At 49.1% G+C, this 261,563-nt stretch overlaps 2 protein-coding genes across 2 annotated transcripts; both read right to left on the bottom strand.

Annotated features, from left to right (window-relative positions):
• Positions 1-46,116: 46,116 nt before the first annotated feature.
• Positions 46,117-186,495, bottom strand: Kcnn3 (potassium calcium-activated channel subfamily N member 3). Its single transcript, XM_036189931.1, has 8 exons — positions 185,239-186,495; positions 145,745-145,840; positions 98,818-99,236; positions 68,169-68,310; positions 61,548-61,658; positions 52,374-52,501; positions 51,379-51,448; positions 46,117-46,995 (listed from the first exon to the last, which is right to left on the bottom strand). The coding sequence occupies exons 1-8, from the start codon at positions 186,175-186,177 to the stop codon at positions 46,699-46,701; spliced, it is 2,202 nt and encodes a 733-aa protein (XP_036045824.1). The 5' UTR covers positions 186,178-186,495; the 3' UTR covers positions 46,117-46,698.
• Positions 186,496-239,705: 53,210 nt separating this feature from the next.
• Positions 239,706-250,693, bottom strand: Pmvk (phosphomevalonate kinase). The gene is made up of 5 exons (XM_036191521.1): positions 250,379-250,693; positions 247,837-247,900; positions 244,053-244,205; positions 241,249-241,378; positions 239,706-240,209 (listed from the first exon to the last, which is right to left on the bottom strand). The coding sequence occupies exons 1-5, from the start codon at positions 250,471-250,473 to the stop codon at positions 240,073-240,075; spliced, it is 579 nt and encodes a 192-aa protein (XP_036047414.1). The 5' UTR covers positions 250,474-250,693; the 3' UTR covers positions 239,706-240,072.
• Between the last annotated feature and the right edge of the window lie 10,870 nt (positions 250,694-261,563).

Raw genomic sequence — 261,563 nt, 5'->3', positions numbered from 1 at the left:
GAGATGGCTCAGGGGCTAAGAGCACCAGCAGCTCTTCCAGGGGACTGCCAGTTAGATTCCCAGCACCTACATGGGGGCTCACAACCATCTGTTACTCCAGTTCCAGGGAAATCTTATGCGCCCTCTCCTGGCCTCCACTGGCACTGCACACGTGTGGTACACAGACATACTACAGGCAAAAACACCCACGCTCATCAAATAAACCAATATAATGGACACATCTTCAGGTTGACACCCACCAGAAAAACAAACACTTCCAGTGAACCTTTCATCACTTTGTAAGTGGCCCCAATCTTCTACTGTCGCCTTCCCCTCAGCAATAACTCCCGTCTTGAATTTGCATTTACACAGCTAAAACAATTTATTTTCACATGTTATTACTAAGCAACACATTTTTATTAGTTGTGTGTCTGTTTCCTGGGGCTTTTGTTTTCACAAACCTGTGAAGTGTCACCTCTCATAAGTTGCATATTGCACATTTTCACTGCTAGAGGAAAATGTATTATGTATTTATCTATGTATACCTTCTCTAACCATTTACACACACTTTTCAGTCTTTTTCCAAATGTGACTATGATCACTGTCTTCTGGTGCCATTGTATAAAAATTTCTTGGGTGTTTTCATCTAGATGCAAGGCTGATGGGTCTTAGGTATGTTAATGGTCCATTTTGTAGCTTAAGTATCTAATTTTTGTAGAAAGTATTTATACTATGTTGTGTAGTGATTTCTTCCTCTTGTTAAGATTCAGGGACTAAGCCTGGTATGGTGAAGTGCACCTTTAACCCCAGTACTTCAGGCAGAAGCAGGCAGATCTCTGAACTCAAGTCCAACCTGGTTTACAAAGTGAGTTCCGGGATGGCCAGGGCTACACAGAGAAATACTGTATCCAGAAGAAAGAAAGAAAAAAGAGAAAGAAAGGAAAGGAAAGACTCTGGGAATTAACAAAACTTGTAAAGCTCAGAAGGCTCCTGAAACTTACAAGATTTACAACACCCACCCCCAATACCACCCTCCCCACCCCCGTTACATAACCAGTAACATTGCTGGGAGAGGAGACACAACTGGCTGCTCTGCCTTCCTTATGTGCAGAACTCCAGGGATGCAGCTTTTGTGACTTGTCACCTATGCTGGGTGAGCTTTTGAGTGATTTGTACTCCTGTAAGTAACCCCAGGAAACTCATAGGTTTATCCAGTTGGACTTTGGTTGAGTCATGCCTTTGGCCTGTCATTCATTCCCTATCTCAAGTGAGCAGATTTTTGAGTCTCCACAGGAAAAGTCACAGAACCGTTACAGCTAGTATTTATGCTTTCTCTAATACCTCATATCTTAACTTTTGTTAGTGAAATAGTAAGGAGGTTGGCAAAGAACATTTCCTGTCTCCAAGCGGGTTCTTGTCACACCCTCCTCCAAGAATGGAGTAGGCAGATAATGGGGAATGTACAGATAGGAGGTACCTTACTGTTGATTCAGAATCAACAACCTTAAGTGGAATAAAACAACTTTAAAGAAATTGCCACATGGAACTTAACAAGTCAAATGGAACAGTTTGGACTCTGGGACCAGCAGGGTGCCTGCAGAGAAGCATTATAGCCCTGAGAAAGCTTTCAGCGAGCTTTGGGGTCCCAACCAACAGCAGTGCCTTGCAGAACAAGGCTTCAGGTCATCAACAGGAGTAACTGTTAACAGCAGGTGCGTCTCCTGCGGGGCTTAGGGGCTAAGGGTATCGGCAGCAGCAGAGGCAAACTCCCTTTTACAGCTAAATGTGGTGTCTTAGAGTCTGAGGCAGGAATGGGTGAGGCTGGCTTGAGCAAACACCCTACTCAGAGCAGAAGCCCCAGGTGGCAGAAGCCATAGGCACACGGAGCCCCTGGCAAGTCCATCCCGGTGAGTCTTGAAGACAGTCTTGCTTCTCTGAAGAGTGAGCCAGCTGAGAGCCAGACCCTGAAGTCTTTAGGCTTCCTCTGAAAATGGCAGGGGTGCCTGGAGATCAGTGCACCCCTCCCCACCCTCCACCCGAGACCCCAGCCTGAGCCAGAAGCTGGACCCTAAGCCCTTCCTTGCCTTCTTCCTCCAACAATTCTGTGATTCTGTCTGTGTGTATGAATTTATAGGGTGCCAGCTGGGCCCTGATTGACAGATTGTGGGTATGCAAATAAGATGGGGGAGGAAAAAAAAAGACCAATCAGGAAAGAACTGTCAACCAGGGAAGAATCCTAAGCCTGCTGAAAGTTGCCAAAAGTTAACAGGAAGGTAGGCAGGGTCCTGCCTCTCTCTACAGCTGTGTGAAAACAGACTCTTGTAAGAAAGTTGTCCTTTTCCTGGTTGCTATGGTGATCTTGCAGGCCATTACCTGTTTCCCTTTAGCAGCCGCTGGGGTTGCATCAACAGCTCTCAGCATCTGGAGCCCACTGGCAGCCAGGAATTCCCTTGGGGTCAAGGAGAGCACCTACTAACAATAGGTGTTAGATGGAATCCTGTGCTGGCCTTATTGTCTACCCTTAAACATCTCTTCTACTTAGGATAGGTCGTCTTCAGTTCTCTGCTGCGAAATGGATTTCAGGGCTGAGCAAGGAAAAAAGATATGACCTGGAGATGGCTGTAGCAATGACAAGATGGTACGTTTTACTTGGGCCAGTTTTACACTATAAGGGAGAACCCTTCCTCTCAACATAAGATCCAGAGATTCTGGGAGTGAGGAGAGCCATCCCAACGTTAAGGAAAATGTGGAAACTTCAGGGGAAAGAGTTTACCATCATAGTATTCAGCAGTCTAAGGGTGAACGTTCTGGAGTATAAGTGGGGTACCAAGTCCAATTGCTCTTTTGGGTAAGAGATTTATTAGAAGAGTTATTAATGTTGTGGGCAGACAGACAGCGACATGGGCGGGGCTCTGATGAGAGCTCAGGATCCCATAGCAGAGTGGGGAATGGCTTCTTATAGGAAGGCAGAAGTATGTGTCATATAGTCAAACTGTTTTTGACTCCTGGGCATCAGGGGGAAGGTAGGAACTTCCTGGGTGATGACCACTCTGGGTCTGCGCAGGAGGGGCATGTTTAGTAAAGACATACCCATTATACAGGTGGAAGATGTCCCAGAAGTCTGAAGGAAAAAGGCATCTGTCAGTCTCCTGGAATCCAGACATCTGGAGAGACTATTTCTAGACTCAGATGGGTTCTCTGTAGAGTGTCTGTCTCTCCCTGTAGTGGAAGGGATCCTGGAATCAAGTATGAGGATGGAGAGTGCGATGGCCGGGGAGCCAGACCAGAGCCATGACAGGTTTCTAATAGTCCTGTCAGGGACCAGGCCTTAGTTTCGGTTTACTGGAGCTGGCTGGAGCTGAGCAAGCAGTTCTGGGGAAGACCACAACTCAGGGGCAGCCAATCAGCAGGTGCCCCACAGCCTTCTGCTGGCTCAGCAGGCACCCTCCAGCCTCCTGCTAGCTAAAGATAGCTTTCCCTACCCTGCAGCCAGAAGGCCCCTAACCAGTAGATTCCCCCACCAATCAGCCCACAGACTAATCTTTCCTCCACCAATCAGCACCAGATTAATCCCTCCTCCCTGGAATTTCCCTAACTCTGCTTAAAAGGAGCTTGCAACCTCCCTTTGGGGTCACTATTTGCCACTCCAACGTGTTGGAAATAATAAATGCTCTCGCTGATTGCATACATGACTGATGGGCTTTCTTGGGGACTTCTCTCAGACCCTAACAGAGAGGGCTACAGATGAGCACGTCAACAGTGTCTGTTTGGTCTGGGATTTAGCATTTCTTCCCTTTCATCCTGGTGTTAGACATGAGGAAAAAAAACCAGTTAGGCAACTGATTAAGCAAGCTTTGTTTAGACTGGCCAGCCGGCTGCCTCGTCCTAAGTCTGGGATTTCAGAGAGCAGCCTCTCCCTGGTTTTTGAGGTCCCTTTTATGGGGAAGAGTTAGGGTTGATCGAAAACAACTGCAATAATTGGCTGTTAGCATCTCAAGGTTGCTGGGTTTGCAGGGTCAGGGTGGGGGGAATGGTGGGATGGGGTGGTTGGGAGGGGGTAGGGTGTAGAAAAGTACAAGAATACATCCTGTGGAAGGGGAATCATCACATGTGTTCAGGAGTTTATGAAGGCAAAGAGGTGGGTATACATTATGGGGTTACAAGTTCAGCATAGGTTGAAAACTTGGTTTGCAGAATACATTTGGCTTGGGAAATAGAAAGTTATTCTTGTAAGGTATGGAGACTTAATAACAATGTATAACCATGTGGCTCTTGTTTGGGTTTCACACTTACCAGGGAGCAGGTTACAGATTCACAGAGGGGTGGGGGACTTGCCAGTAGCTGAGAAGCTTAGGAGAGAGGTAAAGACTACTGTAGTGAGTGTGGCTTGATTAGCCTGCAGCCCAGAATCTAACAGAGGCTAAAGATCTGCCTACTTGGGCAAAGTTTAAAACACTTAGGTGGGGGTTAGGGGTGGGGCCCGATGTTTCTGAAGCAAGGAGCGCCCTTGAACCTAGGAACTCAAAACCAGCCTAGGAAGCATAGCAAGAGCTCATCTATGGCAAAACAAAACCCTTCTTGAATATGCAAATGTTTGGGCTTAGTGCTGTTGACACTTTTGAACTGATACATTCCAGTCTGTTGTGAAGAAATAAGCAAGCAAGGGGCCAGCACATCGGCCCATCCTTGTTCCGTTTATTCAGAGGTGGTTCCTGGTGTTTCCTCCATTGTTTTAGCAGAGTGTTGGTCTGTTTTCCTGTGTAATAAGACATGTCCTTTGTCAATTTTATTGCAATTCTCCTCCATTTGTGTCTTTTCACTTTCTACTTTAAAAATAGATATTCTTAACTTTGAATTCTTTGTCTTTTATTTTTATTTATTTATTTATTTTGTTTTTTCAAGACAGGGTTTCCCTGTGTAGCTTTGTGCATTTCCTGGAACTCACTTGGTAGCCCAGGCTGGCCTCGAACTCACAGAGATCCGCCTGGCTCTGCCTCTCGAGTGCTGGGATTAAAGGTGTGCGCCACCACCGCCTGGCCCTTTGTCTTTTTTTTTTTTTTTTTTTTAAATGGTTCTTTTTGGCCTCACAGGTTATTTAAACAGATGCTCAGGGATAGAGGTGTCTTTCAGTGGTAGGGTGCATCCCAGGTATACATACATAGGGCTTTTAGTTTAGTTTCCAACACCAGCCATTAAAATTAAAATTGAAAGAAAATTTATTTGTATAACCATAGAGATTTAAAATTAGCCGCTACTATAATTGCCTTATCATCATGGCATACTTTTAATAATACTTTTCAAAGTCCTTTTTGCTTGGTAGCCCAGCCTCAGTTTCAGGCAAGACAGAGCTACAGAGCAAACACCTTTGGTCCCAACACTAGGGAAAGAGAAGCACTCTGATCTCTGATCTAGCCCACCAGGTCTACATCGTGAGCCCCCAGCCACCAGAACTACATAGGGAGACCCCACCTCAAAAACAACAAACAGATAACAAAGAGCAAAATAGTCTGGGAGTGGTGCACGCCTTTAATCCCAGCACTCAGGAGGCAGAGGCAGGCAGATCTCTGTGAATTCGAAGCCAGCCAGAGCCACACATTGAGACCCTGGCTATAAATAAATAAATAAATAAATAAATAAATAAATAAATGGAAGAATGATCAAGAAAGATTCCTGTTGTCACTTTTAGGTCTCCACATATTCTCACACACACTGGTCCATATTCACATATGAGCATGTACACACTCACACCCACTGCACAAACCTGTAAGCAGACATTTTTCTCCCACCCACTAGTTCCCAAATAACCACTCCGAGGCTTAATATTACTTAAAAATGCTCAGTCAATAGCTCAGGCTTCTTACTAGCTAACTTATACACTTAAATTAACCCATATTTCTATTTATACTTTGCCCCATGGCTCATGGCTGGTTACCTCATTTTTTACATATCCTTCTTACTTGGTGGCTGGCATCTCTCCCGACACTGCCCTCCTTCCCATCATTCTGAGTTTGGCTTTCCTGCTTAACTTCCCGCCCAGCTTTTTATTAACCAGTGAGAGCAATACATATTCATAGTGTAGAAAAGGATTGTTTCACAGCAAAAACCCAAAAGTAAAAGATAAAACCAAACATGGTGCAGTGGTTCATGTCTGTAATCCCAGCACCTGGGAGGGGAAAGGAAGAGGATCAGGAGTTAAAGGTCATCCTGGGCTACAGAGTACGTTTTGTTCTACTCTGGAACACATGACACCTTGTCTTTAAACAAACAGATAAGGGTGCTGGAGTGATTACTTAGCAGTTAGAACAAAGGCTGCTCTTCCAGAGGACCAGGGTTAGAATCCCAGCATCCACATGGTGGCTCACAACCATCTGTAACTCCAGTTCCAGGGGATCCAGCTTCCTCTTCTGGCTCCTGTAATGTGTACATGTGGTACACAGACATACATGTAGGCAAACCACTCAAACACATAAAGTAAAAAAGAGATAAATAGATCACTGGACAAACATGTAAGCAGACAGACAGCTCAATTTGCTCCCCACCCCTCCTCACCCCCTTACAATAGACCTGAGGAATTCTCTGCAATGGGAGAGACAGGCATAAGGGAGTGCGGTGTAGTGAACGGCCCAGGCCCTCACTACTTCAAATCAACTTTTAATCAATCTTCCCATTTCTAACTCTGACTTTATCTTCACTCTAGAGTCACTAGGTGTCAGAGCCATTGAACTTGGAACTTCTTCAGTGGGTATTAATTTGCTTCTCCTGTGGGAATGCCCTCACTTCTCTGCGATATCATCCATTGTTCAGTTTCTAATTATTATTATTTTGTGTGTGTGTGTGTGTGTGTGTGTGTGTGTGTGTGTGTGTGTGTTCGAGACAGGGTTTCTCTGTGTAGTTTTGGAGCCTTTCCTGGATCTCTCTCTGTAGACCAGGCTGGCCTCAAACTCACAGAGATCCACCTGCCTCTGCCTCCCAAGTGCTGGGATTAAAGCCTTCGCCACCGCCGCCCGGCTCAGTTTCTAATTACAATGTCTTTACTTTCCTGTTGGGGTATCCCAGTCGCGGCTTATGCAATAGGTTTTCTTTTTCTCACTTATTAGGATTGTCACATTTAACTGCTATAAACTAAACTAAATGGCCATTTATATGTGGCTCTCTTCCTGGATTTCATTAGGTGTTATTGTTCACTTACTTAGGGCTGAGCATTCAAGCATTCAACAGTCGATTCTTCTCAGAATCTGTATACCTTCTTTGGTGACATAAATACAGACAAAACACTCATATAAACAACGATGACTTTTTAAAAGACAGCAACAGTTGACTCTCTAAAAAGACTGAGAAAGGTGGTTCTGGTGGGACGGTGAGTGTGGAGTTTATTTTGATTACAATAAAATTGATCTAAAGGCATGCAACACCACTGCCAGGCTGGATTTTTTTTTTTTTTAAAGTGAAATCTTATGTAGCCTAAGCTGTCCTCAGATTCGCTAAGTATGGGTAGATGACCTTGAACTCCAGCTCCCAGGTGCTGGGATGACAGGTATGTGCTGCCATGCCCTAGAAAGCTGATGCACCAACTTTCCTCTCTTTATTTTCCTTTGTGATACTGTGTCAGTTGCTTTTAATCCCAGCAGGCAGATCGAGACCAGCCTGGTCTACAGATTGAGGTCTAGGACAGCCAAGGCTACACAGTGAGACCCTGTCTTGAAAAACAAAACAAAACAAAAATCCAACCCAAATAACAAAATAAAACAAATAACTTAAAACGAAACACCCAGCTTTGTGGAAGTATGATAAAATCCAAGGCTGGTTTCAGGCTAGCCTTGGCAGTTTAGCAAGACGGATTCAAAACCTATGAGTGAAAGTCACAGATTTACCCGTTCTAGATCTTTCAGCTTAGTGGAATCATATGAACTCAATCCTCCTGCCTCAGCCTCCTCAGTGTCGGGGTTGTAGTTATGGACTACCACACCTAGTGTCAAGACAAGATCTTTCATAATGGTTTCTTTGCTATCCCAGGACATCTTTGAGGGTCAGCCACGTTGTAGTGTATACACCAGTAGATGAAAGTATCCTGGAGATTTCCACAACAGTGTTCCATGTGCTGATGCAACACATTTGTTTATCTGTTTCTGAAATGTTTCACCATATCTAGTCTTTGGAATTCTGGATAACACCACTATGAATGTTTGTGTGTTTTTGAATGAAAATGTTTTCATATCTTTGTGTAGATATTTTTTTTCTTGTGAGAGGGAACTAGAGGGAGAATTTCTGAGTTAGATGATAATCCTATGTTTAACATTTTGAGGGACTGCCAAAGTGCTTCCCGAGTGTTGGGAACACTTTACATCCCCATCTGCACTGTGCACGGGTACTGGTTCTCCACATCTCTTCCAACATTTGCTAATGTCTTTTTGAAGATCACCACCTGGTCTAGGCAAAGCCACTGCAGATGGGTGATGGTCCTAAGGTACTGTGACACCAGAGGCAGACTGCTCCAGGACTATGCTAAGTATGATTGGGTAGAGACTTGGTCACAAGACCCAGAGAGGCTGGACTAATACAGTGACCAGGACAAAAGCAGTTGTCATTCACACCAGAATGTGTCTGGTTTATCTTCATCTCATATGTAAGGCATCGAGCAGATTCCTGACCGTCACAGTACTAGGCTCTGGTCTGAAAACTTTGACCTGCCATTCTATGGTTTTGGTTTAGCACTGTGGGTGTGACGTGTGATTTCAACCTACCATTTCCCTAAGGAGTGGTGTGTGTAGCCACTTACTATGAATTGATGTGTTCTCTTCCAGAGGGAGGAAAGAGGTTTCTAAGAATAAGGAAGCTAATGCATTTCATAGGACTACTTAGAACGTTACATGACTCACACCCCCCACCCCCCACCCCAGGGCTATGGAAGCAGGCTGGAGGAGACTCTGGTGGATCTGCCTGTAAGTTGCTCAGAGTTTGGGGATACAGATTTTGTAAATCACCGTGGCTGATGTGGGCTTCTAGTCTCCCATGAGTTCATCGAGTCGAGTTTGGGTGAGATTGCTGTTTTAGTCTACCGTTGGTGCTGTGTGGGGTGAACAGAAGTTTGTTCATAATTCCCCAGGAAAGTCACACAACTATTGATGGGGGTCTGTATGTCTCCTGGAAGGGTTTGTCTTCAAACCCTTTGTCTATAGTGTTAATGGATGGCTGTCTCCTTGTTAGCATATGAGTTATTCAATATTACATGGATACTTCTCAGATAGGGGCTTTGCAAATATTTTCCTCCAGGTTAAGGTCCACCCCCACTCTCCTACTTCTTTTTCAGATGGGATCTTACTCTGTAGCACAGGCTAGCCTCAGACACATGGGAATCCTCCTGCCTCAGCCCATAAGGATGAATCAGCATGGACTCTCCACTTCCTTGAAGCTTAAGGTTCACTAGAGTACCGTGCATGCTGAGAAAGCACTCTACCACTAAGCTGGTCCTCCCAGCCTCCAAATTTATTCTTACTGCCCTTTTATTTTTGGTGTGGGTGTGCTGGTATGCACACATGCAGAGGCCAGAGCAAGACATTTCGTGTCTTCCTCTGTTGCTGTCTGCCTTATTGACTTGAGACAGGGTCTCTAAGCAGACCAGGAGCTTGTCTTCATGTCTGGGTCAGCTCATCAGCAAGCTCTTGTCTCTCTCTCCTTTGGTGCTGGGCTTGCAGGTATGTGAAACCATGGGAATCTTTATGTAGGTGCTGGATCTTCATGCTTACAGAGTAGGGGAACTAATTCAGTGAGCCATTGCCCAGCTCTGTGTTTCTGTTTTTTGAGACAAAGTCCAGACTAAATAGGAAGTCACTTGATGAAATCTTCCTGCCTCATCCAGAATGCTGGGATCATACCATCTACACTACCACACATAGCTAGCCAAAGACTTTTGGGTTCTATAATTTATTCTAAGTTTTTTTTTAATAGAGCTAACTTTTACATTAGGTCTGTTATAGTTTCTGCATTGGGGTGATATGGCGGCCCACAGAGACTCCCTAGTAAGGCCTTACTCAAAGTCAGAATGTCTGACCTTGCTTTACCCAGCAAGGCTGCATAACAGGATGATTTGGCCAAGGGCATGGTTACCAGGTATTTTGAAGGGTCTACACTTGTTGGTACTTTATACCTCAACCTTGAGAGGGGGATGTCTTTTGCTCCTCCCCTTGCTGATGTATAAAAAGCCCATCATGATTAAAGTTGAGGCGAGTGGGTATTGACCCAGGGCCCTCCCGAAGCTATCCTATGTCTCTGTCTTTTTCTACACCTATATTTCTATCTTATACTTCATTCCTCTCTCCTCTCCTGAAGAACCCTTCAATAGATTGGAGCTGACAGGGTGAGAAAACAGATCCAGATTAATTATTTTGAATGTTACTGTCCAGTTGGTTCAGCACTGTTGGTTAAAATGTTCCTTCTCTAGTAATTTATCTCGATACCTTGTCAAAAGTCAACTATCAGCGTAAAGGGTTGTTAGTAGACTCTCAGTTTGTTCTATTGACCATCCTTATGTCAATACCACACTTATTATTATTATATTTCCATCGAGAAATTAGATGTAGGAAGTAGAGTCTTCCAACTTTGTTACTTTCTAATATCAAGGTAATTTTTGTAGATTTCCCTTCTCATGTTTGTCTTTCAGAAATACATATCTACCATACACATGCATATATATTTTTTAAGACAGAGTTTGACGAATCCCAGGTGAGACAGGGAATTCTAAGGCCAGGTTAGTGACGTGGAACTCTACTTGGTTTGGCCTGTGTACACACTGCTCTCCTAACAGGGACCCTTACCTGAATCTAACTGCACATACACCCAACTTCAAACAATGGGCAGAACTTGGGGTTCCATGCATGCTAAGCAAGCACTCCACACACAGTCCCTACAGGGTCAGTTCAGTGCAGAAATCTTTGTGAATCTAATTTTGCTTCTTTCTTTCTCTCTCTCTCTCTCTCTCTCTCTCTCTCTCTCTCTCTCTCTGCCTCTGTTTCCCCCACTTTCCTGACAGTCTAGATGAATCTTGAACTCCACATCTTCCTTCCTCCATCCCCACGTGCTGGGATTGGAAGTGTAACACCACATCTGGCTTCTTTTTTACATTCTGTCTTCTTTATTGTGGTAGTGTGTTTGTCGAGGCTGTCCTTATAAGTTTTGAAGCTATATTAGGGGTCTGATCCTTTAGAAAAATGGATACTCACCTGAAGAAATGGAACGAGATCCACTTCTCTTACTCTGCACAAAAGTCAACTCAAAGTCTATCTTAATTTAAAACCTGAAACACCTAACAGCAAACACTTCAGAATTGTAGGCCGTCCTTCCAGCTGCTCCCCAAATAACCACACAGAGACTTAATATTAATTATAAAAGCTTGGCTGAGAGCTTAATCTTGTTTTTAGCTGGCTCTTGTAACTTATGTTAACCCATTTCTATTAACCCATGTGAGGCTCACTTACCTCATGTACAGACTTCCCATCCTGCTTGCTCTTGCTCTGCCTCTCATGGCGGCTCCTCCGACTCCGCCCTTCTTCTCCCCAGTCTCCGCCCTTCTTCTCCCCAGTCTCCGCCCTTCTTCTCCCCAGTCTCCGCCCTTCTTCTCCCCAGTCTCCGCCCTTCTTCTCCCCAGTCTCTGCCCAGAAATCTTGCCTAGCCACCAGCCAATCAGCTTTTTATGAACAATGAGAACAACACATCTTCACAGTGTACAGAAGGATTATTCCACAGCACAGAATAAATGAGTGGGCAAGAACTTCCTGAATAGAACCACAGTAGCACAGGAGATAGCCCCACGAGTTAGCAAAAACAATTACAGGAAATTGAAGAGGTGCACAGCAAAGAAACTCTCAGCAGAGCGGACGACCACAGAATGGCAAGGAACCTTTGCCTGCTATACTTTAGACAAGGGTTGATACACAGAATATATAAAGAGCTGCAAAAGTCGGACACCAAAACCAAGATTGGCAACTGACAAATGGGTCCATGAACTGAACAGACAGTCCTTAAGAGAAGAAACACAAACAGCATTTTTTTTTTTTTTAATTTTTCGAGACAGTAGCTTTGGAGCCTGTCCTGGATCTCTCTCTGTAGACCAGGCTGGCCTCAAACTCACAGAGATCCACCTGCCTCTGTCTCCCGAGTGCTGGGATTAAAGGCGTGCGCTGCCGCCGCCACCACCACCCAGTGCGCCAATAAATATTTTTAAAGCATTCAATGTCCTTTAGCCATCAGGGAAATACAAATTGAAACTACTCTGAGCTTCTGTGTCACCCCAGCCAGAACAGTTATCATCAAGAAACAAATGGCACCACATCCTGTGGATGTGGGGAAAGGGGAAGAGGGGTTGCCTGTTGGTGCCAATGCAGACTGATACAGCAGCTATGGACGCCAGCATGGAGGTTTCTCAGACAGCTACAAGTGTATCTACCAGATGATTCAGCTAAACTTCTCACTGGACATGTACCCACAAGACTCTAAGTCGTATGTCACAGAGATGCCTGCTGATCTATTCAAAATTGCCAGAGAAGCGAGCCAGCCCAGAGGGATGGATGGGTCGTGAAAGTGTGGCACATACGCTCGGCAGATTTAGACATAAAGAAATAATTCCTTTTTAATGCATCAGGATTCTCCAAACTCACAATCATTTTGTCAGGTGTGGTGGTACATGCCTGTGGTCTCAGCACCTGAGAGGCTGAGTCGGGTGATATTTTGTTGTACTCTAATAAAGCTTGCCTGAGGATCAGAGGACAGAGCCAGCCACTAGATTAGACATAGAGGTCAGGCAGTGGTGGCATACACCTTTAATCCTAGCACTCAGGAGGCAGAGATCTGTCTGGATATCTGTGAGTTCAAGACCACACAGCTGTATGAGATTGATCAGTCTAGGAGAGAAACAGAGCCAGGCAGTGGTGGCACACACCTTTAACCTAGGTATTTGGAAAGCACATGTGCCATTAATCCCAGCACTAGGCAGGCTGAGATAGGAAGTGAAATGCTGGGTGGAGAAAGGCATAGAAGGTGTGAGGAGACAGGACCTAGAGCCACTTCATCTGAGGACTCAGAGGCATTCAGTCTGAGGGTTCCTGGAGTTGGTGAGGTGAGACATGGCTGTGGCTTGTTTCCACTGATCTTTCAGCATTTACCCCAAAATCTGGCTCCGGGTTTTTATTAGGACATTTAGGATGTGTGCAACAGCATAGGCAGGAGGAAAATGAGTCTGAGACTATCTTGGATGACATAGCAAGTTCTAGACTAGTTTGGGCTACAGAGGGAGGCCTTGTTTCAAAATGCTAAAGCGAAAACAAAAATTAGGGGCTGGAGAGATGGCTCAGTGGTTAAGAACACCAACTGCTCTTCCAGAGGACCCGGGTTCAGTTCTCAGCACCCACATGGCAGCTCACATCTGTCTAAAGTTCCAAGGCTTCTGACACCCGCACACAGACATACATGCAGACAAACTCCAATGCACATAAACTAAAAATAAATTACATATGAGGAAAACAAAATTAAACCAATAAACATGAAGCTCAAGGTTGCTTCATGCTCCTGAGTTTTTAAGTTCTGGACTATGCAGCAGGTGGGAATCTTCGATGCAATGATGCTTTGAGGGGCCAGCTCGACACCTAAGGGTCATTTCAAGAGCTTTTATCTCTTTCTTCAAAGCTAAGTTCTTTTATGAGACAGGTTTTTCTTTCTAGTTCATTCTTTCACCAGCCTGTGGGCAGATGTCAATCTAAATGGAAGGCTTAACGGCCCCTTCTACAGCTGCTAAGGGCACTAAGCCTGGCTGGAGTTTCAGCCTGGCAGTGAAACCCAGAAAGCCGATGGGTTCAGCCTCTAAGTCTTTACTTTTCCCCTTTTGTTTTTAATTTTTATTTTTTTGGTTTTCGAGACAGGGTTTCTCTGTGCAGCTTTGCACCTTTCCTGGATCTTGCTCTGTATAGACCAGGCTGGTTCTGAACTCACAGAGATCCGCCTGCTTCTGCCTCCCAAGTGCTGGGATTAAAGGCGTGCACCACTACCTGTCCAAAAAAAAAAAAAAAAAAAAAAAAGAGTCGCTTTTTCCCTTTTATAATGTGTGTGTGTGTGTGTGCTTGTGTGCCACTTTGTGTGGAGGTTCAAGGACAGCCTCTAGTGTGGGTCCTCACTGTTACCTTGTTTGAGTCAGGCCTCTGTCGTTAAGCGCTGTGCACACCAGGCTAGCTGAGCTGACAACTTGCTAGGATCTCCTGTCTGCACCTCCCATCTCCCCAAAGGGGCACTGGAATTACAGACACAGTGTCTTCAGCACCCAACTTGTACTTGGACTCTGGGGATTTGAACTCAGATCCTCACACTTGCACAGCAAGTGCTTGACCCACTGAGCCATCTCCACACTCTGAATTTGTGGTTTTGATTTTGTCTTAGGTAGGGTTTCTATTGCTGCGAAGAGATACTATGATCATGGCAACTCTTATGAAGGGAAACATTGAATTGGGGCTGGTTTACAGTTCAGAGGTTTAGTCCGTTATTATCATGGTGCAACATGGTGGCGTGCAGGCAGATATGGTGCCGGAGAAGGAGCTGAGAGTCTACATTTTGATCCACAGTGACACACTTGTTCCAATAAGGCCACATCTCCTAACAGTGCCACTACCTGTGAGCTTATGGGGGCCAATTACATACCAACTACCACAAATTTAGTTTGGCCTTGGAGAGATATTCTTTCTTTCTTAGCAGATCTGCTATTCATATCTAGGTATTTAAAACTAATTTGTTTTTGTTTTTTCAGGATAGAGTCTCTGGCTATCCTGGAACTCACTTTGTAGACCAGGCCAGTTCTGAACTCACAGAGATTGCCTGCTTCTGCCTCCTGAGTGCTGGGATTAAAGGCATGCACCTCCACTGCCCATCAGTACTTTAAAATTTTTATTTGGTATTTAAAGAAATTTCTTAGTGTGTTTTTATTTTTGCTTTGTTGTTTTTATTGATAGCTTATGTGGCATGTTGCCAGAACAAAGCCCCATTCATTCTTCAATCCAGGCTGGTTACAATCCTCTCCTGACCCCTAAACTTATTGCTTGTTTCACTACAAGAAAGAGGACCCTATCTTCTATAAAAAGAGGCCTGAGGGCTTGAGACCAAAACTTGTTTGATTTTTGTGCTTCTAAAATTTCTTCCTAGATGTTAAAAGAAGCAACATTTTTAAAATGATCTGTGCATATGTGGAATTTTCAACTAAGACAGGTATTGTTTTTATGCAGAAGAAATGACCATCAATGTAAATTATCTTTCAAAAAGCTCTTTGTAGTGGATATTTAAAATATTCAGTCCTGTGAACTTAGAAAAGGTCAGTCCCAACCTGAGTGGCTGTTCCTGACTTGGGAAGGCAAGCTGAGTCCTTGCTCAGTGAATACTCTGGAGGCAGAGATGCTGGGTGAAGAAACCTTCTCTTGGGCTCACATAGCTGGGGAGATCAGCTATTCTGAGACACTCTTTCATTGTGTGTCCCAAGGCTTTGTAATAAATGGGTAAAACACTTGATTGTGTTAACATAAATGTGACCGCTGTATCATGGTCTGTCTTTTGGCTTATTTCCTGTCCTACCCTGCCAAATCCATTCACTTTTTTTTCTGATACTGGATCTCATGTAGAGCAGGCTGGCCTTGAACTTGATACCTATCAGCAGTTGGCCTTGAGCTCCAGATGCACTTCCAGGTCCTCAGTGCTGGGGTGACAGGAGACCTTGAAGAATGGAGAACAGAGATATAAAATGATAAGCAAACCAAGGGGAGCAGCATGGCACTGCCAACGTCCTGGTGGCTGCACGATCCTCCTTTGCCAAGTCCCTAAACCACTCAAGCACCAGCTTCCACCTTTAAAACTGGGCCAGTAGTATTCTTCTTGCTTACTTCATATGACTGTGAAGACTGAATGAAACCGAGGCAGGATAGAAAGACAGGAAAAGTATGGGGCATGGCGTCATCACCGGTCGGTGTCTGGACTGAATGTTTCCTGATCTTGGCATCTTGTTCAAGAATGAAATAAAGGCCCACACAGATGCAAAGTAGCAAGGCGACTTCATTCAAAGCAAAGTGATGGCGCTGATCAGAAAGAAATGTGTTGTCGAGAGGGACAGTGGGCAGTGTGGGTGGGAGCTAAGTGGTCTAAAGGATGGAGGGGCTGGTTACTGAGGGACATACTGTGGGCAGTTCTCTATTTTGATTGACAGGTGTAAGTTATATAGCCTTTTCTCTACTTATTGCACATGTTCCTTCCCATAATGCACCTGACTGAAATCATGTGCACTCCCAAATTACATAGTTACAAGATGACAAATGAGGGTTTCTTCCTGAAACTTCACACAGAAGGCACTACCTTGCTGTGCAAGCACCCTAAACTATCTGAGGCTTGATCAACTCCCTTACCCTTGTACTTGACTATAACGAGTGTGGCTGAGTAAAAACTGTGTGAGCTAATAGCTGTTAGGAGGAGAGAAAATTGCTCGTGTTTGCAGTATGGGAGGGGGTGCAGCTCAATGCAGGTGGAGTCCTCCTTTACTCACAGGTTGCTAGGTGTATTATTTGGAGAGGAATGTGTGCTCATAGGATGTGTGGGTAAGGCTCTCAGGCTGCCCGGTGCCCAGACTAAGTAGAGTCTCAGATTGCTAAACTATTTCCTACGCTTGCCTGCTTCAGGACAACGGATAGAAGGCTAATCTGCCTGGGAGTCAGATGTTTCTCATCCCTGGATCTAAACAGTGCACTAGCTGGCTTTACCTGAGTGGTGGCCACTAGTGGGGACTCTTTGGGATACTAGTGGCAGGGCTGGGCTGTATTGCCCTTCTACCACTGACAAAATGGATAGAAAAGGCTGTTGGTGGAAATTTTAGGGTGAAAGCCTGGGTCCTGGCAGCCCTAACATGTGAGGCTCAGTTACCTATCTCCAACATACTAATTAAAGACAGTTAGGAAAGAGTGATCGGTGGAGAAAGACTTCTTCGGTGTAGCCATACTGGGAAGGTCCCTGTGACCCCCAAGTCCATCACTGGGGCACAGAAACGAGGCTAAGTTTAAACAGAGGGTCACTAATATGTGAAGTCAAGTAGTCCTGGGCGGAGTGTGGTCTCGGCCATCATCTTCTGTTACTATTTGCACTCAGGGCTGTACAGTAAGGTGGTTTTCTAAGCTATTGTCCTTCCCACATCTGAAGAATGCAAACACAAAGCCTTCCTGAAGGTTGCAGCTGAGGCGAAGCTACATTATAACAGAGCTGAGCAACCTACAGAGACCCTCCTAGGCGGCTTGTTTTCCTCAGTCAGCCATGGAAGGTGTGACTAAGGCGCCCCCTGCATTCAGTCACAGCTTCCACAACTGCTGCTCTGGATGGTAAGCTTAAAAAAAAAATCTGGAGCATTTGGCTCAACGATAAAATGGCATTCTACTGATAGCTGTATTTCAGGCCCTCAGCTCTGGGAGGAAAACCAGTCTTAAGATACCAATGCCTTAAGATGATGGTAAGTCATTATTAACTCTATATAGGAATAAATAAGCCTCAGCCCTCTGTAAAGAACATTAGAAATCTTTATTGAGTGACAAAAATTAGCACAAAAAAGAACAAAGGAAAGATGATGTGTTCGGACATGTGACACTCATTCCTAGGTCAGTACCACACCAGTAAATGTTCCACCTCCATCTCTGTGGTGACTGTCAACTTGACAGGATCTGGAATCAATCACATGGCATGCCTCGGTGGGCAGTGTCTGCAAGGTCATTTCCAGTAAGAATGAATCCAGGAGACCTTTGCCCAGAGTGGGCAGCACTGTTCAATGGTTGTCTCGGATATAAAGAGAAAGGCGTGCCGCTTGCCACTTCTTGTGGGGAAGTGTATCTGTCACTGCTGCTGTGGTGGTAGCTGCCACTGTCATTCAGTGACAAGCTTCAGCTTCTTCAACCTGAATGAACAGCCAGAGACTTTCCAAGAATCTTCCAGGGCTTCAGCGCAAGCCTGGGATTGCTGAGGCATCTGGCTTTGTGGACTGAGCAGTCACCAGGTTCATGGTCTCCTTAGAGGAGATGGCCATTGTTGGAGTACACAGATCCTACTGTGTAAGCCTATCTAGTAAGCCCCCTTACATGCATGTGCACACACACACACACACACACACACACACACTTATCACATGCATGTCCATCAATTCTGTTCATCTAGACAATCCTGCTTAACACACTTTCTTTGGCCCCTGTGGTGGTCTGAGTGAGAACGGCCCCCATAGGCTCATATGTTTAAATGCTTGGTCTCTGGTTAGTGGAACTGTTTAGGAAGGATCAGGAGGTGTGGCTTTGTTGGAGGAGATGTGTTGCTGGGGGTGGGCTTTGAAGTTTCAAAAGCTTGTGCCATTCCCAGTTAGCTCTTTCTCCTTCTGCCTGGTTGTTGTGTCTCAAGATGTAAGCTCTGGGCTACTGCCCCTGCACTTACCTACCTACCTGCTGCCATGCTCCTCACCATTATGGTCATGGACTCATCCTCTGGAACCATAAGCACCAATGAACTCTTTCTTCTGTAAGTTTCCTTGGTCATGGTGTGTTACAGAATGTTTGTTTAATTATGTAAAGACGTTGTTGTTTTACCTTGCCTGCCTAAAGTACCCAATTGGTCTAATAAAAAGCTGAGTGGCTAATAGCGAGGGAGGAGGTATAGGTGGGACTTCCAGGCAGGGAGAATAAGTCGTAGTAGGAGTTTAGACTCAGGGAAGAAGAAAAGGAGACAACAGAGAGATGGCAGGAGCCAGCCAGACATGGAGGAAGCAGGAAAGCAGGACTTACAGAATGAAAGACAGAAGATGAGTAGAAGCAGGTTAGATTAAGTTATAGGAGCTAGTGGGACAAGTCTAAGCTAAGGCTGAGCATTCATAATTTAAAAAAATTAAAGTAAGTCTCCATGTCTTTATTTGGGAGCTGGTTGGCAGCCCCAAGACAATCCCAGCCACTGTGGTGCCTTGTCACAGCAATAGAGAATAAGTGAGCTGGCCCTAGACTTCTTATCTGAGCCCCTGTCCTTCTCATTCTGCTTTGTCTCTCCCCACTTCACAGATGGCCATTCAACACCTCCCTAGGGCAGGCTTTAAACCCCCCACTTCCCCGTATCTACAATCCCGAACTACATACTCCGACACGATTTGTTTTTTGAGACAGGGGTTGCTTATGTTAGTCCTGGCTAGCCTCAAATTCATGGCATTCCCCTGTTGGCCTCCCAAGTGCTAGAATTATAAGCATGTTTGGTCTATAGCAGATATTTTTCACAATCCTAACTCCCTGGCACTGAAAACCCAACCTAAGCCAGACTCCCAAGACCTCACTCGTATCCCATCTGGAGACAGGACTACAATGGCAAAACTAAGTCTCTCAAAATGGCGACCTTCCTATCTGTCCCCTTGTCTGACCCAAATCCCAAAGAGAACCTTGGAATTGATGTCTCTCTGATATTCCATTTATAATAGTCTTTGATCCATTAGAGCTGTTGATATTCTCCACCTGCCTTCTGCATAGACAAGGAAGCCCTGGGGCTAGAGAGATGGCCTAATGGTTACCAGCACTAGCTCCTCTTGCAGAGGACCCAGGTTCGGTTCCCAGCACCCACATGGCAGCTCACAACCACTTGTAATTCCAGTTCCAGAAGATCTGATAACCTCTTCTGGCCTCTGTGGTTCATACATACACATGGTGCACAGAAACTCTTGCAGATTCACACATACATACACAAAAATAAAAAATATTTAAAAAACCAAAATGAATAAATACAATCTTTTTTGGGGGGGTACCATTCTGGATGATATTGGACTAGTGGGTGATCACACTCCTGTGATTTTTCTCTCCTTTGAATATTTTAAGATGGTGTACACCTCTCTTATTTAATCTGTTGGTGGTGAGTTGATTTCAGCAAACCTTCAGTGGATGGATGGGAGATTCACTTTGCCCCTATGCTACCATTGTGCAGATATGAACCTTAAGGCACAGAGCCCAAGACTATACACCTTCTCTTAGAGTGTTCCTTAAGGGAAGAAACTGGATTCTAATCCAAAGATTATACTCTTTAAAAAATATTTTATTGTTGTTGTGTATGTTCTCTCTGTCTCTCTGTCTCTGTCTCTGTCTCTCTGTTTCTCTCTCTCTCTCTCTCTCTCTCTCTGTGTGTGTGTGTGTGTGTGTGTGTGGTGCTGGGGAGCGGGTCTAGGACTTTTCACATCTGAGTGCTCTGTCCTTCAGCCTTCCTGAGTCCGAGGATGCAGGCGTAAGAGCAAAGAGAAAATATGGGTTTGGATAGCATGCTCTGAGGTGCCTGGACTCACAGGTCATCCTAGCTCCACCAAGGCTCCGGCTGGTACCCCAGACATCTTATCACTGGGATGTGGCCCCGGAGGAGGGTGCTACAGACAGGTCCTTGCAATTCACCTGCTCACTTCCATGCTGTGTTGGATCTTCCTTGGGAAGCCGCCCACCCCTAGGTGCCTTTGCCTGCGTTGGGAACTGAGGGGTCTGTGAGATGTGTGCTGTGTGCCAGACAAGAGCATTTTGCACACAGCATCTTGTGTAAGCCTCTGTGAAACCTTGTGAGTGAGTGTTGTTCGACCACTCCATGGGTTGGACATCACGCCCAGCTAGGGAGTGTCTGGGCATCTCACTGGAGCTAGCTGCCCTGCACATTCACACCATGCTAGAAAACACACATGTCCAACAATATTCTGGAAGGTAACTTGCCGGGTTAGGGTGCAATGGCCTAAACATCACGACCTGGTCCTCTTGCATGAGACACCTGGGATAAGAACCAGCTTTCCTTGGCTCACACAGGAACGAGAGCCTAAAGTGATAGTGACTTAATATACTGGGGTGGCAAAAGGTTCTATGGAAACGTGATGCTCTGGATGCAGGCAGGACAGAGTTTTGTCAGCCTCTCACCTGCTGCTTGCTGCCTGTGTTCCTCTGTGATACCCACCTCTTACCTGGCCCAGAGCCTCTCCAACAGGCCCCGCTCAAAGCCTTGAACTGGGAATGAACCATGAGCCCTCATCGCCTTCTGGAACTTCCTTTTGGATTTCACTGGGATTGGAGACTCCTGCCACACAGTGTCTGAAGTCAAGAGTGGGAAATGCCAACCAGTTCCTCCTTCCCATCTGCAGCTTGAGTTTGTCTCTGTCACAGTAAAGGTCCATACAGGGGCCAGAAGAGAACATCGGCTCTCCTGCAGCTGGTTGTAAGCTGCCTCGTGTGGGTCTGAGGTCTGATTCCGGGTCCTCTGCAAGAGGAGTAAGCACTTCCAGGAATGAAAGCTCTCAGGGCCATTGCTCCAACCCATGCTGCAAGTGGGTCCCAGGGATTGAACTCAGGTCATCAGCCTTGGCAGCAAGCCCCTTTATCCACTGAGCCATCTTTTGTGCCTGTCCCTGAACCTTGATCTTCCTACTTTGATTTTCAGAGTGGTAGATGCAAGTGAGTGCCACCACCTCCAGATTACGCAGTGCTGGAGACAAACCTGTGACTTCATGTATGAGAGGCAAGCACTCTGCCAGTTGAGAATGGCCCCCATAAGCTCATATATTTGAATATTTAGTTCCTAGCTGTTGGAACTGTTTGGGAAGGATTAGGAGGTGTGGCCTTGTTAGAGGAGGTGTGTCACTGAGAGCTAGCTTTAAGGCTCCCAGTGCTCTTGTGGATCAAGATGTGAGCTCCCAGTGGCTCCTTGTTCTGCCATCACTGGCTTTAACCTTCTGACACTGCAAGCCATATTAAATGCTTTCTTCAGTAATTTGACTTGGTCATGGTGTTTTATCACAGCGATAGAAAAGTAACTAAGATGCACACATGCAAAATAAATAAATAAATTGAAAACAGCAACAGGCATATACCACCACGCCTAGCTACATTTATTTATTTATTTATTTATTTATTTATTTATTTATTTAGTGTGTGTGTGTGTGTGTGTGTGTGTGTGTGTGTGTGTGTAGTATATGTTGTACCGATAAATGTCACATGTGTGGGTCAGTGTGCTCACATACAATGGCCAGAGGTTAACATCTGGATATTTTCTTCAACCACTTCTCTGTCTTCATTTATTTATTTTGAGACAGTCTCTCACTGAGTTTTGCCTTCTTGGATAGACTGGGTGGCCATCACCCCCTCTCCAGGATCTGCCTGTCTCCAACCGGCAGCTCTAGATTACAGGCAGCATGAGAATACCTGGTTTTTAGCTGGATGCTGGGGATTTGAACTTAAGTTTGTGCAATAAGCACTCTACCCACTGAACCATCTCCCCAGCCCCTGGCTTAAAAGTAGCCTGGTCTTCATCAAGAGTTCTATTTGGCTGGGTGGTGGTGGCACATGCCTTTAATCCCAGCACTCGGGATGCGGAGACAGGTGGATCTCTGTGAGTTCAAGGCCAGCCTGGTCTACAGAATGAGATCCAGGTCAGGCACCAAAACCACCCAGAGAAACCCTGTCTCAAAAAAAACAAAAACAAAACAAAACAAACAAAAGATTTCTATTTGATCTGTATCTATTTAGGTTCACATCACCTATTGTATTCAGTGACCTTTATATTACTGTATTATTTATTTATTTGGTGTTTTAATTGAAGATTTGGCCTTGAGAAAGCCTCCACCTCCCTCCCTCCCCCCCCCACATATACACCCCTGCAGTTCTACAAAGGGACATTTTCTTCTATAAGTTAGAAGTACTCCCGATATCTTTCTGACATGCTCCATTATTAACCAACTTCTCTGTAGACGGGCACTTATAAAGAAAGAAGCAGCCCTTTTCTGAAAGGCTGAATTAGCGGCATATAGAATTTGGCTAATTGCAATTGCTCACAAATGGTATTTTCTGTTAAAGCAAAGTATCCTGCTAGAACGTTAAATCACATGGCAGGAGCAGATACAAATGAGGACACTGATTTATCAATGGGAGCTCTCTCAGTGTGTCTGGTCTATCGGGAGAAATGAAGCCATCCCATGTTTTCTCCTCTAGATTATAATTAGAAGCCGAGTCTTTGCACAGCATTTTTAAGTTACTCTTAATTTTCAGCTTCTCATTAAAAATGTATGTTTGTTGTCTGGGAAGATTTATTAATAGTTCTGCAAATTCTCTGCAGCTCGTTGGCAACAGATTGTATATTTAAATCGGCTTTTCAGGCACTTGAGAGCAAGCGCTATCCTCCTAGGTGCTATGCACTTGGAGAATACTAACCAGGTGGCTGCGTGCAGCACTGGTTCCTCCCGTTCTTTGCCAGCACCTTACCGTGTGCCTGACCGCACCAGGGGCTAAGGCTTCTAGAAGTCCAGAAGTGCTGGCTTGGGTGGAGCCGGTGGTCATGCGCGCTTCTCCCTTCTGTCCACAGGATGGCAGCATCGAGTTGAGGCTCCAGCCTGATGGGGTTGGCTCTGGAAACTGGAAAGACGAGGTTTCTTCCTGAGAAAGAATGGTTTTGGTCTTCTCCTCCAAGGCAACCCTCCTAAAGCCATGCAGAGTGCGGTCTGCCCACCCCACCTTCGCTGCACCTGGTGGACAATGACAACAGTGTGGTGTATTAGATGATGTTTTGTTTTGAGACTATGAACATGCATCTTGGGTCGGCTTTCAAGGTGCTGACTTGGTAGGTGCAACTGAGCCAGCCGGCTGAATAACCTAGTTCATTGCATGTCCAAGGCATTCAATGGAAAGGATTATTGGTGTTATTTAAAGAGGGACTGGGGGTACTTCTCGGTGACAGAGTGCTTGCCCAGCATTACAAAAACAAGGCATATCTTTTTTTTTTTTTTTATTTTTTTTATGTGGAGCTGAGGATCAAACCCAGGGCCTTATGCTTGCTAGGCAAGCGCTCTACCACTGAGCTAAGTCCCCAACCCCACAAGACATATCTTACAAACATTTAAAGAGAATAGAAAAAACTGTTGAGTGTCTGATTTGCTTATACCCTACGCTCCAAATGAGAGCCAGCATCAGAATCTCATGGAAAGACTTGCTTAAAGCACAGATTGCTGGATCCTTCCCCCCAAAGCTCTTGACTCATAGACTCAGGCTAGGGTTGGCTTATTTGCATTTTAACAAGTTTTCCAGTGATGTGGAAGCAGCTGGAGCGGGGAATTGGTGCTTTAAACACTCACATTTAATCCTTAGCAGCCCTTTGATATAAGTATTGTCCTCACTTTGCAGATAAGAAAACCTCGGTTCAGAAGCATAAATACTTGAGGCTGGGGATGTAGTCTGATGGAAGAGCACTCACTTAGACAAACTGCCTACCATACCCTAGGAGGTGGTAGGCTATAATGCATGCCTCGTCATCTGGCTCCCAAGTCCTTCTGCCATCTACTGCACCTGTACTTTGGGGGTTCCTCTGAGTGTCATGGCTTCCAAACACAGGAAACTGGGACCGATACCAATGTAACAGTTTGAGACGTTAAGAGTTTATAAGAAGTTGCTGAGCTGGCATGTGCAGACGTGCTCCTGTGTGCAGGAAGTGGCTATTTGTACCATTTATTGACACGTCTGTCTTTGGGAATGAAATATTGGTGCTATTAGGTATTTCAACCCCAGACTCCAACCTTGAATCTGGAAGATGGCGTGAAAATGAGGCCGAAGTAATAAGTAATTACAGAACCTGGGAGCTTGCCCCCGGAGAAGACACAGATTGTCTATGGAAATAAGCAAATCAAAATTGGGTGCCCTTTCCCTAGAGGTGAATTGACATAATGATTCATCTGTGGAGCCCTGTGTGTCACCTGGGCTGGACTGAGCAGAGACTCTGCTCTGTGTTTACTATCCAGGTAATGCTTTCTTCTTCCCCCAGCCCCCCAACTCTAGATCAAGATTTAAACCTGAGCTCTCCGAGGCAATATTTGGAATAAATATCTGTAAAGAAGGGGAGAAGACATGGAAGAAAGAGCAGAGGAAGACTTAGAAAGAGGGAGAGAGGGAGAAAGAGAGGGAGGGAGGGAGGGAGAGAGAGAGGGAGGGAGGGAGGGAGGGAGAGAGAGAGGGGATGCCCCTCCCTCCATTTAGTAGGCTTTGCCTTGCTCTGGTTCCTTCTTTGCAATCATCCCATTGACTGGTGCCAATTGGTTATTTTAAGCTGTGTGTCCCGACCTTCCAGAGCCATGACCTAGACCCGAGTGTTCCAGAATGCTTCTGGAATCTTCCTCCTTGAAAGCTATCATAACTAGACTAGGTGCTTGTCTCATGGCAAAGGGTTTATTCTGGCTCATGGTTCCCGGAGATATAGTCCATCATGATGAGGACTATGGTAAAAGGAGCATGAGGTGGCTGGTCACCTTCATAGCCTGGGAGTATGAGCCAGGAAGAGCTAGGGATCCTTGTTTGAGCAGGTAACAGCACAGTGCATCATGGGGAGGGGGAAGGCAGGGAGACCTTTTCACCTCAGGGTGAGCATGCTCAACTCGCCTTCTCCTTATTTGGGAGACTTTTGCACCCCCTTCCACCCCCCCCAGAATATGTCCCCTTCTTTAATTCTGTTCTGCTGATGTTGGTGCTCAGACTCACTATTCACCCACAGGCTTCCTCCAGTGACGTGAGCATCCAAACACCCCTCACATGTAGACACCATGGTGCACAGAGTATGGCCCTTGATTAAGTGGGAAGCAGCATCAGACAGGAGTTCCGGTGTTCAGTCGAGAGGGAACCCGAAATAAAGACGCCAATAATGAAACTTTCTCGACTGGCCTATGCGCTTACCGTCTGCTCTGGGATGAATGCTTGTCTCCTGAACTCACGTGTTGAGGCTCTAACCCGGCCTGTTTGATGGAGACAGGCCTTGGGCAGAGAGTTAGGTCATGAGGACGAAGCGCTGTGAATAGATTAGTGACCTTATAAAAAGAAACAGCACCTCTCCGTCTGTCCCTCTTGAAAAATTATTTCTATTCTTTTAATGTGTATGGATGTTTGGCCTGTACACCTGTGAACTGCTTGCATGTCTGGAACACACAGAGGACAGAGAGGGCATCGGATCCCCTTTGAACTAGAGTTCTAGATGACTGTGAACTGACGTGTGAGTGTGGGAATCAAACCTAGGTCCGCTGGAAGGCAGTCATCTCTAAGTCCCTCTGACCCTCTCTTTACCGTGTTAGCAGAAAGCAAGATGGCGGCTACTGCAACCCGGAAGAGGGCCTCACCAGGGACCACCTCCTGGACCTCCCAGACTCCAGAGCTCTGAGATGAAAATTTCTGTTAAGTCACCAGTCTACAATATTTTAGTTTGGGTGACGTTTTCTTAGCTACTTGAGAGTGAAAACTATCTTAAAAGAGACATATGTGATATAAAATATTTATATACATAAATATGTGAATTTATAAAATGAGCCCTGACCATTTTCTTATTTTAAAAATAAGGATAATAAGGGGCTGGAGAGATGGCTCAGTGGCTAAGAGTGCATACTGCTCTTGCAGAGGATCCAAGTTCAGTTCCCAGCACCCACAGGATGGCTCACCACCAACTGTGACTCCAGCTTCAGGGGATCAGACACCTCTGGCCTCTGAGGGCATCTGCCACATGAGCACACACCCTTACACAGACACATCATCACAAATAATAAAAATAAAATTTTAAGGTGTAAAAAATAAAGTAAGTTTACTAATAGCCCCTCACAGGACTCTCTGGTTGCAGAGGCGTTAGTGCAGTTCATGGGACAGGTGCAGGCTTCAGGAATAATGAACAGAAGAAAGGCAGGGGAACCGTCAGATAACAGGGCTCCAAGGTTTCTAGGAGCTGCTCCTAGATCAGACAATGTTTACTGAGGGTCTACTAAACGATGCTTATTGGAATTTAGGGCACGAAGATGGCCAAGACATCCTACCTTTCCTGGAGTATTAACTGGATAACCCAGAAGGTAAGGCTACTTCAGTGTGATTCAACACAAGTACAGACCCAGCATGGTTTATGAGAACCAACATAGGCTGTCTCCCATCTCCACTTTCCCAGTGCTGGGGTTAAGACGAGCCTCACCATAGCCAGCTTTATGTGACTTCTGAGGCTTGCATGGCAGGTGCTTTACCAACTGAGCCATCTCCCCAACCCTGTTCTGCAACTTTTGAACCTCCTGCCTCAGTCTCCCAAACTGCTGGGATTACAGGCCTGCACCACCGGGCCCAATTTGAAAAGAATGACACTGACCCACAGTAACAGTGCTTATTGGCCACTAGCTCTGTGCCACGCGTTTCCCTGGCTTTATAGGCTCAGTGCCAAGGTCAGACTAGTGGACTGTGTGGGCAGCAAAGCTAGGCTTCAGACCCAGGGTGTCTCAGTGGCCATGCCCAGCACAGCTCCTCCGCTGCCGCCATGTCAAAGATTACCTATGAGTCTTCGGAATTAGTTTATGGCTCTGGCTTATCCTGGGAGGTTCCAAAAAGTTGGGGAGGACTTTCTAGAAGTGGGTCTTGAAGGATAAGGTAGGACTTTTTAGTCAAATGTAGACAAAAGTGACCCAGGTGGAGAGGCAATACACGTATTCCTGGTAGCTTCAGAGCACAGGAAGCAGCTTTAGAAGTTGATTGTGCACCGGTGACTCGGGGGGGGGGGGGGGGGGGAGGGCAGGGAAATAGGAAGAAGGAAAAAAGGAGGCCCCTCAGTTCCTGTGTCAAGCTTAGACCTCTGACAGCTGAGCTGCTAAAGAATGAAATAGCAGAGGCTCTGGACGGTCGTCTTCTTTATTCCAGGAATGTAGACATATTGATGGGAAATTAGCATAAGCAGGAAAACAGGAAGATGGCAATTTTTAATTAATCTAGCCAGAAGCATTGTAGAGCTTCTGGAAAGAGTCAAGGGTTGGCGGCTGAAAATTGGATGCACTGAGAAGTGGTTCTTGTTCCTCCTACTTACCTCACGTGGGGCTGAGAAGAAAGGCACAGTCCCAGCTCTGGATGGAGAGATCCACTGGGAGGCTAAGTCTCGTGCTGCCAGGTAGCCTGGTCACCTAGGTGACCGGTGGGCCCGAGGACTCCCCCTGCAGGAGCTGAGTGAGGATGCCTAGGGTGAGGATGGCAGGCAGTTCTCAGGGATGCCTCTCCTTAGGCCGCCTTCTCTGCTGGTGGCAGGGGCCCTTCTCGCCAAGGTTTCCCCAGTGCCCCGCCTTCCCTTTGAAAGGTTCTTTGAGAAATGCAGATCTCTGTGAAATTCGATGGGGAGCAAACATTTGTCAGTCCTGAAGACTTTTTGATTCCTGGGAGGATTGTCAGGCAGAGCTCTGGAGGCAGAGAAGCCTCCTTTAATGGCTGATGTGCTAGACTCCAAGGGGCCAGCTTGCTGCTGTGCAGCTCTTGGGATGCTGTGGGGGACTTCCTGCTTTCCTTGTCCATGCTGATAATCAGTAGCAGCAGGTGTGGCAAGTACTAGTCAGTAAAAGCAGAGGCAGGGGTGGAGGAAGCAAGCTCAATTTGGGTACCAGGAACACCAACAGGCACAAGCCAGGGGACCCTGGGGACGTGACCTCAGCTGCTGCATTTAATCTTCATGGCCACCCCTCTGGCAAAGAGCTAAGATTATTTTTGTTTTGCAGGTGAGGAGACTGAGTTCGGAGATGATGCCAGCCATTGCCTACCCATGTCGGATCCCGCAGACGCCCACTGTCCTTGATTCAGTACACTCTCAGCAGTATGTCCGTCCTCTAGGGCACCTTCTCCTGAGTTCCTTGTTCACAGCTTCCAGGACCTTGACAAATGCTCAAGGTCAAAGTTCTCAGGGATAAATGCCAGTGTTTACCTCAAGATGTGTGGCTGTCGTTTTTTTTTTTTGGGGGGGGTGGCTTTTGTTTCTAGGGTGCAATGGGCATCAGAGGCCTCCAGGAGTGATCTTTGGACTTCACCCTGCTTCCCTGTTTGTCCAGACCACCTTTCCTACGCCCCCTCGGATGTCCTTGTGTCCTCTGGCGTCCTGCTGCACTGCACCAAAGGTCGTTTAAACACTAAATATAGCAGACGTAGAAGCAAGTGCCAAAGAACCGCCTATGGTTTGATGTGAAGTGCTCCCTGGAGACAACTGTGTTGAAGGCTTCATTTCCAGGCTGCAGCATCAGAGGCCAGTGGGTTATGGGAGGCCTGAACTGGTCAAAGAATTCACCCATTGACTTAGGGGATGGACTGGGAGGCACAGCAGATTGCCAGAATCAGCAGGAAGCAAGAAGCAGGCAGGCGTACTTGCAGTCTAGTTTTGTGTTGGTTTTCGTTTGCTTTGGTTTTGTTTTTGTTTTAGTTCCTCCAGACAGAAGGTTTCTCTGTGTAACCCCCTTGGCTGTCCCGGAACTCGCTCATGTAGCCCAGGCCTGCCTCTGCCTCCCAAGAGCTGGGATTAAAGGCGCGCGCCACGGCCGCCGCCACCACCAGATTTGTTTTAGTTTTTTTTTTTTTCCCCGTGATAGGGTTTCTCTGTGTAGCTTTGCACCTTTCCTGGAACTCACTTTGTAGACCAGGCTGGCCTCGAACTCACAGAGATCTCCCTGCCTCTGCCTCCCGAGTGCTGGGATTAAAGGTGTGCATCACCACCGCCTGGCTTTGTTTTAGTTTTTTAAAGCCAGGATTTCATCTAGGTCAGGCTGGTCTCAACTTTGCTGTGTAGGTGAGGCTGACCTAGAACTCCTGATCCTCCTGCCTCAGCCTCCCAAGTGCTGAAATTATAGGCCTGAGCCAACATACCCAGAACCCTGCCCCCATTCTATTTCTTACTTTTTTTTTTTTTTTTCTGTCTTCAATTCAGCTAGAGGTTTATCATTTTTATTAGTCTTTCCAAAGGATCGACATCTGGCTTTTTAAGATATTATATAATAGTTTAAAAAACTTTGATCCTGTCTCTATTAGTTCATATTACCTTTTTCCCAGGTTGGCCTTGAACCTGCCTTGAAACCCAGGTTGTTTTCAAATCACTATAATCCTCCTGCCTCATCTACTGAGTGCTGGGATACAGGTATGAGCCATATGCTTAGCTCCCTTCTATTTTATGTGGAATTATGATGTTATTTTTTAATTCCTTAAGTTGTACAAAACTCACTTGGAAATGTAGTGCCTCATTAGTATTTTTCATACTTAAAATGTCCATTGTGATTTATTCTTTGACTTGGCAATCATTTATATTTCTTAATTCCTGAGGGAATTCTCCCAGTTATAATTTTTGTTTTGCTCGGATGGAGTGTGTAGCACATTGTGGTCAGAAAACTTTGTTCACATGTTCCCGTTCCTTTCAAATGGTCTGAACTGGATCCACCCATTAGTCTCCACCACTAGGCTGGGTACTGCAAGTGTGTGGACTCCGGATTTCAGGATTATTGAGCCGTCTGTACGTTGTGGCCTTTCCCAGTTTACTGTGCTCGATCTGCTATGTACTTAGGGATGTCACCATGTCATGCTGCAATTGTGGGTTGTTTATGCTCTGTAATAGTTCTACACCTTTCTTCTGCACGCTTTGTATTTGTTATTCGACGCTTTACACTTAGTGGCTGGGAATTTGTTTATTTGTTTAGTGGCTTGCCTTTCAGGCACCCAGACCTGAGTTTGAGACCCTAGAGTCCATGGAAACAGGGGTTGTGGTAATATCGGCACTGGGATGGGGGAGATAAGTGACCTCTGGAGCCTGCTGGCTGGCCAGCCGAGCCTATTAGATGAGGACCGGGCTGTGAGAGACCCTGTCTCAAAACCAAGTGGGACAGCATGTGAGGAATGACAGCCAAGTTTGTCCTTTGGCCTCCACCAAATGGCAGTGCTGCTGACAATGTCCCAAATGACAGCCCGGCCCGAGCTAGGCCAGATTCTGATTGGGAGAAGGAACACGAGTAGTGGATTTCCTCACAGAAACCCACATCATGGGGGTTTAACTTATGTTGGGCAAAGCACATCTAGCTCCTGATTAACCCCAACAGCCGGTGTTATGTCAAAAACCCCATCCTGCTGACTGTCATAAAACCCATTTGATTTCCCTCAGGGCTGCTGCTCTCTCTACTCTTTGAGACAGCCGGGCAGTGTGTTTCCCAATAAACTGTTTTTCTATCCAAGGGGTGGTCTGGTTGGTTTTGCTGTGCTTGCTTACAGTGTGTAAATGTAACACACACACACACACACACACACACACACACACACACACACACACATACACAGAGGCTCTCACAAAACTGCTCAAACACAAACTGGTAAGTTTTAAATCCCCACTTGCTGGGTATCCACTGCTGCTGATGTAGTAAGCCAAATGGAACTGAATTAATAAATCCAGGCTTAATGAACAGAGCAAAGCAATCCTTGATGACCCTTGGGGAAGGGTCACGGGGGAAGGGTCACATGGCAAATATGGCGTGGTCTTGAGCAGCCCCAGAGAGGGACTGGCTTTAGTCCGGCTTCCTCAGGGACAGGGGTCTGGTCTGGGAGGACAGCTCTAGGGGAGGAGCTGCTGTTTGGTGGGCTTTGAGGGGGTGGGTTTGGGGAGAAAGAGATGGGGGAGGGGAGTTGAGATGATGCTTCCACCAGAACATTCCAGACACTTTGGGTATATGGGTGCCAGGGGCTGAAGGGGGACCTTCTACCAGACTCCTTGGGTATAGGGGCACTGGTTCAAGTCTGGCTATTTCCTACAGGCATGGGATAATGATAATATTATATCCTTCTGGGGTCTTCGATGGAGCTGAAGACTAGATAGTTATAATTATAGTTTTCCTTAGCTATGAAGATAAATTAGATATGAAACTTGAGACTCACAAAAATAGGATAGATCATAGAATATTTTCTTTAATTTTGCCAAATACAAATAGACTATACATTGCAACTGTAATTCTTGCTTGATAATTGTTTTGTAACATATAATTTTACTATGTTAAACTTAACTTAAAACCTTCCTTTTTTTTTTTTTTTTTGTGGTTTCTCGAGACAGGATTTTTCTGTGTAGTTTTAGTGCCTGTCCTGGATCTCAATCTATAGAACAAGCTGGCCTCAAACTCATAGAGATCTGCCTGACTCTGCCTCCTGAGTGCTGGGATTAAAGGCGTACGTCACCACAGAGCAGCTAAAAACCTCCTTTTTGATTAGACAGAAAAGGGGAAGTTCTGTGGGATGTCTTTCTGAATGCTGTGAATTGTGTTGCTACCATTGGTTAATAAAGAAGCTGCTCTGGCCTATGGTTATAGCCAGGTGGGAAATCCAAGGAAAGATACAGAGAGAAGAAAGGCGGAGTCAGAGAGACACCATCCAGCCGCCCAAGGAGCAAGATGCCAGCAGACTGGTAACACCGGGGCCACATGCCACATGGTGATACATAGATTAGTAGAAATGGGTTAATTTAAGATAAAAGAGCTAGTTAGAAATAAGCCTAAGTCATAGACTAAACAGCATGTAATTAATATTAAGCCTCTGAGTGATTATTTTATGAAAACAGTTGCTGCCCGGGTGGGATCAGGTGGGAATGAGAAACTTCAGGCTTCCCTAGAATGTGAGGAGTTCCTAACCCCGTCTCTCCAGCTTCTATAATTTTGTAATTATAGGCATGTGCCACCACCTTTTCCTTTCTTTTCCTTCCCTCCTCCTCGATCCCTCTCTCTTCCCTCCCTCCCTAATTTCTCATCTCATTTTGTAGTACAGGCTGGCTTACAGTCACTCTGTGGCTCAGGCTGACCCCAGTCTCATGGTGATCTTCCTGCTCAGCCTCCCGGGGCCAGGCAAGCTGTGCACGGTGCAGCTGTGTTGCCCAGGCTCTGCCTGAACGTCTGTGCTCAGGCGAGCCTCTGCCTGTTGAATAGCCTGGACTGCAAGCTTACAGCACTGTTCTGGCTTTTCAGTGCTCTTCCAGAACAGCTCACAGAATTCGGGACCACATGAGCTTAAGTTCATTGCGAGGGATGTTATAGAGGATGCAGGTGAACATACAGGTGCACGCAGTTAAGTCCCAGGGCGTGCTGAGGGAGGGAGTTTCTATGCGGCTGGAGTACAGCACCCTCCCAGCATGTGGAGGTGTTCACCAGCTAGGAAGCTTGTCAAGGCCCTTCCCATAGAAGCCTCCACAGATGTTTTGTCATATAGAAATGGTGAATCACTAATGCAGTCTCCAGCCCCCCTCATTTTCTCCAAGGGGGAGTAGGCTGCTAATTAAGGCCCGGCCTTTCTAGTTAGCAGCCCCCATCCTGAAGCTATCCAGGCGCTCAGCATGATACACCTCATTAGAGTGAAAGAAACTCTTATTGCCCAGGAATTCTCCGGAATTTAGGGGCCTTGAGTCAGGAAGCAGGGTCAAAGGCAAGATAGCAGAAAAGAAGGTTACTATAGGGAAGTACAGCAGTTAGGATCTCTGCCAGGAGAGGACAAAGACCCAATAGGTATTTCTTGTTATGCTGTGTAGGCTCCCTACGTCTCTCCTGTACTCCTTTGGTCTTTGATGATTTTGGCTTCATCCTCATGTTCCAGACAGCAGTGCTTCTTTATGCCAGGTCTTCATAAGCCAAAGGGACTTTCTGGGAGCTCCAGCTTAAGCTTTGGGTCTAGGACCAGTTCGCTTGGCTAGGTGATGAAGCACCCTGATGGTCTTCAGTTGGCCATGGCCACCACAGATCAGAGAGCACTCACTGTTCAGTGGTGGGTGGAGACAGTGAATTCACCAAAGAAAACTGTGTATTGCCCAGAGGGTTGGGGGTAGGTGCCGTGGGCCAATGAGTAAGTGTCCTTTAACTTTCTCAGCTGTGTGCTTGAAAACAGAACTGGAGATGTCAATCCCTCTTGTCTATGTTTTGATCAGAGGTGGTGATCTGAAATCAGACAGGGTCCTCTGATGTCAAATTTGTGAGCCAAGTAAACTTTTGCATTGTTATTCTTAGGGGGAAAATCAATAAGAAATCAATTAAGAGTCAATTTGCTGGGACTTCTAAATGCCAGAGTTCAGACTAAGCTGTGTAACTACCTTCTCATTCCAAAAAGTGGGAAGTGAGGAGGGCATTTCTGGAAAGGCCATTAGAATCACAGCCTGCAGACTCCTACTTCCCCAGATGGGTGACTTGGATGTGAGCGCTCCGGTGTTCTCTTATATATAGCTGCTTTTAAGTGATACCCAGGGTCTGGAAGTCAGAGGCAGGACAGATTTGGAAGGCAGCTTTACCTCAGTAAAGAGGAAATCACCTATAGGCAACTGCAACATAGTGTGTGCATCACCCTCCTCTCTCCCTCCCACACTTGGGCTCCAGGAGACAGAACTATACTTCAGAAGATGCGATTAAGCATAACTTGTTTCTAGAAAGAAAAAAAAAAGGTGTAAATTTCAAATTCAAGCTGCAAAGAGATGAAGTTAATTTGGGCTAATCTTTTCATGCCATTTGCAGTGGTGGGTGACTATCACAGAGGCTAATAACCCTGACCACCATTAGCCTAATCCACTGTGATGCTGGATATAAATCTGCATCATTTTAATAATCTAATCTGGTGTCTCCTAACCAGTAGGGGTCCTTGTAGCTTTATGAGTATTATCTCTAAACTCCTTTAACTCACGGCCCCAGATGATCAGCACCTCTGGACATAAAATACATGGGAGTAGCTGCTATAGGCACACCCTAGTTCTCCAAGAGAGATGAGTGCTCGAGCTTGGATGTGTGTGTTGGAAAGCAGGGCCTCTTCTTTTTAATAAACCCGTAGCCAACTACTGAATGAGGATGGCGCTGAGGAAAATGTGGTGCGGCTCTAGGTGGGTCCTGGTTACTGTACCAGCACAGAAGGCATCCTCATAGTCACATGTGCTAGCACACAGCCCTGTAATCCAGGACTTGCAAGACAGAGGCAGGTGGATGATGAACTAAGGCCAATCAATGTGTGCTCCATGGTCAAACCCCCGCCCCCCCCAGTCTTGAGATGACATTGTAACATGGCTTTGGTCTTGTTTCTTTTATTTCCCAATGATTTTAGGAAAGTTCTTCCTCTTGAACTTTCACTTCCTATGTGAGAGGTGATGTGATGGTGAGTTTTTATTGTCAACTTGATGGAATTTAGGATTATCTCGGTCACAAACTTATGGGACGTCTGTTGAGGGGGTTTCTAAAGAGGTTTTACTGAGGGGCGGAGAGGGCCACGGTGAACATCCATCATTCTGTGGGCTGGCCTCCTGGGCTAAATAGAAGGGGAAAGTGACCTGAGCACCAGCACACATCACTCTCTGCTTCCTGACTGGGGGCAAAGGTGACCAGTCACCTTTAGGTCCTGCCTTTCCCATCTTGATGGGCAGCGTTCTCAAACCATGAGCTAAAGCAAACCCTTCTTTCCCCAAGTTTGCTAAGTGTGTTGTCATAGCAACGAGACAAGCAAGCAATACGTGCAATGTAGTGAGGGCTGTGAGCTAGATGGATGGACTGCTTGTTCTCATTAGCACCTGGATTTCAGGACCAGTGCCTTGCTACTTTTTTTATTTATGGGTATGAATGTTTTGCCTGTGGCTATGCATGTGTACCATGTGTGTGCCTGGGGCCCATAGACCAGAGGAGGGTGTCAGATCCCCTGGGCCTGGAGGTACAGATGGTTGGTTGTGAGCCATCATGTGGGCGCTGGGAACTGAAGTGGGGTCCTTGGCAAGAGCAGCCAGTGCTCTTCCCCTGCTGAGCCACCTCTCTGGCCTTCTCTCTCTCCCCCTGTTGCTTTTCACAGACATATAAATGGGCCCTTTCCTGGATGCTGGGACCATGTTTCTCCTCTCTGGAACTATTCCTATTGAGCTGCGGGAGTCACTCTTACCCACAAAGCCCTGGATCCTGCTGCTCATGGACTTGTTCACTTTGAAGAACTGGGACCACCTTTGCATTCTAATGCTGTTTTTCTAGCACTCAGTTATACGTAATGTAATAATGGCTTGCGTGTTTTTAAGGTAAGAGACTGACTTTTACTTATGGTTGGATGTAGTTTAGAAAAGATAAATGAATGGGTTTAGCAGCAGCTACACTTTTTTTTTTTTCTGTTAAGTTCATTGACATACCTGCTAGCAAGGACAATGTGTTATTTTTAACTGTTTTCCCCCAATGAAAGATGCCAGTATGGTCCTTCCCGTATCCTCACCCAGAAGTAAGGCCAAAGAAAGACAGGATGTTCAGACTGGCTGTGCCGACAGAAGCCTAGCAGCTAGACAGAGAGCCACTGAGCTGGAATAACCTGAGGGCATTGTTTGCCTATGCAAACGGCCCTTGAATGCAAATTAGTGCAGGTTTACAGGCTCAGGATTGAAAAGAAAGGGATTAAGCTGTGATCACCCCACCATCTTTAGAGCAATCTTGGTCCCCTCCAAAGTCCTGTCCTCCCAGCCTCTCAACTGGATGAAAGAAAAGTTGGGGAGCTTGGGGCCAGGCTGGACACGAGCAGGTCCCTTCACCAGCACTGTTCCCACACCACCAGTCCCAAGCCAGCTGACCCCTAGAAGCATCCACAGGACTCAAGAGCCACCCTAGACTATGTTCTGTTGAATCTACAGGATTGAGGGGGCCGGTGTGTTTTCTAAAGCGGCAGAGGGGTTGTCCCATGCAGCAAAACCACTTATCTATGCTCAGACTGTTGGAGTCACTGCCTAGGACTTCATTTGTACACAGATATGGGTTCCCCTCTGGCGAGCAGCTGGCCGAGACTGAAGCCCTTTCCGGTGTCGTGTTGGAGGGGGTGATCGGGTCAACACTGCCTTTAGTCAGGACAGCCTTAGTCTTGCTGTAAAAAGTGACTGTTCCCAGGGGTATCTCTTCTTTCTTCCTTCCTTCCTTCCTTCCTTCCTTCCTTCCTTCCTTCCTTCCTTCCTTCCTTCCTTTCTTTCTTTCTTTCTTTCTTTCTTTCTTTCTTTCTTTCTTTCATCCCTTCCTCCCTCCCTCCCTCCCTCCCTTCCTTCCTTCCTCTCAACTAAATTAAAACTTCTTCCTTGGAAAATTCTCGTTTAAGAGGCTGGGGAGATGCCTCAGTGGTTCGAGTACTTGCCAGATGAGCTGACTACCAGAGTTCAGATTCCCAGAACACACACAAATGCTGGGTGGGCTTGGCACCCACTTATAAACCCAGGGCTCTTGGAAGATGCAGAGAGGGACCCTTTGCAAAAGCCAGCTAGCCAGACTAACTGAAATGTGTTGTTCTGGGTTCATTTGAGAGATCCTCTGACTCAGTGAATAGACAGTGTGGAGAGAGACCAAGAAGTCTGTAGACATCAGCCTCAAACCTCTGTGTTAACATGCATACATGTACACATGGATCATCCACACATGTGTGCCTACACACTTATGAACATGCTTGTATATATGCACATACATCACACCCACATGCAAATGATTTTAAAATACCCTGTTCAATGCTGAACAGGGTGGTTTGCATCTGTAATTCTAGCGCTCTGGAGGCTGAGGATTGTTAAGTTTGAATGATCTATCTTAAAGAAGGAGGAAAAAATGTAGGGAAGGAAATAGAAGAAAGGAAAACAGCTGCTCATCTTTTAGGGGTTTGCGTGTGTTACGTGTGTTGTTTCCCTCTTGTTTACTTAATGCTGACGTGTCATACAGGTGCGTGCCATAGCACGTGTACACGCACGTTCTTTAGTTTCCATCCAGAAGTGAGGAAGGCCACAGACTGAGCCCCTTCGATGTCACACTCCCATCCCCTTTGCACAGAGAAGAAAATGGAGTCTCTCCTAGATCCTCCAACCAGCCTTTGCTCACAGTCTGATGCCCTAGGTTGGGTAACACAGGGCTCACCCATTACTAACCCGCAGAACCAGCTTCTCATTCCATGCACCTTGCGGTGCCAAGGGTACCCAGTCCATTTAATGCCTCAGCTCGGTGAGTCACTTGCTGCCCCATTTTCTGTGGCCTCGTTTTCCTACCAGGATAATGGGTGTACTATTTGACACCCTCTCTCCCGGGTGATAGCTTCCTGACGTTTGAGGTCCTTAGATGGAAGTGCTGTTGACTGTGAGCATAAGTGATGACCTCTGAGTCATCACAGAAAATACATTTGTTCATATGGAGTTTTTAGAAGAGACCTCTTGGGAATGAGCAGCCATAGAAATAGAGCTAGATGAGTTTTTGAAAAACTTTTTGGTCTAAACACCTAGAAAAATCCCAAATATTAAGTTCTCTTTGAGAAAGTCACATGACGACTCTAAGTTTCTGCCTAGAGCTCTGAAAAATTCCTAGGAAGGAAAGGGAGAATTGAGGGTATCTGCTCAGGGACTCAGTTTCCTGTGCATCTCCGGCTCTGGGACCCATCTAGTGTGTGCCTGCAGCCTGGAGCTGCTGGAGATGGTTCTCTTTCTGGTTCCCAGACACACAGCAGGGTCTTCCAATTAGCACCATGTGCATATGGCTGCCTATGACCACAGATGGAATTTTAAAGAGGCACTTTACTCTTGTGACTGCAGGACCTGGACTCTGACATAGTCCTGGCTGTTGCCAGGGTGTCGCCACAGGCTGCGAGACTGGTTTAATTGGTTTGAAGAAGTGCATAATGCATCCTTCAGCCTGTGAGCAGGGCCCTGGGAACCAGAAAATCCCTCTGGAGCTTTTGATCCTATCATTCCAAGAGGGGCCTGCAGCTCAGGCAGGGAGGCTGGGTGCATCTCTGTAGAAAGGAGGGCCCAGGGAGCTCCTGAGGGCTTGTTAGGACCCTTCTGCCAGCTACTCAAGACAGAGGTGTCCACCTGGGCTAGGAAGAGGGGCTCCCCACTAACCTCACCTATGGTATTGCTGCATCTGCCGTGGAGCTGAGCCCCACCCCCTCTAAGAGAGTCTGTCCTTCTCAGAAGGGACACAAAGGACACCATCTCCTGCCACATGAGGAGGAGGTCCTTCTGACTCAGATGTGTGAAAAGGTAGGTCCCCAACTGAACAGAAACCTCAGCTTGCCTTGTGGAGACCGCAGACATTGACTCTAATGGGTATTATACAGTCACTCCACTCTTTCTTATTTGTGCATTTCCCTCAAGGAAAACGTCACTGAAACAAAAATGTTTCTCAAATAGAAATTTGTTTCTTCTTTGGTGACCTGTGAAAGTTTACCACAACTCCATTCAAAACTTTCAGGCACTTTGCTTTTTTTGTCTTTTAATATCCTTTACCTTTTTAATAAAAAGTAAAAAACAAACAAAAAATACATCCATGTCCTGAATAGAACCTTTCTATGTAAAGATCTCACTAAACAAATAAACATAGGACCAAACAAATATGAAGCTGTGAATAGCAATATGATATATTATGAAGCATTTATATATGTATGTATATATTATATATGAATGTGCAGGTATATGTGTGTGCACCTATGTATGTATAAATATGTAAATATTTGCCTACATACACATCACACACACATACATATTTATACTGACCTCTTTTAGATTGAAGTCCAAGGCACTTTTTACAATGAACAGGTTAAAGCCATTAATTTAGAACATAACTGTTTCTGGGTACATATCAATTTAGGGTGCCAATCTCAGAACTCACATCTTTCCTTGCCCACCTTGCTTGATGTGATGAGCAGGAGAATAGCCTCAGGAGATTGGGAATGTGTCTGAATGACTGAACTGAGTTCTCTTTCTAGTCCCCAAGAGGCGAGTACTGGCTTCTATCCAGGGACTTGCCAGACCTTACACTCTGATGGGCCACTACCATAGGGGCTTTGGGCTGGCTCAAAGCTGTGACTTGAGTGTGTTTCACATCAGACTAGAGAAAGGCCACCTCCTGCTGACATTACAGTTCTTGTATATCATTTATACTGTGCAATATCAAATGCACACATCTTCATCCTTACAATCGTATAAGACCTGTCCATCATTAAACAATTCGGTAACTGAGGCCTGAGAAAGAAAGAGCTGGATTTTTGAATTATTGGTCACCATCGCAGTGTGGTGAGGTCAGTACTTCTCAGTGTGGATTGCATACGGATCACCAGGAGCTCTGGTTAAAATGCCAATCGTGATTGAGTGGGCTTGGCGTGGGGCCTGGAGAATCTGTTTCTAACAGGCTTAAGGGGATGTGAACGCTACAGGTCTGTGGCTCTCACCTGGGGTAGCAAGGATTAGCATATGGCTACACACATGAATTGTTGCCCAGAGCCTAACTCTAACTCTGGAATTTGCGTCTCTTTCCTCGATTGTGGGTGAGTTCCAGCTTTGATGGGAGAGGTCAGAAGAATATATGTGTTCTCTGTACATGTAAACATCATAGCCGCTCTACAACGTGCTAGACAGAAAAGTCGAAATAGACAGCTCCATTTTTGAGCAGATGTATAAAGAAATAAATCAATGTCTCTCGGTCAATTACCAAATTGGGAGTTAGCTCATTCCCTTTACCCAGTGAGTAAGTAATGAGCTAAAACCAGGTGCCCTGGAGTTCTGATGGCTCTAATGGACTCAGCCTAGCATATAACTGAGCAGTAATGCAGATGCTGAGATAAACAAACATGACTTGCGCACACAGACAGCCCTGGCTACTCCAGCTACTCCAGCTTCTTGTCATCGGGCATGACTAGCAGGTGCCACAGAGGCCCAAGCCTTACCGAGGCTGAAGAGACTTCTGGCCTCTTGTTCAGGACAGCACCTGTGGTTTTGCATAATCTGTGGATCTGTGTGCATTTCTGGAGTTTGTAAAGGGAAGAGGCAGGCAGGTAACTCTCCCCTGATGCTACTGGTTTGCACCTGTCCAGTGTCATATGGAAGTGATGCCAGGAAGCAAGGTCCTCACAGGGAGCTGTGTGGACTTACAGAAGACTTCCTTTATCCACTTGGATACAGAATAGGACCCTGGCAATTGGAAGGAAGGAAGTCTGAAACTCTACAGGTGTCTCAGGTGCTGGAACGAGAAGGAGGGAATGGGTTTCCTGAGCCGCTTAATTCTTCCATAAGGGGAAATGTGGCCAGAACCACCTCCTCCCAGCAAGAGTAAACAGCAGATGAGGAAGCTAGCTCTCTGTTGGGTCATCTGCTGGGTCTCACTGTGCACATCTTGTCTCCTTCTCGGGCACCAATAACAAACTGCAAAACCCTTCATCCTCCAGAAACTGCCAACTCAGAGAGGTACATCTCCAGTTCTCACTGGGCCCTGCCTGCAGAGAATTCTAATCTTGGTTGTCCTCTTATAGAGAGAAACCCAATGCTTAGAATTTTGAGTATTTTTGAGGCAAAGTAAACAAGATCTTTTTTAATGCCCAATTGATATTGCCAGAGGAAAGCTGGTTGGCTGTGCCTGAGGCAATCATTTCCAGAATGGGCCCTTTGCATTTAGATTGAAAGAGTCTCGCTTTCGCTAAACTGGCTGACATCTGCTGAAGGAGCAATGGCTTTAAAAATCACTTCTGAAATGGCTTGATAGAATTTAGGGTAGAATTATTCTTCTAAGCTCACATCAGGGCTATTTTTGTCTCTACTACTCACTCAGTCTTGGAGAATGAGAATATGGCCGTCCAGCATGCTGTGGAACCAGGACCCTGGGCCTGGGAGTCAGGCAACCACTAACAGCGATGTGTACTCAGAAACAGTCGTTAGGAAAGCAGGCCGTCACTCAACCTGCTAAAGACTAGCTTGATACAAAATGTTAATCGAAAGTTACAATATATTTTATAATATAGCAATATATTTCATATTTAAAATAAACTGTTATGCTTTCTTCTATCATTAAAAAATAGCAAGCAGTACAGAGGCAAGATGCAAATTCATACTGAAGCCCGTCTGGTTTGGAATATAAACACTTCCATTTCTGAGTTGGCTATGAAAATGGTTCCTCTACCAACATCCTGTTCCTCACATCTGTTGCTCTCATGTGGCCAGCACAGAACAGAGAGTCTGGGACTAAATCCATCAAATGGTTGTGCCGTTTAACACCATGTATGATGAAGGTGGATCAGCTCTGGTGGGGATCCGAAAACTGACACAGCTCGGGAATGTCATTTAGCCCCGTCCTCCCTCTGGGAAGCTGGATGTCGGCTGTTCCATCAGATTCCTTTTTTTGTTTTGTTTTTTATTTGCCACTGTTCTTATTTCTTTTTTAATCTTATTATTAATTATTATTATTATTATTATTATTTTTTGCCAGAAACGTCAGCATCTCTTTGGGATCTTAACTCGGAGGTTGGTATTGAACTTTGTGCTTTTCCTCCACCAGCTGGATTGGTCACCATGTCCCTTGTCGGCCGAGGTTACAGCTTCCAGAATACGCTTCTCGGTGTGTAAACAACTTTTGCAGGGCACGTGGCACCTGGTTTGGAGGTGGTCTGTTGAGGATTTGACAATGTTGTTCAGAGGGAACTCCAGTTCACGTTTGAGCATTTCCAGTAATGGCGTAAGACAGAAAGATCGCAGTTACCTCCCCCCTGTGTTGTCCATTGACTGCCGCTGCACAGGGCACTTGTCTGTAAGCTATGGCCCTTTTCAACGAAAATCTACCTATTCCTCGCCTGGCCGGAGTTAGCTGTCAGTGACTATTCATACCACAGGCAGACACCATTGCTGCCCCTCCACGTTCCCCATCTTAGGGTTAGCTGTAATCCCGTCCCCCTAATGTTTGCTTTGGCAGTAGTGCGGAGGGAAGGGATACTGTCCAACATGCACGATCAAGCCAACTGACTACAGGGTGCAGAGGGGACTCTTCACGCCTGCCATGCAGCCTCCAGGTAGCTGTCGAAGGGGCAGAAAGAATCCAAAGACCACGAAGTCAACGGGGACAGCAACATGACCACTAGTGGATCTGCATCTAGAGGCTTTGGGGGAAGCAGAGTGTCTGTATGAAGTGGGGACCTATCTGAGCACTTAAAAGCAGTAGCTTAGGAAGCAGTGACGTGCTGGTTACGGTAGCACAGTGGCGTCACTGTGACTCAGCTGGGTTTCTCTAGCGGTAGCCGTGCTGTCTGTTTTTGAGATGAAACACTGACTTTTAGTTTGTGAACACTGTTTGTCACACTGGAGAAGGGGGGCTTCCAGAATGACACACACACCCCATATTTCTCCTTGTTGGTTTTACTCTCTGTCAGTTGGGCTTACAATCTAAACCCACTGATTATTTTTTGGTAACTATCACTACATTCAAATGGAACATCTACCTAAGTGTGGGTTAGCTGGTCGAGGCTGCCGTGCTGACAATGATGGTTTCATTTTGTCCTCTACTGAATACCTTGAACTTAATATTAGCTCATCGTCACCTTTAAATACACACAAACACTGGCCAGATATGCGACTCCGGTCTCAGATTTTTATCTACCCTAACTTTGTAACACTGGCTTTCTTCTTTCCATGACTTCTTTGCAAGGAAATTCCTGCAAAGTGAAGAGGGAACTCTCTAAATATGTTAAAATCATGACTTTTCAATGCCTTTTCTTGGCTTTTAGTAACTTGCTCAGCACTTGAGAACTAAGTTTCATGTACAATTTCTACATCTTCTACTTTACAAGGTTGTTTGTTGTTCAGACAGCACTGGACCCTGCTGGGGTCACAGTCACTGGTGACTCATGGCTATCCCCTCTCATTCTTTTGGATCATATCTAGAGCCATGATGTTGTGGAGTTATACATTATGAAGGTGGTAAGAATGGCTCACAGATACTTTGTGACAATTTATTGATGATGACCACATATGTGGCCTTTGAGCCAAAGGTGCAGATTTTTATTTGGACTTCAATCTGAGGAGGAATCGGCTTCTAGTTGGGTGTAAATTACCCACTGATGCAATGTCCTGAAATCCCACTGAGCTCAGTGGTTTTGGAGTATCACAGTACATCCCTGACTTCACAGTACATGAAGCTATAATATGGCTTAAGCAATGAGAGGGCGGCTCTAGTTTTTAATTCAAGTGTCCAGATATTTGGGGAAATATTGGAGTGCTTCTGTCTGCTACTGCATTTCTGGAAAGATGGTAGGAGGGTCTCTGCCATTGGTCAGCCTTCCAGGAGTGAGTGGAGTTTGACCAGTTCAAGGCTAGAGTGACATCACAATAACTCATGGTTTTAATACACAGCCCACTCTTGAGAATCAAACCTGTCCCACTACCACAACCACACAGCCATAGGGTTCGTTAGCCTCCTTCCCCACCGTCTGAGATGCTCAGGTGACGTGGGATCAGCCAAAAGATGCAGGAATACATCAGTGTGAGCTATAACCAGGATCCCCAATACCTAGGTCACCAAGGATTGATTGTATTAGCAAGAGAAGTATTACTTCCCACATCAAGCTGAAATACTAGGACAGAGAAGCAGCAGTTTATTCGCCATCGCAGAACCAACCTTCAGATCCTGTCCCTTTTTACGAGGTATATTCTTTTGCTAGAGAAAAAACCACACACAGTTATTGCACTACCAATGGCCCAGGCTACCCTACAAATGTCCACACATCTCTCCAATGCTAGTGGTACCCTCCTGGGAACAACCCTAGCCATTCATTCTCTGGACTAGCATTGCTAGCTTAGTCTCCAGGGTTTACTTAGCAGAACCATCAACAAAAAGACAGATTTTCAGACTGCATCCAGACCAGGACGGAGACGAGGCAAGAGAGGCAGTGGGATCTTGCAGGACATTTGTGTGAAATGGAGGCTAAATCCCAAGCTGTGCCATGCTTACCACCACACAGCACAGGATCACAGCAGGAAGAAACCGTTGAGGTCTATAGGCCAAAGGACCAGGAAGTGGGCCCATCAGGAGCCTTCATTTTGTGAAATGCAACCAATGCTACAAAGAAGCCACATGGCTAGTTCATCTGTTTGTATACGTTCCTGTAGGTTTGGTTAAGCTGAAAACAGGAATACCATTCTTGGGATAAAAATAATCTTTCAGATAATTAATAATTAAAAGAACAAGTAAAAAGAATTAAATGCTAACAACAAGTGTGGCCTCTCTGGTGTGCAAAACAGCTAATGAAAATGCTCAAGGGAGTGCCCCAGACAGACCATTAAGAAGACAGGCCATTAAGACAACAGCATGTCTCGCATGCAAGAGGCCGCAGGTCTGGTCTCCAGCACTGCAGAATAAAACACAAGACAGCAGCAGCAAGACTGAAGGACAAAGAAGAAACACAGACAAAGACCGAAGAGTGGCTTCCACGCCACGGTTGTCTGCCTCACCATCCAGCAATCCCCTGTCCTGGGAGGATCGGGTCCAGCATTGCACAAGAAAAATCTGTCCGTCCAGTAAGGCAGTGCCTCTGGGGTGGCTGTGAGAGGCGGTCACGGGGCTACTCTCAAGATGGCAACCAAACACAGATAACACCCATTCGTTCTACCAAAGACAGATAAAGTATTCCATGTAGAATTTCTTACAAGCAGAAATCAAAGAACCTCTGAGACAGGAAACGTGATGAATGACATGACAGTTTTCACATCACAGCTGCTGTGTGTGGTCAGATCATGGAGCAATGGAAAAAGAAAATCAAGTGCCTGTCCCTATCCTGGACCTAGATGTTTCTGGAGTCTCTTGGACTTTGAGATTCAGTGGAGTAGTTTTTGCCCCAAGATTTACATGGTACAACAGGAACAGGCTTCTAACAAATGTACCCTCTTATTTTACACCCGTTTCCTGGGGCTCCCTGTATTCTCACAGTGTTTCATTTTGAGGTGACTTCAGGTAAGGTAGAGGGACCACAGGAACCGTCCTTCTCCCAACTCAGAAGGGAGGCACTGACCCTTTCACACTCCTACATCTCCGGTGGAACCTGCTGCTAGGTGAAGGTGCCTCAATGAAGCCCAGACAATAGTTCTTTTCACGACGGTGGCCTCGGGCACACTTGCCCCCTCACCTCTCACACACAGACACCTGAGAACGCAGGGTCCATCAGCACACAGCTTACTTGGCTGGAAGAAGACTCTTCAAAAGCTGTGATTTTTAGATGGCTGCTTATCCCTCCCGAATGCCGACAATTGGGGGTTGGCATATGCTTGGATTGGGCAGGGTGTGTGCCCAGGACATTGTGAAGGAGGGACCTGCATCTTCAGTGATGCAGAATGTGGCCAGTACCTGCTAACATTCTCAGGTAAACACACCTCACACTTTGTCTCAATACAGATTTGGAGCTTACTCACTGTGTGCACAGCAAGGTACCAGGTCCCTTTCATTTAGGCTCGACTCAAACAAAAAAGGACCTGGCTAGAACAGCTGTATTTGTGTGTGTGTGTGTGTGTGTGTGTGTGTGTGTGTGTGTGTGTGTGTGTGTTTTCGATATTATCATTGGATGGAAAAATCTGGCTTTTTATTTGTCTATGTCACACACACAGACACCCCCAGTCTAATTTGAGTATGTCCATTTTGGGAGGTTCTGGGCAGCTCTTTTTACTTTTACCACCCAGGGTCTCCCCCGGACCAAAGGATGGGAGAGGGGTGTGCTGAGGTCCCGAGGCAGCCAGGAGTCCACTTCCCAGACCTGCTACCACCCTTGGCCAGTGCATCCCGCTTTGGCTGGCTTCACTCTCAGCTGCTTCAGAGTGGCTGCCCCTCCCCACCTCCCTGTGAAAACCTGAGATTGAACAAGGACTTCTGTTCTCCGCCAGCTCTGCTGCAGGGGCCCCCCCGACAGAGGCACCGCTTCCTGTCACCTCCTCTTCCAACTGCCAAGCAGAGGCACCTAGACAGATTAGATTTCTGGTTTCAAGGCATATCAAACGAAGCACGCCGAAAGAACATGAGTTAGCTCATCAGCTCCAGGTCTCTTCTTTCCAGTCCCTGGTCTGAGACTTCCTTGATAGCAAAGCGACCAGGAGAGAGTTGATTTGCATCTTAAGACCTATGGGTAATGCTTCTGGAGTGGGGAGTTTTATTTAGCAACTGCTTGAACTTGTGTATGGGGTTGGGAAGGAGGTGGAGCTGATCCCGATCGGGCTGTCAGAGGGAGGTGCGTGGCTAGTTCCCACTGCCACACTGATGCCACGGGCCTCCACGAAGGCAGTGAGCAGCTGCTGCTGCTGCTGGCGTAGGGTGTCTGCGATGAGCAGGGGCAGGGAATTGAAGCTGGCTGTGAGGTGCTCTAGCTTGGATTCCAGGCTGCCAATCTGCTTCTCTAGATCTTCACTCCGGTCATTGAGCTCTGTGATTAAGTCATACATGACATTCTGCATCTGGGGGTGACAGAGTGGAAGACAGGAAGGAGACCATCACCACAGGGGATCTGCCATGAGGAGACAAAATGCCCTCCACCTTGCAGCAGGAGCCACCTCCGCCCAGCTGTACCCAATGCCACCAAAAGAGAACTCTAGGCCCTTCCAGGTGATAGAAAAACCAAGGGGAGCACTCTATTTGTCTTATTGTGAAAAAAGTGGGTATCAATGATCAATTTTATAATTTGTTTTGTTTTGCTCTTTTGATGTAGGACCTCACTATGTAACCCTGGATGGACTGGAACTCAGTATGTGGACCTGGCTGGCCTTGAACTCACAGAGATCTGCCTTTTTCAGCTTCCTGCGTGCTGGGGATAAAGGCGGGGGCCATCATGCCCAACTCAATTATCAGTTTGAAATAGTAAATATGCGCAGAAGAAAAGAAACATTTTTTTCTTTTTCTTAAATGGAATTAAGCTGTAAATGGCTCTCAGGTTCATCCAGAGGACTGGCATCTCATCTACTGATTCAAGAGAAGGCACTAAGGTGGGGATGGTCAATGCCACAGACTCACAATTAACAAGTCAAGGTTGAAGCTAAAAGTCCCTTAGCCTCTCTTAGCCCGGCCTCCTTACAAAATTGAAGTTAATAACTACACAGTTACAAGACTGTATCCCCCTCCACCCCCTTTTCTATTCAGCGGCCAGAATATAAAATGTGATTAAAGCATCAGGCATGATCCTGGACCAGCAGGGGCTGCCCTGCTGAGGAGACACCCTTCTGATCCTTGGCCTAAGAGGAGGTACAAAGACCTGGAACAGGATGCTTCTTTTAAGGGGTGTCCCACCTGGCTGAGGTCTTGGTTGATTAGATTACACTTGATTCCTTTTGTACGGTCATGCCTCCCATACTTCCTGGCAAATGCTGCCTTGAGGGCACTCCTGATGGTGTCCCGTCCCCAACACTGTCACGCAGGGTTCTTGGGTCCCACTTGTTACCAGAATTCCCTGCACAGACACCCTGTGGTCCCTGTGCCATTTGCAGAATCCTAGACTCACTTGGGAGTAAGATTAAGGAGTCTCTCATTCCCAGAGCCGAGCGAGAAAAGGGGGTTCTGTTGGCAGTGGGGGAGGGGAGGGGCAGGGCTGCTGAACTGTGTCTCTGTGGGATCTGCCAGTGACACCCTAATCTCATTTCACCTGTCATTACTCTAGGACAGCGTTTCTCAACCTGTGGGTTGTGATCCCGGATATTTACATTATGATTCATAACAGCAGTAAGATTACAGTTATGAAGTAGGAATGAAATAATTTTATAGTTGGGGGTCACCACAAGACGAAGAACTGAATTAAGGGGTTACAACATTAGGAAGGGTGAGAAACCACTGCTTTAGGAGGATGTGGAAGCCATAGTGACCCCAGAGGCCAGAGGAGCAGGAAGCAGGAAGCAGGAAGCAGGAAGCAGGGTGAGAGAGAAACGGGACAAAGGTGGAGCACACAGGCGGCAGCAGAGCGGAAGAGAGAACGGAGAGCTGCAGGGGAGCCCCCACCTCTTGAGCAGGAATATTGGAGCGGGTGATAGGAAGACAGCTCCTCTCTCGTCAGCTCTGCCCTTCCAGGAAAAGGGTGACATCCTCAGGGGAAGGGTGACCTGAGTAGTCAAGTGCCTCCTCACCGGCCATTCTCCCCCCAGAATGGATGGGCCACAGGGGCACCCTGATGGCCTGCAGTGTGTGCCTGGCTGATGGTCATCTTGCTCCGGGGTCTCCTCATCTGTGTTCATAACCAGCACTGTCACTTTTGAGACCTCCACAGCTCACAAAGCGGCAGTGCCTATCTCATCTGTTCACCCGAGTCTTAGATGGTGGGAGTCCTTTTTACATCTCCGTTGAAGAAACTGAAGGGATCTGGCAAGGGGTCCAAGCCCTCCCAGCTCTGACACCATACGTGGGGCCTGTTTGATACAGAAAATGCCATTGGGAGGCCACATTCTTCATCTAGGGAGGAGCAAAGCGCAGAGGTGGGGAGGTAGGGAGGTGGGAGGTGAGGCCTGAGGGGAAAAGGAGCGAGCAGGGCATCAAGATGCTTTCCTTCCCTTGCTGGTGCTTGATGACAGGGAGCTGAGTGAACGGAGACCATCATAAAACACACACAGTTGCTGCTAGAGTCTAGGCTGGTCCCGTGGGAGGAAAAGACAAAGACTAGATGGATGAGTATCAGAGTCCACCTCCTCCTCGGGTCTTACGCGTGGCCCTTACAATGGCTGTGCATCATGTCCCCATGTACTCCACTCCCCAGTGATATATGACTTAATTTCCCAATGCAATGCAAGAGAATGGCTTTCTAACATGTGTGTGTGTGTGTGCGTGTGTGCGTGTGTGTGCGTGTGTGCGTGTGTGCGTGTGCGTGTGCGCGTGTGCGTGTGTGCGTGTGCGTGTGTGCGTGTGCGTGTGCGCGTGTGCGTGTGTGCGTGTGTGCGTGTGTGCGTGTGTGCGTGTGTGCGTGTGTGTGTGTGTGTGTGTGTGCTGCATGCATGTGACTCTGTGGGTGCCAGTACATGGGTTCGAGCATGCAGAAGTCAGAGGAGGATGTAGAGTATCTCTCTCTATTGTTCTCTGCCTTATTCCCTGGAAACCGGGCCTCTCACTGAACCAGAAACTGCTGTCTTGGCTAAGCGAGGGCTGGCCATCAAAACTTCACTTTCTCTGCCCACCAATGCTGAAGTTACAGGCACACGCAGCTCTGCCTGGCTCTCAGTGTGGGTGTTGGGCATTCGAACCCAGATCCTCACGTTTGCACACAAGTGCTCTCATCTCCAAGCCATGCCTCACCCCATCCCTGAGATAGTCTCCCCATCCCTGAGAGACTTGGGCAGCAGTGCAGAAGATGAGCTTAAAGCTCGGGTTTACCTGATATTCCCGAGAGCTTTATCGGCCACAGTGTCCTGTTGCTGAGAGGAGAGATGTCAAACATTGCTAGCACTCGAAGAAACTTCTTGGGGAACCTCACTGAGCTACACCCCAAGGCTCACAGAATGGGTCCTAACTGTTTTCTTCTTCCCAGACTCAGCTGATTTGTCTAAACACAGACATGTGACTCAAACTGGCCAATCAAATCACCTCTCTGGAGAATTTAGACTTAAGAACAAAAGAAAGTCATTAAAGCCCAAGGTGAGGGGGGTTGTGGGGAGGGGAGGAAGAGGTGGCTCTTTGAACAAGCCCCTGAGCAGGAGAGAGGAGGTGCTGTGACATCATCTCCTGAGAAGCCCTTATCTCCTTGGAATAAATGGCTCCATTTACAACATACTTCTAGTGGGTTTTGGTAAGTGGAACTCTACAGTATTAACCAACATGCCTGAGAATATGGGGGTCCATTCACCTCCTCCTACACTGGGCTCTGGGAAACCCCACACTCCACCTGAGTACCCCTTCTACTGGCATCTGGGTCTGTGGGCGTCTCCTGGCTATGATTGAAGTCCTCACAAGCATAGGAGGTCCTTTCTTTGCCTTGGTCCCTCTATTGAATGGGGCGCCTGCACATGGCCCAGCAACCAGTAATTTCTGCTTGCAGGCTCTTTTCAAAGGGTGCCTAATTGGCCTGAGGGAGTTTCCTTTGCTTTCCCAGGGAATGAGCTTCCATTACAATGGACATCTGCTGGAATGTTCTGACAGCCTGGCCTTGGGCTATGCACTTGCTATATAATTTCTATCAGAAGGCAGTGGGGGGTGAGGGGTAGCGGGAGTCCTCCTGGTCAGATTGCCCACACTCAGCTCTGCCTACAGTGTTGATTTTCAAGAAGAGAGTCTCGTTAGGGTGTTTATGGCAGAAAAGGTAAGAAACACTGCCTGACAATGTCATGTTGGACTTAAGACCTTAGGCTCTCAGGACCTCCATGTCCACTGTCAGCTAGCTGTCTGCCTGTTGTCACACACACACACACACACACACACACACACAACCACTGCCACCATCAATTTGAGGTCAGGAAAATCTGAGCTGTAAGGATCAGAAGACCCAGGAAAATGAATTCCTATTATAACAACAAATTGAAAAGAATCATCTGAAGTACACATAGCCAGGCCATCTGCAGAACCCTTGTCCCATTTGGGCCTCACTAAGATGCTTCCTGTGTGACCTCAGTCATCTTTAGAAGCCCCTTGATGCACAGCTAATCAACAACACACCAGTAAGAACTGGGATAGCGAATTAGTTATGAGCAAAGACAAATCTGAGCTACTTAACTTAAGAAACCAACACCAACTATGAGAAGACAGGGCACACCGGTAGATCACACATATAAAAAACATGAACCTAGACGCCTGTCAATCAGAGAGAGCTGTCTTTGTCTTCCCCGGTCCTGCACTGTGCTGTGGGTGCGGCCAGGGCTGTCCTGGATGCCACTCACCTTGGAAAGGTCCACCAGGGTGTTGGCCTGGTCACTCAGCTTCCTTTGCTCCATCTTGACGCCCCTCAGTCTGTGGGGAAGAGTTGGAACAGGCAGTTCAAATCCACACTCAGCCATTAGCCCTTTGCTGCACCTGAGCTTGGAACTTCGCATTGGGACCTTGAACACCGGCAGGAGTTGACGCAATTAGACCTGTCAGGGCCCCAAGCAAGCACACTCCTGCCTCGAATGCCCGGTTGCTTTCACTGCTTTGCTGCTCCCTGCATTCGGCTGGGTCTACCACCTCCAATGTCTGCTTCCCGACTGTCCGGCTTTCCTTTTCTGCCCTGCTCACTTATTTACTTATAAATTTATTTGGGGTTGGGGAGAGGCAGGGTCTCAATTGGTAGCCCAGACTGGTCTCAAACTGAATTTGTAGCCCAGGGTATAGTCATGGTGATCCTCCTGCCTCAGCCTCTTGAGTCTTGGGATTACAATCATGAACCACCATACCCACCTCTCTATATTTTACAAAACTTATTCCTCTATTACAAAAGGAACCAGTGAGTTGCAGCGTTTGTGTGTCTGAACATGCACATATGTGAAGGCATGCGGGTCTGTATGTATGTGTTTTCCTGTGCATATGTGTATATGTCTATGTGTATATGTGTCTATAATGTGTCTCTGTGTCTGTGCATGTGTGTGTGTCCATGTGTTACTGTGCATATGTGTGTCTGTGAATACGCGTGTGTGTGTCCATGTGTGTGTCTATGCATATGTGTATCTGTATGTCTGGGTAGCATGAGAGCCTTTAGGTTCTTGCTCTGAGCTTTACCTTCCACAGTAGCCTGACTACTGTCTCACAGGAGCAGTGAGTGAAAGGAGAGCCTGGACTGGGTGTTTTTGAGCAGAACAGAGTGGATTTCTTGCATGCCTCCCTGGTTTGAGAAGTTGCAGCCGAGCTGGGGGTATCCTGAATTCAGTTTGGCTACACCGCACACTGCTCTGGTACTCACTGGTGGATAGCTTGGAGGAACTTCCTCTGGTGTTTCCTGACTTTGGCGTGGTCAATCTTCTTTAGCAGCTTTGTGTGTTTATAGATTAACCACGTTTCCCGGAGGACATTGGCGGCGGCATTCTTGATCTAAGGGAAAAGAAAGAAGCGCGGTCAGGTGGAGTCCTAGTTCACAGTGTTTTCCTTGCTCCCATTACCTCCTGAGAAGATGCTTCCTCAAAGATCTATTTTCTTTAGCAAGAGAATGAAACTGAGAAGAGAGGATTAAAACACGTATCTTATTAATCTTGGATCGGACGCAGTAGACTGGAGCTTGGAGGTGAGAGGCATTTCTTCCCCTTCTTAATGGCTTCATCGCCGCCTCTCGGCCGCCGTTGCTGAGGCTATATTTAGACAGGCTTCTTAGCAAGGCCTTGAAGTCTGGGGTACAGTTTGGATCAGTAAATACATGCCATGGATGCCCTCACATTCAGGTTGCCACACTTCACTTGAGAGTCACAGGCTCCCAACCAAGCAGAGATTTTAAAAGGTGTCTTTGAGGAAATGTCTTTCCTACAAACTGCAACACTAGGTACCAACAAGGCCATTGTTCCTTTCCTAAATGGCCAAATTTTATGTGCTGCAATTACCCATGTAAATGTAATTGGCACAAAACTGAAATCATCCCAGGGATGTCAGAGAATCAGGGAAGATACTTAGGTGTGGGAGTACAGCCGTTTCCCTGAGACTGGCTTCCCAGGGCACCACAGTCACACAGTTCCACATACAACTCTGTCATCTGTTGACATGGAAACCGCTGATATCATCCAGCTCACGACTGAGCTGAGACATATCAATGGCATCCAGATGGCAGGGGACAAGGTTTCAATCCAAACACAGACATCTTCAGCACTTAGTGGTAAGAACAAGAGAAGATTCTCCTATTAAGTGCAAGCTGAACCTAGTTTTTATTAACCTTCTCCGTTTCTGCCAGCCATGCACACTGGCACAGGACCACAGGCCCAGGGCCCGGAAGTGAGGAGACCAGTGTAGAAAAGATCAGATGACTCGCCAGATAGGATTTTAATAAAATCAGAGAGTATAGACCAGCTTCTTCAGACCGACACGCCAACAGATGGGGCATAGCTAACATGCTGAGACGTGTGGGAAGGCCTAGGAAACATTGCTTAGCAGGCTGATAATGTGTGTGTGTTTCAAAAATCTATTACTAAGGATGGGTTATATTCTTCATTGGCGCTGACATGATGTTTTTAAAAGAACATCTAAGTCTTCTCAGGAATGTCTAAGTGACATAAATATTGCTTTTTTGGTTGTTGTTCAGTTAAAAAAAAAATCTACTGTGAAAATGGTTTTAAATGCTTCCTTGGCCACCTCTGGCACTGTCTTGTTTGACAGTGAGCAGGTGGTGAGTTGAGGCTGGAGATGGCCAGTGTCTGGCTAGCAAGGAGGGCAAGCAGATGATGGGCTATGGCCTTGGCTCTGGTTGGCTCAGGAGGTGGTGGGAAGGGAGGGCTTTCTCCTGGCAGAGAAGATGCTGCCGCTGTCCTTTAAAGGGATGGGCAATTTGCTGTGGGATCTTTCCAGTTTCCATGGGTGCGCAGCCTCCAAGAAAAGCCTTAAAGGTAAGTAGGGGGTGAAAAGCCTGCCCAAGCCTTTACAAGGATGGGCCGGGCCCTAGTTCTCAGTCCCTTCTTAGGAATGCTCATAGAGTCACAGAATAACAAAATGGACAAGCCTTTGCCAACAGCCTCTGTGTCCTGCCAACAAACATTTGCGATGGGAAAGCCTGTAGGCCCTGTACAGTTTAGGAACAAATGCTTTTTATTATCTATAATTATAAGGTGAGGGGAAGACATCTTGGCCTAACACACACACACACACACACACACACACACACACACGCCTCAGCCCATCAGCTTACCAATGGCAAACAGTCAATGTGGATTTGAGCACTATGCAAATCTTGAAGTGTCAGACAGATATTAGTTATTATTACACAACTCAAGCTCCCCACTTAAAATAGAAGGCAAGAGCTTCAGAGCTGGAGTAAAAGACCAGACTCACACAGAGAGCTAACGGCCGAGATTAATCAAGAGTCAGGTCCAAGAGGTGCATATGATTCTTGTAGGGTCTGAAGGGAGGCAGGTCTGGACTTCATCTGAATTCAAACAGAACCATTTCCTCTTTCCCAGGATCAAGGAATCGGGAAGGATGTTAGTTTGGTTTTTGTCTTGCTTTTTAAAGTCATTCTGGCCCCAGTTCAGCAACATGACAGAACACAGACTTCAACTCTTGCCTTAAACTCTAGCCTAAATGAAAGATCCTGAAGTCACAGTTTGGCCAAATGGCAGAAAAGCATCACATCATCTTTATGGGTTTGAGAGGGAGGCCCCTGAGCATTCGGGAAAGTAACGTTAAACGCAAGCCCTTGCTCTGACTGAAATTAATTGCTAGCAAACAGCCTGGCACAAAGCTAAGTAGATCAATATCTGCAAGAGAAAAGGCAATAGGCTTTAACCGCACTTGGCTCTCCTGCATCAGCCTCCCTCCATTTCACCTGGCCCCCGGCTCTGAGCATGGTTGAGAAGACACTTGCTCTTTCAGCCTCCAGAGTGGAGACACCTTTCCCTGATGAAGACTTAGGTACCCTCTGAGCTCTCCTGATGAACAAGGGTACCAAACCTAAAAGATGTTCCCAGGATGCAGGGTTGGGAGGGTCAGGGCTTGAGAGGGAAGCAGTGAACTGGCGAGGACGGTTCAAGGTTAGCTCTGATAGGTGGAGTCGATGTCGTTGAAGAGGGCTAGGTAAGGATCTTTTGTGCGAGAACGGCCAGCTCTCCAGCTCCCAGACCCATAAGCATGCAGGCTGACTGTGCTCACTGAGTCTCTATCTAAGATAAGCTCTCTGTCTCCCACATTACTGTCTCCACTCTGATTAGGGTCTATATACTACAGGAAGAACTTGTTTTGTTTTGAGACAGGGTCTCACTAAACAGCTCCGGAAAGCTTGGAACTTGCTATGTAGACCAAGCTGGCCTACAGAGATCCACCCGATTCTGCTTTCCGAGTGCTGGGATTAAAGGAATATACCACAATACCTGGCTAGGAAGGACTCTTCACCTTAGTGGGCCTGGGGAAGGAACAGGTCCTACAAAGATCTCCCAGATAACTGAGTTAACTCTTACCGAGCATTGTGCCAGCCTTTGAGAACACTAACATCTACATTATTTCACATATTAACCTCCATAAATGCGGTAAGTGGGTGGGTTGTTAGCTTCACCTTAAATCTATTGCTGAACTCTCTGAGATTTATTTTCTCCACCCATTTAAAGGACAATTAATGAATATTAATGTGTACCTATGATAAGCCAGACACTGTTCTAGAAAGTGAGAGCATAAAGATCAACAAATCAATACCATTCTCTTATAAACAAATGGCTGGGTCTGATGATGTAGCTTAGACCAACCTTGAACTCACTGTTATCCCCAGACTGACTTCTGACTTAAAATCCTTCTGCCACACACAGCTTCTTGGGATTACAGACACGCACTACCACTCCCGGCAAGCCAATAGTATTCTTGCTGTCATGGAATTTATAATCTTTGGGTGAGGAAGTATGCAGGTAGAAATACAGTATTAGATACTATGTGCTTTAAAGAAAACTAAAGCGTGACTCAGAGCTGGAGTCTTGTAAGCGGTACTCATCTGCAAGATGGACTCCCGTGTTGATTAAAGGAGAACACACATAGAACATTCAGCATAAAGCCTGGCCATGGTGGGTTCTGATGCACAGTCCCTTAGTTTTCTTGTATCTTCCACTACATTTATCTGTTTATTTTGGGGGTGGTGTAGGCACCTTCTCTACACTTTGTGAATCACTGTGTGATTGGTTTAATAAAGAATAGCTGAACAGGATAGGCAGGAAAAGTTAGGTGGGAAAGCCAAATTGAAAATGCTGGGAGGAAGAAGGGTAGAGTCTGGAGTGCCAGCCAGATGCCGAGGGAGTAGAAGATGAACATGCCATGCTAATAAAGGTGTAAATAAGGAATATGGGTTAACTTAAAATGTAAGAACTAGTTAGCAATAAGCCTGAGCTATTGACCGAACATTTGTAATTAATATACACCTCAATGTGTTTATTTGAGAGTGGTTGAAGAACAGGAAAACTCCACCTACACACCACTGTGTACATGTAGAGAGGTCAGAGGATAACTTTTGGGAGTCAGCTCTTTCCTTCTACCATGGGGTTCCAGGGATCAAACTTAGGTCAACGGGCTTGGCGGCAAGTGCCTTTTTCCACTGAGCCATCCCATAGGCCTATTGATATTACTTTTCCAATATGTGTCAGCTTCTTCTCATGGCCCCAGCCCCCAAGAAAAGAAAACATACAAGAGGATACATGTCTTTGCACTCTGGGCCACAGCATCCCAGTTACTGGCTGCTCTGGCCACCTCTCTGCCGGTGTAACTGCTACAAGGTATCACAGAAGGGCTGTGGGTAGCAGGGAGAGTGGCCAGGGATACAAGGGGGATGAAAAGAGCTCCTTCCTTGGGTACTCACGCCCTCAGTGGCCACAGGAAGCCAACCGAGTAATTCACCCTAGCTAGGTGAATCACCACCATAGCTAGGTGGGTCCCTAGCTATGCTACCAGGAGCCTTACCCAGGGAGCAGTGTTCCTCTTGGTTAGAGAGGGCAAAGGGGGACTCCAGGTCAGCCCGGCAGCTGTGGCTTCACTATCTCAATGAGTCCATGGGTGGACCCAGACTAACAGAGATGAGAGACATCATGTTGAGAGACTGCAAGCCAGCCTGTCTCCAGAGCTTGATTGGAGGTGTCCATTAGAACCAGAACTGGAGCGGGAGGCTGCCCCCTTCAACCTGCCAGCCCCCTCTCTCCTCATCTTCCTCCACTGACTTCTTGCTGACTTCCTGAGACTACCCTCTCTCACCACTCTGCTTATGCCTCCTGTCTTTTCCTCCATCATGTTCCATACTCCCTGCCTCACCTGGAAAGGACTCCGCCCCTACTTTTGGTAGGAATTTGGAATGGGGAGAGAAGATGTATTCTGTGGTTCGGTGCTGGAGTTTGAGTTCTACCTGAAGCGACTCATGATAAATGGCAGATCATTCACGGTGATATTATATGACACTCAGCTAATGTGGAGTTAAACTGGTTCTTCTCCCTAGGAGGTCTGGCTGGGACCCTAGCCACCATGCAAAGCTCAAGGAACTGACCACGTTGGGTGGTGAGTGGAGGGCTGCTGATTCCAGCAGACTAACTAGATCCTAGACAGGCGTGACTAGCTGCGCATGCTGGGCATCACCCCCTTGTCCCTCTCTGGACCTGAGTGTTCACATCTGGTTTGGACCAGCTCATCCCCGGAGTCTCTCCTGTTCCAGTACACTGCTTCTCTACTATTGTCCATAGGAAACACCATGCCTAGTCTCTCTGGGTCGCAGCCTTTGTGGGAATACCATTTGCAATCCTCACCTGGGAGAATTAGCATTCCTGGTAATGGCATGATTGATTACCTAATGAACTCTATAGAGAAAGGCTTGTTCTGGGGACCTACTCATGAGCCAGAGCAGCTGTGGGCCATCCATCTAGAGTTCCTTAGCCAGTCTTCCATGTCTGCAGAACAGCAACTGCCATTATGTTTCCCTATAAAACACCCCTGCTAAGAGCAAGTCTTTAAATAAGCCTGCTGGAAACATTTTTCTCCCTGCCTTTGACATTTTCTCAGAGTTCAAGTTTTATTTAGGACTGTTCAGCAGGTTCCAGGTCTGCCCAAGGTTTTTGAGAGTGGTCGTGATACGTTCAGGGTGAAGTTAGGTCTAAAGGGATCCAAGGGGAAGCCAAGTGCAGGACGACTGTACTTTGGGGGAGACTGGCGAGTGAACGCAGGATAATCAGAACTAGGAAGAGTGTGCTTTACGGATGGGCAAGAGGAGCGTTGGAGGGATCATCATGTGTGAACAGCCAAGGCACATGGGTGGGGCCCTGTGGGCCGCAAGCAGACCAGTCAGAACTTGCACTGTCTTTGGGCCTGGACACTGGAGGGACAGCAATGTTTGTTAGCAGCCCTGAAGAGTCAGGAGCCGGAAGTAGATCACGGTTGCTGGTTTTTGCTTTACTCACTGATTTCATGGGAAATATAGTTTGATGAGACTATGGGGTGAGGGGGGGTAACCCTCTGCAAGGAGAAGGAGGTCACCCCAAGCCAGAGTCACACACTTGTCAAATTGACTAGAGAACCTACCACAGGTCTGAGTGGGGAGTCAGTGGGGCACTTGGCCATCTCCCATCCATGCACGGTGTTACTGTGCGTCACTTCCTTAGATGTTATTGAGTAAACCCAGGGGTTGGCAATATGTTATAATTATAGATTAACAGCAGCAGTGACTGAAAAGTCAGTGTGGGAAGATCCAATCCCACTAAATACAGAAGTGACGCTGCCACCAAGGTTGACAACTAATTCAGGTGGAAGGAGACATGTTTGGGAAGGAGACATGTCTGGGTTTGGGAAAGCCAGAAGTGAGTCCATCCTTCATGCTACCAGAACCAGATCTGGTTCTAATGGACACCTCCAATCAAGCTCTGGAGCCAGGCTGGCTGGCTGTCTCTCAACATGATGTTTCTCATCTCTGTTAGTCTACCCATTGACTTGTAACCAAATACCAACAGCCTGGTGCTACCCGGAGAGGCTGGGCTGAAGTTAGACAGGCTAGATAAATTAACAGCAGAATGACTCGCATTTTCTGATTCACAGGCTTTGATTCATGTTTTCTTTCTGCTTTGATGTTTGAGGGATTAATATTGCATACTCTTGCAAGGGGTTGCTTTTATCAGGTAAGCCTACCAATTGTCCACTACTGAATGGCCACAGGCCCCGGTGGCTCCTGCACTGGGTCTTTCTCTGTGAATTCACTGGAGTCTTGGGATCAGTCTTTGCATCTCATTGGCCCCATGAGTCACTGAAAGGGCAAAGGACAGGGCAGGACCCTCTAGGGCTTCCCTAATGGTCAGAGGTCAGGGGCAGCTTTGGTTCAGTCAAGGTCATGCAGAAGGACCTCTATAAAGTCTCAGGACTGCCAGCTTCGAAAGTCTCCCTCTGTAAGAATCATCCATTTTGTGTTTATTTCTCTGGGAGAAGATATAAGATATTAAAGGGACATTTCAGCGGATTTAAGTGTTCTGAGAAAAGAGAGATGTTATTCAATTAAGAAGGCACCTTGCACTCACAGATGAACAATAAATATCCTTGGATTTGATTTTCAGCCCTATTCCTTCAAAAGTAAGTGGACTTGAAGAGGATTTTAGTGAATTATTTTTGAAAGATTGAAATTAGCAACCACAACCTCGTCTCCTTCTACAATTAGAGTGCAGGGAATGTGCTTATTTTCCTGGCCCATGAGAGAGCTGACTTCCCTTCTCTTTATCCCCAGTGTCTGATTTACCGGGTGAAAAACGGCAAGGACAAAGGAATAGCATGAAAACACTAAGTACAGTCTCCGCTTTAAAAAGCCGCCAGAGTGAACCAGAGAATGTTAATATTTCTGTTCTTGGCAAACAACCTCTGGGAAGAGCCGGGAGGCAAAAGCCCTCTCCTCTCGCTTGTGGGGCTTCAAAGCAGAAAACTGAGTTGACTCGGGGTGACATTTGCATGTGGGCAGTTCATACCCCTAGCTTCCCCTGGGTGCTGAGCATGTCTGTGGCACACTTGAAAAGGGGGCTCAAGACGAGGGTCCTCACAGCATTTGATGTGAGCGCTGCAGGGTGACAGTGCCACATACTGTCACGTTGCAGCTCCATGTTTTCCTTTGTCTGGCTGGTGGCTCGGGGCCATGATGCTACTTGTGGTCTGTATGCTCATGATATGGGAAGATTTGCTGGTATAGGTTCATATCTGCTGCAGCTCTTGAAAGAACCCCTGCCCCCCATCAAAGACCCAACAATCAAACGCTGTAAATAATTCTGCTGAGAAGCTGAGAGACCTTGGCAACCACACACTCTGCACTGGTTTCCCCGAGGGCCCACCCGCTCCTTCTCGGGTCTCCTTTTGTTCTGTCTTCCTGCTTGTCTTTATTTCTAACACATTTTTTACGCCTTTGAAAGTTAATCACAGAAGAATTTCTCTAGCATTCAAATCCTCAACTAAGACTGTGGGGTTGCTGGTGGATTCATACCCCCTTGAAGTGCTTCCCTGGGGCCTAAGGCCTGTGTAGGGCATGGGGTCCTGGTTATTCATCTTGAGAAGAAAAGTCTTTCACGAGGTCACATACCTGGCTATCCTTCAGGCTACCATTTGCTTCAAGGTTGCAAGAAAGCTGTTGTTAAAGAAACAGCTCCTGTCTAGTTTCTTGGGTCTGTTGTTGTCCTGGAAGCCTTATTCTTTTTCTGTCCCAGAGGAGCCTTATTAATTCTTGCTTGTTTTTTATTTTGTTTTAAAGCAGGGTTTGCCAGGTGGCCCAGGCTGGCTTCAAACTTGCAACAGCCCTCCTGCCTCAGCCTCGTGTGTTCTGGGATCACTGCGCCTGGCTTAAATGGGCTTCCTTTTCTCTGGCAGCCCAGTGGGGGGTCTGAACAGCAGGTAATCACCCGCTTCCTGCATTTTCAGCTTTTCTCCTTCCTAAGCCATGGTCATAAGGGTGCAAGTGAGAGCCATTATCCCAAAGCCCCAAAGCCCAGCTGGATGATGCCATTTTGATGAGCAACAATATTTGGGAACGTGGGCTCAACTGAACAATCTCTTTAAATGGCTTTTTAAAAGGGATTGGATTTAGATACTTCTCCAGCATAATTTTAAGACTTTCTACTGCCCTTCTTAATGAGAATCATGAACATATTTGAGCAGAGACAAAAACATCACATCACACTGGGCAATGGATTTGACCCCATCAGGCAGGGAGGGCACTGCTGTCACTCTGTGCTATTGATCTAATTATCAGGAAAATTATTTGGTTGCTTGAAGCATGTGGTGACTTAATGGTGAGCTCACCTGGTTTGATGGGATTCCCTCGTCGAGTAGGAGCCGAATGCCTGAGCTGAGGCTCCCCTAACTGCACTTAGAGGAACACTGTTAATCTCTTTCGCTCAGGAACACTGATCTCTTTCTGACCAGCTCCCACTTCAGCTGTGAACCCACATGAAGGTATGGGCACAAGGCATCTTACCCGCTTGGTGAGCTGCGTGTCCATCATGAAGTTGTGTACATGTTTCTCAGCCTTGGTGAGTTCGAGCTTTCTGGCAACCACAGCTACGACAAGAGCAGTGCAGCCTGCGCCCTGCCGGAGAATATCGGAGGGCCCCAGGAGAGAAAACACACAGTTAGGAGGCAAAACACGAGACTCAGGGTGCCCATGCTCAGTGTGGGCATTTTGGGGGAATGGTATAAGACTCCAGGTCTCTCACTGGTCAAGACATGCCAAAAAGCCTGTCCAAAGCTGCTTGTGCCCTGATATCCCCACCCAAGAAGGGGTCCGCAAAGCTTCTTGTCTTGGGACCCTGACATGTGGGGATGATTCTTCACAGAGCTGGCCGATGCTCAGCACTGTATGGCTAGGATGAGTCTTTAGGGAATTAAACCCATGGGCAGTCAGGCTCCTGTGCGGTGCAGCAGGTGACAGAGGGTCCAGCACATAGAAGCCTGTCTGTCTGTCTGATGCTGTCCTGAGCTCACACCAGCTCCAGCCCAGCAGGGAGAAAGAAACCCCGTGTGGACTGCAGTGTGCCGGCCACACCGGGCAGATGAGGAAGTCCTGAGACTAGCCGGATGGAGAGGCAATGCATCCTCCCCAAGGATGCACACGGCCTCCCAAAGGGGACACTTGGATGGGCACTGACTGTAGTGCCTGCCGCATGTGTGGGTCTTTCTCCTTGAGGCTCGAGGCTGTGACTCAGCACCAGGAACCGGCTTTCAGGAGGAGCCTCACGCATTCACCAACATGCAGGGACTTTAAAGGTGCTGACTATGCCACCGCCTGCAGCCAGGATTTAAATGATCCAGAAGAGCACCCTCAGCCTCTGCAGAATAAAGTTCCTAGTCTGCTCAGGGAGCTCCCACCTACCCCTACCTCCACCTCCCGACACCCACAGGAGAGCACAGCAGAGGAGGAGCCAAGGGGCAGGCCTGAGCTGAGCCACAGAAGAGCAGGACAACTTTTCCTGCCTTGTCCTTTAGCACTTGACTGTCTCTGTCAAAAACACTTTTCTCTGTGTGGCCTGGTGGCCTGTGAATCCTGAGGGAGGGAGACAGAATCCCTTTGCCTGGTTCTCTGTTGGCCAGTGGAAACCATCCCTGGATTCTCCTCACGGACCACTGCCCTCTCCTGAACATGGATACCTGACCATCACCTATGGAAAGAGGTGTCAGGCTTACAAATGCTACCAGTGAGTCTCCCCTGCCACAAAGTAAAGCAGAGAGCCAAGGCTAGCAGTCTGAGGTGTTGGGGATGAAGGAATCCACTAGCAATGCTTTGGGCTTAATAGGTTTTATAATATGTGTCAGAAATGAGAACATTTCTCAGAGACACTACAATCAACAGCAGAGTTGGGACAAACACATTTCCTACAACACTTGCCCTTCTCCCCCTCACTGATGAAGACCAGCTGTCCTATGTGAGATGCTGCTGTGGACAGTGACAGTGTTTTCTCCTAGCTCTCCACAAGGGTCCCATTACCACAGCTGAGTGATACTGTCCATTCGGCCACCCAGTCCTAGCACAGCGCCCAGTCTGTGAACTTTTCTTTCTGACTCATTTTCCCAATTTGTTTGGGGATAGCTGTGTTTTCTTGGCATCTGTGACCGGCTGGAGACTCTGTGCCCAATTTTCAGAGGATACAGGCAATTGGACAGCCTGGTCTATAGCTGTAATCAATTTAGCCAGGCTGCCAAAAGCAAAAATAGCTTAAAAGACACTGTCCTGGAGGGAGATGCATGCTCCTTCTCCTCTCAAGCAAAGCCAACATCAACCCTCTCCTTTGTATGGAACATTCAAAAAGAAGAATGTGTCCTAGCATTAAAAATGGAACATCAGAGGGAGAGGGTTCTTCCCAGGTTCCCCTGGGCTCAGAAATAATTCCACTTAAATCACCCAGGGAAAGCTGGGGTGTGACATCTGAAGAGCGAGTTCCCCTTTTGCTACATGGATCTTGGAAACATCATCAAAACAATTGGTCATGGCCCAATTGCTGGGGTCTAGACAGGAGTCCTGTAGCTCCCGCCCTGGCCCACAGCCTAGCTGGTTGACTCCAGAGGACTGTTAACAGGAAGCGCCATGCTTAAACTAAGGAACTACTCATCTTACATGAGAAAGACACATTTTATTTTTGGTATGGACACAGCAAAGTGGACTAAATCCCAGTGCTCAATTTCTTTCAGCTTATAGCTGCTTCTCCAGAGGGTGCTGCCTTCTTAACAGCACTCCAACTTCAGTGCAAACGCACCATTTTAATAAAAAAATTATCAAATGTAATTCTTTGTGTGCATACGTGTATATATATGTGTGTGTGTGTGTGTGTGCCATAGTGCACATGTGGAGGCCAGAGAACAAGCCGAGAAAGCCAGTTCTTTCCTTCTAGCTGTGGGTCCTGGGGTTTGAACTCAGGTTATCAGGCTTGGAAGTATGCTCTGGCCGATGTGCCATCTTGCTGGCCTGCATGCTCTGATTTCTTTTAGATAATTCATTGTGTGGATATGACTAGGGAGATCATGAGTGATAATGCTGGAGCTATTCATGTCTATTAGAGGCAATGTTGTGAACGTGGGATCAATATCAACAACCCTCAGAAAATGGTGTGCGGAGTGCTAAGCCCCAGGCTGCTAGTCCTTTCCAGGATGTGAGTGAGGAGGAGAGAACGGGAGAGGGGAGAGAGAGCAGGAATGAGATGGGGGAGAAAGTTTGGCCACATTCTAGTCAGCACTAATCAGAAAACAGAAAAGGAGAAAGAGAAAGAAAGAAAGAAAGAAAGAAAGAAAGAAAGAAAGAAAGGAAGGAAGGAAGGAAGGAAGGAAGGAAGAAAGAAAGAAAGAAAGAAAGAAAGAAAGAGTTGACGAGGGTGAGAAAAAAGAGAACAAAAAGCCTGCCAGAGGGCCCAGTCTGAATTCTTTAGAGGCCACCAAAGAAGTGCCACGAGCCCCCGCTTTCCCCAGTGCCCAGCCCTGTTTGTCCCTATGGGTTTGAGCTTCACTACTTTGTGTTCCCGTGGAAACTTCTTGCTTCCGAGAGTTATCCCAGGCTTGCTTTCATCACCTGGGAGTGTTAGCGAGATTTGGCCATGGTGCAGCTTGGTGTAACAGGTGAACCACCAAGAACCTGGTTAACTCTAGTGTGAGAGTTCATGCCGTCCTGGTGCAGAATCTCAGGGATGCTGGTGGACAGAGCAGGGCAGAGGGGCGTGTGAGGAAAGGGTGGGATGGAATGAGAAAGCTGTCAGCTGCTGTAGTGACTTCCGTGGGATCAGAATGAGGAGCAAGTCTGTGACTCAGCCTCTCGCCTGCAGATGCCAAGACCCGAATCTGCTGCCATCAACCGGAATCCTCGGTTCGTTCTATCCAAGTCCTGTTCCCACGGAGGGGGAGAGGACCCACCTTCAACAAGGCCAGACTTCCCCAAGGTACCCAGGTAAGCAAAAGACTCAGACTGATCAGAGAAAGGGTAGCTTGAGGGATAAACATGTCTAAGCCATTGGCAGATTTGGACCCAAATCTGGACCCCAACTGCTCTGCACCAGGCCTCCCCAGCTGGAAAATCTTAGACGTTGGAAAAACAAGTATCCCAAGGGGGAAAGTATGAGGTGTTCTTAACTGAAGAGGCATAAAAGGAAATAAGACATAAATGAAAATGACAAATGGAAGCGGGCAGCCTGGAGCGTTTACGGTCGGCTTGGTTGCTGCAACGGATCCCACAGAAGAGCCAAACTACCATTAACAGCTTTGACACCAAGGTGTTTGAGGAGAGCCACACGGCAATGGGACACTAAGCAGACATCGTGCTGACCCCTCCCTGCGCTGCTCCCAAAGTCATCAGCTCAAGAGGCATCTCGCAGGACACTGCTGGGGAAAGCTCACTGTCCCGCTGGACAGCTGCAAGGCCCACTGGTCCACAACCCACATCAGGGTGGCAGAGTGCATGCAGGACTGAGGAGCCGAGTCACGGACACGAAGTTACAACTGCAGAGTCTCTGGGGGTCCCAAGGTTCTCCCAGATACCCGCAGAAGCAGAGCCCAGAGCTTCCTGTCCCTTCTGGGTGCTGAATATTAACAGCACTGTAAAGTATCCTGAAAAATTCCTCATGGGAAGATGCTGCAGCTCAAGGTAGATTTGTGTTAATGCGTGAACTCTCAAGTGCTCCGGGCCTATGCCAACAGTGTCAAGTTGTCCAGACAGTTATATGCCCTGCCTAATGGTAGATAATTATGCAGTTGCTGGATTGCCAAAGGAAAACAATGATTAAGGCCATTTGCAGCAGGCACACGAAATCCTTCCCTTCTCTTCCTGTGCAGCCCTTGCCTTGGCCTTGGTGGTGTCCATGGTAACCAAACAGGAAGCCCTACCTTTAGTCAAGGCCCTTGGAATAATAATCAGGAGATATACATCATTGGGGAGGGGGGGTAGCCTTAGCAATGTGAGCCCCAAGAAAGGAATGACTCAGCTGGAGAGTCACGTTGAATAGAAAAAAAGGCACCAGGCTCCAGAGTGAGGAGCATTTAATGCGAGTGAAGACACAAAGAACAGAGGACGGTCTCATGCTGGAGCCTTTGTGAAGAAAGGGCTCATATTCCTGGAGCCCGGCTTTATGCAACGCACTCCCAGGGAAGGCTGTGCTGGGACTGTAATATAGGAAGCAATGTGGGGGCCCTCACCTGCTGGCCCTTCCCAGCCGGATCCCACTGCAATCCACGAGGAACACTGTGGGCCCACGCAGCCACCAATGGTGCTGGAAGGTGGGGAGGCCGAGGAAGACCCACTGTCTAGGCTAGAGAAGCCGTGTCTTGGGCTAGGGCTTTCTGTGCTTTTACCACGCTTTAGAGCAGAAGCCAGGAGATGTGAAGCCAGGGAGCCAGGGAAACAGTGGGCCTGGGCAGCTTCTTGGATGGGGCACAGCTCCATGCTGAGAGGGAGAATGGCTAGTATTTAAAAATAACAGAGGCCTGTCCACCTCTTGGCAGCGAGGCTCTGAGCACCCTGCCTGCCGAGCGCTGGGGTGGGGCCGAAGCCCACTCTGGGAGTCTCAGAAGGCAAGCTGCAGCCTTCAGGTGGCGTTTGGCTCCTCTCTGGTAGGAAGACTCTGCCTGGTTTCCTGGTGACAGCTGGAGCTCTGCCAGGCAGACTCCTACTGAACAATGGGAGGTGTTTGTTCTAAAGCCTCACACTTACCACGATTTATCCCAGCCTGGCGCTGTGCCTCTCTCACTACCGACTGCCTGCTCACACGAGCCTGCCCTGCACACGAATTGGAAAGGACAGGAGGCTGTGGCCAGCCGTCCACTGCCCTGAGCTCTTCTAGTGGCCAGCTGGCTCCTGCCCACCAACATCAGCTCTGATGGCCACCATGCTGAGCAAAGAGGGACAATCTCCCCTCCCTTGATGGGGTTAGCTGGAACCTTCTCTTCTGCAGACACAGGCCACTGCCCCACAGGAAGAGTTGCCCTGCTTCCTGGGAGCAGCAAGAAAGGGACTGAGGCGAATGAGCCCTGAAAGGAGGGTGTCATGGCAACAGCGTAGGCTGCAGAGCAGGACAGTGAGGGGAAAGCTGAGGGCCAGTCCACAGGGACCTAGCAGCAGGCCTCAAGCATCCTATCAGCTCCATCCCTCCAGCGCCAGCCTCAATGTCCCCAGGCCTAGCTGTGTGCTCTCTCTTTGGGGTCACTCCTCTTCTGAGAAGAGGACCTCACCTGGGCTGAGAGAAGGAAGTCTGGCATTGGTTCTAAGACTCAGTGCAGGGCATCAAAGGGGGACACTGCCTGTCCCACCCCCATAGGATCCCCCAACCCCAGCTGCTTCAAAAGTGGGGGTAGCCTGGGTACAGCTCTCATTGTTTACCCCAGTGGTCCACGAGCCAGTGAGGAGGGCAGTCTGGTGTCCAGCTTCACTTTACCCAGGCAAGTGCAAGCTTCACAGATGACAGCTGGCCCAGAGGCCACCGTGAGGGGAGAGTGGAAACTCAGATCCTGCATCTGACTTGCACACCACATCCCTCCTATGTGCACACAACCTCAGTAAAACGACAGGGACACGTGTGTCCCAGAGCTCCTTGGATCCTAAGACATTTGGCCGAGGGTGGGAAGATATGGACCTCGGTGCTGGCCTTATCAGACCCCATACTGGAAAGCATTTGGCTCTCAGAGCACGCTCCAACGTGCAAGTGTGGAAGACAAAGCCTGGGGAAGTAGGAGTTGGCCCAGAGCTGTGGGGGCAAACCCAGGACTCAAACCAGCACCAAACCCATCCAGGACACAGGTCCCCTCAGACTGGCTCAATGTTCTATTTCTGAGCTCCAGCTAAACTTGATCAAACCTAGTACCGAGGTCTCCGGAACCTGGGACACAGGAAGGAGCATGGTAAATTACAAGCCCAGTGTTCCCTGGTAGTGAGCAGAGGGTCAGAGCAGCAACCAATCCCAGCGCAATTGGGGGTGGGCTCTGAACACTGGGTTTGCACAGTCCACACTGGCCTTTTGATGTGCAGGGGACAGACATCCAGTCCTAGTGACTAGCACCCCTCCTCTCCCCAGATGGGCCCTTCTGCGCTCCTGCAACACCTGGAGGGCGGGGCCACGGGCAGCGTACTCACCATGATGCCAGTGAGAAGACAGACACCTTTCCCACAGTATGTGTGGGGCACCATGTCCCCATAACCAATGGAAAGGAACGTGATGGAGATGAGCCACATGGCACCCAGAAAGTTACTAGTTACATCCTGCTGGTCGTGGTACCTGCCAAGGGAAGACAGGAGTTAGTCTGTGAAACCACTACTGGGAGCAGAGGCTGTGGGAGACGACAAAGAGGCGGAGGAGATGAGGTATCTGCTGAGGAAGGTGCATTAGTGACAGTGTGGCATTGCCCTTTAGGCTCCTGAAGGTCCTGCGTCTGGGCCCAGCCAGGGCCTGCCTGCAGCAGCTGAGTCCCAAAGGCACTATGTTGTCATGATTTGCAATGCTCTGTAGACTTCCTTTCACTGTTGGTAGGAAAACTTAGGATGAAATCACATGGGAATAAAATTTAAATTTTCCTTCTAAATCGACCTTCTAAATGCATGTGGATATGATGAATCCGAGACCACAGGCTCTTGGTCAGAATAGATTACAAACACACACACACACACACACACACACACACACACACACACACACACACACTTTCTCTAAGACAGTTGATGAGTACCAAGACTGGCATCTCCTGTGTGTCTAGAGGGAGGCCATTGTGGTCTGGGCCTGTCTTGAAGCTGACTCCATGGGCAGGGGCTCTGGCAGGTTCACAGAAGCACAGCCTCCTTTCTGACCTGGATAAATATTTGTGGCAGGACACAGCTGGAAATATCATAATATGTTCTCTGCTTGGAGACCATTCCACCCATATTGCCTTGCTTTTCTCCAGGGAACTCAGCCCAGGAGTTCTGCTTTGGGGAAGATACAGACATTTGCAGGGAGCTCTGTAAGTGAGTGGGTAAGACCCCTCCACCTCCAGATGCCTTTTTTCTTTCTTTTTTTGGTCAGGGTCTCACTATGTTGCCCTGGCTCTCCTAGAGCTTGCTGTGTAGATCAGACTGACCTTGAACTCAGATCCACCTGCCTCTGCCTATGGAGTACTGGGATTAAAGGCACGAACCACCACACCTAGCTTGAAGGTGTGTGCTATTGTTCAAATTTGTTCCCTCCTAAAATGCAAATATTTCTGGGAAGACTCCTTCCTCATGAATGGATGGAGATATTCATTCATTCATTCATTTGACAGTCTCATGAGCTACATAGTACATAGTTCAGGCTAGCCTTGAACTCCTGATCTTCCTCCTCCATCTCCCAAGTGATAGGGTTACAGGTCCGTGACACTTCACCTGGCTTAAAAAAAGGTTTTAGACATCTGTCTTCTTGGTTTGGTCCTGTGCCTTCTGCTGTGAGGACTCATCCTCCTTCCCTCTGGAGGACAACGTGGCACCAGGGTGCATCCCCAGACACTAGATCTGTTGTCACCTTGACAGTGGACTTCCCAGCTTCCCAAAGCATTGCAGCTAGCCTTCTCTTCTTCCTAAATGACCCAGCCCGTGGTGCTCTGTGACAGTAACATGGCAGAGTGAGACACAGCAGGGCAGAGCTGCAGTTCTCCTGACAGGCCTGGGAAAAGAGCCTCAAACTTAGCAAGCAGGGGACAGGGGAGATGGTGAGGAGGAACAGCCTTTCTCCAAGGGTCATTCACAGGACCAGCTGCACTGTGCAGCTCCATGGCTGTGGACAAGTAACTTAAAACCCTCTGTGACTCAGTTTCCTTATCTGCTAGTGGGAAGACTTAAATAACCCACAGGCAGCAGCAACACAGTGCAAGTACATAGCCCAGAGTAAGTGCTCACCACATATTAGCAGTAACTGGGTGTACAGGCAAAGGCAGGAACAGAGAGAGCAGGAGTTATGACATCAGAGGAAAGAGCCCCAATGGATGTATCAAGACAGTCACGGGACTGTCTTGAAGTCTAGGCTGACACTGGAACAGAAGCATCAGAGACACAAGACCCTTGCCATCTGAACATCAAGTGGGAGGCCCAAAAGCCTACAGAGGTCAGGGCCCAGGCAGGGAAGTGTGTTTGCAGGTGTACCCCGAGAGGCAATGGGGAGCCTTGGATGCCAACCAGGTGACCAAGAGTAGTGTGTGGCATGCACAGTAACGTGTACAGTATTGCTTCACGATGCCTGCGGCGCTCCTCAGTCCTTTTCTGGGAAATCTGCAGCTGACACTAGTGTCCTTGAGCTGTTAGCCGCCCTCAGCATCGAATCATCTAATTTATACATGCATGAATTCTGGGGTACAGAGGTTAGACATTAAAAGGGAATTGCATACCAGACAAGCCAAGGGACACACCTTTAATCTCAGCACTTGGAATGCAGAGGCAGGAGCATCTCTGTGAGTTGGAGGCCAGCCTGGTCTACATAGTGATGCGCAGGATAGCCAGGGCTAGATACAGAGACTTTTTCTCAAAAACCCAAAACATTTAAAAGGATGTAACTGCTTTTTTTTTTTCTCTATGGTTTCTAAAAATACTCTTGTAGGTTTCTTTTTCATTCAGTATATATATATATATATATATATATATATATATATATATATATATATATATATATATATATATATATATATATATATATATATACCTTTGCTGTGTGCTGAGGAAAAGAGAAACAGATCCTGGGAAAACCACTCATTCACTAGTTGCCCAATGGCTGCCCCTCCTCTTTCAGGGGTGAGGAGGGCTATGGGAGGAGCCAACATCTATTGGGCCCTGCTGCTGGCCCCGTCTGCTCTGCTGTGGGGCGTAAGCACTGTGATGGAGATAAGACCCACGTGCAATTCACCAAGCAGGAAGTGATGCTCCAGCAATCAGCTGGTGATTCAGGACTGTGGGAGGGAAGAGCCGCTCCAAGCCTATTCACAGTTTTATGGTTTACACATGCCACACATCCACGTACTAATCTCATGCTATTTTTTGCAATAGAGCATTTTGGGGAGGAAGTAGTTTTATGTTTTTCTTTAAGGGCTGAGGATGAAATTTTTCTTTGAACTCAACAGTAATTATTATAATTGATAATTTTTTCCCATCAGGGTGAACCATGGTTTTCTTTCTTTTTTTTTCTATTTAATATTACAAAATAAGTAAGAGATAGGAAAAATATGGCTGGAGAGATGTCTCATTAAACATACATGCCTACCTTTGCTCCAAAAATCTCTTACACCTAAGTTTGTAGTTCCTTACTTTTAAAAATAAGCAAGCAAGCAGGAACCTCCATGTACCTGAAGGAAGAAGGCCTCTAACACACAGAGACAGATGAAATTAGCCACTTAAATAAAAAGAAAAGGAGTCAGGATCAACAGATCATTCACAGAGGAGAACTCTTGGGCAGGGCTGGTGAGGGGTGGGGTGGGGAGGGAACATTGCCAGGGAGATAAAGTAAGACCTTGTACCTATGAGGCAAGAAAACTGGTCAGGATGTATTATATGAGAGAAGAATCTATTTTCAATTAAAAAGGGGGGGGGTTGCTCTTCCAGGAAAAGCCAATTGAATAGAGCAGGAAGAGAAACTGAGCAGGTCTCCCAAATGACAGAAAACTCCAAGAATGAAATGAGGATAAAGTATGAGGAAATTGGTGAATCTGTCTACTGATCCAGAGAATAGTTTCAGAAACAAAGCACTGGTGAGGAAAGGAGGTAATCACTGAAGAAATCATCCAAAAAATTCCCCAGCACAGAGAGCTGAGCTTCACCAAGGCCCCAGTACAACGATCGGCCACAGCAAGGCACATTGCTGTGCAAGTTCCCAATGCCGTGAAGAAGGAAGGATCCTGCAGGGTTCTGTGACCGGAGGGAGGAGAAGAAAGACAAACACAAACACAAATTGTAACGACTTTTGACTTTTCCCCAGAAACACTGGAAGTTAGAAGGCCAGATAAATCTGTCAAAATTCTCAAGGAAAATGGGGCTGGAGAGGTGGTTCAGTGGTTAGGAGCATTTGTTGCTCTTGCAGAGGACCCAGGTTCAGTTCCCAGCACCCATATGGTGGCTTACAGTCATCTGTAACCCCAGTTCCAGGGGATCCAATGCCCTCTTCTGGCTTCCACAGGTATCCCATGGTGCATAGACGTACATGCAGCCAAAACATTTGTACACATAAAGTTAAAAAAAAAAATCCAAAAGCCAATTGAAAGGAAAATAATTTCCAAACCAGAATCTTGGTCAAGAGATACCAGAATTCCAAAACCACCTGTGATGCTCAGAACGAGAATGACCCCACTTAAATGCATGGTCCCCAGTTGGTGGAACTGTTTGGGAAGGATTAAGAGGTGTCCTGGATGGTTTTATGTCAACATGACACAAGCTGGAGTCCTTAGAGAGGAGAGAGACTCAAAAGGGATCCCTACCATGGGATCAGGCTATAGGCAAGCCTATGGGGCATTTTCTTAATTAATGATCAATGGGGGAAGACCCAGCCCATGATGGGTGGTGCCGTCCCTAAACTGGTAGTCCTGTGTTCTATAAGAAAGCAGACTGAGCAAGCCATGGGAAGCAAGCCAGTAAGCAGCACCCTTCCATGGCCTAGGCATCAGCTCTGCCTCCAGGTTCCTGCCCTGTTTGAGTTCCTGTCCTGACGTCCTTGGATGATGAACTGTGATATGGAAGTGTGAGCCAGATAAACCCTTTCTCTACCCAGTTGCTTTGGTCATGGTGCTTCATCACAGCAATAGTGACCCTAACTAAGACAGGAGGTGTGGCCTTGTTGAAGGTGTGTCACTGGAGTTGGGGTTTAAGGTTTCAAAAGGCTCATTTCCAGTTAGCTCTCTCTGCCCTGAGATTGTGTCTCAAGATGTGAGCTCTCAGCTACTGCTCTAGTGCCAGGTCTGCCTGCCTGCCATGCTCTCCACTCTGATGGTCGTGGATCCACTGAAACTGTAAGCCCCAATAAACTCTTTCTTCTATAGGTTGCCTGGTTCATGGTGCCTTATCACTGCAGGAGAAAAGTATCAAAGACATCACCAAAGCATTAGTTGAGTCTGAAAGAGAGAGTGGAGGGCATCTTCCCATTCACAAGGCTCTAGAATGTTTGTTTTCCCCAGGAGGCCATAGTGGGTGTCTTAGGTAGGGTTGCTATTGCTGTGATGAAACACTATGACCAAAAGCAACTTGGGGAGGAAAGGGTTAATTTCACTCACAGATCCACATCTCTATTCATTATCAAGAGCAGGAACTCAAGCAGAGCAGGAACCTGGAGGCAGGGGCTGATGCAGACACCATGGAGGGGTGCTGCTAACTAGCTTGCTCCTCATGGCTTGCTCAGCTTGATTTCTTATTGAACCCAGGACCACCAGCCCAGGGATGGTGGGCTGAGCCCTCCCCCATTGATCACTAAGAAAATGCCCTACAGCCAGATCTTATGGAGGTATTTTTTAAATTAAGGCTCCCTCCTCTCGGATGGCTTTAGCTTGTGTCAAGCTGACATAAAATTAATTAGCACAGTGGGGTTGGGTTCTCCAAGGCAAGGAGAAAGAAGAGCAGGGCTAGAGAAGGCTGACTCACAGAAGACGAAAGCCCAGGACACCATGATGCAACTGGGGAGACGGGTCCAAAGGTGGGAGGCTCTGGGGCCAGTCTCAGGAAGATAACTTTTAAAGGCTGAGAAACCTGAACTTCCCAAAAAGAGGTTCAAACAAATGGCAAGGTTTGCAATTTAGCTAGTGATGAGTACACAGAACCGTAAGCAAATGAAGAAAAATGATAATTAGCAATTAGAGAAAATGAAAACTTCCACAGAAAAAGGAAAATGATAAAATTTTACTATAGGATCCAATTATGAATAGAGTCAATTTAGTCTTAACTAAGTGATATAAACAATGATTTCCGGTTTAACGAAAATAAGAGAGTTATTGTAAAAGGACCAGGGACAGGAAGAGCTGAGGGGAATGTAAGGAGCTAGATGTTCACCTTCTATTTTGGAAGTGAACAGACAAAGCTTAAAACCAAAAGTGCACAGTCCAAGCATGGCTTTAGGGACCTGGAGGAAAACGCTAAGTCCATCAGCAGAGCCATGGAGGTCAGATGCCTCCAGAAATGGCTAAGTGGGGAGAGCTAGGAATACACAGCAAACACTGCAGGACCACAGACTGTAGAGGTTCTGCGGAAAGCCAGGTCTGAGGTACATGCCTGCAACCAGGACCCAAGATCTGAGGCAGAAGGATTGTAGTGAGTTCAGAAATCAGCCTGTTATCTCAAACAAATCAAAACAAAACAAACCAAAAGAACTAAAATAAGTAAGCAAGCAGATAAATAAGTAAATGATACAAGGTTTTGCAGACATACATATCAAATATAAAAGCAATGCAAAGATCTGGGGCTGTAGCTCAGTGATAGAGCTTGCCTATTACGGTGGTTTCGGTGAGAGTGGACCCCATTTGAAAGCTTGGTTCTCAGTTGGTGGAACTGTTTTGGGAAGGATTAGAAGGTGTGGCCTCATTGGAGGAGGTGTACTCCTGGAGGTGGACTTTGAGGTTTCAAAAGCCCACTGCAGGTCCAGTCATTCTCTCTGTCCCCAGTTTCCAGTTAAGATATCAGCTCTCTGCTAGTGTACAGTGCCATGCTACCTACCTGCTGCTACCCTCCCTGCCTTGATGGGCATAGACTAGCCTTCTGAAACTGTAAGCAAGCCATCGATTCAATGGTTTCTTTTATAAGTTTCCTTAGTCATGGTGTCTCTCTGTATTGATAGAACAGTAACTAAGACACCTAGCACACATAAAGCCCTGGCCTTGATACCCAGCACTGACATACCTGGATTGTGGTACACATCTGCAGATGCCAGCCCTTGGAGTTGGAGCAGGAGGATCAAGAGGGCAGCTTCTTAACTTAGCAAGTTCAAGGTCAGTCTGGGATAGAGCTCTGGTCTCAAAAGCAAGTAAACAACAACAAAAACCTCAAGGTGAAGAAAACCACATGTAACAATTGTTATGAAGTAAGATGCTTACTGTCCACATCAACTTAACAGGGTTTAGAATCAGCCAGGAACCACCTCAGCGTGGGTCTGCCAGTATGTGTTTCCAGAGGTTTAATTTATAAGACCATCCTGAACAGGAGAGCACTACCTCATGGGCTGGGGTCCTAGATGGGAAATGGGAGGAGGTGAACTGAACGCCAGCAGTTCACGTCTCTGCATCCTGCCTGTGGACACAATGTGGCCGGCAGTCTCATGACCTTATTGCTATGCTTTCTTGGCCATAGTGGACTACATTCCCAAGGGGTGAGCCAGAATAAAGCTTCCTTAAGCTGCCTTTAGCTGGGCATTTTTGATGCAGGGATAAGAAAAGCAACCCATACACAATACACAAATATGTGTACAAAACACACAGAAAGTACCAAGAAAATAAACGCCCAGGAAGGGCCATCCAACCCCAACCACCACACCCACCGGTGTGTTCCCACAACCCGGTCACCACTTCCCACTAGTGATCATTATCCTGGACTCTGTGTTTCTCCCTGGCTCCTTTTCCTCACAGTGGACTTCGTCTCAGTGTGCTCTGTAGCTTCTGAAATGGCTGCTAGTCATCCATTCCCACCCCGAGGTAGTCACATAGCTTTGCAATACTGTCTTTTGAGTGTGGGTTCATCTAGTAATTCACTTCTAATGCATACAGCATAGCGGAAGCCATGGTAGTTCTCGTCAGAAGTTAGACTGTCGGGGGCTGTGGTTTCTGTCTTGGTGATCTCCCACCTAGTCCCTCTGGCTTGCTCTTCCTGAGAGAAGTCACTGCCTGTGTCTTGAAGCAAGCCAATGGAAAGTCCCCCATCTCCCCCTTCCCGCGGTGAGGGTTCACTCTGTGCCACCAAGCACAGGAATGACCTTGGAGGCCTAGACACTGGAAGAGAGAAAGGTCCTAACTTCATGAGACATCTTGAGCGAAAGGTACCCACTGAAGATGCCTTGGAATTCCTGACCCATGCAGATCACAATCATATGTTTATTTGTCTTATTAGGGGGCTCATGTCACGGCCTGCATCTAGAGGTCAGAGGAAAACCTGTGGGAAAAGATTCTCTCCTTTTAGCACACGGGTCACAGAGAGGGAACTCAGATCATCAGGCTTGGTGACAAGCACATGGACCTGCAGAGCCACCTTGCTGGCCCTCGCTGGCACTCGGGTATCTTGAATGGAGGTTTGGGGCATCACTGAAGTTGCATTTTTCCATTTTCATTACCCTTGGTGTTTTGTGTGATGTTTAGGAAACCCCTCCCTCCCTCCCTGAGATTATGAGACTCTGCAGTTCATCTGAAACTGGTTTTCCTCCCCCCTGACTTTCAGTACTTCCCCCACGCGGAAGTAATTCTATTTCTGAGTTCCTCATACTATTCCATTGGCCTATTAACCCTACAGTTACATAACAGTTCTCTTTGTAGCCCTTTCTGGGTACCACCTCCAGACCTATCAGGTAGTAGGTGCTCACTAAACGTCTGTGGCTTGAATATGGCTGCTCCTGTGTCATCCCAAATGCAATGTAAGCTCCAGTCACCCAGTGGAGCACGCTAGAGTGACTCCAGCCGCTGTCTTCGGCAGATTGGCTTTTGTCAAAGTGTCTGCCAAATTCCTCGAGCTTGGGCTTGTCTTTCACAATTCATAAGAACACGGCTTCTTGACACTGGCTGTGACCTGTTCCAGAACAGGGTGATGGGAACGACGCCCAAGTGAAGAGAATACAGATTTGTCCTTTGTCTCCAAAGGAGCGTGGACACTTGTGGAAAGCAGACTCTCCCCAGGAGAGTCTTTCCATATGGATCTGAGGGATGTGGTGGCTCCAGCCATTTGTCTGGGGTTGGTTTGTTTCCTGGAATGTTGCAAGAATCAAGCCAGGCCTTGTGCGGAACTCTCTCCAGAAGGATGACTGCCCTCAACTTGTACTCCACGCTCAGATTCTCCATCAGACACTGCACAGAGCTGGGTGGGGTCTTCCTGCTCAGATCTCCAGTGAAGAACTCAACAGCGTGCATCTGGATCAGTGGTGGCCTTGGACCCCACCGCATGCTCTCCTCAGATGGTTCTCCTTGGCATCTTCAGCAGCTCGCTCTCCTCCTTTCCCTCTTCCAGCACACTTTCTAGGCCTTTTCCTCTGGCTTCCTCGGTGTCCTAAGCTTGCCTTGTGCACACACCTCTCAATCCCGCCATGTCTGCCCTTGTCTCCATTGGTCCCTCTAACTGACCCTAGGAGACCCAGCTCCAACTCTCCTGGTGGCTGGAGCTCTTCCCCTGACTCCCACACCAGATAGCATCCTCACTATCCAGCTGTTGCTCTGGCCCACACCACCCAGAACCCTCACTATCCAGCTGTTGCTCTGGCTCTGCTGCTGGGAGGCCCCAGCCTGTTCCGCGTCAATGTGAAACACAGGCTCTGGGACCAGGCCACAAATTCTTGGTCCTTCCCCATGGTCCATGCAGTACACTGTCCCCAGTTTCCTGGTAAAAGGGGACAGCAGCTCCCAGAGTTCCTTTTCCATGAATGAGAACAGTGTTTGACACAGAGCTAACTATCCACTGTCAGCTGTTCCGTCATGACAGTCTTTTGGGCAGGATTTGCTTTGGCAGAACTGGAGGAAAACCCCAAGACTGTCCTTCATCCCCTAATGGCTTGGTGACCTTGAAAAGAACCCTGTCCCTGTCCTGTCTTGAGGGAATCAGGTCTAATCCAGCCCTGCCTCTCTCACCAGAATGTGCAAGAGCTATCAGCCTCTGTGCATGTCACAGAGAGAGGCATGTGACTACCTCTGGAAGAGAGCCTCCCACCTGGGGCTCTGTCCTCCTGGCAAGGACAGCAGCCCAGGGCACGGAGGGAGAGTAGGCACGAGGCACTGCTGTTTGGGAAAGCCTGGCTTCTCAGAGCTTTGTCATCTGCCAGGTCTCTCGGACTTCTGGGTGGTGGCTGCTTCTCCACCTCCCCTGCTCCATCAGGTCCTGTCAGCGTCGCCTCAGAGAGCCATCAGTGTGTGAACACTCGTCTTCCCGTTTGGGGACAGCCTTGTCCTCTCATGTGGAGCATGAGGTGCTGGCTACAGGCCTCTGCTTCTGCTGGCACAGCCACAGCCACAGCGTGGACTGTGGTTTCCATGCAGCAGGGAATGGCCTATCCAAGGCATCCATGGCAGACATTCCTGGGCCCTTCAGAGCGAAAGCCAGTCCTTCCAAGTGCCTAAGGACTCCCCTCCACACCCACGGGACCTCTTTGAGGCCCTTTGCCATGAGCCTCCTGTTCCCCCCTGACATCTGCTCAGCAACTCAGCAGCCTAACTTTATTGCCCGCTCCTGGCTTTCCTACTAGCTACTCCTGCTTGGAAGCCTCTTCCCGCAGACTACAGCAGTCCTTGGCTCACCTGCCAGTGTCTTGGTAAGGCTCCTGGCCACCCAGTTCCTACCTGCTTTCCTGCTGCACCCACCACCGCCCCAGCTCCTGTCCTGGGACGCTCCCCCCCCCCCCCCGCCTCAACCTTACCCCATGTATCACACCACCCAACACGATGCATATTTGGCTTTGTTCTTCCTATTTGCCAGACCCTGCTCCTCAGTGAACGTTTGTTAAGCAAATGGATGGAAGAAGACAGGGGACGGACCATTTAGTCACAGAGCCCGTGCCGGCATGAGGACTGTCGCCCCAACTTTACATGTAAGCAACAAAAAGCCTCAAAGAATAATGGACCAAACTAGTTCCTGCCAGCAAGTGAGAAGACCCATGGAAGCTGGGAGTTGGCCTCTGTTCCCAGCCCAGATGTAGCAGCTGCAGCAGGCAAGACTGGGCTTGGGGGCAGTCTCTGAGCCTAGCTAGGTCCTCACTGGCTTGGTAGGGCCTCTGTCACTGGCTAATAGCAAGGCTCTGTGTGTGTGTGTGTGTGTGTGTGTGTGTGTGTGTGTGTGTGTGTGAGAGAGAGAGAGAGAGAGAGAGAGAGAGAGAGAGAGAGAGAGAGAGAGAGAGAGACTGATTGGCTACTGCCTGTTCCTCATAAGGAACCTGATAAGCTAGTGCTGAAGGAGACATATCATGGAGTCCTTACTTCTGCCTTTGTCTAGGGCCCTGCTTGGCTCTAATAATCAAGCATCCTCAGCATGACAGGGCTTACCATTGCAGCTATTTCTCAAGGGCTTGTGGGCCTTGGCTCAGAGGCCCTGGGGAAAAGTGGGGAGTATGTAAAGAGGTCGCTGAAACTCACTGAAACTCAAAGTTAGCTGAAAAGTAAACGCCTTAGGGGACATCAGGGCTCTTCCTGCTTATTCCCACCCAAAAGACAGTTTCTTCTATAAACATCTTCAAATGCCAAGTGACAGCTGAACCCAAGTCCTATAGACCATGTGCCGGGATGTGGGCAGAAAGCCGCTCCCTGATCCCTCAAAGACAGCGAACTGTTTTTCAAGAGCTGACTTGGAGTTTAGAGACATGAGGATGTTCCCCTTTGACAGCCTGGATCTTCCCAAGGCACGTCTAAATCTATGCCTTTGTTTCCAGACCTAGGAACCAGAGTCCAGGGCCACACCAGCAGAGCTTCCCGCATTTCTGATTGTTTCTGCTCCCCACCACCCACCCCGGCCTCTGGTTTCTTCATTGTGATCCCCCACCCCAACCTTGCTAGAGGAAGCAGCATTGGAGGGAAGCCAGCTGCCTTTCCCTTCACGGTCATCTTCTGCACAGAGGGAGTGCTGTCCACCTCTTTGGATGGTTATTAAATCAAAAACCAGATGGCTCATCTGGCAAGGCTTTCTCAATTTGCAATGTTTCTTTCTTCTTATTAAAAAATATTTCCATGTTTTCTGATTGGGAAATGTTTAACAAGATGTGTGGAAACGGAGAAAATCTATGCCTAGAAGGAGCACTTCCTGGGGGAGCATCTTCCAGGAGGATGTGTGTGGTGAAGAGGGTGCGGGCTGGGAGACCAACGGGGAGGCTGCCCACGCCAGTGCTGCCACGTCTGGCTGTGGTAAGTGCTTGCCTCTTCACATTTCAGGCTTTCCCTTTGACAGGAAGCACGCCCTGGCTCTCCCGGGCTTGTGGGATCACCAGATGAGAAGTCACACACGTATCTCACACCTAGCTCTCTGCACACATGGCAGCCGCAGTGAACCACTGCATTCAGTCAGCCAGTGAGAGTCTAACTTCACGAAACACCAACGGGACAGAAGCCATGCTTAATTGAGACAAATGTGTTGAACCTAGACACACGGGACAAGGGACCTTCTTTGAAAATAGTACATTTATGAGGAGCCAACCAGAGTGACTAGGGTGGCAGGGCCCAGGTGAGGAGGGTGGCTCAGGAGAAGGACGAGGTTGGCTGAGGGCCCAGGAAGCTGTGCAGGTCAAGACACACTCTCCCCAAATCACCAGCACGGGGTTTTAGTACGCAAGAAGGGGAGGGGGTGGGCCTTGCTGGTAGCTGCTTTTCCTAACTACTTGTCTTCCCCCCCCACCCTCCTCTTCCTTCTCCTTCCTCTTGTTTTTCATCTTCTGTCAGTCTTCCCTCTTCTTCTCTTCCTCTCTGTTTCACTTTCTCAGCCTCCTGGGAGGGCTCGGGACAGAGCCACTTTCAGGGCAAGATCACCCATGCCTCCACAAGCCATCATTCATCCTTGGGGGACACCAGTCTTTGCTCAGACCTGCCAGGTATGATCAGATACAGGTGGCAGAAAATGAGCCAGGACAAGGTCCCCGATCCAGGGAGCCCCCGAGAGTCAAAACCATAGGAAGTGAGTGGGAATGCTGTACCAGGAGGTCTGTGGTCTATTGGCATGAGGTGTAGGGGGTGGGGCCGCGGGTAAATCAACTGATCTCTGACCCTGCTCTTAGAGTGGCCCTTTCTTTGCCGCCCAGGTCCTCTCTGTACCCATCACCCCTTCTCTCCCGCATGTGGACTGCACCACTGCCATCTTCTATGACCTGGGCTTTTTTCCTAAGCTTGCTCCACCATCACTACACATCCAGTGAGTTGTCCTGTGGATCTGGGTTCCATGCTCTTGCAGCACATCACTCCAGTAATGTCCTCACCAGGCACCTTGCCTCATGGTCAGTCTACACTTTCCTAGCTCCCTCTAAACTGCCAATTCAAACAGTGGCTCCCACCAGCCTGGAAAACAAGTAGGAAGAAGAAACGGCCTCCAGAGTCACATGGGGCACGCATCAGCACCATGGCTGAGGCGCCTGCCCCTGGGCTGTGCTGGCTCCCAGCCCTGTGAAGATCCTCCTTGCTCTCCTGGACTCTGGTTTGTTTTGTCCCCCAGGAAGGAGGCTGGGATTCAGTACCATAATGGAGATGACTTACACCCGAGGCACCCAGGGAACAGAAGCCAGGGATCTGAACAGCAGCTCTCCTCTGTCATCGGGCTGGGAACTGTGGCTTTGATTGAAGAGCTGAGGACTGTGTCCTTAGATTGAGGCCATACCTCCCTCTCTGGCACTGAAGGAGAGAGGCCCAGATCGTCTTCCTGATCCCCAGCAAGCAGCTGCTCCGTCTTCCTTGCCCTGTGTACTCACACTCCTGAAAGTTGCTCACACTGGGCCTCCTGTCTGGAGACTCCTTTGAGCTGAGAACATCAGCTCCTTTAGACTGCCTCCCTGACCAAGCGCCCTCTGAGCTCGTCAACTCTCCACCACTTCACGACACAGGCCTTGCCCAGACCCTCAGGCAGGTCAGCAGAACCAGGCAAACTGTTGAATAGAGGCCAGGAATGAACCAGGGCTTTGGAAGAAATGACATTTCAACTTTGTCATTTCATTCCTCCGTGGGCCTCTGCTGCCTTGGTTTTTACTCAGCTCCACCCACCCAGAACCTCAGTCCCTGTCTGGAAGTCTTCCCTCTCCTGGTTGAGCCTTTCTTGACACCGGCCATCCGTCGCAGAGTGTGACTTGAAGGCAAAAGGCTTTCTGAGGGCTGAGTTCTCATACACAGAGACAAAAATAAAAGTATTGGGATTCTTACAAAGTATTTCCTCTGTGATCTTAGAAGTATTCTATTTCGCATCTCATTTTATTTCTGGAACTATCTCCATGAGGTAGGGAGGGCTGGATTGTGGCTTTATTCCAGGAAAGAACCACCACTATTATCATCAAGTGCCAACTCGGAGCCATGTGTACCCAAACTGTACACACTCTGATATATGAGAGGAATCTTTATCATTTCTCGTCTCCTGATTGGAAACTCAGCTCCACTCAATTAGGGGATGTGTACAAAATAAAGCATTTGCTTAAGGTGGAGGTGCATGCCTATAATCCCAACACCTAGGAAGCTGAGGCCAGAGGATCAGGAGTTTGAAGATAGTCTGAGTTGCATAAAAATTTCAAGGCCAGCTTGAGCTATATAGCAAGACTTGGTCTAAAATACAGAACAACAAGAAAAACCTAGGGTTAGAGATAAACCTCAGAGGCACTTGCCTAGCACATGGAAGGCTCTGAATTCAATCTTTGCCACCTCCCAAAAAGTAAATGAAGAAAGCATCAGCTGAGTGCTTATACTGAGTGTAAGCTTGCATTTGCCTGAGTTCATGGCCCTGTGCTTAGCCATATGATGCCTCCAAGAAAACAAAGGCCCGGAGAAGTTGGGTGAAGAGGTTGCTGGGGACTTCCCTTTCTGGTTTCTGAGCCCGGATCTCTATAAAAAGGACTCTTGTAATTAAGAGCTAGGGTTGCCCTGTTCAACCTTGTAGGTTGTGTATAGCCCCAGGAAGGGACATTCACAAAGGCTTCAATGGTACCCCCTGGAAGGGACTGCTGCAGAGACACTGGTCCTGGATGGAGCCCTAAAGGGAAGAAGGGGGTTTTCTCCTCAGAGAATGAAAAGCAGGCAGCCAGGCAAGCAGATTTCTCACCTAGACAGGGTTAGTGTGGGAGGGAGGTGGGGATCACTCTGTGGCCAAGAACAAATAGAAACAGAAGGAGGGATGCCCAAGGGAAAGGCATGAGAGCTTTGGGTAGGAGAAGTGCCATGGAGAAGTGGGGTGCTGAGGAGGAACCCTGGAAGCCAGGGGAGATGGGAGAATTCTAGCTGGCTCAGTTTGCAGCCATTAGAAAGCCATGGAGAAGAGGGTCATTGCAGAGCCAAGGACTGCAGGCCAAGCCAAGGACAGAGCTAGCCTTTGTTCTCATCTAAGGATGAGGCATAGGGCTCCCTGACCACAGTGTCTTCTTCTAAAATGTTTCCACGGGCCTGGGCATCACATGTTTCCAAGAAAAGGATGGCCAAGTGTAGTAGGTAATAGGTTCTTAGGAGCTAGCTCCAGTCCACCTTCCCACTGCCAATTCCCTGAAACTTCAGTTGGCATGATTAACTGGAAAGTTCTGGAACACAACTCAAACATGAAGCTTAGTACTTGTGAAGAAAAGGATGGAGCCAGCCAATCAACGTTTCCCCTCAAGAGGAGTTTTCTTGCTGGATAGACTTTTAAGTCCTCAAAGACGGCATGTCCCGTGACCCATAAGAAGCCTCTGGAAGCAGTGTTCCTTGCTGGGGCTCAGGCCACAAACTTGGGCCCCTTAACCATGTCGGGTGAAAGCTGCCAGCATTAGAATCCCCTTTCCTGCCTCATGAACTGAGAGGAGCTTGCTGGAGGAAAATGAGGGGCAAGACAAAGACGAGATGACCCACGGAGATTTCTGTCAGCTGCAGGGCCAAGAGGGAAGGTGTGAAATCTGTCCCTCATGGTACCTGTCACTCGGGGCCTCATGTCCTCATCCAGATGAAGGGCAGGTCTATGGCTGGGATCTTTGGAGCACTGTCTTGCCTTTACTCAGCAGTCCACACTGGCAGGGTAGATCAGGCCAGGCAGTAACCATCTGCAGTACCCTTGGCTCTTCAAGGCCATCTTTGAGAAGACAGATTCATGGAAGCCTTGTCTTGAATCAGCTCATGATCACACTCAGGCTTGGTGGCAGGTGCCTTTACCCACTGAGCCACCTCCCTGGTCCCTGTTTCATTTTTTAAATCACACTCTGCTTCCTTCTCTATCTTCCTTCCCACTCTCAGGGCACCTGGAGCTGGGCTGCCTACACAGGCAGAAGCCAGGAGACCTATGGGCATCTCAGGAAACAAGACAATGCCAGGGGCCAGCTCAGGTGGGGACCTTCAGGCTGGTCTTGCCTTAGACACCACTGCAGGTGCCTCCCAAGCCAGTGACTTCTTCTGATGGCTCCCAAGCCAGGACTTTGACACTGAGATCATCATCATCATCTGAGATCCATGACAGGACAGTAGAGAAGACTCTGGCCACAAAACCACCCAAGAGTAGGAAAGACTAATTTCAGAGTTATGCAAGTCTGTCTGTCTGTCTGTCCCCCTCCTCTTCATCACCCCAGGGAGGCCTCAGAATTTCTTGGTCCTAGTGTCCCTGGCCCAGCTGTTATAGAGGAAGCAGCCTCACAGAAGAAGGTGCTTGTAGCACGTTGCTAGGCAACCAAAATGTTGCCTGAAAACTAAAGCCCACCTCTGACACTTCATAGGACTGGGAACCCTCAGATGAGAGCAGGGAGGCAGGGAACAAAGGAGATGCAAAGGGAGGGGGATGTTGGAGCTGGAGAACCCCAGGGCGAAGGAAGTGGGGCTGACAGGTGGGCAGAGCCAGGCAGCGTGCAGATGGAGGAAGCCTAGCCAGCTGGGTGGTAGCTCCTTACAAAGCCTCCTCTGATTTGTTTCTGTCCTGTCTGCTCTAACTGGGGATGAGGTGTCATTAAGGAAGATGATGGTGATGGCTGACTAGTGATTTTTATTGGGCAATGGCCTGATCCTGCACTGGCTTTCAAAGAGTCAGAATTATATTCCAAAGCAAAGATGGCCTCAGCCATCCCCCACACCAGACATCTATTTGTTTGTTGGCCTAGGTACTCGGGCCAGAGCAACACACCCGGTACCACACCTGGCTGCCAGGGGACCCAGACCAAGTCAGAACCTGCCTTATGCACCTCCCCAAGTCTCTGAATTTCTAAAGTGGGAGGGTGACTCTGCCCGGCCCCCTTCACAGAGTCCTGGGAAACGGGAGGGCCAGGGGACAGGACAGCACCCCTCATCTGTTCTAGAACCATCCCCAGCTACTGCGAGGGCAGGGCCTGGCAGCCACCAGAGGCAATGGCATAGCGACTGCAACACGATGTGAGGGCCCCAACTCTTCCATCAGAGAAGTGGGGGTGACCTGCAGCAACCACTGACCACTGTGAGAAGTCAGTGCAGTGTAGAGCCCGAGGCCAGCACCAGCGAGCAATGGCCTTCTCCTCCTCAAGACTTCCAAGTCTGGCTGGGTCCCAGCACTCTCCCTGTAGTGTACTTTGACAAGCTGGTCCCACAGTGACAGGCTGATAGTCACAGGAGACCATAGTCTAATTTCTGAAATAATGGACAGCCTCAAGATAGGTCTATTCCCTACATAAAATCCTACTATAAATTATAAACAAGAGCAAAACACATTAAGAATGCCACTAAGGAGAACCATGTCTGTTACATTTGACAAAATGGTAATTAAAAGCTACTAACCAGTCAGCCATAGTGTCTATTTCACTCCGTAATTTTGACAACATAGGTGTCGACGGTGCTGGTTTTGGTTTGCATTTTCTCAGAAAAAGTCTATCCAATCACACTCCCCGCTCCCCAGAGAACAGTGGGCCATTTCCGTCTGTGCTCCCGTATGGGAAGTGGGTCTTCTCTGAAAATCACTATTGTTGTTGTTGCTTTTTTTAAAAATCACACCAATCATAATTTTTTTGAGACACCAGACAGCATGCCCTCAAGAAATCGTAAAATAAGCAGTTGGCTCAAACTGCAAGACAAACCTAATTCATTCCTCATATTATGCTCTCTCCCCTGCTCGCTCTCTCGTCCCCAGCATAACCCAGCTCTGCTGTGGGCAGCAGGTAGCCAAGGGCCCCAGGTCTCAGGCCTCCACTCAGGGAGTCCCCATATCCTCCTGCACAGATGGGACCCCTCTGTTCCCATCTTGCCCCTCGCTCTGTGGGTCAGGAGAAGCAGAGAAGCACGTGGGCTGCTTTGGGCTCTGCTGGTTTCTTGAACCACCTAGGGAGTAGGCCGGTGTTCAACGCCCATCTGCAGACCAGGAACACCGGAAGGCCCAGGGGCTGGTCAAGAGCCAGCCACAGTCCCGGGCTGCAGCTGGGTTCCTGCCATGGAGATGCAGGGCATGGTAGGGGCCTCAGGCACCAAACAGAGCAACCAAGGGTTGACCATGCGAAGGTTGGCAGAAGGCAGATTTCGTGTCTGGACTAACATCAGCTGGGAGATGGACATGGGTTTTTTTTTGGTCATGGAACTTCCCCTTCCCCTTCCTTCCCTCACCATCCAAGGATTCCCCACCTTGGAAAGCTTTGAATACGACCTTCTGCTGGGAGCGCAACCCTTCTCAACATACCAGAATGTCCTTAGCATTCACTGTAAGAACAACGCAACTTCTTGACTGTGGCTGGATACATTTTTAGCAGAGTAAGAGGGGATCATTACCTGGTGGTGGGGACCTTACAACCCCTTTCCTCCAGGTGTCCCCACAGCAAACAGCCTGGAGGAAAAAATGTCATTGCTAAAGAGAGTCCAGCTTTAGCACCACAGCTGGCAACGGCAGAGTAATCGTTGGGAAAAGCACTGCTTCCCAGTGCACTGACGGGGGCGGGGGCCGGGGACTGCAAGGCTCACTCCTGGGGGGGGGCCTCCAGCAAGGCTCATTCCTCAGAGACTTGGGGGGCTCCTGTAAGGCTCACTCCTCAGGGGCTGGGGGTGGCTCCAGCAAGGCTCACTCCTCAGAGACTTGGGGGGCTCCAGCAAGGCTCACTCCTCAGGGACTTGGGGGGGCTCCAGCAAGGCTCATTCCTCAGGGGCTGGGGGGGGCTCCAGCAAGGCTCACTCCTCAGGGGCTACTCTGTACCCAGAGCTCAGAGTTGCCATTGTTAGGAAATCTTCCCAATTTCCATTTCTAGATTCTTCTGAGAGATGCCATCCCTTAACTGCAATGCAATTTATAATTAATGTGCATTTAACATAAATAAAAGTATGAAGAAAATAGCCACAAATAAACAGTTTTGCTGTTTGAGTGTCAAAAAGCAGAAACATACTGTGAATGGAAAGGGAAAAACAGGAAAAAAATGTGAACAGAAATAACAGAAAGAGGAACTTGGCTGTGAAAAAAAGTGAGGACACAAGGCAGGCACTTGAGATTAGACTCTAGTGCTAGAGACTGGCCCGGGGACTGGTGGCCCAGTGCTGAAGTCACCCTGGCGGCAGCCCGCTGAACCTGGGCATTGCAGCACCCTAGAAGACTCTGTTCCCGGCAGGCTCGGGGGAGATTTGGGCGCAGTGGCCCTTGTGGCCAGGCGGGTGCTGTTCCCACCCAGGCCCCACAGCTCAGTTGAGGGGACAGAGGACAGAGAATCACCTGCCTTGCACTTCCCCACCCTCCTTGCAAGACCACTGCCTCTTTTCCTGTGATTTCTGAATGCACCTAACTTGCAGTATTCCCGCGCCTTCCCACCAAGCAAGGCGCCGGGCAGCATCTGGGAGACACACACACACACACACACACACACACACACACACACAGTCCAAGACACAGCCTTTTCCAGGGAGGCTCCAGGAGAGGACCCACAAGGCTCTTACCATCCTGCCTATCTCTTAGGCCATCGGCTGCTAGATAGGAAGGGGAATCTTCAAGAAGGAATTTCAATGGCACTTTCAAGGGAAGTTAAATATGAAAACTACACGACCCGCCCGACTCTACTTCCCAAGCTCTGTCGATAAGACACTAGAGTTCATACAGAGGGGAAAATGAGGGGATTGTCAAAATTGTCAAAGCCAGCTGCCTCTCTCGGTTAAAAATTTGTGTATAGTGTGGAAACTGTAAACAATTGCACTGGCTTTTCTGTCAAAGGGTTAAACAAGACAAAACATCATTAAAAAAAAACAAACAAACTTTTTTAACCAGTCACTTGCCAGAAATTCAAATTCCCCCAGGGTCAGCACTTCCTAAAAAGTTAATATATGTGCATAAGGTTGCACCTGGTGCTCAAGATGGCATCCTGCTTATCAACATGCTCTTTAGGTCGACCAGTCCATGAGACAATGTGAGGCGCTGGATCACTTTGTGTTAGGGATAAGGATGCAGACGCAGCCCCACTACTGACTATGTATACCAGCCTCCCTTGGCACATCTACACCCTCCTGAAAGACTTTGTGAGCCCAAACCCATTTCTTACTCATCTACACAGTCCAGTAAAAACACAATAAATCTAACCAAAAAAAGTTCTATTACATCCCACGAAAGAAAGAGCTTGCTATTGACATGTGTTCCCAAGCGTTTCTGTCCGTGTGGCTCACCTGTAAGAGGTGGATGGTGCCGTGCTGTGCGGGGCTAGTCTGTGCTCCTTTCCCAGATCTTACATAAGACTACATTAATATAATCATTAAAAGACTGACTTTTAAACATTGTTGCCTAAGAACTCACTGTAAGCATGTACTATACCTTATTTAAACATTCTTTAAAAGATTCTATTTTTATTTTACCTGATTGGGTGTTTCATTTGCCTGTATGTAAGTACACTATGTGCACGCAGTGTCCACAGAAGCCGAAAGAGGGCATCGGATTCCCAGAACCGGCATTACAGACAGCTGTGTGGGTGCTGGGAACTAAACCCAGGTCCTCTGGAAAAGGAGCCAGTGTTCTTATCTGCTGAACCATCTCTCCAGCCTCTTTATGTAAGCAGTTAGATCCTAGACGTTCACTTCATTTCTGATTCTTTGATGTTATAAACATCATTACATTGAAGACTCCTGATTGACAGTTTATTGTTCCATTCAAGGAACTTTCTAGTGTTAAAGCTATAAACCTGCCAGGGCTTTCCAACAAGCTTGTTTTCAGAAAGATAGTGCTAACTCGCTGCCTGCCTTCAGGGTAGGACACAGCCTCACCCCACCATCAACAGGAAGACCTTAGTGGGCACCACGTTAAAGCTTCGTGATATGCTTCCTCTGTGCGGGTTTACCTGCAGTACACTCACGGCTCTCTGGTTAGTGACCAGCACACTGTGTATTCCATTTTGGTGACTTCCTCTAATTCTCTGTTGTGGCTGCCTTCAGTGGGGAGGTAAACCATGACTGATGCCAGGACCACTTTGGACAATGAGATATTACCCTCTTGTCACATTCGTTGCAAATATTTTTCTTGAGCAACATTTGCTTTTAAATAGATTTTTTTCACTATATATATATGTAATGTAAATATATTATATTTATGTATTGTGTATACACACACACACACACAGTGGGAGGTAGTTTGCCTTCATGTATGTCTGTGTACCACTTATATGCCTAGTGCCTATAGAGGCCAAAGGGGGCATCAGATGCCCTGGAACTGGAGTTAGAAATGGCTGTGAGCTACCATGTGGTCCTGGGAATTGAACCCAGGTCCTCTGGAAGAACAGCCAGTGCTCTTAACCACTAAGCCATCTCTCCAGGCCTGGCCTCTATTCTTTTAAAGGAGAGACATCTTAAATTGTATTTATGGTGTGATCAAATGCGCCTCCTTCTCTTGACAGTTCTTCTCTTCTGAGATGTTCTGTCTAACATTTCTTTTCACCCCAGGATTGATTAAATATTCACTTTGATTTCTGGCTCCTGTTCATATTTCTTCTCTTCTATCTGACTCTTTAATCTACCTGGAATTTATTTTGGCGGCTGGTGAGAGATGGCGTGCCAATTTGATATTTCATCCAAGCTTCCAATTTCCCCACGAACGTTTACAGAATAATCTATTGCTTCCTAATTGGTTTTCTTCCTCCATGATTGGGTTTTCACACTGGGATGTATTTCAGGGTTCTCCATTATGATTCATCGATCTATCGTTACTGGTTCCTTAGTAATGAGTAATGCCCAAGGGACTTAATGACTCTTTGTTTTATAATACATTTTAGTATCCTTAGAGAAAGTCCCCTCTCTGGCTTCTCTTATAAGAGTCCAGCTGTTCTCATTTATTGATTAAAATGTCCTGTGAATCACTCATTATTTTCCCTTAAAATTTCTAATTTTGTTTTCCAATACAGCAAAAATTGATTAAATTTGGTAACTTTCAGATTTGTAAATCTTGTTTTTAAAATTCATTAGTTCCTGCGTCTTCATTATAAATTCACTCTTCTTTCTATCTAAGGTTTGTTTCATCTTCCAATTAATATGGTTTCCTTCTTCATCTCCTTTTCTTGGCCTTTTGAGACAGGATCTTGGTATATAGCCCTGGTACTCAATATGCAACCCTGGCCAAAAACTAAAGGCAATCCCTCTCCTCAGCCTCTTGAAGAATGTACATAGACATGTGCTACAATATCTGGCTTCCTTCTTTATTTAAAAAATATGTGTTTATTTTTATTTAAAACGTATGAGCATTTTGCCTGTGTGTATGTCAACGCACCAGATGTGTGCAGTGTCCACGGAGGCCAGACTAGGGCGCCAGAGTTATGAATGGTTGCAAGCTGCCATGTGGGTGCTGGGATTTGAATCTAGGATTCTGGAAGAGCAGCAAGTGCTCTTAACCACCGAGCCCTCTCTCCAGCCTCCTTCACTTCTTAACAATGAAAACTGTGAAGGGTACTTTTCATCTGAGTACATAGTTCTCCATCCAAACTTTTAGTATTTCAGGTTTTCTTTCTTATTTTTTTTATATATGTGTATGTATGAGTATGCGTGTATGGGGAGGGGGTGCATATGTATATATGAGGCCCAAAGCTGATGCTGGATGTCTTCCTCAATTCATCTCCACCTTATATATTGAGGCAAGGTCTCTCAGTGAACTTGGAACTTGCTATTTTGGCTCATTTGGCTAGCCAGCTTCCTGGGGAGATCCTGTCTCTGCTTCCTGAGCGATTAGATTACAGGGGGACTATCTCACCCACCGGGCTTTTACGTGGGTTCTGGGAATCCAACCTGATCCTCCGCTTACATGACAAGCTTTACCACCACGCCATTGCTCCAGCTCCTAGATTTTCAAGCTCATCTTTTCTTTCATTGGTACTATTTTATTTTGTTTCTTGTGTATTGGTGTTTTACAGGCATGCATGTCCATGCACCACTTGTGGGTCTGGACAAAAGCCAGAAGAGGAAGTCAGAGATCTTGGAACTGGAGTACTGGGAATGAAACCCTGATCCTCTGGAAGAGCAGCCAGTGCTCTGAATTGATGAGCCATCTCTCCAGCCCCACTTTATCTAGACTGTTAATGGTCCCTTTGAACCACATAACAATTTGTGCTGTGCAGTAAGCCTGGCTCCATCACCCCCACCCCACCGCTTTGCATTAACATAATAATTCTTCACTCTTAATTTTTTCTGGGTCCCTTTGCTTTAGCTTCTTCTTCTTCTTCTTTAAATAGCATGAAAACAACTTTTGCTTTGAAATCCCATCAAAGTGAGGGACATTGTCTTTTAATTGAGGAGGTAAACTCAACTAATGTTGATCACTATAAATTTTAGATTTGGCTCTCTTTCATCTGGTTTGCATTTCTGCCCTTACATTTTCCGGTCCCGAGTCCTTGTTTCTTCTGTCTTAGCTCAGTGGGACCTGATATTTGGAAAGTGCACATTAACCACCTCACACCTCAGCTTCATCCTGTGTGAAGTGGGAATGTCACAGGCCTCACACAGGTGAGGTACCAATTTAGGGGTAGGGACAACTCACAGCTGATGCTACTGTTATCCTTATTATATGGTTTTAAAGTCCCACTTGTGGGAGCCAGAGAGATGGCTCGGTGGCTAAGAGCACTCTGGCTGCTCTTCCAGAGGACCCGGTTTGATTCCCAGCACGCAGAGGCAGCTCACAACAGTCTGTGACTCCAGTTCCAGGAAATCTGATGCCCTCTTCTGGCCTCCATGGGCACTGCACATACACACAAGAGGTGAAACACCCGCACATAAAATAAAAGTAAATAAATAAATCTCCATTTTTAAATCCTACTTGTGGTAACCTTAACGTTTAAATTATGATTTCAAGTGTATTTTTCTGATTACTGAGTTTAAGTGTTAGGGATTAAAATTCTCTACATCAGATGGTGGATTCAACATGTTTTTAACTAAACCCCTCAAGCCTTTCCATTTTAAACTTCTAATGATTTGCAGTCCCCGAATTATTGTTGAATTATTGTTTTTATTTCATGCACCCACTCTGTAGAATCTACTTTTCCTTTGACATTAAAATTCGGTTTGGCAACCATGCACAAACGTCTTTATTTCGTTTTTTACAGTATAGCTCTGTCCACCTCTCTGGCTTTCACATCAGTCTATTATTAAGATCTTAATTGTTAGTCTTTTTTTCTTTCATTCAAATGACAGAGTGGGTCACATAACTGCAAACTCTCTCAAGATGTTCTACTGACTCTTAAAATTTAGTGGATCTGAGGAAAACACAGCTGTGTTGTTCATGTGACTCTCAGGTGGCTAATTGTATGATTTAACACAATTCCAGAAAAAGTAATGTCTAGAGGTAGTTCCTATCGCCCTTCTGATTGGAAAGAAGGTAATGTTTTTTATTTGCCCCATCTGAGTATCTGTTACCCATGACAATGCTGGAAAAGTTTTCTTCCTGTATATCTTTGATTAAACTTCTGTCCAAACCTGGATTTGATAACCTCCATCTCTGGGCTAATCATCCTTTCACTCACCTCTTCTAGATTCTGAAACAACTTTTAAAACTATTTATTTATTGTTTGTTTGTTTGTGGAGGAAGGACAAGTGCCACAGACCACGAAGGTCAGAGGACACCTGTGTGAGCTGGTTCTCAGCGCACCATATCAGTTCTGGAGCACTAACCCAGGTCACCAGGCTTGGCAGTAAGTACCCTTATCCACTCAGCCCTCTCACTGGCCCTCTGAGAAGGCTTTAACGTTGACGCTCTATATTCTACTTTTTAAAAAAAAGTCAGCATCACAAATGTGGATTTTCCCCTTTAGAAAAGCAGTTTTGATGTTCAGGAACTCTGAGCATGTGAGCCAGATGCGTTTCTGCCGCTTTCCTCACACAGAGACTGTTCTTTCCTTGGCTGTTCTTTTCTTGCACCACAAGGCATAGCTAGTCTCCTAAGAGTGCTCCGGGTTTCCCATCATTCGCATCCTTTTGCATCCTCCTTTTTCTCCTCCTTGATGCTGCAGCGGGCCCCCCGCAGGACCTGGCTGGGCAGCAGAACCACCTTGACTGGCTCCTGCCTTACAGAAGACCAGCTTCTGCAGTTTCTCCAGCTAGAGGACCAGAAGAGAGCTTCATCCAGTGCTGTGCTTTCTAACCCATCCTCCCTCAACCATCCATTTACAAACATTTAAAATCACAGCCTTCCAACTGTAAAAAATGTTGAGCAGACACTGCTCTTCTTTATGTGTGCATGTATGTGCATATATGTACATATATTATATGTATGTACATATAATAAGTTGAACGCTTGCATATTAAATACAAGCTTTGGTTATCTTAGATAAAATAACTGTGGCTAGAAGCTCTCATCATTTTTCACATGGTCCACACTAGAATCTGTACCCCACCAAAGGGCTCCTCACACCCGCAGTCCCCAGCCCCATGCTTTCAAGCTTTTTTCAGCTCAGCTCCACATAGGGCCTTCCTCGATTCCCATGCAGTGAGCTTCATCCTGTAGACAAGCTCCATTCTGCTCTCTTCAAGTCGAAGCCACATGCCCTCTGTTCCCTTCCGCACCTGCCTCGGAGCTTCACTAGTCACTAACAGAGAACAAGAGTACAGGTTGGTCCCTCCTCCCCCTCCTCCTCCTCCTCCTCCTCCTCCTCCTCCTTCACAGTTCCAAGGATCAACTTAGGGCCTCATGCATGCTAGGCAAGTATTTTCCCTGAGCTGTAACCCCAACCCCAGAACGGCCTGGTTCTCTCTGGCTCTACAGGCCAGATCAAACTCTAGAATCAAACTCTTCATTAAAATATCCGTATGAAAAAAATTCAAATTTATATAGTCAAAATCAAGCACCTGCTGACAGGCCTGAGACCCTGAGACCGACAGCCTGCAGGGAGCCACATAGACTGTGGGGCCTCAGAGCGGGAGAGCCCAGAGGGGTCCAGCCATTTAAGAGGATGGGGAGGGTTTACTTGCAAAGCAAGACGCCGCAGCCCGTGTTTGTCAGTGCTGTTGGAGGCCTTTCTGCTCCTTTCAAGGAGACAAACACACACGTGTGGGCTGCCAGAGTTGCTCAGGGTGTGCAGGGAAGGCCGACTTCCCCGGCCTGATGCACTGGGACCTGGGGCCTCCACTCTTCCCTTTCTAATGCTGCTTGGCATTTGACAGTGTTTAATGAGGAGGTTCCTGGGGTGGCCCTGGGAGGCCTGTGGGAGGTGGGCATGCAGCCAAGAGAATCCTGGAGAATGCTGTGTGCTGCAACTGTCAGGCCTCAGGGGCAGTGGTGTAATGCATCTCTGGGGGCCCAGCAAAACAAGCCGATGTTACCACCGCCCTCACGGCAACCAGGTGTTGCTCTCCCAGCACAGGGCTCCTCTGCACCATTATTAATGCCTGTCTGTCCTTGGCAGGAGATGTAAAAACATTTATTGGCCCATAAAAGCCAACTCCAGATAGGAGAAACGGCTTCTAAAACGCATCTTGCTGAAGAGGGATTTCCATAGCAACTTCAGAAGTGAGTGTATACAGCCAGAGACAAGTTCAGCTGACGGAAGCCACCTGGACCATATGCAAACCCTGGTCTGGGTGGCAGCAGCCAGAACAGGTTCTAGAACCTGTCATGCTGCTTGATGCCCTTGGCAAGTCACTTACCCTCTCGAACCCAAAGGTGACAGAGTCACCATCAGATCAAACTGGGAGACATCAAAGCCATCCTTTCCACCTCCCTCTCCCACTCTGGCCCAACTCTGCAGTCCCCCTGTCTCAGTGTCTCAGCCAGTCATTCTTATGGTTTGACCTTGGGAAGCACAGGGTTACCTACAGGCTGGCCATTGTAAGAGAGTTCCGCCTGATTACTTAGTTCTGTGCATGTTTTCACAGTCCTATAGATCAGATTCTGGGCAAGAGTCAAAGATCCTGAGATGTAGGGACCGAAATTTGGGGATGGGGAGGCTCTCAGGATCAACATAGGAAGCAGGGCACAGGCTAGGCAGGGTGAAATGGTAACAGAAACCTCAGGTGATCCCTTAGGGACCCCTAGATGGCCCTAGAGAGTTATGCTCTAGGAGGTAAAGGGCTCTGTAAACTCTCCCCTGACAGTCAGTGGGTTCCTGCCGCCCCTGAGTAAGGGGTGTGACCCTGAGTCAGGCAGCTCCCTTGAGAGATGGCATTTTCACAGCCAGGTGAAGACGGTGAGTGCCCAGTCAACAGAGGGCAGAGCAGGTGCACTCTAATATCCAATGCACACACACAGGCACACACAAATGTATGTGCACAACCACACATGTACCCACGAGCACGCCCAGTACACACACAGTTGCACAGACATGCATGCATGTGTACACATGTATGCACACACATGTGGACTTCACCGGACATGAAGTCAGCCCTGGAAACCGCACAGCAGAGTGATCAAGGATGCTGACATCAGAGAAGACCTAACAGCAAGTCTGGTATTTTTTTTGTGTCACCACAGTGGCCCTCAGACCTCAGGCTGGGGACATGGCTAGGACAGTCTGGAGCACAATTACCTGTCCCTGCGGGATCCAGCCTGGGTTGACAAGATAAATTTGAAGTTTGGGGCGGAAATCAGGCTTGCATTCTGGCTGCACACTTGGGAGCTCTGTGACCTCAAACCAGCTACTTTCCAGCAGCCAACCCCAGCGTGAGAACAGTCAGGGCTCCTTGGGTCTGGGTTAGGCTGGGATAGCATGGAGCGTGAGATGTAGAGCCAGCAGAGGAGAAGCAGGAGCCAGGGGGACTGTCCCTGTGCTCAACACCACACATCTAATCCACTCCAAAGTCTTTGATCACAAAGCCTCTAGATCCCTAGAGGCCAGGCAGGGGCTTCCTCGCTTGGTTTCCTGGTCTTCAGCTGGGGCTCTTGAGCTGTGTCTGCAGAGAAGCAGCTGGGAATTCTGTAGTAGCACAGGCTAACCCTAGCTTGACAAGGGCTGCTCTTGTTTAACCTGGGCTAACTCAGGCTAACCCAGCCTCACGAATCTTGATGCAAGCTAACCTTGTCTAACCAGATTAACTCAACCTGGACCTGGGAGCTTCCGAGGGTATTAAATAACAACTATGAAGCAAAGACTTCTGAAAATAAATAAATAAGTTGCCATACTTGCAACAGTTTCAATAAGCAATGAAACTCCCTGGTAGGTACCTGGTTGTATGTTCAGGCTGTCTGTTCATCTGAAATACATGCCAGACAAGGGGCATTAACATGGAAAACCTGAAGTGCCCCCAAGGGCTATGCAAATTCAGTTACCACTGCTGGAAATCTGAAGATTAGAAAGGAAAGCAGGATGAATGTCAGTGGGCATTTGGTAGGAGTCTGTCTCTTCTGGTTATAAAAAATGCAACCACCAAGTCCCTGAGTTACCTGGGATTATGCGATGCATGCCATTAACTGACTGCCATTGCATGGCAAGGTACAGTTTGTAAGGGTGGCTTTGCTTGACTTGAACAATAAATCCATAAAGTAGGCATCATTATCCTTCATTCATTATTGAAGCTCGGGGAGGCAGAGTGACTGGTATTCCTCAGCAGAGTCCCACACGACAGCCAGCATGGTGGCACACACCTGTCATCCCAGCATGAGGAAGCAGGAGGAGGGAATATGGAAACAGAGGGGTCACAAGTTCAAGGCCAGCCTGGACCACCCTGTCTCAAATAAACACAAACAGTCTCATGAGGAGTTTGGAGTTGGAAGCAGATACTACTTTCTCTGTCACAGGAATGTATTTGCCAGAGAAGGTTCCAGAGGAAATGTTTAGTATGGATCCCTGCTTGGAGAAAAAGCTCAGCTGCTGAGCTATGTTAGGGCTGTGGAGAGCCGAGTGGTGTGGCTTTGGGCTCTCTATCAGAGTCCCCCAATATTGACGGCCTGGTTCTCAGAGCCTGCCCCTCTCATTCTAAGGACCATGTTCTGCGCAGCAATGTCTCAGTCTGAAATCTGAAAGCCATACTCACAGATTGGACACCCCAAAGACAGTGGGAAATTTAGTTCATGGCTCCCATGTGAGCCTACTCTAGCCAACTCTGCTAGAGGTCTCAGTCTTGTTTATATCTGCTCAGATGTGGGCACACGGAAGAGCTGACAGCCAGCTGTAAGTACTGATGTGTTTAGGACAGCTACCGGGATCTGGGTAAGCAGCACAGATTTTCTCCGTGCCTTCCCACACAGAGAAGCTCTCTACCCCTGGAGCATGGCTTTATTCCATTTCAAGTGCCCCCAGGAGCATGGCTTTATTCCATTTCAAGTGACTTTTACTTTAAAATGAGGAAGCTACAGCTTCTCAGGCAGGCTCCAGAGCCCTTGCCTAGATTTGGACTCTGTATGTGAGACATGCTTAGAGTGAGATACGACGTCAGCTTGAGAAAGACAGGCATCTCCAACAGGGCCTGAGGGGTGGAGGAGGGAGGTATATCGGTCCTAATGGGGAGCCACAAGGGTGACTGTTCTGAGAACTGGCTGGTCACCACAGGGCCCTGGGCCTCAGGGAGGCCACAGTTGCTTCCTCCCATCATTGGTCTGAATCACCAGCCCCTAAAATCTTTCCCGAATCTATCTCACCAGCATCATGATTCTCCAACTTTAAAGTGCATGTGAATCATGATGAGCAGCTTCTAGAAGGCCAGTGCGGAGTCAGTAATTCTGGGGCTAAGGCCTTGTATTCTAACAAGTCCCCCAATGAGGCTGATACTGTCAAGTTGTGGACTGAACCTTGAGCAGAGACATATTAGTAGTGCTATATTGTGTACCCTAATAAAATTTGTATGAAGATCAGAGAAGCAAAGCCAGCCATAGCCACCACCTCCTACCTCACCAACTCCTCAGCCTGAAAGAGTCTCTAGCTGAAAGGAAAGCTTTTGCCGAAAAGCCCTTTAGTTCCTGTCTCCTCACGCCTTCTATACCTTTCTCTGCCCAGCCATCACTTCCTAGGATTAAAGGTGTGTGCCACTATTGCCTGGCTCTGTTTTCTCTCCTAGACTGTGTCAGTCTCACATAGTCCAGGGTGGCTTTGAACTCACACAGATCCAGATCTGTCTGAATCTCTGCCTCTGCCTCCTGAGTGCTAAGATTAAAGGTGTGTGCCACCACTCCTTGGCCTCTACGCTTAATCTAGTGGCTTGCTCTGTTCTCTGATCTTCTGGCAAGTTTTATCAGGGTACACAATATATCACCACAAATAATTATATGAGGAAATTTGAACTAAGTAAAAATGAACAGGCTTTATTATATTGTAGGACTTCTCAGAGCTTTTTAAACATTAGCGTGCATCATTAATCTCCAAGAGGAGAGCATACAAAAACTTGTAAATTGGTAATACTTCTGGTGAAGATGTAACCAGAAGGCCTTGACACACTGCTCTAAAAGAAAGAACGAAAGTCAGTTCTGTATATTTTTCCAGCTTACCTGGGCTCCAGTGTTCCAACAGCCTAAGCCAGCTCTGCTCTCTCCTCATTCCTATCCTCCTTTGAGGTATGTGAGAACATTCCTGCCTCCTCCATCAGACCTTAGACCTGGGCCTCCCTGCTCCTCCTCCCTTCCCTGTACCATGTTCAGAGGCCCCCTGGAATACCTTTCACAGACTCGCACGGTCCAGGCCGCGATGATCCACAGAGAGATGCTGAACACCAGCAGCACCGTGCCAGGGCAGATGGTCATGAGCGTCTTCATGACGAATCTGGTGTTGAAATTGATCTTGTTGAGGGCCCCAATGCTTCGGGATGAGGCATCAGTGAAGAGTTTGCTGTGTAACAGCATGACTCGGGCGATCAGGTAGAGGCGCAGGAACATGGGGATGGACAGGATGATGTCCACATCAGCCTCTGCCCGAGAAGGGGTATAGGAGAAGGCCAGGCGTGCGGTCCAGAAGAACTTGTACTCTCCAGGGATGGGGTGGATGGCACACACCAGCATCTCCAGGCTGATGTAGAGGATGCGCTCGTAGGTCATGGCTATCCGCCAGTCATCTGCACCATTGTCGATCACAAAGAGCTGGAGGGGCAGAGAGTTCATTAGTGTGGCCCGGACAGGTGAGCAGGAATGTCACAGAAGAGGCTAATGGGGTTTCATTAGCCTGACCACCTCAGGGGCAGGCTGGGCTTCTACCTGTGGTGAGTGCCCCAGTAGAGTCGAGACCTGCCTGGGTCAGCTGGACATCTTGGCTAAGATGCCCACTGTCTGCATCTTGCGCTCCTCCGCTGGAAGTTGCTTCCTAGGATACCGTCATGTCTATTTGCCTGTCTGTCTGTCTGTTTGAGACAAGGTCTCACCCTGTAGCCAGCTAGCCTCAAACTCATGGAAATCCTCCTGCCTCAACCTTTCCATTGCTGGGATTACAAGAATAAGCCAGCATGACAAGCTGGATATTGAGATTTATAATCAGAAAGAATACATTTGGTCTTTAACTTGGCTGAGGCATGAGCTACTAAAATCCCAGGAGAGGGCTGGAGCGCAGCAGAGCATGAACAAGACACTGGGTTTGATCCCCAGCCACACACACACACACACACACACACACACACACACACACACACACACCACACCACACACCACACAGCACACACCACATACACACCCCATACCACATACACAATGAGCTTTAAAAATGATGAGTCTAGCCAGGTGGCGGTGGCACATGCCTGTAATCTCAGGACTCGGGAGAGAGGCAGAGGCAGGTAGATCTCTATGAGTTCGAGGCCAGCCTGGTCTACAGAGCTAGTCCAGGACAGGCTCCAAAGCTACAGAGAAACCCTGTCTCAAAAAACCAAAAAAAAGGGGGGGGGGCTGTTATGTTTTGTTTTGTTTTGTTTTGTTTTGAGACAGGATTTCACTGTGTAGCTCTGGCAGTCCTGTTATGTGGACTAGGCTGGCCTTGAACTCACAGAGATCTACTTGCTTCTGCCTCTCCTAAGTGCTGCGGTTAAAGGTGTTCACACCTGTCTATGTTATTTAGTGCTGGAGTTTCAGCCCAGGGCTTCCCACAAGAGCTTTTTGTCACTGAGCCCCATCACAAGCACAGTCAAAATCTCCTGTGTTGTGACTGAATGGCCATGCTGTGAGTACTTGGGAAGTACAGGCCAACCTTGGGATGGGAGCTAGGAAGAGAATGGCTGTCAGTCCCACCCTCCCCATCAGTGACAAAAGATTTCAACAAGTGTGCCACACAATGAGCTTCTGCAAAACCCAAGGGCAAAGTTTGGAGACTTCTAGATAGCTGAACACATGGAGGTACCTGGAAGGCGGCCACCCATAGAAGCCCCAGGGGTTCCGTGCCCTTCCCACACTCCAGCCCTGGAGTCCATTCCAGCTTGTTGCTAACAGGATTCTCTGAAGCATCCTGAAGAAGAATTGTGCAAATGTTTCACCTGGCTCCAGCAGATGAATCAAATCCAGGGCCCAGGTCACAGGAGCCCCAACTCACAGCTGGTCAGTCAGCCCCATGCAGGCTTTGGAAGTGAGGCCAGAGCTGAAGAACCAGGCCAGTAGCCAGTGGCATCAAATGCGAACTTCAAGTAGAGTGTTAGAGCTGGGTTAAACTGCAAAACATCCCTTTGGTGTTCATGTTCAGTTTGTGGACAACTCCTAAGGGCAGAGAGCTTTGCTGGAGTGGGGGGGGGGGGCAAGCGTTGGATCAGTCTCTTTCTGTTATACCCTGCCAAGCTCCCTTCCAGAGTGAAGGATCCGGCCTCCCTGTGTTATTTTATGCTAAGGGGGATTAAGCATGCCATTGTGTTTAAAAGAGAAAAACAAACAAACAAACAAACAACCCCCCCACATCTCTGAGTCTCAGCAAGTGTGGCTTGATGAAGGGGGGTGTTTCCTGACTCATGGAGCTCATAGGGTTCCTGACCCCAACCCAGCAGGGGCAGGAAGTCTGCTGTCTACACCGCACTCTTGAGCAGTGCATCGAACATTCATTGCATGGCTCCTGAGCCTAGTACTAGCCAGTTCAGTAGCTCTGAGTGAGATGCCGAGCCTTGCTGCCCTTCAGTTCTCACCTGGGGATGTGACATCTGTTGCAAGCAAGCCAGAGGGGCTTCCGTGGGCACATTGCATGTACCGTGCACGGTGGTATGCCCGGTGTGCAGTGAAGCCTGCTTAACACCTATCACACTATTAGCTACTATGAGCAAAGCGGTGACTATTGGCGATTGCTAATAATAGCTATGACTGTTATTTTTTAGCCTTACAAAGGTTAGTATCTTAGTCTTTCCATACAATGATGACTGGGCTCAGCTATGTCTCCATTACTTTCCAGTACCAGCCTTCTTCAAAGCTCTGAATCCTGGGACCAGGTCATGAGAACCCACTCCAGCAGGCATTCCCTGGATATCTGCCTTGCCCGTACTCAGCTGAGATTATGTGGGGAAGGCCCAGCCTTTGTCCCCAAGGAAGCCCAATATGGGGTCCCATGGTGCTTGATGACTGTTCAGGAACTGCACTTTCACCTTTCAGCAAACTCAGTCTTTTCTGAACAGAGGAGCCTTGAAGGTCCCAAGGCACCAGGGCCTGCCTAAGGCTAAGACGATAGCCAGGACAGTGGAGGTACCCATCACACCCGTGTACCTTCTTGGCTGCCAGCTGCTGCCATGCACCCCCATGTATCCTTCCCAGAGCCCCAGGGAGCTGCTGCCTTCCAGGATGGCCTCTGCTGGCCTTTAATGAAGAGCTAGGGTGGAGGTCTTGTGGCCTAACCAGCTAGTGCTCTGGGGCAGAGAGCCTCAGAGGGCAGGCATCCACTCGCACATCGTGAACGGAAAGTGACCTCTGAATCCTGCCTTGGAAAGGCCAGCGAACAGTCAGCCTGGGAGGGGAAGAAGCTGATGCTGTGGCAGGAGCTGGGGAAAGACGAGCTTAACCTCAAATCCAGCATCCACAAAGGAGAAAAGAAGGCTGCACTTTGTGTTGAGGGCTGGCCAAAGGTTACACGACCTCCTTCCCTGACCGCTTCTGCCTGCATCAGACTGCCTCCACCTCCTCCAAGGTCTGGGACCCACCACCCTTCTCCGCTGCCTTCCCACGAGTCACTCCATCCAAAGAGGAAAGAGAAGACTCACGCTGCCTGGGCCTGAGGCCTCCAAGAATAAACCCTGAGAGTCAGATAGTCTCTGGTACGCCAGATACAAATAGAAGGCAAGCAGGTGAGTCACATGATGTGTGTGTGTGTGGGGGGAGTGCTTCTTGCTTTTAGTGTCTGCCTGTGACATTTGCCTGCTACACGATCAAGTTCATGCTAGCATGCTAGCAGGCCTTGCATGCTTGCACTGAGAGGCAATGGAGGTAGCTGTGGCGGGGGCCAGACTCCAATGTCACCGAGCCTCAGTTTCCCCCTCTCCTTGTCACCACTCATAACCCACGTCCAGCAAATGTGTTAAAGGCCTGCTGTCTGTTGGGAATAGAGCACAGCAGCCAAGACAGGCCTGATGATGAAGGTCAGCAGGGGAAGTAGAGGCCACCGTGAGAACGCCTGGCTGAGGGTCTCTCATCAGGAGTCGTCTGGGATTCCAGCACAGCACCAGGGGAGCCTCCCTTCAATCAGTGCAGTGCAGCCTGGGTTTTCCCAGACCCAGATCCATCAATTAGAAAGACAGATCTATGGCCATTGCAAGGCGTCTGTCTGCTCCTAACTACGGTCCGACAGCCCGAGTCATGGCAACATGACTATCTGGCTAAACTCTTTAAATACAAAATTAAAGCCTTCCATCCAGTAATAAAGAAGCACATTCGGTTGCTATAGTAACTGGGTTCACGCAGTAGGAACTGAAGCAATGAGTAACTGATTCCTTTGATTGCTTGGTGGGGACTGAGCTGGTCCATCATCTAAACTGAAGGATGGGATCTCCACTGAGCTCCACAGCTCCACAGGAAAGCGCTGGCCTGGGGTGGTGTCCCACCAGCGCTCAGGTGCCCTACATACTTCAGTTTCCTGACGCAAGGAAGATGGGGGCAGTACTGGGTAGTCAAAGTCGGAGGCTGGCGAGCTGGGACGGAAGCTTCCCACAGCCAGGCATCAGACTCTCGGAGTCCGTTTGACTGTCTCCATTGTGGGACAATTCACCTGTTCCTCTGCACTCTGCCGACTCTTCTCTAAGTAGGTGGATCACAGAGCTGACTGCTGGGGCACTTTCAAGCAGTGTGCACTTGGGGGAGGTTGTTTGGAGTAGAGGAACAAGGAGAACTATTTCAGGCTACAGACTGAGAATACCTACTAGACAGGCACCATGGCAGGGTTTGGTGGCGCTGCAGAGCCGGGCATCTCCCAGCACAGCCATGGCTCTCCTACACAGGACAGCCTATGCCTTTTGCTTTCTACCCCTGGAACCAAGCTCTGCAGTGTGACCTCACTTCCTGCAGAGGCACCCTGCAGCTTCTCAGCCTCCTGCTCATTCCCTGCCAATCACAAGTTCCAGCTATGTATTGGTCTTCACTGCGTTTTCCTCTGTCTTGTCACTTAGGCCAGTGGCTGTCAGTGTGGCTGCACATCAGAGCCACTGGGAGGCCTGTTAAAATTCCCTTTGCCTTTCACCACAGGAGCATAGCACAAGACAGGGGGAGGAAGGGGAAGGAGGGGAGGAAAAAGGAAAGAAAAGCATCTCCATGCCGAGGTTTATCCTCAGACCAAGACTGGGTCTGTGGAGGGGGCTGGGGCTGATGTCTGAATCTGTGGGAGGGGAGGGCTGATGTCTCTGTGCAGTGGGCTGGGCTGACCCTGGGATTGTTCTTACTCTTGTTCTGACAGAAGGTCTGTTATGTAGCCTAGGCTGTGCTTCATCTTCCCACCTCAGCCTCCTGGGTGCTGGGATCGTTCCCCACAGGTGACACTAAAGTGTGGCCAGGGTTGGGGCCCAGGGATTGCAGCTCCCTTGATCTCTACTACTGCCAAAGCCTAACCTCAATCTTAGCATGTAGTAGATGTTTATCAAATGCTGCCACTTATACGACTTTGGGCAGCCAATCTTCCCTCTCTTGCCTGTTTTCTCCTCCAAGGATGACGAAATCCATGATGGTCCCCAGTGTTCGTTGTTTTAGGCTTCTGTCTGTGGTGGTCCAGAAGAAAATGGCCCCCAAAGAGAATGGCACTGTTAGGGATGTTGCTTTGTTGGAGTAGGTGTGGCCTTGTTGGAGGGAGTGTGTCACTGAGCGAGTGGGCTTTGAGGTCTCATATATGCTCAAGTCACACCCAAGGAGATCAACCACTTCCTGTTGCCTGTAAGATGTAGGACCCTCAGCTACTTCTCCAGTATCATGTCTGCCTGCACAGCACCATGTCCCACCATGATGATAATGGACTGAAGCTCTGAAACTGTAAGCCGCCACCTCAACTAAACGTTTTCCTTCCTGTGAGTTGACATGGCATGTTGGCTCTTGACAGCAGTAGAAACCCTGACTAAGACATTGTCACTATGATCCAGCATCAGGACCAGAAACAACCTGGGGAGAAAAGGGCTTATTTGGCTTACAGGTTACAGTCCATCATCAGGGGAAGCCATGGAGGAATGCTGCTCACTGGCTTGCTCCCCATGGCTCACTCATCCTGCTTTCTTATACAAGTCAGGACCTGTGGTGGTATCGTGTTCCCCAAAATATTGTGCACCCTAATAAACTTATCTGGGGTAAAAAAACAAAAAACAAAAAACAAAAAACAAAAAACAGAACAGCCACTAGATACAGAGGCCAGAAAATGGTGGCACACACACACCTTTAATCCTAGCATTCCAGAGGCAGAAATCCCTCTGGATCTTTGTGAGTTCAAGGCCACATTGGAAACAGCCTGGCGTGGTGACAAGAGCCTTTAATCCCAAGAAGTAGCCTTTAATCCCAAGGAGTGATGGCAGAAAACAGAAAAATATGTAAGGCGTGAAGACCAGAAACTAGAAGTATTTGGCTGGTTAAGCTTTTAGGCTTTTAGAAGCAGTTCAGCTGAGACCCATTTGGATGAGGACTGAGAGACATCCAGTCTGACGAAACAGGATCATCTGAGGAACTGGCGAGGTGAGGAGCAGTGGCTTGTTCTGCTTCTCTGATCTTCCAGCATTCACCCCAATACCTGGCTCCAGGTTTGATTTTATTAATAAGACCTGTTAAGATTTCTGCTACAAGGACCACCTGCCCAGGGGTGGCACCACCCACTGTGCCGTGTCAATCATTAATCAAGGAACGTCCTACAGACTTGCCTACAGGCTGTGTAATGGAGGCATTTCCTCCGCTGAGGTTCCTTTTCCTGGATGACTCTAGCTTGTGTCGAGTTGGGGAAGACTAGCCAGCACATGCATCCTGTTCAGAGAAGCCAGAATTCTGTAGTGCTGTCCTCCCGGTGCCTCCGACCTGACGAGTGTTCTTGGTGCGTGAGTTCCTCAGCACAGGGCCCATGCTGGTTCACTTCCTGACAGTGCCTGGGATGGTGTTGGCACATTGTGGCTTGAAGCCAACTTTTGATGAATGGGGAGTAAGGGGCCAATGAAGAATCCAGAATGGAAACTCCTGCAGGATATTCATTCCTAGGCCCATGACTAACAAAGGCCTGATGATACATTTCATGCCATGGAGGATGCTGCCCCATTCCCAAATGGGAGTCCAATCTGCAATGAACTACCTGTGGTGGTTTGAAAGAAATGGCCCCCATAGACTCACAGGGAGTGGCACTATCAGGAGGTGTGGCCTTGTTGGAGAAAGTGTGTCTCAGTCTCTTCCTGCTGCCTTTGGATCCAGATGTAGAACTCTCAGCTACCCCTCCAGCACTATGTCTGCCTGTGTGCTGCCATGCTTCCCACCATGGGGATGATGGACTAAACCTCTGAACTATAAGCCAGCCCTAATTAAATGTTTTCCTTTATAAGAGTTGCCGTGGTCATGGTGTCTCTTCACAGCAATAGAAACCCTCACTAAGACCCCGCCCCAGGCAATCTCCAACATCAGAAAGTTCTAGAGCTAACCTGGAACCAGCATCTCTCATTGATTTTTAAAATGATGTCTACTATCATGTTGACTACATTATTTATTCATTTATGGGTGTGCTCATGTGCATGTGTAGCGATCAGAGGACAATTTTCTAGAACTAGTTCTACCATGTGAGTTCTGGGGACCAAATGCAGGTCATCAGACTTGGTGGCAGGCACCTTTCCCTGTTGGACATCTTGCTGGCCCCAGACTCAAGATCTTGAGTGATGCTGGATGAGAGGCATCGGGAAAATGGGCAACTGTGTCCACAAAGGATAGGTCTCCCCTGAGCTTGATCTCCATGACCCAGCCTGACTGCCTGCCTCTGGTGGGTTTTGGAAAGACCCTGGGGTGATGCTGACAGGAGGTGTCACAAGGGAGGGCCACGGACAGCCCTGAAGGGAGAAGACACATGGCTCTGACAAGGAAGTGTTCTCCTGACCCAGCCTGTGCTTGCCCCTGCCCACTGGCTCCCTGGGAGGAAACCAAATTCCGTCTCTAAATTGCTGCCTCTCAGTGAAATAGAGAATCTCCTCCTGGAGGGAAGGGCCAGCCTGCAGAAGGTCGAGTGGCACCATGGCCTGCAGACTTCACAAAGTCCCACCCTTCCTTGCATGGTGAGAGGTTGTTCCAGGCTGGGCCCTTCTACCACTGGTGTAACCCTGAGAGCAGGAGTTGCTGTGATCTCAAGAGCTTCTGGAGGGACGTGGACACGACAGAGTGATTCCTAACGTGCAGTAATTAGAGAAAAGCCTGAGTCATTCAGTTCAACTCAAACTCAATTGAGTGAAACAACCAGCAAGAACCAAGTAGGTTAGGACATGGTAGGGACATAAACACGTGTCCCAGGAACCAGTTTCCAGTCTCAAGTGGCTCTAGCCTCAGAGAGGCAGATGAGGACCCTCAGAGGAGAGCTTCTTGGGTAAGATGGGGCTTCAGCACCACTTGGAGACAAGTACCACACGTAGCTTGTAGAAAATGCCCATAGAACCACTTGCTTCCCTCCCACGAAAGGTCTAGTCTGTGTCTCAGCTTCTGGGGTTTGAACTTGACCATGTGCCTTGCTTTGAGCAACGGGACATTATAAAATGCAATGCATGCCAGGTTTAAAAGATCGGTTCTGTGGGGCTTGCTGCAGGCATATGGCCTCATCTTTTTCCTGTCACTCAATTTCACCAGGTACTACAGTGAGGCCTTCCTAGACCAGCTGTGTGACAGAAGCTCTGTAGAACCACCACGCTGCGGCTGAGCCAGCCCCAGTAACAGGTGCTGTCTTAGGCTATTGTCTCTCAGGAGCACAATACCATCAACATACACTAAGACTGACGTGCACTTGGGTAGATACTAGGAGTGCGGGTGAAAGGCCTTCCATACCCAACAGTTCCCTTTTCAGTTCTCCTGCCCCAAGCTCTAGAAAGAACCCACAACACCTATTCACTGCCCCCTTAGTTATAGGGCTGGCCAGTCCAAGGGAGGGGTGAGCCATGGCCAATATACATCCCACTATCCACCATCCTCTGGATACTTCATTTCAGATACCAAGAATAAGCCAAAGTATTAAAAAGTTACTTTCCAAACTGTTGAATTATTTTCCAAAGTCTTTCCTAGACATGCTTAAGGAAATCCACTGGAGAATTAGATCAAGTAACATAGGCAAAATAAAATTTATGGTGTGTGGGAACAGCAAGGCTCCTTAGCAGATCTAGGGAGTTACGTGACTAGCTGGCAAGGGCAAAGAGGTCACTGTGGATGCTCTGAGTGGTCACTGTTGGTACCAAAGAAAATGATCTTAGAGATCTCAGGATGAGCCACAGACCCTTGAGTTTTGGCCACGGTACCTGGTCTTCACAGGCCTGTGAGCTCAGTGGAGTCCTCGGTCCCTCCAGCTCACTGAGGCAGGGCTTCCTTCCTCCTCAGACTGTCTCACAGAGAAGCTGTGTCATCCCTTGCTCATGACAGCCAGCTCTGAAGGGCCATCTGGTCACCTCAGAACAGGTCAGTTCAACCAGACACTTTGGAGCCTCCCAGGGGACAGCTGCAGGGTGGAGAGCGGCCGCCCTGGCAGGAAAGCAAGGCAAGGCTTCAACTGTCCTGTCTGTTCCACAGCGAGCTTAAGTTGACTCATTAGACCACTGGTCCCCTCCACTCTAGTGTGAAAGACTTGAGGCCCTTCTGCTCTTTAATTGAGCAAAATCATCTCATAGAATGTCCTCAGCCATCACAGGAGACCCTGTGTAGACAGATTGCAGCAGAGCTGAAAGGTGTTTATTGTTACTCAGCTATAAAGTTTTCTAAATTAAAGTGGAAAGATGAAGTATGGGAGAAACACTTTGTGTTCTCTGCTGTCCCCTCTGTGGGAGAAAAACTTCAAAGAAATTTTCCATCATTAAAAAAAATGCAGAAGGGGCTGGAGAGAGGGCTCAGTGGTTAAGAGCACTGGCTGCTCTTCCAGAGGACCAGGGTTCAATTCCCAGTGGCTCACAACTATCTGTAGCTCCAATTCCAGGGGATCCAACGCCCTCATACAAACAGGCAAAACACCAGTGCACATAAAATTAAAAATGAATAAATTATTTTTTTAAAATGTGAAGAAAACATTTTGGACTTTTAAAAATCCAAATTCTCTCTCTCTCTCTCTCTCTCTCTCTCTCTCTCTCTCTCTCTCTCTTTCTTTTTTGAGACATGGTTTCTCTGTATAACAGCCCCAGCTGTCTAGAACTAGCTCTGTAGACCAAGCTGGCCTTGAACTCACAGAGATCTGCCTGCCTCTGCCTTCCCAGTGCTGGGATTAAAGGCATGCACCTGCACTGCCTGGCCCCAAATTTTCTTAATGTGTTATCTTTATGTCTTATAGATAAATAAACTTAAACTCCTTAGAACATATATTATGTATGTACACCATTACTATGGGGTTACCATGGAAACAACGTCAGAAAGTCCTGTATCCCTAACTGGGTCTCCCTGAGGACAAGAGCCGACTGTCAGTGATGAAATGAATTTCAGGTCTACAGCAACAGTGCACATAAATTTCCAGTGAGTAAATGCTGCATGGAACTAGATGAAGAGAAGGAAAAAGAATAAAAACATTGAAATTTAAAAAGCAAAAATTACGAAGGGCTAGAAAGCAGTTAAGAGCACTGGCTGCTCCTCTAGAGAACCTGGGTTTAATTCCCAGTACCCATGTGGCAGCTCACACCTACCTATAACTCCAGTTCCTGGGGATCTACACCCTCACACAGACACACATGCAGGCAAAACACCAATGCACATAAAATAATAAAAATAAATCATTAAAATCTTTCTAGGCAATGGAGGCGCACACCTTTAATCCCAGCCCTTGGGAGACAGAGGCAGGCGGATCTCTGTGAATCGAGGCCTGCCTGGACTACAGAGAGAGTTCCAGGACAGGCAGGGTTACACAGAGAAACCCTGTCTCAAAAAAAAAAAAAACAACAATAAATAAATAAATAAATAAATAAATAAACAAACAAACAGAAGCTTTCTTAGGAAGTGGCTCGTAGGGGCTGGCTAGGTGGGGGCTTTAGTGCAAAAGCTCCGGAGAGACTGAGTGTCAGAGCCATCCTCTTGCTCCGCATCCTTCTAAGAAGAAATCCCCTCACCTGAAAGCAACCTCCCACCGCCGGTGGCCCTGGGCCATGTAGAATGTCCCTTAGTGGCTTTTGTCCCAGCCAGACTACGATTCTCCTGGCAGACATCACCACTAGTCTATTGCCATAGACATGAGAACCCTTGGGGACTTTCAAGCCTGAAGTCCATGTGGCACTAACGGAGACCAGTGATGACCATAAATCATTTTGTCCATCCCCAGTTCTAGGAGAATGAAGGCCGAGCCATGGCAACTGAGAAAGTGTGTGTTTCTCACTCACTCAGCGAGCATCTCTCTATCTCTGAGCAGGCCTACTGGGGACAGAGCATTCTCCCATTGGCAAGTCCCTCTCCATCCCTGGCCCTCAGATTCCTCATCTGGAACATAAGGGTCTGATTCAGTTTACAGCTTTCCATTGTCTACTAATGAATTTCTTTTAATGGAAGTTCAATATGAGAAAGAAACTCAGCTTTCTAGGTTAAGGGTGGAGAACATCATTCAGTGCCAGCTCCCTCCCTCTTCACCTACACGGATCTCTGTATGACCTCTGTGTCCCACAGCTTAGCAGGAAAACCGGTGATCTCCCCCAGTTGTGGTGACAGATAAGGAGTCTGCTAGCAAGGAGGGTTTGGGGCCTAGTTCAAAAGCTCCTAGATGCGAGGCTGGAGAGAGGGCTAGGTGACTATGAGCACTGGCTGCTCTTCCAGGGGACTCTGGTTTGATTCCCGGTACCCACAAGGGTGACCCACAACCTTCTGTAGCTCTGATTCCAGGGGATCTGATGCCCTCTTCTGGCTTTCATGGGCACTACACTCACTTGGTGCACAGACATTCATGCAGACAAAACTCCCAAATCCATTTAAAAATTAAATTGTAAGTTTCTGGATGCACAGGCACGGAGCTTTACTCTGAAGAGCTCATCGGCCCATCCAGGCATCCATCGTGTTGAGTTCTGACCGGGGACTCTCAAGCTAAGCTCTAGGACACAGAGAACCAGTAGATAAGAAGCCTGGGTCCTGGAGCAGGCATAGTAGGACAACAGATAGTAAACAGAAGAACCACATAATTTCATAAGCCACGCCTGCTGGCGTGAAAATAAAACACGGGAAAGAAATGAGAGACGTCCGTGAGCAAACAACATGATCCTCCAGGCATCAGGACAGCGCTGCCAAGGAGCGGGGTGACGGGCATGGAGGCGACCCAGTGCCCGACGGGGTGAACCCCACAGAAACCAGCCTCCTTCCCCCAGGCTTCTGGAGACACCGGGGCTCTTCCTCATGTACATCTGGAGTTTGTCCAGTTCTAGTCAATGCAGTAAAGCCACCGTGATCCAGCCAGCCCTTGGTGACAGTGGCCACACCTCGTCTTAGCCCCATTCCATCCACCTTCCAGCTGCCAGGGTGAATGTCCCCGACAGAACCAAGTCACATAACTTCCCTTGCTGGACCCTGCCAGTTGTTCCCCAGGGCATTCTGGGTCAAGTTCAACCTTAGTCCACTTGGTAAAAAGAGCTCGTCCCCATCTGAGCTCAGCTGACCCTCTGTCCTCATCGCCGCCCTCACCCCCGCCACTGCCCTCCGTCCTCACCAGCTGCCACAGCACACCCGAAGCTCATGCCCGTCAAGGCACTCAGACCGCAAGCTGCGCCCTGTGGAACATTATGAACTACGGCTCCACTCCCTGCTTCTTTCCCGGAGGGCTCCAGCAGACTGCCCCTTCTTTCCAGCTCCACCCGTCTCCACATAGGATGAGGAGCCGGAGCCCTTCTCGGGACTTCCCAGTCCCGCTGATCCCCAAATAGAAGCTGGGGAAGGATGGCCAGAAGTGAGCAGTGCCAGCCTCAATTTCAGGGGAGGTAGAGAAAGAGTGGTTACCCCCCTCCAACAGGCGCCCTAAGCTGTGCACTTTACAGGACCATCTCAGTCAGTCCTGAACAAGGTTCTGAAAGCATTATTATTCCCATTACACAGACAGGGAAGTTGAGGCTTGGGGAAATGTGGGAATTCAATAATGGCCAAAGAGTTAAGGAAGGGCCAGCTTAGACTCTTACAAAGTCCACTCTCTTGTACATCCATGTTCTTGACTCAGGCTATGCTGGGGTCTGGTGACATACTGGTGTTTACCCATCTTGGGCCAAGCTGGAATATATTTCCAGTTCCTTCTGCTTTGACAGACGCAGTGTTTAGCATCTGTGATGTTGGGGTAAGCAGAATGGTTTTCCAAACAGGAAGTTTCTTAGGTTTCTGTTTTGGCTTGACACAGGAAAGAGTCTTTGGGAAGGGTGGGGGGGGGCAGGGCGGAGGGTGTGGGGGGGGGACTCATCTTCCCAGCACCAGCCTCCAGGCTGGTAATCCACCCTATTTGCCATTTGGAGAGTCTTCAAACCTGACCTAAAGGGTGTTTTCAATAGCTAAAGTCAAGAGGTTTGGAATCCTTGAGGAGCCTTGGGAACTGAGATCAGAGGCTAGCGGGAGTCCTGGACTGACTCAAGTGCCCTTCAGCTCACTGTGACCGGCCAGCTTGTGAAGGCCTTGGCTTGTAATGCCAGCACTGGGCAGCTAGTTCAAGGCCAGCCTGGACTACAGAGAAGACCTTGTCCCAGAAAAAAAAAAAAGAAAGAAAGAAAAAGAAAGAAAGAAAGAAACCAGATGTGGTAGCACACACCTGTGATTTCAGCTGTTGGGAGGCGGACACAGGAGGATCGGGAGTTCAAGGTCATCCTCAGCTATATTGGGTGTCCCAGGCCAGCTTGAACTACATGAAACCCTGGCAAAAATAAATAAACAAAAGGCAGGAGGCAGTGCAGGGCCAGTTTGAGCCACAGGAGACTTGTAATCATCAATCAATCAATCAATCAATCATCAATCAATGAAAAGAGGCCATGAAACAGCTCTGTGGGTAATGATGCCTGCCTGATGGATGACCTAAATTCAATCCCCAGAGCCCCCATGGTAGAAGGGGAGAGCCAACTTCTGAAAGCTGTCTTATAGTTTCCACACATTCTCTATGCTATGTACATGCCCATATGCACACACAAATGAATAATAAACACATTTATATGTAATTTTAATTAAAAATAAAGTAAACAAACTAAAAAAGGACTCCCTGAAGCATTAGCCCTCAGGGAGCATTTACTGGTCTCCCAGGGAGCTGCTGACCACTTGGCTACTCCCTTCACACCACACTAAGAACTTTACTTTGCGCCTAATTAGCACGCAGTAACTACATTAATGGGGCCTCTGTGACACTTGAATATGTGTGTGCTGATCAAGTAAAGGGGCTTAGCTTCCCATCTCTACCATGTCTCTTTTAAAAGATCTGTTTTTCATATTTGTTTTATATATGTAATTATATTTTTTTTAAATAAAATAATAAATTTTATTTTATTTTGTCCACATGTATGCACACCAGAAGAGGGCATTGAATCCCATGGGACTATAGTTATAGAGGTTGTGAGCTGCTGCGGGGATACTGGGATTTGAACTCAGGACCTCTGGAAGAGTAACCAGTTCTCCCCAGCTCCCCTACTGTTTCTTGACGCATGGCACTCCTGAGTCTGGGGCGTCACAGAAGACACGACAGTTTACTGTGGACTGCCATCACTCTCCTCTGTGCTGTGCATCACTTGAGTGACTCTCCCTGTCCTGTTTGGGGTGCATTCACTAGTACACCCCTCACAACGGCTCCAGAAGAGCACTGGTGCAGCTCTGGCTCACAGCTGAGCTGGGTCTCCAGAGACCTCAGAGCAGGTTGGGGAAACAGGATACCGCCCAGAGTCCACATCGGCAGCTAAGAACCCTGTTTTCAACCACAGCCTCCTTGAGCTTGCTCCTGAGCATCTCTTACCCAAACCATCTCACCAAAGGTGCCTGGCCTCCTGCCTGTCAGCCCCTCACTGCACTGGGCCCTTGCGGGCTGATTTCCATGGGGCCACAGTGCCAAGCACAAGCTCAGGAAACACTGGCTGCCTGATGGTTTAGAGGCAGTAAAGTTCCAAACCATATCAATATGACTGAAAAGAAAAAAGTACCTCACCGGCTCACCGTTTCTCTAGTTCTCCCAAGGCACAAGAATAAAGAAATGCACAAAATAAAGAAATCAAATAATATTCATTAAAGAACTGCTTGTTTACCATTTTTTTAAGACCCAGAAAATAACCCAAATACACATCCATAGGGAGCTGGTTAAATCACGGTGCTCACGCTGTGGAACATTATGCCGCTCTTTAAGATGAAGCTGGTCTGTATGTGTTGACTTAGGAGAGGTTTGCAATGCATTGCTAAACAAACAGAGAAAATGGCTGTGCAGTGGGCATGGTGTGAGTTCCTGTTTTAAAAATCACCAGCACATAGAAAGCATCCCTTGATGTGCACACAAGGTGGCCTGTTTTTACATAAGTGTGCACGGATATACACCCAGGTGTGCAGACCACTTTTGGCTAATATCACAGAGTTGACACCTCATATCTCTGGAGAGGTAAGGTGCAGGAATTGAGGGAACTATTGATTTTCTTTCTCCTTTAATAATTAGAACACACCTCTGCACTAAAACAAGCCAATATTGCTTCTGTAATTTTAAAAAGTTAATAAAAACATTGTTTTAGCAGAAGTCTCCTGGGGAAGCCCACTCATGGAGCCTGTTGCAGATATTTTAAGCTTGGCCATTCTTGGAGGGAAATGGGGCTCCTCAAGTGCTCCCCTGCCCTGTTATTTTCTCTGTGGTGCTTCCAGCCTCCCCCACCCCTGCTGCACAGTGCCGTTCCCAGGGCTCCCCCAAGGGCTCCACTCCAAGGCAAGCTCCACAACCCAGATAAGCCATCCTATACACAAGAAATAAACAACGGCACTTACTCCCAGGCCCACCCCATTACAGCTCCTGGAAGTCTCAGAAGGCTGCAGCGTGTTCAGCCTGCCCAATACTGCGGAGGCTGGCTCCCTATTCCAAAGAGGGCCCTTTTCGGGTCATCACCACAGAGGTCATCAGCCACTCTCCACTGCCCCTTCCCTCCTGGGGAGGGTCTGGAGAAAGCCAGATAGGCCACAGTTGCCAAGGCGACAGTGCCCCTCGGCCTCTCTGAAGTTAGAGAGAAACCCCCTGCTGAGCCTGAAGCTTGGAGCTGTCTCCCAAAGATGCACAGACACACAGGAGGTGAGGCTCAGGCTCAGAAGGCACCAGTCTGGCAATAGAACAGAGGATAGAGTAACACTACTTGTCATCCAGGGCCTGACCACTGCACTGATGTCTGAGACTGCCCTGCATACACCAGGACTCCTGCTCTGCAACCCACATGGGGTTTCTACCCAGCCCCTCCTCACAGGGCTGGAAACCCATGGGCCATCCCATCTCATAAGCCTATCTTCAGATACCCAATATCCCAGAATTCCCTATCTGAAGGGCCAAGCCTGCTTCCAGGGTGGTCACATGGTACCTTCTCCCTGCTGTTATCCTCAGAGGGAAGCTCCCATATCTGCTGGGGGCAGGGGAGCTGAGTGGAACGATTGAAGCACCCCACAGACATCTTAGGGCCCCACAGACATCTTAGGTGCCACCATGTGAGGCCGGCCCAGGCCCTGAAGATGTTGGGCATGGCTCTGTCACAACTACCTCTGACCATCTTAGAGATTAATTACAGCAGCAATAGAAACCACAGCCATATTTTCTAGATCCTTCCGAGGTCGGGCACACGGAGGTGATGCCCCTCTTAGCCTTATCTATCTTCTTTTGCCATCTGCAGCAGCCCAGGGCTTACTGACCTGCTCTGAGAACTCCAGTCTTTGGTGGAGCCCCAAAGCCCGGGCCAGCTGTGTGGAGTACTTCCCAGGATTCCCTAAGCTCACTGGTGTAAATCTCATGGTTCTGAGAGTTCCTAAAGAAAAGCCACTGGTCAGCACTGGAATGCAGTTTCACACATGCACCTGCCCTGACTCTTACCCTGAGGAAGCCCGTGGTGTGACAGGGAATGGAAGGGTCGTCCCTTCAAGCCTCTGTGCCCCGTTTCAATGAAGCCACCAGCAGACTTCTAGAAGTTGCCCTCCTCCCTAGCCTGCTCCAGTTCACTGGTGACCAGACTCAAGTCACCGACTCAGTCCTCTGAGTTCAGCCCCCTGAGACCTGCGAGCCACACCTGGCTGAGTGCTTGGAGCTATTTATCCGACAAACGTGCACAGGTCGGTTCCAGGCATTCGGTGACTTACAAATATTAACTCCATACCCTTAACAAACCTCCGTGGGAGCCCCGTTATTTAAAGAGGAGGAAGCTGGGGCATGAAGAGACTGGATCACACAGCTGCTCAGTGACTGGGTCTGGGTTGGCCCCTCCCTGTCCTCTCCAGTCTGTGTGTGTGTGTGTGTGTGTGTGTGTGTGTGTGTGTGTGTGTGTGTGTGTGTGTAAGAGAGCGTCCTAGTGCTGCTCACCACAGCATCAGTGGCTTAAACAGCACACACGTGGTGTCTCACAGTTTGGGAGCCCAGATGATGATTCAGCCTCACTGGACTTGTGAGTAGGGAGAGCTGAGAGAATGCATTTCCCAGCCTTTGCTGGCTTCTGGAAGGGACCCAGCCTCCTCCCTCCCAGTCTTTTCTCCCAGCACTTGGACTCTGGCTTCACCCATCACATCTTCCTCTGTGGCCAACCCTCTGCCTCCCTGTCTACAAGAACCTTTGTGGGCACCAGAGCCCTCAGATAGATCACCGCTGGCTCCCTTCTCTGGGTCCTTGATTTAACCACACTTAATCGGGGATTAAGAATTGTGGGGGTAAGGGATTGCTTAACCCCCCAACAATGCTCTTTTATGATTACATCACTTCCCCCTTTCCCTTCCTCCTTCCAAACCCTTCCACACCCCCCTCCTCACTCCCTCACAAATCCCAGCATAGCATAAACCTGGCACAGTGGTGTGTGCCTGTAATCCTAGCACTCAAAATGGAGAGGCCGGAAGATCAGGAGTTCGAGTTCATCCCGGGCTACATACAGAGTTTGAGACCAGCCTGGGATACAAGAGACCTTGTCTCAGGGGGAAAAAATGGTAAAGATGGTAAATTTTATATGTGTATTTTACCATAATTTTAAAAAGAAAGACTTCGTGCTCTACACTGAGGGTTTTTGCAGGGCAGGGCCCACAGTCAGTCCATTCTGTCCCTTCTCCAGCTGGCACACAGTAGGCTCAACAAGTGTCTGCCCTTGACAACTGAGTGGGGCCGTGCATGTTTCTAATACCTCCCCTGGGCTGTGAGCAGGTGGGTTTCGAAACCCTACGGACTGACAACCACACCGAGTCTGGTCATAGCAACAGCAGCGGCACTGAGCAGGGAGAGTGAGGAGGAGGCAGACAGGGTGAGGGCCACCGAGCTGCCACCGTGGTAACCAACAGTGAGAGGAAGGGGCTCTCCCCCATTTCGTCACCCAAGAAGGGGCCCTGCTGTGTACTTTACAGAGAGCCTAAAGCTCTCCCCAAGACTTCATACTCAAAGTCCACAGACACTAACTCTCTTCTCCTGTGGCCAAACAAATGGGGTTATAGTTTTCTGGAGAATTCGTGAAACCTCTCAACTGTTTGCATTTGGAAGGAGAAGACACACCCATCCCAAGAGCTAACTGTCACTCTTTGGATGGTTCCAGCCCTCAGAAATCTCATCTCTTCCTATCATTCCATATGAAAAAGCACCCTTCCAGCTAGTCAAGGAAACCTTGGAAGTGGAGAAATAATAAATCAATAAGGAGATAAGTCCAAGCCAGCATGACAGGTGAGATCTGCTTCCTGGACAATGGCAGGCAAGGCCATTGGGGGTTCAGAACTGACAGCGGGGGGGGGGGGGGGGGGGGGGAAGCATAAACGCCTTTGCCATTTCCGTGAAAATGGGTGGGTGGCACTCTTTGTGGAAACTTGGGGGGGTGGCGATGAAGGGCCTAGGCGTGGCTGGTGGGCATCCCTGTGTGAGATCAGGTGACTCATGCCACACCCAGGTGACCTGTTCCCTTTGTGTCTCTGCCAGGCTCTCACAGCCATGCCAAATCCTCTCTCTTTTCCCTGGGGCCACTCTAAATAGCCTTCCAACCAGCAGCACAGAAGGTGGGCTGATGGTGGATCTCATTCGAGAAGTGCAGGATAGCAAAAGGAACCAGAATGGTCCATAGGGAGCTGGTAGGACTCCCCGATCCCCCTCCATGAAGGATTTCTGCAGCTGTCCACATCATCACAACCCCAGGATGGTGATCACAATCTGATGAGCTAATTTAAGGGACATCTAGGGGACATATATCTCTGTAAGAGGAAAGGGAATTTGCATATTCTGTTGTAACCATCCTGTATTCCAGCTTAACTGTCCCAGAGAGGCTCTAACTACAGCAAAAAGGATTTGGCTAGAGAGACTGCCAACCCCCAGGGAAGGAGGGGAGAGAAGAGAAATCATGGGGAGTTCCTCCCTGGGAAATGTTTTCTTAACAAAGCCCTGGACGGTGGAAAGCCCACCACAAAGGCAAGGGAATGGCTAGCAAGGATCCTGAAGCCCCTTCCAGGCTGTTCCTAAGACTGCCTCCCCTTGCCTGGGATGTTCTGTCTCTAAAATGTAGACAAAGCAAAACAAAAGGCTCTCTGCATCCATGTCATCCTTCATCCAGGTGGCAGGCAACTGTCTGCTTCTGTCTCCTGGGTTCCAGCCAGACACAGGGCGCTCTCCGGTGTGTGAGCATCAGCTGCTCTAAGAACCCCCAAACAATTACACTCAAAAACATTCTTGCTACCAACACCACAAGCCAGATCTTCCCACTCCAAATGGATATGGACAGTTCAATCCAGGAAGAAAGGGCTATTTAAAACTGTAATAAATCATGTGCCAAGTGAGGTGTCAGACATGCAATCCACAAACGCGAAGTCAGAGCCTTCAAGCAGCAGTAAAGTGAACAGCTCATGGTGGCCTCCTTCCCTCCGCCCAGGGGGAAGGCCAGACAGGAAACACCCACCTTGCCTTTTGGCCAGCTGGGTGCCCAAATGCCTGTAAGAGGCAAACACAAAGCGGTTTACCCCAGCTGTCCCCACTGCATCTTGTAGCAACAGAAGAGCTGGAGAGGGCTACCAGGGGCACAGCAACCAGCAAGGGTAGAAGACGTCAATGGAGCCCAAGGGCAAAGGCACCAGGCTGGAAGATAGACAAGACCCCAGATGAAAGTAATAAACCACATTCGACTATTTACCATGAATGAGTGTGATTACAGAAAACTCCAAATTATCAGCAGATCATTAATAATTTTAATAATGGAAAAATATTAAATCCTGTAACTTACTTAAGATGTTGGGAGCTACTGCTCAGTTGTTGCAGATGGGGCAGAAACACAACACAAAATGGCTGCAATAAAATAGTTCCAAGAATGGCCAGAGCAGCTCAGTTAGCTGATGCAGTGCAGAAATGACCAAGAGCTGCAGGCCGGGACAGAGCCTCAAGGGGTAGGAACAGAGCTCAGGTGCATGGTTTGCAGACACCGGAGAGACGCAGAGCAGCCACCACCCATCCCAGCCGACATCCTCCACAGTCTTCAGTCCTTTGCCTCAGTGCTCCCAGGAGCTGGGGACACAAGTCAGCGGCTGCCCAGGGTACTCCCTTTGCTGGGATGAAGGCAACTCATCTCTCCACTCCAGCTCCTACCCCAGGCTTTCCACAAGCTCACTGGCAGCTGTTGAGGCCCTCACATTCATCTCCTTCCCGACACTCAACATTTGAGGATACGGTTCCCTCTCCTTAGAATGTTCCTCCCCTCCCTCTGTGCCAAGCTAGCACCTAGTCACACTCCAGTGGGCAGCCCGCCCTAGGCTTCTCACGGTATTTGCCACCGTGATTTACAACATGACCTGCTTTGCTCCTGGCCTGTTACGAGACTGCACACTACTTGAGTCAGCGACCCTCTGAGATGAAAAAGTGTCCTCTGTGAGGGCAGACTGCTTACAGTCTCCTTTTTGTCTTTACCAACACTTATCTGGTCTTCTTTTGAGTTGGATTATTCAGCTACTGAGGTCCTTGGGAACATGAGTTCTGGTCAATGGTTGAGCAGAGTCACAGAAGCAGAGCAAGCTTCCAGCTGGGCATCTTGCACTGAGGTGGCCCAGGAGCTCACTGAGGATGAGTGGTGGGATAGATTAGTCATGTCTGCTGTGAGTGCAGCAGAAGAACCCTGTGACAAGTTGCTGTGAAGATGTAGGGGAGCTGGTTGTTCATTGGCCTGTTTCTCACCCAGTCTGAGAACAGGGGCTCTATGTAATAAAGGAGGCCATGTCTTCACAGTATATACGACTGGATTTCACACACCTGGATGGGTCCATAAGGAGTCTATACTGAAGCATGCAGGCATCATGTCATCTTTCACATTTTAACAGAGAATGCTCTGAAATGCCACTGATGGAGCTCTGTAAGAGGTGACATCCTCTCCCCGACCCCCACAGTCCCCAGCACTCAGGAGGCAGAGCCAAGTGGATCTTTGTGAGTTTGAGGCTATTCTGGCCTACACAGTAAGCTCCAGGACAGGGCTACATAGTGAGACTTTATCTCATCATCAACAAAAAATTGCTCTCTTGCCCAGGGAACAGATGGGCTACAATGCCTAAGCCCTAAAGTCTTGGTCTTTGTGTTCTTGTGACACATTTGTATCAGCCAAGCAAAAAAATAACACTGGGATTCTGGGAATATGTTGCCCTTTGCAGCATGGGGAGCAGTGTCCCTTCTCTGGCTGGATATTGTGGAAAGAGTCTAGTCACCCATTTAGACAAGTGCTTTGTGGACATATGAGGGACCCTGAGGTCATAGAGCAAAGCCACCTCTGCACAGGTGGTTCAAGTCCCTGCAGAGGGAAAGAAGCTTCTTTAAGGGCATGGCTCTTCTCCAAGATCCAATGAGCAGCTGGCTAACAGTATGTGGATGTTGTGGGGAATCCATTCACCTCCCAAGTACTCCCTGAGCCCCTGCTCTGTTGGATGCCACATGAGATTGGGAGTCCAGAGGCATGGGCCAGGCCTGCCCTTGAAGGACTCAGTGAAGAAAAAGAGATGCCTTTGCACTGTCTACAAGGGCTCAGGAGATGTCTATGTGCACAAGGCAGGCAGAAGTTGGGGATATCAGGGATGCTTCACAGCAAGGGGGTGGCGCTTGGAGGAAGGAATACCTGGCGTGTGCAAAGGTCCAGAAATGTAGAACCTCACAGCGGCTGGAGAGTGTTTAAAGAGGAGGTGACATAAATGTGGTTTCAGAACGGGACAGAGCCAGCTCCAAGACGTGCTCTCCCATGGAGTCTAAACTGTATTGTAAGGGTGATGAGTGAGTTGCTGCAGGAAGTTTGCAGGCTAGGTCAAGGTCAAGGTCAGACTGTGATCTGTTTGATACCTTGCCAGCTGTGAAGACAGGAGAAAAGGACACACAGAAAGGGAAGGAAGAAGGAGTGCCAGGAAGAGGCTACCACTGTCATAACACCCTGAGACCCAGTGTGAGTGATGAGTGGGATGGAGAATGTGACAATAAAAGATGCTTAGTCGCTGGAGATGTAACTGGCAGAGGGCTTGCCAGGCTGTACACACAAAGCCCCAGGTTTAATATCCCCAGCTCTCTCTCTCTCTCTCTCTCTCTCTCTCTCTCTCTCTCTCTCTCTCTCTCTCACTCACACACACACACACACACACACACACACACACACACACACACACACACATGAAACCTAATAAAGGTTCCCTCTGTCTCTTGGGAAATACCTTAGAAGGTTTACAATGAGCAACAGCCAAGAAGACACTCAGAGAGCCCTGCTGGCAGATGCATAGTTCTCACGGAGCCAAGCCCTGGTCCATTTCCCCAGCCTCAACTGCAGGTCTGAATTGCTTCCATGCGCTAGTCTCCGGGGCTCTTGGGCATCCCTGTCTGCCTGGAATTACAGTCCCTGGAGCAGCTCTCCTGTCCCCAATGGAAACAAGCTGGGGTTTGAGTGGCACACCATGTGTCCCGGTGTTGCCAGCCACTGACACCGTGAGTACATGCATGTGAACACGGGGATGCACTTGCGCCGATCCACAGCCGTTGAGAAGAATTTACAACGGGCTAAAAAAAAAAAAAAAAAATGAGGGACACAGGCTGCAAAGGTTCACAGTGAACAGGCTACAAATTTGTGGCTGGGGAGACAAGTCATGACTGAAGAACTGACTCTGTCCATAAAGCAGCCAGAGTTTTGTCTGCAGACAGCCCGCTGGCCTCAGGAACAGCAATCCAAGGTGTGCAAAGTGCACCAGTGGCAGGTACTTGTCAATCTCAAGCAGGAAATGAGGCAGCTCCCGGAGGGCAGGATGTGTCTTTTCCATTGCATGCCTGGCTTTGGTGATGAATGAAATGGACTCAAAACAACCGGGAAACCGGAAATGAGAAAAAATTTTGGGAGGGGGCGCTCCAGTGTGCCAACCCGGCAGGCCTGCAGAGATGGGTGTGCTCTACCCAGCTTCATAAGAAGTCTGGGTTAGATAGATTGTGGCCTAAATAAGCTGGCCCTGGGACACTGCCACCTCATTCCTAATGAGGCCAGTTCCAGAAGGAGGGGAGGTGTTCCCCTGGGTCATCTAGCTCCCACTTTCCTACAAGAGGGGGCATTGGAGCCATGGAGCTGGACTCAGAACTCGCCTCTACTGCTCACATTTAACAGTCACCTTGTAGCCATGGAAAACAGAACACGGTCATCTTCACTGCAAACAGCCAAGAAAGATGGGGAAGAGCCTGGATTTAGGAGTCTGGCAAAGCGGTGTTCAAATCCTGTTTCGTCTGTTGGTCAGCTGTGTGACTGAGGGGGTTAATCAGTCTCCCCAAGCCTCGCTTTCCTGGGGAGACAATACTTCAGTACACAAGAAAAGGAAATAATATTTACAGAAATAAATCTTGTGATGCCTAAATTACCATCTCAAAGACACCTGCCGCCCTTGAAACCCCAGCCCTGGTCAATCTCTCCTTCCATCATTCTCCATCATTGTCCTGCTTCTGTCACTGTCCTTACCAGAATTGACATAAAACTCTTCTTTTGAGACAGGGTCTGAGGTAGCCCAGGATGGCCATGAACTCACTGTGTAGCTGAGGATAACCTTGAAGTCCTGATCTTACCTCCACCTCCCAAGTACAAAAGACTAAAAGTGTGCACCACCATGCCTAGGTACTCTGGCCTCTTGGATTCTTCATGGCCTGCCCCTCCCCTCCCACAGAGCGGAAGCTCTGTGAGGGTGGGATTAGATCTTCCCTGCTTCTTATTGCATTCCTGTACCTGGAATTGTGAAAGTGACTGGTTTTGACTGTGGAGCACAGAGCCTCTCTCATGCCAAGTGCCCAAGGCTTAGCTGGAATGCTCAAGGCTGAACCGGGCTGGAGTAGGTCTCCCACTGCTCTGGGCCTTCCTTGTCAGTTCAGAGGACAGTATGGAGACAGCTGCTGAGATCTTGGGCATCCCGGCTCTGTCCCTGAGTCTCACATGGAGTTGGCTGAATACAACCGCAGCCAAGCCCAAGGCTCGGGTCGCTCAATGGAGCCTACACATGTATCTTTCAGCTTCTTAAGTGCCACAAAAAATCAACTGGAGAGCAGTTCCTGAGAGGAGGTGGGTTGGTATGGACCCACCCTGCCTTTTGCTGCCCCCTGGGCGCATCCCCGAGCTGAGGAACCTAGCAGCCTACTCACATGCTTGACACACGGCTTGCAGGACTCCAAGTCCTGGAGTAAAGTAACTCTCTGGTTTTACCACTTGGAGCTCTGCTCCGCTTGGGAGGTGTCCCCCAAAGGTTCATGTATTAGAAAAGTAATTCCTGGGCTAAGGATGCATGCTGATAAAGTGTCCAGCGTTTGTGTGATTCCCGGTACTGCATAAAGCCAGGGTGTGCTGGGGCACTCTTATAATGCCTATAATCCCAGCACTTGGGAGGTGAGGGAGAAGAATCATGGTTCTCAACTACGTGGCAAGGTCAAGGCTAGCCTGGACTACATGAGACCCTGGAACAAAAAGAAAAAAAGAAAGAAAGAAAGAAAAAGAAACAATTTTTTAAAATTCCTTAATTTGTGTTAATGATATCTAGAAGTAGGAGCTTTGGGGGATGAGGTCATGGGAGTGAGACCCCAGGTGGCATTATTAGCTTCATGGAAAGAGGAAGAAAGACCAAGCTATCAGGTTTGAAGCAAGACACCTTCCCAGTTAGAGAGCATATGCCCCCATTATGCTCTTAAACACTGTAGCCTAAAGGAATGTGAGCTAAATAAACGTCTACTCTTTCTAACGTACTCCATCTATGGTCTTCAGGTACCGCAGCAGAAACGACTCAGGCAGGCCCCAGACCCTTTGCTTTTATCAGACTGCTTCCGATGGCTTAGACAATAAAGCCCCAAGACCTCTCCCCCTGAAACAAAGGAGGACTTCGTTGTTCCCGGACCCCCTGCCTCAGCCCCAGCCTGAAATCAGGAAGACCACCTATCCACCTGGAGAAGCCCTAGCTTTTCCTCCCTCCCTCAATTCAAGCACGGGGAGAACTCACTGATTTCCCTTGGCCCAGGTTCTCTGTGCTGGTGTCGCTGGGCTCAGTCAGCACTGATGTCAAGTGATGTCAGCCACTCTGGGCTGAAGAGCACTGTCACATACAGGGTTAATGTGTAGCAATACAGGGCAGTCACTTAGCTCTGACCTCCTCTAGCACAGGCTTCAAAATCATTCAAGGGACTTTTCTGACCCAAACTCTCACCAAAGAAGTGGGTGCTCCGGACTTAGCGTTTGCCTGTCCCAGTACAAGCCTCCAGAGCTTGTCTGCTGGTAACTGGTAGGATGAAGGACCCTCAGGTCAACAAGAGTCATTCACCCTAGAGAGCAAACAATGCAGCCACCTTCTACCTGGGCACCAGTGCCCAGGGCAGCAGCCTAAGACAGGCCTCCAAGGCCAACTGAGCAAAAACCCTCCCTGGATTCCCAATAACACTAGGAAATACTTGTTCCAAACAATTCATTAGGACTCCATGCTGAGCCGTCCTGAGCTCCAGCTGACCCAGGCACCAGCCTTGTTTCTCCCAGGGAGAAAAGGAGAGAGAGAGAGACCCCTCCATGCTGTGTGTTATTAAGTGGAGAAGTTCTGCCTCTTTCCTGGCTGCCCCTGGCTTAGAGGACCATTTATCCTACCAAACAGAAGCAGGGCCCTTTACATTCTGAAATGAAGTGTCAGCACACAATGACAGCTAAGGTCCCAAGATACCCCTAACGTCACTTTTTATTCTTTTCTATCCCCATCATTAGGGAAAAATCTCTCTCTGCTTCTGTTAAGCCCATTCACTAGAGAGAAATAGATCAATGAGAAAGCCACAGACCGAGAGCCTGTGCCGAGCCTCTGAAGAGCACATTCATTCTTTCCCCCAGCCCACACCAGGCCGGAGGATGCTCCTCCCACGCCCTGGAAGAAAAGCTAGCCAAAAAAGTTCTCTAAGCAGCTAGCTCTTTCTTATCTATTCAACAGCACAAACGCTCTCTCTGAGAGCGACATACCTTACTCTTCAAACAAGCGTGGCGTCTGCCACTTATTTTTAAGCACACTCGCCTGCTAACCTGACAGCAAAAACCCAGGAGGACAGAAGGGGAGGTGGCAGAGGGTCAGCTGTCCTCACAGCAGGCAGCAGGACCTGGAAAAGGCTTCTGAGAGGAACTTGAAGCTCTGACACCCCAAAAGGATGTGGGGTCCAAATAGCATGTCCCGACTAGGGGGGGATGAGATGAAGCAGGAGTCACCCAGTGGCTCCCATACCCATGACACTCACGGTGTTGCTTCATTTACCCATTGTGGCCACCTGTTAAGGAAGACACTGGCGCCCCTCCGCTTTACTGACCAGGGAACTGAAGTACAACGGTTTAAACCACTAGCCTGGGGTTATATCGCCAGGGAAAGACAGAGCTGGAATTTATATCCAGATCCATTGGACTCTCAGCCAGAGGAAGATGAATATCATGTGTACTTATTGAGCTTGTCAGCAGGGACAACCACTGTGACTCAGGGAACCTGCACAGAGCAGCAGGAGACACCTCCCCACCACCCAAGGAGCTCGCTCCAGAGCAAAGAGGTAGGAAATCCCAGAACATGCAGGAAAGGGTCCAAGTAAGATCTAGAATCCACAAGGCAGGTAGAGGGGGCAGAGGGAAGCTCAGCCATGCATGGAGCCTTGAGGTCTGAGCTCTAGAATATTACAGAAAAAAAATGACATCCAGTCATTGTGATCCTCCAGCCAGGACTGGATATCAGACTCCACCACAGGAAACAGCCCCACCTGCTCTCTTCAGCGCCCAAAAGCAGGCAGAACCCTGCAATCCCAGAGGCTCTCACCAGGTTCCCTCTGCCTGTCCTGTTCAGACCTACCTCTTCCCTGGTCTTATTCCTAGATGTTTGATGTTTTTGCTTACTCAGGTCATTTGGAAGGGAGATGCTGTCTTTGGGAGGGTCTTTTCATGCTGCGCCCTGGTAAGTCAAGGCTCTGGCCTCCTCTGACTTAGGATGAAGCCATCATGTTACTCCAGCCGTATGCCCTGGGCTTTGGTCTTGGCCAGGCCTTGTGAGCAGTTCAGAAATCCTCTCCGACTCTGCCCACCCAGGCTTCCCTTCCCTCTGCAGAATCCTGTAGACTCCAGCATCCCAGGAAGAAGAAGGGCCATTTCTCACCCCAGGTGAGCCACACCAGTGGATTTAGGGACACTGGGACAAGCTCCAGGCTACTGCAAACAGTTTCTACATGTCCTGTTGAGGCTGCAGCTAAAGATATCAGCAGCATGCAAGCTGCAGCAATGGAGGTGGGGTTTGAATGATGTCTGACAGAAAAACCCTGGGGGATTCAATCAGAATTGGCAACTGCCATTCGGTAATGATCTGGTATTGTTACTAGCCTTTACTGCACCTTGTACACACTCATCAACACCTGTCTGCTTCAGACAGAGATTTTCTTCAAAATGAGAAAAGCCTGCACATCTACCTAGTGCTCACCTCCCAGTCCTTCCCCAGCAGATGACATGCTGTTTTCCTCTGAGGAACATATTTTACAGCTAGAACCAAGGAGTGTAGGATCCTGTTTTTAAGTGTGCTCAACCAAGCAGGGATGGGAAATGAGCCAGGGCACAGAACAGCCCAGGGTTGGTGCACAGCTGTTCACACAGCTGGCAGAGACACCCACAGCTGCCAGCAGCACCAGCCAACACTGAGCAAGGGGACGATCCTCATGAGAGACGGATGAGTGGGGCCACTGGCCATTTGGCTAGAGGGAACAGGAAGGACACATTCTGCCTTGCAAGCAGCCCTTCCTCCAAAAGGTGTCCCCACCACCACCTAACTTCCCTCCGGCTGTCACATTAAAACCTACCTCTTCCCTGGCCTCATTCCCCAGCTGGGCAACCTTTTTTGCTTATTCTGACCATTTGGAACCTGGACCCCACCCGTGTTTTAAGGCCCTTGACTCTGTGCATCCATGCTTTTCTTTCATATCTCTCCATCAATGCTGCCACGGCCCCTTTGTCTGCAGGACATGTCCTCAGCCCTTGCAGTGAGTCCTGCTGCTCTCCAGGGGGTGGCTGGGTAGGAGGCAGGATCCACTCACTCTGTTGAGGAGCCTGCAACTGTCTTCTTGCAGAGAGCACCCACATTCCCCAGTGGGTCTTGGAGTGCCATTCACTCCTTTGCATTTGCAGGTAAATACTATAGAAGTTGCCTGAATTCACGGGTATTCTAACCCTCAAGTTCAGATGTGCAGACACAGACAAACCCACTCAGGTTTTGTTAGTGCTGAGAACTAATGATGCCCCTTCACATCCCTGCTCCTCACAGTCCCTGCATCACGATATCCCTGCCTTCATTTCTCACTGCCATCTGGTTCCCACACCAAATGCTGTACTGTAATTAGCTGTCTGATCTGACTGATTTACCTTTTCCACCACTGTGAGCTATCTCAGGGCAGGGAAGACACTTTACCCTTTCCTAACCTCGCACGAAGTAAAGAATCAATGTTTGTTGAAACCAACTGGACCCACAGGGCTAGGGGAAGCCTCTGGTAATACTAGCAAACATTTAGCTGTGGTTTCCTTCATCTGCAAAGCCATTAATCTTCACACTGACCAGGTAAGCGTGATTTGCATCCTAAGCTTATGGGTGAAGGAACTGAGGTGCAGAGAGGGAGGATAACTCGTCCTAAGTTCAATTAGGACTTGGCAGGGCTGGGTTCGAACCTGGGCAGTGTGCTTCCAATCTGTTCTATCCACTAACATGAACAAAAGAGAAACTGATTCAGTTTGCCAACATCCCTACAAGAGGGACTGGAGAGACCCAGAGAAGAACATGCTCATTACCAAAGGGGGGCTCCTCTGGGAGCATGTGATGCCCTGTAGCCTGCAGCCAGGGCTACAAGGAGGCAGCGTAGAGCAGAGAGGCCTGCAGCTCAGGGTCCTGAGTAGGATGAGAGAGGAGCTTCCGCCAACTCTGAGGGACTCGGAAGGCAGTTATTAGGGTGAGAGGCCCAGCTGGGGCTGTGGATTAGTTGAAAGTGACAATTCCGCTCTACTCCAGAATCAGCTGGAGAGCCTGGGAAATCCCTAAACTCAGGGTCTCCCCAGAGCAATTAAGGCCAACTCTCCAGGGGTGAAACGCTGGTACCATTTGGAAGCTCTCAGGGTGATTTCAGTGTGCAGCCAAATTGAAGAACACGGCCTCTCCCGCAGTGTCTCAGCAGGCCAGTTCTAGACTAAGATGAACTGGTTCAGCCAAGGGCTCCTCCCATCCCCTCTCTCCGCCTGCCACGGGCAGTCAGGCTCTTCTGCACAAGGATTTTTCTCAGCCTTTCCTGGATCAACCACCTCCAGCTCTAGTTCCAGCCTGCCAATTAGCAGCCACATGACCTTGGGCATGGGATCTAATAGCCAAGTCCTGCAAGAAGGGGGCTGTGGTAAGCGGACGAACACCCCTCAAATGTTCACATCCAGTCCCCGAACCACAGCAAAGGAGAACGGAGGACGCAGAGGGAGCAAAGACGGTCGGTCTGTAACGGGGAGCTCTTCCTGAACCATCAGATGGGCACCATGTTGTCACAAAGGCCCTTAAATAGAGTGTGGGAGAGAAGGAGAGGCAGTCTGACATAGCATGAGAAAACTCAACCGGCCACTAATGGCTCGGAAGATGGAAGGCAAGACACTTTCCAGAAGCTGAAAACCCAAGCAAATGGATTATCCCGAGCTGCCTTGCCAACGCTTAGATTTTGCTGGCGCCATTTTAAACTTCTGACCCCAACCCCCAAATGTAAGATAATAAATGTGTGCTGGTTCAAGCTAATACAAAATGGATGGGAATAAATTGAGGATAATATGAAGATTAAATAGGATACTGTTTGTGTAGCATGTGGCCCGGTGCTAATGTTTTATTATCTTCACTGTCATCATTATACCCAGCCAGGCAGCTTTAATGAGCCTGTCCATGCTCCAGTCACCAGCCTGAGACCCAGTTCTCAGTACTTAGGAGAGTGAGGGGCTCTGTGCCCCATGAGTTGACAGTAAGTTTGTGTCTAGGACCAGTAGGCCGTGGCCAGTTTGGGGCAGGAAGGACAAGAAGCCCCCTACAGCCCTAGGATGACCATGAATACTGGGAGTAGGAGAAGGATGAGGACGAGAGATGGGTCCCCGGGGAGAGTGCCGACCTGAATGGGGCCAGGGCTCCAGAGACCTCAGCTGAATGAACTGAATGCGCCCGCAGGCACCAACCACAGGCAAGAGCTGGCCCCTGTGTTGGAGCAAAAGGTGGTCTCCTGAAGGAGGCAAGCTAAAATAATCACCAAAGCACTCCTGGTTATTCCAGGCTTGGTGATATTCCAAGCTGATACTATAACATACGTGTATGGCCACCTATTAGACACAGGAGGAAACAGATTCAGAGAAATCTAGTAGTTCAGGGGAGGTTGACAGTCAAACTCATGAGCTTAAATCTAGAGTATTCCATGCCATACCGTATTTCATTTTTTTCTCTTCATAAAAGCCCAATTAATATTTCAGCTCTTATTGATTTAATCCTGGGAACATGAGAACATGGCAGTATACACCATTCATCTGCATTCCCTCTTTGAGATGTGCCAGCCATAAAAACCCAAGTGCTCCAAACCCCACTGGCACCTAGAAGGGGCCTGGAAGAACCTATGCTGTGCATCCATCTTGTGTCAGCTTGGGACTGCTGTAACTGTAGCTCTGCATACATAACACTCAGAAGCTTTGGGTTTCCTGTGGTCCCTGAAGTTGAGCCAGCCAGCAGGTGAGGGATGCCATGGCCACTCCCCACCGAGGGTGCCCAAGGACTCCTGCTCAATTAGAACAGCGCAGCAGCCTTGAGAACTAAATTTATCCCCAAAGCACACCTAAATCAGAATGTTCCCGACTTCAGAGATCCTGTCCCTCACTGTCTTCCTCTCTCCTTTTCCAGAGCCAGGAAGTATGGGCTATAAAATCCATTCCTGTCAATCGGCTTTAAAACCACACACACACACACACACACACACACACACACACACACACACACACACACGTGCAGACACAGAGTCAACCCACAGCAACAAACATCGCATGTTCCAATTTTAAAAAAAAGTAAAAATGGCTGCAGTTAAGAAAAGAGAGCCGGAGAGCACATGAAGGTGGGAAGAGGCAGGTGATGCTGACAAAGGGTGTTGGAGATAAGCTGTCTGAGTGAGGTCCTGGCTCTGGGGTCCCGCAGCACACCTCCTCTTGTGGGACCCCCACATGGCTCTTTCTCAACCCCACCACACACAAGATGTTTTATGTTGGCTTTGGTGACGTTGCACAGGAAGGAGCCCATGCTGCTGACACTCTGGAACTGTGACAGTTCCTAGCCACCTGGCCAAATTGGCAAGTCGGATCCTGAACAGGAGAAAAGATTCAAGCCCTTGCCTTTGGGAGAGGCTCGGTTCCCAAGGCTGCTGGGGACGAGTATATTTTTAGGGGGAGGTAACTGGGTTCCTGGGACGCCCGATGGGCACACCTCCTGCCAGCCATCTGAAAAGATCTGACAGTGCAAGGCACCCTGCGGTTCCCATAGGCCCTGCTGGGGGCGTGCTCTATCCATAAGCTTTAGAATCTTGGGGTTCTAGGCTGAGACGGTACTTGTCATTCCTGATTCTCAAACAGGGGCAGCTGATAGCCTCCATCTTTAGCCCAGGAGATCTCCAATAAGGGAGATTTTTCAGCCTTTCCCCCAGCACAGTCCCAAACTTGGAAGTCCCAGGCAACCAACTCTCCCACATGTCTATCCATTTCCCCACCTCACTCCCACCCCTTGGTCTTTGATAAGCTATTGATGAACTCACATTCTTTCCTAAAATCTCTGCCACAGCAGCTTGGAGACATTCCCTAACAACCCTGGCTCTGTCAGATTACAATACCATTTTAGACTCACCAGGACAGCCCAAGCCCATCCATCCTCACTTCTCTCCAGTCCATTTATGCCTGTGTCTTATCCATCCCTAAAAGCACTAGGCTTACCTACCTTCCCTAGTTGCCCGCCAGACTACTTCCCCTGAAGGACCCTCCCCTGCCTCTGCTAGAACTCTGCCCACCTTTCTACCATCTCCTCAGCACCAGTGTGAGGTCATTATTCCCACCTTAGGTGGGAAGGCTCACTAGGCTGTTCACTGGACCTGCCATTAAGATGTTTATCTCAGGTCAGATCACAAGTCTGTTTAGGGCCGGAGCCTTACAGTTCCTGAGGGTGCTTGGCTCGGAACAGACCTCCAATAGTTCTGTATCAGGAAATTAATCACCTTTCGTGCAGTCCTCAGGCAAGGTGGAGAACAGTTGCTATTTCTAACAACAGCAGGAAGACAAACATCGCCAGGCCTGCCCCACCCACCTCCATCCTACACACACCCAGTGGAGGCAATTCCTCTTTGCTCGCAAGTGGCTCCTTTCTAGTACAGTCTAACAAGTGGTATCATAGAGAACTGAGAGGGATCTTGGAGAGCATTTAGCTCCCAGCCCCAGGGGCACCAAGGAAGGAACTGGAAGAAGTGAGGGGCGGGATCTGTGGGGGAGGAAGGTGTCAGGGACATTGGAAGTCACGCCTGTCCTAACGCAATGCTGCTTCATGGTCTGAGTTTGGAGGCTGTGGTTGCTCTGCACCTGGCAGATGGCTCCACCATGGCTGGCTACTGATCCCTGCTTTGTGGCTATAGCAAGCAAGCTTAGTCACAGGTCAGCAGCAAGGGCCAAGCCCAGCTGCTGTGGTGGAGCCATTGGGAATGTTAGAGCCACAGGGCATGTGGCTATGTGTCAACACTCTCCTGTGGCTGTAGGGGCAACATTGTTACAACAGTCTTATCAAATGGCCAAGTGTCATGTGTCATCCAAGCCCAGCCCAGACCCAGTGCTTGCGCCCAGCACCAAGTGCTGTAGCTCAGTAAGCATTGGTTACAGTAAGCATTGGTAACATGAGATAAGTGTTTCACACATGTGCATGGTGTGTAGGGAAAGGTGTGGGGACAGGGACGCGCTACTGTAGCCTAAGGGGAGGCCACTGATTTTTAGAATAAAAGACTTGCAGATACTTGGGCTTCTTTTTAGACCTCAATTCCCTCTGTGTAGTCGAGCTAAAGAAAATGTACCACCCCAGATTCAGTTTCTGGTTCCACATGTATCTCAGTGGTTTGGACAAGGCCCTTACACCAGGCTCACCCAGTGTGTGAGGCAGGAAGCTGGGACCACCCCAAAAACCCTGCTACTGATGAGATGTAAGGGGAAACTAACAGAGGCAACCAAAGGTGCAGGTTTCTCCCCTGCCCCCCCCCCAAAAAAAAGGCTGCTTCTAGAACGGAAATGAGAGCCTGAGGGACAGGGGGAACAGCTGAAAAATCAACAGCTCAGTGAAGACAGCAGGCTTTGAGCGAAGAACCAGTGAGCTGCTGTGGAAGCCATCTTTAAGGTTAAGAGAATGAGAAAGCAAGGAGGTCGCCCCCTACTGACCAGGTCACAGTGGTGCACCTCTGCCTGGATCTGTTCAGAGCAGCAGAGTTGAGCAGGACCCCCACCCCCACCACCCCTGCGCCCTTATGCTCTATCTGGAAAGATAAGATGCTGGGAAGTTCTGGGTCCCCCTCAAGGAAGTTTGGGTGTGACGTTGTAGATGCTCAGCGTAAGAACAGTCACTGTGAGTAGGGATCCTGAGGAGGCTGCTGGGCGCTGACCTAGGGGATAAAGCAAGCAAAGACAACCTCTAAAGCAGACCCCAGACTGCCAGGTCTTCAGTCCCTAGAGCTAAAGCAAATATGAACTTGATAGCCCAGGGACTAGCGGGGCTGGTGGCTCCAGACAGGCCGAGAAGGGCACCAGAAATGGGTGCCTGCCCCTGAGAGTGGGAGGGGGGCGAGCAAAATCAAGACTGTGTGGGGCGCAGTCAGGCAGCCAATCTGCAGCAAAGAGCAGCACCTATGGCAAAGGGGAGGCAGGCAGGAAAACATGGGCATTTCACCAACATCTCGACCTTCTCCTCCACCAGGGAGCTGCACTCCATCCTTACACAAATGTAGGACCCAAGGGGAAGGGAAGCCAGAAAGAGAGAGAGGCTCTAACAGGTGGAGGGGGGCCCACCTAAGGCACTGCAGAGGCTGAGCGGTGCCTAGCAAGACCTCGGGAGTTTGAAAGGTAGGGACCAATGCGTCTATGCTGCTCTTCAGCCCTGGACCCCACTACATTCCCTCTTCTGTGACCTAGGAGTATGCCTGCGACTCACCCATGTTCCCGGGTGCTTCTAGACACCACAGGAATTAGGGGTAGGAGTGGAGTGCACTCCCGTAAGCAGGGAAGTCTGCTGGGCCCAGAGATGGTTATCTATGGGATGCCAGCTCTGCCTCTCATCAGCCACATGCCTTTGCGAGGGTCATTTACCCTCTCTCAGCCTTACTTGACTTACGTAGAAAACAAGATGCTGACAAGGATATCTGGAATTACTAAGGCACAAGCTCTTGCCCACAAGAGATGAATGGACACATGGTGCTGCCACTGTTGCCACGCATGTGGTTGCAAGCCACTCACCAGACCAAGGCTTGGAATAGGACCCCAGTCTGTGACCTAGGGGTATTACACAGGGTAGGCTCCGAGGCTGGCATGGTGGAGAGTGCCTGTGGAAATCAGGGCATGAGGCCAATCTCTCTCACACCAAGATACACGGGGTTACATTGAAGGTGATGAAGTCAGTTCTGGAGGTGGCTGATGGTAATTCTTGAACCACGTGTGGATGTCACTTCATGCCACTGAACTGTATTGTAAAGTGGCAAATTTATGTTATGTAGACTTTACTACCATTTTTAAGGGGGGAAATTAAATGACAAAATCACAACCTGGACCCTGGTCCACTGCCTGCAGATCTCCCTCCCTTCTAACAGGGGACGTATCAGAGTAGCAGACTTTCTTCTAACTTACACAAAATCCTTTCAACCAAAGGGAAATGAAGCCAGACCCCGTCTCCCCTAATCCAGTTACTGGGTTAGAAGGATTGGAGCTCTGCTGATTTCGCCATCTTTCTTCTTAGAAATGGGAAACGTCACTTTACCAGGTTCTTGCCCAACAGGAAACTAGAATTACCAGAATTTTCTTGGCAGCATAATGCAATAACGATTATATAGAAATCTCTAGGCAGTAAAATTCTACAGTGTCTTCCAATTTCCCAAAGCCTCAGAGTCAGTCTCCATCAGCCTAGTTTAGAATCACTGAGCTCCTGCTGGGTACAGCACCTTTATTAGACACTGAAGGAGCAGCTGCAGGGATGACCGAAGGAAGACACCACTTTTACCGAGCTCATAGATGGTACTATTCCTCTACCTGAAGTATACAGAGTACCCTGGTGGTGCTGTCAAAACACATACCCCTAGGGAAGTGGGGTTTAATAGCCTGTGGGGGACCAGACACAGTACATTGGGGCTAACACACATTGCTGATGGAGGGTGGCCGCCATTGTGGGGCAAGATCACCATTTAAAAATGGTAGCTGAGCCCTGCATAGTCAGACTTGTCAGTCATGGATTATTAAATAAACATCAAAGTACCAAGTGTAGGAATCAGGGAGGCCCCTTTCAAACAACACCAACTATTGCCATCGTTCTTGCTTTTCTGCCAGGACTAACCAGGAAGACCCATTTGCTGAAGATACAGCATGCTTTGGTGGAGGGACAGAGAGAAGCCAGGCAAGCTTGGAAACTTCCTCCCTGATGACTAGCTTTAATAGTTCAGGAGGTGATATCCGGGCTACTGGGAAGGAAAAGGCATCAATGGTAACCCTGCCGCCAACTCTGCATGCTACAGTACTGATCTGCCAGACAAGATGTGCCCACCAGTGAAATGGTGGTACAAAGGTTATGGAGGTCACACCCACTCGGGGATTGGATTCGAAACTTGGTCCACAATAAAGAATCCAGGCCTGGTACCATAAACCTGGTCCAAAGTCCATGGCTCCTGAGGTCACAGATCCTAGGGAGGAACCTACTATTAAATGACAGCATGTCCAACTGTCCTCTAAATGTTTATGCTTATATCCATAAAGTGGTGCTCCACTCAACTTGACTCAATATTGTCTCAGCAGTGGTCAGAGTTAATGTGGAGATGAACAGCTAGTCACAGTACTGAGAATCAATGTCTATTGAGTGCTGAACCTAAATAGGACACCTATATGAACACCCCCAAAATAATAGCAGGAGGAAAGATAGCTGGGTGTGGTGGCTGACACACATCTGGAAATCAGATTATCTCTTAGTAGGCTGAGGCGAGAAAACGCACAAATTCCAGGTCAGCCTGAACTGCACGGTAAGCCCTTACCTCAAAGGGAGAAACAAACATAATAAACACAAAGTAACAATACAAAAATAGGACGTATTAATTCTGGAAAAGTCACAGGTATGCACTTCACCAGAGCCAGAGATAGATTTTTCATGAAGTGAGCTTGCGACCCAGTGACTTTGGAGAAAAGAGGACAGAATTGAGAGCGGAAGACGCTTGGCCACCCACTGCAATTATTCTAAAGGCTTTGGGTGGCTGGCCAGTTTGTGTCTGCAAAAGACTTGAGAGAAGTCTCCTCTAAACTACGAGATGCCAGAGCCAAAAACTGTCTTTGGATGGCTTTCTGCATCAACTTTGAGGCCATTAGCCAGGTGTCCAGTTCTGCTTCTGGGAAAGAGGGACACTGTTAGAAGGACATGGTTGTTCAGACAGGTCCCACCAGGAGCCTCCTGAGCACGCACTGTCAGCCACCGTCCTCCAAACTGCTCCCAGCCACTTCCCTTCTGTGTTCTCTCCTGTCACCAAGTATCCTTCAGCTATGACACCTTTGTAGAATCAGAAGCCCCAAAGATCATTTGGCCTGATCTATCTACTTTACAATCAAAAATAATAATAATAAAGTTGAGCTGGTAGTAGCTTGTCTAGCTAGCTACAGTGGTCAACACTCCAGACAGCCTGGACACAGGTTCTAGTCCCACATAACAGTGCAGAGCTCACCGGAGCCAGAGCCCTGGGGTGCGGCAGGTACTGAGCCCCTCACACTTGCTCAGTCCCCCTGAGTGTGGGGCTGCTTTGCACTGCTGAAGCCTCCTGAGCCACATATCCCGTGCTTATTCACTTCACATAGCCCAGGGTGAAGACAAGTGTGTGGTTTCCAAGGCAACCCATATTCAGGTGGATTCTGACTGCTGGGGTCTGTCTGAAGCCAGTAAGGAGAGAAGCAAAAAGGAGAAGCCACCTTCAATTTACAAACATAACTCCTGAACTAATCTGCCCTGAGCCCTGTCAGGGTCTAGGATGGAGGACAACCTTACCACCCCGGACTCCTGGGGCCCAGGAAGCTTTTGGAAGACTTGGTAAGAGGAATTTGTAGGGCTGAGGAGATGGTTCTGTGAGTACAGTTCTTGCTGTGCCAGCATCAAGCATGAAGACGTGAGTTCAGGTCCCCAACCCCCACATAAAAGCTCGCGGTGGCAGCCATAGGTACCTGGAAGTCCATAAGACAGGTGGATTCTGGAGATTTGCAGGCCACCCAGTCTAGCTGAAACTGTGAGAGACCCAGACTCAAAAGAACAAGAGAATGAGACAGAAAGACATCCAATGTCAGTGTCAACCTCTGGCCTCCATATGTACACACACACAAGCAAGAACAAACATACACACACACACACACACACACACACACACACACACACACACACACACCTCCCCACTCACTCACTCCCACACATAGAGAGGCACGTACCCTAGAGTCAATGGCACCCAGCAAGTGAACTTGAGAAGTTTGGAGCTGTCCATCTGGCTGGGACAAGTCCCAACATGCCCAGGGTATGGGTTTTCCTACTTTTAATAAACACAGCACACGCTCTGTCAGGAAACAGTATGCTTCAGAATGCATTTCCCAGTGACTAAGTACAGAGAGCTAAGATGGCGCCTGGCTGCCCCCTCACCTCAGCAGTCAGGGCAGAGCAGGTACCTTCACACCTACTAAGAGGAGCAGAGGCAGGAAGCCCTCTGTGAGGAAAAGGGTTAAACTCAAGTGTTTAAATATTTAGCAAATAAAGACACAGTGTCACATAGAAATTGACTATCGGGACTGATGTGGTAACCATGGCAATTCATAGCCAGGGACAGATCTAAGTGAACAGATCCTGGGACTGAGGTAGGCTGACCAGGGTGCAAGCAAGGAGGACCACAGCAGGAAGACCAGCTCACAAGAGAGGCTTGTTGAGACTTCTACCCTTTGGGATACAAAAGTCAGGGGCCAGAAGGCCACACTGCAGACTGAGGCCTGTCCAGCCTTTTGGAGATGAGTTTCCTCCACAGAAGGAAGAGAGACCTCATCTATCTACCTGAGTTCAATTCATCCACTCAGTAGTCAGCTCTTGCTGAGTCTGTGTGACTGACAGACATCTCTTCCCTCCAATATAGTCCCTGTCATCATGGAGTTCACCTTTAGGGAAGAGGGGCTGGCGAGATAGCATCTACAAGCCACCAATCAGGCAAGCCACAGCAGGCAAGAAGCTGATGCTAAGTCACTGACTAGACAGGCACCTTGCTTGGGGACCAGAGGTGGCCAGAAAGAACTCCTAGAGGAGGAATTATCAGGCTAAAGGTGAATATGGTAAAACTGACAGCTCTGTGAAAACACTTCCAGATTTCAAAGCACAGACTAAGTGCAGTGGAACCATCACCACCCACGCAGTGCCCAAGCGCCCACCGCTGAAACTCCTATCTTTGAAGAATGTGAACAGGTCTCCTGGTACCCTACTGGAGCCAAGCATTCATATTCCCGCTTACTCGCTTGCTCTCTTGCGTGCTCTCCTGCTCGCTGCACCCTGCCTTCCTTCCTTCTTTTATTGAGACATGGTGCCTCCTCCTGAATGCTGGGATTACAGGCATGTGTCTTCACAGCAGGCCCTCCTCTCTCTTGCTTCTTTCTCTCCAGCCTTACCAAGCACGGGCTGACCCCAGGATTAGCAGCACCACAGTGAGGCCCCTGGAACACATACCCCATTTTCAGTTTCCCAAATTGAGCTGCGATCTATCAGTGGAGTGTTAATGAAAGTGGAACAGAAGATGGGCATAAGCTTGGCAGAGGGGGCTGCTGTGCAGCATGTCCTGGTCAGGTTGGGTACCCCTCCAGTACCAAACCCGTCTGAGCTCTGGTCTCCTCTGTGGTGGTCACATGAAGACTGAGCTGATGCCCTCAGACCAAGCCAGACTGAGATGTCTACCCAGGGTCTTCAGATCTCGGGAACTCGGAGCTGGCCAGTCATTTTGTGTGTGTGTGTGTGTGTGTGTGTGTGTGTGTGTGTGTGTTCACATGCATGTGGAAGACAGAGGTCAACATTAGGTTTTATGCTTTTTGTGTCAACTTGACACAGGATAAAGTCATTTTGGAACAGGTAACCTCAATTGAAAAAAATGCCCCACAATACTGGCCTGTGGGCAAGCCTATGGTGCATTTTTCTTGACTGATGATTGATGTGGGTGGGCCCATCCCACAGAGGGTGATGCCACCCCTGGATGTGTAGTCCTAGATGACGTAAGAAAGTGAGCTGAGCAAACCAGTAAGCAGTAGTGTTCTATGCCTCTGTATTAGTTCCCGCACCCAGGTTCCTGCCTGAGTTCCTGCCCTGACTTCCCTGGATGATGAACTATAAGCTGGAAGACAAAATAAATCTTCCCTCCCGAAGCTGCTTTTGATCACGGTGTCTTATCATTGCAGTAGAAACCCTAACAAAGACAGATGTCTTCCTCAGCCGCTCTCCACCTTATTCTTTGAAACAGGGTCTCTCTAAAACTGGAACTCATAAATTTGCCTGATGTGCCTGGCCAATGAGCTCTAGAGATTCACTTATACACACACAAGACAGACAGAGACAGAGACAGAGACAGAGACAGAGACAGGCAGAGAGAGAGAGAGAGAGACAGAAAGACACAGAGAGACAGAGAGAGATACACACAGATGCACACACACCACACGCACCCCCCCATAGGTTACAAACACATCAACCCTATGTGAGTACTGGGGATCCAAGCTCAGGTCCACATGGTTGGGGGGCAAGCACTTTACTGAGTCATCTCCTCAGCCCCAGAATCAGCACTTCAAATTCATCAGTCAGTCAACCAGGAACACCATCAGCACTGTCTATGGTCTATCTGCCGAAAGGACTGACAGCCTCTAGTTCCCACGGAAAAAAAGATATAACTTCCTCCTGCCCTCCCTGGCCCTCAGAATCACTCCAGGCCAGCTCTGTCTCCAATATACAAGGTCTCTGCTCCAAGGGATCTCCGTGCCCAGCATCACTTCCCTAGGACCCACCCACCCCCCAGGAGACACGCCCCACTCCATCTTCACCTGGACTGTAACACACACCTCCTCACATGGTGCTTATAAGCCTGGATCAGCGGGTTCAAGGTGTGGGTCAAACAATCCCAGAGGCAGGAGTTAAAAGTGAATTATGATTATTGAGTAAATAAATGAACGTGTAGGCTCAGGGTTATAAGTGATACGAGGGTAAATTTACTGATTTAGAGCAGTCAGTACAGAGCTCAGCTGTCAACCCTTTCCTCTTAGGGCCAGGACTTGAGTCCATACTTCTATAGGAAGGGGAAGGTAAAGAGCAGGACTAAACTGTCTGCCTGCCCGATGATGGGAAGATGCCACGAACCTATTTAGCAAAGGGACCCCAAAGAGTCTGCGCCAATGACCCCTCCTGCATTACACACATCATGTCTCGGTGACAGCACCTTGCGAGTACCCAGGAGGCTGCTTGGATCTCCTGGGCAATCGCACTACAGTGGGTGAGACTTTTATAATGTGAGCTGTCTCTTGACTATAACTCATGTCCTATGATTTTAAATAAGTTCCCTATCTTCTGGGAACCTTGTTGGTATTTAATAAAAAATATTCACTTTCATATACCTAATAAATGAAAATCTCCACTTTGGTCCCTTGTGTTCCAAATTCATAAAGCTGAAGGCTCATATCTTACCACCATCATTATGTTTCTGTCACATTGGAGGAAACTACAGAAGCATAGGGAGGCTTAGGTTAGACCCACACTTCCAAACAGGAGTAGATAAACACTATCCCGCTGCGTCAGCTAGTGAAATGGCACGGGTGGTAACTGATGGTGCTTGCAGCCTCAATCCAGGGGCTCTGTGATGAGAACCCCCACTGCTGTCCATACCCCCAGCCTAAGCCAAGCACCTCCTCCCTGGGGCACTCGACCCTTCCCCACTCACATGCTCCTGGACCAGACAATAAGCCCTGGTTATCCCCTCTCCCTCCCACTTGGCTCCTTGCTCACAGTCTATCCACAAAGGCCGAGCTCACTGTCTCTACTTGCTCACTCTGCCCCCCCCCCAAATGTCATTCCAGTGACTGCCCTGACAAAGGCAGGCAGAGGACAGATGTGTTCTTCAGTCCTGCACTCCATGTGGCAGATACAATGGCTCCCTTCTCTCCTCCCCTCCTTGGGGTGGTTCTCAGTCTCATAGGAGCTCCACCTCCACCACCTACTTATCACCTGTCAAGGATCCTCTGGGGACTGTGCCCTGTGCCCCCCTCTTATCTCACTGCCCCTGCACACCCATTCCTCACTATTCCACATCATTAGCTCCTTTTTCCTTGCTGGAGGCGGCAAGAGGCCCCTCCTATGCCCAGAGTAGGACCCGGCACCATCCCTACCTTGACCTCCTTCTGTGTTTTTGGTTTAATGAATGGCACTCTCCAGCACTGAGTTACTCCAGCAATTGGGAGACTCCTCTCTCCCTGCAGAGAATATAACCAGCCTAATTGGTCACCAAGTCTTGTCATTTCCACTCGCTCAGCATCTCTAATGCCTGTCCCCTCCTCCTGTCCTCATTCTTGCGCTCATCCTGGTCAGGCATCGTTATCCTTCACCTGGATGCTGTCACCAGCTTCTAGCTATCTTCCTGCCTCTGAAATTGACCCTTCTAACACTTGCCAGCCTCGGCAGAGAGCATGTGGAACATGTAAATATCCCTCCAGCTTGTCACCCTTTCACGATGACTGCTGCTGCCTAGAGCATGGTTCAAAACCCATTAGCAAGACAAACAGATGCCACTGGCCTGCCCACCTTCCACAGTGGAGCTGCCCACTGCCCAAGACCAGAGCCTTGATGCATTCTGAATGCACACTGCAGTTGCCACCCCAGGGCTTTTGTTTACTGTGTTACCTCTGTTAGGGATGCTGTTTGAATAAGAATGACCCCCATAGGCTCCTATATTTGAAGGCTTAGTCACCAGGGACTGGCACTATTTGAGAAGAAATAAGAGGTATGGCCTTGTTGGAGGAAGTTTGTCACTGGGCATGGGCTTTGAGGTTTCAAAAGCTCATGCCAGGCCCAGTCCATCTCTCTCTCTCTCTCTCTCTCTCTCTCTCTCTCTCTCTCTCTCTCTCTCTCTTTCTCTCTCTCCCTGGTGCCTATAGATCAGAATGTAACTCTTAGCTACTGCTCCATACCTTGTGTGCTGCCATGTTTCCCAGAATGATGGTAATAGACTATAAGCAAGCCCCAATTAAATGCTTTCTTTTATAAGAGTTGCCTTGGTCATGGTGTCTCTTCACAGAAACAGAACAGTGGCTAAGACAGACACCTTTTCCACCCTGTGAGCCAGGCATACAGAACTTTATCTAAGCTGCAGCATTCTTACAATGCCCAAATTTGACCTGTGCACAGTCTTTGTGGTAGGAACTATCACCAGTCTGACTTTGCAGGAAGAGCAAAGGGGAGTAAGACATTTTCTAAAGGTCACCATATGCCCCCACCCCAAAAGGTGACAGAGTCTGACTTGAACTCAAGCTGAGCTGTTCTGACATCCATGCTATCAGAAACCTGGTAGCCTGCCTTCTAGGCCAGCACCAGACACAGTCAAAGCTGGCACCCCCTTGGAGAAGCAACAGTGATGTCAGGCTTCCAGCCCAGGAAGAAGAGCTCCACACAGCAGCCTCACTAAAGCCCTTGCTGAATAAACAACTGAGCTGTTGGGTGATGGAGAGCAGGACAGGGAGGCGGCCAGGAGAGCAGCCAAGTTCAGTGCCTTGTGCATAGAGGAACACATCAAGGGCATCCGAAGCATGGCACAGGAGTGAACTGTCCATGAACAAGCATGGCTTCCGGTTATATTTTAGTGAATGCCCAAAATGCATAGCTTTTGTTTTCCTTTCTTTCCAGGATACACTGGCTTGGAGATAAGAAGGAACCCGGGTCTTTCAAAGCTCCACTCCAAAGTGCCAAAGAGGCAAAGTTTGAAGAAGGGCAGCATGATGTCTTCAACAACAGAAGTGACCATGTGTCAATCACCGTCCTTTCCTTGCTGTTCCAGAGACAAGACTGGGGCTGGGAGCAAGTTCCAGAAAAGCTGGCTCCTTTCCTCTCAGCAGAGGAGGGGCATTCTAGATGAACACTGCCGCTCTAGATGTTCCTCCTGTCAGCTCTGTCACTGTAGCACTCACAGAGCCCAGCAGGTCCTGTGCTAGGCAGGTGGCCACATTTGTGGACCTCTAAGACTAGGAGATGGGACAGCCACAGCCTTCTTCCTCCCTGCTCACTGCAGCAGCAGTTGGCCTTCCCTGAGGAAAGATTTTTGGTTTCCCCCTAGAAATTCTGTCAGTCACATAGAGGACAGCTCCTCCCCATCACTCAGTAACCAGGGCCCTGACAAGTGAGCAGCCATGCCTAGACTAGGGAATTTAAAACTAGGGACCTAGAACCCTAATGACTAGACCGAGTTTCCTTGAAACTGAGGCCCCAAACCACAAAGCAAAATAATAATGTAACTAGTTTTAGAAACTAGAGCTCTTGAGTCTAAAACCTTCTGTTCCAAAATGTGCTGCAAACATCAGGCACTGTATACTTTTATAAATGCAAATATTAATGACATCATTGTCTCTGAAGTGACAGAGAAAGCTATCATGCAGAACACTGCAGTTTGGCCAGGTGAGGTGCTGATGGGAACATCTCTCTTGCTGGCTCTCTGGGCCCAAGCCCTGCACATTCCTGTCTGGAAGGAGATGAGAGACAGCACAAACAGCTGTAGAGAGAACGTGACTGTAGAGGTGAAGACACTGGTACCAACCCCTGGGAGTCAGTGGGCACAGCGTGATGAGGGGCTGGGTCATGGGAACTGAGCCCAGCCACAACAGGAGGAAAGCCAGACATGTGTCAGTGCTACCCGCCGTGCTAGTGACCATGCAGCTGTCCCACCTGCCATATCCCAAGATGCAGCTAGAAGCTAGAGGGCAGGTGTGTGGGTGTCACAGGAAAGGAGTAGAGTTCCTACTTCTTCAAATCACACTGTACTCTCTGCCATCCCAGCACCCATAAGAACTCAGCAAAGTAGGGAGCAGGACTTCCGTTCTTTGGGTGGGAAACTGAGCTCCTACTATCATCCCAAGGTCATTCAAGCTGAAGTATCTGAGCTGGGAGTCAAAGCCACCATTCTGGGATGAGATGTGCAAGACCCTGAATTCTGTCCCCAGAACAACATGCAACAGCAAAAAGCTAAAACCCAAAAAAAAAAAAATAATCAATTAAAAAAAATCAAAGCCCCCTATTTCACTTTGTTTCTCTAAAACTGTGTGCTGGGCCAAGGTGAGTGGCCCAGAGAGCGTGGTTACCACAGAAACAGACACCGGTCCTAAGATGAGGGAACACTGGACAGTCTGCCCCCAGACCAGCATCACTTTGCAGTTGAACTAACTCAGGTATGTAAACCTGAAGCAGGAAAGAGGATTGAACCAAAGAGAAGCAGAGATCTTGCTCTTCCCTCATGAGCAGAAACAGGAAGTCCATGTGTCTGGGAGGATCACCCCGAGTGCTGGGAACTGCCTTCTGTCCTTCCTTCCAACCTGGGGCCAACTGAGTTTTGATTCTTCTTTTTTTAATCTTGCCTTTGTGACAACTTCCCATACAGGCCAGGGTGATACCTGACCACACAGCCTCCCTGCAGATGATGATGTGAGGACCCCCAAAGGTTGAAGAGCCTCAGAACTCCAGGTAGGGTGGAAACTGGGCTGAAGCCAACACTGGAAACCCCTGTCCCGCCATGGACCCTTGGTCTTCTTCAGTTATGCTACTGGCTACTTTCTGAGACCTGCTAGACAACGGTGTGGGTTCAAGTCCAGCAGCTCTGTCCAGTTTGAACTCTGAGAAGGAAGTTGCCTAGTGACCTCTGTGCTCAGCCCTGAAAGCACAGCCCCGTATAAGCACATAAGACTCTGAAAAGGCTAGAGTACAGTCTCTAAGGGGTGTCCTCATGTACGGACATACTGCGAGTCCTGCCCAGAAGGCCTAGAGTAAAAACCACTACATCCAGTCCAGCCACAGCAACTCTGGCACTTGGCCAGAAACTGGACCTCACTTAGGGACCAGGAGGCTCCCCATAATACATCTGTGTCATGACAAAGAGAAACAAAAGGACTTGAGTTGACCAGCATTTGCTGCCTAGCGTTTACACACACACCCCACTTTCCTGTTCCACCCTCACAGTAGCCCCACAAAGCTGGAAGAAAGCCTCCATATTCAGGTGAGGAGGCTGAGACCCAGAATGGTCAGGCTGAGACCCAGAAAGGTCACAGGACTATCCAAAAACACTCTGCAAGAAGAGGTCATGGCCAAGACTTGACCACAGTCTTTTTGACTCCTAACTTCTGGTCTTTATCAATCTCTTCCTCCTGCCCAGATGTGATTCTGTCTATGTTCCTCTGACCGGGGAGTGTCCAGATTCACACGCACATGATCAGAAGCATCTGGATATTTTGGATGACCTGGGTCAGCAGTGAGCAGATCAGCCTGCAAGGGGAAGGGGGTCCGGGGGAGGCGTGGGGGATGACAACTCACTGTCATGACAGGATGCTCAGATCCACTCACTCCAGCTTTATTCTCACAGTCCAAGTTGAACTATCCGCCTATATCAGCCAAGCTGGAAGAATACCCAGATGTCCAGGAAATATTTCCCAGAGTACTGAGTCATCCCAGGCAGCCAGAAACAAGAGGCAGCCTCAACCACATCACATATCCACTCTATCTAGAAAACGGTGCCTCCCAGCCTGGCATCTTCAGAGGTAGAATCCCCACATTCAGAAGTGCAGGCTCCTTGCTGGTGTTTGAGGCAGTGTGTGTGTGTGTGTGTGTGTGTGTGTGTGTGTGTGTGTGTGTAGCCCCCAGTCATGAAGCCATATGCCTACCCATGAGGCCACCTGAGAGGAAATAATGTCTCCATTCTTCTAAAAGGTCACAGGATAGCCTCAAGACACCCTCCTTGAAGATCCAAAGAGAAGAGCCAAGATTTTGGACACCATCTTGTAAAATCACTCAAGTTGGGTTGAGGGTGGATGGGTTCAGCCCAGATGAAGGCAGGAGGATGGGCTACTACTTGAAGTGGAGGGACATACCTGGACTTCCCTTGTATGATAGGCGATGATCAAACCAAGCAGGATGATGGTGGATAAACTGATAAGGCATTTCAGGGCCAACGAAAACATGGAATCCTGCAGGAGAGAGGGAAAGAGAGTTAGGGGGTCCAGGCAAGAAGCAGCTCATGGAAGGAGTGTACCAGCAAACAGTAGGGCAGAGGAAGGTACCGTCCTTAGTCCCTCTTGGGAACAAAATGGAGCACAAAGTTAGCCTGAGCCTGGGCTGCCCCTTCTGAGCCTTTGCTGCTGAAGAGAGAACATTCTTGCATTCCCAGAATGGCCCCACTGGGGCGTGGTGTTTTATGTCTGTGACGCCTGGCTGGATCCTGGTTACTGATGTGTTGTATATTTGCCTCCATGCTCATAAGTCAGATGAATGTAATTCTTTTTGCAAAATTGTTATATAGTTTGGGTAGCCATGCCATGCCTACTCATGTTTCTATCTTAACACAAACCAGAAGGTTCTAAAGTCGCTCACGTCCCTGGCCATAAAGAGCACTGTTAGGAATGAATCAGGATGTCTTGGGAGCTTCTCTGTCTCCTAGCTGAAGCCAAGGTCAGAAGAGGAAGACATGGACTGCAGAAGAACTACTGGATGGCTGAGGGGCCAGCAAAGGAGCAGAAAGGGGTCTTGGGCAGGGAAAGGCTGCGGTGGCCTGCTGGTCAGGGCAGAGAACACTCCCTGCAGCTTCAGCCCAGGCGGTTTAAAGAGCCTATAGTCTGTGCATTAGCTCTCGCTGCTGGGTCCAGAGCCTGCCCCAGCTACTCAGAGCTGCGTGACCACCAAGGCACCTGCCCTAGCTCGGCTCAGGCCACCGTTACTCTTTGCCCCGGTCGGTCAGAGCATCTAGTTGAGACTTGCTACACTCCTGAGTGATGCAAGCCTGAAAGCAGAGCTGCCTCCAGTGCTAATGGGACACAGGGGATAGCCCTGAGCAAAGGGGCCTGACAGGTCCGGCAGCATTTCCAAGCACCACTGTGGGCGCTCTCTATGGTCCTGAGAGCCGAGGGAGACCAAAGAAACAGTGCTATCCTCAAGGGCAATCAATAATGTACAACTTCTGCACACCCCAATTTTATAACAAGTACATGCCCAGAGAGATGAGCGGCTTAGGTCAGAGTTCAAAGCCAGAGCCTCTGACCCCCAGGGCAGAGCACCATGCATTGCCCTGCACTAACTCTACCAGGAAATAGAAATGCTCATGAAAATTCCCTTACACAGGCCTAAATGGCAGACCAAGACAAGAGACCAAACAATAATAGGTAAGAGAGACTAACTCTACTTTTCTATACAGAGTAACTAATCGTGGTTATAACTGCCTATGGCACGCTGCAAAATAACTAGAAAAGTTCTTACCACACAGAACTGTGCCAAGTTTGAGGAGATGGGGGTGCTAACCAGCCTGATCCAGTCATTACATACCAATACATGCTTCAAAGTCTGCAACAAAACTCCCCTAAAAGTGTACACATACTATGTCACAGCCACGAGTTTTAAAAAACAATGGAAGATATTTCAACAGCAAGATAAGATTAATTGCCAGATGATTCTTATAGCCGAAAGATCTTGGGGAGGAAGACATCACCGGCAGAGGGGAAAGGTGTTTGGGACCTGCAGAGCAAGGTTCGATGGTCCAGTATGGCCACCAGAGTCAAGAGGACGGTTTGATCCTTAAATTCGAAACCAGCAGGTGCCCATGTTGATGCTCTCAGTCACCCCTGCGGACTAACACAGAACGGGAGCTGCTCTCTCTGGTGTGTCTATCAATTCAACCCCTCACTTCCTTGCTATATCACTGAGGCCCGTTTTATGCCAGGCACAAATCAGCCCTGGTGCTCTAAGGAAGAACTAGTGAAATAACTCATTTCTTCATTCTTTCCTACTTCCGTTTTTGTTTGTATTGTCTGCTGCAGGGTTCGCACGCGGCAGGCAGCCATGCACACGTACTACAGCGCTCACGTTTGGAAGTCAGTTCTCTCCTTCCACTTTCATGAGAGGTCCAGGAATTGAACTCAGGTTATCAGGCTTGCGTGGCAACTGCTTTTACCTGTGAAGCCATCTCCCTGAGCGCCTGCTCTGCTGTTTTCTGAGACAAGGTTTCGTTGTGTAAATTTACCATCTTCCTGCCTCAGCATCCCAAGTTCTTATCCATTTGCTATTTCAACCAGTTCTTGCTTGCTGAATACCTGCCCGATACTCCACAGTGTGATCCACACTGGGGGATATACAGAGAGGGGCCCATCCACCAGAAGTTTTCAGTCTGTCTTCTTGCATAACCCCTCACTTACACTATACGGTTCAGAGAAATGTCTCCATTCTGTACTACCCAAAGGTGGCCAAAGGCTGGGGGTGTAGCTTAATGGTAGAGCACCAGCCACACAAGGTAGAGGTCCTGGATTCCATCCCCAGTGCTCAGCCCACTTAGCATCCTCTGCACTCTTCAGAACCAAGAGTACCCCAGAGTTCTTTCTTGAGCTCACAAGTATAGGGGTATCTCGGGGAGTCCTGGTGCATTGCTAATGCAATGTGAGCGCCAAGAAAAGCAGAACACAGTTCTGACCCTCCAGAAGGTTCCAACCTTTGATAGCTTACTTGGTGCTGATCCCAGACCTTGCTGGGGCTGAGGAGAAAAGCTGGAGGCCCAGGGACACTCCGGTTGCTGTGGGACAAGATGAATTTCCCTACAGGAAGGAGATGGGACAGCTCATAGTGCTCTCCAGCCAGAAATGACCATAAGGGCCTTGTCAAAGGGGTCCAAAAGCATGTGGAGAGCATCACGCCTACCCCAGGGAGGCTTGTGATCAGTGGCACACTTCCACCTCTAATTCATTTTCTTGGCAAAAAAGTAGCTAACGTCAGAATCTATGATTGTCTCCATAATTTTTAGGGGAAGAGGTGAAGGGACAGGGGCCAGATGCTGTCTCCTCTCCTTTAAGCCTCTTCCATTTCTCCCAGAAGTTGAAGCTTTTCCATTAAAAGGCAGCTCCCACCTGCTCAGAGGTTTTGACTGGTGTGGCCTGCTGGGCCAGCGGCAGCCTGAAGGGAGACAGAGCTGTGTTGGACTGACAGGAACCCTGGAGACTTTACAGACATCCTTGAGACCCTATCACGTGTCCATAAAGGAAAAACATTAACTCACTTTCTAACACCTGGAAAATATGTCAAAGAAGCCTAGCTGGATCTGGACCGTTTTCTATTTGCTGAAATGTTGAATTATCATCCTCCTTTCCCACTTGAACTCCAGTGAAGCTTGAAATTGATGTGACTCTTCAGATGACACCAATGACACAGGGTTGACTAATTAGTCACCAAACAGCACATGGTGGGGCACCTGCCACACCTGCTGTGCCCTACCACACTCCATCTGGGGCCTTAAATTTGACTCACTGGCTGTGACGGGTCCTGTGGCCGACTAGTCAATCCTCCTCTCCTATGTCTGAGAACTTTTTAACAACAAAGAAATAACCCCCAACCTGCAGGAGACACAGGACACACCCCAGTGATAGAGGGGCACTTTTATGTATGAAGATTTTACTTTTGTTTTTAAAATATGAATGTAAGGGGTATGTGAGTGTGGCATCCACAGAGCCCCAAAGAGGTAGTCAGGTTCCCCTGGCTAGAGTTACAGGCACTTATAAACCTCCCAATGTGGGAGTCCTCTAGTCCTCTGAAAAAGTGGTATGCACTCTTAACCACTGGGCCATCTCTCCAGCATTCTATGGGGGTGGGGCTCCTCTTCAAATCCATCTAGTCCTACAGGCTCAAAGGATATTCAAGTGGTTCAGACATCTGAGCAGCCAGTGATGGAGACCAGCACAGCCATGAAAATAGAGAGCATCTGAAGACACACAGAGAGAGAAGGTGTGATAAACTATTCACCAGAGAGCTTTGAGCCTCAAATTGGATATATTTCTGATTATCTGTAAATTTTTTTATGTAGAAAAAAGATTGTGAAAATATCAATATTCTGCATCATAGGCTATTTTCTTATTGCTTTTCTTCTCTCCAATTATTAATAATGGGAATATAGCATTTTGTAATGGAAAAGTTTATTTTTCAAAATAGGCTTTTGTGCAGTGGGAAAGATGCATCTTTCTTTGTAACATGCACTCGGGCAGGGGTGGCTGCAGGGGACATGTGAGCCTCAAGTCCATCCCTGTGGTGGGGATGAACAATCTAAGCTTTCTCCGAGTCTTGAAACCCCATTTCATCTACACACACCCATTTCCTAGTGGCATACTCGAAAAGTGACCATTCTCAGCTTGCGCAGGAGAGTGTACATTTAGGCCGGGTGGACACTTCGGCCTCTTAGTCACTCGTGCTGGGCTTAGGGACTCATACCCACTTCAGACAGCCTTATTGCTTCACTGATTTGCAATCTATCTAAACCCACATGATAACACATTTATGCTATATGATCGCATCACCTCTTTGGTGCTCTGAATATAAGTCATTTAATAAACACTTGTTTACTGCTAATCTTCAGTGAGCCCTGATCACTAGCTTCCCCCAGAACAGGCCCACCACACATTTCATCCCTGATTTAAAAAAAAAAAAATCTAATGTCTCCATTTTGCTGATAAAACACTAAGAATTGGAGAGTTGTTGAAGTGACTTTTTCAAGGTCATGCAACTAACTCAAATTTTAGCTATCTGCCAGATTTTTCTGCGTCCTGAACTTACCCTGCCTTCAATGTTCTGGGTACTATGTGAAACAGTACGTCCTGTTACCTCAGTGGAGCCTTGGGCTGCACGAGAGACTCCTGGCTGGGCAGGAGATCAAGACACATTCCTGGAGATGTTCCCGCCATGTGGTCCCTGTTACTCTCCTGGACACAAACCAGCCCTTCACAGGTCTGTGATTCTCCCATTCATAATAATTGGGAATAAAGTACAACTCCAGGCACCTACCATGCAAAGGAGGCATTATGAATTCTCCTTCACAGACAAAGAAACTGAGGCTCCAAGGAGCCTTATTTGACCAAGGGCAAAGCCAACAAATGGCAAAGTCAGGTTGGATGGAAGTCAGGTTGCCACCTAGACCCATCTTCCTCCCAGGTCTGAGCCAGGAGCCCTGAGGCTGGGCCCCACTGACCTCCGGATTCAAAGAGAAGTTTCTCAAGGCTACTATGTCCCTTTGGGGAGGCTGTGCACAGGGTGGTGGGGTGGTTTCAAGGCCTCTGAGCCAGCAGCATAAATTACTTTTCTGGCCTGCCTTGTAGCTTCCAGAGACAGGCCAGAGTCGTAATGATTACAGTAGATCTCCCCAGAGACTTTGAAGTTTTTAATGTGTTTTATTGTTGGAGCCTTGCAGGTGGGGGACAGAAAATGACGCAGACGGTCATGTAGGGCCCATGAACCAAAGAGGCTCCTTCCCCAGCCAAGTGAATAAGCTCCAAGGGTGTGCATGTGAGCACACAGCACATGCACATGGCCCATTCACGGCTCTGTCACTGGTTAGGAGCTCCCAAGGGACAGAGGTGATAACATTCAGAACCTGAATTTCCCGAATTAAGGTCTGATGTGCCTCCCTGACATCACCTCGCTTTGTGCATTGGGAAATAATTGAGTTAGAAATCTTTTCTGTTTAATAAGGTCAACCTTTGCTGCAATTTCATGGAGAGGCTCCAAGACTGATTGATATTCAGCACTGGCTTCGTACTGTAGCTCTGTAATGGTTGTCCTAATTAGACACTCTTGCTAATTAATGCTATGCAGATTAAGCCAGGCCTTCCTTCCCTGTCCCCCCACCCCACCCCCGCCGGGGAAGTCAGCACTCCTGGTTGCTGATCTCCAGGGAAGCCCTGCTTCTCTCCTCTACCTGGGCCTTTCATTCTGCACTCAGCCTAGCCTTCCTTTTTCCTGCCCCTTTCTCCTGACTTTGCCTTCTGAACTTCCACCATCTTGCCTGATCAGACCTTAGCTGGTTTTCCTCCCAAGTGAGGCCATCTGGGTCATGAGGTCACCTGAGGTCATGCTGGCCCTACCAGCATCCTCAGCATGATGTCCCATCCCATTGCAAGTACTCATGGTCCAGAATGGAAGGCTCAGCCCACTCTATCCTCTTGTTAGTGGTGGGGCTAATAACCTTTTTATCGTCTCTTTCTATAACACAGAATTCAAGCTCTGTCTTCGAGACTTGTTCACTATAACACTGGGATTCCAGTTCCTTCTTCCGGCCTCAACCTTCCAGGGTCTCCAGTTCCTCCTCTTCTCTCACATCACACACAAGATATAAAGTGGGGGGATGTTATTTTTCCACATTTTTTTAAGTCAAACACCCTTTCTCTTGCCACCCAGAGCACAGAAACTGACGTGGTCTCCACTGCAGGCTCCGCTAACAGTACCTCATGTTCTCAGCCCTTCAGAGACACGTCGAGCAGCCACGAGGCTACAGACATGTTCCTTCATTCAACCAGTCATATTACTAAGCATTTGCTCTGCCCAGGCTCCAGGCTGAGCCCTTGGAAAACACTAGAGAGTCCCTCCCCACCATCCCAGGCTACTGATTGAATCCTGCCCACAAGCTGAGCCCTGACCCATCCTCACCCTCACCATCACAGCCGTACTACACCCTTCTGACATGTTCCCTCGGCACTCATCCTACCCACAGCCAGAAGTCAGCAGAGACAGAGAAACAAATGGGCAGGCGGGGCCTGGAGGGCAGACAGGGCAGAGACTGTCAAAATGGACCGGAATCTCCAACTGAGAGAAGACCTGGTCCCTTTGGGCCTTTGTCATCAAGGAGTGATCAGGCCCAAAGGAGGTGGCACTAAGAGGCATCTATCTGAACAGCCCCTGCATCCTGAGTGTGAGCTGCAGTCTGCAGCCTCATGCACAGGCTTTAGAGAGCCTTCTTTCTCCCTGGGTGCCCTCCTGAGGGCGCAGGTTAGCCTAAATTAGGATCTGAGCCTCAACTCCTTCCCTGCAGCCCTTTGTGCAAGGTCCTAGTGGCCGCTTCAACCTTACAGTGACTGTGCACGTGACTCTTCTTCCCTGTACGCCACGCTCCTGTTCTGGGCTTGGACCACCCCTAGAATATGTCTGAGGCATAGTCCCCTGGCAGAAGGCCCCATGTGGACTACTCTCTCCTCTTAGTCCTGGGCTCAGCAGGGTCATTAAGTGCAGGCTAACTCAGGAGGGGGTCTGAGCAGATGGCTTCTTGGAGCCCTGCCCTGCTGTGCCCCTCCTCTGTCTCCTGAGTTACTCCTCACCTCAACTGGGAGCATTGCCCGGCTGAGATGAACCCACAGACCTGTTCTGGTCCCGCACTCTCTCTGAGGCTGCACACACAGGTATCTCTTCCCCATCGGTACTGCCCAAGCTGGGGTCATTGAACAAGGCCTGACCCGACTCACTGCTGCATGTCCTAGCCAGGATGTCAGCCACAGAGGGATGCATCTTCATACTAAAGTCATTCCTATGTCATTGTATGTGAGATACTGTCTAGTACATTACAAGTCAATAAATATCAGCTGAATACTGAATATTTGAAGGAAGAGAGCAAATTTAGAGATGTGGCCACAAGATAGACACTTTCCATCCTGGATTTTCAAATTCCTGAAGCAAAATGAGGGATGATCAAAAGAACAGGTAATATGTGCTCACCTGCCCTGGGTCCCACTGACTTATGGTGTGGCCCCACCCTACAGAGAGAGCTCTGAAGCTGAGAAAAAGCGTGTCACTTACCCCATGGTCCCTGGGCAAGGAAGAAGCAGAGGCAAGATTTGAACCTAAACAAGTCTGACTCTATGATTCATGCTCAGAGCATAGGGTCTGGAGAAAATGTCATGGCCAGGCACCGATGATGCCACTGAACCTCAGTGACTGAGGGGCATGAGGACAATGACAGCCTGAGGTCAGGCCTGGGAATCCTGCAAGCCCAGGCCTAGGCAGACAAGACAGGAAATGCTAGTGAGTGAAGGAAGCCAATGCCTCGGACTAAAACACATAAAGTCACTCTGGCCTAGGGCGTTTCTCTGTGGCCTTCTACTTTGTCACTTCCAGAAGGACATAGGACCTGATGTCGGAGGGACATCACGCAGTGAAAATAGCAAGAACACTCAGGTCTGAACAGAGGGTGGCCGGCACTGTCTAGTGAGGCCAGCATGATGACCAGGACACCAATTAAGAGGCAATGATCCTCCCAGGGCCTGGCTCTCCCATGGTGTGGTGCCCCGAGGAAATCAAGAAAAGGTCACTTTGGAGATGGAGCTCTCCAAATACCAAGTCAACCGAGCTGCCGCCCCTTCAGCCACAAACATAATTCTGATTGAGATGCTTTCCTTTACAAGGTCTGCGCAGAAAAGAGCTGGCAAACCAGCAAGTCTCAGTGTCATGCTGCTTTCATGCATTTCCTGCCACACTCACAACACAGCAATTAGTCAGAATTTGTGTTACACGCTTGTCGTGTACCAGACCTCATGTTGTGTCAGGGGCAGACACAGCAGGACGGGGCCTTCCCAAAGCTTGATTGTTACTCCAAAGGGAGCCACCAAGGCCTCCTCCAGACACAAAGCCAGCCCAGGCAAATGTGCTTCGGAATGCCAAGGAAGGACGTCAACTGCAAACCTATCTGTACCTTTCAGAAGCAGAGAGTATCTCTTTGTCCCTACAGTGAGGGTAGACATGGCATGCAACTCCACCAGGCAAGATCACCCAGGTCCTAGGATGGAGTGACCTTGGCCCCAATCAGAACAATGGATTCAGAATCTCTGCAGGCTTTAAAAAAAAAAAAAATCTGATTCTGATATGCAGGCTAGAAGTGAGAGTTTCTACTTTAGAGCTCAAAAAGGAACCCGGGATGCAGGCATCAGCATCATTGCAGAAACACCACTAGGCAGATGGTCATCCACATAAACAATGGAGTCCCTGAATCTTGCCATTGGTGGAGACTTAGAAGCCACACAGCCAAATACCCCTGTTCCCTGTGTAAGAGTTGTGGCAATTGTTTCTCCAGGCTGTGCCCAACTGACTGCTTCAGAGGCTGATGACTTTGAGAGACGCTCCCTGGGAAGGCCTGACTGCCTCAGAAATCTGTCCTCAGTTTACTTAGGTGTAAAGCTAAGCCAATGCCCCTGTGAGTCCTGCTCTGACTTGGCATCAAAGGTCTCTGTGACAGTTCCCCCTTCTCAGGGCACATTCATGCCAGGTCTGGAGGTATCCTTGGAGATTCTCCATGAGGACACTGAGGGCAGAAAGGCTGGCTTGTCTCCAGCAGAAATCAGCCTGTGTTTGAGCAACTTTAGAATCCAGGCTTGAGTTCACAGGCTCACCTGGTGGTCCTGTCGTCCTTGGCTTCATCTGGTCTCCAAAAGCCTGGATCCCTGCCTGAGAAGTCATTGCCAGGCCTATCATCTAGTCCTTTTCTTTCTCCAACAGACAATCTGCTCCGGATTGCCTTTCTCCTTCCTCTGTCATGGCTGGTGAGTATTCTCAGCCAATCAGCAATTTCATGAGTCCTACCGTGTCTAAAAACATTGTAGAGCACATGCCTGCCACAGCCTCTGGCCTCAGACCATCTCACCCAACTTCCCTATTATACAGATAAAGAAACTGAGGCCCACTGAAGGGCTCCCTCCTATCCAAGGTCACATTCAAAACTGAAAGAGATCAGAGTCCCAACCTCCCAAGGTTTGGGCTGGCATTTCCCCCCTGCCCCTGTCCTTCCGGCAACTAGCCTGAATGCTCCCCCAAAAGAGCAGGGTCCTGTCTGACCCCTGCTCAGCATCTGTGTGTTTTCATTTCAAGGCTGAGAAAAGACCATTTCTCCAATGGCTCATTCAAGGGCAAATCAAAAGAAATAACAATTACCTACTCTAGGTTCTCCATCTTCCTCTCGCTTAAAAACACAACCACTTAAACATAAATAAAGGGAAATGGTCTGGAAAAATAACCAGTTGGCACAGAACAATTGGCATTTCGGTCTGCATAAGAAGTGGAAATGCTGTTCTCAGAAACTCGGCACAGCCATGGGTTGTTAACTCCTCACCGTTTGGCACAGGCGTTTCCATTGTTTGAGTGTGATGGATGATGTTGACAGACATGGTGGAGACCAAACATGGACTATTAATAGGCTGGATGTGGTGCCTTTATAAACTCTGTCTTTTTCTAGTTCTCCAGCACCAAACTGTTGCCAGGCTGCCTACCTTTTTGCTTTGAGTGCCATTGATGCCAGCAATGGGGCACCTTATGTGCCGTGTCACCTACGCAGATCAAGTCAGTTTATCTGAGAGCCCAGAAGGGCAGCCACAGGTCACATGGCCACTGGCCCTTGTGGAGATCAAGGAGCTGCAGGCTGCAGTCTTCCTTCCTACGCTCCCTGCTGTGCTTCCTCTCCAGCTGGGACCTGACAAAATGGCTCTCCCAAAAGAGGCTTCAGCCACCAGGGTGACAGTCAAGAAGACACCTCCAACATCCATGATCAGCTCCAGGAAGCATATCTCAGATGCTTAGGGACACCCAAGAATCTGCCATGGAGGAAACGGGGACCCCACATGTACCCAGTGAAACAAAGTTCAACAACACCGTCCAGGCCAAAGATACAAGAGATGTCCCAACTCGGTGATCCAGAAGTACAGTGAGGGTGAAGAGTCATCAAGCAAGCTCTGGGCTTGGTAGCCTATGTCCCCGCTGCCACCTCCACAAATCTACATGCCAGTGTGGGTGAGAATTAACCACAGAGTGTCAAATAGTTATGAAACTACCCCCTAAAAGGAACCACAAGGCCTGAGTGTGTTTCTGTCTAGCAACAGTACATTGTCCATGAAAGTTGTTTCTGGGAGCCCTGCAATTTCAAACACTCAAGGGCTTTAAAAAAGCCCTGAGGAACTGCTGCCCAGCAGGTCCTGGGACTAGCTGTCTTGAAAGGAGGGAAGGAAGGAAGGAATAGAAGTCCTCAAAAAAAAATAAATAAAGCATTTGTGTTCCCACTTGACAAATGGGAAACCAGGGCATAGAGTACTCATAAGTTTTCCCAAGATTAACTGGGAGGTAGAGGATCTGGACTCTAACCTCAAGCTCATCTCTCTCTCTCTCTCTCTCTCTCTCTCTCTCTCTCTCTCTCTCTCTCCCTCTCACCCTGGCTGGCCAGCCTATAACTCACTGTGTAGACTAGCCTCACATTCACAGGGTCTGCCTGCCCTGCCGAGTGTTGGATCAAAGCCCCCATCAGCACGCCCAGCTAACCCCAAGCTTTCTAATCCCATGCCCAAGACTGGAAGAGTCCCAGGCTGAGGCCTGCTAAGGCCTCTCTGCTCTTGCTGACACCTGCTCCCCTTCTGCAGAAGCCAGGTTGCCTGGGCCCTCCCGCTGTTTCCATGGCCACAGAGCTCCCTGACCCCAGCCAGCTGTCTCTACCTTCGCTAGGCCAGCCACCTAGGAAGCCAGTCTGGAGCTGTGGGTGAACCATTTGGCCCTGTTGCTGTCTTCAGTATCTGTTAAGTGACAGCAAAGCTCTCCTTCCTTCCAAGATTGTTGTGAAGGCCAGTTGATGAATGTGAGTGTGTTCTAGCAGTCATGACTTCCCATGAGCTCACAGTACAGCCCATGCACAGGGTGTCCATACACCCCATTAGCCCGGAAAGTCCAGTTTGTACCTGGCATAACCATTAATATGAACAGTAACATTATATAATACCCAGCAGTGAATCAGACACCTCCTTATCCACAATGCATTTGTTGCCAGAGGGCCTGGGAGATGGGCTCACTTCCCCCTCCCCTCCACCCTGAAGACTCTCACCTTGTACAAGGGAGGAGTGGAGTTTTCTATTGCATTAGCGGACCCTCTGCCCCAGCCAGGCTCGCAGACAGGCATCATTTGCTAGATCAAAGCAATTATTAGTAGACACTATTTTTAGCAAGGCGGTGTCACCGTGCCTGGATTAATTGCACTTCCATGTCACTCCTTTAAGTTCATCACATCAATTATGGACAGTCCTAGTCATGAGCCTAGCTTGCTTTAGTCCTGGTTGGCTTGTATTTCTCAGCACACAATGTCTCAGAGGTAGCAACCTGTCACGGGCTGTATCAGAATATATTTGATATCAAATCACTGTGTCCTGGACATCGACTTAGAATTTTCCTATTTATGGGTTTTGTTTGGTGTTGTCTTCTGATCTTTAGGAGATAGAGCAAGTCACTCCCATCTCATGGACAGAAAACCTAAGGCCCAACATAATTAAGCAATTACCTAAAGCTCCACAATGAGAATTCCAAATCTTCCAACACAGTGTTGCCAAAGCATTGTCAAGCCTTCCCCACAGATCCACAAGAGTGAGTTGCAGAGAGGCCTCTTTCTAGGTTAGCTCCATGGTTGGGTGCTTGGGATGGACCACAGGCACCTGGAGTCAGGCCTGACAGGAAGTCAGCCAAATGCACGGGGTAGGGGGGAGTGTGTGTGTGTACCAGACTCAAGAGCCCTTTGCCATGAAAGCTTCAAGGGACCTCACTAACAGAAAGAAAAACAATTAAGAAATTCTAAGAAGAGTATGTCCAGATCAGAAAACTATGCAAACATGGAGACCCAGAACGTTCCATCTTCCAGCAGCACAGCTAGAAGGCACCTCTTGCAAGTAAAGAGGTAGCAAGGCTCCCACAGGACTCACCAGGTGTCTCCTAGTGCTGAAATGGGAGAAGCCAGGGAAAGTGGGTTGATGCTTGAGTGTCTTCTATTTGGGTCCCTGCTCCGAGTCCACCAGCCCCACACCACTCTCAGGAATGCAGATCTAAGCAGTCCTCTATATCACCTCATCTGAAGCCTGTCTTTACAGATGATGCAACTAGCCAGGTGTGGTGGTGCACACCTTTGACTCCAGCACTGGGAGGCAGAGGCAGGTAGATCTCCATGAGTTCGAGGCCAGCCTGGGCTACACAGTGGGCTCCAGGACAGCCAGAGCTGCACAGTGAGACCTTATCTCAAACAAACAAACTTGATAAAACTGAGGCACCATGAAGAAACATTCAGGGCAGAGCTGAGAAAGAATGTCCTTCCTCTGGCCTCCTGCTGCAAAAGGCTGTGAGTCTCAGCAAGGAACTGTGGCGCTGTGTGGAACACCTCCCTCGTGGGAAAGTTTGCTGCGATTCTCCCCTCTCTCTCCTCCACCTTCATCTCATGCTCCTCCCCCACACTTCTTCCCTTTTGCAATATTTCTGTTTTCCAGGAACACGCTTTAAGACCGCCAGCTGAAGAGTGGAGTCTAGACGAAACTGCTAGAACCCTCGAAGTCCATAGGTCCTGGTCTTCTACTGTGGTCACCAGAGGTAGGAGCGGGGGAGGCTCATCTGTCCTTCTGACCCCTCTCCCCGCACAAGACCTGGCGCATACTCACTGAATGCTAGATGAAGGATGAATGGATTCCTGAGGAGAGGGGAGCTCTGCCTTGTTCCGCCACAGATTTGATCTTTCAGGTAGTTGGGAATTTAAAATCTGAGTCACCTTAATTTCCTCATCCTACTGACTAAACAGATACTTATTTGTTTAGCATCCATTACTTAAGCTTTTAACTCTAACAGCTGTGATCAAAGACCAAGGAAAACAGAAAGCCTTGCCAAGCCTTCCTGGGGCTCCCTTCCCTGGAGGAGCACTCGGATGGGATAGGGAGCACCACAAGCCAATGAGGCTTTCGGAAGTAATTCCATGGGTGGGAAAAGCCAACACTGGAGTTCACAGACAGCCGCTGTAGATGACAGCTGAGCTTTTAAAACCCAGGTCAGCCAAGGAAAAAGACAGCATGGGCCAAACAGACTGTCATTTCTCCACAAAGACGTCACGGGCCACGAAGCAGCTGACTTGTGTCACTTGCAGACCAGGTGGAAGGGTTGTAGGCACAGGAAGTGGTTACTTCACTGGAGAGACCCAGCTGGGCCCAGGGTGTGAATGGTGGGAGCCCAGAGTCCCGGGGTCAGAGGGAGGAAGCCAATAGGCCGAGTCAGGAGGGTGCATTCTTCTCAAGGGACTCATCCCTCCGGATCCAGCCACCACCAGCTGCTGGTTATGGTAAGCCAGGAGATGGGGTCAGATGGCAAGAGGACAAATCCGGCACAAAGAGATGGCTGCCAAAGAGGGAGAGCCTGAGTGTGGATTCTCAGGGCAGGGTCAGGCCTGAGGCTCCTCACATCTTACAGGCCAGGACACTGAGGCCCGGGTCACAATCATCTAGCAGCAAAATCCAGATCTCGAAACAAGACCTAGAGCCTGGATCCTGGACCCGCACCCTTCTGTTGTACCACGGAGGTTCTGTAGCAAGTGACATAAGACAGGCCACGCCCCCTCATTCTTCAGACTCCATTTGCTACTTCTGCAGCTTCTGGGACAGGGATAGGTACTGCATGGTACAAGCCCTGCCCACCTCTGCAGCTCACTCTCACATCATGGGCTCCAGACAATCAGACCCCCACCCGCCCTATACACACACACACACACACACACACACACACACACACACACACTGGGGAACCAGGTGTCTGTTATCTTCCTATCTCTCCATCTCCTCCAGAAACCCAGCATTTTGCCTGAGATGTGAGGGGGAAAAATGTCACTAACATTGGTAGAATCAACTGTCAAGTTAAGAAGGGAATGAACCCAGACTGAGTTGGTCTCAGAAAACTGTGTTACCTACGGAAAGATCAACCTGCTCTGGACGTGCTGTAACCTCTGATTTTTCTCTCTGCTCTCCCTTCCTTCCCACATGGGAGGGGAGTAGGGTTTCAGGTACAACCAAGCCATGTGAGGTGGCAATTTACCGGGAAACCGTGATAGAAATCGAAGTGACCTGAAGACCAGCTCCCACTGATGCTGACATGGGCCATCAAATGGTGATGGCAAAGCAGCCAGGCTTATGACTAAGCTCACTTATCCATGAAATGAACCCATAAACTCATGACCATGGCCATGGAGTCAACTGCAATTAGCAGCCCTTAGGAAGCAGAGCACAATACCCCCTGCCCCTGCCCAAGAGATGTGTTGACCTACAGGAGCACTGGAATGACCAAGACTCTCTGAGAGTTCCCACTGATGCGAGTTTTTTCACAGACCATTGCCTTCAAATGGCTTTCCCTACACAAAACATAAACAGGATGCTACCCCTGTGCACCGGCAGCTAGCATGCAGCAGAATCATAGCAGAGACTAGGCCTGGGGGCACAAATGACAATTTAAACCATCAGAGTGCATCACCACACTCAGGTGACCAAGGACTGGCCTAGGCATTCAGTGTCTTCCCATCGGGAAGGTCACCCAGCTCAGACCACAGCTCAAAAAGGATTCCCTGCCGCTCGCCCAGGGAGACAGCTCCCAGGGACCACTTCTGGGGCTCTGACCATGGGCAGACTTTTTTTTTTTTTTTCTAGTGATAGAGCACAGAGACAAACACAGACGGGACAAGGTGCCTAGCCACATACCAAGACTGTTTCTCAGAGCTGCACTGTGCCATCAGCTCTTTGCCAGGAGCAAGGCAGAAAACAGGCCTGCAGGGCACAAGGCGGCTCTGTGGGCTGGGCTGGGGGGCAGGCGTCTAGGATTTCAAAGGCCCAGACTAAGAGCCCCCCATGAAAGGCACTTGCTAGAAATGGAGCTTAGTTTGTCTATTTATCACTTGCAATTTATCTAGTATTTTCTCAAAGGTCACTGGGTGGTGATTTCAATATTGTAAAATTTGTAGAGATGCTCCAGAAGAAATGTACAAATTTCACAGGTTTATGCTGGCTTAAAGGTGATACATTTTATTAAAAGCATCTATTCTGGGTGTACTTTGGATAGGATTTGGCAACTGATTGGTTAGAGATCCAAAAGGCCTATGCTATTAAAAGATTCACTGTGGGGTTTTTGGAAGAGGGGGTGGTGGTAAAAAAGAAATAGAAATCAAAGGCATCTGCAAAGGTAGGGTTGGTAGACAGAGCAAAAAGCATTGGAGATCACAAAATGCTTAGTCACCTTGCAGTCCCCCAAAGCAGGGGGCTGGGAGAAACCATACTGTCAAAAGCTGAGGGCAGCTTGCCACCAAACTTCCCACCTGCCACACCTGCACAGGCCCCAGTCACTTTCTTCCTGTGGCTCCTCCTTAGCTACACCCAATCTTTGTCACTGAAAGGGAAATAAACAGGGGAATTGCCTGAGGAAAGAGACTCCTCATTGTGGACCAAAAGAGTCTACATTTTCCCTCAGCCCCCATCAGATGCTCCCGGCAGCAGAGCCATGTTCTTCCTGTCAGCCCATTGATGCACAACTTCCTGTCAGGGCAACAGAGGAGTCTGGGGAAACGTGTCTTCCCTCACAGCCTCGGCTGGTGCCAGGCAACAGCAAAGAACATTTCAAAGATACAGCAAACATCTTCCGCTTCTGATTCTACTGGCCATCCTGAGGACTCAAAGCCACCAGGAGGAGATTCAGGAGAAGCCTGACTGCTGGCCGTGGAGCCCAGCACATCCGGGCTCCTCTCTGGGCACCCAACCTAATCACAACCGTGATAGCTATCAGGAGGGCGGAAGCTGGCCCCAACGTGGCAGAAACACTGGCGGCAACAGGGAAGAGCTCTTCTGGGTAAAGACTGGCCTGAGGACAGGCCCACGGCGGAATAACAGTGAAATCCCTCCCTCTCCTACCAGAACCCACATTAAATGCAGCGAGAGGAATACTAATTACCTCCATTTATTGAGTTCGCCCCAGGAACCTGCATTAGCTCCTTTAATCCCCAACAAACTTAGGATAGTGGTTCCCAAACTTCGCTGCACATTAGAATAATCCCAGGAGCTTGGGAAATTCCCAGTACCCAGGCTGCACTCGAACCAATGAGATCAGAAGTTTGCTATCATTTGTTTGTTGTTTTTATTTTTCTTTCACACCAGCTGTTTTTTGAGAAGACCCCAAGGTAATTCCAAAATGTATCAAGAGCTGTGCAAGGTAGCAGACACCCTTAATCTCTGGACTTGGCAGGCAGAGGCAGGCGGATCTCTGTGAATTCAAGGCCAGCCTGGTCTACATAGAGAGTTTGAAGCCAGCAAAGGCTACAAAGACTGTATCTCAGGGGGAAAGAAAAGTATTAGGGTTTGTGCATCCCTAAAGAAGGTATTATTATCACCTATTTTATTCATGAGAAAATTAACAGGCTAAATCGCCCGCCTAAAGTCACAGTCTATAACACTCAGCTTTCGGCAGAATGCCTCAGATCTGAACACCAGGGGCTCTTCCTTACTGTCCACTGCCTACCCCCAACCAGAGCCCCTCCAGGGCTCAGGAGCTCAAACACAGAGGATGAACACAAGGATCTGTGCATGGCTGGGAGAGCAGACTGTGTGTGTGCACGGCACCCCCAGAACAGACTGTGTATGTGCACAGCACCCTCAGAGCAGACTATGTATGCACATGGCACCCCCAGAACAGACTGTGTGTGTGCACAGCACCCCCAGAGCAGACTATGTGTGCGCACAGCACCCCCAGAACATACTATGTGTGTGCACAGCACCCCCAGAGCTGTGTGTGTGCACGGCACCCCCAGAACAGACTGTGTGTATGCACAGCACCCCCAGAGCTGACTATGTGTGCACATGGCACCCCCAGGCAGTTGTGGGGTCAGTAGCTTCTGCTCCACCAGTTGATACCGTTGGAGATCTCTCCAGAACAAAGACCCGCCTAACCTGAGAGGATGGCCAACTGTAAAAAGAGTGTAAATGTCCCCCAGAAGGCAACACTGCACGCCCAAGGTGGGGCAAGTGAGGAAGGACCCCAGGGACCTGGGAACCCGAACTCCTATGATTATCCCTCCCTTAGCTGTGAGACATAAGAGAGTCGCTCCTCTCTCTGAGCCTCAGATCCCTCTTCTGCCTGGCCACACGGATCCTTCCAGCACTGTCTTCCACGGTGCTTGTGGGGACCACTCTTGGCATGAGAGGGTATGCGGAGAGCTTTTGCCTCGCTCCAGAGAAAAGGGGTCCACACACTGTCCACCCCCAGCCCCTGGCAGGAGACACCAGTGCACCAGCTGGACAAACAGACCAACAGGAAGGGCCGCACCCCGCACCTGCCCCAGCCATGGCCCTCTGAGCAGGACAGGAGCTAATATACCAGGTCTACCTCTCCTGACAGAGAAATATCTGCTCCAAGTCCCTGCTCACCCCACCCCACCCTCTGGCTGCCACCTCACCTCACCCCCACAGAGGAACTGCTTCCATTTCCCAAAGCCCAGGCCTGCTCAGACTCCCAAACACAGCACACTCATGGCCCTCCCCACTGTCCCTAATGTCCCAGCTACTGTGCGTCCAGTTCTCTTCCTCTGACACTGCACAGACCCTCTGTTCTTAACCCTGTCCCCAGAGGTCTCGATCAGACTCTCAATCTCAAGGGTATGGGCCTTGGGGGTCATAAGACCTCCCTTAAAGATCTGCTGCTCACTCACTGGCCGTGAGACCAAGCCTTACCATATGGGGCAGTAAGTGCAATGACTTCCTGAAGCCCCAGGACCAAGAACCTGCAGTAAGAAGTCCGTCAAGGAAAGCTGGCCGCTCTTGTTCATCTCCAGGGTCCTAGAGCCTGGCACGAGCCCTGGGACTGAGAACTCTGAGCAGCTTTGGCCACATTAAGCCTCAGACTGTTGGCAGACTTAGCCCCCTGTCCATCCTCTGCCAGAGGTGACTCTGTATCTATCTACCACACAGGACACCCCCCCTGCACCATCCAGAGAAGCCAACCACCCAGATGTTCCCTACACCTGCCTTACCTACACAACTGCTTCCCAACACCCCTTAAACCTTAACCCTCCAAATCCCCAGACTTCCAGGGAGTGGCCACTGGGTTCTAACCTCAAATACCCTTGGTCTCAATTTCAACCCTTGTCAAATCCTAAACCCTAAGATTAGTGAGGGAGGGGGTGCCAGGGCTGGGGCTCAGTTTACCTAGCATTCAGGAGACCCTAGGCTTGTAGTCCCAGACCCTGGGGGTGTAGGACAGAGGAGAGCTGGGAAAGAGATAGAGAAGGGGGTGAGGAAAAGCAGAAGGTTGAAGCCTCATAACCAGAGCATAACATCCTTCAAAGCAATTGTCGGATATGTCCCTAGAGAAAGCAGACCGATCAGGAGGGATGTCCCCAAGATACCCTCCCACCTCCACTTCCCATAGAATCCAAGAAAAAGCCACCCAGTGGCAAGACTCACAATTCACGAAGGCACTTCACCAAGCCCAGTGCCTGGGGGGGAGGGGAGGGCCAAGAAGCAGACACAAGGCCCTCTGTGCCGGCCTGGGTGACTGTCTTGCAGGTGAGGGGTGACTACCAAGGGACAGGCAGGGGGCCAGCAGGAATAAACAGACCAGCAATCTCAAGGCCAAGCAGGAGCATGGGGGGGAGCTCACTCTGTGGGATGAACGGGGTCTGCACAAGCATCCCCACTCCTTCCCTTTCCCAGCCCTCCTTCAGCCCATCCATTATGCAAATTAAGTAACTCCACACAGATTTGCATAATGTATGCATGGTTAGTACATGATCTTGTCGGGCTTTCAGACTTTATAAAGCAATTTTGCTACCTTTAATGGAGAGTCAGAGACAAAGTTCCAGAGAGAGATTTCAGTCCTTTTTCTCATCACACACAGAAACAGTGTTTAAATTGTCAACTGGGGAATCAGCGACAGAAATGAAGTGACTGCCAGTCAGGAATGTAACCAAACCCTTCTTTGACACTTTAGCAAAGAATGTATCATGGTACCAGGTGCCTGGCACAGGACTGGTCACAGGTCATGCCAATCAAGTGTCTCACACACTGTCTGCGTGGTTCCCACAGCAAACAGAGAAGTAGAGACTACTCTATGGCTGTGAAGTCACTCTGGGCTCCTGAGTGACTCCACAACAATGAAATCCACACTCCATGTTTTCACCTTTTATAAATATTTAATTCCATTTTCTTCCTCAATACCTACAATAAGCCTATCACTCTCATTTTAGAGATAAAGAAACTGGGACAAGACAGTCAGTCTAGAATCTCTCTGTTCCTTCTGCAACACCAGTGAAGGCACATCCCCTCTTCCCTTCACCTCCCCTTGCCATGACAGACATCACAAATCAATCACAGCACTTTTCTCACTGAGCTCAGATAGCACCTCAGAATCCTTCGCATCACAGCTCTTCTGGCAGCTGGTACCAACCGTTCAGAACTGACACCCAGATGAAACCTCTTTGCTATGCCTACTCTATATCCTGCCAACTCTTCAGTATCCAGCCAACACGGTGACGGTGCCACAAATTTCCGAGAAGTGCCATGAGCTATGCCTGGCCTAGTTGCTCAGCCTCAGGAACTCCATACAACACCCCTTAGCCTGATGACCACTTCTAAATGAGTTCTGAGGGAACCGGACAAACCTGCCAATTGAAAGGGATCCAGAGATCAAAGAAGCCTCTGCTGTCACTGCAGAAGCCCTACCACACAGGACCAACCATAAGCCACCCTTAACTGATGTCCACATTCAACTGCGCAGTGAAATGTTTCCAAAATGGACCCTGGCCTGAATATCCTGAAACAAGGTGTCCAGCTGGAAGACACAGACTGCACACACACACACACACACACACACACACACACACACACACACACACACCGTGTCCTGCAAGGGAATCTGTTTGAACAACTTCAGGAAGACCTAAAGAGCTCATGGTGATCCTCAGGGACACCCTTGTTATTCAGGGCAGGGAAACTTAAACCCTGCCCTTCCCTAGTGCTCCATCTATGACCTCTAAGACATGAGGAAAGACTTGGGTCTTTTGCTCACCCATTGGAAGACAGAAAGCTGCCTACTAGACCCAGAGAACCCTGGCTAGGAGGTCTTCTGGAACCCATCAGCACTGGCTTTTAGACAGTCCCCAAGAGATAGACAAGACATGCTCTTCTCTGCCTAAACCAGGGACCCGGACAACGCTCCATCTGCCACTGCACAACCTTCATCTACTCACCCACTCCTCTGCCTGTGTCTCACAGGAGATCTCCTTCCCTTTCTCTGTCCCTTGGCTCCCAAATCTAAGCAGTCCTGGATGGCTTCATCTTTCAAATCACCCAGGGCCTCCTGGACCAAGACTCAAGAGTAGTCTTGATGTTCACAGCCATGTCAACCCTGGCCTGGAGGACCATTAGCCAGCCACATTAGCCAGCATCTGCACCCCACCACCAGAGAAGAGTGGGTTATCACTGACCTTGCTTACAGGTACATACTAAAAAGCAGACTAATGATCAGTTGGTTTTATTCACCTTTCATATCTCTGCAGGCAACATGGCCCCTTATGGTCTATACCTAGAGTAGACAAATTCATCCCACTCCTCAGCCCACTGTAGCCCGTCGGTGTCACCACGGGGTTGAACCAAATTTCAGGAGAAGAAACAGCTAGATGGCGTGTAGGAAAGGGCCACAGCGGCAGAGAGAGCATCCCCTGCCACTGTTGGGGGTAATCAAGGAATTTGGGGACTGCGGAAGGAAGAACAGATGCTGAGTAGAACACAAGACCCTGGGGCTGTTGACACAACCACACCTATCGCTCGCTCCCTGTGGTGAAGGCAGTGGAGCATTCCCCCGCGCCTGCACCCAGGGCCTCCACCTGCACATTCAGGCAGCCAGAGTAGACTCCCGGACAACCTTTCTGCTCTCCCGTAGCTGAGGCTGGTCTGCCTGGCCCCTCATCACAGATTCCCTGCAGTGGCCTTCCCTCAGGCCTGTCTCCTACTCACCCACCTCGGCTATTCCACGCCTAACCCATCCTTGTTCACTTACCAATCACCCGCAGGTAGCCTCTATGTGCTGGCGCTAGTACGTCCCTCATCTCCTGGGATCCTCCTGAGGACCCCAGACAGCAGCGTCACCACCCTGTCCTATGTTCGACACTGCCCCTCAGAGAGCTTTCATGTCTGTCCAGGTCACACACACAGAGGGCAGAGGGCAGTGAACATCAATACGAGAGTGTCAGCCATGGAATCTTTCTTCTCTGGAGCCTGAACTGGGCCAGGCCCCAACTGGAGCTCTGGGAGGAGATCCAGCTAGCCTCTGAGGAAGATTGTGATGGAGGGAGGCACTGGGAGTCCAGAAAGTCTCCAAAAACACGGGCAAGACCAGAGGCTAAGCTGATTTGCTGACCCCACTGACCTCTCTGGTCACTGCACTGAGGTGGCTGGTAGGGAAAACGGGTGTTTTGAAAAGCTGGTCCTAAGTGAGAGAATAAAATCATCTGTACTACAAGTGGGAGGACTTCAGGCTTCCACTGGATGGCCTCCACACTCCTCCAACCCCTGCAGAGCCACAGCCTAAGAGAGCTGCCATCTCCACTGTGTCCCCTCTTCCCCTTCTTCAATGGCAACCATGGCTCCCCTCTCCCACCTAACCTATTCAGTCCTTCATCACGTCTTGACAGTTCAAAACAGTGACTGTTGCTGGGCCAAGAACCTTCCACCTCTGTCCTTGAATCCTCTCTTACAACCACAGCATGGGTTATTCACTACACTCACTTAAAACTCACAGAAACTGAGGCTCAGGGAGTCCTGACAGTTGCCCGCTTGCCCTATGCAGAGCCAGACACTACCCAGGCTACTACCCCAGAGGAAGGGCTGTCTCTGCATGCTGTCGCTACTCCGCCCATATCTTTGAAAACATGCAGGAAGAGGGTGTATCCAACTCCATCAGGTCTGGCCAGAAGCCAGGGCTGATGGGTTCCAGAAGGAGAGCCCCCAGCCAGGGCGCTGGTGCCAGTTGGTGCCGGCTGGTGTGGGCTCTCTGCCACCCCACTCTCTGGGACGGCAGGCTGCCTGGCTGCTCACTGATGCCTATCCTCCAAGGAAGGGCTGGATTTTGAGCAAAGCAGGAAGGAACTCAAGCACAGTACTTGTATCAACCTTCACACAGAGCCTCTGTCGGTAACCCTGGGCCAGAAGAGGATGCCCTACGTGTGCTCCCTTGTCAGATCCTACATTTTCCTTTCCCACTGCCCCTGGCCTGGTTCACACTTCACTGCCAACTTCTTCCCACCACTGCTCTCTGTGCCAAAGCTTAATCACACTGCTCCCCTGCTCCCCATGCCTTTCAACATGCGTACAAAGCCCTCAACCTGGTGTGCAAAGACCAGGGAACTCCTGTCCCATTCCAATGTATGTTTTATCCCTCCCAGAGTAACCTGCCTCCTTTGTTCCTCCCTAAGAACACCTGGCAATCTCTGATTTGGGGCCTTGCAACCCACCCCCACCCCCACCCCACTACCATCCCTTCAAGCTTAGCACACTCTTTTGCCTTTGCCTCAAGAAGCCCTGAAGGCCCAACTCAAGCCCCGGTCCATCTGAGAGATCTCCAGATGTTCAGACTCACAGCACACCCATGAGGAGAAGGAGCCCATGTGGAGCTCACAGCAGTCTGCAGGCCTCCAAGCTACCACAGCCTGCACACCCTCAACCGTACACCGTCATCTCTGTGTCCCCAACGTCACTGGGGTCAGCACCTAGCAGGGAGCAAGCATCAGTGAGAATCCTCCCAACAGGAAGTCCTCAGAGCTTCTGGGTGTCTGCATAGACTTATCCTGGGCCTATCTTTCCTGGGGCTGATCCACAGCCCAGCACAAGCTTCCCAAGGTCGACCTGGAGGGTAGTAACCCACAATCTCAAGAGGCTCCTGGCTTGACCAGACTGGCACACCAACTGTTTCTCCCCATGCCAGAAAAGCCACCACTCAGCCAGCTAAGTCCCCCACTCACAAGCACAGAAGTAATAGCTCTGCAAATTCTATCTTTCTTAAATGGAGACTACAGCTCCACCTGCTCTCAGAAACAACAAGACCAAGATGAAGTTGGCATCTGAGGCCTCTCAGAGGCAAGAGGGGGTCCTGGAAAGGCCCCTAAGTCTCTCTTCCTCACAGGCTCAGTGGTAGAGCGCTTGCATAGCAAGCTCAAGGCCCTGGGATCGATCCTCAGCTGAAAAAACAAAACAAAACAAAATACACCTCCAAGGATATAAAGACACAGAGATCAGAAACAAAGAACAGACTCTGGAGGGACCTGAACTTGACCCCAGAACTTAGATTCAAGTCTGAGAGCCTGGTGTGGCAGCCCACACCTTGAATCTCAGCACTCAAGAGGCAGAGGCAGGTGAACCTCTGAGCGTTGGAGGCCAGCCTGGTGTATGTAGCAAGTTCCGGGCCAGCAGAGGCCCTCAAAACAAACAAAGGACAAAATTCAAGTCTGAGCCCTAGTGCCGAATCCCAGAGAAGACAGACTAGCATCACACTGTGGTTAGGATGGCATTTCATTGTCCCATTTGTCCTCGTGACAAACCATCTACCCAGGCTTCCTCAACAGCTGCTGTTTAGAACCAGGTAATGCCTTGCTTCAGTGAGTATCCCTGGCCCCTGTCCATTAGGTGTCTGTGAGATCCTTCCCCTGGTTGGGATAACCAAGCATGTCTCTGGGCTCTGCTACATGTCTGCTGAGGAGCAAACATCTCAGGTAGAAAGCCTTGGTTCAAAGGCCAGTTAGATCCTGGGTCACCTTTATCCCTCAGCATGGCACGTGTACATCCCAGCCCCAGACACACCATCTCTCTCCACAAAGGCCGGAAAAGCCTGTGCACAGTACTCCTGAAATGCCTCATGTAAGGAGAAAGGAATCAGCATTTAAGAGCCAGAGGATTACCATAATCCATTACCATCACTCTTGCCTGCACCACTAAGAGTTGAAGATTAAGTTACTAAAGTCTTATGGTCAACTAGTGGCAGGATCCAACTCTGAATGGGTCAAAAGGCCCACACCCAGCACGCCTGTCCACCCAACTAGAAGAGCTGGACCATAGGTCCCAAGACCCTCAGACCCTCATCCTCTGGGCCCAAGGCCAACCATCAGACACCAAGAGATTGAGAGACTAGCTCTAAAGCCATTCCTGCCCTCTTCCCCGACTCACAAAGGGAAAGGTCATAGTGGCATCACTTAGCAGCCCCCAAGAGCCCTGGGAGCATCATAAGCTTCGGACACAGTGGTTTGGTTACTCCCTACACCTAGGCCTCATCTCTGAGTTACCTTTTCAAGCTCACTAATCCCTTCCCCCACCGCCCATGGAGTTGAAGGTGTTAGAACATTAAGAATCTTATTTCGGTCATCTCCAGGCTATACCAAGGGAGTCTCACATCACTTCTGACCCTATCCATCCAAGTGTTCTCGGGGGTCAGTCCAGAATCGGGAGACTCGATCTTCAAATGTGGACTGACCCAGAAAACCCCTGTTAACTTGCTGTGACATTTGAGAACTGAACACTAGTGATGCTGTAAGCACAGATAATTTATTTGATTTTGTTTCTGTGTGTGCCATTTTGTATCTTGGCTGGGGTTTGGGGAGATGTGCCATGCACAGGTATAGTTCTTGGGTGTGGTCCTTCGGTATTGGTCTTTGCCTTCCACCTTGAGACTGAATCTCTGTTGCTCACCACTGCATACACCAGGCTAGTCAGCCTTTGAGCCCAGGAATTCTTCCACCTCTGCCTCCCATCTTACCTTAGAAGTCCCAGGATTACAGACACGCACTACTGTATCCATTTTTATATGGGTTCAAAGTTTTTTTGAGGATTCAAAGTTGAGTCCTCACACATATAGTACTGTAAGAGCTTTACTCACTGAACTATCACCTTGGCCCCTTATTTGATTTGCTTGGAGTGGTTTTTTAACATGTATTAGGCTGTGGGGCTGGGGTGTACACATGCCATGAACACACGTGGGGGCCAGAGGGGAACTTGCAGGAGTCCATTCTTTCCTTTTGCCATGAGGGTTCCAGGCTAGAGCTCAGGTTGATAGGGTTGGCCGTAAGCACCCTTACCCACACTGAGCCCTCTTGCCCATCTGTGATTTGTTTTAAAGGATGCCAACCTTGTCATAAACTGTCCTCTGGAACGCGAGAGGAGCCATCCATCATGAGAAGAGGCCAGGCAAGAACCTTCTATAACCCAAATATGGTTCTCACAAATTTCTCAATTTCTAGGGCACATGCTACACACCCAATTTCTAGGACTACACTGTACCCCTTGCTTACCACCCACCACCTCGCTTCATCAGATTCACCAGAAACCTACCCTTCCAGACCCTGCAAGGACCAACCATTGCCCTCATCTCACTGCTCCCTCCATGTCTAGATCCCCACCAGCCTCACCTGAAGTCCCCATACCTCTTACAGGGCTTCCCTGTCTGTGCCTAACTCTAAAGCCAAAGCCAACGTGTCACTCGCTGCTCAGAGCCCTCGCCTGATGCCATCATGCCAGGGTAAAGGGCAAATTCTTCACAGCATGCTCCAAGTCCTGCCTCCTTGCTAGTCTTGACCCCTTCCCATCACCCATGCTCCCCATTGCTCAGTCAGGCAGACCTGAGGGGCTCCCTACTCTGGGGGAGCGTCTGTTGACGGTCACAAGTTCTACCAAGCCCCACTGACATGGCTAGTATGAGGGATTTATATGTGCGTTTTATTGTCGATTATTCATCTGAAAGCTGGTGCGCCAGGGTTTGGGGAATATAGCTCAGTAGTACGGCATGTGCCTGGCACAGGTGAAGCCCGGGGTTCAACCCCAGAACCAAAATAAAGAACTATAATTTTAGAACTGATTCACTATTAATTTATTAGAAAACGCTAAAGTATGCTTGCAACAATGTGAGTGTTTGTTTAACTGTAAGTTTTATGGACTCTCAAACAGGTTAAGTGTTTCCCATACAGATTTAGTGTCTGGCTGAGATGGGCTGTCAGATACACACCAGACATAGTACGGGAGATAGAGTGTAAAACATCTCATTGAAAATTTTTACATCACTTACACATTGAAATTATAATATCTTGCTTCATCACATGAAATGAAAATATTAACATAAATTTCATATGTCCTACTTTTTAAAATATATGGCTACTGGGAAGCATAAAAGGACCAAGACAGTTCACGCTCTCTGTTTATTGGACAGGGCTATCCAGACCATGACAGTCATAAACCTGACCCAGACCTTCATGCTGCTAGTCTCCCACCCCCACCCCCAAGGATTGCTCACCAACCTCACTCAGATCTTCACCAAAAGTCACCTTCTCAGCAAGGCCTCCTCTGAGCACTTATCTAAGCACCCTGGGCTTTCCTTGGAACCCTGTGCCCTCCTACCCCAGATTTATTTCCCTTTCTAGCACTTCAAACATCAAATATAATCAGCTGTTGGGTTCAGCTACGGAAGCATGAGTCCCCCAAGGGCAAGACTTGTGTCTACTGTGGCTTTTCCCACTGTGTTGTGCCTAGAATAACTGCCTGGCCACTCACAGGTGGTCACCAGCCATCTGTAGAGTGGTACCTGCATTTCTGCCTGGACAGGAAGTTTCTCAAGGGCTCTATGTAGCACATAGTAGGTACTTGACAGATGCCTGTGGCAAAGATTGCTGGGAAAAACAGAGGCAACTTAGCTGAATCATTCACAGAAGGCAAAATTGAGTACCAAAGGCCCTGAGGCTGAACACGTACCCCCTCCTGCCTACTCCTCTCTCTCTCTCCTTATCCCCAGAAGAGCTCCCCAGCGACCCAGCAGCCTTGGAGCCCCAGGAAAGGGCCATTTCTCTCCCTTCCATCAGTTTTTACTCTCCCAGTGAGAAGACAAATCTGCTTCCCCTCTGCCAGAAGGCCTCAAGCCACAGCTCCTTACATTATAGTAATTAAATCCCTGCTGCTCAGAGGGTTCAGGAGACAAACAGGCCTCACGCCAAGGGCTGGCCTGCAGGGGGGAGGCAGCAGGGAGGGCGCCTGGCCAAAGGGCCTGTCTCTCAGCTGTCTCCTGATAGTGAGGAAATCCACTTAGCTGTGTTGCCTTCACAGGTTTTCACATGTGGGACGTGGAGATAACTCTAGCCCACCCCTCCAGCAGACATCACAAACACTGACAGGCAGTACCCTGCCCCCAGAGCTCACTCCCCAGTTCCACCTGGCCACCACAACCAGCCCAAGATGGCCAGAGAGAGATTCCTCCAGCTCTCCGCTCCAATCTCCAGATGACAAAATAAATGGCCAGATGCCAAGCTTGCCCATGCCTAGCCAGAGAGGCTCTCACCAGCCACCCACAGTCTCACCAGACTCAGTGTAGGCCAAAAGCCATGTCACAAGCTTACTAACAGCAGCCTGACGTTTTCCTCAGAAGCCTGCGCAGCCAGGTTACCACTAGCCACCAAGGACATTGTGAATCAATACATTGGAGCAACTTCCTAAAGCTAGCAAGTGACAGAATGGACCTAAGATCCAGAGAGTGTCCAAAACCAGTACAAGGATAGGCAGGCACATAGGGCCCAGGTGACTCTGCCTGGAGGAGGCAGGGACTGGGATGCATTCTAGTCCTCGGTTTCGGGGATGAAGCCAGCATGGAGAGTCGATTCAGTGAGAACATTATCAATGTAATATTCGGCACTCACAAGGCCCTCACTGCTTCTTGTCTCCATCACACAAACATCCTCCCAGGGAGGAAACATCATTGCCCACACTTGCAAACCTAGAGACAAAGACTCACAGAGCCACAGAGCCAGGCAGGAATTCAAGGAGTGTGCAAGCCCAGCCTTCCTTGTTGCTGGCTCCTGGAGCTCCCACAAACCTCCATTAAGCTGACAGTGCTCTGCCCACCCCTCCATACACCCCAGGGACACAAGGCCAGGTGAGTGGGCCAATGAGTTGTAAAATCTCGAAGGAGAACACCCAAGAGCCAACCTGCCACAGCCTGGCCTCAGCTACTCTGCCCTGTGCTTAAGTCCCAGCTCTGAAGCTCTACCTGTAACATCCTGGGCAAGACGCATATCCCTTCTGAGGCTCCAGACTAGCAGCTCTAAAATGGGGCTAATGATGTCAACCTTGTATGCTGTTGTGAGACATTAATGAGGCGTACGAAGGCATCGAGTAAAATACTCATCATCTTCTTCCCTTTCTGTCCCTTTTCACCACTGAATTAGACATGGGGGCCCACTTAGATTTTTTTATTACATTATTTATTTACTTATTTAGAGGAGTGCTTGTGGAGGTCAGAGGACAATTTACAGAAGCTAGTTCTCTCCATGCTGGTCCTGGGGATTGAACTTAGATAAAATCAGACTCGGCAGAAAGTGCCCTTACCCTCTGTGTCGTCCACTGACTCTGCTGTTATTTCCATGGAAGAGAAAGGAAGCATCCATTTTAAGACCGTGGCATTTAAGGCCTTCTGGGACAGAGCCTTGTCTGTGATGCCACCTGCCTATGAGGAAACCCTCCAGACTCAGCTTACATCTAAGACTGCCTCCCAGACCTCATCCATTTCACTCTTGAGGGATCTCAGGATCCCTATGTGGACCAAGGAGGAACGGGAACCATGGACCAGTGAAAGAGCTCCTGACATCACAAGGCCACAGGCTTTCCAGGGAGATATCAAAGGCGAAGGTCACCACAGCCAAGATTAAGAGCCCCTTAGGGGCCATGCCTGCCCAGCTTGCACGCTCACTCACTCACTTGCTTTCTCCTTGCCATCCTGGGCACAAGGATGGAACCGAGTGCCTTGAGTACATTAGGTAAACAGCAGTCCCTAGCCTAACCCACTTTTAGTCCCCCATCTCCACCCTCAGCAAGAAGAATTCGAGTCCCACCTTCCACTGTGCAAAGCCACCAGCTCAGCTGTCGGCGCTGTTCCCAGTCTGCAGTGAAATCTTAAGCACTTTTAGAAAGAGTTGGCAGAAACCAGTGTGCTTGCTGGGGTGAGGAGAAGCCCCTGGAGCTGACTCTAGTCCTCGGGGGCACAGATCCTTCCCACTCCTGGAACCCAGGATGCTTGGAGGAGTTAAAAAGGGAAATGGCAGAAACCAGAACCCCTGGATTCCTGCTGCCCCTCTCCTGAGTGCGCTTGGGGAACTCACAGAACCTCTCTGGGCCTTGGAGTCCTGAAAGACAGTCCCTACACTGTTTCCCTCACCAAAGTGGGGCCTGTGCAGGAGCATGCCCACCCAGGCTGGTGGAGCTTGGCCACTCCAGGCAGGTATGATGCTACCCTCGGCAGAAATGGCCCAGCTGCCCCCCACAGAAGGCTTCCAAGGGTCCTCTTCAGCTCTGAGCCCTCCAAACACAGCGGCCTGAACCACGGCAGCACTCTTACGCTCTCAACATGAGAAGGGACAGCAGCCTTGTCGGCAGCTCCAGATGTCTCCATGTGTGGAAAAGTTAACATCTCACCTGATGGAAGTCAGAAGAGAAAAAACCGCCTAAGCTCCACCTTGTTGAAATCAGAAACCAAAGGGGAGAAGGCCCAGCAAAGCCCCCTGCTAGTAGAACCTCATGGGAATGTGGGCAGGGGGTAGCTCAGGTGAAGGTGTGAGGAGGGATCACCAGCCTGGGAGAGGTGTCAGCCACTGTGCTAGACGCTTACTCTACTGTTCCAAATGTGATTTTCATGGGTTAGAGAATGCCGGTGTTCCCGTTTACAAATGGGGAAACTGAGGCTCAGAGGGTTTGACTTATAGTCCCTAGGGGAACTCAGCAGTAAGAGTAGGTGGTGGTGGCACACGCCTTTAGTCCCAGCACTCAGGAGGCAGAGCCAGGTGGATCTCTGTGAGTTCAAGGCCAGCCTGGGCTACAGAGTGAGATCCAGGACAGACACCAAAACTACACGGAGAAATCCTGTCTCAAAAAAAAAAAAAAAGGAGGCCATAATTAGGACCCAGGGCAGCTGGATCTTTCTGACTCCCCATGGCCATCTCCAGTTCTAAGCCACTCACAGGAAAGGGGCTCTGGAGATCAGCTGATGTTGCTGCCTCCTCGTGGCTTGTTGGGTGACCCTGGCTGGGCAAGGTGCTCATTGTTTGAACTTCTCCAAGCTAAACACCAAACAACTGGCCTTGAACATGCTAGCTGAGAGATGCAGAACCTGCAGCTCCAAGGTATAGACACCAGTTCATGCAGCCCTTGCAACAAGGTTCATCTAAGCCAATGTTCATGCTTCCTTGACACTGAGCGACATTCTGATCCTTGACGAAAAATGCCCAACATGCTGGCTTCACAATAACAGATACCAATTTGCATATTATTTCACACATCATTTGCATGTGATTCATTTGGTATCACCAAGGCTCTGTTCAGAAGACAACTCCAGTATCTTGAGAATGGCTTCCTCACCCACAAGCCCAGGTAGTCTGACATATCCTTCTCTACCCAACTACTGTTGGTGCCCCCTGGTGCCTGGCTGGGAGCATGGCCTGAGTGTTCTGTTCTGCACAGTACCCCTATCTCAGGTCTTGAAGGGAAACTGTGTTCTCTTGATGGCACATTGGGCAACCCTCTTCAGCTGCCTTGATCTGTCCCAGGACAGCCTCCTGGGTGGTTCCTTCTCTAGAGCCCTACTCTCTCCGACTTTCTGCCTGATCATCATGTGTCCCCTGACCTTCCTCTCTGCCTCTGGCCTGGCCCCATGGGTCTATTTTTATGCTCTCTCCACCTGTCCAATTTGAACATCCACACCCAATTAGCTATGCCCAGGCCATAGACTGTCAACCCTGAGCATACAGACCCGTGGTAAGGAGACTCCAGAAGGCCAGGCCAGGCAGCCAGGACAGTCCCACCTTCCCAAGAATGGCCCCTCCCTCTCACTTACACACTGAGACCCATCCAGCAGTAACACTGGTATCTCGACCGTTCGTTTGAGAACGAGGACAAGGTCCCCATGTGCTCAACTCTTCCAGAGATCTTTCTCCTAACCAGAATCCCATCTTCTCCACAGCCATCTGGAAAGCACGCACAGACGACATGTGTGCTTGTGTCCCTCCGGGATTGGCCCTCCAAGGGGCAGCTGCTGAGGTTCAAAATGCATGTGCAGCTCTGTGCTAGGTACTGTACTACAGGATGAGGGTACTGGGCACTGTGCTAGGTATTCAATACAGACAGAGACCTTGAGTGCTGGGTGCTATGTGTCAGAGGGGTGCTGTGTCCTGTGGTGTAGGGAAGGATGCTGATGTTGTACTGCAGGGAGAGGTATTGTGTGCTATGATATAGGGGATGTTTGGGACTCCCTCTTACCATCTGAAGAAACAGGCTCAGGGTCCAGTAAACTCTCCACCACTGGTAGGCCACAGAGTGAAGATATGAACTCAGATTCTAACTAACCCCTGAACTACCATACAAGGCCATGACGGCTAAGACATACTTGAGGGGAAGAGGAGCATCGGATCTTCAGGGCTCATGGCAATTCACTATAAGTCCCTCATTGTGCCCACACCCCTGGCAGGAGTGTTTTGATCCCTGCTCAGAACTTCTCAGGATGCGGCACGGCCCCCAACAACTTGTACCATCTTCTCTTTCCTCCCATCTGCCTTTGTACGCACATCCTAGGGCATCTTCAAGACACCCTGCATAGGCAGTTCTGTCTCCTACACACTCGGTCTCCTGGTCCTACAGTCCTCACACTCAAACATGGGTCCCTCTTTCTGTGATGGCTCATCTGACTTTCAATGGCTACCCCACCTTGCACAGGGAACCCCCAGCATCTCCAGCCCAAGCAACTCCCTCCCTCATGGTGTTCCCAAGCACCAGTGCCATAAACCGTCCAACCTGGATCAATGTCGTCTGGCTGTCTGACTGCCCACAGGGTACCCCTGGAGAAAGTGGCTTTGAGGACAATGGCTCAGCCAGTCCTTGGGGGGAACACAACCTGGTAACAGAAAGGGAATGTAACTCTGAAGTCTGAGCGAATTAAGGACCATCACAAGCAAGCAAGAAGTACCAAGTCCCAGCACCTCCTGGGGGCTCCTTAAAGGCAGAGGCAGGCCCTCTTCAGCACTGTCTGTGCTGACAGCAGTAAACCATGGCACAGATGGGGAGTAGGGAACATGGACTCAAGAAAGAAGAAAATTCCAGAATAAGCAATGGAGAAACCCTCCGAGATTTTCTGGATTGCGGGGGTGGGTGGGGGGTGTACTGGAGCCCTGAGCTTCATTCTAGAACCCTCTAAGAAGGGGGTCTAGTGGCTCAGTTTCCCCAGTTGGAAAATTGAATTGGTCGTAATGATTCTGAGCCGCTGTGGGGACCGTGCAGGGCAGCATATGGACTGTGCCTGCTAGACAGACAATGCTGAGTCCCCCACTCCCCATTACCACTTGGCAGCCAGCACTGGAAAAGGAAGGAGATGCCTAAGAGAAGATCCAGGCAAGAGGGAACAGGGTAAGACAGATAGTTTGGGGGCCCCACTGTAATCCCCACAATAACACCCTCACAACTTATCCAGGGCCACCCTGGCAGTGTATGACCACACACACACACACACCCCATAGAGGAAACATCTCAAGAGCCCACCATAGGCCTGCCTACATCCTCATCCTGAACCCTGGAGTCCTAGTTGGCCTGAAGAATCTTTTTCCTAGGTTCCTGGACCAGCAGCTCACATTCCAATCAAGTTCTCCTGCCTGGCTCTGGGCCAAGCTTCTCCTGCCACAACATTTTGTATCTCTGGTCTCTGGCTCTTAGACCTTGAGCTGTATCTTCTAAGACTATATCAGGGGCTTGGGGGGTGGGGGTCGGTCAGTAAAACCTCTTCCATGCAAGCACAAGTATCTAAGTTCAATCCCTAGTAAACCACATTAACCAGGGTGCAGGGGTAGATGGGATACAGGCGAGAGCAGACACAGGAGTTCACAGGCCAGCTACACTAGCTGAATCAGTGAGCTCCAGATTCAGTGAGAGATCCTGTCACAAAATAAAAGACAGCCAACACTGGCCTCTGACTTCCACATGTACACATAATACAACATGCAGAGAGAATATAAGGAATCTAAAAAGACAAAACCAAAACAGAAGGTACGTAATCTGGGCTGGGGAGATTGCTCAGCAGTGGAGTGCTTGCCCAATACTAATATGTACAAGGTTGCGCATTGAAACGCCACAGTGGAAACACACACAAGAAATACAAGCAACACATCCCGCCACCTAAGGCACAGAAGAGCTTCAACTCCAGAGTCAAAAGGGCAGGGCTCTTGTCTCAGTACCACGCCCACCGGCAATGTTAGCTTAGTGAGTGATTTCATCTGCATAGGTGCCCCCAGCACCACCTACTTCTAGGACTCTTGGGTGTAAAGTCATCCAGTACTTAAGAAAAGGTCCCCGCCTTCCCTCACCTGTCACTCAGCAACAATTCATGCAGGAGCAGTGTGGGGCAGATGAAGCAGTGTGGTCCCTGCCCCCAGCCTCTCCCATGACTCCAGAGCACCTGGGGGTGGAGTGACAGGGGGAGAGGCCTTGAGAACCCATTAGCCTCCTCCGGACTTTCCTCACAAGAGGAGGCACTAGAATTTTCCTCCCCACAGCTCCTGAGAACAGTGCAGTCTTAGAATTACCCACCCTCATGATTTAAAGAGGAATTGATGGCTTTCTTCTTTTTCTCTCTCTCCCTTTGGGGTTTTGAAAGAAAAACAACTACCAACGAATTCTCTGGTGTCTTGTCACTGAGCAAAGACAAGGGATATTGTATCAATATATACATACACGCCCCTCACAACCACACACACACACACTCACCCCCACCACCACCCATAAATAATTGGCACAAAACCAAAGCTCTCTGTTCTGATTTTACATTTCCATTGGAGTCTCAGAGTCACAATACAGTTTACTCAAATTTTGTTCTGTTTTTCTCTACCTATTTTTTCTTTAAAGAGGATCTTTTGAGGATGGCCTCATGCATCCTCCTTCCTGGAAGCTAAATAAGGGAATAAAAGGCCATGGAGTAGCTTTCTAATTAGCTTACTCAGGAGACAAATGCCCAGCCATTGTCCCAGTGCCCAGCACCCATGAATACCGCCTGTGGGGAAGGGAAGTCTGGAATCATTAGAGCCTGTGCCCAGGATAGTTATAAATAGTGGGGTGACATGCAAAGGAAAGTATATGACAAGTTAGCAGGAGCCGTATAGGTTACAAAGGTTTGACTTATTTGCTCCCTGTCCACAAAGAATATAAATAAATGGTCACCATGGGGGTAGGTTGCGGCTCTTTCACACTGTCAGATCCGCTTGTCCTCCCCTGGGCTGGCACAGTCAATGTGCCCTGGGACAATAAAAAGTAGACCTGAGGCCCTTGGCTGCTGGCTCTCAGGGTCCTGCCTGCAGCCAAAGGCTTTTTTAAAACCAAGTCTTCTGCTTGCACACCCTGGGAGGACACCCTGCAGGAGGCCCACCCAAGGGTCAACCCTGTATCTACCACCCCAGCACACCTTAGATCACAGTTACTGGTGTCCCCAACCCCACCAGAAATCCATGCTCCAGCAACCGTTGCCAAACCTCGAGCATCACTTGGGCCCCAAAGGAACAGGCAGGGCCGTTCATCAGGTCAAGTCCAACTACCTCTCTGCCATTCTGCAGCTAGGACCTCCCTTCCCAGGAGGGCCGAGGATCCGAACTGGGAGACGGGTGGTGTTGGGGATGTGCTCAATAGAGTGCTTACCTACAATGTGAAGCTATGGCTACCACCTCCCCACACTCACCCTACAAGGCCCCCAAATAAAACCTAGGCTACTCTCAGTCATTCCAGCTCAAGGCTGGAGGGACTTCTCTGCTACCTGTGAGGCCAGCAAAGAGACAGGCAACGAAGTGGGCCCGGCCTAGAAGCCACCATTCTCTGAAGAGTATTCACTAGAGACCTCCTCTAAGTGCTCAAGAGAACTGGCGTCCTCCAGGTGGCAGCTCATCGGGTGTTCTGAGGAAGAAAGGGTAAAAGGAAGTGAGAAGAAGCCACCAAGGGACAGGAGCTCCTGTGTTGGGCTGTGTCGTCGTAGCAACAGGACAGGCAGGGATATCAGAAGGGAACGGAAAGACAAGAAGTCTGGTTGGATGGACAGGAGGGACAAGGGGCAGAGGCAAGGCTCAGGTGGATCTCTAGGCCAGGGATGGGGCAGCTGTTGGAGACTGTGCAAAATCCATGGAAACAGACAGCTACCCTGCTGCCCAGCACATCCGGCCTTCCTGAGGAAGCAGCCACAAGGCCTGATGGTCCATCAGGGTGTAGAGGAGGGGAGAGCAGGCCAGGCTATCCTTAGCTCTCTCTGCACCTAGCAGAGAAAGAATTACTGATAGCTTAAGGCAACAGGGCTATGTGGGCCAAACCAGCTCCAGAAGAAAAGATAGAAAACAGTAAGAAAAAAAAACAAACCCTAAATCCTCATCGCCCTGATCCCGTTAGACTCTAACAGTTAGAGGGAGTCTGAGAGGTAGAGACGGGATCACCAAGACTTCCAAACAGGAACTCTAGACTATGCTTTATCCTGTTGTCTGTCTCTAGATAGGAAACTCATCTACTAAAACAGATGAAGGTGGAGGAGAGGGAAGAGGAACAGGAGGAACAGAGAAGGGAAGGGGGGAGGGAGGGAAGGGGGAGGGAGGGAAGGAGAGAGGAAGGGAAGAAGGAAGGAAGGAAGGAAGGAAGAAAGAAAGAAAGAAAGAAAGAAAGAAAGAAAGAAAGAAAGAAAGAAAGAAAGAAAGAAAGAACTAGAGTCCCCATTCAGTTCAGAGACAGCCTAGTACCTCTGAGGGCCTATGAGGCAGCCCCCTCCTTGCTCAGGCTTCCACCTCCCATTCTCAGTAGAACTTCCTTCCTTCCATGTCATCGCCTACAGCCTGTGAGGGTGGGAGCTGGGAGGCACTCTGCCCCCATTTCTCAACCTCCTCACACTGGCTCCCTTCTGCATCAACTTTGAGAATGCTCAGGGCACCTGCCGCATGGCTTTTCTCCCAGACACCTGGGCCTGCATGGTGAATTACTCTCCCAGCAGCCGATGCCAGCCATGGATAGGAGGACAGAAAGGGTGTATGTAGCCTTGGGAGATAAAGCAGAGAGCCTAGGAGTGAGCTAAGGCACGGGGCTGCAGACCGTCAGACACCTAAATAGAAACTGCCATTGTAGGTGAAGAACCTGAAATGACTGGGCACCTGGTCTAGCCTCTGGCTTCCAGAGTCATCGTCCAAGCCAGGCGAGCACTCCTCTGTCCTGAGCCTCTCTGAGCTCTTCTGTCACAGAGCCCATCCCCCAGCCCCAAGGCTGGCACCTCTCCTCAACAGCTGCCTGGCGTTTAAAGATGGTCTCCGACCAGACCCAGTTTCTTTGCAGAACTTTTCTCCTGCGTTCTTACTTTCCACCTAACTCCAGAGCCAGAGCTAGATGACGGAGGAAGAAGAAGGCATCTCTCTCCACAGTCACCACAAACAGCCACAGCAGACCCCTCTTAATGAACAGGAGCTATGGAGGGCCTTGGGCTCAATATCCCCACCCGGGAGCTGGAAAGAGATTGTGGCAGAGTGCCAAGATTTATCCAAAATCGCACAGCTAACAGCGGCAGAGCTGGAACTCCAGCTTTGGTCCCATTCTTTGCTATGATCCTGTTTGCCTCCATGGCAGATAGGGACAATTGCCTCCTTAAACATTGTTGTTCCAATCCCATCCCCAGAGTACACAGGAAGTGGTCACCTCACCAGCTGAGGTAAGCAGGGGCTTCTTAGCCACTGTCCCTTGGTGCCATTGGCACCAGAGAATCCAGTCTTAGAAGTGGAGGAGGCACGCACCTCAGGTGATCTCAGCCCGCCGCCACTTACAGCCTCCCTTCCTGGGAAAGCCTCTTCCCATGAGTATTCCATCAGGGAAGCTAGCTCACCCCTGCCTGGTGGCCACCTTCCCAACACAGTCAGACCAATGACCATGGATCCCATACTCGGAGCTGGACACAGCCACCGACTCCCAGAAAAGCCTTTTCGTTAAGAGCCACCATGGGGAACACTAAAGAGAACATGTTGGTGCCTCCCCACAGCCCCAGGATATGGGCGTCCACGGGTTTCCCCCTAGCAAGGGCTCCTGATTCCCAGGGGGTGGTTGCCAGCCCATCTCCCAGGCAGAGCACGCAGCAAAAGAAGCAGTTCCAAGAAGGCAGGGAGCAGAGGGACTACAGCCTCCCAGGCTCTCATTACAGGGAATGACTAAGTGAGCTGGGCTTCCAGGGGAAACCCCACTCTCTGCTCACGGAGAGGTCTGTTCATCCATGAGCTATTTAGACTAAGGCAGCTTCCAAGTGCTCCGGCTCAGGCAGTCCATGCAAAGCAGCAGGTCCCTGGAGGACTGACAAGGAGCACTGTCCATCCTGGTTTCAAGTGAGACTCTGGGAATGGGGGAAATCTGATCAGCGACTCCCAGGTTTTTGTGACTAGATCTCAACAAGGAATGTGACAGTCTCCAGCAGCTGTGCCCTGCTGAAACAGGCTCTGTTTGAAACCTTCAACAGCTGAGCCCCTCCCAGCTACCCACCAGCCAGCCCTCGTCCAAAATGACAAATAAATACAGGCATCCACACAACCAGCAGGCGCTCACACAAGTACACAGAGAGACACACACACGCACACACGCAAACACCAACACACTGGGGCTGAAGGTGCGGTGGGGGAAATCAGTTGTCCGACAATGCCCCGCGTCTCCAAGCCTTCCAAAGCTTCCTGCCAAGTACAGCATTGACAAAAACCACCTTCCTGAACCTCCTTCCCTCTGGGAAGGAGACCTTCTCCGACTGAAAGGCTAGGGCAATGGACACACACACACACACACACACACACACACACACACACACACGCACACACACACGTGCACTCTCACGTACACTCATCCTTATTTATCCCAAGGAGAAGGAGTTAGGGTGGGAGGGAAGAAACAGGCTGAGCCGGGGGTGCCGGCTCCCATGGCCCTCTGGGGAAGCCCTGTCATCCCATCCTAAGAAGAGGCACTCTCCCTATGATGCCAAGGCGGTGCCCATCTGCTCTGCCTGGATAACACCTGTAGCCATTTTTATCAGGGCATGTTTACAAGGCGGCAGCAGGTTTATTCTGAGTCCTCGTTCCTGAGGGAAGGGACTGCTGATTTCCTCCACCTATATTTTTAACCCGGTGCCCTTGGGAGAGACTCGGCTACATCTCTGTTTTACCCTGGAGTCTCCCTGGGACCAGAAGGGATATAGAAACTGGGGGGGGGGGGGGCTTGAGGAATGGTACAGGATCCCTACCCCAACCAGACATTTATCTCTTTTTTATCCTAGGGAAAATGGAGTGGAGCAGGCAGGAGAGGAGAGGAGGGGAGTAGCAGAAACTGGCAAACACATCAAGGCAGAGTGTAATTAATTGGTGCGTTAAGCTGCTGGGTTATGCTTTAGTACGAGTGAGCCTGGAGGGGGAAAAAGCGATTTCTCAGAAGGGATTCTTTAATGCTCCCTAACACAGAGTCTGCAAATTAGACACAGTGTGTGGGGATGTCCCTACAAAGGGAAGCAAAGAAGGGATTCTCACAGGACCAAGGAGGAAAACGACGGAAGTTAGGGTGTTCATGTAACTAAGCAAAGGAAGCCTCTCTCTCTCTCTCTCTCTCTCTCTCTCTCTCTCTCTCTCTCTCTCTCTCTCTCTCTCTCTCTCTCTCTCTCTCTCTCTCCTCTACATACTCCTTTTGTTGAAGGTATAAAGAGAAACCACAGCCCCTACCTTTGAGTACAAACCCCAAGACAGTTCGGTCTCTATCACCATAACAACAATTCCAAACATCCCAAAAATCAGAGCATAGTCACTCAGTCGCTTTCTCTTTTCAAACAGGGCCCTCCTGTGTCCCAGCTTATAGCCAATGTTTTGGTTTTTCCGCTTGTTGGCTTTGGGGAAGGTGGTGCTGCCGGCGGTGCTGCCAGCATGCTGGTGGTTGTGGGTAGCGTTGGGGTGGTGGAGCAGAGTCTGGTGGGCATGGTTATCCTCCCTGGAGGAGATGACAATCTCTGGGGGGTTGCTGGGGCTGAAGAGCTGGAGGGCTTGGCCCTCGCGCTCGGCCTCGATAAGGTTTCTCCGAGAGGCGCTGAGGCGGCTGAGGGGCTTCATGACCCCACCGCTGTATTTACAGGAACTCACAGCTATCTCCGTGAAGGGATTGCTGTCCCGCCGGTGCACCAGGGGGCTGGCCTGCCGGTGCCGGCTACCTCCACCGGGCCCACTTGTGGCTGTGGAACTTGGAGAGTGGCCAAGCAAGTGGTCATTGAGATTTAGCTGGCTGCCTTGCCTGGAGGAAGGGTGGAGGATGGCGGTGGAGTTGGCCGAAGTGGGAGCCCTGAAAGCCGTGGGGGAGGAATGCAACAGACCGGGATGGACAAGCTGGCTCTGGAGTTGGGCAAGCTGAGGCAGAGGATGCAGTGGAGCCTGCTGCTGCTGCTGCTGCTGCTGCTGCTGCTGCTGCTGCTGCTGCTGTGGCTGCGGAGGCTGCGGAGGCTGCGGCTGCAGCAAGGGTCCTGGAGGCTGTTGGGGGACTGCTGGTGGCGCTGGCGGTGGTGGTGGCGGTTGCTGTTGCTGCTGTTGCTCATCCCCAGAGGATGGACAGGGACACTTGGGGTCTTCATCCAGGTCCCCCACCCCCGAGTCATGGAAGTGCCCAGAAGTGTCCATCTTGGGGCCTGGCTGGGTTCCCTGCAGCACGACCCTCCACCCCAAAGCCACCCTTGTTCCAAAGATGACCTCAAAGAAAGCCAGGCATCCAAGCTTCCCCACCAGAAGTGTCTTGGCTCCAGTCCTCTCTCTTTGGTTTGCTTCAGTTCTCTGGGGCGGCCACTCGAGTATGCATTGTATTGGGCGGGTAGGAAGGCCAGGAGAGGAGCTGGGAGAAGGAGGAAGGGGCGAAAAGAACTCTATTCTGGAGGCGGTCCTCTAGGAGTGGATGAGGCAGACTCAGCTTCACTCCTCGCTGGCTCGATAGCTTCGCTCTCCTCCTCCTGACACTGTTATATGGCAAGCCAAGCCCACTTATTAGCCAGCGGTGTCATTGGCTTGGCTTAACTCCCCAACCCTCCTGACTCCGCCTCCCTCCCAGGCTCCGCCTCCTAGAAGGGGCCTGCCACCCTCCGCCGCTCCCCGCACGGTGGCAGCGCAAGGAGGGCTGGGAACTGTAGTTTTTGTTCCAAGACCCCCACCCCCCAACTCCTCCACACCCCACCCCCGAGCCGAGCAGCTGCCCTCTTTCCCCTGGGAGGCATGACTAAGATCCTGAACCCCCCGATCGGGGCTGGGAATGGGGGAAATCTGGCGCTGGGGCGGTGGGAAGAAGAGACCCAGGGCATCCCAAAGGGGAAGCTGTCACCATGCTGGGGGGACCGCGAACGAAGAACAAACGTTGATTAAGGGCCAGTGTCTGTGACAGGTTGTTTGATAACATAGGATTCCAGGGACACCTTCCCAAAACCCAACTGTGCTCCCATTTTACAAAGAAGAGAATTTAACACTCAGAGGCGTTGAGTAAGAATAGCCAGAAGTAGCAGGAACCCACTTCTGACAGGGGGAAGCTCACCTACCGCTGCCAGAGCACCTGCGCTGTGTGCAGGAGTCTCTGTTATTTCTAAACCTCACGTCAACCCTATGGAATGACGTCATCATTCTAAAAACGAAATAAAAGAAGAAAGAAAAAAAAAAGAAAAGAAAAGAAGCCCACTCAGGCACAGATAAGAAATACGCCTCTTGTGATTAAAGGCACTAGGCTCTGAACCTGGACCTCACGGCTCCTGTGCTGTTACCCAGAATGCTTTTCTTCTATGATGTTGAGCACAGTGTGGTTGTTCAATAAATAGTGTTCACATGATGGATGGGAAAGAGCCAAAGAGAACCTGTCAAGGAAGAGCCAACTTCCCCAAGCAGGATGTGTGAAGTAACCTGGATCCAGCTTCTTCCGGAACAGCTGGGCCTGGAGTCACCTCAGGGTCTGGAAGGAAGATGGGAGATCCTGATGGCTCCATGTCTGATCTGCCCCATGGGTCTCTGAGAGTCAGAGCCGGAAACAGCTGCTGGCTTCCCTGGTTTAGAATCCTCCTCATAAAGTATTTATTAAGCTCCCACTGTGTGCCAAGAGGTTTCAAAGGGACAAGGCCAGAGATGAATTTATCTCCATTTTTAACTGTGACAGCCTTAGAGATCAGAGGGGAAGAGAATGCTGTGGAGTTCCTCTAGACACACCTGGGGCCTTAAGGGGAAGACACCTCCCTGTCAACTTCCCAGTTCCCCACCATCCTCAGGCCTCTGTTCAATGCCTTCCCTAGATGAGTAAGGAAATAGCAGGAGATGCAGGAACACACAGAGATGCATATGTGTGGGCATGCATGTGCACAGTATGAGCTTGCTCGTGCACACTTGTACATATGCCCAGTGTGCTTGCAAAGCATTTCTCCTGAATGGTGAACAGCAAATAGCCAGGTCAGAGAGCAGCAAAGTTCCCACCAGATGTGCTCAGAGGCCCCTCTGCATACCACCATACAACACACCTGGAGGCTGTTGTCAGCCCCGAAGACTGAGAGTTGAGCTACCTGAACTATAAGCCACGCCCCCAGGGGCCTGATAATGACAATCACTCTTGCACAAGATTGCTATCCCTGATGGTGGAGCAATTTGTACACACGCACACACACACACACACACACACACACACACACGCACTCACACATGCACGCACGCATACACGCACACATGCGCACGCTCACACGCACACACGCACAAGTACATGCAAACACACTGAGTCACAGCATCAGGACACAGGTGCAAGCCTGGGATCTCATGCATTTTTCTGTGACCAGACAAGCCTTCAGTATCCTACCTCACCTTCCAGCATGCCCTACCCCCCCTGCCCAGTCCCTGTTCTCACCTTCCTCCCTGATTTCTCTCCCCCTTCAATACCTGTTTGACTCAAGGCTCCAGATCACATGATTAGGTTTAGTGATCATTAATAAATGATTACTAATACAATGTGAGGAGCAAAAATGTGCTGTCATTACTGGGGCTTTATGACAGATATGGAGTCTGTGCTGTGAAAAACTCATTTTTAGTTCTGGAAATTGCTTTGCCTACTCTACCCCACAGGTTACCGTCTGTCCCCGCTAACTTTTCTGAGCCAGTTATTTTAACCGTGACAACAGGATCTAAATGGAGACAGGTATGTCACCATCGTGGATGGGGCTGCTCTACAGCCAAAGCCCCGAGGCTCCTCTGGGAGTGCTCCAAAACTGACGCCACACAGGCAGCTGCCACCCTGGGTCCAGCAATTCTGTCCTATAGAAGGTGCATGAGGTGTGCTCAGCGCTGGGGCACACTCCCGTGCTGGAGTCCTGACTGCCATGGATGGCCATTTGGCACAAACAAGATGCCCTTCTGGTCCTCACCTTCCGACGCTGTAAAATAGACAAAATTTGGGTCCCTGACTCCTGTGAACCACTAGGACCCTACCCCACACCCGCCCTCAAGCTCCCCTCTTCACCCTACGTAGCAACCCTGCCCCTCGACAGTGTGTTGGAGCTGGCCAGTACTGGTGAGTGGGTTGGTTGGTTGGTTGGTTGTTTTGAGACAGGGTTTCTCTATGTAGCCCTGGCTGTCCTGGGTCTTGATACGGAGCCCAGGCTGGCCTTGAACTGACAAAGCTCCTCCCAAGTGCTGAGATCAAAGGTGTGTGCCCCCATACCTGGCAGTACCGGTTTTTAAAGGCCAGCTCTGACAGGCTTCCCCACCCGAGTCCCCCCTGGCAGCTTGAAATCATTTGTGGTGGGAATGTTCACACCACAGAATGAGTGAACGTGTCACCCAGGGCTCGCTTCTTCCCACCAGGTCATACTCTTTTTACTGGCTGGTAAACCTCCACCAGCACATGACTTCCTCCTGGTCCATTGTCAGCTCCAGCTGTTCATCTCCAGAGACTGTTCCCGTTCTCTGGCATGAAGCTGGATTTCTGAGAAGCCCTGGGTATGTTGATAAGAGTCTGATACCTTCCTCTCCTTAGCTCCAAGGTAGGGCAGGCCAAGGCTTTGCTTTTAACCTGAAAGGGTGTGAATCAGCCAGGATCTGTGCATCCACAGGGCTTGAGCATAACAGCCTTTCCAGCTGCCCCAGGCTGCCCTGTACCCAATGTCTTCCCACCACTGCTATATCTCCTAGTGTAAGAAGCTCCTAGTGCCTCCCCTGAGCACCCAACCCATGTTTACACTCAACAACCCATGAGTTGGGAGCATCGTGAGACCACTGAGGCATTAGACAGGTTTTTGAAAGTTGCCTGTAGCTACTAATCAGACAGACAGCAATGTAAACCTCAGTGAGTATCCAAGAAGTTAGCGGTCATTCAGAGCAGAGAGCAATCAACAGAGACATCACAGGGTTGGAGAGATGGTTTGGAGCTTAAGAGCACTTGTTGCTTTTGTAGAGGACCCAGGTTTGATTCACAGCACCCACATGGCAGCTCACAAGTGGCTGTAACTCCAGTTCCTTTGTATCTGATGCCCTCTTCTGGTCTGCGTAGGAACTGCATACAATTGGTACACAGACATAAATGCAGGCAAAACTCCTCTACACACTGAGGCGGAGGCCGTAGAACCGGGCCATCAGGTCTTGACACTGCCCTAGAACAGAAGGATGGTACGTTGGGCCTCTCTAGACTGAAAAGATGAGGGCCATGGGGTGTAAGGAAGTTTCTAACCTCAAGGAGTACTGGAGAGTGGGTGAGGACAGATTCCTCAAACTCAGGGAGGGTGGCCACCGACCCAGCCAGCCCCACTGCAGGAATGCTTTCCATTGGCACTACCCTCTCTCCAGACTCAGTCCTCACCACTCCCGTCTCGAGCTTCAGTTTAGGCTGGAGTCTACCGTTCACACCTCCATGGTTCAACTCACCCTGTCCCTTCTGCTCGGCACGCCTTCCCCCAAACCTTCGTCTGACACATTTCTCCTTCACCTTCAAGGCATGGCTCAAAGGTCTTTCTGCAGAAAATCCTTCCTCCACATGGACTCCCCAGCTCACATCGGGGCCCTTTCCTCTACCTTTGGGGACTCCGTGTTAACATTGTCACCATCAGGCGATGCAACTCTTTATCACTTTGTGTATCCTTTTTTCCTACACTGTAACCTTCTGGAGGGCAGAATTGATACATCTTTGTCTCTTCCACAGAGCTGGGCACACAGCAGTGGCCGGACAGAGTGAGAAGCAACCGCCTTGAAATCAGGGAGAGATCGTCTGGGGGTGACGAAGAGGGAGTCGTGTAACTTTACCCGTGTGGTCAAGGGCTGCGGCAGGAAAGGTGTTTCCAGGGTGTTCCAGTTCTGGAGCTGTCTATTCTGACTGAGGAGAAGTGGCGTGTGGCTCGTGTGTATCCCCTTCCCTTGAGAGCAAAAGACTCTGACTTACTGCTGTCGTGAATGTACTCATTAAAAGTTAATTGGATGGATGGGTAGGTGGGTGATAAACACAATGACAAAAACCAATGGGATATCTAGAGAAGACAGGGTTGAGGGGTCTCCTTAGGCGTCTAGGGAGGGTCAACTATACGTTCCTCAGATGGCTGGACTGGACACAGCTCTGGACTGAAGAGCTCGCTCATTGGTCTACCCAGATTCAGTCAGCATTGTATTCAAATCTAAGAGCTGCGGTGTTAGATCCATGGGTGCTGTAGTCATCAAAACAACTGTGATTGCTAGCCCTTTATAGTTCTCACATAGATTACTTCATTTGCACATCCTGGAAGCCCTCATGAACTAAGGTTAGAAAGGTCTCAGTGACTCTCTGGAGGTCACCAGTTAGCTCTGGGACCTCGTCCCATGCCTACCTGCCCTATGTCCAGCTGTCCTGGATGTAAGGACCAGGGTACTCTCTCAGACTCCTCTGTGCTCTCCCCAACTTGGATATCCTCTCTCACTTCTGAACCCCTCATCATTTCATGTGTTCTTTCTGGAGACATTGCTCACCTCTTCTTGTCTTGGCTTTATCAATGTGCATGTCTTTTCTCTCCCGCATCTAATTTGTACCATAAATTCTTTAGTGACAGGAGCTTAGGGTACAAATTGTACAACACACACACACACACACACACACACACGCACGCACGCACGCACGCACACACACCACCACCACCACGATCACAACAACAGTAACAATTCACCCTGAATGCAAAGGGTGTATTGAATAAATAAGTGAGCAGATGAGTTTATGTGTGAGTGAGAGTTTGGGGCGCTTTGACTCTGGGGTCCTTGCCCCTGGCCTGTCCTCCTGTCCCTGTGGATGCCAGTTGATAAGATATAGGTCTCTATACCTGTTTCTTTTCTCTGGTTCCCCTGTGTTCAGACTCTGGGGTGAGGTGTGCTAAAACTTAACTCTACCCTATCTACCACCTAAAGAGTGAGTTTTCATGGCTGTGCCTTCCTCCGGCCACCAGGCCACACACTAACAACTCCCAGCCACCTATGCATGCCAAGGGATCACACAGCACCCTGCTTTGCTGAAGAAAACAAGAAAAATGAAACTGTTGGTTTAGGTATCACTGTGGTAGCGACAAAGATCTGTGGCCTGGCCACACCTTGAGTACTTATTGGGAGTTTTTGGGGCAAAATGTGGTGCCAACAGCAAGGTGTCAGATCAATATACCCATTCTACAGTTGGAAAAATGGAGTCAATGGAGTTTCAGTGACAGTGAGCAGCTAGCTCTCACTCACAGAGGACACAAGAGGCCCAGCTAGAAACCAAAACAGTCATAGCCTGTCTGCTCTGCCTTACCACGGAAACATCTTAGGGAAAGCATCCCTTTTGCTTGCCACTCCTGCCCCAGGTCCTCACGGGAGCTACTCTGGTGATGCTCTGCAGAGAGTGCGTCTGCCCTTGGCTGTGAAAGGCCAGCTGGTCCCTGGAGAGAAGACAGGATGGGACATCTAGGCTGTGCACTGGAGCCACCGTGGTCTGAGGCCACGCCTCCACCTCAAGCTGCCAATGCCCACGACGAACACATCCCATCACGCAGCCGGGAAAGTGGGCCCTTGGTGTCTCTTTCCACAGCTGGCTGGGGACACCAAGATGCAGTAGTAAATGCTTCTCGTGACCCCTTCTTCAGGGCGTTGGTGTGAGAACTTACTGTTCTGGACAGATGAGTCATTCCGGACGGGAACGTTTGTCTGAGGGGTCAAGGTTAAATGAAAGGTATCAACACTGTGATGGGAAAGAAGTGTGTCTAGGAAAGAGGCAGAGGAAAGGGACAGAGTGCCAAGGTCTGTCACCAGGATGCCCTGTTGGGTTCCCAGTGGTAGCACGTATACTCTGTAAAAGGGGCCACCCATGTGAACTGGGAAAACAGAGGACAGATGGCTGCTGGAGGGGCCATGTGGACTTCATCTCAGAGCCTGGAACATCCAGGCTTCTGGAGGCCAAACCATGGAGACAGCCCTTCACTTGCCAGACTGGCTATCTTGTAGACATTGAGGACTTCTTCACCTGAGGAGCATTCATATCTGCTGTATTCCCCACATCTCCAATAGTGACAGTCTCAGAGTATGTGACTGAAATAATAAAATAATAAATATAATAATAAATAGCCAGGTGGTGGCGGCGGCGGTGCACGCCTTTAATCCCAGCACTCGGGAGGCAGAGGCAGGTGGATCTCTGTGAATTCGAGGCCAGCCTGGTCTACAGAGCTAGTCCAGGACAGGCTCCAAAGCTACAGAGAAACCCTGTCTCAAAAACAAACAAACAAAACAAATAAATTAATTAATAAAATAATAAACAATAAAATAGACTGAATAAATTGGTTTCTTTGCCCCTGGCCCAGAATTATTAAAGAAGAAAGTCTCTAACAGTTTCACAAACACAAAGCAAGTCCCAGAACCACCCAAGAACCAGAACCAGGTAGACAAGGCCCTGACAGGAAAAGAGGACATAGTCACTCTGGAGCCTGGGAACAAGCCTCATGCCAGGAAGTAAGAAGCAACTGTGGGTCCTGCCTGGGGTTCTGACCTGAGCCTGCCTGCTGAGCCCACCACATCAGACCTGTCAGCTAAAGAGGAAAGGACCTGGAGGCTCACACACCAGATACTGCTTTGAGATTGGGCCCTCCAGGCTCTGATTTGCTCTGCTCATCCACCTACGCAAAGCAACCTGTGGAGGATTTGTGAGGAGTGTGGTACCCTCTACTGGTGGTGCATGCACATAGTCTTGCACTCAAGCCTGGGAGACACACACACACACACACACACACACACACACACACACACACACACATTCATACACAAGAACAGAACCTAAACACGCCAACTCAGCATTCAGCCTCTTTCCACAAAGACCCAGGAATTAGAGTCAGTGCCATGAACCCTTGTGATATTTTGAAAAGTGGTATTTGGGAGTGTGGGGAAGCCCTGCGTAGCCCTAGCTGGCTGGAGACGTGCTATGTAGAGCATGTTGGCCTCAAATAGCACAAAGGTAGCTTCTACCTGCCGAGAGTCTTTGAAGTACCCTGGCACCTGGTAGAAAAGGCACGCGCCCTGCTAACCCCTGTGCAGACAGCACAATACATTTGAGTGCCAAGGCTGGACAAGTGCAGAGCCGCCTCAGGCCCACCCTTACTTGCAAGGAAAATAAGCTGGGAGACGACTTCATAAACTCGTACATCTTAAGGACAAGCCGAGTGCCCCAGGTCTCTTTGACATGCCCTCTTTGCCTGACCAACCCTTTCTTGGTTTCAATTGATGTACAGCAGTGCCCAATCTCAGTATCTCTCACCTGTCACCTTTACAGTCCTCAGCTCCACGTATTACCACTGGCAGTGAGCAGAGAAGCCTTGTCTTCCCTTGCCACATCTAAGGACACACCCAGGGCCAAGGCTCCAGATCCAATGCTTTGCCTGACAGCACTGGCCTCTCCCTTCCCTTGTCTCCTTTCCCTCCTGGTAAAGGTGAAAGCCAGAGGGTTGCTATGGACACAAGGCTGTGCTCTCCCTCCTCAGCAATAATCCAAAGCCGCCCTCCCTGCTGGAGACCAGGTCTCTAATTGCCAAGCCTGGGAGGCAGCCTGGATGCTTCCCAGGAGGGACTGGCCAGCTGAGAGCCTGAGGATAAGATGGGCTGTGGAGGGAAAGAGAGTGAGGAGATGGAAGTCACCTGAAATTGAAAGCAACAAGCTTGACCTGCGTCGGGAGACTGACAAAACCAATGTCGATTGAGCCAGAATTAGAGAAGCAGTATGTCTAAACAGGCTCCCGTCAAATCGGACACTTAATCGCTCTGGCCGGGGTCCCTCAACAGGACACGGGAGTGGGGGGAGAGGGTTGGGAAGCTACATAGCGAGGGTCCAAGCAGCGTCTGTAGGAAGACCTTCCTGGCCCTTTTGCTTATATAGGACAGTCATGGGTAAGTGTGTTTCTGGATTCCTGGCCACTGTGGGCAGAAGTACCCCAAATCCCCACATGCCCCCTCATTTGTACAACTGAAAATCAGGTCATCATCACCCCTGCTAGCCACTCTCCCCCAACCATGGACTCATAGAATATACCTTGCGGTGGGCTCCCCTACATGACAAAAGTTGTCACCTTTAATGTCACCACTACCATGAGACCAGAGCACATCACTGTTGTGAAAATCTTCTCTAGGACATCAGGACACTGACACTCTATTCTCTTCCCTGCATTAAGACCAGAGGTTATGCTCCACCATGACGTCACCATGGCTACCAACCTACTCTTCTGACACCCCAAGACCTTGCCACGGACTCAAGTCCCATGGAAAGTGTCCCACCAGAGCCACCTGCTGCTGGGCAGGACCAAGTGGCTTCATGCTCCAGAACCCCCAGTGGCCACACAGAACCTTCCAGGAGAGGACATGGAGGAAAGGGTGCTGGCCCTAAAAGTTACTGTCCATGAACTCCAGGGTGGCCTTCTGGAAGCCATGCTTGTCTCACTCGGAGCCTGAGGTAAGTGACCCGGCAGAGACCAGAGACATAAAGAGGATAAAGCTAGCTTTGCAGGTTTGCCTCCCCTCCCCCATCGCTCCGAGAAGAATGTGAGCAGACGAGGGGTCCTGAGGGGAACAGACAGAGGCGGGCGTAGGGACAAGACTTGTATGTGTGTGCGTGTGTGTGCCTAGGAATAAAAATGTGTATAAAGGGGCGGCAACGTAGAGGAAGGGTCCTAAGACTCTTCTAGGTGAACCATTTGCCAGTATCTATCTGTTCCAGGTCATTCCGGTTGTCCCCACTCATGGTGACACTGGGACCCAGGCCTGCGAATCTGCCCCAGATTCAATACTGAGTCCAGCCTTGGGCCCAGCACCTTGTCTTTCTCTTTCCCAACTGGCATTCAAAAGCCTCGTGTCACCGGGCAGTGGTGGTGCACACCTTTAATCCCAGTGCTCAGAAGACAGAGGTGGGCGGTTCTTTCCGAGTTCAAAGCCAGCCTGGTCTACAGAACTAATTCTAGGATAGCCAAGGCTACACAAAGAAACTCAGTCTCAGGGGGCAGGGGGGAGCCTCGTGAGAGAATGGGGATAGGTAAGTCTGTACATGTCTGAAAGAATATGTACCAAGTAAAAGCCATAATTCCATTATTCTACCTGGGGAGTTCTTTTCCTGCATTAGGAAACCTTGCCTACTCTGATTGTTTCCGAAACTGTGTTCCCAGGATTGTTTTTATGACAAATTCTGCTCCCACAATCCTGTGGCTCCATCCTAGGAAGTCCTGGGCAGCCTGCTGGGTGCTAATGCTCTTCTCTTGGCTTAGAGCTTCTTCTTTCCACACACCTAGTGACTGAGCCCCCTGGTGGCCCCCCGAGAACTGGCAAATGTGAGCCCCCTAGGGCAAGAAGCCAGTAGCTTACAGCATCTTTCCTTTCTCATCCTAGCCAATGGAGATAGAGAAAGGCAAGAAGAGAGCCCTGGGCAAAGACCTGCCAGCTCCCAGCACCCAACACCAGCTGCCTATCATGGCCATTTCCAGTAATACCAGCCTTGACTCTGGCCAGTGGGGCACTCAAGCATCTCCCAACAAGGGCCAGACTGGCCATCGGCTTCCCCGGGACTGTGGAGAACTTCAGGCTGCCCAGCGCTCCAAGCCAAGAAGCTCAGCTCATCAAAACTCAGAGACCCTGAGTTTGGGTTTAGGGAGTTGATTTGGATGGCACTGGCAGCAGAGGCAAGAAAGGAGTGAATATCTCTTAGGCTGGCCAGTCAGTCCCAAGCCCAGAAGTAATGACTGTGGTGTGGTTAGGGACCTAGTAAGGTCTTGTTTTCTTACCCCGCCCGCTTTTCATCTCACGCTGCTGGCGATGGAACCCAGAACCTCGCAAACATTCTCCCACTGAGCTATACCCTTTCCACCTTCTTCACTAAGTCCCCGAAACCAGTCTCAAACTCACAGTCCTTCTGCCTCAGTAACTCCAGAGGACTCTGAGCATAGCTAGATGTCACCAGGCCTGGCTTCTCATCCCTCTAGTCTGTGACTGAAGGTATTTCACTAACTGAAGCAGAAATTTGGATCAAGACTTCAGAAGCTCCTCCAATGAGCACACTCATCTTCGGCCATGCCCCTGTGTCAGAGAAGGGTGGGGAGAAGGGTGATTTCTGTTTCCAAGTATTCGAGGTCTAGGGAAGGGTCTTAGAACAACCATGTAGCTGGCTGTGCCCACCTGAAGGGAGAAGTCAGGCATCTCCGAGCTCCTGTCTCCCTGTCCCCCCTGAGGGTCCAAAAGCCTCCCCAACTGACCCTCTAGATCAGTCGTTCTCAACTTCTGTGTTTCAAACCATTTGGGGGTCAAATGACCCTTTCACAGGAGTCAATATCCGACATCCTACACAGCCAATATTTACAGTATGATTCATAACAGTAGCAAAACTGCAGTTATTTTTTATTTTTTTGTTTTATTTTTTATTATTTATTTATTTATTTATTTATTTATTTTGGTTTTTCGAGACAGGGTTTCTCTGTGTAGCTTTAGAGCCTGTCCTGGAACTCTCTTTGTAGCCCAGGCTGGCCTTGAACTCACAGAGATCCACCTGCCTCTGCCTCCTGAGTGCTAAGATTAAAGGCGTGCACCACCAACGCCAGGAAAAATTGGAGTAGCAACAAAAATAATTTTAAGGTTGGGGTCACCACGACATGGGGTCACCACAACATGAGGAACTGTATTAAAGGACCTCAGCGTTAGGAAAGTTGAGAACCACTGCGCTAAAGAGAACTTAGAGGAGTCTCAGCCATGCTAGCCCATCTCAAAGCACAGCCCTGAAGTTTCCAGAGCGCCTTGCTTCTCTCATCCTACCCCGGACCATTTTAAGGCAAGTCAGTAGCTTTGCCAAGAGACACACAGAGATGTAGGAGAGGAGAAACGTGCATCCGTGTGGCAGTTTGTCACTGGGGGAGGCAATGGAAGCCAATGACTCAAAGCAGGTTCAGGGATTATCTGCTTTTTTCAGTTTTCCGTCCCTCATCACCATAGAGAATCGAGAATCGGGTGTATCTTCCTCCCCCTCAACTCTGTTGCTGGCATTAGAGATGGGATTTGTACTTTGAACAACTGTGGGCAAAGGACTCAGAATGGTCTCTGTGTAAAATTTCCCCAGCACTGAAATGTCACTAAATAGCTCTCTGCACCTGGCACCTCACAGTCCCCTTAAAAATAGCTGGAAGATAAGCACATCTAGGGAGGAGAGCACTGGTGACTACCAAGCATTTGTGTGTCCTCGGTGCTCATTCTGAGCCAAGGCAGCAGCAGCTCAGAGAAGGATGCTGCTCTCCCATGACGCGTCACCGTGTGGGACCATAGACTGGGTGCTCCAACGTGGAGACCATCTGACTCCAAGGTTACCTTCTCACCTCAGTGAACTTGAGCCTCCCTTATAAATCATGAGGGGGGCATCCTGGGCCTCTCTGCATCTGCTAAGATGCTTTTAATTGCGGGGGAGGGGGGGCAATTCAAGTGCAGCCATTTTCTCCTACCCTGGGAACTAGAAGTCTCATTAATTGGTAGCACCTGTGACCAGAACATGGTTCCTTTTGAGTCTGCTCCTTTGTCCCCAGGATGCTGACCATAACACATACAGACATCCTATCTGGATTTGGAGACAACCAGGGAATGCCAACCCTGTGTGGATCTCTACTTAATAACAGAGGAGAATGCCCCAGAAGCCCCTAGACTGTCTTTCCCATCTCACAAAGTGGGTCACATACTCAGACCTAAACCACTCATTGGCAAAGGGTAGGGGTACTGCCATGTTGTGGGGGGCTGACTTCAAGAGCTGATGTTGGCCCAGGAGCTGGAATCTAGAACACGGCAGTTATTACTGGCTCCTGGACAGGCAGGCCCTGGGTCATCAAGGCCACCAGGTGACTTAGTATATACTTCTTTACAGGAGTTCTTCCCTTGGGGCAGCTCCGCAGTCTGGACCCAGAAGACACGCGCCAGCTCAGTGTCCTTGCAGCTTAGATAGGAAGCAGTGAGGCAGCAGCCTGCACCCAAATGAGAACCTGCCGGCCCTGAAAAATATAGAAAGGACACACTCGACTGACTTTATTAGGGAGATTTGGGGACGAGATCTCATTAAAGATCTGTTCTATCACATACCAGAGAAACAAAGCCTTTTGTGAAACTTATGAGCAAGCGATGCAAACATCTGCATGGTGCTGGGGTCTTTAATATCCTGGAGGAAGCCTGATGATTATCTGCCTGGATATGTTTCCACCCGGTAGGGACATGTGAGAGTAGGGAAGGAGTCCTCTGTGTTCCTGCATACAAATCCAGACTCTTGTGGGCAAGGACAGCAGCCAGGTTCAACATGCCCCAACTCTGCCCTCTCCAAAAGCCTTTAAAGACAAGCTGTAGGGGACCGTGAGGATGACCCCAAGGTGAGCAAGAGATATGAGAAGGAAAGCAGGTTGAGGTGAGTCAAGAAAGACAGATGGGAGCCAGGTGGTGGTGGTGCACGCCTTTAATCTCAGCACCCTTAGTCCCAGGTGGATCTCCGTGAGTTCCAGGACAGCCAGGGCTACACAGAGAAACCTTGTCTTGTAAAAAGCAAAAAGAGAGAGACCAGAGTGAGAGCATGGAAATGGGAGGAAGAAGGCAGGACAAACAGCTGTGGGGTGCAGGACAGACAGAAGAAGCTGGAAGGACAGAAGGGAACAGAAAGTGCCCCACAAACCCTCCTGCTAAGCTGTCCCTTAACATCCCCAGCCCCGGGTCCCCTCTGGGAGAACCCTTGCTTCTGCCTGAGGATAGAAATCCAGGACTCGCACATGTTCTCCTGGCCCAGCAGGATCCAGACATTTCCAGTTCCTGTATCTAGTGGCCCTGCTGGGTGGAGGGGTCATGATTCAGACGACTCGCACATCATTCAAAGACAGAGTAAGAAAAGAGCCAGGCCTCAAAGGGGTTTTGTCACTGTAAGCTCGGACCTTTGAACCCTATTCCTCACCCTGATTTCCTGGCTGGGAAGAAAACAGCAGTCTATAAATAATCTACACACTCCGATTTCCTTACAGCACATGTATCTCCAAAACTATTTCCCAAAGGCTCCATCTCTCTGTTTCCTGGCTAGAGAACACTGATTCATCCCTCAAGACCCTGTTGAAATGATGCCCGTGTGTAAGACTTCCCTGGCCTCCACATCCCCAAACTGGGTCAGGTACTCCCTTTACTGAGCATGCCAAATCAAATTGTCAATACAATGTTTATGTCCCCCAGCATCTGGGACAGTGCCAGAAGCATACTAGGAACTCCATAATGTCCACTTCCTGTTGCCTTCTGACCAAGATGTAATCAGCACCATGTCTGTCTTGATGCCACTGTGCCCTACCCTCTGCCATGATGATAATGGACTGGATCTCTGAAACTGTAAGCAAGTCACCCCAATTAAATGTTTTCCTTATAAAAGTTGCCGTGATCATGGAGTCTCTTCATAGCAATAGAAACCCTAAGACATATACCAATATACAAAAAAAGGGGAGGGGTGTTTTGTTTTGGCATGGACGTACATATTATGCATACCACTGTGTATGTGTTGGGGGCAGAGGATGGGAATGTTGAGATAGTCATGCTATGTATCCCAGACTAGCCTAGAATTCACAATGTAGCCCAGGCTGGCTTGAACTCAAGACCCTCCTGCCTCTGCCTCTGCCTCTGCCTCCTGAGTGCTAGCAGCTCTTATGCCCATATAGAAGGTTCTAGTGAACTTGCCTCTCTGAGATTTCATGTTAAATACCTTTTTCTCTATAGAAATGTTGAAAAAGGAACTGGTTATGGTTTCCCATCCCTGTAAGTCTAGCACTCAGGAGGGAGGAGGTTTTGACAAGTTAGTTCAAGGCCAGCCTGGGCTACTCAATAAGTTCCAAGCTAGCAAGACCATCTCTCAAAAGAGACAGAGAGAAATAGGCAAAAAAAAAAAAAAAAAAAAAAAAAAAAAAAAGACCTAGAAAGCCCAGAAACCAGCAGATGGCTCTGTGGTGAAGTGTTTGCTGCAAAAGCCCATGACCTGAGTCTGATCCCCAGAGCCCACTCTGCAACATTGTCCTCCAACCTCAGTGTGTGCACTATGGCATGTGTGTGCACACAGGCACACGCAATTAACAATAACTCTTTAATTAGAGAAATAAACAGAAGGGGACTCTCTGGAAGCAGCAGGATCAAGTGCAGTGCAACCTCTGCATCCAAGCAGCATCACCAACACACTGCCTAGCTCAGTGGCTTGCTCCACGTGGCACCTCTGGACCTGGGTGCACATGGTGCCAGTGATCCCAAGGGGTCTGGACACCTGTCTTGTTCTTTACCCAGAGCCAGCACAGCACAGGGCCTGACATGAGACCTGTGCTCAGACACATATTATGACTGCAGATTCCCTCACATGTGTTCAACTCCCTGGCCACAGACCTCTGGGGAAATCTGAGAATTCTATGTTAGTCTTGGACAAATAGTCCAAGTCCTTGGGACAAAAAAAAAAGGTGACACTTGCCGTCACTTTATGCCCCCAGCTAAGAGAGAAACCTCAATGAATGGTGGTGAGCTGCTGAGTACACACCCCTCCCTACTCTTCAGGCCTCCCTCCACCCCCATCTCCTGTCCCCACACCACACCACGTACACACACACACACACACACACACACACACACACACACACACACACACGCTGATCCTGCTTGTGCTCCTCAGCTGCTGCTGGGACAAGCAGAGCCACCCAGTGGAGGCAACTCCTCAACAGCAGCTTCCCTTTACCACAGAGACACAACCCACGTGCTGGCTGCCCAGACTGCAGAACACCTCAGAAAGAGGGTGTCTTTCCCCATCCTCTCTCTGCAGACACTGCTAGAGTCCCTGCTGCATTCACACAGAAATTACAGGTGGGTGATGTGGGCGTCCACCTCGAGGAGTCACATTCATGTCTTACATACACTTGGCCTGCCTCCCCAAACAGGCAGAGCCGTCAGTCCTTCGTGGGGGGTGCCATCCCAGGCACCTGCCACCTCATCCTGTTGACCCAACCTCCAAATTACTCCTGGCTGCTCCTCTGTTCTCTCCGAATCACGAGTCCCTGTACCCTCACAGTTCCCCTCCAACCCTCAAAATCATGCTCTGTGTGTCAGCAAACTATCTTCTGGAAATAAAAATCTGGGCCCATCATGCCTCTGCTAAAACCCCACAGTGGCTTTCCAGAGAGGTCAAGATAAAACACAGCCCCCCTTCACGAACCTCCAAAGCCTCTAGGTATCATTCCCCACTCCCCCACATTCTTCCGCACACTGCTGCCACGCCCCCACCTCCCTCCAGTTCCTCAGGGTCACGTCTGCTCAGTTCAGGGCATCATGAGGTCCTGGAATGCCACCAACCCCTCTCGCCTCTTTGCTTGGTCCCCTGCCACCTCTCAACCCTAGAGTCCCTGTAGAAACCCAGCTTCCTCTGGAAAGACATCCTGACGCCTCAGCTAAGACAGGCCCTGTGTTATGCCTCCCACTGACGTGATGAACTCGCCCCTCCAGGACCTCCACGATGCTAATCAAGCAGTATTCTCTGTGTCAACCCCCTCCCCTCCCCCAACAGCAACCTCACTAAACAGAACCACCAAAGAGCATTTTATCCCCAACCACTATATGACCAAGATAGGGTACAGCTAGGTTCTCTCACAGTAGAGGGAATCTGGATCCATCCAAGGGGGCTGGCAGGGATGGGGAAGATTCCAGAACCGTGGTTTGCACTCTAGACAGAGAGTTATCCTGGAGAAATCAGAAACAATTTCATATGGCTGGGGTTCACAAACATATGAGAGCAGGGTGAGAGATGGCTTAGCAATGCCAGACATGGTGCTTCAGGAGATCAAGCAGGAGAATTGCTGTGAGTTCAAGGCCAGCCTGCCTACTGTCTTAGTTAGGATTTTCATTGCTGTGAAGAGACACCATGACCATGGCAACTGTTATAAAGAAAACATTTAATTGCTGGTAGCTCACTTACAGTTTCAGAGGTTCAGCCCATTATCATCATGACAGAACATGGCGGCGTGCAGGGAGATGTGGTGCTGGAGCTGAGAATGCTACATCTTATAGGCAACAGGAAGTCAACTGAGACACTGGGCAGTATCCTGAGCACAGGAAACCTCAAAGGCCACCCCACAGTGACACACTTCCTCCAACAAGGCCACACCCACTCCCACAAAGCCACACCTCCCAATAGTGCCACTCCCTTTGGGGGACATTTTCTTTCAGACCACCACACCTACAGAATAATGAGTTTCAGGCAAGCTCAGGCCACAAAGTAAAACCTTGTCTCAAAATTAAAAAATAAGGAAATAAATAGCTGAGAAATTCAATAGAAGGCTGACCAGAAGTGACTGACAATGGAGAGAATGTGGCCAAGAGAGGAAAGAGTGTCAGCAGGTCCAGGCTGGACAGCAACCTCCTCAAGAAGAACACCCAGCTGCATCACTGAGAAAGGAAGCCCAGGCTGGAGTTGGGGGGGGGGGGGGGGGGGGGGGGCAGGCAGGCACTGATTTGGAGATGTCGATGACCAGGGCCCAACATAAGGCAGTGTGGAGAGAAACTGAGAAGGCGTTTGAAGGTAAGATTGGCATACTGGGGGACAAAATGGACACAGGGTTGAGAGAGACAAGAGTTCCCCAGTTCTCATGTTGAGCAGCCCGCGGAGGTACCTCTCCACACTAGGGAATCAGGAAGAAGCAAAGACCAGACAGGAAGAGACCCTCCCTCATGACACAAGGTTATATGCACGAGTCTATACATCTCATTTGAGCAGTTAGTGAGCACTCTGCACAGGGCAGCTTCTGTGGAGATGCAGAGAGGCACTTGGATGATGAGGATGAAGGTATGGAGTGTTGTAGCAAGGGTAGGAAGCAGGGCTTTGGGGATTATGGGAATGAGAGGCCAAAATAGAGCAGGGTTGGAGAAAAGGCTGGATGGTGCCTAAATCCAGGTCCTGGAAGCCTACAGTCCCGTTCAAGCAGCTCAGAATCCAGTCAGAAGTAAGCATGTCGGGTACTGGAGAGGTGGCTCAGCAGTTAAGAGCACTGGCTGTTCTTCAAGAGGTCATGAGTTCAGTTCCCAGCACCCACATGGTGACTTACAACCATCTGAAATGAGGTCTGGTGCCCCCTTCTGGCCTGCAGGCATACATGCAGGCAGAACACTGTATACATAATAAATACATTAATTAATTAAAAAAAAAAAAAAAAAAAAAAAGAAGTAAGCATGTCACCACTGGAGGGTTTAACCCACGATGTGGTCAGATATCTGACCACGTTGGCAGATGTTGTCGGATGGTGAGAAACAGGAAACAGACACATACTCCTCCTCCCTGGCGGCCACTGTGCCCATCCTTCCTTGTAACAAAACCCAAGATCTGTTCAGGAACTTCATCCTCATGGGGGTCACACGTCTTGAAGAAAAGCTATATATGTCATCATAATTAGGCTAAGGCTTCCATGATGGTCCCGTTCTTCTTAACAGTTACTGGCTTAAGATGGGCAAGTGACAGCCAATGAATGAAGGGACATCTCTGAGACTTCTGGAAAGTGTCCCCTTCCTTACCCCCTCACCCAGTGCTTAGCGCTGACACCAGGGCCTAGCTTCACACCCTAGGCAAGTGCTCTCCCGATGACCTGCATCCCCAACCTTCTTTGTTTACTTTTGATTTTGACACAGAGTCTCACCAAGTTTCCCAGGCTAGCCTTGAACTTGTAATCCTCCTGCCTCAGCCTCCCAAGTGGTTAGGATTACATGCCTGGGCTACGAAGCCCAGATCACCTTCATTCTTGATGCTGCTGGGTCTGTGTGTGATACCTGAACCTATGGCGGCCATCTTGGGTCACTGGAGAGAGCTGGTCAGGACCGCAGAGCCGAAAGCTGGAGTAGGGTGATTGACTACACCTCTGAGTTACTGGCTCAGCAGCTCTGAGGATTCCTTCCTTCAGGCTTCTTATGAAGCTAGTGTTCACACACTGTGACTTCTGCTGCTGAAGCCAGCCTGGGCTGAGTTTCCCACGATTTGCATCTTAAATCATCAACTCAGAAGGCAAGCGCAGAGATGGTATTAGTTCCCTTCCTCTTTGCTGTGACACACAACACCATGACCAAGAGAACTTAGAGAAGAAAGAGTTTATCTATGCTTAGAGTTCCAGAGAGGTGAGAGTCCGTAATGGCGGAGTAGCTTGGCAGCAGACAGCAGACATGGAGCAGGAACATCTGAAAGCTCACATCAAAAAACCAGAAGCAGGGACTGGAGAGATGGCTCAGAGGTTAAGAGCACTGGCTGTTCTTCCAGAGGTCCTGAGTTCAATTCCCAGCACCCATATGGTGACTCACAACCACCTGTAATGAGATCTGGTGCCCTCTTCTGTATACATAATAAATAAATCTTAAAAACAAAACAGAAGCAGGGAACAGAGAGAACAAACTGGGAATGGTGGGTGGCCTTGAAACCTCCAAGTCTGCCCCTAGGCACATACTTCCTCCAGCAAGGTCACACCTCCCAAACCTACCCAAGTACTGCCACCAAGTGGGGACCAAAGCAGTCCAACATCTGAGCATGTGGAGGACATTCTCATCCAAAGACCGCAGACATCATGTCTGTGCTGGCTGGTTTTATGTCAGCTTGACACAGCTAGAGTCACTTTAGAAGAAGGAACCTCAACTAAGAAAATACCCACACCAGCTTGGCCTGTGACGGAATCTTTGGGGCATTGTCTTGATTGATGATTGGCGTGGTAGGGCACAGGTCACTGTGGATGGCGCCACCCCTGGGCTGGTGGTTCTGGATGCTATAAGAAAACAAGCTGGGGGCTGGAGAGATGGCTCAGAGGTTAAGAACACTGACTATTCTTCCAGAGGTCCTGAGTTCAATTCCCAGCAACCACATGGTGGCTCACAACCATCTGTAATGAGATCTGGCGCCCTCTTCTGGCCTGTAGGGATAAATGCAAACAGAACACTGTGTACATAATAAATAAATAGAAAGGAAGGAAGGAAGGAAGGAAGGAAGGAAGGAAGGAAGGAAGGAAAAGAAAACAGGCTGAGCAAGTCGTGAAGAGTAAGCCAGTAAGTGGCACTCCTCCACCAGGGCCTCTCATTGGTCCCTGCCTCCAGGTCCCTGCCTCCAGGTTCCTGCCTCCAGGTCCCTGCCCTGACTTCCCTCAGTGAAGGAACAGGACCTGAGAGTTGTAGGCAGAAGTTAACCCTTTCCTCCCCAAGCTGCTTTTGGTTGTGGTGTTTTAGCACAGCAACAGAAACTCTAAGACAACGACACTCATCCAGACAGCCACAGAGAGACTGACATGAAATGGACTGTCCGCTGCCATAATAAAACACTGGCTAAATCAACCTTGGGAGGCAAGGGCGTATGTCAGCTGACACTGACGGAGGCCAGGGAAGAAGCTCGAGGCAAGAATGTGGAAGTGGGAACTGGAACAGGCACTGGGGAGGAACGCTGCTTACTGGCTTGGTCCTTTGTGATAACATACCCTGAAACATAATGGTTTACTCAGCAAACGTGCATTATCAATCTTCTCTCTCTTTTTTAGATTATTTTTATCTTACATGTATAAATGTTTTGTCTGCATGTATGTCTGCACCATGTGCATACCTGGTACCTGAAGAGGCCAGAAGAGGGTATTGGATCCCCTGTAACTGGAGTTACAGATACTTGTGAGCCATTGTGTAGGTGCTGGGAATTGAACCCAGGTAAGCTGGAAGAGCATGCCGTGCCCCTCACCACTGAGCTACCTCTTTAGTCCTATCAACACTCTTTGGGGTCAGGAATTAGGGTACAGCATGCCTGGTTGTCCTGTACTGTGGCCTTGCTTCAGCTGGAAACTGTGGCCCACAGCTGTGATTCTGGCCCTCGGGAGGTGGAGACGGGAAGATCAGAAGTTCAAGGTCATTCTCAAGTTACTTTCGGAGCTTAAAGCCATCCTCAGCTACTTGAAGCCTGACTGAAAAAGCAAGGCCGGGGGAGCCATCCACACAACCTGGAGCCTGAGCAACACACTAATAGCGAGAGCCATCTTTAAAAAAAAAAAAAAAAGAATCTGGAGAGGTGGCTCGGGAGTGGAGAACACGTGCTCTTGCAGAGGACCCGGGTTCCATTCCCAGCACCCACACAGGAGCTCAAACTGTCTGTAACTCTAGTTCCAGATCTGACACCTTCTGATCCCTCCAGCACTCCACATACATATGAGCAGACAAAACAGTCAGACACATAAAATAAAATAAATCAATGCAATTTGCCATACTAACAAACTAAAACAAAAACAGAAATATATATGATAGGTGAAGATATTCAACAAATTCAAAACATATTCCTGACTTTAAAACCCTCAAACTAAGAATAAAACAAACATCTTCAACCTGATAGAGAACAGCTACTAAAAAAACAAACTATGGTGGCCCTTTAATCGCAGCACTCAGGAGGCAGAGGCAGGTAGACCTCTGAGTTCAAGGCCAGCCTGGGCTACAGAGCGAGTTCCAGGACAGCCAGGACTCCACAAAGAAACCCTGTCATGGAAAAAAACACACACCATATCCATGAAAAAAGTATGACTGACAACACACTGCACAAATCAGCCTTTCTCACCATGACAAAAGCCTGAGGTGAACTCCTTGAGAGGAAGGATTTGGTGTGGCTCATGGCTTCTGCCCACTGTGCGCCTGTGGAGAAGAGAGGCAAGGAAAACTACGCACCTCAGGCAGTGGAGAAGCAGAGGGAGAACCCAGGAGAGAGCAGGGCTAGAATGAGGTCTTCTAAAGCACATGCACTGGAGAGGTGGCTCAGCAGTGAAGAGCACTGGCTGCCCCTCCGGAGGACCCAGGTTCAGTTCCCAGCACCTCATGGCAGCTCACAACTGTCTGCAATTCCATCTCAGGGAATCTGATTCCCTCTTCTGGCCTCTATGGACATTGCACACACATGGTGTACAAACACACATGCTGCTAAAACACCCATACACATAAAAATAATAAATAAAGTACACCTAAAGTTGTCAAAAGTATGCCCACAATGACCTGCTTCCTCCAGCTAGGCCCCCTCCTCCTAAAAGCCGAGTTGGCTATGAACTCATCAATGGACCAATTGATGAGGTTAATACCCTCACGATCCAGTCACCTCTCAGGGTGCCTCCTCCTGAGACCAAGCCTCCAGTGCATTGGTCTTTGGGCTGGGAGAATACTTCAGATCAAACCACTGCAACTGTGAGACATTAAGTTCTTCCTCCTGCAACTGAGAACGAGCCATGGCCCCGCTTGCTGTCCATCTACTGCACGGACAGTTACAGCCACAGAAGCAGATACCTATGACCAGAGAGAGAGAGAGAGAGAGAGAGAGAGAGAGAGAGAGAGAGAGAGAGAGAGAGAGAGAGAGGAGACAAGAAGAGGGAAGGAAAAAGAGATGGAGGAAGGGAGAAAAGCAAAATGTCCCCAAAACTCACGAGGAAATTTTATCTATGTGGAGATCTTGATGGAATTGTACAAAAGGTTGTTGTGGAATATTTAACTGTGTAAAGATGTGTTACATTTGTTTATGCTGCATTTGTTTAATCATGTAAAGATGTGTTGCTGTTTCATCTTGCCTGCCTAAGGTACCTGATTGGTCTAACAAAAAGCTAACCGGCCAAAAGGTAGGCAGAAGAGGGATGGGCGGGGCCGGTGGGCAGAGAGAATAAATAGGAGGAGAAATCTAGCAGCTACCAGACAGACAGACATGGAAGAAGCAGGAAAAATAGGACGTACAGAAAGAAAAAGTAAAAAGCCCCTCAAGCAAAAGGTAGATAAAGAGAAACAGGTTAATTTAAGTTAAAAGAGCTAGCCAGACATGAGCCTAAGCTAGGCTGAGCATTCATAACTAATAAGAATTCTCTGTGTTATGATTTGATCTGTGAAATTCAGCATAGTTAGAGGATACCAGATGAATATACAAACCTGAAATAAGATCAGGCATGGTGACACCACATCTTTAATCCCAGCACTCAGTGGGCAGAGGTAGGTTGATCTCTGAGTGCTAGGCCAGTTTGGTCTATAGTTCCAGGCTAGCCAGGGGTATGGAGAGAGAGAGAGAGGGAGAGAGGGGGGGGGAGAAAGAGAGAGAGAGAGAGAGAGAGAGAGAGAGAGAGAACACCTGTCTCAAAACTCAAATAATGTCACAGACAACAACTTCAACTTCAAAAATATAAAATGGGTAAATTTGATTTTTTTTAAATGCACACTAAGGGTTGTGGATTTAGCTCAGTGGTAGAGTGCTTGCCTAGCAAGCGCAAGGCCCTGGGTTTGATCCTCAGCTCAAAAAAAAAAAAAAAATGCACATAAATGTCCCCAATAGGCTCATGTGTTGAAACACTTGCTCCCTTGATGATGGTGATATTTGGAAAGGTTTTGGAACCTTTAAAACAATGGTTCTCAACCTGTGGGTCATAACTCCCTTGACAAACCTCTGTCTCCAAAATTATTTACATTACAAGTCACACCAGAACCAAAATTACAATTATGAAGTAGCAACAAAATTAATTTTATGGTTGGGGTCACCACAACATGAGGAACCGTATTAAAGGGGCACAGCATTAGGAAGGTTGAGAAGCCTGGCTCCCACTTGAGGTTTCTCTTACTTAAGGTTTCTATTGCTGTCATAAAACATCATGGCCAACAGCAGCTTGGGGAGGAAGATTCTTTCCTTTCATCTCACATCTTAAAGTCATCACCCAGGGAGTCAGGGCAGGAACCTAGAAGCAGGAGCTGACCCAGAGGCCACGGAGGGGACTGCTTACTGGATTGTTCATCATGGTGTGCTCTTTTATAGCACCCAGGAACACTGGCCTAGGGTGGCACCACTCCACACTGAGCTGGGACCTCCCACATCCGTCGTCAATCAAGAAGGGGCACCACAGGCTTGCCCACAAGCCAGTCTGGTGAGTGTGTTTGCTCATCTGAGGTTCCCTCTTCCTGAGTGACCCCAGCTTGTGTCAAGCTGACATGAAATGGCCAGCACAGGTTTTCTAGCCTGACTTCACTTCCTGCTTTCGCTCTGCTTCCAGACTATGGATTGAAGGTGACAGTTGGCCTGGAGCTCCTGCTGCGGTACCTTGAGTACTGCTGTGGACTGTTTCCCTCTGGAACTGTAAGCCAAAATAATCCCTTCTTCCCAAAGTTACTTTTTGGTATTTGCCCCCAGCAGAAACTAAACCGGAAAACCCCCTGAGTTGGTCTGTAGGTTCAATTCTAACTGAAATCACAGTGGCCATTTTTTTAGAAATGCACTATATATAAATACACTATCTAGAAATGCAAAGGATCCAACAAGACATTATTGAGCTGGGCATGGTGGCACATGCCTGTAATTCTTGCCTTTTGAGAGGCTGAGGTAGGAGTTCTTACCAGAAGTTTAAGTCCAGCATGGGCCACATAACTAGACTGTCTCAAAAATTAAGACATGTAGCTGGAGAGATGGATCAGTGGTTAAGAGCACTTGCTGCTCTTGCAAAGAACCTCACAACCATCTGTAACTCCAGTTGCAGTCTGATGCCCTCTTCTGGCCTTGGCAGGTACTACATACACAGGATACACAGACATGCAGGCAAAACACCTGCATATAAATAACTCTTGAAGGAGGACAAGAACAAGGAGGAGGAGGAGGAGGAGGAGGAGGAGGAGGAGAAGGAGGAGGAGGAGGAGGAGGAGGAGGAGGAGGAGGAGGAGGAGGAGGAGGAGGAGGAGGAGGAGGAGGAGGAGGAGGAGGAGGAGGAGGAGGAGAAACAGAGTAGTGGAACAGAACAGTCCAGAAGTAAACCCATACAAGTCAACAACTGATTCTCAACAAAGTTGCATGTAAAGGTAATTCAGCAGAGAAAGGATGCTTTTTCTTTCAGCAAATGATGCTAAAGCAGTTGGTTATGCATCTGTAAAGATACTACCTTTGCTCTATACCTCACACCATATCTAGAAATTAGCTTATGATGTGTCCAGGACTTAATGTCTAAAACTTCTAAAAAAGAACATCGGAGAAAGTCTTAGTGACCTTGCATCAGGTGTAGACGCCTTAGATGGGTTTCCAACAGTACAATCCACAAAAGAAATCCTGGCAAATGGGGTTTCATCAACAGAAATTGCAGAAACAAGCTCGGTGCTATGACGTTAGTGCGCCAAGTGCCGTGGAAGTACAGTAGGCGATTGTTGATCACCCACACAGCATCTGCCCTCCTCTTCTGAAAAAAAAAAAGTGACCCCCTGGGGCTGGAGAGGCGCTCAGTGGTTAAAAGTGGGGACCACTCATGCAGAGGACCCAAGTTTAGTTCCCAGCACCCACTTCCAGCGGCTCACAACTGCCTGTAACTCCAGCTCCAGGAGACCCGATGCCTTCTTCCGGCCTCTGAGAGCACCCACACCCCATACACACCTGTTACACATAAACAGGAATAAAAGAAATATTGTGGGGAGGGGAGACTTCCCCTGGAGCCACACCTGGAGTCCACACCTGCAGTCTCAGAATTCAAGAGGCTGAAGTGTGTGTGTGTGTGTGTGTGTGTGTGTGTGTGTGTGTGTGTGTCAGGGAGGGGGGCTGTCACAGCAAATTCCAAGCTAACCTTGTCTACATGTTGTGTTTCAGGCCAGCCAGGTTGCGTACTTGTCTCTAAATAATCAATTAATTACATAGTTAGTTAAATACCCTTGGGATCCACCTCACTTGCACATTGTAGCAGGCACACATTTTCATGAGACAGATTGGGCCTCAGTTTCAAGGTGAAATTTTGCTCCACATAATCCTATCTTTTGTTCCTCCATTTGCTGATTCAGGAAGGAAAGATAACACCAACCCAAGCCAGCCAGCACACGGATTCCCTCAGGCAGGGAGATAGTTTCAGGCTTCTGGCATCTGCTCTTTCTCTGTCCATTAACTGCAAGGATGACTGTGCTCCCTGTGCCGGTGATGCTCATCTTGCCTCCCACATAGAAACCAGCCCAAGGATAAAGTCAACACAGTAGGGAATGGATGAGTTCAGAGAAGGAACAAGAACACAGCCAGAAGCCTGGTCAAGCCATGCCTGAGCTAACAGCAGGTCTGAAATCGCTGGTTATCTGAGGTATGGGTCCTCCTTATTGCTGAGATCCACTTGAACTGATTTTTCTCTGTTCTTTGCAATCAAAACCTGCCTATTAATGTAGGAGCACAGAGCACCAGCCAAGATGACTCAGGCGGTAACGGGGCTCGCCACCAAGTCTAACAACCTGAGTTCGATTCCCAGGACCCGCATGGACATGGCAAGTGAATGAGCAGGCAGGTGTACCCACACAATAAGTAAATAATGAAAGCTGATCTTCATGCACAAGCACAAAAGGTCTTCAGCAGGGAGAAATCACTTGAGCTTTGATTGATAGGTATGAGATCATCAGTAAACAGGAGAAGCAGGAAAGATCAGGGATAGACTCTCAGGCATCTGGGCAGGCCCTCTGTAACCCCAGGTGACCCATAAGGCAGCCAGGGGACTCCCAGGCTGGCTCACTGCTCCTTTCTCTGGGGCTCTCCCTTCCCCACACACCAGCACTTTCTCACCTCTATTCCCTGGTGCTTGGGGGAGATATTAAGAACAACTCGTTCTGCCCAGAACTGGAAAGAGCCCTGGGGAATTCACTAGAGCAAACCTGCTAGGCCACAAAGCATTGCCAGCTGCCGGGTCAGCGCTGGCATCTAAGTCACACAGTGCCTTCAGAGCGCCTTTGGAGCCTGTGAAGGCTCTCCACTCCGCTGGAGCCCGGGACACCAGCAGGCTTGGAATTTTACCAGCTGGGCAACACCTCGGCCCTCTTCCGAGAGCCCTTCATAACAAAATCCTCATCCTTTGGAATGGTGAGGATTTCTTCTGAAGGCAGTCCTCTGCTCTGGGGCTCCGGTGGAATCTGGCCTTCGATGCACCTGCTTGCCGTCTTCTTCCGCGGCGTCTTCTTTCCTACGTGCGCAGCTCCAGAGGGTTACACGGCTTGCCCAGTCACGAGGCTTACACCTACAAGGGGCAGGACTCAAGCACAGACCTTTGGGGCCCATTTCTGCACCCCTGTGCCACCTCTATTCTCATAAGAAAACCATCTTCACCCAGCCTCCATTCGAACAGCAGCAGCGTGCAGCAAAAGTGATCTCCACCCATCTGGAGACTCGAGGATCCACCACCACCACCACGGTCATTCATGTGGGCCTCAAACCCCTGCCGGTGAAGTGGCCATCAGCTGCCTCACCAGCAAGTGAATCAAGCATGAGCAGGCTGGCCTTCAATGTCCCGCCAACTGGGAGCCATGTGGTGGGAAACAGCCACACACACACACACACACACACACACACACACACACACTCAGAGGCTGAGGCAAAGTGGAAGAGGTGTGGGAGCTGAAGGGTCTAGCTAACCCCACACTCAGCTGGGACCATGAAAAAGCTACTCATGGAAGAGAGGGTTCAGGGGAAGGGCAGCTTCCTACCTGCTCCCTGGGAAACAGAGCATAACCTCCCCAGGGTCGAAACCTGTGCACCATGAGTGTGAGTTTCCATCCTTCTCCCAGGCTCCCAGCAGCCACACTTCCTTTCCCACGCTGGTATCGTGGCCCAACACTTACCACCCAGCTTCAGCAGAACAATAGGACCAAGAGGCCTCCTAAAATTAGCCAGCCTGCCTCCGATCCTGCCAGGGCAGATCCCGCTAGGCCCTCTGCCCCTGCCCAGGGCTACCAGAGGACTTCCTGAGCTGGGGGTGGGAAGTCCCTGTCTTGGCCCACCTCCTTCATCTCTCTGAGTCAGCTCCCATGGAGGACACAACCGTCCATGCGCAGGAGTATGAGGGTGGGGGAAGGGGGCTTGCACGTGGAGTGGAAGGCATTCCTCTGAGAGAGAAGTCGGAGATACGCCAAATCTGTCCCCAGCAATGCCGCCGCAACTTCTGGGGAACAGGCCTCTCTCCAGGCCACAAAGTCACAAGTCGGAGCACCTCTGTTTCCCTAACACCTCTCAGTGTCACACTAATGGCCCTGCTTCATAATTAGGAGCAGGAAAGTGCACTCTCAGGAGCCCCCGCTCCCTGCCACCAAACCTACACCCACATCAAGGCCACCCCTTCGGGTGGCAGGGTGGCTCCGTGCAGTTGGCTGCCTGTCACCTCAGGCAGCCTAGGATACAGAGTGAGACCCTATCTCAAATCAAACAACAACAAAACCACACGATGGTTTGAACGGACTGTCCCTATCAGGCTCTTGTCTCTGAATGCTTGGTCCCCAGGCGGTGCACTGTTTGGGGAGGTTCAGATAGGGCAACCTCAGTGGAGGAAGGACATCAATGAGGGCGGGCTTTGAGATTTAAAATGCCTCACCTACTTCCATTTGCTCTCTCTGCTTCCTGCTTGCAGACCAAGATGTGAGCTCTCAATCCCTCCCCCTGCCGTCCTAAGCCAAAATAAACGCTTTCTTCACCACCAGCAGAAAAGCACCCAATATAGCGACATCCTCCATTCTCTCCTAGGTTAACAGTGCCACTCAGGCCCTGATGCCATCTCTTCCCTCCTCAGCAACATGGCTCCTACCCACTTCCCTTCTCTTGTAATCAACTGCTCCTACCTCACAAATCTGCGTTCTGTGTGCAAATGTTCACCAGGGTCTTTCTCGCTTCAGACGCCCTCCCTGAGTTTCATATCTCCTTCCAGCACCCAACAACAGCAACAACCACCACCACCACCACCATCACCACACCCCTGGGGCTCTTCTCCTGCCCACAATGAAACCAAAGGAGAGCTGAGAGTCTGGGTTTCCACCTCCACCAGCTCAGGCCCTCTCTACAACACACTCCATCTCCTGAGATTGCTCAGGTGGATCCTGTGCCTCACACCAGAGATGACCCCTCCTCTACATGTGGTCCCTCCTTCGTACCTTGTTGCCTGGGTCTCTCTGAACCCCTTTTTCTCTCTCCTAAGCCCCTTTCTGTCCACAGCCCCTGAACACACCCAATCCCAGCTAGGTCCTTCTTGCTCACTTGACCTTTACAGGTTGAGGACCTTCATACTTCTTCCCAGGACCCTTACCCGTCACTCCCCCGGGGATCACCTAACGTGAGGCTTTAACCGTGGCCTTGCTGCAGGTGGCTGCAGACCTACACTGACAGTGCTGACCTCTGTGCCTCTCTGGAGTCCTTGCTTGTCCATCTGGTTGTCTACATGGCAGCTACCAGATGTGCGCGACTGATCCACCTGCATCTCAGACATTACCTTGAGAGCAACAGAACCCTGGCTTTCCCATTCCTAAACCCAGACTTCCCTAGCTAAATAATACTCCCTTTGGCCTAGCTACACCATCCAAAATCCGTGTGTCCTGGCCAGCCACCATGGACTCTCCAAATGGGTCTCTCTAGGCTCCCTCCCTTGTCTGGCTCAATTCCGTTTTTGTCCAGTGAGCATGCTCTCCTAAAAAGGTAACCCAGATTAAACAGCCTCCAAGCTTCCCAGCACATGAAAACTCAACCCTCAGGCCCTGGCGATGCCTCTACTCCCATCTCACTCCCTAACAGGCCCCCTCTCCAGCCTGCTCCTGCTTTTTTTGTTTATGGTTTGGTTTGGTTTTTTGAGTTTTTTGTTTTTAGGGTTTTTTTGTTTTGTTTTGTTTTGTTTTTTGCTTCTTCATTTGTTTATGGTCTGTCTCCCAGGATGAGGCTCAAACTCTGCAACAGTGGAGACCACATCACTCTGGCTCAGGGCTATGACCCCAGTGCTTAGGACTGCACATGCGCAGGGATGATAGTCACCAACTATTTGTGGATTGGATAAATAAGAGGCCGAGACTGTCAGTCTTATTTCACTTTGTCAAAAGAGTTTGTTTGCTTCTGGGGTTCTGAGAATCAAACCCAAGACTTGGAACATGCTGGGCAGCTGCTTCACAATGAGCCACCTCCTACTGTTCCTAACATGGTTTTTCGTTTGTTTGTTTAATTGGCAGAGTCAAAATTAGAACTTAGTATCGAAATGATAAGGATGAAAAATGAGGGGGCTGGGCGGTGGCAGCGCATGCCTGTAATCCCAGCACTCGGGAGGCAGAGGCAGGCGGATCTCTGTGAGTTCGAGGCCAGCCTGGTCTACAGAGTGAGTTCCAGGAAAGGTGCAAAGCTACGCAGAGAAACCCTGTCTTGAAAAACCAAAAAAGAAAAAGAAAGGAAGGAAGGAAGGAAGGAAGGAAGAAAGAAAGAAAGAAAGAAAGAAAGGAAGGAAGAAAGAAAGAAAGAAAGAAAGAAAGGAAGGAAGAAAGAAAGAAAGAAAAAGAAAAATGAGGGGAAAAAATGGGCATGGAGGGAGCTTTCAGCGGCTGATCCAGCAAACAGGGCTGGAGAGCCTACTGACCACCAGCCGCCAGCACCCTCCGGAGCCAACGAGAACCCTCTGACCTTCTGATGTGTCCTTGTATCTAGAAATGGGCCATCTTCATAGCTATCCCGGATACAAGGAGCCAAGAGGCTGCAGGTCCGGCACACCGGGCTGCATGATCCTTTTGGAAGGGAATTTAGTACAAGTCGGAAAGACAGGAGGCGGGAAAGGTTTCCCACACAGTTTACCACACAAAATGAAGGTAACTTTATCAGATAGCCTCACCCGGCTGCCTGTTGTTGATGTTTGAGACAGGGGATCACAGTCCTGATCTCACTCTGTAGACCAGGCTGGCCTCAAACTCACGGAGAACTGACTGCCTCTGCCTCCCGGGTGCTGGGATCCAAGGCAAATGCCGCCGCCGCCGCCACCACCTGTGTGCTTTGCTGGCACCCTGTCCATGAGGTCCATTTGGAATTTTCCACTTGTGGCATTGTGTTGAGCCTCAAAAGGTTTTGATTTTGAGTTCTTAGGATTCCAGGTTTTGAGAATGGGGATGTCCAACCTGTAGTATCTACTGAAAGTAATCAGTGTTTGCCAGGCACAGTATTGCAAGCCTGTGATCCGAGCACTCGGAAGACCAAAGCAGGATTAGGAGTTCAAGGTCAGCCTGCACTATGAACTCCAGGTCAGCCTTGGCTATACAGCAAGGTCCTGTTCCACAAAATCCAAACTAAACTAAAATACTGAACATTTCCACATCTGGAAGTTTACTCTGGAAAACTTTCACAGAAGCATGAAGAGATAAGTATGCCTCTGTATGAGGGCAGAAACTTGGAAAGGACCCACATGTCCATAAATAGGGGACTGGTTACATCGAAAATTACGCAGCCCCACAACAGGCCATACACGGCCACTGGAGAGAGTGCTACAGATACGCACATATTTCTAGAAAGAGCCCACTGCATTGGGGGTCGGAGGAAGACGCTGCAGAGTGAGAAGTATATACAGTTTTGTTTTAAAACAGAAATAATACAGATGTGTATATACTTTTTTAGCAATATGCACCAAACTGTTGATGATAGTTGCCTCTGGAGGATGTGGAATGGGGGGGGGGGGAGGGGGATGATGACACTCACTTGCAATGTTTTATATGTCTGCAGTGTTGGTGTTTAGGTGTCTGTGCATCACTCCTGTGATCAGAAAACACAGGAGACAGTGGAGGTGATGAACACTACCAGGTCAAGCAAGGACAGTGAAGAGGAAGAGGAAGGAGGAGGCAGGTGTCGAAGCTGTGGATGCTGCACCTCACAAATGTGCATAGAGAGAAGGGTAGGCATGGGGCTTGGAGGGTGGCGTTGGGTCTACAAGAGTGAGTGCCTTGCCACAAAGTAAAGTCCCACTTCATTTCAATGCCCACACCGTGATAGGTCTTCTCCCAGGTGGCAGCCCCTACTCTGGCCCTGTTTCTGGCCTTTCAGCTCCGATGTGACCACAGCTCCCTCTTGTCATTCCCCACTGCATGACCAAGGTCTGCTGGTGTCCCCATGAGCCAGAGCCAAAGGAAGATTAATTTGTCAGATCCTTTGAAATAGCACAACAGAGCCTTTCTGAGGTCTTTCCCCCACCGCTCCTAATTGGCCATGGCTGTGGGAGTTAGTAGAGCATGCTCAACAGCTGCTCCCAGTGCCTGGAAGATCACTGTGCAATCACTGCCTAGTACTCTTAGGTCTGTGCACATGGGAGTCCGGATGAAGATGCAGAAAGCCTGACCCTGCTTCTTCCCACTGGCTGCCAGGTGAACTCGAGACACTGAACTCTAAAACTGGGAATAATTCCAGCCTTATATGTGATAAGATTGAAAATCTCATGAAACAAAACTTCAAAATATTGGCTCTCTGCACAAATTCTGCTCCAACTTTTTAAATGCTTGATCATCAGTGTTTTGGGTTTTTTTTTTCTTTTGAAGAAATAAGTTGATGTCTTTGAGCTTGTAGGCTGGTAACAAAATGTCTTAGGATTTAAATATAAATGGGTAAATTTACAAACTAGAGAAAGTAAGGACTCAGGATTCTAGAGGCTGAGATATCCACAAGTAAGGGAATAGTGAAGGCTTGTTCCTTTTCATATGTCTTCACGGGGTGGGAGGTAAACACGCCCTTCGATTGAAGAGAAACCAGAGCTTCAGCACACACCCATGCCAGGAGCACGTGAGTGTGCCAGGCAAAGTGCCACTGCGATGTCTATAGCCTGCCTCTGCCACCTTCATTGGATTTCTGTCATCTGGAGTTCTGTTTCATTGAGACAAGGTCTCTCCATGTCTCTCTGGCCTGGAACTCACAGAGATCCACCTGCCTCGGCCTCCCAAGAGTTAGCAGTAAAGGCATCAGCACATTACGCCCAGCTCCCTTTTCTTTTTAAATGACATTTATTTGTTCATCCTGTGTGTTTTCTTGTGTGGTATCCGAGCACAGCTTGCCGGAGCTGGTCTCCTCTTTCCACCATCTGGATCCCTGACTCGGGTTTCGTGTCAAGCCCTGTCAGTCACCACTGAACCCCTCCCTGCTGTCTCAGACACCTAACGCCAACACAACACAAATTAAGTGAACATTTTTACCAGATAATCTGTGTTTTGTTAAAGTAAAGACAAAAGAAACTAGTTTTCTTAAAAACTATATAATTTATTGATGATATTTGCCTTTGTTGCTTATCCAGTCATTCTTGGTCCATTAAATAAGGCCCAGCATGTATAATAATAATTCATCAGTTTTGATACAATGGTAGCTTTATGCTGCTTATTTGATAAGTTCGTCATTATAAAAGCATATTTACCAAGGTCAACTTGTTTATTTAACCATTTGTAGCTTATTTATAGCATTAAGGTGTGCAGAAGTCTAGCATGCAAATCCTCAAATGTGTGAGGCAGGTGCCTTCCATTTTCCCTAAGGGGAAAGAGGAGAACCGCTCAGAAGCAAGCTTCCACCAGCTGCCAAAGACTGCCTCCAGGACCATGTCCCCACAGGACCCTGGAGAAGCGGATTCCTGACCCTGCCCGCTCTCCCCCGCACCCCCATGATGGGCCCTGCCGGAGAAACCTGGCCCTGCCAACAGAGGGCGGTCTTGCTCCATGGCCCCAAGCTCAGCCGTCCACACTGTTCACTGTTCAGCAGGCCGACCCTAGGCCAGAACAGTATGAACTAGACACTAGACAAGCACCACCCTCACAGTCCCGAGAGACTCAAGTGGGGCAGCACCAGGTCCAGGCGACTCTGGAATGAGTGGTTCTCCCAGAGCGAGGTGTGGGCTGGCCCTTTGGGTCCTGCCAAAGTCACCTTCGGCCTCTCTTCCCCACAAACTACTGAACCCACAAGAGCACTCAGATCCACAAGTTCAAACAGCCCTCTGTCTGCAGCTTGGAGTCCTCGAAATTCTCAAGTTCCAGAAATAGCTCTCCTTAACACAACTTCCTAAAGTGACAGTCTCAGAAACAGAGCTGTCTCAGCTGTACACAAGAGTGCCAATGTCACCAACACACGTCTGGCTCAAAACCAGGGCACACAGAGAACCAGGACGGCACTTTCCCAAGCAGAGAGGACGCCGGCAGACCTTAGCCTGTGCCACGGAGGGGCACTGCTCAGTGCTCCTGAAGCAAAGGGACTGCCTGGACTGGAAGGGAATTCAGAACAGCATCTGCCTGCCTGTCTGTCTGTCTGTCTGGGTGGGTGTTTGTTTCTTGTTCGTTTGTTTGAGACAAGCTCCCATGTGGCCCAGGCTTACCTCACACACCTGATGAAGCCACCATTTCTAAAGGAATTTGTTTAAAACACTGTGTGCATGCCTACATACAGGTATGTGCATGCCTACATACAGGTATGTGCATAAGTGCAGGTGTCCACAAAGGCCCGAGTCGTCAGATCCCCTGGAGCTGACTTACAGATGGTTGTGAGCCTCCTGACATGGGTGCTGGGAACCAAACTCTGGTCCTCTGGAAGAGCATTGAGTGCTCTTAACCATGGGGTCAGCTCTCCAGACTCATAGGCCACCATTTCTAAAGTTTAAAAGTTCTTTCCACTTTAAATTTTTTTCTTGTATTTATTATTAGTGGGAGGAGTATTGAGGGCTGAGAAAGGGCATATACAGGTGAGTTAAAGTCTCAGGACAACTTTTATGGGTCAGTTCTCTTCTGTATTTCTGGGACAGAGTCTCTCTTCTGATTTGGGCTACACCAAGTACTCCAAGCTAGAAGGACCAGGTAATTATCCTGTCTTCACCACAGGCAGCTCTTTTTATTTCATTTTTAAATCTATTTTCATTATTATCATTGTGTGTGTGTGTGTGTGTGTGTGTGTGTGTGTGTGTGACATACATTTGTATGCCAGTGCCTGGGGAGACCAGGAGAGGGTATCTGACCCTTTGGTGCTGAAGTTACAGGCATTTGTGAGCCTCCTAACATGAATGCTGGCATACAAATCCAGTCTCGTGACAGAGCAGCAAGAGCTCTTAACCACAGAGTGGGCTCTCAAGTCCCAGCAGCCAGCTTTTGCTTCTTAAAGATTGATCATGTATAAGGTGTTCTGTCTGCATATGTGTCTGCATACCAGAAGAGGACATTGGATCTCATTATAGATGGTTGTGAGCCACCATGGGGTTGCTGGGAATTGAACTCAGGACCTCTGGAAGAGCAGTCAGTGTTCTGAGCCATCTCTCCAGCCCCAGCAGTCAGTTTTTTAAAAGTGGGTTTTAGTTCTGGGCTTTGTGGCCAACACCTGTAATCCTAGCACTCAGGAGGCAGAGGCAGGTGGATCTCTGAGTTTGAGGCCAGCCTGGTCTGTGGAGCAAGTTCCAGGACAGCCAGGGCTACACAGAAAAACCCTGTCTCAAAAACCCACATAATAATAATAATAATAATAATAATAATAATAATAATAATAATAGTAATAGTAATAGTAATAATAAATAAAGTGGGTTCCAGTACTGGGCGTGGTGGTGTACACCTTTAACCTAGCACTTGGGAAACTGAGGCAGGTGGATCTCTAGGAGTTTAAGGCCAGCCTGATCTACATAGTGAACTCCAGGCTAACCAGCCAGGACTACATAGTGAAACAATATCTCAACAACAACAAAAAGCCAGTTCCAGGGGTCAAACTCAGGCTGTCCGGCTTGCACAGACAGCACCTTTACCTGCTGAGCCATCCCGCTGCCCTCCTCCCATTTTCCAGTGGAAGGTTTCTTTTTATTTCACAATGGTTTTATAAACCCGAGAGTTCAGCTCAGCGTGGCAGGGAGTGGGCACATAAGAAAAAGGGCAGGCTGTCAAGGGATGAATGCAGTCACACACCCCTGTAATCCCAGCACTTGGGAAGTAGAGGCAGGAGGATCAGGAGTTCAAGGCCAGCCTCAGCTACATAGTGAGTTTGTGGCCAGCGAAGTTAATGTATACCTTAATACAGCAAAGGAAATATCCACAAAAACACAGGAAAGTCCCAAGTTGGGGTAAGCTCACCAAGGAGGGAGGAGCGAGGGGAACAGAAGGCAAAGAGCACCTGTATTCTAGGATGAAAGGAAAAGAGAAAAGGCAGGAGAAATGTAAAACGCAAAACCTGACAGTCTGAGTTTCTGAGTTTGATCCCTGGAACCTCCAAGGTGGAGAGAATCCACTCCTGCAAGCCAACCTTTGACAGTGGCTCCGGTGGGTGGACACGCGCGTGCGTGTGTGGCGTGTGTGTGTGTGTGTGTGTGTGTGTGTGTGTGTGTGTTGCGCACACACACACAATAAATAAATAAAATGTAATCTTAAAATAAAAATAATAAAAATCAAATAAGAAACAGACCCTGAGCTGGCCGTGGTGACTCACACTTCCAATCCCTGCACTCAGGAGGCTGAGGCAGGGGGATTGCTGCCAGTTTGAAGCCAGTTTGGAGATACATAGCAACACCTTTTCTAAAATAACAGCCCTAATGTGGGGTCTGGCAAGAACGTCTGACTCAAAATAGAGGCAGGCGGAGAAGCGTGACGGGACTTGATGGGACTGATGGTTGAGGCCAGTGCACCGGAAGAGTCAGCCTGGGAAAGCCTGGAGCAGAGTCCCCACCACTGTGGAGTGGTCCCAGACAGGAGGAGCGGAGGTGGGTGGAGTTAAGAGAGGAGATGGGGGCATGGGCTGGAGTTTAGTTCCTCTGGCTTCTGTCGCTTGCCTGGAGGCCAGCATGCTCACATCTCGTACCTGGAGGATCCCAGTGGTGGGGCTCATTTGCCCCAAGCAAGCGGTCATTTCATGACCACGGCTTCTGACCACTCTCTAGTTCACCTCCTATCTCCACAGAATCAAGAGGGTTATGGGAGAACAGTTAAGTAGAGTTTCAGAGGGGTGGTAAGCCTAGACAGCCAGCGTGGTGAACTTCCACAGCAAGGACACTTCGCTCTTGAGAGGGACAGAGGAGGAATAAAAATCAAAGACGGACGTGGTGCAAAAGCAGAAAGCCAAAGCAGGGTGAAGAGTGGTCCAGACAGAACCGCAGGGCTGCAGTGGTCCAGACAGAACCGCAGGGCTGCAGTGATCCAGACAGAACCGCAGGGCTGCAGTGATCCAGGCAGAGAACCACAGGGCTGCAGTGGTCCAGGCAGAGAACCACAGGGCTGCAGTGGTCCAGACAGAGAACCGCAGGGCTGCAGTGGTCCAGACAGAGAACCACAGGGCTGCAGTGGTCCAGGCAGAGAACCACAGGGCTGCAGTGGTCCAGACAGAGAACCGCAGGGCTGCAGTGGTCCAGACAGAGAACCGCAGGGCTGCAGTGATCCAGGCAGAGAACCACAGGGCTGCAGTGGTCCAGGCAGAGAACCACAGGGCTGCAGTGGTCCAGACAGAGAACCGCAGGGCTGCAGTGGTCCAGACAGAGAACCACAGGGCTGCAGTGGTCCAGACAGAACCGCAGGGCTGCAGTGGTCCAGACAGAACCGCAGGGCTGCAGTGGTCCAGACAGAACCACAGGGCTGCAGTGGTCCAGGCAGAGAACCGCAGGGCTGCAGTGATCCAGGCAGAGAACCGCAGGGCTGCAGTGGTCCAGACAGAACTGCAGGGCTGCAGTGATCCAGGCAGAGAACCGCAGGGCTGCAGTGATCCAGACAGAACCGCAGGGCTGCAGTGGTCCAGACAGAACCGCAGGGCTGCAGTGGTCCAGACAGAACCACAGGGCTGCAGTGGTCCAGACAGAACTGCAGGGCTGCAGTGATCCAGGCAGAACCACAGGGCTGCAGTGATCCAGACAGAACTGCAGGGCTGCAGTGATCCAGGCAGAGAACCACAGGGCTGCAGTGGTCCAGACAGAACTGCAGGGCTGCAGTGGTCCAGACAGAACTGCAGGGCTGCAGTGATCCAGGCAGAGAACCACAGGGCTGCAGTGGTCCAGACAGAACTGCAGGGCTGCAGTGGTCCAGACAGAACTGCAGGGCTGCAGTGATCCAGACAGAGAACCACAGGGCTGCAATGGTCCAGACAGAGGACCGCAGGGCTGCAGTGATCCAGACAGAGAACCACAGGGCTGCAGTGGTCCAGACAGAACTGCAGGGCTGCAGTGGTCCAGACAGAACTGCAGGGCTGCAGTGATCCAGGCAGAGAACCACAGGGCTGCAGTGGTCCAGACAGAACCGCAGGGCTGCAGTGATCCAGACAGAGGACTGCAGGGCTGCAGTGGTACAGACAGAACTGCAGGGCTGCAGTGATCCAGGCAGAGAAACACAGGGCTGCAATGGTCCAGACAGAACCGCAGGGCTGCAGTGATCCAGACAGAGGACTGCAGGGCTGCAGTGGTCCAGACAGAACCGCAGGGCTGCAGTGGTCCAGACAGAGAACCACAGGGCTGCAGTGGTCCAGACAGAGGACCACAGGGGCTGCAGTGGTCCAGACAGAGAACCACAGGGCTGCAGTGGTCCAGGCAGAGGACTGCAGGGCTGCAGTGGTACAGACAGAACTGCAGGGCTGCAGTGATCCAGGCAGAGAAACATAGGGCTGCAATGGTCCAGACAGAACCGCAGGGCTGCAATGATCCAGACAGAGGACTGCAGGGCTGCAGTGGTCCAGACAGAGAACCACAGGGCTGCAGTGGTCCAGGCAGAGAACCGCAGAGTTGGCTAGAGTGGGCAGAGAACGGCAGGGGCTACAGTATACAAAAAGAAGGTAGGGAAATCAGAGCCTGGCAAGTTCCAGGAAACAGAACTAGAAAGCTCGGGGTGGCCAGGCACAGTGGTGAATGTCTACAGTCCAGACACTGAGCCAGCACTGAGATAGCGCAAAGGATGGTGAGCTCAGGCACATCTGGGCTACAGAGTAAATGCCAGGCCAGCCTAGAATACACAGTGAGATTTTTGTCTCAAAAGAACAAACTAGGACCAGTGAAATGTCTCAACAGGTAAAGACACCTGCCACCAAGTTTGACCTTAGTTCCGTCTCTAGGACCACATGGTAAAGAGAACTGACTCCCAAACATTGTCCTCTGATGTGTGATGTGATACATTTGCGTGTGTGTGTGTGTGTGTGTGTGTGTGTGTGTGTGTGTGTGTGTGTATGTGTGTGTGGACCTGCAGATAAGTTAAGAGCACTAGCTGTTCTTCTAAAAGTCCTGAGTTCAATTCCCAGCAACCACATGGTAGCTCACAACTGTCTATTACTGTAGTTCAAAGGAATCTGGTGCCCTCTTCTGGTATGTACAAATGCAGACAAAATATCTATATACATAAAATACATTTAAGAGTGAGAGAGAGCGAGAGAGCAAGAGCGAGCAAGAGAAAGAGAGAACACAAAAGCAAAGGAGTTCAGGACAGGTAGGGAATGAAAAGAAATAGAAAAGGACATATCTCACATATAAAAAAGCTCCCTCCCCCAAACATAGGAAGTACCTAATTATACCTACAGGCCCCCAGAGATCATTATGCTCTGAGCTGAAAATAACTGACTAGAAGTCATAACCCTTGAAACAGCTAACAGTGGTCTGCAGGTCCTGGGGAGGCACAATAACAATATATGAAAGTGACCATCTGTCTGGCCAGGACGGGGCTGTCCCTAGGAGGAAAGCAGAAGATGAGGCCCCAGCACACCGAGGAAGAGGAGAATCAGGCACCCACAGATGGACGCTGCTTGCCAAGCTCCCTTCATCTCCCCTCAGGCCTGGAGGAAATGGCTTCCTATCGGTTCTCAGGAGAAGCACAACCAGCTCCATAGACTGGAAGTCATTGTCCCCCACCTACCCTCTGGCTCCTGAAGGCAGTGCCATAGGTAAGATCCTTTACATCAGCAGCAGTACACACTGGTGCTGGTATTTTCTCCTTGCCTCCCCCAGCTTACCTGGGAACTTACCAAAGGAAAGAACTGGGTTTGGGGCTGGAGAGATAGCTCAGAGGTTAAGAGCACTGGCTGCTCTTCCAGAGGTCCTGGGTTCAATTCCCAGCAACCACATGGTGGCTCACAGCCATCTGTAATGAGATCTGGTGTCCTCTTCTGGCCTGCAGACAGAACACTGTATACATAATAATAAATAAATGTAAAAAAAAAAAAAAAAAAAAAAAAAGGACCGGGTTTTGTTCAGACTTACAGATCTTGATTCATGCCCAATGGGTGGTTCCAGGCAGGTTTTAAGCATCCATCCATCCATCAATGAGCCCAACATGTAGGGTTTACTCCCAGAGCAGCCACAGAAGTACCGGAGGGCCTGCTTGTGGGGCACGTCTGGGCTAGTAATGCTGAGGGGCAGGTGACATAGGCATGGGAAGGTGTCCCTGGCAAAAAGCCTGAGCAGGGTTACGCGGATTTCTCATTACATTGACTGCCTTTTCCAGAAAGTACCAATTGTATTCACATGTTTCAAAGAATAAGCACAAAACACACACAAAAACCTGAGCATAATAGTGCACATCTGTAATCCCAGGATTGGGGAGGCTAAAGCGAGGGAATTACCTCATATTCCAGACTGAGCTGCAGAGCGAGAGCCTGCATCAAAAGGAAAAGGGATGGGGTGGGCCTGGAGAAATGATTCAGGGGCTAAGACACTGGCTGCTTCTTCAGAGGAGTAGGGTTCAATTCCCAGCACCCATATGGCAACTCACAACTGTCTCTGACTCCAGTTCCATGGAATCCAATGCCCTCTTCCAGCTTCTTCAAGCACGGAACCCATGCAGGCAAAACACCCTCACACATAAAATAAATATAAATAAATCTCAAAAAGAATTAAAAATAGGAAAGAGCACTGGCAAGATGGGCCAGTGAGTAAAGGCATCTAGTCAGCCCTGCAGCCTGAGTTCAACCCCCAGGACCACAGAGGGCAAGGAAAGAGTGGACTCCCACAGATTGTCCTCTGACTTCCACAGTGTGTGGTGGGATGTGCATACACCATGAATACACACAAAAGTACACATGCAAAAAGAAATTAAGTAAATAAAACCATGTTTTCTAGTGAAAACTGGAGACTAGTGAGAAGGCTCAGTGGGTAAAGGCACTTACCACCAAGAACCTGTCACAGTGGAAGGAAAGAACCAACTCTCCCAGGTCTCGGTCTCTCTCTCTCTCTCTCTCTCTCTCTCTCTCTCTCTCTCTCTCACACACACACACACACACACACACACACACACACACACACACACACAAAAACCATGGCATGCACATACATACAAACAAAATAAATAGATAAGTATTTTAAAAACTTGAACTGGACTAGAAAAGAAATTCACTTCCAAGTCCAAGCCCTGTCTATATGGTTTAAGGGGAAAGAAACTGGTCCAATGGAGCTAACGCTTACACTACATGGCCTGTACAACATGCCCCATAAGTGGCACTGTCCTCAGTTCACAAGTGGGACCCAAGGCTCAGTAAAGCAACCGAATTTGCACAATAGCCCACAAGCGCTGGCAGGTGAGAATCCAAGCCAACCACACGGGGCCGTGAGCAAAGTCAGTCCACGTCTGTGGCCCTGTTTCTTCCGTTTTCAATGGGAACAGGATTGTAGCTACCACTACATATGGGGCAACACACACAGTAAAACATAAATAGGCCACCCATGTTAACGTCTTCTGTGCCCACTGTGCCCCATCAGCCCTGCCAGCAAGGTTCTGGGGCCCTTTCTTTTCTCTGGTTCTCTCTGAGAGAGGCTAGGTGCTGACGATTACTTTGCCAAAAGGTCTCAGGACCTTGGCTCCCTGCCCTGCCTGGCTTGCTTGGCCAATGCTCAACAGGATTTATAGTGCAGTTCCTGGAACATCCAGGATCTACTAGGACAATGCCAATCAGAGGCAGCTGTCCAGAGGCCTCCCATCCCCGCTGCAAGACCAGCCAGCCCTTGTGGAGACTTGTAGTGCCATTGGCTCTGATCTGGAAGTGCCTGGAAGCTTACCGGAAGCAGAGGGACATTGCTGGGAATGTCCCCACTCAGCAGACACCATCCACACCCAGATGGCTGGCAGCTACGGTGAAGGGTGGGGTCCAGCTCAGGCATCCCAGCCTATTCCTCAGAAGAGCAGCAAGTCCAAGGCTGTGCCCATCTTCCCTGCCATCCTCCCCCAACATGGTGGCTCATTCCCTTCAGGGAAGTGACTGGGAATTCTTCATCTTGGTACTACTTGATTCTTCTGATCAGGACAGATGGCATGGCCAAGTGGCCTAGTCTCCTGTGGGAAAACTGGAAAATTCCAGAAAACAAGGATGGTCCCAGCTCCCAGAAACTCAGTTTGGGCCTTCTCTGCCATCCTCGGACAGAGGGCATAGGTGTGTGCCCCCCAGTGATGCCATCATGGTGGAAGGACTCTGAGTGAGGATTCAAGAGACCTAAGGGCCGAGTCCTGTTATTGTCAAAATTACTGCCTGTCTGCCTGTCCTTGGACAGACCACTTCCCATCCTGCACTTCAGTTTCCTTACCCTTGAGCAAGGGGTTTGAAGCTAGAAGGTGGAGGTCTGCCATGATGCTTGGAACCACTGACCTCATGTCCAGGTGGGGCCAGAACTAGTAACTGTTACAGAGAAAAATCACAGAGTAGGAAGCAAGCGACAGGGCCACCTCACGGCCATGCAGTAGACTGAGCACCCAAGGAACTTGCCTTGGGCTGGGTGCTCCCAAGACTTACCTGAAAGGAAAGGATTAAGCCTAACACTGCACAGGGAGGGCTCACCAGGACATGTGGCTCTCACACAAAAGGGATTATTCAGATCCAGAATCAGGCCAGGAAAGTGACAGCTTCTGATCCCGTATAATAAACATTGCTAAATTCGAAGCCTCAAGTGAACAAGACCAGAGCCAGCATTCACCTCAGTGTCGAGGCCAGCAGGGTTGCTTAAGTGAGTGTGTGAGTTGGTGACCCCCAGGTCCTTTACTGGACGCCAAAGAACAGGGACCTGGGCGAAGCAAGCATCTGACCCCCTTGTGCTGTGACACCAAACTGCAGCCAGACACCAAAGTCAGGCACAGAAAAAACCTTTGACACCTTGGACCTTGGTCTGCAGACCTTGTAAAATGAGGACTAAAGTAATCATCAGATGGTCACGGAGGTTAAACGCACAGGACACAGGTCCACGAAGCAGGGACAGCAAAAGGGTCATCTGTGAAACAAATAACGGATTTTGATAGTGGTGGGCTGGGCAAGCTCCAACTGGCTTCTGCTGTTTGCTACCACAGATTTTCAAGTAGTCAGGAATTTTTCTAGCCAGTCGGTATCAGGCTGAGAGCTTGAATTTTCCCTCAGGAAATGGAGCCCAGTGCCGCAGACCTATAATTCCAGGTGCTTGGGTGATGGAGGCAGGAGGATCTTAAATTCAAGGCCTAGCTGGACTGGAGTAAACTCAAGGTCAGCCTGAGTAACTTGAAGTCAGTCCCTCCCTCCCTTCCTCCCTCTCTCCCTCCCTCCCTCCCTCCCTCCCTCCCTTCCTCTCTCCCTCCCTTCCTCTCTCTTTCTCTCCCTCCCTCTCTCTCCCTCCCTCTCTCTCTCAGAAAAAGAGGTGGGGAGTCAGTGGCTGAGCACCATCTAGTGTGCACATAGTCCCATGATCAATCACCAGCAGCACAAAAAAATTAAAAAGGAGCTAAGGCCCAGGACGACGGCTTAGTGGGAAGGCAGGCTCTGGCCACCAAGCCTGAAGGCCTGAGTCTGATCCCTAAAACCTACATGGTAGAAGTGAGAACCAATTCCCACAAACTGTCATCTGGCCTCCACTCCCATCCCCAGAACAAAGAAATAAGTGCAATAACAATTTGTCTAAAAGAGCAAGAGATTAGCCTTACTGGCAGTATTTCTGCTATAGACATGGCCAAATGCTACAAGTCCAGGCTCGGGGCTTTTATAGTTTCTCAGAGAGCTGACTGTAAACATTTATAGTGTATACATAAGGCATCCAGTCAGCCTGATGTTGCTTCAAACCCCAGAACTTCCTATGTCCCCCTGAGAGTGGCTTCCATCTACTGTTTGCTATACCCATTTTCCTGTTTTCAAAAGTATTTGTTGAGACCTATTATGTACTAGGACCAAAGACAAAAAAAAAAAATCTCTTAATTGCCCCCAGTGGGTAGAGCACTAGGAAATAAAGACAGGGTGTCCTTGCTCTCTTCAAGTCACAAAGAGCACTGCAGTCAGAATCACAGTGAAGGTGTGGGGTGTGGCAGCCAAAGAGCAGTGCTGTGCTGTGCTGTGTTGTGCTGAGCTGTGCTGCGCTGTGCAGTGCAGTGCTGTGCTGTGCAGTACTGAGCTGTGCTGTGCAGTGCTGAGCTGTGCTGAGTGTGTTGTGTTGTGCTGCGCTGTGCAGCGCTGTGCTGTGCTGTGCTGAGCTGAGTGTGTTGTGTTGTGCTGCGCTGTGCAGTGCTGTGCTGTGCTGTGCAGTACTGAGCTGTGCTGTGTTGTGCTGAGCTGTGTTGAGTGTGTTGTGTTGTGCTGCGCTGTGCAGCGCTGTGCTGTGCTGTGCAGTGCAGTGCTGTGCTGTGAAGTGCTGAGCTGTGCTGTGTTGTGCTGTGCTGTGCAGTGTAGCACTATGCTGTGCAGTGCAGTGCTGTGCAGTGCAGTGCTGTGCTGTGCAGTACTGAGCTGTGCTGTGCAGTGCTGAGCTGTGCTGAGTGTGTTGTGTTGTGCTGCGCTGTGCAGCGCTGTGCTGTGCTGTGCTGAGCTGAGTGTGTTGTGTTGTGCTGCGCTGTGCAGTGCTGTGCTGTGCTGTGCAGTACTGAGCTGTGCTGTGTTGTGCTGAGCTGTGTTGAGTGTGTTGTGTTGTGCTGCGCTGTGCAGCGCTGTGCTGTGCTGTGCAGTGCAGTGCTGTGCTGTGAAGTGCTGAGCTGTGCTGTGTTGTGCTGTGCTGTGCAGTGTAGCACTATGCTGTGCAGTGCAGTGCTGTGCTGTGCTGTGCTGTGCTGTGAAGTGCTGAACTGTGCTGTGTTGTGCTGTGCTGTGCAGTGCTGTGCAGTGTTGAGCTGTGCTGTGTTGTGCTGTGCAGTGCTGAGCTGTGCTGTGTTGTGTTGTGCTGTGCAGTGCTGAGCTGTGCAGTACTGAGCTGTGCTGTGTTGTGCTGAGCTGTGCTGTGCTGTGCAGTGCTGTGCTGTGCTGTGCTGTGTTGTGCTGTGCAGTGCAGTGCTGTGTTGTGCAGTACTGAGCTGTGCTGTGTTGTGTTGTGCTGTGCAGTGCAGTGCTGTGTTGTGCAGTACTGAGCTGTGCTGTGTTGTGCTGAGCTGTGCTGTGCTGTGCTGTGATAATGAACTGGTAGCCCAGGCTGGCTTGAAACTCTCTCACGGTGATTCTTCTGCCTCATTTTCCAGAGTGCTGGTATGACAGTTCCAAACCACCACACCAGGATAAAGGCAATTTTTTAATTGCCTCTCTATGCCAGGCATGGCACACACGCCTAAGTCCCTGTACTTAGGCAGTATGGCCAAAAGGTTTGGGAGAGAGTTCAAGGCCAGCCTCTTCTACATAGCAAGTTACATGCTAGCCTGGGCTACCTTAGACCCTGTCTCAAATAAACAAATAAATAAATAAAAATTCTTATCTAAGCCCACATGATGGTAAACACAGTTCTAACCCAGCACTTTGAAGACAGAGGCGGAAAGATTGAGAGTCGAGAGTTAGAAGCCAGCCTTGGCTACATAGTGAGATTCTATTCAAAAATAAAAATAAACAAAAAAGACCCTGTTTCAGAAAGCATTCACCTAACCATGTACAGAGCCCAGATTTGAGCTCTAGGAAAGAAAGAAAGAGAGAAGAAGGGTTGGGGGAGAAAGAGGAGGGAAGGAAAAGGATCCTAGGAATTAACTTCGGGAAAGTTGTGTTACGTTACAGGCAGGCTAAAAAGTACATCAGCCCTTCACCACAATTTAGCACCAAATTTCCTTTTGCTTCCAAAACCCAAACCTACACTAGAGAAAAGGGAACTTGTAACATCGCTGAAGCCAAGTCTTCAAATCAAAGCGGAGCTCTCAAAGACATTTGAAGAACAGCCCGAAAAGCTAATGTGACAGATTCTGGGCCAATCAAACCTCCATCTCATTACTCACTGACGTTTTCCTGGGGACAATGAGCAGCCGTTTTCCTTCTTAATACATGACCATGTTGTTTCTATTGCAGAGAATGCCAGGATTTGAATCTCAAAAAAGAAATCCAAAAGCATCCCGGCAGGGAAATGGGGTTACCTTCAGAAGAACAAAAGTCAACGTGTCCTTAAGACTCTTAGCAGACAATGGAACCAGGTCATGAATCCCATGCCAGCCAAGTCATTGTGCACGTGCAGATCCAACAGACTATCATTCTTTCACATGCTTCAGAAACTCTGTCACCCCACATTATCTACATCTATTTCTTTATATGTGTGTATGCCCATGAGTACATGGAGGTCACAGGACAGCTTGTGGGAGTCCATTCTCTCCTTCCACCATGTGAGGGCCAGGGATTGAACTTAGACCATCAGGCCTGACCAAAGCCTTTACCCTCAGAGACATTTCAATGCCCTATTTTAACTTCCTGTTGTTCATTAATAACAAATATAAATGCATGTTTTTTTGAAACACGGTCTTATTATGTAGCCTATGCTGCTCTCAAACTAGAGATCTTCCTGCCTCAGGATCACAAGTGTTAGGATAGGCATATGCTCCCTTGCCCAGCTTTACAATTGATTTTTTTTTTCAGAGCTGAGGATCGAACCCAGGGCCTTGTGCTTGCTAGGCAAGCACTCTACCACTGAGCTAAATCCCCAGCCCCTACAATTGATTTTTGCTTATGAGAGAGCTTCATTACATGGCCCAGGTTGGCCTCAAACACATGGCAATCCTCTGCTTAACTTCCTCAGGATTCATTTACTGGTTCAAGTAACTTCTTTTGGATAGTCCATCAAATTTTCTTATTTTCTGCATGTATGTGTAGGCCAGAGGTCGACCTGGAGTATCTTCCTCACTTGTTCTCATTATTTTTTCTACTGTTATTGTGTGGATGCTGTGTGTAGTTGCCAGGTGCTAGTGCACACCTTTAACCCCAGGCCTCGGGAGACAGGGGCAGGCATCAGAGTCTCTGAGTTTGAGTCCAGCCTGGTCTATGTAGTCAGTTCCAGGACAGCCAGAGCTACATAGTGAGACCATGTTGGTGGAGGGAGTGGGGGAAGAAGAGAGAGAAAAGAAAGTGGGGCCTGAAGAGATGGCTCAGTGGTTAAGAGCACTGGCTGCCCCTGCAGAGGACCTGGGTTCATTTCAGAACCCACATGGTGGCTGACAACCATCTGTAACTCCAGGGTCAGCTCCCTCTTCACCCTCCGTGGGCACTGCATACACATGATACACAGATACACAGACACACATGCAGGCAGGACACATATGTCAAATGAATAAATATTTGCGGGGGGGGGGGCACTTTTTTCAAGACAGGGTTTCTCTGTGTAGCCCTGGCTGTTCTGGATCTCACTCTATAGACCAGGTTGGCCTTGAACTCACAGAGATCCGCCTGCCTCTGCCTCTGCCTCCCCAGTGCTGGGATTAAAGGCCCACACCACCACCACCTGGCGAATATAACTTTTTAAGAGTGTGTGGGCATACAAGTGCTTCAGACAACTTTATGTTGTTGGTTCTCTCCTTGCACCTTTTATGTGGATTCCAGGATCCAATACGAGGAGTCAGGCTTGTGTGGTGGGTACCTTTGGCTATGGAGGTATTTTGCCAGCCCTCTACAGTATTTTTTGAGACAGTCTCTACTGAACCTGGAGCTCCCTGACTGGCTGGTCAGAGGGCACCCGATATCTGCCTGCCTCTGCCTTGCTAGCACTGGACTAGAGACGCCTACTGCCTCACCCAATTTTTACCTGGTGCCAGCTACACTAACTCAAGTCCTCTGGCTTACACAGCAAGCTCTTGACCAACCACACTACCTCCCTGACCACTAACAATCTGCCGATTCTTATATATAAATGATCAAATTTTTCTAGATGTTGATTCCTTTTAAAATTTTTATCACATTTACTTATTTATGTATTTGGGGGAGCATATGCATCCCATTGTAATTGGTTTTGTTTGTTTGTTTGTTTTAACTCCTTTATTCTTTGGGGGCTGCCACCCAGCTCCTAAATAAACACATGGAAGTTTATTCTTACTAATGAATGCCCAGCCTTAGCTTGGCTTGTTTCTAGCCAGCTTTTCTTAAATTATCCCGTCTATCTAAAAGCCTCTGGGCTTTTACCTTTCTACATACCTTTCTTTATTTTTTACCCCATGGCTTGCTGTGTAGCTGGGGGGCTGGACCCTGGAGTCCTCTCCTTCTCCTTCTAGTTCCTCCTTCTCTTCCCGAATTTCTCCTTCTATTTATTCTCTCTACCTGGTAGCCCCGCCTATCCTTTCTCCTGCCTGGCTATTGGCTGTTTAGCTCTTTATTAGACCATCAGGTGTTTTAGACAGGCAAAGTAACACAGCTTTACAGAGTTAAACAAATGCAACATAAAAGAATGCAATGTGGGGACTGGAGAGATGGCTCAGTGGTTAAGAGCACCGGCTGCTCTTCCAGAGGTCCTGAGTTCAGTTCCCAGCAGCCACATGGTGGCTCCCAACCATCTGTAATGAGATCTGGCGCCCTCTTCTGGCACATGTAGAATAGAGCACTCATATACATGAAAAAAATGCAACACATCTTTGCATCATTAAACAAATGCCCCCAGCATAAACAAATGTAACACATCTTAAATAATGTTCCACAACATCCTGTGGCACAAGTGTGGAGGCCAGAGGACAGCATACAGGAGTCCAGTTCCCTCTTTCCATCTTATGGGCTCTAGGGATCAAACTCAGGTTGCGAGCCTTGGTAGCAAGCACTTTACCCACTGAACCATCCCACTGCCCCAGATGCTGTTGATTTCTTTGTCTTGTCTTACAGCACTATCTAGGGCAGTGGTTCTCAACTCTCCTGACGCTGTGACCCTTTGATGTAGTTCCTCATGTTGTGGTGATCCCAACTGTAGGCGGACTTTTCCTTCCCACCCGCCAGTTCCCAAGTAACTGACATGGAGACTTAATATAAATTATAAATGTTCAGCTGATGGCTCGGCTTATTACTAACTAGCTCTTACAACTTAAATTAACCCATTTCTGTCCATTTACGTATTGCTACACAGCTCATGGCTTTATCTGTCCTCCAGCATGTTTTACTCACTCTGCATCTCGTGGTGATTCCTCTGACTTTGCCCTTCTTTTTCCCAGTGTCCTTAGTCTGGTTCTCCCACCTAACCTTTTCCTGTCCAGCTATTGGCCTGTCAGCTTCTTTATTAAACCAATCACAGCATAATTTACACAGTGTACAGAAGGATTATTCCACAGCACCCAACCATAAAGTTATTTTGTTGTTACTTCATAACTAATTTCACTACTGTTATTAATCATAATATAAATATCTGATATGCAGGACATATGAGATGTGAAAGGGTCGTTCAACCTGTTATCTGCAGATTTGGAGGGGTTTTTTTTTTGGGGGGGGGGTTCTTTCTTTTTTTTGGTTTTCTGACACAGGGTTTCTCCGTGTAGTTTTGGTGCCTGTTCTGGATCTCACTCTGTAGACCAGGCTGGCTTTGAACTCACAGAGATCTGACTGACTCTGCTTCTCAAGTGCTGGGATTAAAGGCGTGCACCGCCGCCACCCAGCTGGAGGTTGTTTTTTATTTTTATTTTGTATTTATTTTATGTGCTTTGGTGTTTTTCCATGGGTTCCCTGGAACTGGAGTTACAGACAGTTGTAAACTGCCATGTGGGTGCTGGTAATTGAACCCAGGTCCTCTGGAAGAGCAGTCAGTGTTCTTTACCACTGAGTCATCTCTCCAGCCTGAAGGTTTTGTTTTTATCTTCTAGAAGTTCTGAATATTTTGATTTGTTTTTGTTTTTTGAAACTAGACTCTCAGTGAGTCCAGACTGGCCTAGAACTCTCTGTGTGCCATAGCCAGGAGTAGTGGACATACTTTAATCCTAGCACTTGGGAGCAGAGACAAGTAGATCTCTGTGAGTTCAAGCTAGCCTGATCCACTGAGTGAGCTCTAAGACAGCCAGAACTATAGAGAGACTCTCTCTCAAAAACAAAAACAAAAACAAAAAACCCTCAGTATGTAGCCAAGGCTAACCTTGAACTACTAACCTTCCTGCCTGCACCTCCTGTGTGATGTGTCTGTAGGCATGTGCCAGGATGCCCAGTATTTCTGTAGAGGGCCACCATCAGACTGAAGAATTTCCTTCTGTTTCTGGTTACCCAGAGATTTCATCAAATATAAACATACAAATAAAATGCCAGCGAGGTCCTCTTTTCTGGCTGGAACTATGCAGGCCTTCAGAGAGGAGAAAAAGAATGTTCCTGCTGGGCCAGGAACCTTTAGAAAAAGCAAAGGAATTTTGCAGAGTTGAAGGTCAAGTGCCTGTAAAAGAAATTTCTTCAAAGGTTGCTTGAGGAAGACAAGGGGGAAGCTTATCTTTGGGGGAAAAAAAAAAATCTAAGCACAGGGCTGGAGAGATGGCTCAGTGGTTAAGAGCACTGGCTGTTCTTCCAGAGGACCTGGGGTTCAATGCCCAGCACCTACATGGTGACTCACTATTCCGGTTCCAGGAGAATCTAATGACCTCTTCTGGCTTCCCCGGGCACCAGGTATACACATGGTGAACAGACACACACGCAGGCAGAGTGCCCACACATATAAATTAAATGATAGGAAAAAAAGAAAAGAAGAGACTAGCCACCGTCACAAGGAACACAGGCAAGTGTACGGAATTGAGGACGGCAGGAAATGCTGACCGCTTCTGTGTGCCGGTGTACCCCAAACTGGCCTTTGTCGTCAGAATCAGAGGCATCAGTACGTGAGCCCAGAGGTCTGAGACGTGTCGCAGGTTCTTCATTTGAGCTTGATCACCTTTGTCCAGCTCAACAAGGCTCCAGTCAACATGCTGAGAATTATGGAGCCACACATCGCGTGGGGTTCTCCAACTCAAAGTCAGTAAGCGAGCTAATCTGCAAGCGTTGTGGTAACCTCTGGAAGCAAATCGCCTTGACAGGTGCACCAGATTTCGTGGTTTCTGGGTAAATGTGCCACCGTCTTCATGGAGGATCTCACTCATGAGATCTGTTAGAAACGCTCCAAGGAACCAAGGAAACTCCCAGGGCCCTGTAAGTTATCTTCTCCAGGAAGAGGAAAAGGCAACATTGCAGCAAGGGAGAGGCTGGCGGCAGAGGAGAGGCTGGCAGCAGGGGAGAGCAGAGCAGCAGGCTCAGGGGAGGATGGGCTAAGTATCTCCCACAGCATGTTTGTAATCTGGTCAGTTAATAAAAGTGGCTGCTCGGCAAATTGGGAGAACATGCCAGCGAGATGCCCCAGCTAGATGCTGGAAAGGCTAAGGGTATGATGGGCATGTGTGTAATCTAAGGGCATGATGGGACATGTGTGTAATCTAAGAGTATGATGGGCATGTGTGTAATCTAAGGGCATGATGGGGCATGTGTGTAATCTAAGGGTATGATGGGCATGTGTGTAATCTAAGGGCACGATGGGGCATGTGTGTAATCTAAGGGCACGATAGGGCATGTGTGTAATCTAAGGGCATGATGGGGCATGTGTGTAATCTAAGGGCACGATGGGGCATGTGTGTAATCTAAGGGCATGATGGGGCATGTGTGTAATCTAAGGGCATGATGGGGCATGTGTGTAATCCCAGCACTTGAGTGGCAGAGGCAGAAGGAGGGGGAGTTTAAGGCTAGCCTCAGCTACATGGAAAGGAGGGAAAGGAAGCATCAGCACACACCTTCACACTGAAGGATGCCCCCTGTAGACAGCAATAAGCACAGGCCTGAAGTCACTTGGTGTCCAGGTTCTATTGGCTCTACCCTGTCCAATTTGTCTTCCTGGGCTTCTTCACTGGGAACAAATTCTCTGGTGGCAGAACCCAGGCCTCTCTAAGAGCTGCATCCTGAGCTCCTGGGTCCACACTGGCCTACGTGGATGCCGGAGAAGTTCACATGGGAGAATTCACGAGGCTATGCTACACTAGCCAGGCTGAGTAAAGGCATTCATCTGATCACGTGGTAGGTGCTTCTCACCCCCAGCCAGGAAGTCTGACTTGGATCCTCCGGACACCTCTGCTCCTCTTTGGAGCTGATGAGAATATGCCTTGACCCCTGGGGGGCTGGATCAGTCACCTCCATCTACCACACAAACACCCTGGCTCTCTCCAGCCTTTATTTCTTGCTCAGAACCTTACCAGTCCATGTGCATGTGTTCCCTGTACCTGTCAATCAATGTTGCCCTTCCCAACGCTGCTGTAGAAGATTATTTTAAGTGTGTTACTTTTGTTTGTGCTCTGGAACATTCGTTTAATGATGCAAAGATGTGTTTGATTAAATAAAATTCATCTGCGGTCAGGAGGCTGAGTCAGCAACTAGCTGACAGGAAGTGGTAGGGAGGAGCCAGGTGGAGAAGGGTTTATGGAGGGGGGGAGTACAAGGAGAAGGGGGACGGGTTGGGAGGATGTGAGCAAGGACAGGAGGTGAGCTACTTGTTATTCAGCCTCTCTGAGGAGCAGAGTTCCGCCTCAACCTTTGTATCTTGAATTCTTCAGAGGGACAGAGATTTAGTTAAGTTCCCTTCTTAGCTTTCAAAGAGCCAGAGCCTGAGGGAACAGAATCCCCTCAGGCCGCTGCTCTTGCAGCCTAACCGCTGCTGGTGGCCGGCGGCAGAGTTGCAGCTGCTGATTCGGACCACTGTGGCTTGAAAGTCAGCAGCTATCAAATAAAAGGACAACACATCTGTAGTCAGATACTCAGTCTTCCCTCTCGGGTCTGCTGACCCACCCCACTCCCAACACAATTACTCCCCTCCATGGGCGCCGGTCTTCCCCTGTATCTCGGGCAGTGCTGAGGGTCAAGTAACCCTGTTCTCCCAGAAGCACTGCCCCCTCTCTATTGTAAAGCCCTTTCTGACTCCCTTAGACTTGTGTACCTCAAGAGGGGTACTCCTTGAGGCCAGAAAGTACTACTGACCCACCATGCTAAGAGAACATTTTTCTCAACGACAAGTGCCCGTGTTTAGGTCCAGTGAGGGTCTCTGAAGTGGCTGCCCAGGCGTGAGGGTAGGGTGTGGACTCCCAAAGAAGGTCTCAGGACCTTTAGCAATTATGGCTTTCCAACAGGACACTCCAGCTGGCTGCACACTCCAGCTCTCGCAGCTTTGCTAAGTGACGGAGGTTCAGTCTAGAGAGACAAATCACCCCTGCAGCTGGAAAAGGATAGAATCATCCTTGAGGTGCCTTGTGTCTTGATTCCACAGACTCTTGTAAACACCCACACCCGATATACAACAGGTCCCCACTGGGTGTGGCCTGTTTGTCATCTTTTTTGTTTGTTTGTTTTCGAGACAGGGTTTCTCTGTAGCTTTGGAGGCTGTCCTGGAACTCGCTTTGTAGACCAGGCTGGCCTTGAACTCACAGAGATCCACCTGCCTCTGCCTCCCAAGTGCTCCACCACCACCCTGCCTGTTTGTCATCTTTAAAATGAGGTAAGGGTTATATAAAAACACCAGTCTAAGCTGGGCAGTGGTAGCACACACCTTTAATCCCAGCACTTGGGAGGCAGAGCCACGTGGATCTCTGTGCGTTCGAGGCCAGCCTGGTCTCCAAAGCGAGTTCCAGGAAAAGCACAAAGCTACACAGAGAAACCCTGTCTCAAAAAACAAAACAAAACAAAACAAAAAAACAAAAGGAAGAGGGAGAAAGAGGGGGTGGGGGGAGTGCTGCCCCAGGCTTTAGGCTCATGTCAACATCTGCAGGATTCATTCTAGCCAGGTACAGGGACCTGTCAGAGCAGGGACCCACACCTACCCCGACACCCCCAGCTTTTCTAAGATATAGGGAAATAAGAGGTCTGCATCTTTGAGGTGTGTTCCAAGGAGGTTTATTAGGATTCCAGGGCTGAGAGCATACACACAGGGAAGCAAAATCACCACAGCTCAGCTGGCCATCCATGGCCATGGGAATGTTCCTGCCTCAAGTAAAACTAATGCACCCTCCTTTGCCCTGAAAGCATCCTGAAGAGGAGGGCGTCCCCTCCAGGGAAGCCAAGCACACCAGAGGTTTCCAAACTTGCCCACTGCTCACAAGCATCCTTCCCATACCTCTGGAAATCGAGAGCCAGACTGTCTCCTTGCTCTCTGACCTCAGCTGGACTAGGGAGCCACATGTGGCAGGACCAGTGTTCGCCCAGTGCAGCACTTTCTGCTCACCCCTGAAGTCTGACCACTAAAGTTTGGCATGAATATATTCCAGCAGGTTCTCCAACTGATCTTCCAGGCACTGCTCATCCCCGTGGTTCTCAATGACCCAGTCAAAGTTCCCGAAGTTGTCCAGGCCACACTCTGACTCAGCATCGTCCACTCCTGGGAGAGAGAGGAGAGGAGTCAGGCCCCAGCCCTCCCCAAACCAGGCATCCACCCTGTGCCTCCCCTCTGGGAACCTCTGTGAGCAGCTGTGGCCTCCCACCACCAGCCAAGCTCCCAGGCAGTCCCTGAAGAAATCACTCTGCCCTTGCTGTTGTCTACAAAGAGTACACCAGGTCATCAAAAACTACAGACTACCCAAAAGGGTGTCACACTCTTAGGCCAGGCTGGCATGTGCCAGACTGGGGTCTGCTGGGAGGCTGTGTCCTCAGCATTGGAAGCAGGGTGAGAGTGTGGCTTCTCCTCCACCTTCATGGCCTTGAGAAGGAAACTTGACCTTTCTGGGCCAAAGCCCTCCTCTGCCATGAGTACAGGAACAGCAGCTCCCTCGGGGCAGTGGTAAAGCCATGAGTAAGTAAGAGTTAGCGTATAAAGCACCAGACACAGGCTGGCCTGCCAGAGCGCCCAGCAGATGCACTGTTGGTAGCAGTCACCATCATTAGATCTGAGTGTATTGCCCGGCATGGTGGTACACGCCTTTTGTCTCAGCACTCGGGGAAGCAGAGGCAGGTGCATTTCTGTGAGTTCGGGGCCAGCCTGGTCTACAGAGCGAGTTCCAGGCCAGCCAGGGCTACACAGAGAAACCCTGTTTTGAAAAATTTTTAAAAAAATCTGAGTGTATCCAAAGAAGAGAAATCTGGGGCAGGATCCCGAGCTGCACTTCACAGCTGCCTGGAAAACTTCCTGTCCGGCCCCCTGATTTGTTCAGCTTGCTCACTCACAGCCACTGTCAGCCCCCACCAGGCTGGAAAGCAAAGTCTAAGGACCACAGAATAGAGCCTGGCCAGAGAAGTCCACTGGCCTTTGAGAAGACAGCCAAAGAAGATACCCTAGGAACTTGACTGTCTACCAACTCACCCCTCTGGCCTTAGATTCCCCTTCACAAGCTCTCCCCAGGCCTGCTGGGGAGCAAGCAGGAGACAGCACACAGGGGTGGCGGAGCTGTGTGCGGAGCCTTGGGAGGTCATGTGCAGCCTACCTGGTGTGAACACCCAGCCCCGCTGCTGCCGGCTCTGTTCCGAGGCTACTACTCGGACGGTCTGTGTCACGGCCCCATAGGCCTCCTGAAACCACTGGATATCAGACACCCTCCGTGTGTCACTCACCAGCTGCAGAGGAGAGACACGAACGAATGGGTAACCATTAGGACAAAGTGCTTTAGGGGGAAGAGGGAGGCACATGCTATAGGAGCCGGAGAAATGGTGCAGCCCACTGAACAAACGCTTCTAAGGACCGCCACCTGCCGGATGGCACCATCACTCAGCTGCATGCGGTACTAAGTAAGGGACAGTGCGTGTACTTTACTGTGCGTGTACTTTACTGTGCGCTGGCACTGTGCCAGGCACCGAGGATGGAGTCATAAACAAAACACACCTTGCCCGGCTCTCTTTGCGCTGGCACATACCACACAGCAGGAGAGACCCGAGATACACAGCAACTTCTCCAATACCCAGGGCCCACACAGCACAGACAGATAAATGTCAGCCCAGAATGGCCGAAACGTATTTCCTCGGCTCCTGATCTCTCCGCTCCTGACTCCTCCTATCTTAGAAAAGGACAGCTGCTCAGAAGGAAACCCTTGTCCTGCCCCATAACCAATTCATCACCCACTAACTCCTGCCAGCTCTATCCTTAAAATCATGTAAAACTGGCCCCTTCCCAAGTCTCTCACAGCCCTGAGCTCCAGCCAGACACCAGCCTGTCACACAGGCCGCTCTACCAGGTCCTACTTCACCTGCCCTCCAGCAGCCAGAGAAGTCTGTTAAATCCTTTGGTTTCGAAACAAGGTCTCACTATGCTGGCCAAGAAATTGCTGTGTAACTAAGGGTGACATTCAACTCCCAACCCCCTGCCTCCTGAGTGCTGGGATTACAGGCATGAACACCACATCTATAATCCCAGGTGTGGGAGTGTGTGTGTGTGTGTGTGTGTGTGTGTGTGTGTGTGTGTGTGTGTAGATAATTCAATGTATTCAGTTTTCTCCTTCCACCATGTGGGTCCTGGGGATCAAACTTAGGTCTTCAGGCTTGGGAACAAATGCCTTTATCCACTGGGATATTGCACCAGCTTCTACCTGGCTTTTTTATGTGGGTTCTGGGGTATCTGAGCTACAGGACTTTACCCACTGAGCCATCTCCTCAGCCTCAGGGCCTCAGCCACATTCCCACCAAGAACTATCTCCAGATACTAACCCATGTTCTACCATTGGCCTACAACCCAAGATGCCTTCTAATCCCTAACTGTGTCTTTCCTCTTCTCAGAACCCACACCCCAGTGACTTCTAGACTCTTCCAAAGCCTCACAAGGTTGGTCCTTAACCTCTCACAACCACCACATGGCTGTCTCTCAACAAATTCCTTTTTTTTTTCCCTTTTTGTCGGAGCTGAGGACCGAACCCAGGACCTTGTACTTGCTAGGCAAGCGCTCTACCACTGAGCTAAATCCCCAACCCCCAGGCTGTCTCTCAAACATATTAAGAACAGGCCTCCAGCCTTCACATTCTGGTCCCTCTTTCCAGAAAGCTACCTCCCCAACTACCCATCCAGCTCACCCCTTCATTTCCTCTAGGTCACGCTGCAACCTCACTTTATGACCTTGTCTGAGGCCCTTAAACAGCAGTCTCTCCCCCAGACTGCTCACGCCTCCATCGGTCCTGTTCGGTTCCACCTGGCATCGGCTACATCTACTCATTACCTGTCTCCCCAACTCCCAGCTAGAACATCCAGCTCCCTGAAGGTAGTGTCTTCATTACATTTTGCACAACACATCCTCAGAACCTGGACAGGTGCCTGGCACAAGGAAACACTCCACAGTTAGCACAAGAATGAATAATGAAGGCCCAGCACAGGGTGCTGTGGACTAGTTAAGACCTGGGGAGTGGAAGCAGGGGGAAGATCAGGGGGGTTCAAGGTCATCTTTGCTACCTGGGAGATTCAAGGCCAGCCTGGGCTACATGAGACCCTGTCTTAGGAGAAGGGGGGAAGAAAGGAATAATGGGTATCCAGGAAGCCTTCCCCATGGAGGCGACATGAAAACTGTGAGAGTTTACCAGGCAAAAGGGCAGGAGAGGGCAGGAGAGGGCAGGAAGAGGACACACAAAGGCGTGACCCACCAGGCGTGGTGATACATGCATTTGATCCTAGCACTTGGGAGACAGAGGCAGGTGGATCTCTGTGAGTCTGGGACCATCCTAGTCTACAAAGTAAGTTCCAGGCCAGTCAGGGCTACAGAGTGAGACCTTGTCTTAGGAAAAAAAAAAAAAAAGGTGGAAAAGAAGAAGAAACGAGGGTTGGGGATTTAGCTCAGTGGTAGAGTGCTTGCCTAGCAAGCGCAAGGCCCTGGGTTCGATCCTCAGCTCAAAAACAAACAAACAAAAACAAAAAAAAAAAAAAAAGAAGAAGAAGAAGAAGAAGAAGAAGAAGAAGAAGAAGAAGAAGAAGAAGAAGCGAAGCATGATTGCATGACTGACATCGAGAAGCGGTGGCCACAGCGGTTAGGGGAGGAAAGGATGCAGGAGTTTTTATCAAGGCCCAAAGTTACATCACAGCTTGGACTTAGCTCTTGAGAGCAGTGGGGAGCCACCAGTGCACGCTAGCCAGAGATTCATGGCTTAATTCTTAAAGAGTCCCTCTGGCTTCCAAGCAGAAATGGCTCACTGAGGCAAGAGACACTGGCAAGAGACACTGAGATGTTCGAGACCTGGACACCAGGTGGCAGTGAAGGAGATGGCACAGGAAAGGGCTGGAAGGACAGGCTTTGTGAGCCGCGGCTGAGCCCTCTTACCCAGACCGGCTGGGACACGCCTTCCACAATCTTCCTGCAGAAGAAGCCGGGGTCGGCCTGGCGCTTCTCCTCCCCCCAGCGGATCATGTCCCTCCGATAGGCCTCCTTGTAGGTGCTGGCATCCAGGAGTCTCTGGAAGTCCAAGCCATGGTCCTGCCCAAAGCACAGTCCATCTATGACACGGTCTTTCCTAAAATGGGAAGAACCACCCTGCCTGGCGCCACCTCCCTTCGCGGGCCCCAGCCAGCTTAGAGCATGGTAAAGGCAGCGAGGAAGAGAACGCCGCAGAGGGTAGACCTGAAAGCTGGGGGGGTCTCAGGACAATTCCAGAAACCGTTTGAAATGTGTGGTGTAGTTCTTCTCTTCTGAGGGTTTCATTTTCCCAATTATTTCTGGCTTAAACTAATCTTGAAATTAGTTTGCATCCCTTGGGCACAGCCTCAGCCTTCAACCAAAGTGGGAAATTTGAAAAACTAAAGCAAAGCCACATTCCAACCAGAAGTCGTGAATCCTGTCATCGTTTGCCTCCATCGCAAACTCCAGAGATGTTATCTTCCCCTTCCCCTCATCCTTCTCCATCCCGAAGGTCCTGGCACTTGGCTGAAACAACATCACTCCATTTGGCTCTGGGCATTACTAGGCTCTTGTACACCCAGAGGACCCTTTCGGCAGCAGAGACTACTCTGACCCCCAGGAAACTGCTTCTAGACCTGCCCTCCACTTTCCAGAGACAATGACAAGCAAAGGATCCATCCAGATGGCTACAGAACAAAAAGGAGTTCTCAAAAAATATCATCTATAGCCGGGCAGTGGTGGCGCACACCTTTAATCCCAGCACTGGGGAGGCAGAGGCAGGCAGAGCTCTGAGTTCAAGGCCAGCCTGGTCTACAGAGTAAGTTCCAGGACAGTCAGGGCTACACGAAAAAAAACCCTATCTAGGAAAAAGAAAAAGAAGAAAGAAAAAAAATCATCCAGAAGCTGGAGAGATGGCTCAGAGGTTAAGAGGTCCTGAGTTCGAGTCCCAGGAACCACATGGTGGCTCACAACCATCAGTAATGAGATCTGGTGCCCTCTTCTGGCCTGCAGGCTTACATGCAGGCAGAACACGGAATACATAATAAATAAATCAATCTTAAAACAAAAAAACAACAAAACACTAACTGTTCTTCTAGAGGACCTGGATTCAATTTCTTGCTCCCACACAGTGACTCACAAACATCTGTAATTCCAATTCCAGGCAATCCAATGGCCTCTTCTGGCCTCAGGAGGGCACCAGGCACCAAGTGGTACACAGATATACACCAGGAAAAATACTTAAACATATAAAAATCTTTTTAATTAAAAAAAAAAAAATCACCAGTTCATGTTCTGGTTTCCCCTACTAACTCAATGAAGAGAAACCTGCTCTCCTTGGCTCTCAGTGTCCTGGTCCTCAGCAGCAGATGGTGTTCAGAGAGCCAGTGAACAGCCCTACTTATGAACTGTCTATTCTCCAGAAGCATCCTGACCTACCTAGCCAGTGGTGTTTCCCACTAAGTGAAGAAATCAATGTGTCAAGAGACTCCCTTTGGGGTTCAAGTTGCTGGGGTGGGGGCACTGCTGGAATGATGCTGAACTGTCAAACATCAAGGACCAACGGGCCATCTGGACCCCCCTACGGAGTTTTAAAAACTGCCAACTCCTGAGTCTGGGAAGGTAGGTCAGTGATGAATTGGAGCACTTGCCTAGTGTTTCTGGGGTCAAAGGCTCTGTGCCCAGCACTAAAGAAAAACACAATAAAAACTCCCTCTCCTTCAGCCCCCAGTGTCAACAGGCCTGGGCAGAGCCTAGCTTAGGAACTTCAGGAGCAGACAGTGGGTTTGAAGCACCTCAGGCCCCACTAAGGAGGGCTGCATCCCTCCCTGCCTTCTTTCCTCCTCCTGGCCCTGAGGAACTCCTCCATCCAACCTCACTGGGAAGAAGTCTCCCAGAGAAAATGTGGAAACCTCTGAGTCTCCGCCGTGGTCCCTCAGGCTGCTACTCTATGACTGGGCCAGCGAGGTGGTAGAAATCTGAGGAGGCAGGACTGTAGATCCACCCAAAGGAAAGGAGGTGAGCACAGGTCTCTGGAAGGGTGCACCAGGCTCAGCAACAAACGCTGATGACCAAAGGCTGTTCATTGTGTGCAAACCTGACCTTGCCTCTCTGTTCTTCCCCTGGAGTCTAAGACGCTGGGAGTTCCTATTTAGTTTTCAATCCTATTTTAATAATCAATAATTGTATTTTTCTTTTCTTTTTTTTTAACCAGAGCTGAGGACCGAACCCAGGGCCTTACGCTTGCTAGGCAAGTGCTCTACCGCTGAGCTAAATCCCCAACCCCTGATTGTATTTTTCTATCCACATGATTTAAAATTTAAAAGAGGCCAGACTTGGTAGCCCATGCCTTTAATCTCAGCACTCAGGAGGCAGAGGCAGGTGGATTTCTGTGAGTTCTAGGCCAGCCAGAGACCCAGTTTCAAAATAATAATAGTAAGATATCAACAACCAAAAGTAAAAGAGATGTGTTCATTTACAATGAAAATCTCTTTTCCTCCCTTCCTCCCCTCCCTGAAGCAGCCAACACTACAGTTCCCATGGTGTCTTTTCCCTCATAGCTGGGATGGTGCTCAAAAGGACAAGTACCTCAGATAGGTACTGGAAGAAGAGCTGGATATATGAGCAAAAATACTTATAATAGCATGCTCCACCATATCTGATTCTAAATCCCAGTTATTAGTATGGTTTGTCCCACCAAATCTCCATTCAGCCTTGTCCCCAGTATGGTGGGTATTGGGGTGCCTCTGAGGTATTGTGGGAGGATTAGTGAGTTCACACTCTTATGGAACTGTATTGGTCACCCTAAATGTAGGTTATTTTATAAAAGGATCTAGGCCTCTCCCCTCAGTCCCTCTTACCACGTGACCCATCTTTTGTCCACTGTCCTTCCACCATAAGGTTCTTACCAGAACCTAAGTGGATGCCAACAGCATGTTCTTGGACCTTCAGAACTTGAGTTATAAATCCCTTTTCTGTACAAAGTACCCAGCCTCAGATATTGTGTGACTCCAAAACAAACTGACTAGGACAGCAACACACTGCTCTGCATCTCAGCATCTACCCACTTAATAACAGAGCTTGACAACTCACGTGACTGAATTCCTTTGGGAGAAGAGGTGTGTGCATACATTTGGAGGTCAGACATCTACCTCGGGTGCTGCTCCGTCCACCTTGGGGTTTTTAATTTTGTTTTTGAGATAAGGTTTCTCACTAGGACTTGGAGCTGATCAATTAGGCTAAGCTGACTGGCCAGCAAGCCCCAGAGGTCTGCCTGTCTCTGCCTCCCCAGTGTTGGGATTACAAGTGTGCATGGCCTTGCCTGGCTTTTTATGTAGGTACTAGGGACCCAGGTCAGAGCGAGCATTTTACCAACTACACTATCTCCCCAGCCCCTAATAATTCCAGGGTTGCATCAGGTCAACTGAGTGGGAGAGTATGGTGGCACGTCAGTTTCCAGTGAGAGGATGGTGGGCCAGTCTCGCAATGGACACCTCATCTGACTACAAATCCGTATTAGTTATGTGGCATCAGGGCTGCCAACTCAAGTGTCTAAGGCCTCCCTGGAGCCTTTCATTTTTGTTTGTTCTAAAGGTAGGGTCTCATATCTAGAGTCCAATGTCAGTGATTCAAGCAGCAGCCACAGCTCCAAAACCCAAAAGCAGGCTCCTCCCAGCGCCCCCCCCCCCAGATGCCACAAGCCACCACCTACCCGAGCATACTGCTCCTTGAGTGGACCAGAGAGCCGCAGGACAGCACAGATGTTACTTCCAAGTCTACGGGACAGGGAATCAGAACCCAGTTAGCCCTAAGCTGCCAAGAGTCTCCAGTGTCTAGAAGAGGAGCCCAGTGTCTCCGTTGATCCTTTCTATTATGGGAATCTATCAGGCAGGTCTCCCCTTCTCTGATCCTCTTTGGTCAGCCGTAAAATGAAAATAGCATCATCTGCCCTATCACTCATACAGGATTATTTTGAGAGTCAGAGGGATATGAAGGAGCCCTGAAACTAACAGGTAGAACCCACAAATAAGTGCCATGGGAGGCGACATTCTGGCTGGATCAGGTCACTGCAGGGACCCTAAACTCATTCTCTCAGAGCCAGAGACTTGGTATAAACTCATCTGGTCACCACAACTTTAATAATTTGTGCTTTCAGTTACTCTGTATACTTAGCAACCATATACTGGGTGCTATACTTAGACCCAATGTAAGAGTCCCAATATCCACCCGGCATTGAGATGCTCACAGGTGCTCTTAAGCACCAACATGGTGAAATAGGTGTTTCCCCTTCCTCCTTTTTTTGATGTGTGTGTGTGTGTGTGTGTGTGTGTGTGTGTGTGTATGTGTGTGTGTAGGTTAGAGGACAACTCTCAAAAATAAAAGTCAGTTTCCTACTTCCATCATGTGAGTTCCAAATCAGTCTGTTTTGTTTTGTTTTGTTTTGTTTTTGTTTTTCGAGACAGGGTTTCTCTGTGTAGCCCTGGCTATCCTGGATCTCACTCTGTAGACCAGGCTATCCTCCAACTCACAGAGATCCGCCTGGCTTTGCCTCCCAGTGCTGGGATTAAAGGCGTGAGCTTTTACCTCCTTTACCTGCTAACCCACCTCACTAGCCCACGTTTCACATTCCAGATGAAGAAACTGAGGCTGAGTGAAGAAAGTTAGCTAAAAATAACATTTGTTCGTAATGAAAACAGTAAATAAAAACAGCCAACGTTTGATTCCTGGCTAAGAGTCATTCTAATTCATATATTTATTCATTTAATCCCTCTAACCATCCTATATAATGCTCATTTAGCAATAGGCAAGACTGGAGTAGACCAGTAAGAAGTCTATAGCAGATCATATACTAAATGCTGAGCCAGGACATGAATTCCCAGAAGTCTGAAAAAGCTGGATGTGGGCCAGGCATAGAGGCACATGCCTTTAATCCCAGTACTTGCTGTTCTTGCAGACCAAGGTTCCATTCCCAGCACCCACTCGAAGGATCACAACTGTTACTCCAGTTCTGGAGATCAGATGCCCTCTTGTGGCCTCCCAGAACACCTGCACACACCATGCAGACACACTAACACAAACACATACCTATAAAATAAATAAATCTTTAAAAACAACTAGAAAAGAAGGATAGAGTGAGTGAAAGGTGTTACTTGGAGGTAGACGCAACTGAATTTGAACCCCAAATTTGCTACTTTATGACACTGGTAAATTTTGGCCTTTTTTGGAGGCGGGGAGTTGGTTTTTTGTTTTGATTTTTTCCCCCAAGACGGGGTTTCTCTGTGTAGTTTTGCTACCTGTCCTGGAGCTCACTCTGTAGACCAGGTTGGCCTTGAACTCACTGAGATCCACCCAGCTCTGCCTTCCAAGTGCTGGGATTAAAGGCGTGCACCACCACCACCAACCCCTGAAATTTTAACAATTTTTGTTTGTTGTTTGTTGGTTTTGGGTTTGTTTGTTTTTAGAGACAATGTTTCTCTTCTGTGTAGCCCTGATTGTCCTGAAACTAGCTCTATAGACCAGGCTGGCCTTGAACTCAGAAATCCACCTGCCTCTGCTTCCTGAGTGCTAGGATTAGGGCGTGCACCACCACTACCCAGCTTTTAACATTTTTTTAATAGTCAAAATCTCACATGTTGTCCACTCTAGCCTTGAATTCCTAGATTCAAGTGATTCTCCTGTATCAGCCTTCCCTGCAGCTGGATTACACACACACACACACCCAAGTTTTAGCTCTTTTAAGAGCCTCCTGCTTCTACATCTGTGACATGGAATTGCTAATAACACTACTTGACAAAGAAGCTATGTGGGTTAAATGAAATGATATAAATGCACAGTGTCTGGCGTAAAATATTCAATAAATCCCTGCAATTGCAGGGTGTTCTGGACAGATTCCCTTTGGAACAGACCCACTCAGATGTTAGTCTGTGAAAACCTTTGCTGTCACTTTAGTCTGCTTATCTGTACCAGTTCCCTCAACATGGTCGTAAAACAGGAATAACACACTGAAGATGCCTGGGTGGTATTTGTAATTCATGTTTCTTGAAGAGAGACCTACAGCTTCAGAGCTCTGCAGAGGCAGGCCCCTGGTTCTCTGAGGAGGTCGTGTGCAGGCTGCCGTTTCACTGACGGTGAGGATCTACCTTCTCCTGCCCTGCATCCTCCCGCTCTGCCCCTCCTGCCCTCGGCGAGCTCCTCCACCATGCCCACCACTTGCGGTAGCGCCCATCCGCCGGCTTCCCTCCACCCGCGGACACCTGCTCTGCAGCGTCTCGGTCACGAAGTCCTTCCCGGATTTCCTCTTCCCGCTAAAGAGCAGCACCAGCCGCGGGGCGCCTCCGAGGGGGGCCATGGGGCCACCACGCTTCAGCAGGCCTAACGCTGACACTTCGGACCCCTGAACTCCAGCCAAGCACGGAGTAGACGCGTCCAGGAGGAGGAGAAGGGAGGAGGGACCCCGCCCCTTCTTCACACCACATAGCCCAAGTCGAAACCAGCGCGCAGAGAAAGGGCGAGAGAAACCGGAAGGACAAGAGCCTCGCAGCCGTCTCTAAGGAGTGTCCCCCCGCCAGCACGCACTTAGAACAGTCCAGCCCCGCCCACAAGTGACGTCGCGGCCCCGCCTTCTCGGCTGACCCCTAAGCCCAGGTAGACGCTGCATGGGAAGAGGGTCCTCACACTCTCTTCCCCACAACCCTGCAAACAGAAAGAAAAAGAAAAATAGTAATGTTGAAGCATTTTCAAATCTGACTTTTTATTTGTGCGTTATAATGCACGCACTAAAGCAAGTATGTGTCTGCCCCACACTAAAAATAGCTCTTTCCAAAGTAACCAGACAATGACATGATGGGGTGTGTTTCGTGGCGTCATGGCGAGGGAGGGGCTTACTGAACGCAGACTGTTTTCATTGTTGGACAGGTTTTGTAACTGCAGAAGCCGCCAGCAAGAGCTAAGTAATCTCTGGATCTCTGGCGGTGGTGACTCACGCCTTTAATCCCAGCACTCTGGAGGCAGAGGCAAGCGGATCTCTGTGAGTTCGAGGCCAGCCTGGTCTACAGAGCGTGATCCAGGACAGGCACCAAAACTACACAGAGAAACCTTGTCTCGAAAAAAAAAACAAAAACAAAAAGAGAGAGACACACACAGAGAAAGAGAGCTAAGTAATCTCTTTTTCAGGCACATTCTCCTCTCCAAAGGTTTTTGGTACATCAGTGACATCAGTAGTATAAGTTAAGAAGGGACTTTGACGCCATCCTGAACAAGATTACCCAATTTCCCCGGAGACGAACATGCAACCAGGAATTGAGGGGCAGAATTAGGGGTGCTCTGACACCCACTTGCTGTTGTCTGTAGATATCATTTGCTGCCCTGCATTTTTCTGAGCTTGTCGAATAGAGCCTACAACCCATGACTGCCCCCATTTTGTGGACTCCATAAAGTCTTGTGAAGACCAAAGTGAAGCATTGAAGAAACCTCTGGAAAAAAAGCATTCTTTTCCTGTGTGTTGGAAAGAGGCACCGGGCTGGAGATAAACCAGCAGCACTCACTGGCTGCTCTTGCAGAGTGCCTTCCTGGCCGCTCATAACCAGCTGTACCTCCAGCTCCAGGGGACCCGACACCAGACATACAGGCAAAACACACAAAAATAAACAAATAACTTTAAAATAAAGAGGGAAGGGAGTAGTCAAGTGCATCAGAGTTGCACTGGTGGGCGAGGGATGCGGCTCAACTGGTCGAATGCCTACCTAGAGCTTGCCTGGGCGTGTTGGAAGGCCTGCCTACTAGTGACAGCCAGCACTAGATAAACTGGGTTTGGTGGCATGTACCTGTACTCCTCACTAGCGCTGAGGTGGAAGCAGTCAAGTTCCAGGCCAGCCTGGGCCACAAAAATAATAAAATAAAGAGAAGGAAGTGAGAGGCTGGGGGTGGGGGGAGGTAAATAGAGGACACATAGCCCTACAACAAAATACTTTGTAAAATTTAAAGTATCCAACCACAGCCTGTTGTTTTGCTTATTTTAAACACTTTGTAATTTCACAGTTCGTGATTCAACACATTTTCTAGCCCGTCTTCAATAAACCTTTCTCTGGACCTCAGGGAAAGCAAGCTCTTACCAGGCCAATAAAGCCTATACCTGGGGCAGTCACTAAGTCATCAGAACTTTTACCCAGAGTTCCGCATTTGCCTGACATCACTCACCTCTCCCTCCGACCCCACCCTAAACCTCCCTTGAATTCTGTGGCAATCACAAAACTTCCCACAACTCCTTTTGGGTTGAGACAGGGTTTCTCTGTGTAGCCCTCGCTGTTCTGGAACTCAATCTGTAGACCAGGCTGGACTCAAACTCACAAAGATCCGCCTGCCTCTGCCTCCCGAGTGCTGGGATTACAGGCGTGCGCCACCACTGCCCGGCTCTCCTAGCCTCTTCACAGGTGTTCTTTCCTGCTGCGGCTTCCCTGTGCCTGTGATGTCACTTTCTCCGCTCCTAACACTCAACATAGAGTTGAGTCTGTGGCCATTCTCCATGCTTTCCTTCAGGCTTGTACTTCCCTACATTTGGGGAATTCCTGGCTATGCTGTGGGCCTCTCCTCCTCCTCCTCCGTCCTAATGCCCCTCACCCTGATGGCTCACTCTCAGCCGCTGGCTCCCAGCTGCTTCTCCATCCAGTCCCTGTCATCACTGTCCTAAGTGACTGCCACTCTCTTGGCCAGTACTCACCACAAGACCCCAGGACACACCTGGACCTTGTCATGCCCAGAACCCTTTCAATCTGCCCACTCTTACAGTCAGCCACCCTTTAGGGTCACTTTTTTCAAACTCTCTGCAAAGTGGCGTCTCTCTTCCAAGTGCCTCACTAGCACACACAACTCTCCCTGGCCCGCCATCCCTCCACAGGCAAGGGTAACACAAGCTAGCTCTCAGGAGCCTTATTCACGGGACTGTGCAATGGAAGGCCATGGTTGAAGGCTGATGCTGGCTGGGGAGGCCGAGGCAGGAAGGTGATGGGTAGGGCTAGCCTGGCAGAGATAGCTGGGGCATGAGCCAGGCTCCTTGGATTGAGAGTAGATGTGCATCACCATGGTTCACAGGGGCTCAGTAGAATGATGCTTGAAGCCCATGCTAGCCTGGAGCAGCAGGGAGGAACCCCTCCATGCAGGAACACCAGAGCCACGAGGGTCACTTTTTCACCAATGGGGGTATGTATAGACAAAATCACAAAAACAAAATGCAGAATTCCCTACTCTTTAGCAGACAGACTAACTGCCTGGAGCCTGGCCCAGTGACTTGTGTTGCCTTGTACAAACAAAAGAAAAGAAAAATATTACCTCAGGTTAGTGAGTTGCTCTCCAACTTCATTCATATATAATTCCACACAGATGACCCAGGAGGCAAAGCCAGCGAATTTCTCTTAACTGATTTTTTTAAAAGTACTCCTTCCCTTCCCTCTTAAGTGTATCATATTATCTCTCTCTCTCTCTCTCTCTCTCTCTCTCTCTCTCTCTCTCTCTCTGAACCTGCCTGCCTCCAAATTTCTGCCTACATTAGCTATTTTTTATAAAAAGCTTTTATATACTCGGGTGTGGAGCACACTTTTAATCCCAGAGCTAGGGAGGCAGAAACAGGCAGATCTCTGAGTTCCAAGCCAGCTTGGGCTACATAGGAAGACCCTGTCAAAACTTTTAGAGCAATTCTGGTCTGGTAAGTACTTTTCCAGACAGGTTTCTCTGTGTAGCCCTGGCTGTCCTGGATCTCACTCTGTAGATCAGGCTGGCCTTGAACTCAGAGTTCCACCTGCCTCTGCCTCCTGAGTGCTGGGATCAAAAGCATGGGCTGCCGCCTCTGCCACCACAGGCCTATTTGAAGGAGATCTGCTGGCTATATTCATACACTGTATAATGTGAGCCCTTGGGGACCCGACCATTTCACTCTGCAGCGCCCAGAGGATGGAGTAGCTGCACTTGGTGTTCCTTTCCACCATTCCTTTATGCAACAAACTCCTATTCCTACCACAATACGCAGCATGCCTCTCTGCCTCTCTGAAGTTTACCTCCTAACTCCTCTGACCGACCCACTTTGTTTGTTTGTTTGTTTGTTTGTTTTGATCTTTGGAGCTGATACCCTTCTTCATTTCTTCTTTTCTCTCTTTTACATGCATGAGTATTTTGCCTGCATGCATGTCTATCTATGCACCACGTGCATGCCTGGAGTCCTCAGAGATCCCTGGGGTCTGTGGACAGTTGTGAGCCACCATGTGGATGCTGGGATTCAAACCCAATCCTCTGGAAGAACAGCCAGTTCTTAACCCCTGATCTCTCCGGTCCCTGATAACCCATTTCCAAGTTCCTGGTCCCTCCTACATTAGTGCATCTTATTTTATAACTATTATTATACTCATGCAGCCATCCTCCAGAGAGCTTATACTTTTTATATTTATTGAACACTTACTGTGTGCCAGATCATTTCTCCCCTAATCAAAAGGGGCTGAGGGCTGCAGAGATGGCTCAGCAGTTAAGAGCACTGGCTGTTCTTCCAGAGGCCCTGGGTTGGATTGCCAGCACCCACGTGGTGGTTCGCAGCCATCTCTAACTCAGTTGCAGGGATTCTGACAGCCTCTCTGGCCTCCACAGGCATAGGATACACAGCATACATGCAAGCAAGACACTTACACACATAAATGAAAGAAGAGGCTGAGAGACTTGTCTCAAGGTCTAGACCTCTAGATAATGGGACCAGCTCTGTCTGATTCCAAAACCAGATGTTTTCCAGGCCAGGCAGCCTCCTGGACATGCTTGTCCAACCTCCACAGGCAGGGCTAACCTCTTCCTTTCCTTCTTCCCCACAGCTGCATTCCATGCTTTCCTCGGCTGCTTAAAAGCATATCAAGCAGTACCAAGGCAGGGTCAGGCAGTGCGGGGTGGAGTGGGTGGTATCCCAGATGCTTGATCAAGAATGAAGGACCACCAGGCACGTGCTTTAGTCCCAGCACTCAGGAGGCAGAGGCAAGACCACTGGTCTACAGAGTTAATTCCAGGGCACTCAGGGCTGCCGAGAGAAACCCTGTCTCGAAAAACAATAAAACAAAAACAAAAAAGAAAGAAATGAAGGAGCAAAAGAATGGGTGCTCCATGAGGGAGACGGGGAGGCCAGGACTTTCCCCCGAGGTTAGAAGGTACCTCTACAGATATACCCAAGGCTAGGACTGCACAACCCAGTACCCAATTGCTCAAAGTCCTGGGGCGACCCCTTGAGGCCCCTCCTCCTTTCCCTCCACCTCTCCCATCCCGTCCTGAGCAGGTCCAGCCGCCAGCGTGTCCTGCTGCTGCCCCCCTGTGGTCACAACCACACTTTTCTGCAAAGAGCTAGCTCAATTCAGAGCCTAAATTCAAAGCTCAGTGTGTGTGTGTGTGTGTGTGTGTGTGTGTGTGTGTGTGTGTGTGTGTGTGTTTGTACACTGAGGGGGTACACACTCAGCCTTGAGCTCAGCAACCCTGGGCTCCTGGTCAACTCTGTCCTAGGAAACTAGGAGCCTGTGTAAGTTGTTCCTCTCCGAGCCTCACACCACCTCTGAAAGGATGTTCAGTATTGGCTCTTCCAGACCTCTTACCCACAAGCTGGCAAGATGGCAGCTGGTAGACAGGGGAGATGCTTCCAGAACCAGGAGCCCAGGGAGCAGGGGAAGAACCTCTCTTTGTTTTCCTCACCAGTGGCAAATGGGATGCATAAATCTAGGGAGAGGAGCCAGAGACAGCTCAGTAGGGCTGAATGAAGTTCAGGAGGAACGTTGGCCCAGAAAGCCGAGGCCCTGGGTTCTAGTCCAGGCCTCTGAAGAGTAACAGTAATAACTATGCAGTGTAAGTTCAGATCTGATTATATTCTTGACTCTGTGTGGGAGGAGGCGGGCCAGGACTTTGGTTCAAATGTTGCCTAGACCATTGCTCTCCCACCGTCACCCCTAATTCATGTAGAACCATAGCCAACTCTTAATCTCTCTCTCTCTCTCTCTCTCTCTCTCTCTCTCTCTCTCTCTCTCTCCCTATTAAAATAGTCTTACCTCCTTCTGCATCTAGTTCTCAGTGTGCTAAAATGCACAGCAAATTTGAAGAGTTAATGGCCCTGTTAGTCCCTCCCTCCAAAGACGCCTGGGTAAGAGCCAACAGCCACGCTCCAGGGCAGGCAGTTCAGCTGGGGCCCCCAGCACTTTACTCCCACCCCAAGGCCATGTGGCTTCAGGTTTCTGCCTGTAGTCCTCTTGACTCTGAACAGGGTCTCAGTGATGACCTCAGGGGATGACTCAGCCTGCTCTACAGGGTGCTCCCCTTTAGGGTCAGTGAAGGTTAGTGTCCTGGGTTGGTAACAATGTCTACCAAGGGTGCACCCCTACCCCTGCCCCAGGAATGAAGGGGAGGACGATGTCTTGGTCTAGAGGCAGGGCTTCAAACTTGGTGGAGGCAGAGGTTGGCCAACCCCATTCCTAAGCCCTATATCATCAAATCAAGCCAAGCACCTCCCCACCCGTCCCACTCACCCTTCCACCCCACCAAACCAGCTTTTGCTTTCCTCCGGTTCCCAGCCTTGCATAAAGGCACAGTCATCCACTTGTCCCAAGGCTAGGAGACCAAGTAGCCTTGATTTCTCCTTGTCCCCATTCTGTCCAGGCTGGCCCGTAATAATTTATGTCAACTCCGCCCACCCCCCATCTCTCTGCCCATATTTCAGGCTCCCACCCTCTGCAAATGCTCACCCACCTTCCCTCGCCCTCTAAAGCCTTTGGGGACACAACTCGCTATTCTTATATGGAAGAGTTCCCCCTTGGCCCACAGACGGGCTTCTGACTCCTCTGCCATAGGTTGTTCCCCGCCCCCTCAGCTCACCTTTGCCCTTCCTGAAGTCGCCTCCCCCACCACCAAGATCTTACTGTCTTTCACCAGCTGCCCAGAGGCCACTCTCCAGGTCCTCTCCATGTGCCAGCAGAGGCTTCCTGGCAGCATTAAGCAAGTACTGTTAGCATTTTGCTTGTGTTAAACTACTCCAGTTAGCCTGAAAGGCAAGAGCCAAGGGCTGTGGCCAGGCCTGAGAATCTGGTGCTCTCTCCTCAGTCCGCAGTTCGCAGGCACTCAAAACTGCTGGTCAGCAAATACCTTTGGGGCAGGGGGGTGGGGGGCGTCTCTCGAGATGGCTACTGATTTTCCGCTTTCAGCAGCTCTCAGGCACTCCCACTTTGCCCTAGAAGTCAGAATTAAAACACCCACTGGCTTTGTTTTTATTTTACTTTGAAGTTACAGATGCTTGTGAGGCACCCTGTGGATGCTGGGAATTGAACCCGGGTCCCCTGGAAGAGTAGCCAGTGCTCTTAACTGCTGAGCCATCTCTCCAGCCCCGACAGCAATTTTGTTGGCCCTCGGTATCAATGGAGTCACTCCACAGCAAAGCATTTGAACAGTAGACTTGGCGGTATGCTCCTTTAATCCCATAAGCAGGACATTGAAGGAAGAGGAGCCTTCCAGGTCAGCCAGCTTGGGCTACACAATGAGAATCTGCCTCAAAACTGAAAAAGAAGGCCAATGAGATGGCTCCACAGGTAAAGTCACGGGCCGCCAAGTCTGACAACTGTCCGATCCTCCAACCCCCCACATGGTAGAAGAACCAACTCGTGAGCAAGTTGTTCTCTGACCTCCACACCCAATGTAGCATCGATATGCTCTCCACACATATAAATAATAAAGAAGGAAGGGGGAAAGAAAGGGAGGCAACTTTAAAATTAAAAGAAAAACGGGCCAGAGTGTGGTGGTACACACCTTTGATCCCAGCACTCAGGAGGCAGATAGACATCTGTGAGTTTGGGGCCAGCCTGTTCTGCATAGTGAGTTCCAGGATAGCCAGGGCTATGTAGAGAGACCCTGTATCACAAAATAAAAAATAAAAACAAGAAAAGAAAAATGCCATGTCTTTAAATCCCAGGACTAGGGAGGCAGTGGCAGATGGATCTCTATGCGTTTGAGACACACCAAGTTCTAGGACATCCAGGACTTCACAGCAAGACCTTGTCTTAAAACAACAACAAAATAGTACCCCCCCCCCCCGCCCCCCACCCCCCCACCCCTGCGGCGCAGTGCATGCCTTTAATCCCAGGTGGATTGAGGCCACTGGTCTACAGAGTGAGTTCCAGGACTGTTGCAAACCACAGAAAAATGTAATGAATTCAGCTACTATCACAAAGCTACTGCTTGGAAAAGTCAAGGACTTCTACAAAGGTCAAGCCATGGCCTAAGAAGTCTTGGTGATATTTTAGCATATACATATATGTGTGTGTGTGTGTGTGTATATATACATATATGTATATATATGTATATATATGTATATATACATATATATATATGTATGTGTGTGTGTATATATACATATATATATGTATATATATGTATATATACATATATATATATACATATATATATATATATACTGGTTCCTAAATGATTTTCTTGCATGCTTCCAAGAACTCCTAACAGTGTATTTATCTAAAATGCCTATTAAGCATCCAAGGCCAAAGGAAACACCTGTCTCCTATGTCAGGCAGATATCTTTATCTCTTGTGCAATTTAGGGTGAGACCCTCCTTTCTTATAATCTGACTAATAGACCCCTAACTCCTTACCTAACCACTTCTAGGAATGTAGACTGAGCATACAGACCCCCTTTTTCATATACTAACCAGTCATTAGCACTCAGGTGACCTTCTCTTTTACCACTCCCATTTTGGGTTGTAATAGAAAGCCTGGTGGTCACTGCCTGAAGAAAATTCTTACCTGCCTTTATGACCTTAAGAATCCAAGCCTGGGACCTTGCTCAGCCAGAGGACCACTATGGTTTGGGTTTATAACTGAATACCCTAGAGAACTGGGAGAGATGAGAACTGAGAGGGAGAAGGAGGATTTTGACTAGAGAACTTGAGGATGAGACAGAGAAAAGAGAACAGAAGAACTAGATGGGGAAGAACTGGAGAGGAACGAGCTGAGATGGGGAAGAACTAGATTGAAGGGCTAGAAGAGAGTACCAGAGGAACAAGATGGAAGATGAGGAAGAGCCAGACGGGAAAGAACAAGATGAGGAAGAACAAGATGAGAGAGAAGGAGATGAGAGAGGAGCTGAGATGCGAAGGAACTAAATGGATGAGAATTTAGATGGGGCAGAATTCAGATGAAGGAATTAAGACAGAACTTAGAGGAGACAGCAGATAAATCAGGCAAGAAAGGAGCTAGGCACAAGAGCAGAATAGAAGCTATGTAGAGAGAGAACTGACACAGAAGAATAAAATGTATGGACTAGGGAGTTTCTGTACATAGATTTTTTTTTCTTCTTTTTTCCCAGAGCTGAGGACTGAACCCAGTGCCTTGTGCTTGCTAGGCTCAACTAATGAGCTAAATCCCCAGCACCATAGATTCATTTCTTATCCTCAAAAATTAAATTATCAGCTGGTTGTAGATTCTTCCTGGACCCTGGCAGGGGACTATCGAGGGGCTGGACCCCCCAAGTCACCAATACAGGACAGCCAGGGCTGTCACACAGAGAAACCCTGCTGTGAGATAATGCTCTTGTACACTGCAAAGATTTGTCACTCAAATTGGTTTAATAAAACACTGATTGGCTAGTAGCAGGGCAGGAAGTTAGGTGGGAAAACCATACTGAGAATGCTGGGAAGGAGGAGGGCGGAGTCAGGAGTCACCAGCCAAACACAGAGGAAGCAGATAAGAATGTAGTGGTGGTGCACACCTCTAATCCCAGCTCTCGGGAGGCAGAGCCAGGCAGATCTTTGTGAGTTCGAGGCCAGCATGGGCTACAGAGCGAGATCCAGGAAAGGCGCAAAGCTACACAGAGAAACCCTGTCTCAAAAAACAAAAAACAAAAAACAAAAACAAACAAAAAAAAAGAATATAGCGCTGAGAAAAGGTTTTTTGGGTTTTTTGCTTGTTTTGGGTTTTTTGTTTTGTTTTGTTTTTTGTTTGTTTGTTTGTTTTTTGAAACAGGGTTTCTCTGTAGCTTTGGAGCCTGTCCTGGAACTCGCTTTGTAGCCCAGGCTGGCCTCGAACTCACAGAGATCCGCCTGCCTCTGCCTCCCCAGTGCTGGGATTACAGGTGTGTGCCACCACCACCTGGCCTGAGAAAAGGTTTTTAAGTGTAAGAACTAGTTAGTAATAAGCCTGAGCTACTGGCTGAACATTTATAAGTAATATTAAGCCTTGGAGTCAATTATTTAAGAAGCAGCTGCCAGGTATTTGGGAATAGGCAGGCAGGAGAGAAACTTCTGCCTACAAAACCCTGTCTCAAAACACCCCTCCTAAAACAAAAACAAACAACAAAAAATAGAATACCCCCAAGAAAGGAAGGAAGGAAGGAAGGGAGGAAGGAAGGAAGGAAGGAAGGAAGGAAGGAAGGAAGAACGGGGAAAGGAAACAGACCCCGTGGCTCATGTGTCTAACCCAGCAGCAGCAGCTGGGGATGAGGCAGGAGAGCCACAGTCTGAGGCCAGCTTGAGCCTGTCATAAAACAACTACCAGGAAACGGAGAAAAGGCCAAGAGGGAAAACGAAGAGGAACAGGAGAGAAGGAAAGGAAAAGGGGGAAAGAGGGAGAGGGGAATAAGGGAAGGAGAGAGGAAGAAAGGAGCCTGCTATGGGACACACACCTGGAACCTCGGTTCTCTGGAGGCTGGAGCAGTGGGATCAGGCCAGCTTGCAGCTTTAGCTACATAGTGAGTTCAGACTAGCCTGAATTCCATGAGACCCTGACTCAAAAACAGCAGAGCATGGTGGTGCATCCCTTTGACCCCAGCACTCAGGAGGCAGAGGCAGGGAGACCTCTGTGAGTTCAAGACCAGCCTGGTCTACAGAGTGAGTTCTGGGACTGCCAGGACTACATAGAGAGATTCAGTCTCAAAAAACAAAAAAGAAAAGAAAAAAAAAAAAACACCAACAAAAACAAAAACAAACAAAAAACCAGAAGTGAAACGAAAGAAAAATTCCTGAACATACACGGGCTTTTCCTCTTATTATTCCCCAGACGATGCAGCCTAACAAATACTTAGCATTCACATCACATTGGGTATCATCATAAGTAATCTAGGGGTGTTTTCACTGCACGGGGTGGGGGCTGTGCTTTGGGAATATGTGAACACTGCGCCCTTTTACATAAGGGACTAGAGGGCCAACCACGGGTCCTAGAAGGAACTCCTAGTATACAGCCACAAAGGACAGCCTGAAGATACCCTGTCACTGATCTCTCGGTGACTCACTGAAGTGAGACACTGTCCTTCGTTCTCACTTTCAGAGAGGCTGGCTGAGCCCTAGGGGGGTATGGACATCTCAGCTAGGGCCTGAGGGGGATCAAGTCAGAAACCCAACATGTTAGGTTTTCTGACCCCAAACTTATTCAGCCCTAAGTTCTAGTT

The sequence above is a fragment of the Onychomys torridus genome, chromosome 6, assembly GCF_903995425.1.
Source record: "Onychomys torridus chromosome 6, mOncTor1.1, whole genome shotgun sequence".
Taxonomy (NCBI): domain Eukaryota; kingdom Metazoa; phylum Chordata; class Mammalia; order Rodentia; family Cricetidae; genus Onychomys; species Onychomys torridus.
The sequence above is the reverse complement of the archived record's forward strand: the minus strand, read 5'-3'. Positions and strand labels throughout refer to the sequence as shown.

Excerpts from the sequence above, each read along its gene's own strand:
- Kcnn3 (XM_036189931.1), bottom strand. The coding sequence starts at position 186,177 with ATGGACACTTCTGGGCACTTCCATGACTCGGGGGTGGGGGACCTGGAT. Across the intron at positions 99,237-145,744 it reads ATCATACAAGGGAAGTCCAG|CTCTTTGTGATCGACAATGG; the intron begins GTATGTCCCTCC and ends CTGCCCCTCCAG. Across the intron at positions 52,502-61,547 it reads ACACGCAGCTCACCAAGCGG|ATCAAGAATGCCGCCGCCAA; the intron begins GTAAGATGCCTT and ends CTTTTCCCTTAG.
- Pmvk (XM_036191521.1), bottom strand. The coding sequence starts at position 250,473 with ATGGCCCCCCTCGGAGGCGCCCCGCGGCTGGTGCTGCTCTTTAGCGGG. Across the intron at positions 247,901-250,378 it reads ACCGAGACGCTGCAGAGCAG|ACTTGGAAGTAACATCTGTG; the intron begins GTGTCCGCGGGT and ends CCTGTCCCGTAG. Across the intron at positions 244,206-247,836 it reads TCAAGGAGCAGTATGCTCGG|GACCATGGCTTGGACTTCCA; the intron begins GTAGGTGGTGGC and ends TGCTTTGGGCAG.